Genomic DNA, 243,793 nt, shown 5'->3' with positions numbered 1-243,793 from the left:
AGGAATGACCAGGAAGCATAGGAGGTAGTTCTATTTAGAGATGTCCAATGACAGATGCCCCAGAGGGTCTTGAAGAATCACAGTCAATCATGACCCTCCACCTACGAACCTGGAGACTCCACTTAATAAATGACTGGACCCAAGCAACTCTTCCAGATAAGCATTTAAACCATATTTTCTCCTTGGGAAGAAAATAACCACAAAAGTCTACACAAAAATCCTATGAAACATTTTTAATCCTGCAAAGGACTTGATTACTAGCAACCAAAAAGGAGAAAAGTCAACAAGCATAAAATTCAGTCTTTTAAATCAAGTGGACATGTATCAAATTGCTCAACAGTGTTAAATGGCATGATGTAATTTATCCATAGAAGACATGGTCTCATCCAGCAGGAAACTGATTTAAATATGTTTTGACAGAGTGCTAAGAGATACTACAGGCAACCGTAGACTTAACGAAGTATTTAAGGCTTCAAAACCTGGGCCTCTTAGAAAAATAACCTACAACTTCTTCTTCTACCATTTATGAGGGGAAAGAAACAACAAATGTCTATTAAAAGTCACAGAAACATGATTAATTTGTTTATGCCTTTCAACATTCCACTGTGTTCTGCAAAGGCAAGACATAAAACTCCAGTAAATTTTATAGCTAAGATTGGTCTGAATATTTTCCTCGTGATACTCTTTCTGTCACACTTCTTCAGTGCTTGGAATAAAATGACAAATCACTGGGATCCAAAGGGAAAAGGCAGCTCCTTTCCAAAGATGGGGTGAGCTGACAAAATCTATTTTATACCTAAAATTAGAAATAAAATAAATAAATTCTTCAATACCAACTACATTTTCAGAGAGTTCATTAAAATTTAAGGCATTTTTTGACATGTCAGAGATTTTAGTCCAGTGACAGGAGAAGAAAGAAGCTACCTGGGAGCAAATCCCAATTATCTCTATGGCTTGGTACATACACACGTGGAGCACAGCCTAAGATGGAGAGAGGTGACAGGTGACTCTGTGGACCCTCCTGACTCTGTGCAGCCTGTATACATTTGCCGGGGTTCCTCTGAAAAGGGGCATCTCAAATGGATTGTCACTCTTCTGTTTAAATTTGGATCAAGTTGGGGAACGTGTTTCATCAGCACGGTTTACCAGGGAAATGTGAGCAAGGCCAAAATAATTTCTTCTAATAATCTCTTATTTAAAAAAATAAGATTTAAGAAATTAAACATGGAAAAGGTTTATGCTAAGGGACGCCCTCCCTGAATTTCACAACAATAAAATAATGGCAACCTCATCTCGACTCATGAATCCCACAGCAAAGATGTACACAAAACAAACATTCATTCAACAATAACAGGATGGTCCAGTGTTTTACCCACCGAATAAGCACCATTATTTATTTTTCTCCCATTTTCCACAAAAATAAAGACATTACCTGCTGAATCAAAAATTACAAATCATACCTCATTCAAAGACTTGGGGCACACAAACACTGCCCCTGTGGCCTGCCTCTAAGGCAATCACCAGTCTTTTTAGAAATCTAGATTAAGATCTACAAAGATTACTGTTTATTGAAAACAAACCAGAGCACCTTAGATCATCAATGATCAATAAACTCCCCTCTTTCCCAGTTTTGAAACAATTAAAGTTTACACAAAATTAGTCAAATCCAATTTCTTCCAAACTTCTCTCAACAAATAACATTCAAGTCGTGCTAATACTAGAAACCCATCCATCAGAGGAAATATCACGATTACCTGGATCACTTCTGAATAAGAACAACACTTATTTCATAACTACTTATGGTAAAACCACATTTTTAGTGTGAATACAATTATATGCAATGGTCCAAAATGGAATTCCTGCCTTATTTGCTCAAAATGAAAAATTTCTATGAAAGTCATAATTCTCAATGTGTTAACAGAAAAATAACCATATACCTTTGCTGATTGATAGACAACAAATATCCCACTGCCATTTTCTGTGAACCGTGAAATTATCCCAATACCTTTTCACAGTTATCTGTACTTATACACAAGCCATTCCCCTTTCTTCTTCATGACTTTGCAAGTGATTTTATAAACAAGCTTTCTCACTCATTTAAAATTATACTTCAAACATTACATAAATGGTTTTAAGCCATTTGATTTCTATGATCGTGTCAGCTTGCTTGTTTTCATGGGAAGTCTGGCTTCTCTCGGCCTTTTTTTTTTTTTTTTTTTTTTTTTAATATTCCTTCAACACCTTCATTCAAGCCCTTCTTACCAGTTCCAACAAGGATGAAATTTCAAAGGCAAATAGAAGTGTAGAAAACCCGAACACGTGTTTACATGTTTACTCTTCCTAAAAAGTTACTTACTCAGGCTTCTGAAATCAAGAAAGACCCTACGAAAAAATGAAAAACTTACTGTCTTTCTTTGTTCATGATTTTTTAATAGAAAAGGTGTTTTAAGGTATGTCAGGAAAATAAATAATGGGAAAAAAAAAACTCTACCTTAAAATTTTTTCAAATCTTCCCCAAAGAAAAGACATAAATGGGATCACAATGCATACGCTCAAATCTGCCCTCCAAAGCATACTTTTTATGTAGAAGTTATAAAGAATAAAAGTTACCCATTAATTATATGGCATGCATCAGCAGTGCACTGGTGGGCTTAACCTTGGTTTCCAGTTATGTCTATTTACAGATAAATCTCTTCCTGAGTGGAGCTTCATCTTCAGTTGAGACCCAAACCATTTGCTTTCCTATTTTTGGCAAGATACTTGACCATGTGATAAGGCAATCAAACATTTCAACCTCCTTCCCTTTTCAGCGGCATGGCCCTCCTCTGTGAGATCACCAATGTGCCGGATATGAGGACAGGATCTAAACTACAGTCCTCTGAAACTAGAGATCAGCTTTCTTTGTTCCTTAGTCTGAAGGCTACCGCACTGTCTTTTCATATATTTGGAGATCTTGAGGATTTCAGTTGAACAGATTCAAAATGGTCTTCTTTTTCCTATGAAGAAAAAAAACAAAATCAACTCATATTCCAGTAAGATTTTAGGATCTTATGGGTCCAGAAGGAAAGTTCTGGATATCATTTCAATCAATATACCTGCCAGTTGTAATTAGGATTTTACAGGAAGTGGCAGATATAAAACAAATAGCATGCCTACCCTAAAGGATGCTTTTGATGTCCAGGAGATAAGACAGTCAAACCAAAATAGAAGCAAACACATTACTGCAACAGATAGAAAAAGATGTAGCTGTGTTTTTTGTGAAGAAACCACTGAGACCCTTCCCAAAGGGATATCTGACCTCTGTGCCAAAATAGATGACCCTGACATGTGAATTTTTTACAAAAGAGAACTAACATAAACTACGTATTCTCAAGATAATATAGGATAAATGGAAGAAGAAGGACAGCAGAAATAAATGAGGACAGCACCAATAAGATATAAGATTGTTAGGATTCATTGATATGTTTTAGGAAAATCTTTTGGGCATATACTTACTAAAGATATTAAAAACAAGTCATCAGGTAATGTCGATAGTTTAACTCAAATCCATCATTCCTGGCTTGTGTTATGTATTACATTCAAACTGTAGCCTATTAAAATAAGTAATCCTTGGGGCACGTGGGTGGCTCAGCTGGTTGAGTGTTTGACTCTTGATTTCTGCTCAGGTCATGATCTCACACTTCATGAGTTTGAGCCCTGAGTTGGGCTCTGCACTGATAGTACAGAGACTGCTTGGGATTCTCTCTCTCAAAATAAATAAACTTAAACAAATTTTTAAGTGAATCTTTAACGGGGAAAAAGAGAATTAAGAGAAGAGATTTCTCCCAAGTTTTTAGAAAAAAACTTTCTGAATTCTACTGGAATGCAATGGGGTGACTATGCTTTCAAAGAGGATAGAGATGAAGGAAACTAGCATTATTTTTAAAGTAAAGGAAATAGGAGGCATAACAGTCCTAGGTGCAAACAGATGTGTGTCTGAAGTAGAGAAGTCAAATGAGACAATAAAAGTGAGTAGACACTGGGTGCCTGCCAGAAAGAATAAGGCTGCTTTTGTGCTTTCTCTCATTTGAGTGAAGTCCAAGACTTCAGACAAGCTTTAGGGCTAGAGGGAAAGGATTATAGGAAAAATGTCACCACATGAACACCAACCTATCACTTATCCCTGCCCATGCTGAGATGACATGGCCCTGGGAGGGCAGGATGCACATCTCCTCAGTGCTCTCTGCGGCCCTGAAGAAGCTTGCCTGAAGCCTCCTGTTGATAGGACTTCATTTTATTGAAATAACCACTGATGATTCAAATGTTTATTAAGCACCAATGCACTGCAAGAGCACGACTAGACTTCAGGGATACAAAATGTCTGTCCTCAAGGAGCCTACAGTGCATCATGGGAAAGAGCTTTAGGGTGTCAGCAATAAACTTAAAAGGAAATCCAAGATATTTATGGCCTTTCCTGGAGACAATTTGATTCAATATGTTCCTGAGGGGGAAAGAGGAAGAGGCCTGCTGGTGATCCTCAAGGCGTCACTTGAAATAAAACACTGAAAACACTTTATAGAATCATGTTAGCTTCATATGGCTTTAGATGCCATGTCCTCTGTGTTCCCATGGGATTTTGCTCCTATTGGTGAGATGGTGGGGTATATGCATCCAAACACATCCGCGTGTGTGTGGAGTCAGCACCACTACCTGAGACTTACGGATGGCAGAATTGCAGATTATTCATTTTTTTTTAATTCCCAAAACATGACTCCAGGCCTACCCCATGGTAGGCTGTCAATCAGTGGTTATAAATATGTACTGAAATGCTACATTTCAGAAGGAAAAACACTGGGCTTGAACTAGCAGATGGGGTTTTTAATTCCTACCTAACCCTCCCTTGGACAAATAAGGAAAAGTCTCTAGATATCAGTTTACTCATGCATTAAATAAAGATGCCATACACATGATTTTTTTTAAGTTCTGAATTCAAGAATTTACTCAAAAGTCAACTTCCAGAAGCTTCTCCTTACCTCATCACTACCCATTTTACTGCATTCCCTTCTCCTGTGTTCTCCACAAGACTCTAACTCAATGCTCTTATCATACTGGATGATCATTGTGTGGGTGTGTCTGTGTGTATGTGTAAAATGTGCATGTGTCCTGCACTAATAAACTAGATAGTCTCTGACGTATCACCAAAACCGGGCAGAGTGTCTAACAGACAATGTTCCATGAATGATGGTGGAATGAAAAAATAAAAGAAAAAAGTTGAAAAAAATTCCTGAAGATATATTTTTAAAGTTGCTGAGGAAAGTCAAGAAAAGTCAATCTATAGATAAAACCTGACAAGTCCAGTGTATTGGTAGGAAAATACCAAATAAGGTCTGGCCTTTAGGACATGAATAAGAATATATAAGATAAAGCAAATGTTAAATGACATGAAGACAGTTAAGAAACTTACAGCCATTTTTACTCTACAAAGCCAAGCATAAAAAAAAAAAATGCAAAGTAGGACACACTATTAAGATTTGTCCAATGATATACATAGCAGTTTTATTCAGAGTTAGATACTGGAAATGGCACAAGTATTCATCAATAGGAGAATGGGTAAACAAATTTTGGCATATCCATCTAATAGAATACTACTCCTGGATAAAAATGAATCTATTACTGATAAACAGAGGGTAGATAAATCTCAAAAACATTTTTCTGAGTGAAAGAAAACTTACACAAAATACTACACACTGTGTAATTACAATTATATGAAGTTCTAAAACAGATAAAACGAATCTACAGTTTAAAAAGATTACTTCAGTGGTTTCCTCTGGGGGGATAAGGATAGGGATCAGTTGCATGCAAAAGGACGTGAGTCAGCTTTCAGTGGTGAGGCTAACATCTTATTTCTTGATAGGATTTGGGGTGACACAGCATATACACTTCTCAAAATTCATCAGATTGCATCCTTGTTATGTGGGCATTTCACTCTATGTAAACACTGTCCCTTAGAAAAAACTGAAAATATTTAATTCTCTCATCAGTTATATGTATCCTGAAGTGTTTAGGCATGAAATGTATTGAATTCTATAGCTTACTTTGAAATTCATCAAAAAAAAATATGTATTGATAAATGAAAGAGGGATAGAGATTTAGAAAGATAGGTAATAAATCAGATGTAAAATTTAGGTGGTGGGTATATGACTGTACCACTGTATAATTCTTTCAGCTTTCTCATAACATTTTAAATTTTCATTTAAACAATTTTTAAATTATTCTGTCAATTAGAATTGCTATGCAAAACAGAATTAGGTGCACTGAGCCTTCTCAGGGAGAAAGACTTTATCTTCCACTACGTTTCCTGTGATTATTTTCAGGTGCCTTTCAAGATTTCAATTCTCTGGCCATATAACAGCAACAAAGGAGGTCCTGCAATATGAGGAGACACTTAAAAGCTTACTAATACTTGTAACTCCCTCTTTTTCTTTTGCATTCAGCTTAGAGGTCACTCTGTCCTAAAAATCTTGCCTGGCACTAAATGCTTCCTCCATTATAAGACAATGCCCTTACAAATAAGGAATCACAAGATCAAATCAGGCAAGAGAAGTTTAAGTAAACTAATGATGGTGGTTATTCTCCATGGGTCTCCTGTGTTTCTGAATGCTTGGGAGGAATATGTTCAATGTCCGTTACGGTACACAATCTTCGCAAATATGCTTATATTACAAAAAGCCTTGGATGACATAGGTAAAGTCTTCTTCTAGAACAAAAGAATAGTTTGCCTACAGCTCTCATACTGTCCCTTTCTGTGGAGCAAATGGCAGACATGCTTCCTGACTGTTATAAAACATTCAGATTCCCCAAGCTAAGGGCTCCTTTTCTGTAACATAACCCACTGTGTGTCATCTAGTCTGCTTCACTCTGTAGTAACTGGGGCTTGAGGAAACAAAGTAAACACTGTTGTTTTGACTACTGCTATTGCTGCAAGTAATAAACTTGTTTTGTCTCTGACCCAGCAGACTCCTGTCTTCAAAATGTCCAAGAAAGAATGGCAGGCTAATTTGTTGGCTAGCAAGTATAGTGCGGTTTCAGAACCTTGATAGTTCTTCACCGTTTTGCTTATGAGGATGGAAAATTGACAGAAAGGTATCTTTCTGGTTGACCAAATTATATGCTCAACAAAGTAATAAAATTGTCATCCACTTCACTGCCTACAAATGAAAAGGAACTGAGGAAGTAGTTGTAGACTGAGTTCTGGGAAGTGGTTCCAAAATTTCACGGGTCAGCTGTCTGAATGGTGGCCTAGATGTTGTTAACACTCTTCTGAGAAGGAGGATTTCCTCACCAATCAGGCCATCAGCTGCAGCTGTGTTCCTTGCTAACAAATAATACTAAAATTCATTGTTATAGGAAAAGGTTTCACCCTTTTTCACACAGAGGTTACAGAGATATGTACCTACGATGACCATTAAAGAAAAAAATGGAACCTACTTAAGGGCAGAAACTAGGTGACTTGTTAGAATTTTTGCTGATTCTCTTTGGAGATGATGTGGCGGGAATAAATGATCATTAAGAATGCACCAGCTGGGGCACCTGGGTGGCTCAGTCAGTTGACTGTCTTTGACTTAGGCTCCGGTCATGATCTCCCAGCTCGTGGGTTTGAGCCCCGCTTCGGGTTCTGTGGTGACAGTTTGGAGCCTGGAGCCTGCTTCAGATTCTGTGTCTCCTTCTCTGCCCTACCCCCACTCATGCTCACTCTCTCTCTCTCTTTCTCAAAACTAAATAAATTTTTTAAAATGATTAAAAAAAAAAAAAGAATGCACCAGCTGGGCCATCCTAGGAATAAACATCTCTTGTACTCTACCATGCCAACTTTATCAAAGATGACTATAAAAATCTCAGACATTTTGTAATGGGTCTTGACTGCAGTAACAAAGCTTTGGCCTTCTCTGGGAGATTTCCCTGAGACTAATTCCCACAGGAAAACCTAGTGAGGCTATGACCAGTATTGAGACTCTTCATGCCCCATATTGGGTTTACAATGCAGAAGGTCACTGGAGAATGAGAAACTGACCCAAAGGAATCTTCATAAGTTAGTATGATCAGCCCCAACTGAAAACTTCCCCTATCCTTTATTTTAAAACCAGGCTATAATTTAGATTGATGAAAATGAAGGGGTGCCCTGGATAGCTCAGTTGGTTAAGCGTCCAACTTCAGCTCAAGTCATGATCTCATGGTTCATGGGTTCGAGTTCCACATCAAGCTCTCTGCTGTCAGCTCAGATCCTGGAGCCTGCTTCAGATTCTGTGTCCCCCTCTCTCTGCCCCTCCCTGCTTGTGCTCTCTCTCAAAAATAAATAAATAAACATTAAAAAAATGTTTTTAAAAGGCTCCAATATGTGAGTCAAGCCTAAATCAACAAAAGGACATAATACCCTCAGCCTCAGACAGAAATCAATTTTGCTAAGGAGTCGCAAAGCTGAAACAGATGATGTTAGGAATGATAACCTTGTCATTCAACATAGGATTTCACATAGACCAAAATACTGGAAGTTTGGTAGAGCAACTGCTGTGCTGCTTAAAAACAAAAGCAAACACATGCCTTGTTTGCTGTCACAGAAACTGCCTTTGTCTCTGCACCCTTAATTCCATCCTCCTCATCTACCTTGACTTTAGCTGCTTTAAAGAGAAAGATGATTAGTTTTCCTGTCACGGAGAAGGAAAGAAGGCTATGCACAACCACCTGAGTATGCTAGGGAGTTCTGAGGAGGGAAGGGATTCAAACATTTATCACTCGTTGTGGCAGCCACCAAAGTCACCATTCTACCAGAACCTGTGATAGGAGAGGGACATGCAAATTCAATGAATGGGGTTTAAGCAAGGCTCTCAGCAGGGAAGGTAAGATAATGTGACCTTGTGTGAAGGGCTCTACAGGCCTACTCAAGATGTTGCTGCTTCTACATCTGAAAAAGTAGGAGATGAATATGCTTATACATCCTCATCTCCTAAGTACCAGAGGAGATTCCCCTGGTCAAGAACAGTCCCATGCAGAGAAGAGCTAGCAGAATATACCAAGGGTTCCTAATTCCTCTGCCATTTGCAACAAGTGCCTGTGTCATGACTACACAGAAGTTTCTCCACCTTCTGATGCCCAAAGTTGTCACAACCCAAATGATGCACTGTTGGTGTCAAGTTAAAAGTCCCAGTCTCAATAGCCCTGCCTGTGCTATCAGACTTCTGCCAACAAAGATGGTTGAGAAACCCCAACAAAATTCAGGAACCTGCTAATTGACTAAAGGTTCTGGAGACTATGTTGACTAGATTTGCCATCTGGCCAGCCATGGAAAAGCAGTCCAGCACCTTACCAGACACTTTGCTATTGGAGACAATATGGCTTCACTTGAATAGGCTCCCTGCTGTCTTCTATCAGCTAACCTACAAAGTAGTATCTTTTGAGGCAGGCCCAAACTAACAGGCTATGTAAAGAACTGTCCAGTAAGTTGAATCATGCTCTCCACCTTCATGGCCTCACAGCCCTAATGACCAGTTTGTGTTACAATTCTCAGTCATTAATGTTGCTGCCAATTAGAGACTCCAGCAATGATAAAGAGCCTTCTCCCAGAAACATCTTTTGGGATTTTAGATTCATCACCTTGATATGGCTACCAGGTGTAGTCCTTTTGAAAAGCAACTATTTGCTTATTACTGAGTTCTTGACAAAACTTAAAGCCACTGCCATGCGCAGCTTGTGACGCCATAGCCTGATAGTCCTGTTCATGGTGGGTCAGCAAGGTGGAAAGGGCATAATAAGCCTCACTTGTCAAATGTAAATGATGTATTCAAGAATATAGCTGATACTGCCCAGCAGCAACTCAGCCTCACAGGAAAATATGGCAGCATACCCTACGGGGGGAACTTTATCCCCTACTTCACCTCCAAAAATGAAGCCACTGGCTCTGGCCCTTGGTTCACCAAAGTTCTACTACATGATTGGGGCTGCATTCACTGAAGGTTTGGTTGATCTGACACCCAACGAGTGTCGACCAGCCGCTGTAGCTGTCCTATCTCAGCACCAGGTATGAATAACTGAAAACCTACAAAATTGTCTGGCTCAGTGGGCAGAACCCAAAGCCACTCTCATGGCTGTGGCCAGTACTTCTCTTGATAAACCTTATTCTATCTCCAGTAACTCTTGAGCTATTGCCAAGAGTCAAACTATTTGGTCTGCCACTTGGAAAACTATAGACTGGCACATTAAAGTTACTCCCCTTTGAAGCAACAAATTCCAGAAACAAATCTTAGCTGATCAAATCATCTGGGTCATTCATGAAGATACTTCCATTAAGGACCCATTGTCTGAAAAGATCAAATGGAATTAAGCACGTGATAGAAACTGCACTGGACTGCCAAAAATGCTGCACGGACCCATCATTCTGTCCACCATGGCAATGCATCTGGCATCACACACTGAGCACAAAGTAAAGGACTGTTTTTTGGATGCAGAGGTTACCACAGCATGCAAGACTTGGGATTCATGTCAAAAGTTGACCAGCTTTTCCCTGGAAAATTGATTATGTATGTCACATCTCTGATCACCTCTCTTTGGGCTGTCAGTAATTCCTTACCACTTGTGATGCCTGTTCAGGTTATGGTGTTCCTCTTTCAGTCTGATCTGTTGACTCTAGCCACACCACTATGGCCTTTGAAAACAATCTTATTAATGTTTGTGGCTTTATGAATCACTTCCAGTCTAAAATGATACCCTTTTTATCACCAAAGCTACCTGAATATGGGCTGAGAGTACAGGTGTTCAGTGGACGTTCGACACTTCATACTGTTGAAAAATATCATTGACCATTAGAAGGGCCTTCTCAAAAATCAAATCAAAAGATTTCTGACTCTATCTCCCTCACCTCCTCCTAGTCCACACATTTAATAAGATCATTCAGTTACTAAACATGGCTTTCCCCAGAAAGGGATAATCTCCTCTTGGCTGTGTCACACATAATTATCAGTAAGAAAGTTGAGGTTATATGCATTTATATAAGGTTATATACACTTATAAAAAAATCCAGGTTTCTACCCTGACACTCCTGGACATGATGTGTCCTTTTTACTCAAAAGCCACTCCCAGAATGGCTGGTAGTAAACCCCACCAGAAGGGAGTCTAGGAGATTCAAATATAATTCTAGTTTAGCCATCTGTATTGTTTCACTGGACTGTCAATAACCCTAGACCGAAAGAATACCAATCACTTCGCTGACTACACAGCTTATCAAGACCTCCTACCACAGCCCACATGGACAAGGGTAGAGGACACACTGGGTCTTCATCATAAGTTTTTTTTAATGCCTTTGTCCCTCTTGCACTTGAACGTTCTGGAGCATAGGTCTGGGTGCCAATAATGGGATAAGTAGAAATAAGGTAAAGTTTTAGCTGAAATGGGAAAAACTGATTTTGTGGCAGTGGAAGAAGATTAACAATGTAGTCTGATAATGAGGTGCCTGAGAAGGAGATACTTTAGACCCTGAGAGGTATGAACGATGGAAGGATGTTAATGATCATTTGTTTTTCAGAGCCACTCTGTCACCTTTTATAAAGGACAATGCCTTAGTGTTCCTCTCTCAAACCTAGGAGTCTCAAAGACTCCTATGTCTACCATACCCATCAGATGCTCTAACCGTAATTCCTCTTCAACTTACTGAGAAGTCGATCCGAAGTAGCACAGGGAATGGCCCCAGCTTCTGCCCCCAAAACATCAACACTACCATTCCTATTGCCATTGCTCAGTCATTCCTTGGAGTGAAGAAGTACCACCTAGTTTGCAGCACGGGCAAACAGGAAAAGTTGGAATGACTGCCCTCAAGCAGTCTCCTCAAAGACAATGAAGAGACAGCATTACTTGAAGTGAATGGGGAACCTTAAGGTTTACTAGCCAGCAAGGAGCTTGCAGGCACCATCAGTCTGAGTTGCTTAACTAATATAAGGTCCTATTTGGTATCTCCAACAACTGTAAACACTATTTTCTTTCCAAAGGCACTGTATGTATCTTCAGGACTGTACTTCTCGTGCAGAATCCAGGTATTAATTTCTCTCCTAAAAACATGGTGGCTTGATTTGTACCCTAGGAATGGTTCTAAGTGGTCATAATTCAATTATTTGTGGAAATAGCCCCAATATATCATTAACCCTTAAACAATTCCAAGGATTTTCAAAATGAGACTACTGTTGGTTATTTAGAGGTATCTGAAGGGATAACTGATGTTACTCACCTTCACCCTAAAGGCAGGTATTCAATTAGAAAAGGTGGTATGAAATTTGTCTCTGACTTTAGCTGAAATAATGAATGACACTATCTCAGCCTCTGATGACATTCATGTCAACATCAACTCACTATTCAAACACTATTATGGATGATATAATTGACCTAAACGTCACCCTTCAGGGCCAAGACAAAGTCTGTGAAGTCCCTCATACATTCTGTGGTGTCTGGATTGTCATCATCCTAGATCAAAAAGATAGTAACCACTTGGTTGGATATACTACTCACCAAGTTCCTCTGCCATGATATGTAGACAAAAGTGGGAGCTTTATTGGATCCTGCAAATTTTTGAAAACGTCTGTGACTCTCTTCCACATGAATCTTATGGAAGAAAGATCCCGGTGCCAATGGAAAGATCACAGGCTGAGCGGAAAGGTCAATAGAGGGACTTAAAGAGAAAGCTGCCTGGCTTTCTAAGGTGGACCCTCATGGTTTATGTGATTTAATCAGCTAGTTGAATCTGGGACCCTGGGTGTATGTTTGAAGCTAACAATGAAGGTTCATCTCATCTCGCTGTCTGGTGTCCTAAGAGTAGTAGCTTTATTTAAATGCTATATGCAGTAAAATGACCAGATTGAAACCCAGCCTTGGTCAATAATCAGATTAAACAGAATGGTGGATACAGTGCTATACTAATGGGAAAACTGAACAGGAGCCAAGATGGTATAGAAATGAGGTTTGGAGGGGCACCTGGGTGGCTGTCGATGAAGCATCTGACTTTGGCTCAGGACATGATTTCACAGTTAGTGAGTTTGAGCCCAGTGTCGGGCTCTGTGCTGACAGCTCAGAGCTTGGAGCCTTCTTCAGATTCTGTGTCTCCATCTCTCTCTGCCCCTCCCCCACTCATGCTTGCTTTCTGTCTGTCTCTCTCTCTCTCAAAAATAAATAAACATTATAAAAATTTTAAAGGAAAAGAAATGAGGTTTGGATATTTTGGAGAGACAATTCTCCATGGTTCTTTTGGATTTCTTTACATCTTATGAGCAAGGCAGTGGTTTCTCTTTATTCAGGATTATCTCTTTAAGGATCTTGGTATAGAAAGCAGCCTTGGAAGTTAAAGATACTATATTTTTCCGGAGCAGATGTCAGGAAATAGTGTCTCCCTCTGGATCAATGAACACACATACTACCTGTCTATAATAATAACAATAATAACTCTCTTTAGAGCAAAGAATAGGCATGCTAACTGCACATTCTAAAATAGCCAAGTAGCCAAAGCTTAGACTTGCTTTGCTGTAATGCAAGCCATTGAGTGTGCAAGGGACATTTGTTCCTGTTCACATAGCCCTGAGAAAAGTAGGATTTGGGGAACTCGTATAAATTCTGACACCCTGGCTAATGCTTCTGCTGTGAGTGCTGAGCAGTCCTTTGTCTCTGACCAGGAGCTTCATGTCTTCTAAACTGGCCAAGAAACAGTGGCAGGCTTATTTGATTTTTTTTGCAAGCAGGGCAACATCTCATCTCTTAATACTAACTGTACATTTGTTATTCCATAGCAATAGCATCCTTAAGGTAACACATTGAAAAAAAAAGTTAATCATTAGCAGAAAGTAAATATGGCTCATTCATTTTATTTTTAAATGATACCTTGTAATATATTTACATACTTAAATGAGAGTAAAAGGAAATAGTTATTAAAACATTCTCAATAAATGTAATCTTTTGTCACTTGTCCTTCCTGCTGAAAATTATTTGAAACACATTTTCTTTCCTCTATTTCATTCTATCTTTAATGCTGAGGGGGTAAACTGCTAACTTCTCCTATTTTAGGTCAATGGTAAAGAATGTCAATAAAATGTGTTTACAAGCAACATTTAAGGCTTAATAATGTTAATCTGTTTGGACACAGTAATCATTTCAAACCTGACAAATGTGATGGCATCTGATAAGGTACCTTTAATACCTCAACAGTTTATATAACTTTGGCCTTTTCAATGTGAAAACACCTTGTGACCAAATTTTTTTAAAAAAGTAAGATCTTTAATTAACCTAAGACTTTTAAAATTAGAAAAGAATACATTATCTTTGTGAAAATCCAAAAAGTACAAAAATACACTATTTCAAAACTTAAAGATTCCAATTAGTTAAGACTCCCAAAGCAGCCACTGTTAATAGTTTGATATGGAAAGACTAACTTAAATGAGTATTTAATTACTGTGATCGTCTATGTGTTGTTTTACTTTACTTATCTTGGACCTATTAGCAGATATGTCAATCTTCACAGCTGCACAGTTGTATAGTATTCCATTACTTTGTATATGGAAATTCCTTATCTATTCCTTATTCATGGTGTGTAAGGTTGTTTCTGCTTTGTTAGCCAGAAAAAAAACAATGCTGCAGTGAATATTCTTATGTTTATATCCTGGTGTACTTCTAGTGGTATTTCTGTTGGATAACCAACCATGGAGACAGAGCCAGACCAAATGACAGGGTTGTATGAATGCTACTACTAGGTTAATAAGCCCCTCATCAATAAATGCACAGTCATACCAGCTTACAATTCTGCTCTCACCTTTGTTGCCAAGGATTTGAGTTTTCCCAGTAGTGACTGTTTATTGGAATATACAACTTCTTCCTCATTATCTTCTCCTTCCATGATAGCACAACTGTCTGCAGCTGGGAGTTCACACTCCTTTGAGTTAGTTGTCATCACTAACTTGGAATATTTGTACTCCAGTCTAAGTAGTGATAAATAAAGTGGCTGATTAATATAAATTAATACTCATTTTAGGTGGTCATAAACCAGCTCATTAAATGCTCTTGTAGTATAGCTACTCTACTGCTAACAAATTTCCCTCGCCTATAGCTAAAGCACTATGTGTTCTCATTTACCTACCATCCATGCAGAAATCTTTTCCAGGATTTCAGAGAATAATGAGAATAATGGCAGTACAGTTAAAGTTATCAATTAACTCACATTGATTAAACTGTCCAATTATGAAGAACTTTTGAAAAACAGAGAGAAACCTTGACATCTGAATGCATTTTCTTAATGTATAAATATTTGGAAGCTAACTCACTATATAATTTTCCAAAGTTTAGTTTATACACATGAAAATACCATAGGTAAGTGATTTGGTCTTTACTGTTTCTCTATACAACTCATTCCTTTCTATTTACTACCTTATAAAAGATCAATATACATTCAGAAACTAGACTCAATATTCAACTCTAGATTCTTGGAGTATTGGAGTAAACAGAGGTCATATCTGCCTATAAACTTGGTCTATTTCTTTCCAAGTATCTTTCCACAAGAAACTGAAAAAGAAAACAGTGGAGCAAGAAGACACAATGTTGTCATGAAAAGAAAAATAGAAGCAGAGAGAGACAACTTGACTTCTGATCTCAGCTCTGCTCCCATCTACCTGAGCAAACCAGAGCCTCCACTGCTCTCTGTTTTATACAGATAGGCCTAATTCAATAACCTCTAACATTCTATAATCTATTACCAGAATAATAATTATTTCCATTTCTTTTCTTAAAGGCCTTTCCTGTAACTCCTTCACTAGGAGAAAGTTCTTGTCTCTCTGAAAGAAACTACTGGATGTAACCATAATTAGGTCTACATTTTTCACAAGAAATCCTTCAGTTCTTACATGGTCACTCCAATGAGGTTACTTACTTCCGATTCTTTTTCCAGAAGTAGCAAGTTAGAGCCACCAGCAAAACCGCAGTGAAAGCTCCCACACCTGCTCCCACTTTCAGCCAAAAGTCAACGGTTTCACAGGTTGACAACTTTTTCTCAGGCAAAGAAATTCCTTTAATGCACCATTTAGGTTCATTCCATACATACAAGGTTTCCTTTAAAAACACACATAGACAGATGACATGTGAAATGAGATTCAGAAGAAGGGTTCTGCTCTTTATTCATAGTAAGCATAGAGGATCATTCAGCACTCAGCCAGTAGAAGCTTCCGAAAGAGAAGAAAGACAGGGAATGAATAAGAAAATAATGAACAAAAATACAACAAAACCAAATAAAAACATGGGTCACCAGATCAGAAGGCTGGGTACATGTTGAGGAGGTTGAATAAAAATGACTCTATGTGGACACAGTATTTGTGCTTTTTTCCTCAAACTTCTTATGATCCCTGACTTCTGAGTCATCTTTTTAAATGACAACTTAGGTTGTCTAATACAGGTAACTGGAACGGGTTTCATCCACCTATGATGTTAGTCCAGTTCCTCCAACAAGCGTCTCCCCTGAGAAAAAGAGCAAATTCAGGACCCAGGACATGTAGGCGCACCAGGACTGGCAGGCTTTGGTGACTGGTGTTGGAGGAGTCACACAGACTACCCCCTTCTTTCCCATGCATTATTCTGGGTCACCTCCCACAGTAGGTCCTTATTCTTATCCTCCCAAAGTAGACGACTCAGTGTTGTTAGGGCAATGTTTTTCAAACTGCAACTTGCAACTGACTAGTGAAAAACAAAATCAATATACTGAATAGCAATCAGGAATTTCCTTATGAATAGATCAAATAACACTAACCAGAGCCAAAATTAGAATACAGTGCATGCTTCCTTTTATACTTCAACAAATACAATGACCAGCAGCAACTTGCATGATGATTATATTCATTGACATTAAATGACATAGAACACTCAATTTTTTGACCATTGTGTCTGACTAAATATTCTGGTATTTGATGGTCACTTGAACAACACCCTAACAGAAGGATAACACCATGATGTGTAATTTTATTGTACATGCACAGAGGTTTCTGCAATTAGACACAAAGAACAGGAGAACCATATTTACTTTAAGGAAAAGTTTCAACCAAGTTCTGGATAAAAATTCTCAGCATGTTTTTTAGAAAGGACATTAGTAATCGAAATTTTTTTTACTGCATGACAACTGTAACATTTTCATTAAATTTAATGTAAATAAACTACATTTCAAAGGGGTCACATTATTTTTATAAGAATGATGAGGACGGAGAATTCCGGAAGATGGCGGCGCAGGAGGACGCTGGGCTCACCACGCGTCCTGCTGATCACTTAGATTCCACCTACAACTGCCTAAATAACCCAGAAAACCGCCAGAGGATTAGCAGAACGGAGTCGCCGAGCCAAGCGCAGACGAGAGGCCCACGGAAGAGGGTAGGAAGGGCGGCGAGGCGGTGCGCGCTCCACGGACTGGCAGCTGGGGCGGAGGGGCGGCTCCCCGGCCAAGCAGAGTCCCCGAGTCTGGCTGGCAAAAGCAGAGGGGCCGGACGGACTGTGTTCTGACAGCAAACGCGACTTAGCGTCTGGGAGGTCATAAGTTAACAGCTCTGCTCGGAAAGCGGGAAGGCTGGAGGACAAAGGGAGGGAGAGCTGCTGAGCCCCCGGACGGCAGAACTCAGTTTGGTGGGGAACAAAGGCGCTCGCGAGCGCCATCTCCCCCGCCCATCCCCCAGCCAAAATCCCGAAGAGAACCAGTTCCTGCCAGGGAACTTGCTCGCTCAGCGCAAACACCCAACTCTGTGCTTCTGCGGAGCCAAACCTCCGGCAGCGGATCTGACTCCCTCCCGCTGCCACAGGGCCCCTCCTGAAGTGGATCACCTAAGGAGAAGCGAGCTAAGCCTGCCCCTCCTGCCCCCGTGCACCTTGCCTACCCACCCCAGCTAATACGCCAGATCCCCAGCATCACAAGCCTGGCAGTGTGCAAGTAGCCCAGACAGGCCACGCCACCCCACAGTGAATCCCGCCCCTAGGAGAGGGGAAGAGAAGGCACACACTAGTCTGACTGTGGCCCCAGCAGTGGGCTGCGGGCAGACATCAGGTCGGACTGCGGCCCCGCCCACCAACTCCAGTTATACACCACAGCACAGGGGAAGTGCCCTGCAGGTCCTCACCATCCAGGGACCATCCAAAATGACCAAGCGGAAGAATTCCCCTCAGAAGAATCTCCAGGAAATAACAACAGCTAATGAGCTGATCAAAAAGGATTTAAATAATATAACAGAAAGTGAATTTAGAATAATAGTCATAAAATTAATCGCTGGGCTTGAAAACAGTATACAGGACAGCAGAGAATCTCTTGCTACAGAGATCAAGGGACTAAGGAACAGTCACGAGGACCTGAAAAACTCTTTAAACGAAATGCAAAACAAAATGGAAACCACCACGGCTCGGATTGAAGAGGCAGAGGAGAGAATAGGTGAACTAGAAGATAAAGTTATGGAAAAAGAGGAAGCTGAGAAAAAGAGAGATAAAAAAATCCAGGAGTATGAGGGGAAAATTAGAGAACTAAGTGATACACTAAAAAGAAATAATATACGCATAATTGGTATCCCAGAGGAGGAAGAGAGAGGGAAAGGTGCTGAAGGGGTACTTGAAGAAATTACAGCTGAGAACTTCCCTGAACTGGGGAAGGAAAAAGGCATTGAAATCCAAGAGGCACAGAGAACTCCCTTCAGACGTCACTTGAATCGATCTTCTGCACGACATATCATAGTGAAACTGGCAAAATACAAGGATAAAGAGAAAATTCTGAAAGCAGCAAGGGATAAACGTGCCCTCACATATAAAGGGAGACCTATAAGACTCGTGACTGATCTCTCTTTTGAAACTTGGCAGGCCAGAAAGAATTGGCACGAGATTTTCAGTGTGCTAGACAGAAAAAATATGCAGCCGAGAATCCTTTATCCGGCAAGTCTGTCATTTAGAATAGAAGGAGAGATAAAGGTCTTCCCAAACAAACAAAAACTGAAGGAATTTGTCACCACTAAACCAGCCCTACAAGAGATCCTAAGGGGGATCCTGTGAGACAAAGTACCAGAGACATCACTACAAGCATAAAACATACAGACATCACAATGACTCTAAACCCATATCTTTCTATAATAACACTGAATGTAAATGGATTAAATGCGCCAACCAAAAGACATAGGGTATCAGAATGGATAAAAAAACAAGACCCATCTATTTGCTGTCTATAAGAGACTCATTTTAGATCTGAGGACACCTTTAGATTGAGAGTGAGGGGATGGAGAACTATTTATCATGCTACTGGAAGCCAAAAGAAAGCTGGAGTAGCCATACTTATATCAGACAAACTAGACTTTAAATTAAAGGCTGTAACAAGAGATGAAGAAGGACATTATATAATAGTTACAGGGTCTATCCATCAGGAAGAGCTAACAATTATAAATGTCTATGCGCCGAATACTGGAGCCCCCAAATATATAAAACAATTACTCATAAACATAAGCAACCTTATTGAGAAGAATGTGGTAATTGCAGGGGACTTTAACACTCCACTTACAGAAATGGATAGATCATCTAGACACACGGTCAATAAAGAAACAAGGGCCCTGAATGAGACATTGGATCAGATGGACTTGACAGATATATTTAGAACTCTGCATCCCAAAGCAACAGAATATACTTTCTTCTCGAGTGCACATGGAACATTCTCCAAGATAGATCATATACTGTGTCACAAAACAGCCCTTCATAAGTTTACAAGAATTGAAATTATACCATGCATACTTTCAGACCACAATGCTATGAAGCTTGAAATCAACCACAGGAAAAAGTCTGGAAAACCTCCAAAAGCATGGAGGTTAAAGAACACCCTACTAACCAATGAGTGGGTCAACCAGGCAATTAGAGAAGAAATTAAAAAATATATGGAAACAAACGAAAATGAAAATACAACAATCCAAACGCTTTGGGATGCAGCGAAGGCAGTCCTGAGAGGAAAATACATTGCCATCCAGGCCTATCTCAAGAAACAAGAAAAATCCCAAATATAAAATCTAACAGCACACCTAAAGGAAATAGAAGCAGAACAGCAAAGGCAGCCTAAACCCAGCAGAGGAAGAGAAATAATAAAGATCAGAGCAGAAATAAACAATATAGAATCTAAAAAAACTGTAGAGCAGATCAACGAAACCAAGAGTTGGTTTTTTGAAAAAATAAACAAAATTGACAAACCTCTAGCCAGGCTTCCCAAAAAGAAAAGGAAGATGACCCAAATAGATAAAATCATGAATGAAAATGGAATGATTACAACCAATCCCTCAGAGATACAAACAATTATCAGGGAATACTATGAAAAATTATATGCCAACAAATTGGACAACCTGGAAGAAATGGACAAATTCCTGAACACCCACACGCTTCCAAAACTCAATCAGGAGGAAATAGAAAGCTTGAACAGACCCACAACCAGCGAAGAAATTGAATCGGTTATCAAAAATCTCCCAACAAATAAGAGTCCAGGACCAGATGGCTTCCCAGGGGAGTTCTACCAGACGTTTAAAGCAGAGATAATACCTATCCTTCTCAAGCTATTCCAAGAAATAGAAAGGGAAGGAAAACTTCCAGAGTCATTCTATGAAGCCTGTATTACTTTGATTCCTAAACCAGACAGAGACCCAGTAAAAAAAGAGAACTACAGGCCAATATCCCTGATGAATATGGATGCAAAAATTCTCAATAAGATACTAGCAAATCGAATTCAACGGCATATAAAAAGAATTATTCACCATGATCAAGTGGGATTCATTCCTGGGATGCAGGGCTGGTTCAACATTCACAAATCAATCAACATGATACATCACATTAAAAAAAAAAAAGAGAAGAACCATGTGATCCTGTCAATCGATGCAGAAAAGGCCTTTGACAAAATCCAGCACCCTTTCTTAATAAAAACCCTTGAGAAAGTCGGGATAGAAGGAACATACTTAAAGATCATAAAAGCCATTTATGAAAAGCCCACAGCTAACATCATCCTCAACGGGGAAAAACTGAGAGCTTTTTCCCTGAGATCAGGAACACGACAGGGATGCCCACTCTCACCACTGCTGTTTAACATAGTGCTGGAAGTTCTAGCATCAGCAATCAGACAGCAAAAGGAAATCAAAGGCATCAAAATTGGCAAAGATGAAGTCAAGCTTTCGCTTTTTGCAGATGACATGATATTATACATGGAAAATCCGATAGACTCCACCAAAAGTCTGCTAGAACTGATACATGAATTCAGCAAAGTTGCAGGATACAAAATCAATGTACAGAAATCAGTTGCATTCTTATACACTAACAATGAAGCAACAGAAAGACAAATAAAGAAACTGATCCCATTCACAATTGCACCAAGAAGCATAAAATACCTAGGAATAAATCTAACCAAAGATGTAAAGGATCTGTATGCTGAAAACTATAGAAAGCTTATGAAGGTAATTGAAGAAGATTTAAAGAAATGGAAAGACATTCCCCGCTCATGGATTGGAAGAATAAATGTTGTCAAAATGTCAACACTACCCGAAGCTATCTACACATTCAATGCAATCCCAATCAAAATAGCACCAGCATTCTTCTCGAAACTAGAACAAGCCATCCTAAAATTCATATGGAACCACAAAAGGCCCCGAATAGCCAAAGTAATTTTGAAGAAGAAGACCAAAGCAGGAGGCATCACAATCCCAGACTTTAGCCTCTACTACAAAGATGTCATCATCAAGACAGCATGGTATTGGCACAAAAACAGACACATGGACCAATGGAATAGAATAGAAACCCCAGAACGAGACCCACAAACGTATGGCCAACTCATCTTTGACAAAGCAGGAAAGAACATCCAATGGAAGAAAGACAGTCTCTTTAACAAATGGTGCTGGGAGAACTGGACAGCAACATGCAGAAGGTTGAAACTAGACCACTTTCTCACACCATTCACAAAAATAAACTCAAAATGGATAAAGGACCTGAATGTGAGACAGGAAACCATCAAAACCCTAGAGGAGAAAGCAGGAAAAGACCTCTCTGACCTCAGCCGTAGCAATCTCTTACTCGACACATCCCCAAAGGCAAGGGAATTAAAAGCAAAAGTGAATTACTGGGACCTTATGAAGATAAAAAGCTTCTGCACAGCAAAGGAAACAACCAGCAAAACTAAAAGGCAACCAACGGAATGGGAAAAGATATTTGCAAATGACATATCGGACAAAGGGCTAGTATCCAAAATCTATAAAGAGCTCACCAAACTCCACACCTGAAAAACAAATAACCCAGTGAAGAAATGGGCAGAAAACATGAATAGACACTTCTCTAAAGAAGACATCGGATGGCCAACAGGCACATGAAAAGATGTTCAGCGTCGCTCCTTATCAGGGAAATACAAATCAAAACCACACTCAGGTATCACCTCACGCCAGTCAGGGTGGCCAAAATGAACAAATCAGGAGACTATAGATGCTGGAGAGGATGTGGAGAAACGGGAACCCTCTTGCACTGTTGGTGGGAATGCAAATTGGTGCAGCCGCTCTGGAAAGCAGTGTGGAGGTTCCTCAGAAAATTAAAAATAGACCTACCCTATGACCCAGCAATAGCACTTCTAGGAATTTATCCAAGGGATACAGGAGTACTGATGCATAGGGGCACTTGTACCCCAATGTTCATAGCAGGACTCTCAACAATAGCCAAATTATGGAAAGAGCCTAAATGTCCATCAACTGATGAATGGATAAAGAAATTGTGGTTTATATACACAATGGAATACTACGTGGCAATGAGAAAAAATGAAATATGGCCTTTTGTAGCAACGTGGATGGAACTGGAGAGTGTGATGCTAAGTGAAATAAGCCATACAGAGAAAGACAGATACCATATGGTTTCACTCCTATGTGCATCCTGAGAAACTTAACAGGAACCCATGGGGGAGGGGAAGGAAAAAAAAAAAAAAGAGGTTAGAGTGGGAGAGAGCCAAAGCATAAGAGACTGTTAAAAACTGAGAACAAACTGAGAGTTGATGGGGGGTGGGAGGGAGGAGAGGGTGGGTGATGGGTATTGAGGAGGGCACCTTTTGGGATGAGCACTGGGTGTTGTATGGAAACCAATTTGACAATAAATTTCATATATTAAAAAAAAAAAGAATGATGAGGTGAGAAATGAGGGGCATGTTCCGTCAAATTCAAATGCTGCATCTCTAAGTGTAAATAATGACAATAAAAAGAAAGCTGTTAACTCTGGTCAGCCAATGATGACTTCATTGGAAATACATTCTAACAAAAATTTTTGCCAGTGAAAATGCTAAAGCTCTAATGTCTAATGATAGTCTTATAGCCGAAATGTTAAAATTTCAAATTAAAAAGATCTTTGTAAACCCAGAATACTTAACTTTTCAATAAACTCCTCAAATTGTTAAAAAAAAAAAAAAAAAAGATCAAGCTACTGGCACAATTCCTCAGTCATCTGTAACTATTAATTAGAATGCCTTATCCCTTCATTCGGTCACGTCATTGGCAGAGGAGAAAATGGCTGACACTGCAGCTGAAAAATTTATTCCTCCAGCATGCTGGGATATTTTGTGAACAAAGTGAGATAAATTTGATGATAAACTTAAAAATATCCCTCTTAGTGATAACACAGTATCTCTTCAAATCTTTACTACTGCATGACATTTGGAAGTAATGCTTGCTAGATACTGAGAAGCTGGTATAGATTTCTAAGATCCAATCTGATAAGAGCATTTCTTCCCCGAGTTGTGCCACTCTCAGAGTTTACAACATCTCTAAGTGGGTACTTGCTGCAGTGTGTAAATGTAACTTCACACACATCTGGATTCAATATATTTACAGAATTGGGAACATATGCTCTCCGTCAATACAGAGTGAAAAACTGCAAAGGATGGAGCGGGAAATGGGACAGAAACACAGTCCAATTATTAAAAACTGAAATGATACCCACAGCACTAGTTTGCAATCACTGTTTTTTTTCTATCCTAAGGCTGTTGCCACCCAAAGAAATCCACCCTTGCTCATGAACATGCCGTAGTACCGGCCCCCTTACCTGCAGCTTCACTTTCTGGGGGTTCACTTGGGAAGCAGATGACCCTCCTGATAGATCATCAGAAGGTCAATACTAGCCGAACAGTACATCATGATGCCTACGTCATCCACCTCACTTCATCTCATCACCCAGGCATTTTATCATCTCACCTCATCACAAGGAGGGGGAGCTTAGTGCGGTAAGATATTGTGAGAGACCACGTTCACTTAACGTTTATTACCGCAGACTGTTACCTCTAACTGTGCCTAATTTATAAATTAAACTTAATCATAGGTATGTATGTACGTATGTATAAGGAAAAGCAAGGTATATATATAGTGTTCGGTACCATCCACAGTTTCAGGCATTCACAGGGCGGTTGGGTACATATCCCTCATGGGGGAAGGCGGGACTACCATAACGGAAAACAGGGAAAGCTGTCATTAGTATTATATAAAGCTCACTGAATGGCAGACTTTTTAAAATATTTTATTCAGAGACTGGCAGTAAATACCCACTTCCTGTGTCATACCCATTTGTTTTACTGTCTCAATGGAATACACTAAGGTGCATGAGCTTAAGTGTGGCATTTATATTTTTCTAACTGAAGCCTGATCTCCTATGGCAAATATTTTCAAACTTGACATCTAAGTCTAACAGAAAGGTGTATTTAAGCAATTTTGCAATTTCTCAAGTTACATTTGAAATTTGGGGAGGGAAATTATATATTTCAATATGATTAACACATGAAAGTGTTCCAAAGTTTATTTTTAGGACAAAAACAAATATCTAAAAACAATCACCTTGCAACTATGTGTTCATAACATTCTTATAGCATGCTGAACAGTTTTTTTTTTAAATAAGCAAAGTCTGAATGAAATTAGAGAAACTGTTGTAATCTCATGGTCTTAAACTTCTAATCATTACTTTCTGGAAGAGAAATGTTGAATAGTAAAGAATATTTAGAAAAGAGGTCATCTGACTTTCCAAAGCCCTGGAGTTGAACTTGGTGGCAAAAGAAGGGAATGCATTTGTTTTTTATTTATTCTTTAAAAAATAAGTGTATCGGGGCACCTGGTGGCTCAGTCAGTTGAGTGTCTGACTTTGGCTCAGGTCATGATCTCACAGTCTGTGAGTTCGAGCCCCGCGTCGGGCTCTGTGCTGACAGCTCAGAGCTTGGAGCCTGCTTCAGATTCTGTGTCTCCCTCTCTCTCTCTGCCCCTTCCCTGCTCATGCTCTGTGTCTCTCTGACACAAAAATAAATAAAAATGTCAAAAAAAATTTTTTTAAATAAGTGTATCGATTTTTGAGAAATGGTAAAAAAGCATTTCCACTGTGAGACATAAAAAGTGTATTATTATTATGAGGACTATAAAGAAAGCATTTTTTTTTGTAAGCTAAGAATTTTCATCCTTGACCCACTTAAAAATGTTAAAAAGAAACTGGCTGAACAGTGTACTAGATGCATGAGCAGCATGGTCTCTGTGTGCTCCAAACTGGAATGAGCTATCCAGAGGCAAGCACCTTGATGAATTAAATAAAACATTCCTAATTTTTGTTTTAGTGTTGCCCATTTGGGAACTTTTCCTGTTCTGTATTAAATTATTTGATGAAACCACATTTTATATTAACTTTACGCTTAGGTTTTATCATAAAATATGAAAATAGGTACTGTCCCATGAAATTTAATTTCATTTTTAGGCATACTGCTAAGTGTCTGAGTTGGTGTTTGTGTACTACATTTGCTGTACAATGTATTTCTTACTACAGGTTCACTTCCTAAATTAAAGTTAGAAAAATCCCTAGAGGGGAACACTAGTGCTACTAATACTCTGAATGCAGGAGATTAGGTAGAGCATTCTGATTTCTTCCTGCACTCCTGCCCCCCGACCAGCCAGTGACAAGCTCCTCTACATGTTCCTGGACCACACAGCGCTCGCTCCTCGATCCCCTTATGCAGTGAGCACTCCAGCATGCTCCCCACTCCAGGTGACCTGAGAAACAGCCCTAGCCCATCTGCGTTCCAGATTTTCAGAAATCCTATCAGAATCTGATTCTCTGATGCCAATTCCCCAATAAGGTTACCACCCCTAGTAGTGATTTAATATCATTTGTGCATTTTTATTGTTAGTTCAATAGACTTCAGACAGGTTGAAGGGGTAAGTCATCTTGAAGGAAGAAAAGCTTGTGTTTTTCATATGGCACTACTCAAAGCTAGTACAGTGAAATAAGCATGCTCAAACACTACTAGCAGAAGCGCAAAATGATACAACCAGATCACGTTAGTAATATGTATCAAGAACCTTAAAAAGGTCCATTGCCTTAGATCCAATTAATCTCTTCTTTATGATAAATTCTAAGGAAAGAATCAAATTTCCAACTAGGGTGTTCCTTACAGAGTTATTTACAAAAATACTGTTTTCAATTTTTCTCAAATGTCCATCGGGGGTTTTATTAAATCCCAAATTATCTCTATAATAGAGTATTTGTCAATCAGTAAAAATCATGTTTTCAAAAAATTTAATGACAAGAGAAATATATTAAATGGAAAAAGGAAATAAAAAATATAGAGTGGAGAATCCCAACTTTATTTTAAAAAACACATTAGCAAAGATATGATTGCACAGAAAATACAGAATAGGATCTTGATTTTATTATATGTGTACATGCTTTATTTACTCTTTAGATATGCTTCCTGTAGTGAATCACTTATATCACCCATGTCTTAATTATACCTATAACTGCATTATATAAATCACATCTTCGTTTAATGATATCTTTATAAACCAGATAAACACCATAGCCTACGACTCCTTTGCGTGATTTATTTTTCCCAATGCCACTGCATACCTTCAGCTACCCCAGCATATGGGAGTTTACATACTAAATTTGATTTTAAATGCATATTAATGCAACATTAACTATAAACTTTAGCCATGGTTTTGAACCTGAGTTTCTAGGATCTGAGTGATGCCAGACTTGTCTATTTTTCTCCAATCACATAGCTCTGTGTAGATAGATTTGACACTTACCTGAAATCCTCTCTTACAGGCTCCCTCAATCTCATGGAAGTCATGTTCTGTGCACAGAGGGCAAGCTTCGGCACTCTCCCACAGAAAATAGAATGTACACCCATCACAGGTGCCTGCTGGGCACTTGCTGAAATAAAAAATGAAATGACAGCTCTTATATTCAGCCAAGTCCAATAAACATTTGAGTGCCTACTGCATACTGGAAAGCAATGTGTGGGTGCAAAACCACAACTCCACACCTATTAGGATAGCTACAATCAAAAAGACAGGTAATAACGAGTTGCAAAAATGTTAAGAAATTAGAACCTATATACACTGCTAATGGGACTGTAAAGAGAGAGAAGTGCTTTGTAATAAGGTGGCAGTTCTTCAGACCATTACAAACAGTTACCACATGATCCAGTAATTACGCTTCTAGATAAAAATCCAAGAGAAGTAAAAACGTTTATCCACCAAAAACCTGTACATGAATGTTCATAACTGCATTATTTTTAACAGCCCAAAGGTGGAAACAACTCAAATGTCCTTCCAGCAGATGAAGAGATAAACAAATGTGATATTACCATTCTATGGGAAATTACTTGGCCATAAAAAGGAATGCAGAAGTAATACATGCCCCAACTTGGATGAACCTCAAAAATATACTAAGTAAAAGAAGCCTATCAAAAATTCTATGTATTTGGGGCACTTGAGTGGCTCAGTACGTTAAGCGTCCAACTCTTAGTTTCGGCTCAGGTCATGATCTCACTGTTCATTAGTTCAAGCCCTTCCTTGAGCCCCACATCAGGTTCTGTGCTGACCACGCGGAGCCTGCTTGAGAGTCTCTCTTTTCCTCTCTCTGTCCCTCTCCTGCTTGCTCTGTCTCAAAATAAATAAGCTTTAAAAAAATTCTATATATTAAATGATGTTATTTTTTATAAAAGTCCAAAATAAGAAAATCCACAGCAACAGTAAGTTAGTGGTAAGCTTGGAGTATGGAAGGGAGCTAAGGTAAAGAGAAGCAATAGCCAAAGGGTATAGGTCTTTTTAAGGTGATGAAAAAGCTCTAAAAATGACGATAGTGATGGCTACATATATCTATGAGTATACTAATAACCACTGGCTTGCCTGTTTTAAATGGGCAAACTGTATGGCACGGGAATTTTGTCTCTCTAAAGCTACTTTTTTTTTAATTTAAAGGAGAGACAGATATAATGACATAAAAGTTCTGGGAGAACTTCTTGGTGGAAGGCATGCCTAAGACAAGTCTAGAATATCCAATAGGAGGTAGCCAGAAGAGAAAGGAAGAAAGTAAAGGAATGCCTGCCAGAAGGATGAAATGGTAGACGGATTGGAAGGGAATTCCAAGCTGGTCATGATCACAATGGCTTCAAGAGCAGGACAGTGTGTGGGCACAAGGCATACAGGCAAGAACTAGGTGGTGGATGGAGGTGCCATTTCTGTTTGAAGTAATGTGTTTAGGCAAAGGTTTCAGGGAAAAGAATGATGAACTAGACCATGGTCTCGACAGTGCGGTGGGGTGGGCGGGGCGGGGGGTAGGGGGACATGAAAACAAAACAACCTGGAGTGAAAAGACAAACAAAACAACTACCAGATCGACACACAGCTGAAGGATGGAAACGACTGTGCACTCCTGGTTTGCCTCAGCCAGACGACGACTTCTTTCAAGAGGCAGTTACTGTCACCACCCGGTGATGACGCAGGGGCCTTAGACACAGGTGCAGGATCGCACTGAACCAACCACCAGGCAGGCCTGGAATGGAGACTTTTTGAAACTGCTTGCTGGTGGGTGGGCCTATTATATCAGTTTGCCTCCTTCCTTTTAGGGACAGATAAACACAGCATGGATAAAATTAAACTGCTTTTACTGTGTAGAGAATCCTTATTGACTGAAGCAGGAAGTTATGTGGAAAGGTTCTGGTGGGAATGGCTGTTTTGTTCATGAATTAATTAAAATGGGGAGAACACTATTCCCTTCATTTGTCTACTATACTTCCCTTAAATTAAGTGTGCAAATTCAGGGCAGTGCCCTGAAAACCTCCTTTAGACCTTTGTTGCTGCTGAGTACAGGTGTCCTGAAACACCTAGGGCAAAAGATAGACACACAATCATAGGGAGAACCCCAAAACACCCCTTCTTAAGTTTTAACTTCAGATGCCTTTCTGATGATAGGCAGTCCCAAACTGTAATTTTCGGTCTACCAGCGAAGTAAAATTCCATACCCTCAGTATATATTCTCAGGGTACTCTACAATACCAACCCTGACACAGAAGTCTACAGTGCCTAAAAATGGACTACGTTTTTAGAGGCCTACCCTTCCAAATGCTTGCATGCTGTAGACCAAGTCAACGTGGTGAGATGTAAACAAAAGCATGATTCTGTGTAACGTGCTTCAGAAAGAGAGGCCTGGTACTATGAGAGCTAAGAACAGTGATGAAGGGGGACGCTTTGGAAAAATGGCTTAACTCTTACCTGCCTCGATTTGTTTGTAAAAGGGAGTAAAGTATATTTAGACCAAGAAACAAAAAGAGATTTAAAAAAAAAAATGGTAAGTAGAAGAGATGAAAATCATGCCACCTAAAAAAATGATCCCTACTTCCCATCAGTAAAACCAACTCAACATTGCACTTCTGAAAAAAATTGAGTAACCTATTAGAAATGTTTTTCAAGAACACAATTATTATTTGCATAACAATGACTTGAAACTTTAAAGGTAATTAACTTTTTTGATCATTTAGCAAAAATTACCAAAATACTTTCCTGCTCAATTCTCTCCTTCCCAAATTATTTTGTTTTATCTTTCCCACACAGAGACATTTTCAAGGGTGGTGAGGGCTGTTTATCTTGGGAAAATAAAAGAATAAGTTTGGTAAAATTCGAGAAAAAAAGCTGAACAAATAAAAAAGAAAAGGGGAAAATTAATCAAAGTTGCAAAGAGCTCTGCAGAGAAAACCTGGGTTACAGGTGTGGCTGGACTTGCAAGTGATTTTGTGTTTTTCCACAAGTGATTCAGCCCCTCCCCCATGCTGTTTCAGAGCTGTAATTTATCAGAAATGAGATGTCTGTTCCACTGCCTTCACTGGGTTGTTATAAAGGACAAAATGAGAGAACAATTTGGGAAAGTTTAAAGTACTGCAAAATATAAAAGACTATTAACAATTCACATCACTCTCTATAGAACTGGGAGAAGTACAGAATTGGGGGAAAAAATCAAGACATTGATATAACTTATAAAGCTGCCATTAGGTGTCAAAATACTGCAATGATTCAGTGTCTTTCCCCGGTAGACTCCACTTTTTAAAATATACTCTTAGGTTAAAAGCAGTTTAGTTTAGAATCAATTCTTCAATTCTTTGAAGCCAACGAATCATTTACAATGTGGAACATCCAAATTTGATTCTTTGTTATAAACGTTAAGTTCCACAGTTGAATCAGCCCTTCCCTGTGAAATGACAAGGATGTAGGAAGAAGTACTAATTTCAATAGTGCTTATATATAACAGGAAAATAGGGGGAAAAAAAGATGCAAGAGTATATATATATATTTTTTTTCTTCTACTAAGAACAAAAAAGCAAGTAGTAAGATAGACAAACACTTTAATGCCAAATATGTGAAACCTTTTTCCCTTTGATGACCTGTGCCACCACCATCTCTACCCCCTACCCCCTGGCCTTGTAAAGGTGTCACTAATTGTGCTTCTTTTATAATTTTTGATCCACAAGATCACCATAGAAACCAGAGAGTAGATGTCTAAAGAGCCAGTACATAATCCTGGAGAGCTGGGGTATGCAAGGCTAGAATTCCACAAGATGACCCCAGGGCTGTGAACTCTAGGTAGAGAAACCACCATCAACACAAAGGATAACCAGGTGCATCCTAATTTGGTTTTGCTGTTAAACGAGGAAGACTTTACAGTTTCCTTATTTTGCTCTGGAACTGCCTTACCACTGCAGATAGCACTGGCCATGTGTAAGAATTCAGATGAATCTTTTTTTTTAAGTAAGTGATGTCTTGGATTCTAAATTGGATACATTTTCTGGGGGTAAAGTGGACTGAGCTATGAGTTATTAGCGTCCCCTAAATGAATCATCTTACCTAAAGCAGGGTCTACTTGGTTCATCTACTAATTCATGGACAGTAATCTTAATTTCTTATGAACTATTACAACCCAATACTCAAACTATTGCTAATCGTTTAGACAGTTGATAAAGCAGTGTAAACTTGTTTTTGCCTGAACTTTATGCAAACTCCAAAGTTAAAATAAATTCACGTACAGTGTAAGTATGTTTCGATCCCTTCTACAGTGGGTCTCAGGAGACCGGGGGGAAAGGCCATAGTCTTATATGCCTAGAACTTTTCTCATTTGGTGTCAGAGCACTAATGTTACTCAGACGCTTTCATGTGAGGCTTTTCTGGGTTTCTTGGGGTTCCCCTATCTCGGAGTTCACAGACGGGCATCGTCTGGCATAGGAGATGCTGACTAGCTGCCAGTAACTCCCTTCGGCTTTGGCTTCTGAGAAAGCTCAACCTTTCTCTGCTAAGAATGCCAATGGGCAGAAAGCCTTCTTGTGTGGGGTCCATAAAATGGCTTTGGATCTTGCTCCAATTTTGTTTGCCCTGAGGCTGAAGAGTATAAATCACTTATGACTGAATTTGAACGTAAGATTTTTTGACTTATGCCTCTTAAATCCAGGGATATAAAATTCTACCAGTCTCCTGCAAAAACCGCCCTTTTTACAGATTCCCCCCGAGGTTAATTACCAAAAGCCAGAATCTGATCAAGATCTGTACAAACTACATTAGCTGATACTCCCCAGTCCCTTTTACCTCCAGGCTCTGCAAAATCTGTCAAACTTTTGTCATCCTTATTTCAAAATGGGTCCTTAAACTTTATGACTGTTTCATGACATTTTTATGTCATGTCTTAACATTACTCATTAGTGCTGAAGCATATAATTTTAACAATTCTGTATTAGAATTTTCCACTTCTTAATCATAATGGGTTTTTACTTGTTGCTCATAGTGCTTTTATATGCCTCCTCATTTTCATTGTTCTAAGAACATATTTGGCTTTAAATTTTTAAATTCTATTGCCTTTTAAATTTAACTTGTGCAGATTTAGATATCTATTATCTGTCCATAAATAGTTCAGAGGAAAAAGAAAACAAGGAACTCCGTTAACCAATCATTATCCTCTGGCTCCTACCAACTCAAAATGGATAGACATCCTGGCTTCAACAGAACTCCCCCAAAACCAAAGAAGATACTACATTAGTGTCCTATAGGTCCAAAGACTTTGACAGAGAAACTCTTGATCAGAGCCTGTGGAATAAAGCCTTGGTACATTCAACCTCTGAACGCCTTCAGGACAGATCTCTGAAGCATCCCTTTTGTGAGATATAATATTCTCAGAAGCTATGCTTTCTTTCTTTCTTTTTTTTTTTTTTTAATGAGCAACAGCCCCTCTCCACTTGGCCCTGAGACACCCACTAGCTTGACTCCATCTCTGAGACTGAGGCTACACTTAAAACTGAAGATGAACTTGGATTTTGAAGGAGGTTTTGGCAAAATAGTTTTAGACTGATTTATGAACCACCCAAGCAGTTAAATATAGTTATAAGTTGAGGGAAAGAGAAAGAGAGAGCACGATGTTTTCCTCTAACTCATACCATTACTAAAGATGACCTTGTTGGAGGGAGGATGACTCATTTTAAACAAGGCACCAATAACTTGCAGATCAAATGAGTTATCCCCCAGATAAATGTGATATTTGTCTCTCTGCCTAGTGTGCTTCTTTGCAAATCTCTACCTGTGAAGAACTGGAGGGAAAAAACAGCAAGATGAAAACATGATGGTAAGAACAGAACGAGACACAGTCAGGACAACATTCCATCCTGAATGTGCCAACACAGTTATACAGCCTGGGTCCTCAGTGTTTCCTACTGTGTGAAATGAATGGGTCTGACTGAGGGATCTCTAAGGTGCTAGGACATCTCCATTATCAGAGTAAAAATGATTCCTTTTGCCCATTTTCTAATAATGCGTTTTCAAAACCTTTCCATTAATAGAAATTTCTCACATATTTGAAAGAACTCTTCAGACACAATGCTGGGTCCAAAGTTTTCCTAGTGAAAGAAGAACTTCCAAGTTTTCCAACCACCTCCGATCATGACTGGAGACTGGCAAAGTTTCTTAGGCAGAGGCTGGAGGGGGATCTATTCAGGGATATCAGCAGTCTACTTTGTTACAAATTCATTTGCTGGCCAAGATACAAACTGCACCAGATAATCCCAAAGTCCAGCCTGGCTCTCAGATTGCATCTGCCACAGAATCATGCTGCTAAATTTTTATCTAAAATGTCTCACACCTTCCAGACACTTTGTAGAATTAGAAACCAACTGCATTTGCCAGACCAAACAGACAGGTTGTAGTTTTCCAATTGCAGATTAGTAGGCAGCCCTGATAATTTGCTGTTTGCTGTTCCCTCTACACTTCAGATGAGATACATAGAGAATACACATTGCCCCTTTTCTCCTGCCCCACGACTCTGTTAAGACATTCCCATTTTCCCAGGTCACCAAGATACAGAGCCCCAACCAACATCACTACTACTAAAGTCTCCTCTCCTGGTTTGCCAAGATTCTTGGCCAAGAGAGGAAAATTCCCGGGGGTGGCATCCCTTCCAAATTGCCAAAGTCTGCTTTCTGAGATTTTTTTGGTTACAGCATATGAGATTTCTCGAGGCAAGTGCCTGGTTAGCACCTTCCTCTCTTATGGAGATTTTAAACCTCCCCAAAGAAAACTGCAAAGTAAATCTGCTTCAAAAGTAGCGTAAGAAACTGGGCTCTGTTAACAATTCCTTACTGTTAGTAGGAAATCTTTATTCAGCCCCACAGCTAAAAAAAAATTCTAATTATTTCAGGACAAGCTGCTGTTTCTCATGTTCTGATCCCGGAGCTCCCCCTTGTGCCCTAATGGGAAACTGATTCAAGAAAGAACTAAAATACACTTAGATTGTTAGGTTCAAGCAGTTCCCTAGAGCAATGGTCCTCAAACCTCGATGTGCATGACAATTATATACAAAGTCTTATCAAATATGGGTGAATGATTACCCTTTAGACTAAGGTACTTTAAATTAGCTTTTCAGAAAATTAAAATGCAGAACAAAGTTTGAGAATTTGTCTCAGTGGGTTAAGATTAGTAGTTCCTAAGTTTTAATATGCTTAGGAAGTGTCTTGCAGGTTTTCTTTTAGGATTTTGTTTTTAAGTAGTCTGTACACTCCGTGGGGAGCTCTAACTCAAAACTCCTAGATCAAGACTCGCACGCTCCTCCATTTGAGCCAGCCAGACTCCCAGAACTGTTTTGTGTTTAAAAAATATATATTCCTATGCCCAACACTCAAGATATTCTTTATGTTTTTGGAAAGATCCAGAAATTGATTTTTAAAAGAAACCCCAAGGTATTCTGCCACGAGTGATCTTGAGAAACCCTGGCAAAAACAGTTATATTCCTGAAGTAGAATAAACTACTACAGGTTAAAGGAAAAACTACTTTTCCCCTCCCCACAAGGAAAAACTCAGTTTCTAAGTGCCATAATTTAACATCAGGAAACTTTTTTTTTTTACCTTAAAACATCAGAACCCACCTTGGGAGAGTTAGAGTGGATATGTTTTCTCATGGAAAGATCTAATCTTTGGTAATATTATCTGCTTGGATGAGACACCTGGAGAGGCTTTGGAAGCCATCCAGGTAGACTCCTAGAGGCTAGACTCTGAGAGGTTCATTGCTAAATCCAAGGAAGGACGTTATAAGTGCTACCATTAATAGAACAAGCATCTTAACTCAAAGCTATTTGGGGGGATATCAGGGAATAATTAAAGAAACTCTAAACACACCTTCTCATAAACAAAGGGTGCTTTGCTGCCTTGACTCTAGCTTGGATGCTGGCATAGGGATCCTCCACCAAATGATGCCCTTGAGCATCAGGCTGCCTCTGTCTCTTACACTGATGTCTAGTAACTTTTATTATGTTCTCCTCTGATCATATACTTCTCTCACCTTGAAAAGGTGAAAAGAAAAATTAATTCCTAGATCTATGAGAACCAGAGAAACACAGCTGGTCAAGAGGTGAATACGAGTGTCCTTTTGTGCCCCAAAGTAAACCCACAATATTGATACCCCTGGAAATACTTTTAAGATGCCGAAGCAATGCTCAGACCGCTGATTTCCAATACTGATGTCCTGATATGAGTAAGCAAGATAGCTTAAAAGCTCTCAATGGTTACTGCGAAACTATCAAAAACAAAACTAAGTCAGTCATTTTCTTTTAAATAAAATTTAATATAAAATTTTATTTAAAAGAAAATTATATATGTATATATATATATACACACACATATATGTGTATATATATATATATACACACACACATATATATTTATGTTAACTTGAGAAATACGTTCAAGTCGAACTATGATAAAGGTACCTTAATCCAACAAATATTAGAAATAAACAATCTACATACAGAACAATGAATAACTGCAAAAAACAAAAATCAGCAGACATTTAAGTGTCACTCACACCATGAAAGCATTATTTACGTTGACAGTTCTGAGTCCATGAAATTGCCCGTTTTCTCCTAGTGTTTCTACCCAATATGGACTGTAGAAGTCAAATCTAGACTGTGGAGAGCTACTGCCTCAACTCCAGCAAGTCAAATGAACTGTATTATATATTCTATAGATCAGATTCTACCTTGGTGATTCTGCCACTATTAATCAGAAAACGGAGGAGCTGGAAATGGATCATACAAATTATCCACCCTGGCCCCTATTCTCTCACAGAGAAAGAAACCATGATTCAGAGGTTCAATTACTTCAATCTAGATCACCCAGGTGGTTCGTTGTTGATCAAGAACTATAAGCCAGGTTATATATAATCCAGCTCTTAAGGAAATTGGGACTAAAAAGTAAGAATAAATACAAGGATACAAACACTGTAATTATATGTTGAAATAATTTTCAAGACAATTAAGCAAACAGGAGGCGAATATGTCTTTGAGGAGATTGGGATGTACTGAGATTTGTGAGGACTTGTTCCTCTTAAGAGACACACAGCATATCCCTATACTAAAAACCTACATATTCTTCTGTTCTCTTTCTGCTTTGCATTCATAGGGACCATGTTTTAACATAGTAAGATTCTGGGGAGTTTTGATTCCTCACAATAAATACAAATGTGAAACAATCACACAGAAATAAGAATACCTGGGGACTGAAATCATTCCTGCTCCTGGTTTAGTAGGATTGCACCTCATTTTCACAGCAGTTGATCGGCCATTAACACAAGATGTTGTAGTTGTAGAAGACCTATTGAAAGGCAAATGTCATTCCACAGAACAGACATGACATAGATCACCAAGACATAAATATCCTGTGTAGAACTACTTCTATACTCTATGAAACAATGAAAAAGAAAAATGTGTCCAAGTTCACTAATTGAGAATTTTAATACAAACTGGGCTCATTTGCTTTCACTGCCAATGAAGAGTTGACTATTTTCTCAGCTAATGTGATAAGCTATCATCAAGGTGTTTAGCAAAGTTACTATAATTATAATCAAAGTCACAATCAAAAAACATTTTTAAAGGGAAGAGAAGCCATATCTACTTTTGCTGTTATTAAGATGTGTGAATTACAAATACTGTCTAGACAATGAAGTAGAGTCTCTTTATTGCCTAATTTAAAAGAATATATATAACAAAGACATCTATCTGAACTATAACACTTGCAAAATATTTCATGTTTCCTACTTTATACTCAGTCTTCCATTTACAAACTAATCACTGATTATCTGTTAAGTATAAGCTACGACTCTAGGCACCCTGAAGAGACATTCTTTTGATTAAAATTGTCAAGGTAAGCGGCATCTTCACTTACTTATAAAAGAAATGCACATCTGGTATTTGGCTAGGTGGAAGTGGAAACATATCTTCTTTTATATTAATATTTTGCAATGTAGTTTCAACTGTCACTCCTAGATAACAATAAAAAAAAAAGCTATTAAGCAATACAGGAAAATTAAGTTTATTTAGTTTCTGTGTATGTGAATAGAAAACAGCTTCACTTTGATACTGTCATTTGACCAGAAATATCGTATTAAATTAATGTGTTCATGGTAAGACTAAGAACCTTACGAAGCTCTATAGAATAAAAAAATAAAACAATCTACTCCCTAGCTCTGTTATTTTATTTAAGTCACCTCACTTCCCTGGGTGTTATGTCCTAATTTGTAAAATTCAAGAAGTAATTGAGATAATCTCTAAAGCCCCTTCCAGCTCTGACATTTCAATAACCTAACAATATAAAAAGTTAGTTTTTGTAGAACAAGCTGGGTTATTTTGCTAATACAGCTTTCAACTCAGTATAGATATACTTGAGAAAACAAAAAATTTTGTGCCCTAATAATTTCCAGAAAATAACTCCAAAACTTGTTTAATCTAAAAGTCAGGCATTTTTTCTCATTCCTGGTAGGCAAAATGAGAGCAGAGCCAAAATGCAAGCAATAACAGCAACCTCTCCTTCAGAGGAGGAGTTCTGATGCGGAGCACAAGCTTGGTGACTGACCTTGGTGCTGAAAATTAAAGCTCAATTCCTCTAGAATCTATAGCAATGGTCCTCAAATCTACTGTATGTTAGAATCACCTATGAACCTTGTTAGATTGATATGTTGTTAAATGTTTTATCACCATACCAGAGGTTCTAATGAACTGGATCCCTAAAAATAACTGAGAGGTCATTCTTCAAACTTTCCTATACCTTCCAGTCCACAAAGACAGAAGAAACAGGTAGGGAATAAAACTTGGCACATTCACCATTGCTAAGTGTCACCGGCTTACTTCTCATACAAGAAAATATTATGCAAACTGGTGGTAAATATTATGATTTAGATTTATACATTACTTTTTTTTTACTATTATTTTGTTTAAAGTTTTGGTTTCCAAACTTATTTTGCTTCTTAAATTCCTAGAGAACTTGATGAAAGGCACAGACTCTCAAAAAACATCTTATCACGAGTTAATATGTAAACTCAGAAGATACTTGTACTCACTTAGATGGATCAATAGATCTCAATTGTAGGAGCTTTTTAACCATGTTACAAAGGGATTAGAATTACCTATAGCCTCCATCATCTATGGCAAATACCAACACAATGACAAGTTATCAGTACTATAATTTTAGAATAACTGCATGCATGCATATAGGAACGAAATGAAGCTTACCTAAAAATGTATCTGCCAGAATGATGGACTGTGATGATAAGGCTGCTCGGAAACCCTTACTCTCAGAGGGAATAATAGTTGACTGGCATACATATGCTCCTACCAAATTCGTGTAATCATCTGACCCTGCCACCATTTCCTTTACTGTAAAGTCTGTTATATTGTTGGTACAAAGAGCCATCTTCTTCCCCTAGGAAAACAAAGTCATCAAGAGGTTTTACTGAAGAGTCATTCTCTAAAGTGGATCTCAAGAGAGCTAATGACTCTAGTAGAGCAGTGGCTCTCTCCTCACTGCAGAGATTCTGCTTTCAATAAAAGGAAGTGGGGCCCAGGCACCAGCATTTAAAAAAAAAAAAAAAAGCTCTTGAGGAATTCCAACGTCTAACCAGGGTTGAGAGTCATTTAAGTTATAACGAATATATACACTCAATACTACACTGCTCATCCAACTACAAGCATCATTTATGCTGATGAAAGCCATCTAATTTAAGGAACTAAAATCATCTACGAAACCGTTGATTCATTGGATAGCAATGCATTCAAAGAGACCAGATAACTCTGAGTGAAGGTTTTAATTCCAAAGGAGAAGACTTGCTCTTCCTTCTCCTTTACCGGCCTATTGTGGCAGAAAGGAAATGTGAAGGCTGAAGAAGAAAGCATAAAAGCCATATTGCAGTAAAATCATAGGACCCACATCTAAGTTCTTAATAGTTGGCCACTACATGTGTCTTTACTCAATGACATGTACCTACTCAACTACACAGTAAGTTGAAGAGAATACAGAGATTTACTTTTTTAATCATTTAATCAGTTGGAATATATAAAGTTAAAAGGCTATTTAAATATACTATAGTCCCACTGCAAATGACCATAGCTTTCTCTACAATGTCTATGAAGGAATATATAAGGGGGAAAAGGACATGATTTTACTGATCTTAGATGTAAAGTAAGCACACATGAGCATAAAGAAAAGAATACAGATTTATCTTTCTTAATGCAGCTAACAATCCAAACAAAAAATTTTCTCCCTCTACCAAGCCTTCTCACACTACAGGTACAATATACTTTTACTAAGCTTAAATTAAATGGCTGAAGCCAAGAAGATGAAAACAATGGAAAAGATGAGAGAGAAACTACTGAGGAAAGAAAGAGGTAAACTACAATAAAAGGAATGAGGACAAAAAGGAAAGAAAGAGGACAGAAAAGAAGAGGGGAAAGATGGAAGGAAATACAGTGGTAACACAGGCACAAGAATAAAAAAAAAGCATAATATAATGTGTAACTAATCTCATTCACTGCTCCACTCAGTATTCAACATAACAGGTATTTAATATTTATTTATTTGTCAAATGAACTGAGTAACTAAGCAATAAAGTGTGTTTGATCTCTCCCTGTAAAATCAGGACAGGACAAACACTATACCAAATAAATTTACACATCTTTTTGTCTGAAAACATCTGTGGTCATCAGATCTCTTTTTGTTCCTTTGCACAAAGTGTGGCACAGCATCTCATAATGAAGACCACTGGAGATGCCAAAGTTAATAGGGAAAGAAACATGGAGGAAATGCCTTATTACATTTTCATCATTGCTAATGGTGTATACATATACATACTCTCCTACCCCAACCTCATAGATCTATAAAAATACTGGGCATATAGTCCTGTAATTCTTCCCATTACCAGCATTAATTGAGGTTCTGCTTCTTCCCATAGAAAAATAAGATCCCATTATTTATTAGCAGACACTACCTGATCAAGCGACATTTGTCTCCTGCTTACCTCCTTTTTTATTGTTGAATAAACTTCCTCTTGGAAGTCTTTTTCTTTTAAAACGGACGACATAAAGAACAGTAAAACTTTCCCAAACCAAAACTGCCAGACTGAAAAATAGGTGGGATTGACAAGCCTGACCCATTTTTACAAAAAATGAAAGATGCTTCAAGTACCTACACCTTAACTCCAAGCTTTGGGCTTCAGTTGGCTAGATAAGTGCCTTGATGAATGCAGAACCAGACAAGGTTGGCCCTGCTGGAGAAAGCTGCCAGCCGGCCTGCTAGGAGGCAACACAGAATTTAAGCAATCACAGCTCAGTTTCTGACATTTGATTGTTAGTTCCCATAGAGATTTTATTGGGCCATCAACACAGAAAATATCAACTCAGGCAAAGCCGAAATACAGCTCCATCTCACTTTGACAGCCAGAACTCACCTCATGCCCACATAAACTAATATTGAAGAAATGGAAGTATTTTGTTCCTTTGGAAGTAAAGCTGGGTCCATTCATTAACGAGCCCACGCTGCTGAGGTTGCTGAAGTCATAGTGCAAACTCTGATTTTCTTTTTCATGGTGGAAAAAGCAGTCACTATAGCAAACTGAGTGGTCCTTTGATTAGAGATTAAGAAATTAAAAAATATACAGCACAAAAGAAAATATTAGCTGCTATGAATAATGTGTTTCCAAAAAGTTCTATGTTTGAAACTCTTTCAGTAATTTTGTCCTAGTTATATTTTACCATACGAATATAGAGAATTTCCAAACTCTAATTAGATTTTCCTCGGTAGAGTTCAGGAAAATCAGCATTTCTTAAAAGTAAGAGTGAAGTTACTCCAAAACTAGTTTCTTGTATTAAGGTATTTTAATAAACAGCCACAAGTCCCTGTTACACCAGTGTCAACATACAGGAAAACTACTTTCTCTTTCACCCAAAAATGGCATCAACCTTTGCCCTTAAAATGTTCTAAGATATACTTGTTCTCCATATATTTCTATGCCCTGCCTACAGAGGTAGTTTACTTGCTCTACCTTAACAGAAGACACAAAATATCAATTTTAATATTTTTGGAAGGCATTCTTATTTGAGTGCTTTCCTTACTATTTTATGCCCCCAGGAATTAGGACCTTCATGGCACATATTAAGTGCTTAAGAAATGTTAAGGGTAGAAAACACACACACAAAAATGAAAAAGCCATTTCTAAACATAGCTAGCAACTTTGTAGTTGCCGGAGAAATATTAAAGGGAACTTCTGAGTTTCTTTATGAAGGTGTGTCTTCCCGGGAACAAATGAAATGCACACTCACTTACCTGAGTGCTTCTACTCCCAGGCCCACATGGAATACAAGCCTCCTTGCCATAGACTTGATGTATGGACAGGTAGGTGTCAGGTGGACACTCCTTGCACTGGTTGGTTTCTTTCTCAATGTAGTGGCCTGGGGGGCAGGGGACACACGATGAGCCCGACTGTTCAGAACCGAGGGCACAGGCACGGCATGAGGACGCCACCCCATCAACTGCATTAGTGGCAGTGATAGAATAAATCTTCACCATGTCATTGATGAAGCGTCTATTCTAAAAAGAGAGCAGAAAGTAATGACTTCTGCCTTGGGGCTGAGTTGTAAAACCAGAGTGTTTTGTGTTGATATCACCAAAGAACCAAGCAGAGTGTTCCAGCCGAACAGTTTATCAGTGACAATGGATTAATATTATTTCTTCTCAGTTCTTTTAAAAAACAACCTTCGATCTTAACACTAGAAGCTAATTTCCTCAGTAATCGAGTTCCAGGAGTTTAGCCACAATCACTACAAGATCTGTCATAACTGGTACAAACTCAGGCACGTTTATAGGCTTTACATCTGGATGAACTGGTATGGTTTAACAGTGGAACAACTTTATCTCCCATACTTGTTTATTCGGATATAAGCCTAAAAGTAATGATACCATAGGATGTTTGCAGTGTGGCAAGTGGAAAAGCTTTGGACAAGGGAGTAGTCTTGGAAGACCAGGACTCTGGTCCTCACCCAAACACTGTGTAATACTGATGCCATCACACCACCCCTTTGGGACTCTCTCTCCCTCTCTAGTCCTTTCCCTAGCCTATGACTGATTTCCACCAAAAAGATGCATAGTAGAGAGCAAAACATGGCCCTGACTATACTTTTCCTTCTTCTGACACTGCATCAAAGAAGATCTAGTTCCCACCAGGCAACGGGCACCACTTTATCAGTAGACAGCAATGCTAATCGAGACAACTTAATGTTTGTTTCTTGTCTGGGGAAAAAAAGTCAAGGAAGCATTCCATAGCACATTCATGCCCCACATTATGGTAATCCAAACACTGGTCAAGAACAATTAGAGTCAAGTAACATCTGGGAATGGGTTCCCTGATGAAAGTCTGAAGAGAAAACAGAAAATGTTCTGCATTTGCTACCACAGCTTTAAGTGGTTTACTTTGTTTTCACCTTGGATAGTCACGTCTATGGAGATCCACAAAAATAACAGTCCTGCTACTATTGAAACATACAATGGAATTTACGTACGGGAGAATCAAGGTCTACTCTAGCAGGGAAAGTAAAAGAGAATAAATAATTCTGTGTGTTAACCCACTCATGTGTAATACACACTCTCCAGGCTGTAAAAGGAGACACAACTACAAGGAAATAATAAACTAACACTAGTTGATGGCTCCTGGACAAATGTCAGATCATTCAGAAAAAGAGGAAGACAGTCACCAGCCTTCTCAAAGTCTCAGAAAGCTTTAACAATATGTTTTTAAATAACTACAAAATTAGATTTTGTTTCTCTTAAGCTTTCAGCAAATCTATCTGTTCAGTGGAGAACAATCCAAAGATACACTGTGTTACTCAATTCCATATATTCTTGCTCTCAAAATATATATATACCATTTTTGTACAAATGTACTCCATAACCAAATGATTGATTCTACATCAATAAAAAAACTAAGTCTTTTCCTCCAAGAGATTTGAATGATCATTTTGTATGAATTTCCATTGGGAGCATCATCTTTGTGTTAAAAAAAAAAAAAGTGCGTGGAACTTACATCTTGGCCCTGATTAGTTCTCTGGAATGCCCATGTAAATGTAAATGTTGCATTCTTAAAGATGATGTGGGTATAAGCTTGTTTTTCTTTGGTTCCACCCCATGATTCCACCACGTTGGTACTTTTTCTATTAATATCCTAAAATATAGTAGAAAAATATAAACAAAAAAGGCATAAACTCAGTATGGATATACATATGTATACACTACAAATATGTGTGTATTTACAGTAATCCCTGTAAGGTTAGTGAATATTTATCTGGAGGGCACATAACTCTAGAGCTCTCAAAACATGCTTCAAGTCTACATAAGCTCTCACTAGCTTATTCATTACAATTTTTAAACCACGTTGTCAATGTAACCTGAAAGAGGTCTCAAATTATAGTATATTTAAGGGTGTGTGTGTGTGTGTGTGTGTGTGTGTGTGTGTCTGTGTGTGCGCCTACAAGCATATGACTCTAGCTTAGGAAATACACTTAAAAGGGAAATGTAATTCCTCAAACTTCTCACAGTAAACTTCTAGAACCCTCACAGAATAGCAAGGTTTTCCATGTTTATCTTTTTTCGTTGAGCGATTCTGCCAGGCAGGTCTTGCACAGGAATTATAAGTTCCCCCTGAACTATACTTGCAACTTCCAGGCTTCCCCAAGTGCAGACTAACCAGAACATTATTTTAAGTTCATGAAATCTTCTCCTGCTTAAACCTGAATTCCAAATGATAATTTTGTATCATATTTTATTTCTGATTTCCTTAGCTAAATTCAATATTCAGAATAATATACAAAGGTATAACATTTCAACCAATATGCTGTCATTAATGTGGTGAGAAGGCAAATATAGTAAGTCAACCGATGTAATATGCATCTAATTAATTTGAAGTGAAAACTTCAGCTAACCTTAAATTTTCTAATTAGTGTTGACTGCAGAAACCTTAACAGAGGGCTTAGAAATTTGGATGGGCTTCTGTTATCTGGGATGTTGACAATACAGTGGCATGAGCTGAAAATATGTCTGTTTCTTTCTATGATGTAAACATAGGAGTCAAACATTATAACGTAATCAAATATGGTACAAAGATATGTGTCTTGAGTTCACACCACAGAAAGGAATAACAGAATGTGTTTGTCATACATTGCAGAACTTCCCCAGCTTACTAAACAACCAAACCAGGATACATGCCACTTCCTAAAAGAAGCTCATACAACACAGATAGTGCTTTGTTAAACACTATCTTTCTAGATGCTTATTCCAATAATAAAAGGAACTTATTGCATTATTGCAAATAATACCCTCTTACCTCTGTAAAACACTGCATGATTCTGGCAGCATTCCTATATGCTATTTAATGATATCACAAAAAAATCCTATGAGAAAACCAAATCTAACAGAGAGGAAAGAAAATGAGCAGATTCTGCTATGAGCTAAAAACTATAAGGTTGATTCATGAAAATAAATACCTGTGATCCCTACCCTCAAGAGTGCTTGGCCAAGTGAGAGAGACAAAAACATCAATACAGTCACATGACTAAAATAGAGTTTTCTTGAAGGGTTTCAGGAGCACACTGGAGAGAGTGGCTAATTTTACTTAAAGGATTGAAAGAAAGCTTCCCAGAAGAGGTGACGTTTGAGCAAGGCTTGAATTATGAGTGAGAGTTCACCAGACAAAAGGGGAAAAGGAAGAGTGTTATTCTGGCTTAGAGTGTCAAGGCATGAGAACTGAAGTACAGGGTGTTTCTGTAACAAATTCAGGGTATCTACAGAGATGTGAGTAGTAATAACAGTAGGCTTGGTAACAGAGGCTGGGCTAAGAGTACAAAAAGCCATATAGATACCATGCTAAGGAATTTTAAGTGTATTCAAAGGCTGCTAGTTCTTAAAACTGAGTTGATGTTAGGACTACTCCCATGGCTGGTTAAAATACAGATTTAGTCTCATTACAACTAGGATGAAGCTCAGAAAGCTACATTTCTAAAAAATTCTCAGGTGATGCTGGTCCAGGGACCATACTTTAATAACCATTGCCACAGGCAATAAAAAAACCACCAAGGGAAAGTAGGTAGATTTGATGTTGAGGCCTCTAATAGTGTTTGTATGTTTATAAAGATAATTTTGATAGCAGCATATATGAGAGAATTGAGAAAAAAGAATAGAGACTGCTGTTGAGAAATAATGGGAGTCTGGATTTCAGCAATGGCACCAAGGATGAAGAGGAATTAAAGGGTTAAAGAAATCGGCAGAGCTGGGAATTGAATATTTATTGCTTATTTGTGGTGTAATAAATGGATGTGTTAAAGATAATTCATGATCTTTTACTACTACAAAGTCAATTTTTCTTTTTCAGAACAAAATAGTCTGCCTTCCTTTAATCTGGTAGTAATCACAAATATTTAAATCTTCATCTTGTATATCAAGTAGGAAATTGTTAATAGCCTGTTAATGAGCTGCTAAAAGACTATTGGGAAAAAAAGCAAAAACAAATCATGTCTATGAAGTCACTACTTACAGTGCTAAAATCCTAGCCAACAACCTAACAGCCACATGAGGTCTTAATAAATTTTGTGTTGCTACTTTTATCAACCTAAGACTTGAAATGTATGGGCATCAAGAAAAAGTAGGTGAAATTAGAACATGCACAGAGTAAAGTCCTTTGTCTACATTTATTAAACTTAACAATGAACAGTTTTCTTTCTTCCTGATGCCTTACACTCCCATTATATTCTACCTTCACTTTATTAATACAGGTTTTTCCCTCCTGATGGTTTGAAGTACTGAATGGTTATTAGAGACGAATTTTTCATTGTGCTGGTGGCATATTTTTAGGAAGGAATTTTTACCAGATTAATATTCCCTGACTTCCGTCAATTGCCCAAGCCCCCTCACTCAGTCTTTCCCATGAAGAACACAAGCTTTCTTTGTGGGTTACACTGCACATTTCTTAGTGACTTCTTTAGACATTTAAAAAAATGTTTTTTAATGTTAATTTACTTTTGAGAGAGACAGAGTGTGAGTAGGGGAGGGGCAGACAGAGAGGAAGACACAGAATCCGAAGCAGGCTCCAGGGTCTGGGCTGTCAGCACAGAGCTCAATGCAGGGCTGGAACTCAGGAACCGTAAGATCATGACCTGAGTGGAAGTCAGAAGTCAGAAGCTCAACCGACTGAGCCACTCAGGTGCCGCTAGATATTTTTTAATTTTTTGGAAGGGCCTAAGAATGGGAAGGAAAATGGAATTCTTATCCCAACTTGCATAAATGAATTGACACTTGAAAGAAAACGCTAAGCTTAGAAACCTGCCTTTGAAAGCCTCTCTTTCACTTACCACCATGAAATACAGAACACAGTCAGCCGAACAGAGGGTCTCAAAGACAAATGTTATTCTTCCAAGTTCAGAACCCATGGCTCCAGTCATAGATGTTGGTGGTCTAGTTGACAGATTAAAATTACAATATTTATAGTATTTTGTAAATACAATATGGAACAAAACTAAGTCATTTTTTCTATTAAGCTTTGAAAGCCATGCTCATCTCTTCTCCTAATCAATGGCTGCCTCCAGCCACAACTTCTTCCTCACTCAATCTCTGCACACCCATACCATTCCAGTAGTCTACACAACCATGTTAATGTGCTTGAATCTCCTACTATAAATACTACCATCCATTCTAAAGCAGGAAAAAGATGCCTTACTAGGAAGCTTCAACATGGGGAACTAAACCCAAATGGGATTTAAAGAGTTATAACATACTACTTTACAGAGAAAACTGAGAGAAAAATAAATATATAAACCAAAGGATACTCCCATAAACTACTTGGACTAAGACCTCTTCATTAAGCATCCAAGAATCATGGTCATTGTAACATTTGGACAGAATTAGTGTTAAAAAGCTTTGAGCTTCATCTAAGTAATATACAACTAACAGTTATAATTTCTCAATCACCAATTTTACAGATATTCTTAAATGTAATACATTATCCTATAACAACCTGTTACTTGCTAAGTCCGTCACAATGTAAGTATAATGTTATGAAGGCAGTCATACTTCAACTATTTCTAGAGGGAAGCAGGCATGAGGATTCTTACAGAAGGGAATCAGAATTGGTTTTCCTTACTTAAATCCTGGGATATGCAAGTTTAAGATCAGGTAATCATTATCCGAACCTCCAGCCCCACTCTGGATATGATCTCCAGCCACCTCCCAACCTGGAAATGAGATAAGGCATCTTTATCAGTAAAAATTCCGTTAATGATTTCCAACAACCTTTTTAAATAAGGTTTAAAAAACGGACTACTGGTGCTTACGTTCAAAGTTAGAAATACTCCCCCAAAATTCCCTATTTTTTACATTGCAGTAGCAAATTACATGCAGAGGTAGACTCCTAAATATCAATAGACATTCTATATGATTCCTCAGGAAGAATCAAGTAATACATACTTTTGCACCAAAGCTATTCAATGAGAAAACTAACAAGTTTTCTCAATTAGGCTTTTATTTTTTTAACTAAAACAGATGGTCTTTATCCATTCTAATAAATTGAGATGGAAAATCTTATTCTTCAGGTAACCAACGGAAACTAAAAATGTCAAATTACTTAATGAAGATTTGGGGTCCAGTGTTCTTTCTTATAGTTTGCTATATTATTGTTCCCTAATTTAAAACTCCTGTTCTGCCTTCATTCACTTATTTATTTACTCAAGTGGCATGCACTGAGTGCCAGGAACCATGCAGTAGGGGTAGAAAGACAAGATTGGGCCTACACTCACTGAGGAGTCAGGAGAATAAAAGAGAGAAAGGCGCATGCTAACAACTGTCAACAGTATAGTTGCAGCTGCACATAGAAGGTGATGGAAGGTCTGTCCTCTGCCCAGAAACAATCAATATACTATAGGCTGAAAGGGGCCTCTTCCATAAGGAAAGGAGAAGCATCCCCCCACACACCATTATTTACTTGTTTTTAGAAATTCTATTTAAATTTATTATAAAATTTTGAAAGCCACAGAAAAATTGAGAAATGAAAATTAAACGTACTTTTAATAAAATAAATAAAACCAGTGTTAACATTTTGAGGAGTTTCTTTTCACTATCTTTTGATGCACACGTTTTTACATCACTGAGCTCTTACTGTTGATAACATTTTGTGCCATGGTTTTATATGGTAACATTACTGCATATGCATTTTATCCATATACTTTACTAACATATTTATGACTGAATTAATAGTTTATCATGAGACAGATATAATTAATGTCTATAATTTACCAAATCACACTACTTGATTTATCTCCTTGTTTTTTTTAAGTTTATTTATTTATTTTGAAAGAGAGATAGAGAAAGAGAGAGAGAGAGAGAGAGAGAGAGAGAGGCAGAGAGAGAGTCTCAGCAGGCTCTACACTGTCAGTGCAGAGCCCAGCATGAAGCTCAAAACCACAAACTGTGAGAACATGACCTGAGCTGAAGTCAAGAGTCAGATGCTTAACCAAGTGAGCCACCCAGGTTCCCCTGGACTTACCTCCTTTTGACCACACATCCAATTTAACCATTTGGGTTGTTTTTACCTTTTAGCTAGTATAAATGACACTATAATACTAAACCTATTTTTGGTAAAGTTTTTCTGTATTTGTCTAGAAAAGAATCTCAGTAAAAGAATTACTAGGTCAAATAAATATATTTTTAAACCAGTATTCTGTGTTGTTACCGTGACTTGGAAAGCAATGTGTGCCAAGGAGGAATGTTTATTAAAAATGGTAAAACTATGGGACACTGGGTAGCTCAGTCAGTTAAGCATCTGACTCTTGATTGAAGCTCAGGTCACGATCTCACGGTTTAGAAAATTGAGTCCCACCTCAGGCTCCATGCTGACAGCACAGAACCTGCTTGGGATTCTCTCTCTCGTCTCTCTGCCTCCTGCTCCCACTCGCATTTGCATGCTTTCTATCAAAATAAACAAACAGGGGCGCCTGGGTGGCTCAATGGGTTAAGCGTCCCACTTCGGCTCAGGTCACCATCTCGCGGTCCGTGAGTTCGAGCCCCGCGTTGGGCTCTGTGCTGACTGCTCAGAGCCTGGAGCCTGTTTCAGATTCTGTCTCCCCCTCTCTCTCTGGCCCTCCCCCGTTTGTGCTCTGTCTCTGTCTCAAAAATAAATAAGCGTTAAAAAAAATTTTTTTTAATAAAATAAAATAAACATTTTAAATAAATAAATAAAATAAAACTAAACGAAAAAAATGAAACAATTCATACTTCCTTGAAACTTCCCACTTCCAAGTGATGGCCTCTTAACATTTCAATGTATTTCTTTTCAATCATTTTTCTAGTACACACTTTAAATAGACCTTAGATTTTACTATTTACTCTATTTTCTGATTTTTTCATTAGCAATGTCTTCTGATTTTTCTATTATTATATTAAAAACATTTCCCCATCTAATTTTAATGATTCAATAATATATGGTATGCTTACAACATAATTTTATTTAATTATATCCCATTGTTGAAAATTTAGTTTTTCTCCTAAGTAACACTAAAGTTAACGTATTTTTCCATAATTTCTCTCTTCACATCTTCACAATGTTTCCCTCATATAAATTCCCAGAAATAGAATTAATGGGTTGGAGAATAGGAACATTCAAAATTCTTGAAACATTGTCAAAGTGTTTTCCGTATGACTGCCATTTTTAATGCTTGTATAACATCTGCTTAGTAATGCTTTTAATGCTTGTATAACATCTGTAATAACATCTGATTAGTACAGCATAACCTTCATAAACATCATCTATCGCCGGATTGACCATTTCAAATTCTGTTACCACAGAAAATGCTCTATGAACACCTTCATGGATAAACAGTAACTTGTCTCCAATTATAGGTAACTCTTAGACAAACTTCCAATACATGAAGATTTACTTCTGCATTATCTCTTCTACGACTGTGTAAAACTCAGACTGACAAGACATGAATCTCAAAGTACTCCAAATCACACAATCAAGCTGGTCAAAACACATCTATGTGAACCCCATGACTGGGTGACTACCTCATGAAACAGGCTGTTCCTGGGCCTCTCACTTAAGGTCCCCCTTCTTTTCAATGCTACTCCTCTCAAAGATTGATATTGAACTGTCCAGACACAAAAATACACATCACCTTTTCATCTTTATTTTTGTATTGTATTTTTCACACTACTATTTGCTATTCTAATATCACATACTAATACGGCAGAGATGTCTATTTCTCAAATTAATAGCTGAATATTCCTGAAAATTAGCAAAAATATAAATTTTAGCCTCTAAGTAAAGGAGAGAATAAGTGGCTATCAAGTAGTGTCATGAGACTTAGACTAAATTCTCTAAAAGATCAAATAAAAGTTCCAGATAGGGTTGCCTGGGTGGCTCAGTCGGTTAAGCGTCCAACTTCAGCTCAGGTCATGATCTCACGGTTCACTGGTTCGAGCCCCATGTTGGGCTCTGAGCTGACAGCTCAGAGACTGGAGGCTGCTTCGGATTCTGTGTCTCCCTCACTCTCTGCCCTTCCCCCACTTGTATTCTGTCTCTCTCAAAAATAAATAAAAAACATTAAAAATTTTTTTTAAATGTTCCAGAAGATCTTTACAAATGAATACACACACACACACACACACACACACGTGCGCGCACACACACACACACACACACACACACACACACTCCTATCAATGCTTTCATGAAATCGTTCAATTCCCTGGCCTTTCCATCGTATTTTTCCTCCAAAGGTCTTAACTTCCTCAACTTAGAAGTCAATCCAGGATCAACATACACCTTCATGGTCAGGTAATAACTACTCTATTGTTTCTTCTTCTTAGGATAATTTCCTAGAAATGGGATTAGTAGTCAATAAAGAAAGTATTTCATAATGTTTAATATATATTAAGGCTTTTTCTTTCCCACTCTCACTCATGCTTAACCAACATTATTCAAAGACCTACGGCTTTTCAATCTTTGTGTTCATGTATTCACCTCACTTCCCCCATACCAAGTTTATTTATTGCAGATAGGTACTGATTTAAAACAGATGCAACTATAAAGAACTTTTTTAAAACAAAATATAAAATGGAGAAAAAGTGAGCTCATAAAAGTTTCTAATGAGATGATAAAAGTAAAAGGATGTATTTTGGTGTAAAACTCTATTACTTGTGACACCTACTCCGAGCATCAAGTTCAAAAATAAACACAGCTGGGGCACCTGGGTGGCTTAGTCAGTTGAGCATCTGACTTTGGCTCAGGTCATGATCTCATGGTTTTTGAGTTCAAGCTCCAGACAGGGCTCACGGCTGTCAGCACAGAGCCCACTTCGGATCTCGTGTCCCATTATCTCTCTCTCTCTCTCTGCCCTCCCCCACCTGTGTTCTCTTTCAAAAATAAACAAACATTTTAAAAAATACACACATAGATACTGTCACTCATTCAACAAGCAAATATTGCAGAACAAATAGGTGCTAGCCTCTCTTGGGTCTTAAAATTGTAGAACAAATAAAATTTAGCCACCATCTTACATAGTATTCTGTCACACTTGCAAGTTTTCAATAAGTAGGGTTCATACATATTTTGTACACACAGTCACAGATTTCACAGGGAAGGGGAATTAGAGATGATTTCACCTCTCAATACAGCTCAGTGCTGAGCCAAACTCAACAAATCCTGGCAGAAATGCTGTCATACTACTCTTCAAAATGGCAAATGACATAAGTTTTATTACATCCCTCAGTGATCTTATTCTGGTATTTATAACCATAAATGATGATCATCAGTATCTACTTCAAAACTGACTCCAAAGAAATGCAAAATAGTTCATATTCTTACAGAAAAGTCAACTGGCTCTGACACCACATTTACTATTTTGATGTGAGGGCTGGAAGACAGACACGTAGCCAACTGGTAAGATTGAGGTTCCTCATACCCATATATGGTATGTTTCTTAGAGACCTGGGTCCAAAAGTCTCTATTACCCAAATACATTCATTAGGTAGGTGAATTCTGAACTCACCATTCATTCCGTCACACTTTGAATTCCCAACATTAAAGCAGGAAGTTTTCATGTTGCCAGGAAGGACATTCCACCATTTGTATTCAAACCCAAGTGCAGGCTCCATTCCAGCGGGACACGGCCTACATTCTACAAGAGACAGGTGAAATAAACAATTACAATTAAACCACATCTGGACATCTTCCTCTTCCTCTAAGGACTACTAAACTTTAATTAGCAAAAAGGGAAGTGGGAAGGAGAGATACTAGAGCGCCAATTCGCTTAAGAATTAATAACTGTCTCTAGGGGCACGTGGGTGGCTGAGTGAGTTAAGCATCCAACTTCAGCTCAGGTCATGATCTCGCGGTTCATGAGTTCGAGCTCCACATCGGGCTCTGTGCTGACAGCATGGAGCCTGGAGCTTGCTTCGGATTCTGTGTCTCCCTCTCTTTCTGTTCCTCCCCTGTGTGTGCTCTCTCTCTCTCTCTTCCAAAAATAAATAAACATTAAAAAAAAAGAGTAACTTTGCCAAAGAAATCTGCAACAAAAAATATTTCTGCATATAGTTTACCCTATACACTTGACTCGCATGAAAAAAGGAAAAGGATAAATATGAAATATTTTAAAATTACTTTTTCCTTAAATCTGAGAGTAACTGATAATATCAAATCACCCTCCATAAGAAGGGTAATCTGAAACTAGTTATCTTATATGTGACCTTAGAATCAGTTCCATCTACCTTGCAAGCAAGGAAATATTTCAACTTTCCTATTGTTTATTAAACTTAACAGAGTATTATACCATGTAATTATGGACTGATTACTTGAAATTCAAAATACTCACTATGTTGAAAACTGATCATAATTGTTGAGAGATGGAAAGAGGCAGGTTTATAAATAAACCTGATTTAAATTAACATCTGCAACAATGAAATGGAAGGATCCTTCCCAACCATTTCCGAATTTGCCCAACACACTTTGCATTAATCACATCAGTAGAGAGAAATATTTACTGAGCAAACACTTCTTGATACCAAAGTACTACTATACGACACATTTTTACATAACCTGGTCAGTGATAATGAGCTACATATTGTTATCCACAATTTTACAGATGGGAAAATTGAGGTTCAAAAGGTTTAAGTAACTGGGGTGCCTGGATGGCTCAGTCCGTTAAGTGTCCAACTCTAGATTTCAGCTCAGGTCATGATCTCACGGTCCCTGAGTTTGAGCCCTGTGATGGGCTCTGTGCTGCTGATACAGAGCCTGCTTGGGATTCTCCCTCTCTCTCGCTCTCTACTCCTTCCCCACTTGTGCTTTCTCTGTCTCTCAAAATAAGTAAACTTAAAAAAAAAAAGGTTTAAGTAACTTAGATCAATCATACTAAATGTCACCTATAGGATGTGGATTCAAAATGAAGTCAATTAGACTCCTGAGTCCTTCTTATGCTATCTATCACAGGCTCTAGATAGTAAATATATGGCATGGCTATATTCAAGTGAGATGGCTATAACTGAAATGCATTTTAATTTTTGTCTATGAAAATTAAAAAACTCTGTATACTATTTTCTAAATTATTTGATATACACTAAAACTTTCCCAACTGTACACTCTGAAACAACTTAGAGACTATTTTCACTGCCATGTGATCAAGCAATTTTTGCTATTATTATAGCACAAAATGTAAATTAGAGGAGGTTATGTTTCATGCTTGCATTCACATATGTGTACACTCTCACCAAAAAATGAGTGCTTATCCTTAATCAGTTAATATGGTGGAATTTTTATCAATATCAAAGGAAGAGTCATCCCATTAAGAGAATATTACACGTATTACACAAGATGCCCCTAGAAAGCTATCCTTGGTATGCTAAAGAAGACCTCATCTCCTAATTCATTATAATATTTCTCAACTCTCCTAAGTATGTTTTATAAGTCTTCCATAAAAACAGTTAACAAGGTCACAATAGTCCAGCAAGATTATTTGGCTAAAGGTCCAATTCTTTGACCAATTGGCATCCTACCCTTTGTTCCATCCGAAAATGTTCCAGGAGGGCAGGGATGGCAAGAAGATGATCCATTGTTATAAAAGCCAGGGTTGCAAGGTGGACAATCCTTCTTCTCTCCAGAAGGGGGCAACCTAATAGCATCCGTGACATCCTCCCGGCAGATTTTGGGCTCTATCCACTTGTACATAATTTGTGTCTGGGAGGGGGGAAAGGGGGAGGTAGGGAACAAAACAAAACAAAACTTGCAGGTGATATAAAATTGTATCTTTCCTTTAAATTTCCAATAACAAAAAGTGTTAAACATAAAGCCTAGGAAGAGTCACACAGTGATAGAAGGGCCAGCTGAAAAGAATCTAAAACATTAGTAACAAAATGAGACAAGAAAAACCTTTGGTGGGAGAATGACTGTTACTTCCAAATGTTTTCACTATGAGCTACAGGTGGCCTTACCTCATTCATACAGCAAGTTCCTCATTGTGGAATTCCTCTTTAAAATATAGACACATGAGTATAACCCTTACTCTTCTAGCTACTCATTCACTCTATTCCATAACCAACATATGTTTCTATTCAGACACTACTTTTCTCATTTGGAGATCTCCACCACCCTCTTCCTCTCCCTCACCCCCCAGCACATAACACCAGGCTTAGCACAACATGATCACAAAAGAACAGATTCATCTTTTTAAGAAGACTATGGCATTTCACAAATACATGTGGTTGCTCTCTGAATCTTTGTCTACCTGATGTTAATCTTCAAGAGCCATACCTAAAATATTTCTAATTCTGGGCCCTGTTACAGGTACTTCTAACATTATGGCTAACACAGCCTCTACTTTAACAGACAGTAATCTTTTAGACCTCATCCTCTCATATTCTCTCTCACACATACATACACCCTTACACAGCACAAAATACAACAAAATAGCTGTAACTCAGCCAAACCCAGAAAGTTATGGTTATAAAATTACTCTCATTTTGAAACCAGAAATATTAAATGGGTTACCCATTCACAAACAAAATCAATATGCTCGGTAAAGGGAAAAAAAGGTATTCTAAATGCAAAGAGAAAAATCTTTCTTTCATAACTGTAGTTTTTAAAAAGAGACTCAGTTTCCTTCAATAGGTATATAATCCAGTGAATCTTTCTCCTTTAAAACAATTTTTGCAATAATAAGTCTAATACTGAAGCTGGAGAAACAAAATTAAAGGTACTTGTCTATGGTTATTTCCAGTTAATAAAAAATTATATAGCATATCCTTTAGACTACTCAGTTTTATTCTCAAGTATTCTCTTACAGAAGAGCAAATTACCTGATCTGAAGAAGGACGCTTAAGAAAAAGGTTTAAAAGGTAGCTGTCTCAACAGAACTATAAATAACATGTTTTTCCTTTTACATCTCTCTCTTCCTGCATTCATTTTATGGCCCACATCATGATACAGTTTAACCAGCCACTGCACCCATATGCCTCCCTCTTCCCATCTGTAAAATGATGGCTGCTCCTGCTGAAACTTCCTCAACAGCTAAGATAATAAACTAGATCCTGTATCCCGCAGAGGTTCTCCACTCCCCTGAAAAAAGGGGGAGTCTAAAATTCTGAGAATATAAGCAAATGAAACATCATTATATTGGGGGATGGTCTTTTTAGAATTCTGGCTCAGCATGCATAGAAAACAAATTTTCAACCCAATCAATTCACAAATTCGCTGACCTATTTGGACATTCATTAAAATTCCATCACGTTAGGTATGACCTACCGCACTGTTGAAAATAGGTGGGTCCCACGTGAGAGGAGGGGTGGGGTGGTGCTAACCTGAGCATTCGCACTGATTTTGGGGGCTCACCTCGTAATCCTCCCCACCACTTTGGGAGGTCAGTATTATTATCCTCAAGTTCATAAATGAGGAAGCTGTGGATAAGAACCGTGAAACAACTTGCCCAAGAATTAGACACAGCTAGTTAACAGTAAAGTAACACTAGTCAAGAAGAGCCAGTTGGGTTAGGGTAAAAATAGTAAAATACGCAAATATATTTTTGACCAAGTCAGCTGACCACCTGCATTTCAATCCAAGCACAGTAAATGTTTAAAAATTAGAAAATATGCACTATCTTTAAATGTAAACATTTAGAAGCCAAATTTCGAATGCTCTATAGGAAAAGTTTTGTTCACAAAGCCTCTTGCTTCACATGGCAGATTGATTCTGTGCCTCCCTTTCTAATGGGGACAGATGCTCTCAAGTGGAGCTGACTGGGGAAGGATAATAATTAATATAAATGATACCGAGTGCCAGATGGCTCACAGCACAGGTAAAAAAACCAACAATCAACTCATTCTTTGGCAAGTTGAGGTAAAATCATGAAACATTTTATGAAAAAAACCCCTCATAAAACAAAACTTATCAAACGGGCAGTAAGATTAGAGAAGATCTATAGTGTCTGACTATATTACGCAGGAATAAAATACTTTTTAGAGAAACACATGGAGGTATCAATTCTCATGTCAAAATAAAATTCAAGACTGGGAAGACTAAATTTAGACAGATTTTGAGACTGGATTTTCCCACAGTTGTCAACTTTCTTCCTGCAAATGTCCCTGTACAGAAGCACCAGGGCTTGGTAGACTGGCTGAATTCATTAGAGCTAAATTCCATGGTCTTTAAAAGTCTATCAACTGCTACTCCAGCCTCACTGCCTTCTGCTCCTATGATGTTCTAACTTGTATGTTCCCAACTAGGCAGACTATTACTCTCCTTCCTGCCTTTTCCAATCTTCCATCTTTTCCAGGGGTGAGACACTGAGCCCTCATCACTTTGTCTCTCCAACATGCCCACACCATTCTGCCAAGTTGTGTCCATCCCCTCCTTCAAAGCCATGCTCTAAACTTGTATCAGGTAAAATTTCATGATAGTCTCCTTTAAAATATTTTTTTTCAACACCCACACACGCTCTCACCATATGCCCAGCTCCCCAACTACATACCAGCATTCACCTGGATTCCTTATCTGTGAAAGTTCTAATGTTTTCTGTTTTCCCTTGTGGTTACGTCCTTGTCCCCTTTCTAAATGCATCCAAGCTTGGGTCCTCTTCTTCCTTTATGTGGAAGACACTCTGGGGATTGAACACTGTACCGGACGTTCTAGCTCCGGCTTTAGAAAATGTTCTAAAATTAGATTGGGGTGAAAATATTAAAAACACTGAACTAAGGCTTTAAATGGATACATTGTGTGATATGAGAATTCCATCTCAATAAAGCTGTTAAAAATATTTTAAAGAAGACTATCATGAAATTTTATTTTATACAGATTTAGAACTCTTTAATCACTGGGAAATGCCATGGTCTTTTCCCGTCATCCTAATTCAGAAACAGAGTTTCCAATTATATTTGACTTGCTTAAGCCATATAGGAAGGAAGGCAGTTATAAAACCCATATCCCTTTATACCCTATTTTTTAACGTCCCCTACATCTTACCCTTGCCATACAATTCACAAGTACTGCATAAGAGACAGTGAGCATTTGGAATAACTTAGAACACTGAAGTTCATTAAAGGGCAAAGAAAATACTAGACAAATTCCACCAATTTCCTAGCCTCAGAGATGACTAAGTTGCACAGTCTAATGTCCCCTCTCAACAAGGCTTCCTTCTAAAACATCCTGTCCTGCCAGGCACCCTTCTAACCCTGGCAGTAAGTTTCCTCTATGACAAAACATCAGAACAGTATGTGTCGATGGAATTTACCTTCTATAAAGTCGCCCAAATTCTGCCTTATGGAATAACACAGAAAAGTCTATTTCTTCATTTCTACACTTTCCCTCCTAATGCTTTAGCTTACTATTAAGGAAGTTTTCATTAAGTACCTACTGGAAGAAAGTACTGTGGGGAATTTAAATATTAATAAGACAAATTTTTTTTTTCTGAAGGTGGCTACAGTCTAATAATGATAAGACAGGTTCACAAACTGCTGTAACATAAAAAAAAAAAAGAAAATACTTGAAGAGAATACAAAAGCATTGGATTTGGAAACAAACATGATTAGAATTCCAGCCTTAAAACTTACTAGCTCTGGCTACCTATAACCTTATGGAAATTACTTTAACTTCACCAAGCCTCAGTTTTCTCATCTACAAACTGAGTATATGTCTAAATTGCATAGCTGTTGAGAAAAATAATTAGAGGCAATGTTTGAATACACATGCATGCACAGAGTGTGCACGAAATTGTGTAAATGACAGATGCTTCTGCTATTAATACCATCATTTCTATTACTATCATTATTGTCACCACCATCATTTGAAACATGAGATGTAATGGATATTCAAAGAGATGAAATCTCTTTGGGACAAGCAGAAAATGTCAGAAAGATGACCAAAATTCCTCCATCCCATGGTGTCTTTTCTTCAACTTGAAAAAATATTACCAGCAACTTCAACCATATTTCCTATCAAAGAGTTTAATATCCTGACCCCTCTACTTTAGATTCTTCCCGTTTTGTCAAAATTATTTTGAGCCCTTTGCCAAGGACAGAACACAACTCTGTAACTGTGTTAATCATTCATTCACTTACTAATTCTCTTATTTATGAATTAATTCAAAACATGCTTCATTATCTTCTATATTCCAGGTACTCTACTAGGCTTAGAGATTTTTTTTCTTTTTAAGTGATTAACAACACATTTCTGTCTACAGGAAGCTGAGAGTCTGGCGAAGGAAACAGTCATCTTTATAAGAACTGTGTTTGCAATAAAGTGAACTGATACCAAAACACTAGCAAACCTTCTATGACCACTGATGAAACTATCAGGAGAGGTATGCAAAAAATTCTGTGGCAATTCCCAATATATGAAGACAACCTTGCCATGTCTATTCATGTTATTTAAGAGCAGAAGAGTTCTGTGAAACTGCATAGAATCACTCTCTTTTCAGTGTGGTAAGAGATATCATCTTTTCCTCTTTAGGAACTGACTTGTGTGACACTGAGAGGAAAAGGGAGTTATACAGTCCAGCTGCCCGGCCACAGGGATCGGTCAGTGAACGAAGCTGTCCAAACAGAGTATCCCACGCTAGTGGACAGAATGGCTGGTCTGAGGTTGGCTCACGATTCAAGCAGGACTAGTAAGAGTCTTTTCTGAAACTTGTTCAGTGCCTCCCTCTGATCAAAAGCTGTGAGGATGATAGTGGAGAAGCCAACAGGCATCTGGTACCACAGGAATGAGCTTGCCTCCGAAGGAAAGCAAACTGTGCCAAGAATACCAATGAGAAGATCAAGAGAAAAACGTCCTAATAAAGCTGTTGGCTCTGGGTTGAATTCCCAGTCACATGAGTCAAGAGGCTCCTGCCCTCTTCCACTCACCCCAAATGCTGAAAAGTATCTTTTAATTTCATCGACAGAATTGTCAATCATCTCCAAGTGTGGAAGCAAAACTGACACTTTGCTTTGCAACCCATTCAGAAGAAATGTGTATCGCATCCCATGGTCAGAGCATGGGAGGGAACTACCATTTACCCTGAGATAAAAGACCAAAAAAATAATAATAATAAAGTTACTCTATCTAGTTCTGTTACCCAAAATAAACAAAAGCTTAAGCCTTGTCTGTAAGTGGTTGACTCCCTAACAAAATCATCTCATCCCTCTAACTTCTGCAAGCAGACCTGGGACACCCTTTGTGGATAGGATAAACAAGTGGGGGACTTGTTTTTCAACTATGTACCTACTTACCTGAAAACTAAGTACCCTTCATATTTTGGGGAGTTTTTTCCCCCATTAAATTTCTATTGCATTTTTTCTTTGGTAAGCCAGGTTCTAAAGTTTGGATTCTCTTTGAAATATTTTTGGCAAGTTCATGTTTTCTCTTTTCTAAATACTTTTATATCTGAGACTTTAACACAAATAAGCACCAACACTTGGTCATTTGAGCTCACTGTTCAAGCACACTGAGGTCTTTCTAAATTTTACTTTTGTCATTCTCCCCAGCTTTACTGATTTACAGTTCAACACACTTATCCCTAATATCCTCATGTAAGTTGAGGATTTTTAAATCAAATGTTGAAAATAACTCACATGTACTCATATTCTTGTTGGTATGACATAGGATATATATAATTAGTTTGCTAAATTTATATTCCTACAGTCAATACATGATACGAACTACACTACCAGTTAATATCAACTACACTCCTAGTCGATATCCATTTATTAAGTCAGACGTTTACATACAGTTCCTCAGTTAGCCATATATCCTCTTAACCAGATCATTTAGTCCACAATTCCCTATCTTAGCCATTGGAAGATCAGAGAAGCTGGTTCAAATATGTTGCTAAACATTACAAGATGCCTTCTCTCGATGACTACCTGGCCATTAGCAAGGTGAAGATGTTTTTAAGTTCAAATCTCCAGCAATGAATCTGTGCATGGGCTTGCATGCAGCCATATGAGTATATCTCAATATATTTAAAAAATGGGCTCTGAACATTTTGAAACAAAACATACACAAAAATTTCAAGTTAATTCACCACTATGAAACCTCCCTCTTCTGGCATGAAACTATGCCATTAGCTGCAGCTAATGCAACCCCCTACCCACATCCCCACACTCCAGTCTCACTCAAATCTCTTTAGTTCTTCAGACACACCATGCTCCCTCCAACATCAGATCTTCACCAATCTGCTCCTCTTCCCAAAATGCTCTTCTTCCATACCTGGGCCTGAGGTTTCATACAGTTCTGAAGCCTTCTCAGGCTAGGTCAGATCCCCATAAAACTCAGACTTCTCTTCCTGTAGCACTAATCACAATTGGAAATAATAGTTGGTTTTTTTTTTTTTTTTTGACAGACTATCTCTATTCCACTGAAATCCAAACCAGTGGTTCTCAAACTGCTGAGATCCTAGACCAGAAGAATCAGAATTACCTGGGAACTTCTTAGAAATATAAATTCTCTTGTGGCACCTGGGTGGCTCAGTCAGTTGAGCATCCAACTCTTGGTTTCGGCTCACGTAATGGTCTCACGATTTCAGGAGTTTGAGCCTAGTGTCAGGCTCTGTGCTGGCAGCGTGGAGCCTGCTTGGGATTCTCTCTCTCCCTCTCTCTCTCTGCCCCTCTCAAAAATAAACAAATAAACTTTAAAAAAAAAAGTAAATAAAATAAAAAAATACATATAAATTCTCAGGTCCCACCCCAGATCGGCTGAAACAGAAAATCTGGGATGGGAACCTCGAGGTGAGTCTGATGCACACAAAAAAGTTGACAACCACTGCCCTACAATCCAGTGAGACATTTACCTTCTTCTTCTGCCTGTCCCTGGCTCTGCCTTCATCACCCAGCACCCAGGGCTCAGTGAAGATTCACTGAATAAATGAATGAATGAATAGACATTCCACATTTTTCATGATGTTAATCAGTCTCTCAATCAGGATTAGAACAGTTTCAGTTACTAATTAAAATATTTCTGAAAAATGTTCCATATTGGAAGGAAGCAATCAAATAACTAAACTTCAGAATGAATACAGAAACCTGGGCATTTCTACGTCATATAAATTATCATGTCCAAAAGTCTGTATACATCAGTAGCTGCTTTCCTTGAGGATCCTCTCCACACAAGGGGAAAATAAGATCAAAGAGAATACGACAGGACAAAAAGAGCCACAGTCATTGAACAACCTGAAAACACCACTAAACCACCAGCAAATCACCAGGATGAGCCAAGCAAGAATAAAATACCTTTCCTATTTAAAAAAAAAAAACTTTATATATTTATTTTGAGAGAGAGAGCACAAGTGTCCAAGTTCAAGTGGGGTAGAGGGAGCCAAGCAGGCTCCACACTATCAGTGGGAGCCCAATGCAGGGGCTTTAACTCATGAACCGTGAGATCATGACGTGAGTTGAAATCAAGAGTTGGATGCATAACCGACTGAGCCACCCAGGTGCCCCTAAAATACCTTTTTAAAAGATGAAACCAGAACAAATGAAAATGTTGAAACAAAAAACAAAAAAAAAAATTCAAATTCACATGTGCAATCTTTATTTCCCCACCAATTAATTAATTAATTGTACCTGTTAATTAAGTTCCTTTTGGTTTTTGTTTACTTCTGAAGTGAGACATTGTTATCTTGAAATAAGTCTCAAATCACTTTTTAAAGATTCACTGGGTTTATGGAATGCTAGTACAATGTGTTGTTCTACACTGAGAACATGTTCAGGGGTTACCCAGACTCAACAAAGAAAGCAATTTGTGTGAATGTGTCAACACAACATGCCTATGGGGGCATGCATATGTGTGCACAGATGTGTGTGTGTGTTCCGTGCATTCTACATTTAATGTATAGCTTTACTTCCTTTTGGCCCAGGTCAACTAAATCTTGTCACAGTATTCACTGACAAAAAACTACTTGTTGACATAATAAAAACAGCACTTTTAAATATTTTCATTATAGCCAAGACTAGAACCATTTGTGGATCTCATTCACATAAGCTTCAGTAATGCTGAATTAGTGATTACTATACATACAATAAAGTAAATTCAATTCACCTTACTTAAATAAGTCAAATTTAGTTTTAAAAAACTTAGTTAAGTACCATTATTTCAAATTACTTTCAACATACATGTAGTTCTCTACATGTATTTTCTAAATGGAAATACCCTTTGTTTGGTCACTATTATAGGGCCATCAAGATATTACTTTATAACTCCTTCTAATTTAAGGGTTGTTTGAGTTACTGTCCTTATTAAAAATAATACATATACTTATTAAAAATAATACATATAATTATTAATATTTTCCACTAATTTAGGGGTGCCTGGGTGGCTCAGTTGGTTAAGCGTCTGACTCTTGATTTTGGCTCAGGTCGTGATTTTGCAGTTCAAGGAATCAAGCCCCACGATGGGCTCTGTGCTTACAGTGTGAAGCCTGCTAGGGATTCTCTCTCTGCCCCTTGCCCCGCTCATTTTCTCTCCCCATCTCTCTCTCTCCCTCTCTCAAAACAAATAAATAAACTTAAAAAAATTTTTTCAACTAATGTAAACTGGCCTTCTCTTGAATTATTCTAAGTAATGACTCTCCTGTAAATACTTAAGTATTCAAAAGTATTCAAAAGTCAATTCTTAAAATAATTTTAGGACTAAGAGCAAGAGTAATAATAACATAAATATAAAAAGTACAGACTAGAAACTACGGGTACAAAATTAAAAACAAAAGCAATACTGACATCTATGTGTATTCTCCAAACTAGGTCAAGAAATGAAATTCCACAGGGGAGCCTGGGTGGCTCAGTCTGTTAAGCATCAGACTCTAACTATTGTCTCAGGTCATGATCCCAGGGTCGTGGGATTGAGCCCCACGTTGGGCTCTGCACTGAGCATGGAGCCTGCTTAAGATTCTCTCTCTCTCTCTCTCTCTCTCTCTCTCTCTCTCTCTCTCTCCCTCTGCCCCTCTCCCCTGCTTGCACTCTCTCTCTAAAATAAATGTGTAAAAAAAATTAATTAAATGCCATTATTTCAAAGATGTAAACACAAAGAAAATGCTGCATTGCAGCCACTTGAATCCGTTTCTCCGAGACATAAGCTAATACAGTCTAACTGTAATAAAGAGAACAGCACATCAACTGCAGGGTTCATGTATGCATTCTTCCTCTGGCTAAGTGCCGTCTGTATGGTAATTACTTTGCGTTTTCTAAATGTAATTACATGATAATCTGCCATAACTGAATGTGCCTATGGCTGCATGGCTTTTATTGATCAAACCTACTGAGGAACCAAATAAGATGCTTCCATCCTGGGAGTCATAGTACACGTTTTAAAGGTTGTGCTCCCCCTGTACCTATTATTTCTTTAAAAAAAAAAATTCCTGTTAAGAATAGCAGTAATTTATTGAGCACTCACTAGGTGCCAGACACTATGCTAAGAACTTTAAAGTGAATATCTCATGCATTCTCTGAGTGGCCTTATGAGGTAGGAATCAGCCCCATTGTACAGATGGAAAAAAAAAAAAACAGAGCAAGTAACTGGCCCACAGCACTAATAAGTAATAGTGTGAAATCAAAGCCAGGACACCAGGATTCAAAATCTACATTTTTAAACTTCTGCCATACCACTTACAGACATGTGTTATAAATCAACTCATTTAAGTCTCTCACCAACAAAGTAGAGTCTGCTCAAAATGGGAAGAGGGTTGGATTAAAACGGAATGCAGTTGACTGAATACAGCCTATATACCTTTCCTTCTTCATCGCATGGAGTATGGATCTGGAAATAATCTTTTGTGGTACAGGGAGGTCGCTCCATACATTCGCTGGACCCTTCCTCTGCAACATAAAAATGCATTTCAGAAATGAGTCATGTATGTTGTGACTCTCAGTAAAAGCAAAAATCAAAGCAAAACAAAAAAAAGCAGACAACTAAAAATTAAAAATAACCTTCCTCACTAAAGGAATTTAGGAAGAACTAGCTAGACCTAAGGAAAATAAAGGCCTGTATTTTTATTTACCCTGGAGCAATACATGTTTCCATGATACACAAGAAACATATAATTTTTCCAAGAAGACATTAGATTTCTTCCATTATTATCTGAACACTGTAAATCTGCAACAAAGTAAAATTTTCTAAGTACATCTCTATGCCAACAAATCACGTAAAATTACAATCTGATTTTTTTTAGATTAGTATAAATATATCCAAAGTAATTCCCTGTAGGGTGTAGAACAGAAAAAATTACAAATGGAAAAGTCATGCACAAAGGGCAGTAAGTCGTATTTTATCCATTCAATACTGATTCACTTTAGCACTTGGTTCCTGGCACACCGTTCCCACATTTTACATGTGACTTCTGACTCATGACTCTACACTATAAACAAACATAATTTTAGAGAGAAAGAACAAAGACTATTAACGGGCAAAGACCAGTCCTACCTGAAAACTGGGACTCCTCTTCACACTTGATGCATTCTTTTGCTCCTTTCTCAGAGTAGGTGTTTCTGGGACAGACTTGGCAGATGAATGAGCCTGGTTTGTTGCTGAAGGTTCCTGGCTTGCACGGAAAGCATTCTGATGTGTATGCCACCCCTGTGTGGTGATGAAAACCAGAGCATGGGAGGGAGGACCCACGAGCAACAAGCAGATCAGCACCTTCTTGCTGCTTCTACCAGAAGTAGTAATAGTGAGCCGGGATCCTTTATCCCATTCGTGCAACAGCAACGAAGTATTTACCGTGTGCAAAAAACTGGGATAGAAACTATCCTATGCATCCTAAGTAGAGCAGACACTTAAACGAGAGATTGAGATTTCACAGAGGTATACTAAATTATCAACTGAGTCGTCAAAAAGACAATTCCACTAACTCTAAGCTCTCTATGAGCCTACTTTTCTCTGACCTTTATGACCACCTGTTCCCTTTCCTCCTCTGATCATTAAGTCACAGGCAAGATGTAACAGACCCTAGGGGAAATGGCCTTTTCTTCTGGCTTGTAATTCCAGCCTTTGCCAGCAGATGTCCCCATGACTAATGAGTTAGTGTCACAGGAACCAGTACAGAAAGTAATAAAATAGAAGCCATTAATAAAGGAGAATCACTGCTTTAATTAAAAGTAGCCCTAATTGAGAATGAACTATTCCAGGGTTTATTGGCTTCTCTCCTGGGCCAGAAAATGCCTGACTGGTTCAGAGAGGCATAAGAGGTTTAGGAGACAGTCAGGCAGAGAAGTTTATGTTATTGTTATTCCTACAGATATAACTGTGAGCTGTTATATCCCAGTGAGCTCCATGCCTGGCACAATAGACATCTGTTGAATGAAGAATAGGTTCTTATTAACAAGGATCATTTTATTTTACTTAAAGACACCAAAATTGTTATCATACTTATTTTTTCACAGAGATTAAATTTGGTTTACAGGTATAAAAACACCAGTCAACTTGTCCAAAAAAATAGTCTTTAGACATGTATCCTACCCCATAAGCCCTTCAGACATCCAAACCAAACATTTAGCCAATGTTTTAACTAACTCTAAAATGTGATGTGTGATCACTAGAACAGATTGCTATAAAATACCTTCAATTGTGATATTTTTTACCAAAACAGGCTTGACTGCCTTAGAACCCATAAGGATGCCGGTAGTTCTCCAGTACAGTATGTTGGTGCCTGACTTCAGCATTACCTGTAAAGAGGAAGACAGGGCACTCACATCAGATAAACCAGGCTCCTTCAACCATACCTGGAAGATGACCCCGTATACACTTTTCAAGACATTTTTATGAAACAGCATTCATTGGGAACCTACAACCTTAAGTCTACTGCAAATTCAGACCTAAGATCTGTTGTGGTCACATTCTTTTAAAAAAACAAACAAACAGTTTGCCAATACAAAAAAAATATGCCAGTAAAGAAGGAAAAGAAAATTCTTTAACTCTGAACAAAAAGAGAAAATGATTTTTAAACCATGTGCATGAAGTCTTGGCTCATAATTAAAAGGTGCTCATTCTAGACAGTAAAAAGACACGTAGCCCAGTGTTTATTGACTGCCACTATTCACAAGCAGATCTTTGGGCTCTGAAAACAAAAAGGCAACAGAATGAGTTTGCTTCCTTCTAAAATTATTTAATAGGGGTGCCTGGGCGACTCAGTGGGTTAAGCGTCCAACTCTTGGTTTCAGCTCAGGTCAAGATCTCACGGTTCTGGGTTTGAGCCCCACATTAGTCTCCACGCTGACAGTGCAGAGCTTGCTTGGGATTCTCTCTCTCCCCATCCCCCCTTCTGACTCTCCCCTGCTTGCACCTTCTCACTCTCTCTCAAAATAAATAAACTTAAAAGCAATATTTCAAAACAAATAAATAGAAATAAAATTATTTAAGAAATGATACTCCAACAGCAACCAGAGAAAAATAGGACTGTTGTAAAATAACATGATTTAAATGTGTATCTCCAGCACTTAAATGATCAGTACATCTAATACTTGCTTCCTTCGCCACCAGCACATTGTTCTTTTTACATATCAAATGACTTTTCTGATAAATCTCATGCCGTTTCTGTCAAAGGAACTGATATAAGAGTTCCTTGCTTTCTCATTTGCCACTTTTATTCTTCTGTGTAGTCTCTGGCTGGCCAGATTCAAGCTCCATAAAATTAAAACATGTATTTCACAATGCCAGAGATTCAGCAAAGTTATACATTACATACTTTCCCCTGGGTTAAGTGAAGAAAGCATATTTGTTGCCAAGGGTTACTTGTACCTTCAAAACGCAGCTTAATGAATGCTTAGACAAATGGATCTTAAGTGGTTCTATTACCACTTCCAGGCATACAGATCAAAAATAGTCAGAGAGGGTACACTGTATGAATCACTCAAGGATGGGGCACCTGCTATAACGGAAAGGTGAGGGTGGATGGTCACTTATTGACATAGAGCTTAGTCTACACTGCAGGTACCACATGAGGTCTTTCCTGTATAACATCTCATTTAACCCTGCAAGACTGCCCCCATGTCTTCCGTGAAAACTCAGATTCAAAGAGATTAAGCCAATTACCTAAAGAGACACAACTACAGTAAGCCAGAGTTAGATTTTAAATCCATGCCTTACTCCAACGGGAGAGGGCCTCCAATAATAACAGATTCACAGACTGTGTTACCTGATCATTGCTTTCAAGCATGTGGAGTTGTACTGTGGGGAGTAGGTAGTAACTTTACCAAATGTGACCAGAGAGGGTAGAAGTTTGAGCAACAGGTGACAAATAGACAGGAAGCAGGTTTGGCTTCAAACATGGATGGATTTTGTGAGATGCAGTACAGCCCACAACAAAACAAGTTTGAAAGTCACTTGTTGGAGACACTGCAGAGAAAGATGGAACAAAGGATCCGTCCAGTGCCAAGAGCCACTGATCCTCTCCCACATGACAGGCACATATGCAAACTTACACACCCAGAGGTTCTGTGTATTAGTTTTCAATAGCCTTATTTCTTGTCAATGCCCCTTTGAAAAGGAGGAAAGTTGGAGTCTGACAGCGAAGAGAAGGGAAAGAAACCCAAAGAGAAAGGTAGTAAAAAAAACATCTGGAAAGACCCTGTGTCCATGAAACTTTGAGGCAATTTCTTCCCTACCCAGAAACTTTCTAAATTAATGAACAATTTTTTTTCATAAAATAAACTTCTTTATAAAATTGGCAAAAGGGAGGAGCAGAATGAGGGTTGGTGGGAGAGAAGAAGAACAAAGAGAGACTTACAGAATGAGAGCCCCATTCTCCATTGTCTGTGAGTTTTACCCACTTGTCTGCGGTGGTGTCCATCTCCTGGCACTGATCATTTTGAATCTATGGATGAAACACAATGGCCCCAGTAAAGCTTCTTGAATAATAGCTGTAACTAAAGGCACTACTCAGCACAAGACAGGCTGTAAGAGCTTCTTTCAATACATACTAAATAATGGCCGTGAGTAATTCTCAGCAAGTAAGCATAACCAAGGCCTCTGGAGCCCAAGCGACAACTGTTTACTGTGGTTCTAAGTAAAGCATCCTCATTATTAGAACAAAAGGGTTAAGAACAGAGAGGAGGGAAGGAGAGAGGATGAGAGCAGTCAACCCTGAAAATTCACAGAAAGGAGAAAAGTCATCACCAAAAACTTATCCAATGTGTCCAAAGCTTGCATTCACCATGCAGGCCCCAAAGTATAAAGTTTATTTTTATAAGATTTAGGGCAGTAACGTTTTAAACTAATAAATAAATGAAATCTTCTTTGTGTTCAGTTCCACAGGACTTATTCCAAAGTCCATACATAGGTAAGTGGCTACAGCCAAAGCCAAAGCCCTAAATTTTTTCAGGTTGGGGGCATGGGGGGAGGAGGATAAATGTTAATCATATGCCAAGCCAATTCAAATGACTATAGCTCCTATCTTTAGCACCAAACACTTTGTGTTTTCCAGACAACTCTTAAAAATGCCTCAGAGTTTGCACACTATTTTTCCAGGCCTGTGAAGAATACACAGACATCAAAAGCTTAGGCTATTTTGCTGTATTGCACACAAGTCAGCAACAGAGTAGGGTTAAAGGAAGAACTCATCCCCTCTACTTCTGCGAGAATTGCTATTTCTTTCGTCTCTACATCTTTGCCACTGTATTCACCTTCCAGACTAGTTTAAAAACAACATGAAAATGCACTCTGGGGGAGCCTGGGTGGCTCAGTGGGGTAAGTGTCTGACTTCAGATCAGATCATGATCTCACGGTTCATGTGTTTGAGCCCCACATCAGGCTCTGTGCTGAGAGCTCAGAGCTTGGAGCCTGCTTCGGATTCCGTGTCTCCCTCTCTCTCACCTCTCCCAGCTTATGCTCTCTCTGTCTCTCAATAAAAAATAAACTTAAGAAAATGATTAAAAAATGTACTCTGTAATAGATATTTCATAAAGGTTATTAACAGGAAAATAGATCATTTTAACATCTCAAAAGATCAGGGAATATCACCTACTGAGGCTATTTTTTTTTAACTAAATCTAATTGTCATATTTATACTATAAGCATAATGGCCATTCTAATGCAAGTGGTAAGCCATTTTTAAGCAGCTATGGACCCTAAATATACCTTTGATGATCAATGTTTGGAAAAGCTGAAAGCATTTTTTTTTTCAGCTGAAATCAAACATCATGTGTTTTCAGGACGTTCTACTGGCATTTTGAAATCTGATTTCTGTTCTTCATTCTAAAGGTAAGTAGTAAAGGTATGACCTTAGTCCCATCACTTATTCTCTCTAGGCTTCAGTTTTGTCATTTAAAAAGAAGAGTGGAGGAGCTGAATGAAGTTCCCACATAGTTCTAAAATTACTTTATTGCTTTAAATTGTGTAATGTCTCTGGGCGCCTGAGTGGCTCTGTCAGTTAAGCAACTGACTTCAGCTCAGGTCATGTTCTCACAGTTCGTGGGTTTGAGCCCTGCGTCAGGCTCAGTGCTGACAGCTCAGAGCCTGGAGCCTGCTTCAGATTCTGTGCCTCCCTCTCTCTCTGCCCCTCCCCCTCCTCGTGCTTTGTCGTCTCTCAAAAATAAATAAACGTTTAAAAAAAATTTAAATTGTGTAATGTCTCTAGGTACAAGTGCATCTTTCAGTCTTGAGACATTTCCTTTCCATTAACCATTAGCATCACGACTTAAGTGTTGACTTTCTGAGTCAATAAACTTCTCCCTATCAGGCTGAAACGTCAATAAAAGAAGGAACATGAACTCACCACCCCTTCTCAGTCTATAACCAGAAGAACAAAGGGACCACTGAAAGGAAGTAATCAAACTTCATGCCTCAAGAGTACCTTTACCAACAACTCTCAAAGGACTTACTTGACAATACAAAAACTAAATGCTTATTCTAACAGTTACATAATTACCTTGCTTCTTAACTTTGTTCCAGTTTTAGCAAGATTGCAAAAACGTCCCATGGAGTTGGGAATCATTTACTCTAAGAAGTGTTTTGCAAACAAAATGTAGCTTCAAAAGGAAATCTGTTTGAATGTTACTTAACATCTTAAAGTCATCAAAAGATTAGAACCAGGAGTCTCCTTAAAAGGTCTTGTCATACAATCCACTTGGCAAAAGGGAATGCTGAGGGCTGGAAAGTTAACTTTAATTGCCCGAAACACACAACCAGCCACTGTAGTTGGGGCCTGAGCCAGAATCTCTTGACTTCAAATCCAAGGCTCATACTTCAACAGCAAATATCTCTTCCTACCAAAAAACTTCTGACTAACAATTTCCATAATCAGGAGCAATATAAATTTGTTTTAGCATTACTAGCACATAGGCTCCTGAGATTCGGACCACAGGAACATTTTGTAAGATATTTTTCCCACTTATATGTAGAACACACATTTTTTTTTTTTTGGTTTTATAAGTCAATCCGAAAACATTTTCTCAAGCATCAGAGTGACTGACACAACAAATATTTCCTAGATTAGATACACTTTATATTAAATGTTTAAATAATTTTAGTGATAACAGCCTATTCTGTCAGACTATTATTTTATCCTATATTCCGTAACACTATTTCATCTCTTACCAGAGACATCAACTATCTCATCCACTGATGCCTTTAGATTGTACAAAATTGACAGAATCAGAAACATACAGCCACTTCTACTTTTATAATATTGCCCAAGTTTACACATAAATCAGTCAAATACTTGAAACTGCAAAGAGGAAAAAAAACACAAAAATTGGTGAAAACATATTTTGAATAAAATCGCATCTGTAGTTATAAAAAAAATTAAAATGACTCTCGGTGAAGGTATTTTTCACACAAAAAGTCTAAGTCAAAGGCTCATCCAATGATCATAACCAAAAATGAAACAAGCCCAATGTTACTTGACAAGGTGAGAGTTCAGAGGTAACAATACTAACTAGAAAATAAAGTATTATAGAGAAATATAAGGTTTTCTTTTCAGATCAAAAGGTTCAATTAACAGGAAAAAATGAGGAGGCATACAATGCAATGGCAACAACTGATTAATGGAAATTTTACATGAATTTCCTCAAAAAGTGAATTCGAGAACATAAAAGTCCTTACAAAGAACTCAAAGAAGATGTTGTTGTCGACATACTGGTACTCAAAGAAGACATAACCCGACTTCTTAAGGTGCACAGCATAGATCAAAGATACTGTGCAGTCATCACGATTTGACTCTATGTAATTTCCACGAGGGACCCAAGAAGAGCTGTGGAAACAAAACCAACAGGCATTTTTACATTAGCATTCAGAAACCTCTTCTGTTCACAAGTTACCTAACTCAGTTTCAGAAGTAGTTCCATCGGCAAAGCACAGCAGAGAAGTCTCAAGCTTCTCTGGAACTCGAAGGCCAACATGTTACTGGGAAAAGGTTCATTTCTTATGGCACAGGACTTCCTAAATTTGTTAAGGTTATGTGATTCATTTGCTAGGAAACTATTTTTCCACCAAAAATTTGATTACTAAATAGATGACCACAAACTACAATCATCTGAAGGAGAATTATTTTCTCAAACAACATCTCAAGTTTTATTTATAAACACATATACCTGGCAAGGGGATAAGGGAGTTCCTTGAGATGAAAGAAGGAATAGTACTAGTAAAAATCCATTTAAAGTGAATCTAGGTAAAATACAGATTGCAGTTTCAGAGTATATAATAGGGGTAAGAGTCTGGTTGGAATTTTTGTTTTAAAAAAGTGAAAAATTAAGAAAACACACTGGTGAATAAAATGTAAGTTGTTGGGGCACCTGGGTAGCTCAGCCAGTTGGACATTTGGCTCTTGATTTTGGTTTAGGTCGTGATCTTACAGTCATGAGATTGAGCCCCGAGTTAGGCTCTGAACTGACAACACGGAGACTGCTTGGGATTCTCTCTCTCCCTCTCTCTACCCCTTACATGCTCACACACACACATTCACTCTCTAAATTAAATAAATATATTAATTAATTAATTACATTAAGTTGTAAATCTAACCCTAATTCTTAGATAAACCAATAATGAGTCACTTGTTGACTCTTTGGCCAAAAATATTTCTAACCAAAATGTATGAAAGCACAACTTAACACCCTTCTCTTCAGATGTAACTGTTTATATGGATAAGAATGAGATTTGGGCAAATTCTTTTCTTTCTTCTAACAGAAAAAAAATCTGAAGCCTGAGATTTCCAGATCCCAACATGACTCACTATTTGGTATTTGGATTTGCCCTTTCTCTTTAACTGTTAAACTAAAGAAAATACATGAGCCATGTTCAGGCACTGACAATACACAATGCAGGACTGAGATTCTTGAGAACAAGAAAATGCCCAAACTGACCCTGACCTCACTTTTCAGGACACTTCCCAGACTGTGGCACCAGGAGACAGCACTCAAGCAGAGCACAGAGTCTCACTGAGCTGAGGAGCAGAGATGAGTCATTAGGGCAGCTGAAGCACTTGGAATTGATAGGCCTGAGAATCAGAGAACAGGGTGTCCAGAAGTCCATATGGAGTTTCTCTGGGCTTGGGGCTGGAGTGTCCAGACATAGCAGAAAACAGCCACTGCAAAGCTGAGACATAATCACAGAGCTCACTTTAATGGGAGTCACTGGAGCTCCAGGTCAGCCAGAGAGGAGAAAACTTGATAACCATACTGGGCATTTATGGGAGACCCCAGAAGTGCCACATCTTGGAAAATAAGGGCCATGCCCTAAAGCATGTACTAGCAAACCTTTTTATAATGGGCCAGAGACTAAATATTGTTGGCTCTGTGGACCATCTGGTCCTTCCTGCAATACTTAATTCTGCTGTTGTAACTGAAAAGTGGCCACAGACAATACATAAATAAATGAGTACAGCTGTCTTCCAATATAACTTTGTTTACAGAAACAAAGAGAGAGCCCAAAGGCCACAGTTAGCCAACTCCCTCACTAAAATAAAGGCCATGACCTAGAACTAAGTGCGAAACTAATACAGAGCCACCCTAAAAAATAATAAAACCAGGCCTGATGAGGTCAAAGTGCTCTTTCAGTACCTAAAATGCCTGCCAGAACATAATTCAGCACTCTTAAAATGAAGAAAAAAAATAATCCACATTCCCTACACCTTAACATTCACAATGCCCAAGATATAATACAAATTTACTAGACATGCAAATAAGTGGGAAAATATGACCCTTAATGGAGAAAAAAGACAGGAAAAAAAAAAAACCCAGGCAAGTATTTAAGACAGTTCTTCCAAATACAGTCGACTATAAATAAAAGATGAACACAATAAGTGAAGGAATAAAGAAATCTCGAGTATTTAAGGGAAATAAGAGCCATAAAATAAACTAGATGGAAATTCTAGAACTGAAAAATCATAACATGTAAAATTTTAAATTCACCAGATGGGCTCAGAGCAAGTTTGAGACTGAAAAAAGAAAAGAAAAAAAGATAGTGATAGAGCAATAGAAATCATGCATTCTGAAATATGAGAGAAAAAAATTTGAAAAAAAATAAGGAGCCTCAGTGACCTTCAGACAATATCAAGTGGTCTAACCTATGTGTAATTGGAGTTAAAGAAACAGAAGAGGGAGAGAAAAAGGCAGAAAAACATTATTGGTGAAGTAACTGCTAAAATAATTGCTAAATTTGGTGACACTATCAACCTATAAATCCAAGAAGCTCACTAAACTTGAAGTAAATACAAGAAAACCAATGCCAGATATGTCATAGTCAAACTGCTAAGTAGCAAAAATATGGAGAACATTTTATAAATAGAGAAATTAAGGCACTTTACATAGAAGGGAACTAATCATAAACAATACAGCTAACTTTTCATCACAAATAAGGGAGAGTTCAGAAGGTAGTAGAACATCTTTAAAGCAGAGAAAGAGAAAAGTAAAGTCAACAGTCCAATCTCCAAGAAAATATTCTTCAAAATGGAGGCAAAAAAAAATAAATAAATAAAAGAGAGAGGCTTTCTTTCTTTTAGGTAAAGAAAAGCTGAGAGAATTTGGGAGCAGCAGACCTATACTATGAGAAATGATAAAGAAAATTTCACTGGTTGAAAAAAATAATCCTAAACATTCAGATCTATATAAAGAAAGAAGGAGCAGCCATAACGGTGACTATGTAGACAAACATATAAAGCTATATTTTTTTCATCTCTTTTTCTTTAACTTTTTTCCAATGTTTATTTAATTTTGAGAGAGGGAATCAGAGCATGAGCCGGGGAGGGGCAGAGAGAGAGGGAGACTCAGAATCCCTAGCAGGCTCCAGGCTCTGAGCCGTCAGGATAGAGCCCGATGTGGGGCTCAAACTCACGAACCATGAGATCATGACGTGAGCCGAAGTTGGATGCTTAAGGGACTGAGCCACCTATATTGTGCCCCTATATTGTTTTTATCTCATTAGTTCTTTTAAAAACAACTGATTATTTAACATATGTTTCATTGTATTATAGGAATTATAAGATGTTTCTACATATAATACAGGACAATAGCACACAGATGAGGGTATAATTGTAACCACACTGTCGTAAAGTTTTACATATTATGCAAAAGGTACAGTAATAAATAATTACACTGTCAGAATGCATATTGTAAGGTATAGCCTTTGTAATCAAGGTTAGCAAAGATATCTGAAGATATAAAAAACATTGACCGTAACAGAAAAAAAACTGATAAATTGTACTTTCTCAAATTTTAAACTTTGGTTTATCGAAAGACACCATTAAGAAAATGAAAAGGCAGGGCGCCTGGGGGGCTCAGTCAGTTAAACATCCGACTTCAGCTCAGGTTATGATCTCACAGTTTGTGAGTTTGAGCCTCACATGGGGCTCTGTACTGACAGTGCAGAGCCTGCTTGGGATTCTCCTCTCTCCCTCTCTATCTATCCCTGCCCCACTTGCTCTCTCTCTCTCTCTCTCAAAATAAATAAACTTTTAAAAAAATCAAAAAAAGAAAATAAAAAGGCAAATGCCACCAACTGGGAGAAAACATCACACATACCTATATATATATATATGTATTTGTGTATGCACGTATATATTAAGTTTTATATAAATATATACATGACAAGAACTCATGTCTAGAATACACAAAGATCACATATAGCTCAATAATAAAATGACCCCAAAAAATAGAAAATGGGTAAAACATGTTGACATCTCACATACACACAAAAAAATAAAACACATGGACAATGAACATATGAAAAGTGTTCAAGGGAAATGCAAATTAAAACCACAAGGAGGTATCATTTCACATGCGTGCACACACATGCACACATACACACACACACACACACACACACACACACATAAATGGCTAAAACAAAACCTGACAAAACAAAATATTGGTAAATGTGTAGTGTAACTAGAATTCAAACACACACTGGAGTCTACAGTGATACAATCATTTTGGAAAACTCTGACAATTCCTTATGAAGTTCAGCATACATCTATATGACCCAACCAATTAAAAAGAATTGAAGCAAGATTGGATGAATGGATAAAAGAAGGCAGGGAGAGAGATGATCATAGCAATATCAGACTGAAATTCACACTGAGAAAATTACACAAGACAGTACATTGAAAAAGTTGTACTCATCATTAAACTTCTTTACTGAATAAACTACATATTCTAAGTAGAAAAAGAAGCGATGTCAACATCTCTTGCCCACTAAAACAAAGATCTGAGGTAACATAACATCCTACTAGTACCTTCCTCTAAAGAGCTCTTTTGTTTAAAAATATTAAATTACATTTAAAAAATATATACACACATTTATACACATATGTATATACATGTATATATACATGTATATGTATATGTGTGTACATATATACATACATATATATACACATATAAATATATATATATTTAGACGTTAATGATATCTAATGCCACAACTCTCTCTATATAATGAAATAATGATGATCAAAAGAGTAAAAATGTCACTTGGCAGAGAGAGAAAGAGCACTGGAAAACAAGAGGGATTAAGGGAAGGTAGGAAGGAGAGAATGCATCTTAGCTCAGATAATTATTCCCAAGCATCCTTAGCTCATGGTAAAAATGTTCAGTTCCTGAGAAGCCATTCTTGTTCAAAAGTAGCCAGAGGCCTAATGCTTAATTATTCTATACATGGCCATATAGAAGGAAATGTTATATAGCGAATACAGAGAACAGGAAGGATTACAGCCCAAAGATAAACATTTTATATCTTTTTAAAACAATTTAACATTCCACCAGTGTTGTCATTGGCAAAGGTAATAATCCCCTAAAGAAAGGAAGAAATTACAGCATAGGTAATATAGTCAATAACATCTTAATAACTCTGGTGACAGAGGGTAACTATAGTTATCATGAACATTTCATAATATATATAAATGTGAAATCACTATGCTGTACGTCTAAAAGTGTTGTATCATATGCCAACTATACTTCAATTATAAAATTTTTTAAGGTAGAAATTAAGCAAAAGAGCTTTCCACCTTATTTAACCTACTCTTTCTTACAGGAGATCATTGAGTATCTAAATGAAGATTATACATTCTTCCTTTCAGAGGAAAAGAAAAACAAATCCAAAGTTACCCATTAAAAATCAGAGAAGGGTTTGTAAAAATTCCAGTGGCTTCAATGTTATAAATTTATTATCAGAAAATTAATGTTTTTCTAATAGCTTTACTGCATTTTTCAATATGGTAGCTATTATGTCCTAAGAGCAATTATTTTAACCTCATGAAAATTCACCTACATTATTTGTAGTGACTGTCCATAAAAAAAAAAAAATGACTCTTGGCAATTAGCTTATCTATAATCCCATTCAGTACCAAGATTATCCCCAACTTCTTTCTGGAAGAGAGCAACTATACCCTTCTCAAGTACTTAGTCAAGATCCAGAGACTCCCTTGGATTCTTACTTGTTACAGCCATCTGGCCTGCTGTCAGAAGGGCCGACCACAGTGTCCATGAATGTTGCAACGTTGGAAAATCCAGCTGGCAATTCATCCCATTCATCAAATTTGATGCCACTGCCCAAGGAATAGGTACCTTCGCCACATTTGCTGCATACCTGGTTCTTCATTTCTAGATACTCTCCAGAAGCACAGGAGAAAGCTGGAAGTCAGAAGAATATAGACCCCATTAGTCACTGCACTTCTCCATCAACTTTAGTCACCAGAATTACTTTTATAAAGTTCTGATCATGCTACACCCTAATTAAAGCTTTTTTTTTTTAAGTTTACTTATTTATTTTGAGAGAGAGTGTGCACATGAGCTGGGTAGGGGCAGACAGAGAGAGGGAGAGGGAGAATCCCAAGCAGGCTGCACACTGTCATATTACCGCAGAGCCTGACACAGGGCTCAAACCCACTAACTGTGAGCCCATAACCTGAGCTGAAGCAACAGTCGACGCTTAACCGACTGAGCCACCCAGGCACCCCTAAAGCTTTCTGAAGTTGTCCCTATTACCACATGCACTTCACCATTTGGCCCCACCGTATTTTCCCAGCCTCATCTGTTGCCCCATCCTCTTCCAAAGCTAACAAAATTCATATCATTCCCAAGTTTTTTCATCCTTTCTCTTCCTACTGTGGTCATCTTTCTCCAGAGAGGCTAACGAATCCATCTGCTCCACTTGGAAAACTCCAATTCCTACATCAAAAATGACCCTCTTCACAAGACCTCCCTGCCCCCACCAGGCAGTAGGTTGGTCAGTTGTGCCTCCCTCTGTCCTCCTACAATCCTCTTCTCATAACACCTGCATTTAGGCATCAGGCACGCGCGTGCGCGCGCACACACACACACACAAAAACTTACTCATAAGGTGATATATATGTGTATCAGTTGATGTGAGACTTTGAGCTTCCAGAAAACAAGTATCATTATTTTTGGATTCCTAAATCTATCTGGCAAATACTAAGTCCAAATAAAAGGTTGACCCACTGAGTGAGAACTCAACATAAAGGGGTAATAGGAGGATAGCGTTTCTCATGCAATAGCTACACCAATATCTCCACTTTTTCAATATTCACAACTGTGACAGTCATTTTTATAACCTCCATCTTATTGCTGATGACAAGCTCTGTGCTAATTCTGAGAACTAACTCAGAACTGAGAACTAAGCAGACACAGCAGGCATGGGCAATGGGAAAAAGAGTTGGCAGAGTTATACCAAGGAATGTAGTTGTGCTGCTGAGTTATTATTCATTCAACAAATGCAAATCTATGTCCCCCAAATGTGTGGTTCCGTGTTCAAAATGATATTAGTGACTTAAAAGCAAAGGACTTTCTAACCATTTAATGAGGATATTAAAGAAACAAGACCTCCAAATAAAATAAAACCTCCAAATTAATTGATCAATATAAACATATCTCCCAGCAGACTGAAGGAGCAAAGCCTCACATTTGGATAGATTCTCCTTTTATAACATATTTGGATACTTATCAAGATACACAAACAAGTTAATTTTTAAAAAATAAAGAATTAGAGCTGAAACCCACATTCATCTACTTATTCACTCACAAAAATAGAATGTTTTTCTTCAGAAAAGCTTAATTTGTCTATACAGTGAAATTCCAACTCTCAACATCCCAAAATTAGTAGAACATCAGAAAATAAGAAAAGGTTAGGCAAAAGATGTTGCATGCTGGCTACAAAGTCAAAACCATCCTAGAACCAGGTTATACAACTTCCTATGACCTTAAGTGAGTTACTTCACTTCTGTGGGTCCTCAGTTCCCTCTCTGAAAAATGAGATAAAAAACATAGTATTGCTTCACACGGCTATAGTAATTAAATAAAATATAGTATAAGGTGCAAAGCATATTTCCTGGCATTTAATAAATGCTCCCTCTGCTATTATTACCACTCCCAGCGCTACCAGCAGAGAAACACAGTAACGGAAAAAACTGTATTTCACCTTCTATGGTTTAGAGGCCTTCTAGTAAACTGATAACTACTGTAAGAAACCAAGTTGAACGTGCAACTTCAGCTCAGGTCATGATCTCATGGTTTAGGAGTATGAGACCTGCATCGGTTCCAATGCCCGTGCAGAGTCCACTTCAGATCCTCTGTCCCCCTGTCTCTTTGCCCCTCCCCCAGTTGCGCGCGCGCGCGCGCGCTCTCTCTCTCAAGTAAACAAAACTTTTAAAGGAAAACACACACACACACAGAGTCAAAACCATTCATTTACTGTTGTCTATGGCTGCTTTTGCACCACAATGGCAGAGTTGAACAGTTGCAGCAGGGACTACAGCACCTGGTAAGCTGAAAATACTTTCTCATAAAATAATCTTTCGAGATAGTTTAGTCTAGTGTCCCAAACTGAACTTTTAATTAATGAGAAGTAATATTTTATAAGTTACTATAAGGGACTCTAGAAGTTAAGAAGAAGATTGAGTTGTGCTATTTCAGAGTGTTCACTGCCCTGTTAAAACCATTAAGAATACCCCCAACTCTTTCAGAGGTGGCTCCTTCTGTAAGACCAGAAGGAAGGCTGAAAGATAAAGTTGACAGTCAAAGTTCTGAGTATTTATTACACAGTCAATTCTTTTTATCCTTGGCAAATACAGGGTTAGGCTCCTATGAGACTCTGGCCACAATATCTTCAGCAATAGATCAATACGTAACCTTGTTTTATGTGTGTTTCAGTTGAAAAATATCTTATTTAATGTACATTGTTCATTCATTAACATTGAACTTATGGCCAACAGCACTATAATTCATCTTTGAACTAAGCTTATTTAACCCATGTGCCACAAGGCACATCACAGCCTTCTTGCACTTCGGAACACTAGCCAGCACTTCAGAACATTTGGGAGCCATTTTAGACAGTAAAATAACCGATAAAAGTATAAAAACGCAAAGAAAAAAAGTGCACTGAATAGACTGTGAAGAGGACATTTGTTGACACCGTAAGAAACAAGGCAGAATGTCACCTTGCTTGACCTCAGCTGAGACCGTGTGATAGGGTGACTCAAATTTTTAAAGCTCTGTACATGTCTGCAAATGACTGTGAAAGTATTATTTGTATTGATGGGGGGGGGGTCACCAACAAATTTTATGAAGCATGTGAATTTTCAAATATGGAATTCACAAATAATTGGGAGCAATGTTTATAACAGACCTGTGAAGAAGGAAGATATGCCCATTTACCACATGAAAAAAATGAAGCACAATATATTCAAATAACCCAATTAGGAAGGTACCCATTAACAAGTGGCAAAACTGATACCCAAATTTAGGTCTGATTCCAAAGCAGCTACCTCAGGAAAACTCAACTTATAATAATAATAATTGATGCAAAAAAGGTCAAGCAATTCCAAATGAATCCATAATTATACTTTACATCCTTCTTCATTTCCTGTCTTGAGTTGTTAAACAATATTGATTATTGTGCATTATGGAGCAATAACCATTCCCCATCCTGAGAAATCTTGTGGAATTTTTAATATATCATTCCTAAAACACACATTCATGAAATATTTTAGCAAGTTACTGACTTCTCTAAGTCTCATTGTCCTCATCTGTAAAAAGGAAGATAATAATAATATCTAACTCAAAGAACTGCTGTGGGATTCAATAAAAGCCTTTAGCAGTGTGCCTGCCATAAATCACTCAATATATGTTAGCAATAATTAGTAATAATACAATTCAGGGGTCTGAGACAACAAGAGTTCTGCCACTGGATTGATAACTTTTTATTTCCTCAGAAAAATTATGTAATCAAAGCTAGTCAAATGGTTACAGGGCCTTTAATGATCCAGGGTAAATAAAGAGTCTAAACCATTTTTTTATTTTCATCATTTGTTGTTTCTCAATCTTTTGTCCATCCTGGAATCCAGCTCTTGAGTCACATGTCAAAGGAAGAGAAGAATCCCATGTTCCTGTTAAATACAATGTGCTCTATGAGATTATGCCAACAAAGCACTGCTGACCTTTAGGCTGTCACCAATAATGACCAGTTTTCCCATTTCTGGTATCATTCATCTTAGCCAAACCCACTTTCCACTTCAACACTGCTTTCTCGGACTCTGGTTTTTTAGGTGGATTGTAAAAGTTTTTATAATCTTAGGCACTAAACTATTTCCATTCAAATATCTTTAGAGTATAACAGGACACTTTCAACAAAAACAGGATGATAGTTATTGTAAGTAGCTGTTGTAACTCTCCTAAATGTCAGTTGACTATGTTTCATTTGAACAGTCATTTCTAAATAAATATGATTTTTCAACAACTTCAAAATCCTAGAGTATCTGAATTGAGTTAAAGTTAAGCAGACACCAAAGTTCTGGCCTAAGAACAGAAAAACTTTATTTGCATAAGGTCCCATGCTACTCAACAGTCTGATATCTCACAGTATTTTACCTAAGCACCCAGAGAAAGAGTGATGTCAAAAATCCATTCTTTTGGGGCACCTGGGTGGCTAAGTCAGTTAAGCATCCAACTCTTGATCTTATCTCAGGTTTTGATCTCAGGATCTTGAGTTCAAGTCCTACACTGGGCTCCGTGCCGGACATGAAGCCTACTTTAAAAAAAGATCCATTCTCTTACAATCTAAACCAAGAGGTCATGTGTTAAACTCAGTGTTCTTTTTCTCACCTTTATGCCTCTTTTCTGACCTCTATTTCTGCTACTGTGAATCTGTAAAGGTTGAAATATGCATGTGTGAAGAAACAGGGAAAAAAACCATTTATAGTCATCTATCACCAAATAGCAAAAAAGGCTGGGGCAATTTATTTAACCCTCTATACCTTGATTCATTCATATTCCAGTGAGAGATCACTTCACTTTCTCCCTCATAGGACTGCTGTGGTCCCCTGAGACACTGGAAATCACTCTGAAAGTGAAAAGTGACATGAAAATTCAAAGCATCTCTATGATCATGCAACCACCCAGTACAATGTACTAAATAACAGCTACTGAATTAATCATTTATATGCTGATTATCATCTATGACTTATGCCTAACAATAAAGACTATCTATTTAATCCTTTCACCACAAGGGCCTTTTAATTTTGCTATTTCTTCCTCCAGAGACCTCATGCTTTGAAAGATGGTAACTATCAATTACATTTATTCATAATTCATTCATTTTTCTATTTAATTCAAGATAATTTATTACTGAAATTTGTTTTCTAAACAGTAAACAGCAATAAAAACTAGTAATGAAAGAAATTTTTAATTTTTAATGAGATGCTGACAAGTTAGTAAGCCTATGTAATGTCATTACAGATAAGTACCTGAGAATCACACTATATTACATGAAGTCATTCAACAAATACTTCCTGAGTACACAGCACTTGGTTGGCAAAGACCACGCACCACGTATATTTTGGAAACAATCCTTATTCTGATGGAGTTTCTATGCTAATCTAGTCTAGACTTATCTACCTCAAAATAGATTCAAAATTTATATGCACTAAGCTAAATTCACTGTAAATTCTATCTTATCTGTAAACCTAAGTTAATAGCTAAATAAAAAGTAATTACATATATTTATGGGAAAATGAATAAGTCAATTCCAGAAATAAGACAAGCAAATGTGCCTCTTTTTTCTTCAGTTGTTTAGTTTAATTTAAATAAGATTGATAAGGGGTGCCTGGGCATCCGACTTCGGCTCAGGTCATGATCTCACAGCTCGTGAGTTCGAGCCTCACAGGGGGCTCTGTGCTGACAGCACAGTCAGAAAACAAAACAAAACAAAAAAAAAGTAGAAAATGGCATCTAGGAGAAATTGAACACAATACTGACTCCAGCAAATCTCAGATCTTCTTTTTCCTCCCTCAGGGCTAGTGATGTAGGCAACACGTGAAGACTACCTTTTTATATTTTTACTTGTGAAATTCTCAGAAAAGAAAAAAACGACATCTCCTTTTACAAAAATTAAAGTGAGATAGGAGACATTCCAACAAGTGCATGAATACAAACCAGTCCTGGCTAATATTCTCTGATTCGCTCTTCTCTGAAAAAGAAGATTCCGTGAAAGCATTGCCCCTGCATCTCTGAAAACCAATTCCCGCCTCTAACATCCTTTCCAGTGGATGGGTCCTCACACAGCTCTGTCCATAGGACCATATGACTGGCACTGCACTTCTTGAAGGGGACTGATGAGCAGAAAGTGATCCCCAGCCCCCCCCAAAAAAACAAAACAGCTCCTGGCAGGAAAATTGATTTGTTATCCTGGCAGATTAACAATCCCCATTAAATTGGTTTCCAACCTTTTATGCGAAAAAGCTAACTAAGGTGGTTTTCATCTTTAAAAAAAAAAAAAACAAATGGTTTTTATTGTTGCTTTCTGACTTCAGTGTTTAATAGGGGAGAATACCAGTTCCAGTCCATCAGGCATAAGATGACATAAGTTTTATAGAAAAAAATACAACAGCGAAGGTCAGGGGAAGGAAAACATTGAGAGTACTTGATGAGGTCACCAAAGGGGCCAGAAACGATGCATTTGTGAAATCAGTTTTCTCAACTTCCAATTATGTCCTAACACTTTGATTCTTATCATCCTGAACTTTTCCTCTTCCTTAGAAGGTGTCAGTCACCCTCTACTTCCTAATATGATTCCGCAGTTTTGAGGGCTGATTCCCTCATCTCCTTATAAAACATGTTTTTCAGAGAACCACCCTCAGCCTAGTTCCCACCGAACACCACAAGTGACCTAAAGGTTGATTTCTGAGCTGTCCCTTTCATAATCCCATTTGCTCAGGCCTTTCACCTGCCTCATGTGTTGCTGAGCCCATGCAACTTCCACAACCTTCCCACCTGGAACTTGATGTGTCAACATTCCAGACAAAGCCTATCAAGGACAAAGTATGCCTCTCCTTTTCCATATAAAACAAATTTTCACAAATCTGATTGGGTCTCTGTGTTTTGCCTACAGAATGAAACAGCCAAGTTGGTCTCTAATTTAGAACACCACAGTTATTTAATCCACAAACATTCGAAGGTTCTAGAGCTTTCTTAGGAGCCATGAGAGGGCTACAGCACCTCTCTTCTTGGCATGAATGAAGAAGAACCCTATTCTAAAATAAGAATTTGTATTGCTGAGGAGCACCTGGTTGCCGCAGTCAGTGGAGTGTCTGACTCTTGATCCCAGGGTCGTGAGTTCAAGCCCCACGTTGAACGTGGAGCCTACTTTTAAAAAATAATAGGGGCGCCTGGGCGGCTCAGTCGGTTAAGCGGCTTACTTCGGCTTAGGTCATGATCTCGCGTTCCGTGAGTTCGAGCCCCGCATCGGGTTCTGTGCTGACCACTCAGAGCCGGGAGCCTGTTTCGGATTCTGTGTCTCCCTCTCTCTCTCTGATCCTCCCCCATTCACGCTCTGTCTCTCTCGGTCTCAAAAATAAATAAACGTTAAAAAAATTTTTTTTTAAATAAAATAAAAAATAATAAATTCTACAGTTGAATAAAGTACCAATTTTTTCTAATACACATTGAATAATGAAAGTATATGTATTAAGCATCAACAATATTCTAGGCACAGGGAAAAAAATACTAACTAACCAACTTTTCGTTGTATATGAGGATACAACTACAAATGTGCCGTAAATTCTGAACGTTATTCTCTTACCTTTCAGAGAAAGAGATACAATTAAGGTAGTGGCCCCTGGATGGCTCAGTCAGCTGAGTGTCCAACTCTTGGTTTCGGCTCAGGTCATGATCTCATGGTTCATGAGTTCAAACCCCACATCAGGTTCTGCACTAACAGTGCAAAGCCTGCTTGAGATTCTCTCTTTCTCTCCCTGCCCCTCCCCTGCTCTCTCTTTCTCAAAAATAAATAAACATTAAAAAAAAGAATGAAATCTACAGCAAGATCATTAATGCATTAAAATGACCCATCAATCAATATATCTGAGCCTTTACATGCTATTTTTTTAAATCATTTAGTTATCTGGATATTAACTTGCATTATATTTTACTCAAGAGATAAAAGTTAGGGGAGCATGGATGTCTCAAGAAGAGGGACTAACACTTGTTCAGTATATACTGTAGAATATTCCAAAGAGTCAGGACACCATAGGAGTTAAGAACATGAACCTAGGAGCTAGACTGCCTGGGTTCAAATCCCCTTTTTGCCCTTGACCTACCAGTGTGATGTAATACAAGTACCTACTTCAAAAGGTGTGGTGATGCCTAAATAAATTTGAATGAATACATATAAAACATTTACAATTGTGCCTGGCATGTAGCAAATAACTGTTAGCTGTTATAATTCTACATTATTATTTTAATATTATTATTATTGTTACCATTAAGTTATATCACTATGTTACCTAGCACTGTAGATTAGATGTATCAATTCATTTAACTTCCTCAGACATCCATGAATAGCTGTCTCCAGGTCAAAGTCCTTGGTATGACACACAGGAGCCTGTGAGATTTGCCAAAATCTCTGTACCCTCTTATATTCTCTGACAACCATTCATACAGCTCTCAGAATGCACCCAGGGAAACCCAGTGCTGCCCCCAGTCTGCACCTGTGTCCATGTTTCCTATGTCTCAAAGGCCACTTTGTATCAGTGAATTCAACAACTTCCTTCAGGGTTTGCTTCAGAGATGCTCAGAGAATTAACATATATGGCCCATTAAATATGGCATTTATCGACTCAATCCTCAGTATGGACACAATTTTTTGCACGAAGCTGCCAAAGCTTAGATAATTTTCCAAGGTTATTAAGCTGGTAACAGATGATTCTGAACTTCAAACTTCTATCTGCTTCACTGTGAGCCCTCTTCCTGTGAACAGAAATCATCCATCTTCCTTGGTAAGATCACCTCAGGTGTTTATATCTATCATTCACTTTGCCCCAATACTATAACATGTTTACCCATCTGCTCTTATTACAATGAAAGGTCATAGAAAACAGTCATCTTTGTAAAATTATTTTTGGATTCCTATTGTCAAGAACATAGGAAATGATAAATGCTTGTTCCAGTGAATAAATTAAAGTTCAGTAAGTAGCTGTGAACTGAATATCTTGCCCAAGATATACAAGTTGGTTGCAGATCTGGGATTTAACCATATGTGTATATCACACCTGACCATCAACCATGAGAGGTCTTCAAACAAACACCAATGTAGTTAAGGCTGCAAATGTACCTGCAGAGCAAAGAAATCACATGAAATTAGTTAAACCTAGTGCCTGGGTGGCTCAGTTGGTTAAGCATCAGACTCTTGGTTTGAGTTCAGGTCATGATCTCATGGGTTCATGAGTTCGAGCCTGCATCAGGCTCCATGCTATCAGTGGGGAGCCTGATTGGGAATCTCTCTCTCCCTCTCTCTCTGCCCCTCCCCAGCTCGTGTGCTCACATGTGCACGTGCTCTCTCTCTCTCAAAATAAGTAAATAAGCATTTTTTAAAAAGTTTTAAAAAAAGAAAGAAATTAGTTAAATCTAGTGTAAGTAGAACCATATAAAAGTTTACTAAATTAGCCAGGCACGTGTGCTTACACCTGCGTTTTCCAAAAATTATATCTGCAGAAATTAGCCTGTGGGGTCCAGCTACACATTAGATAAAAGAGTCCTGTAATCAAATAAATTTGGCAAACTCTGAGCAAAACAGGATGCACTCAGCACACAGGAAATGTTCTATAAATATGTATTAGGTTTCTCAGAGACTTTAATATGAAACTGTTCACTGTAGCCCTCCATGAAGGGGATTCACCATTTTCTAAACATACTAGTATTTCACCACAGAAAACCCTGCAAACACTTTGTTTACATGAAGTATTTCTTGGGATTAGTATTCCATGGAACAGACTTACAGCAAAATATGTGACTGCCACTTAGTGCCCGGGTACTGTTTGCCCAAGCGCACTTGCTATTGTCCCAGTAACAACTCATCACAGAACAGAAACAGACTATGAGTTGAATCCTGGGGAAAAGTCTACATTTGCAAAAGCTGTGATGCCAAGGAATGGATTTCTCAATCTGCCCCCCTCAGAAAGCTAAAACCAACTCTCTCTTCAGGAGAATCCCTCCTCTTCCTTTACTTCTAAACTGAAATTGAAAGCTGTTCACTGAAACCGTCATGAGTGACTCTGGCTATAAATAGGTAACAATAGAGATCTGAGAGAAATCAAGAAAAAAGGGAAAAAATTATATTCAATTTTTTTTTCTAATCAGAACATTAACACTTTTTGATCCAAGATAACCAAATATTAGAACTTTATACAGATACTAAAGCACAAGATTACAAAACTCCCACAAGACTCTGACCGAATTGAGGCCAACATATTAAATGGAATTACAGCTATCTTAAATGGTCATCCTCAATTAGAAAACAGTGTGCTATGATTGTGCTCAAAGTCATGACTAATATTTGAAGGGGAAAGCAACAGAAGACACTCCCAGGAGGGAGAGGTATCTTGTAATGTTTATGTCCACCTCAGTGCCTTAGACTTGTCTGAAAATATGTAAGGAAATAAGTAAAGGAATCCTCTGCCCATTCCCAGTAGCCAGGCTTTTATTTTTAAGGTTTGGGCCTTTTCCCCAGTGAGACAGAGATAGAGACAAAGGGAGAGGGAAAGATGGGGGGGATGGAGGGAAAGAGAGGAAGGGAGGAAGAGATGAGGGATGAGAGAGAAGGAAGGTATACCCCCATCCAGGCAAGCATTCCAAAAAGACTATTGCTTGTGATGATCTAACAAGGTCAAGGAGACCCCAGAGGGTCAAGGCAAGATTTTAGGGAATTGACCCAACAGTGGCGAAGAGGTGGAGTAGAGATAGGGGCTCTGTCCCTTGCTCTGGGAGAAGACAAGGAGCGTCGTAGTCCAGCAACGGCATGTTGTCTGCGAGCTGGGCCTGAGTGACACCAAGACCTCAAATGACCAGTGACACTCACAAACACAAGTCTCCTGGCATGGCTTTGGAGAAGCAGCATAGTTCTCTGGAGCTAAGCCTGGAATTACCAGACAGAAGGAGGGAAATGAGGGCATCTCATGGGCCTGCCTGGAGCAGTATTACCTGAGAGACTGAGGAGCTTGCCCCAGCAGACGGGACAGGAAGACAGTGGGGGCCACTGTCAGTTAACAACCAGAGGCCTCTCTATGCCATTTCCTGAGCCCTACAAGCTTCCTGCTCGCATACCACCCAGAGTTCTAGCACAACACAGACTTCACCAATTTCACTTACAAGAGCCTCGCAGCCAGGTTTTTTATATGATTTTTTTTTAATAAAGATTATACAATATAGCCTGCCCATCAATCTTCCGGAAAAATTTACAATGGTTACCTGAACATTCCTATCAGCCTTTTCCTAAGGAAAGGCCTGTACTGCTTCTCCTGATTAAAAAAAAAAAAAAAAGGAAAGAAAGAAAAAAGAAAAAAACCTACCCAATTACATTCTGAAGCATCTACAGCAATTTCGACTGAGCCCAAACTCTGGGTGTGATTTCATTTGGACATTATGATATGGAGAAATTAAGTCCAACTCAATAATTGCCCTAATACTCTTCACTTATTTGAAGTTGCCACACATCATATTTCTCTTTTCTTTTTCCTTGTGGCCCAACTCCTGGGCCACATCATTATGACCTAACTACTGAGTCTAGCACCTATGGGCATCACTCGCCAGCCAAGGTTGTGGTATCATCCCACGGCTTGCAAGAAGCATGCCAATCCGGAACCGTAACACTTTTAGCCTCCTTTATCCTTGAACCACAAGAGTTTCTAAAATCCTCCCTTGAAGATATCCACCAATAAGCTTTACATCTCCCACGTGGGACCCAGTAAAGTCCCCCCATCCTGACGTGGCAGCCTAAATCAGAGGCAGGCTCTGGAATCAGACATGTCTGTACTTGAATCCTAGATCTGCCACATCCTGGTCATATGACCTGTGTAAGGTACTTCACTTCTTTAATTCTGACTTTTCTCATCAATAAAATGGAAACAATGGTATCTATCTGAGAGGGTTGTCATAAAGATACGATGGGAGAATGATATAAAGCCCTCAGCACAATGTTTAGCATACAATCGGTGCATGAGAAATGATAGTTATTATTAGCCATAGAAAATCTAGGCCACTGAGCAAATACTCAGTTATTACTATAACTGCCTGCAGGAGTACTTTAATGTCTAGGAATGTGGTAAGCACCATGGTTAGTGCTAGGAATTAACTCAGCTTCTAAGTTTCTTAGATATGTTTTTCGTGCTTTTTAAAACAGTTTCTAGAGCAGACATAATCACATTATGCAGAAATAAATGAAAATTCAGACTTCAGAGAAAATGCCAAGATTAAAAATGTCCCCAGCCATCATGTCAGTATTGTCATTTTAAAGTCAGTACCATTTTTAAAGTAGGTAGTATCATTTTTAAAACAAAAATTAATAGTGACTTGATTACTAGTCAATTTTTTTTTTAGAAAAGTTCTAGCTGGAGTGTGAGATTCATAACATTATCTTTGGAAGACTGGTAAATAATGTGCAAAAAAAAAAAATGTCCCTGGCCTTCTTCAAATAGAAATATTTCCTATTTAAGCATCAAATCTATAATAGATTTTTGAATCTTTGGCCAATACCTTTAATCAGTGATATGCTGGTGAATGTTTAACAACCAGCTCTCAGGGGAAAGGAGGCACCTGGTTTGTACAATTTGCAAATTTCCATGGTGTGAAATACTCCACCCAGGCCTGTTTCAAACAAATAATCAGTTTCCAAAAGCCAGTGCCAGCCAGCACCACCACAGCACCCAGATAAGGAGTAGCGTTCATAATGGTTAGGTAGTCTACCCCAATAGGGTTGCTTACAAGGGAACCAAGGAATTAGCTCACAAGTAAAAGGCAAATATAGATTTTAAAAATATACAGATTTTCTAGGAAAGTAACTGAAGCATCTTACAACAGGCTAATCCCACAGGTATTTTTCACTGTTTCCCTTTTTCACTCAAATTCCCCCTTAGTGAGAGCTATGCTCTTTCTGCATAGGTGGCTGACAACATTCCAGCCTTATATCAGCTTATTCTATAGTGACCTTGCTATCCTCTGAAGAATCGTGCCAGACTGAGGGGCACCTGAGTGGCTCAGTTGGTTAAGCGTCCGACTTTGGCTCAGGTCATGATCTCATGGTTCATGAGTTCAAGCCCTGCATCAGGCTCTGTGCTGACAGCTCAGAGCCTGGAGCCAGTTTTGGATTCTGTGTTTCCTTCTCTCTCTGCCCCTCCCTGGCTCTCACTGTCTGTCTCTGAAAAAGAAATAAACATTAAAAAAAATTTTTTTAAAGAGTCTTGCTAGACTAAAGTCTTCACTGGCTGGAAGGATCCCAGGTTCTCTCTTTATTCACTGAGGATCTTCCACTAATTTGCCCCATAAGACTACTGCTGTCTTCCTGTCTCCCTTTCATCAGTAAACCCACCACCCATGCTAACACCTTCTCTAGCCAGTAAGAGAGACAGGTTCTATGAATGGGAAAGAATTAACGATCCTTTAATAATTTGCTTATCTATTTGTTCTTGTATTTGGAAACAGAAAAACTTAGCTTTTAGGAATACCATTTTGGAGACAGCATGAAACCCAAAAAAACCTGTCTGTGTCTTACTTCTGGCTTTGAACTCCAATCTATCCCGAGACTACTTCACTGCAGGAACTCATCACTCAACAAATGAAAGGATTAAAAAAAGCAGAGTTTATAAATGAAAACAAATTTAATAACCTATTTCTCTATTAACTCATAATGCTGCACTTCCAACCTGTTTAATTGCTAAAAGACAAGCTACTGAATGTGACATTCATCAATTCTACCATCTGTCTGTAGGTTACACTAAAAAGGCAAATTACATTATTTCTTTGGCTTAGAAAAAAAAAACCCCAGAGCTAAATGGAGGAGTTTTACGCATGGATGTTGGTGATGATAGCAAAGCAATGAGAATGTACTTAATGCTGCTGAACTGTACACTTAAAAAATGGTTCAGATGGTAGAGTTTATGTCTTTTTTACCCAAGTTTTGGAAAACTTTTTTAAAAACGTAAAGAAAAAAATCTATTAAAGAGAAATTCTGCCACTCCGCCTTCCAGAGTTGCAACTAAGACGGTAAACCAGATTTTAAACAGATTTTCTTAAAAATAAATAAAGGGTGCCTCGGTGGCTCCCTCAGTTAAGTGTCCAGCTCTTGATTTCGATTCAGGTCATGATCTCAGGAACCACGAGCCAGGCATAAGGCTCTGCACTGACAGCGTGGAGCCTGCTTGGGATTCTCTCTCTCTTTCTCTCTCCCTCTCTCTCTCTCTGCCCTTCCCTGGCTTGTGCGCATGCCTAATCTCTCTCAAAATAAATAAATAAACAGGAAGGAAGGAAGGAAGGAAGGAAGGAAGGAAGGAAGGAAGGAAGGAAGGAAGGAAGGAAGGAAGGAAGGAAAGAAAGAAGGCAGGCAGGGCAGGCACCTTCAACACTGCTGTGTCTAATTACAGACTTCAGGCATAAGGGCACCGAGTATTAAGAAGAAGCTTTTGCTGTGCTAGATGTCAATGCTATATGCTCATTTTTCTAAAAGTCTCTTACATTCATTATAATTAACTTCGTGGGCCAAACGGATACAGTTTAATCACGAAAACGAACAGTCAAAAACTCAAAACCTACTGCATTCTTTGCCTCTCACTGGGTCAGGCAGGCCAGAGCAGTCCACTGCAGAATTCGGAATGGCGACTCTCCACCGGGAGCCGCTGCTATCACATTCTGTATATTCAAAGTGGTAATCTTTCTGCAAACAATCACAAAAACAAGCCTTTGTTAGAGCTAGTTTTAATGGGACAACTGTGCTTTCTCAATCACCCCCCAACCTGCGCACAAGCCTGATTCCAAACAGTACTCTCTGCTTGACTCTCGCTCGGTCTTACCCTATTGCCTTCACACCAAGCGGGGCTTTGTTTTTTGTTTGTTTGTTTATCAAAACTCTATCAGGCCGGGCACTGAGTAGGCACTGAGGATATGAGGAGGAACAGCCAATGCTCTCAAGCTGTGACCATTGACCTTGAGTCCCACCTCCTAGAAAAGCACACTACAGAACACTACCCTCTTTCTTTTGCATATATTTTTAAGCTCCAAATAATTGATAGATATGATTCTAAGGGCTAAATAACACTAGGAAACTGAATACCACCCCTGTCCCCAGTTGTTCAAAGAAAGAAGAAACCATTCCCACTGACCTAATTCTCAGCTTAAAATTTAACAGCAGTATAATAATTAATCATCTAAATGTTAGTAAAAGGCAGTTTTTTAAGCACCTTTCCCAGGCTCCATACACACCCACCACAGCAGGCTGCCGTCAATCACAGAATATAAAATAGACATTTATTACAAATGCCAAATTAAGACCAAACCCACTTAGCTCTAGCTTTTGGGTGCTTTGATGTTTTCACAATGACCCCTCCCCTGGTCAGAGCACATTACAACTGTGAGGTGCTTGAACTGAGGGAGAACAAGGACACAATGTCATTGGAGCATTTTAAGAATGAAAGAAATTCTAAATCCTCCCCCAAATATTTTCAGTTCAATATGCTCTTTATTCAGTTATTATCTTGGATGTGGCTATTTGGATTCATTCACTCTATTTTGCCTCCCTTACTATATCAGTGACCAGAGAGAACAGAAAACTCAAGTCCTATCACCATCAGGAAATCAGGTGTGTGAGGTGGAAAGGTGTATGTGTGTGCGTGTGCTTACGCATGCACACGTGTGTACACAGAGAAAGAATATCACTTAAGAAATGGCTCCTGAAATCAAAAAGGTGTGGATTTGAACTCCCATCTCACTACACCAGGTACAATCTGTGTAATACTGGGCAAGCCACTTGACTTCTCAAAGCATCCATTTTTCATGAGTAAACTTAGAATAAGAATATTTCCTACCTTGTATGGCTGTTGTGGAAATTATTTAAGATAATGCATGGAAAATGTTAGCTGTATCAGGGTACACTGAGTTAGCGCTTGATGGATGGTAGAGATATTATCCTTACTAAGGATCATGAGGGTGGAGAAGATGATAGAGAAAGGAGGTAGTGGAGATGTGGTAAAGCACAAACTGTCTGAGTCTGTTTCCTCTGCTTCAGTTTCTGCATATACATAAGACAAAATAATAAGGGATCAGAAGGTAGAGAAGGTGGAATTATCAGGCTGGAAGCAAAGGTTTTTATGCTGCATTGAGACTCTGCCTCAGAAATAAAATTTAGTATACCTTCAGGCGATCCTCTGTGAATATTATTTTTCTACTCAAATATCTGACCACTCAAGACAACAGATAATTTGAAATTAAGTTGACAAGATCCTGGTTTCAAATATGGCTGTCAGTTAAGGGTAAATCTACATACCTAAAAAAAAAAAAAATCATTAAAAGCAGCCAAATGGGAAAAATGTTCCAGAGGAAAAGTTGGGAAGAGGGAAGGAAGGAGGGAGGGGGGGAAGGAAAGCAGTAAAAGTTCACTAAATGTAACTACATACCATGGTCAGACACAGAAGTCATCATAAAGTAAAAAATAAACAACAAAACAAATGGGTGAAGAAACAACACACAACAAAGGTTAATTAACAATCCTGGGTTTCTAAAAACTAATCCAGGAAAGGACAAATAATTATTTGGAAATATGGTCAAAGAACATACACAACTCATTAAAGAGCGATACAAACTAAAAAACTTAAACCTCGACAAAGAAATACAAACAGTTTTCATCAAGCTGGCACATTTTTAAAATCATGTTTAAAAGTTTTCTAAGGCCTGGGTGACTCACTCAGTCAGGCATCTGACTCTATGTCTTGATGTGGGATCGAGCCCCACATCAGGCTCTGTGCTGACAGTGTGGAGCCTGCTTGGGATTCTCTGTCTTCCTCTCTCTCTGCCCTTCCCCCCGCTTCACAGGTGTGCACTCTCTCTCTCAAAATAAATAAACATTAAAAAAAAAGTTTTCTTAGACTTCAGTGCAGTAAAAGGGGCACTTGTGTGCCTCCCATCACAGAGTAAAGTGATGCAACCTTTCTGGAAAAAAGTGGATCAGTAGCTTTAAAGTGGTCAAAAATTTGAACCTCAAATCCCTCTGGTAGCACCCAATCTAAGGGGGAAAAACAGTTAATGTGGTCAGAGATTTATGTGCAAAAATGCTCCTCACAGCTTCCCTATAACTAGAAGTAGTACCATGAATAGCTGAACATGATAGAACCATACATTATTTATCTGACATTGTTCACATGCATCTACACATGCATCGGTACTCATAACAGTGACATGGTTCAGGAAGGACAGTTAATATTGCCATGGTTCAACTGAAACTCAGACTGGGTGAATGATTTATCCAGAGACACCCAGCTACTATGTCACATAGCTAAGAGCAGAAGTCAAGCCTTGTGTTTATTTACCAGAGTTTTCAGTTTATATAATACCATTATGCTTAAAATAGAAGGTTACTGTTTTAAAATCGAAGAAATGGGAAAAGTTTCTAGTATCAAAGCCTGATGGTTTGACAAGTCTAACAGTGAGCCTGGGGATGTTGTATATTCAAACAGGAGATGAGAGCACGCAGAGAAGCAGAAACCATTGGACTCCCCCCTACGTTTCACAGTTCTGATGGCAACAAGCCCAACATGAGTATCACTGGGCCAAAATCAAGGTGTCGGCCTCCCTCCAGAGACTCTAGGGAAGAATCCACTCCTCGCCTCTTCCAGTTTCTGGTGGCTGCTGGCATTTGTTGGCTTACAGTCTCCACCTCTGCAATCACACTACCTTCTCCTCTTCTGTCTTTTCTCCCTCTGCTTCATTCTCGTAAGTACACTTGTGATTACATTTAGGATCCAGTTAGATAATAAAGAATAATCCCCCCATCTTAACTTATTCACATCTTCGAAGTCCTTGTTTCCATAAAAGATAATTCATGGGTTCTAGGGATGAGGACATGCCTATGTTTTCTGGGCAGGGAAGGCATTATTCAACCTACTACAATCCACTCCCTGGCTCCAAAGGCACATGTCCCTCTCACATGCAAAATATATTCACCATATCCCAACATTCACTAAAGACTCAACCCATTACAGCACCAACTCAAAATCCAAAACATCATCTATATCTCATCAGCTCCAACGTCCCAGAAGTAAACCTCCAAATCAGGTATGGGAAGACTCATTATGATACACATTGAGGCAACATTCCTCTCCATCTGGCACCTGTGTTACCTGCTTCCAAAATACAATGGGTTTGGACCTTAACAACAGTTATAGACATTCCCATTCTAAAACGGATAAACTGGAAGGGAGAAAGGGAAGGAATAAGCCAACAGTCCCAAGTAATTTCAAAATCTGGCAGGACAGATTCCATTAGTATTCCATTAGAAACAATCCTCTGCAGTTTAGGGCTCCAACATCTGGGCCCAGAGCTCCACCCTCAGAGTCATTCTTAGGTTGTTTTTTGGTTTTTTTTTTTGTTTTTTTTTTTGTTTTTTTTTTTTTGCTTTGTTTTTTGAAAAGGAGAACATATTTGCAGCTGAGCTGGTTTATTAAGCTGTTTCTTGCCTGTAAAATTTTGGGATTCCAATGGCCTTCCTCCATTTCACCCCCCTCTGTTCCTTTCAGTTCAAGCTGGCGGTGTTTCTACTCATGTTATCAAAAACCTTGTGAGTCTCCTGTGCATGTCACAAGATTCATTCCATTAGATGGAGGATCTTCCACAGATCTTTCCTAGACACTCCCAGCCCTATTCCTGGCTTCTGCTGAGAGGGTTAAAAAAACCCATGAGTCTGACACCCAATTTCCTCAGCACTAGCAAAAGATTTTCCAGACACATTTTTGGGCTTCTCTCCTCAGCGTACTTTCATAATGGCGGGTCTCCTGATTTTAGCATTGTCTGCAACCTGGACAAAATGAGAATTTCCCCAATCATCGAGTCTGGTTTCCTTTTTATTTAAGAATTCTTCCTTCAATTTGTCTATTTCCTCTCACATTTTACAACAAGCAGCAAGAAGGAACCAGGCCATACCTTCAATACTTTGCTCAGGAATCTCCTCTGGAAATATCCAAGTTCATCACTTGTAAGTGTTGCCTTCCACCCAAACATAAAACAAAATTCTTCTGCATTTTCCACTACTATATAACAAGGACCATCTTTCCTCCAATTTCCGATGGCATATTCCTCATTTCCTTTTTGGCCCCAACCAGTAGCACCTTCACTATCTCTGCCAACATTCTGCTTAGGGCAGTTCACCTTTTCTCTACTGTGCTCCTCACCAAGTTCTCACTGAGCCCTCAATGGCAGAGTCTTTGGTACTCACATTTCTGCCAACAGTCTGTTCCATCCAACCCAGGCTTTTCCTACAATGTGCCTTAAACTTCTTTCAGTTTCTGTTCTTTACCCAATTCTAAAACCACTTCCACATTTTTAGGTATGGTTACAGCAGCTCCCCACCTCTGGGTAGTAATCTCTGAATTGGTTTCCAATGGCTGGTGTAACAAATTGCCACAAATTTAGCAGCGTACGACAAAAGAAATGTCTTCTTACAATTCTGGAGGCCAGTAGTCCAAGCATCACTGAGGCATCAGCCAGGCCACGCTCCTTCTGGAGATTTCAGGGAAGAATCCATTCCTTGCCTTCTCCAGCTTCTGGTGGCTACCAGCATTTGTTGGCTTGTGGTCACATCACTCCAGTCTCTGCCTCCGTGGACACATTGCCTTCTTTCTCCTCCCACTGGGACTGCATTGAGGGCCCACTGAGATAATCTACTATCTCAAAATTCTTAGTCACATCTTCAAAGCCTTTTTTTGTTGTTATTTATCATGGAAAGGTAACATTCACAGGTTCCAGGGATTAGGACTTGGGCAGGGGAGCATTATTCAGCCTATCACAACCCACTATTGTAGAATGGCCTTGACCAGCCATGCACTTACATAATGGCTTCCTTGTGTCTCTTGTTCCCACTTATTTGTATTAGGAAGTCTTCCCTATTTTCACATCCCACTGAGAAGATCCTGGCCCTCATATGTAAAATTCAGGTAATTTGTTATCATTGTTGCAAAATAATGATGCTGAGAAGTCTGACATGAATTCCAAAAGAAGGCCTCAGAATAAGCTAAGAAGCTCAGAAAACTCTCTTTTACCACTGTCATTCAAGTTGCCAATTAGGAGATGAAAACATCAATAAGAACAGGTCAAAGGCATACCATATTCTCTGGCTGTAATGGCAGATGTCATATGTCAATTAACTTTCCTAAAATTCTTTATCCTATCTGCCTCCTCCCAGTTACTGACCTCTCAAGGGCCACAGCTACTCTATGTTACAAAATGCTTAGGATCACAGCAGGAAGCTTTAATGTGTTTATTCATAATTTAAAAATATTGAAATGCAGACCTATTTCATGAAGAGGGCAGCATTCAGGGTCAGGAATTTAGGTTGTAGCCCAAGCCAGATGGGTTTTAAATTATTTAATAGGCTATTTCATCTGGGCTGATAACAGAGAATTTTCTTTAAAATGTGTTTCTGAAGGCAACCCTTAAATCCATACCAAAGATGTAAGCAATAGTGTGAAGTAGTAAAATGACTAAAGATACAATATATACTCCTCAAATATTCTTATTGGTATTCAAGGTACCAAATAAAGAGAGTTAATAGCAAATAAGTTTTCAGATTTATACATAATACCCCAAAACTCTAGTCACAGACCCATCTACACCATTGAGCACTTCAGTGATCCCTTGGAAATGGGAATTTCCCAGGTGTTACAGAGCTATTAAAAAGGTAAATTTTTTCTTATACCAATGTAGAATACATGTCAAAGATTTTATGTATCATTAATTAGCAAGTCAATCCGTAACATGTTGTAACAAGTTCCAAGAAGAATTCAAAGAACACCCATTAGCTGGCAATCAGGAAAGCGAAATGAACAAAGAGATGCAGAAAGAGTAAATATCCAGAGGATGATGATGAATTAATTGCATTCCAAAGAATAAGACACACTCTCACCTCCATGGACAAGAGTCATCTGTATTACTATTGGTTTCCTACAACTCAACAGTGTTGTAATATAGTTCAGACAAAGGTATAGGTCCCTAGAGCAACTGATCATTCAAGCAAGGGGCACCACACAGGACACCCCGTCATCTTTTCTGCCTATTTCATCATGTTTCACAAGTTTTCCTGACAAGTTGCAGGGGCAGAAGTCCTGATAATTTCAGGGCTCCAGACAGTTTATTGCCAAACATAATGACATGAATCAGAGTGTGCTCTAAAAACAATGCAACATCAGCTCACAAGCCACACTCTCCAAATCACAGACTGGACAAAGCATTTGGACCTACCATACACAAAAGATGGCAGCTAGTTAGACATGTCTGCAAATCCCAGAATGCTGGGGCACGGAGACACTGCCCCAAATAACAAAATGATGGTATCCTTCGAAAACTTTGCAGTGTAAATATGTGGGAACCAGAGAACAAGCCAAAAAGAAAGAGAGCATGGAATTACTACTGATCACCAAACATTTAAGGAAAGATAATCCCTCAGTAGAAATCATGGTACTCCCCCCAGAAACACATGCTCACAAATAAAAATCTAGGCACAAACTCTCAAAAAGCAAAAACTCAAATTGTGTTCTCTTACAACTAAAACACAAAATATCAGAATACGATGGAATAAACGCTGGAGTCCCCAAGTGCCCCTGACAAACACTCTCCTTGACCAATCTTAAGGCGAGCTCCTCTGAACTCTCTTCCCAGGGAAGCCTTGGCCTTTGGACGTCTGTGTTCATCCTTGCATCACCCAGTTTTAGAAGTCAGTTTACCCAGAATCTCCCCCCATTTATACTTGATGGTTTCCCACCCTGCTCCCTGCCTATGAACCCCCACTTGTCCGTGCTATATTCAAAACCCAGCCCATTTCTCTACAACGTCTCTTTTCTGCTATTACAACCGTTCCAGAATAAAATCTGTTTTTACTCCTTGAACCACCAACCAGTTCTGGTTTCCCCTGACACCCCCAAACACAAAAGTTGTTTATATTTCAAAAGTTTCATGGCATCCTCTAAAAACCTGGGGTATTGCCTCTAAGCATGATGACAACTATTAGAATTTTACTACACATAGGCTAGCCAATGATTCAAATAAATCTCAAATATAAAAATAATATGCATATATACATATCTTGACAATACACACATTTTATATGAAACATTAACATATATAATGATTTATGCTTATAATAATATGTATCATTTTTATATGTTAACATTAATATATACCATTCTTTACTATATGGCACTTGGTTTATTAAATAAGCACTATGGCCTAAGTGCTATGGGGAAGATCTAACATAATTACAACACATAGTCCTTGTACTCAGGCTTATTATTTTGTTGGGAGCAGACAGGACACACACGTACCATATGATTTTATAAGAAAGCATAAAGATTAGGGGCTCCAGAGTAGAACACAAGTATCAGAGGTCAGTGTTCAAATAAAAACTCCTTCTGGTGAAAATTACCAACAAACATCCCTTAACTCTCCCATAAGGTACAATGTTGTTCCACTTCTCAATAAATTCATCGCAGTCTAAACCCTCTAGCAGATAACTACTGTAGCGGCCGTTTCGGGCAAACAGCCTTGAGCGATGGAACACAGAAAGGGCCCATGGTCAACACCTGGCTGAATACAGACAGGCCCATCAGGGGACCCACCTCAAAAAATCCATAGGCCATAACTAACCAATGGGCTACTTACAACCAGGCACAGCTACCAATAAAGGGGAAGATTCTGGGGTTCCTGGGTGGCTCAGTCGGTTAAGCATCCAACTTCAGCTCAGGTCATGATGTCACAGTTTGTGGGTTCAAGCCCCACGTCAGGCTCTGTGCTGACAGCTCAGAGCCTGGAGCCTGCTTCAAATTCTGTGTGTGTGTCTCTCTCTGTCTGTCCCTCCCCTGTTTATACTCTCTCTCTGTCTCTCAAAAATAAGTAAACGTTCAAAAAAAAATTTTTTTTAAAGGGGGGAAGATTCCATATGTCACCATACCTCCTCATCTTCCCCCTTTTAAAACAGCCCCTATCCACGGCCTTGCTGCAGACAGCCTCTCCTCTGCTGTCCTGCATCCTGCTCTCTTGAGATATATTCTATAAACTTCTGTCGCCTTTGTCACTGCCCGCACCACCAACTTCCACCCAGTCAGTCGCCCCACATTTGGGGGCCCTCATCTGATCAGGAGAGACACCCCATGTAGACACCACAACTATTTCTTAGCACCCAAATGGCTTGCTTTTTAGAAGCCATGTTTTCTGGAAAAAGAAGGGAGAATGTGCATGAGGTGACCTCATTATGTAATGATTTCAGAGTCAGAACAAATTTCTGTGAGCTGGACCACCTGAGCAGCTTTTGAGAAGAAAGCCCTGAAAGATAGCAGGGTTTGTACGCATTCTAGCCCTACCAGTTCCTTCGTGGTTAGTTTGATAGGGTGTGACAAACAGTGACACAAAGCCTGAAGGTAATATGCCTGAAGATATGCAGTGAAATACAGTAGCCTGAGGGTGGAGAGACAGATGAGCCACTGAGTGAACTAATAAAAGAACAAACGAAACTGCCTGGTCTTCTGTGGAAGACCTCAGGGGAACTCTGAAGTTTGTTCACAGCAGTGACCCATCAATGAGAAATTCAGTTCCGAGTAGCCCCTAGAGTCAACTAAGAGGTGACCATGGTTAATTATAGAGACACAGATGAGCACACACTGTATTCAAAAGAATACAGGCAGTTAGAGGACTCAGGCCTCACAGAAGAAGTGCTAATACCTACGAGAACACGCACACAGGAATGGGACAAAAAGAAGCAAATATAATCCATTTTCTTCATATATGGTTCCTTCTCCTTGAACGTTTTTATGTAAAGCATTGAGAACAGCACACCCTGTATTTGATGAGACTGCAGCTCCTTTGGGAGGAAAGCTCTCGAATCTAAGTGCTCAGCAAACAGCTTGCACCCATATTTGAGACAGCGAAGCAGCAAGAAGGAAAAAGAATACGAGCCTATAGGGCCTCACACAAATACTTCGACTGCACTCCAGTGAGTGAGCAAACTCATCCTACTTACATGCGAAGGTCAAAAGTGTGAGAATACTTACTGCAGACACACATGCATCTTATAATAAAAACTTCCTTAGCCCACATTATCAAGTACATGTGCACTGCAATGTGCAGTAATATTTATATTCAGATTTTTCTTTTATAAAAGGAACACAGAGTTACCATGGGAACCTAAGGCTAAGTGAAGTAATAGGTATCTGATCTATTTATGACACATCCTCTTCGCCACATTTGCAGACACTATTGCTTTTGTGAAATTATTTTGACAAAGTTCATGTTTTAAATTGGAGTTCAATGTCTCTCTGTGTAAACAGGGCCTCATAAGCAGTCACTTCATTTTATAAATCAATATATATTTATTGAGCACCTCCCATATGCCAAGCGTAGACACGTGGACGCTGGGGATGCTGCAGTGAACAAAGCGGCCTAGTCCCTCGTCTCATTGGGCTTACATTTTAGTGTCAGTGAAAAGTGCCCAGGGCTTCTTGGAAGAATCCAGGCTAGACCATTTTCCTTCTATGGTGTCTCAATGCAAGTTTTTAAACGGATAGGCAAAGAACTGGAAACAACAGACCTAGATCCCAATCTCACCTCTACCAGTGAGAAACTGAGCTAGGGAAATGGACGGGACCCCATCAGAGAAAAAGTTGGGTTTTTTTCCTTTGCTTCTGTTCCAGCTTCTATTCTTACTAGGATCTACAGCCCCACCCTACTCTGCACATGTCTTGTAATGCCAATACCGTATGTCCTCCTTGGAAGGGGCAAGGAGTCAATCACTTCTCTAGAAGAGATAACATCTAACAAAGGACCAGGTGAGAATGGCCAGAGACAGCTATCATAGGTGCATTCCAGACCACCAGAGCTAGACATCTCCACACCAAGGCCCCCTGGCTCCAAGGAATAATGCCTGGGCTCTTGTCTTGGTTCTAAGCGGTTCCTGGATGCCTGAGAGGATATGTGCACCTGACCACCATCCTCAATAAAACCCCCCAAAGACAAGACTCATGCTTCTTTCCTGAGTCTCCCACATGCTCTGTCCATATTTCCTCTCTCTATATCTTCAATAAACTTTGCTTTTACCTCCTGCTGGCTCACATTTGATTTCCATCCTGCATGAAACTAAAGACCCTCTGGGCTGGTCCTACAGGATTGGGTCCTTAGGCCCGGCCTGCCTGCATCAAAATATAAGACCTCAAGCAACTCAACCAACAGTATGCACTCAAGTTCCTCTTAATCTTTGAAAGAAAACTGTAGAATTATAGTCTATATCTCATATTTTCATGGCTCTTAATAAATGGGAACCAACTACCTCCTGTACTACCCTGCACTATCAGGGAATATTCTAAACCAAGTCTACCCATAAAGAAATGAAGAAAACTTCAATTTTCTCAAGTAGTTTATAGCTAGACATCTATAATAGTACCAATATTGGAAATGTTAACTTTAATACTCTCATAGAAGATACTGAGTAAAATGTATTAAACAGTCTTTAAGGGGGGCGCCTGGGTAGCTCAGTCAGTTAAGCGTCCGACTTCGACTCAGGTCATGATCTCATGGTTCATGAGATTGAGCCCCGCATCAGGCTTGCTGCTGTCAGTGCAGAGCCTGCTTCAGATCTTCTGCCCCCCTCTCTCTCTGCCCCTCCCTGACTCATGCTCTCTCTCAAAAAAATTTTTTTTTAAGTCTTTAAACGCATGCAATCACTATTTTATTATCTAACTACATTTAAACTTGCTGAATTAAATATATGTTTGTCTTTGCTCCCACAAACCCACAAGAATTTCTCAGGAGAGTAAGGAGTAAAATCCTAAAAGTTTAAAAAGACAAAGATAAAAAGATTAGAAGTGAAAATGACAATAGACGCAGATATCAACAATTTTTTAGAAGACAGAAAGCCTAAGATGAGCTTTATCAACTTACCAAAGCAAGAAAATCTGAAAGCGAAGAGCTACATAGGCAGATGAAATGAGAAGAAAGCTGATTTGAGCCGCAGGAACTCTCATAACTGAAAGTACCAAATATCTCAGAAAGTCAACAAAATCTACGAACAAGACTGGTTGAAAACCTGTTTGAGAATATAGATCCCTTCCTCCCAATTCCTTTCCACATCATGACAAGAGATAAGAATTATTTCCTCTGGAAAAAGTGGAATAGGGAGTTTAAAGATTCGGGACATGAGCAAAACAAGTGGAAGGAAAGGCCTCTTGACCATGGTCCCCATAGGGGACCATGTGAACTATATACCGAATGATGAGATCCACCTCAAAGACACTTACCCACCAACACTCAATGCCAACATCCAACCCAGCCACCTCCAACACCAGTGTCTTTTCCACTTGGGCCACCTTCCCTAAACACTAGCAGAACGACCTTCTTGCTCCCAAAGGAGCCCTCAGGGGCTGTGACACCTCACATTATGACAGTCACCCCTATCATTTCAACTGATTTTCATATATGCTCACCTTATAATTGATATTAGCTAGAATCTCAATTTTGTCCCTTGTCCACAAATACAGTAATTATTTTTGTTATTAACAATAACACTCACACTTGCAGAACCCTGTAAGCTTTCCAAAATAATGCTTATAACCTTTTCCGACTCAAACGAGGCCACAGCATAGCCCTATGTAGGAGGCAAGGGTCTTATCTCTGTCATGAGGGCCACTGTCCTGTTTCAGTCACCATCTCGTGCCTCCTGGATGGCTATCACCAGCAGCCTAAGTGGCGTTCATCTTCTGCTCTTTCTCCCTCATGACGCTCTGCAGCCAGGTCTAATTATGTCATCCCTGCTCAAAACCCCGCAACAACTTCCATCTGGCTGAGGAAAAAGCACATAAAAGGTCTCTGTCTCTCCACATTTCGTTTCTCAACCTGTTTCATGTATGAAATATCGAAACAGGCTATGTGCTACATGCTACACTCTTCCTTGCCTCCAGGCCCTCGCACAGGACTTGTTCTCTGCCTGGAAGTCTCTCTCTGCCCGTACCTGGTCATAACCTAAGGACATCTGTACAGTAACAAAGCACCATGTAGCAGCTCTCTTTCAGTCTCATCCGTCACATTTGTGGGACCAAGGGCAAGGGTCTGAGGTGTCCTTTCCTCTTCTATACCCACCCACACCTTAAATAGTCTCCACACATACAAGTGACAACGCCCGCTGCCCACCCGGTCTGTCACCACTGCTCCCACAGCCCACAATCAGGATGCACCTGGGAAAAGCCCATGAAGGCCCTGGCAGCAGACCCAGGCCCTTAAAGCATACAGTTCAAAAGTCATGTCATCTAGAGCATGGCATACAAGGGTGGGGGGCAGGACATCCAGGTGGGTTCCTTGGCCAGGTGACTACATGACAAGAAGAGGAACACAACTGGAAGAGGACCAGAGTGAGGCCCTCTGCAGGTGGTAATGATCCCCACTGTATAACAACATCCACACAAAAAAGACAGAATATCCTAGGAGGGAGGAAGAATCCGATCTAACTTTGGACGGCTTTCTTGAGTGAAGGTAATATATTTTTTTTGTTTGTTTATTTTTTTCCCCCTAACCTCAATTAAAACTGCACAGTGGTATGTAGAAGGCCAATTTTCCAAACAGGGAAAAGCCAAATCCCTGGAAATCCATCTATTCTGTCTAATTACACATGGCTGCAAGCTTATCTGTGTGTAATAACAATTATACATTTTTTTTAATGTTTATTTTTGAGAGACAGACGGGGTGGGGGGGAGAGGAAGGGAGGAAGGGAGGGAGGGAGGGAGAGAGAGAGAGAGAGAGGAGAATATGAGTTGGGAAGGGGCAGAGAGAGAGAGGGAGACAGACAGAACCCAAAGCAGGCTCCAGGCTCTGAGCTGTCAGCACAGAGCCTGATGCCAGGCGCGAACCCACGAATCGTGAGATCATGACCTGAGCCAAAGTCAGATGCTCAACTGACTGAGCCACCCAGGTGCACCATCAAACTATACGTTTTTTGATGTAAATTAGGCTGAAACTGAAAAGGCACCTTTGCTTCTGCAAAATTTGAGCAACTACTTACTATTTAATGAGCACCAAGAGAAACAGCATCAAAAGTTTCAAAAACGTATTAAAGGGGCGCCTGGGCTTAGCCAGTTAAGCATCTGACTTCAGCTCAGGTCATGATCTCATGGTTCGTGAGACTGAGCCCCGTACTGGCCTCTGCACGGACAACAATAGTCTTCTTGAGATGATTCTCTCTCTCCCTCTCTCTCTGCACCCCTCCAACACCACCCCCCTCAAAATAAATAAACTTAAAAAAATAAAATACAAAAAACTTGAAAACAATCTAAATGTGCAACAAGAGACTGATTAATAAATTATTGTATACTCACGACAGGATTTTATATAGTCCATTCTAAAATGATAATGCCAATGCCATATTTAATAAAAATATTTCTGACATTTAAGTATAATATAAAGGTTAAGAAACACTATGCCTGAACCCTTTTAAGGTACATGAGTGTATAATCAGTATATGGAAAAGTGACTCAAGGTATATATACCAAAAGGTTGACAATGGTGAACTGAATGCTAAACATAGTGATTTCTATTTTCTCTTTTGTGATTCTGTATTTTCAAGTTTTTCTATAGTTAAAATGTGTTATTTTCTCTAAGTTGAGGTACTTGCTCTGCTAAGACAGAAAAAAGATGCTCATATTTCTCTTGACTTTAGGATAAGGTACCTGGTAGGACGTGCAAAAATTTGAAGGCTTTCACCGAAGGCTTATTCCATTACCATTCATTGGCACCTCAGTCTAGGTTAGTTTCTCTGATGAGTGTCAATCACCAAGCAAGGCTTTAAGGACAAAGGTCCCAAGACATAGGTCAGATAAATTCTGTACAAGGTAACATGGAAGAAAAGACCCAGAGCGTAAGTACTGGATAAGCAGGCAGATAGAAGGAGGATTCTGCTACAAGGAGGAAAAAGAAAGATGGCAAGAGTCAGAAGGGAGGAAAGAGAACAAGGAGGTACAGGAGTTCTGAAAACACACCTGCGGGATTCATGAACTTGGGCCAGGAAGAGGCAAACTCTACATCTGGATCCAGCTAAGCCATTGGCCAAGGGCAGACAGAAAAGATTTATAAAAATAAATTTTAAATTCAAAAGCTAATAATCATCAATGCTACCACTTGAAATTGAGCTTTACTTGTAAAGAGTGTCTACAGAAATAGCAGAGGTGATAAGTGGCTCTGAACATTTTGACATCTCAATCATGTTTTTGCTTGCAAATTTTGTGAGCTGAGTAAAAATAAGCTGAAGTTCTTTTGCACTCAACTGACGCTATAAGAATCTCTCAAATAAACAGAATTTTTAAAAATCCTAATAAATCCTAATAACACTTATTGTCATAACTACACTCCTAGAAAACAACCTTAAAATATCTAATATCTACTAAAAAGGTTTTCCTTTTTAATCAGAAAGAATAAAAGTTGTTCTGTCTGACCAGCATCCTTTTCTCATTTCTATCAGGTAACAGCATGCCCCTTGCCCTAGTTACCTTTTGGGGAACTATTCTAAGATCCCATGCAGTTCTGAATGGGCAGCCTGGAACACCATGCTGTAATACAGACCTGTCATCTGGCCATTATTAGCAAATATTCACTGGTGTCAGCCAACGTACAGAAAGCCCACCACAACTTCTCTTTCCCAGCCTGCCCCAAAAAACAAAAGTCAAGACAAAACAAGACACAGCAGGTGGATTGGGGAAGAAAACCAAAACTCAAATGATAACCAGCTCACTGGTTCTTTCTTCTTCCTTTCTCTCCTGGCTTTGAGCCAAAGATGGGCCAAGTCGGAGACCTGTCTGGTAGGTGCAAACTTCAAAAGCTCCAAGAGAATCCTATCTTTCTGGCCACAGGACGAAGAAAAGTGAACTCTGTTAGCTGGATAATTGTGGACAGGGAGGAGAGGACCATGGGCTTTGTTTGTTTTTGTTTGTGTTTTTTTGGCCCTCGTTTTCCTCTTCCAGCCTTGCCCCAAGGCCAGCCCCAGTCTTAGACCCGCACTGATGACACCACAGTGACCCAGGAAGCTGACACTCCAAGAAAAAACCCATCTCTCTGGATAAAAGAACGAAAACGGGATTCTGCTGTGCAGAGTTTGGGAGAAAATCCTTTTTCTTCTCTTTCTTCTCTTGCCTCTTTACCCCATTCAGGAAGAATCACAGAGAAGTGTGGAGGCTAAAATATGCAGTAATCCCATCTTTCTGGCCATAGGAAGTAGAAAAAGGAGTCCCTGAGGAAATATCCCAGAGTGACGGCGAAGGGGATCGCCCAGTTCTGTGTGTGGACCCACACAAGCCCCAGGCTCACCTCCAAGCAGGCCCGTGTGGAATAGAGTGAAAGAATCACAGCACTGCCACAGAGAACCCAAGTAAGGTATAAACCACCACTCCAACTAAACCCTGAGAGGCTCAAGCAGGAGGCAGAAACTCCAACCACCGAAAATAAAAAATAGACAATGTTTTGAAAACTGAATTAACACCAGAAATGCCACGTACAAAAGGTGGTGGTCTGAACTTAACCATGTCAGCCGTCTGCTAAAACAAACAAAAAAACTCTACAGAGAATTTTTAAAGGACCCAGAAGTCTCATAGCAGATTTTTTTTAATGGAAGTATAATTGACATATAACATTATATTAGTTTCAGGTGCACAACACAATGATCAATATTTGTATGTATTGCAAAATGATCATAGTTAGTTAATAACCACAATTAGTTAACATCCATCATGATGCATATGTCCAAAATGTTTTTCCTGTGATAAGAACTTTTAAGATTTACTGTCTTAGCAGCTTTCAAATGTACAGCACAGCATTATAAACCATAGTCATCATGCAGTGCAGGACATTCCCATGACTTATTTATCACTGGAAGCTGCATCTTTTGACCTCTTGTACCCATTTCGTCCACCCCCCCACACTCTGCCTCTGGCAACCACCAATCTGTTCTCTGTATCTAGAAGCTCTACAACATAACATTTTTTTTTTTAACGTTTATTTATTTTTGAGACAGAGAGAGACAAAGCATGAACGCGGGGCTCGAACTCACGGACCGCGAGATCATGACCTGAGCCGAAGTCAGCCGCTTAACCGACTGAGCCACCCAGGTGCCCCAACATAACATTTTAAATATCCAGAATAAAATGCAAAATTATTTTGACATACAAGGAACTAGGAAAAATCTGACCAATACTCAAAATCAATCAGTAACTCAAAATGCACAGATATTAAAGTTATCAAAGAATTTAAAGCAGCTATTATAATCATCCCCCACGAGGTTACGATACTCAAAAGTCCCCATGGCTGTTCCATATTTCAACCAATTCTTGGAGCTACCCCAAAAATACATGCACTCAATACCCTGTTTTATTTATTTATTTTTTTTACATTTATTTATTTTGAGACAGAGAGAGACAGAGCATGAACAGGGGAGGAGCAGAGAGAGAGGGAGACACAGAATCTGAAACAGGCTCCAGGCTCTGAGCTGTCAGCACAGAGCCCGACACGGGGCTCGAACTCACGGATCGTGAGGATCATGACCTGAGCCGAAGTCAGACGCTCAACCGACTGAGCCACCCAGGCACCCCTGTTTTAAAGCTGAAACTGATTTGAGCTGGGTTCCTGCCACCTTCAACGAAGAGTGCTGACAGATATCTGAGGTACAGGGTAGTTCCATGAAACCAACTCATATTCAAGACTGTCTCAAATCCCAGGTCAGGTAGATGACTGCAGGGGTTGTGACAGCTGCCAACCATTACTGAGTAACATATACCAGTCACAGTGCCATGTTCTTCCCACAAATCTCAATGCTGTCCACAGCCTTTGAAGGGAGAGTTCTTATGGGTAATGAAACTGGCAAATATTTAAGTAACCTCCCAGTGTCACACAGCTGATCTATAGCAAAGCTAGGAATAGAACCTAATCTAATCCTAAATCTGCCGAATTCCAAAGCATGACATCATACTTCCTTGTTGGTCCATGCTTCCATGCTTTCCTTGTTAAGTCCTAAGAGCTAATGACAGATCTTAAAATCTTAGAAGCAGAAATCAATATAAAAATTGCTACCTCACAACCTGTCTCCGTAAGTCACAGAAAGCAGAATTTAGCCAGCAATAATTCCCTTTGCCCAATCCCTCCCCACACTTCCCTGCTGATTCCACCACTCTGTGTCCTGGGGAATCAATGACCTCAAAGTAAATTTAAAAATAATTCTTCACAAGTTACTTGTTCCAAGATATCTTTAATTTCTATGGTAAGGCTTCTGATTATTCAGCTTTGTCTCTCTTCCTCTTATGTTGGTTTTAAAATAATATTTAATGTTTTGTTTTCTAACTACAAAGCAATACATGTTCAGTGTAACAAGTTTAGAAAATACGGAAACACACAAAGACAATAAATATCTGTTATAATCTCACCAACCAGAAATAACCACTGTTAGGGTGTCAGTCATATTTCTAAGCAGGTTTTTATCTCAAAAACTGTTATCAATTATATTACCTATTTGACATTAAGTCATATATGTTTACTTTGGAAAAATTAGAAAATACAGATAAGGATGACTTTCCTTTCTACAGGTTTCTCTTGATTCATATTTTCATTTTTTTAATGTTTATTTGTTTTTGAGGTGGGGGGAACGCACAGAAAGGGAGGGGGACAGAGGATCCAAAGCAGGCTCCGAGTTGACAGCAGAGAGCCCGATGCAGGGCTCGAACTCAGGAACCGCGAGATTATGACCTGAACCGAAGTCCGACGCTTAACCGTGAGCCCCCCAGGATGCCTTGATTCATATTTTTAAAGGCAATATACAATAGTCACTTCCAACAAGAAAATTAAACATGTGTCTTTCCAAAATATAATACACATCTCTGTACACAGGAATGAATTAAGACAAAAAAAATACACAAGGCACACTGTTAGAAATTATAAAGTCTATTTAATTTAATTTATTCTGTTCCCCAATACATACGGGCATCTTTGTGTAAAAATAAATATTTTCTCAGGGCTTTCCACAGCCTTTCCACAGCTATGATACAGCTCAAAATTGTTAAGCAGGCATATTATTCATAGCCTGAGATGACCCTGATTCTAGTCCCAGCACCTCCATTTTTTCAGCTGTGTGCCTTAGGAAAGCCACCTGACATCTCTGAGCCTTGATTTTCTTGTCTACCTGGAATAAAGTTGAAATAGTTTCTCTTCTTATCTTATAGGACTGTAAGTAAATTAACAGACCACTATACAAACGTGAGATGATCATTCATACAGAAAAGAAAGTAATATTTAGGTTTGTGTGCCTAAAAACTTCTTACTGAATTACTATATTTCAGGCCACGCCTTATACTAGGCATACAAATAAGTACTGCAACCTATTTAGCTTACTGTAGTTTACAAAGATGTTTAGCTTACTATAGTTTACAAAGATGTATTTTCTGATGTGATCTTCGCGGCAGAAATGTGCAAGAAGGAGTACCACATCTCTTCAATTCTAAGATGCAAATCTGAAGACTGCTGAAATCCCTATCAAAAGAAACTTGTCACTAACTACACAGAATGGCCTGACTGTCACAGCCAGGGCCTGGAAAAACTTAACAGTAAGTCAACGATCCATTCATTTGATTATCACTTCAGCTGAGTTATTTGTATCCCAAGAACTGAATGTTATCTTTGTGGCTTACAACAGCTGGAAAAAAAAATTACACAAGAATACAGCACAGCAACCACAGTGAGGGGGTGTGGTGTGCAAGACCACCTCTCCCACAAGAGGTAATGTAACAAGAGGGGGCAGAAGCTGCCAACTCCCTAAGAAGAAACCACTGATGTTTCAACACTAGAATAAGACCACCTCACGCATCTCGCAGAACTGTCACTAAAATATTATCTGCCCAACAGGTCAGAATAACTCCAAAGAAATAGTGTTTCATTACAAGTGACAAAATCCAGGAGTGTGACTGGTAGGAAAAAAAAAAAAGGTTTTAGGGATATTTATAAAACAGGGCTCAAATTATTTACACCAGGAAATGTAATTTGTTAAAAGAAAGAAACAGTAGGAAATGGGAAACCACAGTCCAGTGTTAACCATAGAATACTCTAAGAACTAATTAAGTATATAAATTGACACATGCCTAAGCCCTGCTGAGCCAGGGCGTGAGCCAACAAAAGACAAACTCCATGGTGGCCAGTAAAGTCAGAATATAGAGAGAACTCAAGACGGACGGTAGGGTAACAGAGGAAAATGAGGCAGAGACCAATGTCATGGATGGCGAGACAGAGGCTGTGTCAGACCAAGACGATACAGACCAGTATCCCAAGCACAGGTTCAGAAAAGAAACAGTCCACTCCATCTCTGGGACTGCTGCCTGAAGTAACTCAGAAGAATCTAGCTATTTCAGGTAAAGGCACAGACTTAGTCTTTGACAGAGGTAGTAAAGAAGAATGATTTATAACGAAGCAGATACATTTCTACTATGAGTGGTTGGAAAAAATTGTATGCTTAACACAATGAGGATTTCATCATCCTTCAAAAATGTGAATACCCTGGGGTGCCTGGGTGGCTCAGTCGGTTGAGCATCTGACTTCGGCTCAGGTTATGATCTCACAGTTTGTAAGTTTAAGCCCCGCATCAGGCTCTGTGCTGACAGCTCAGAGGCTGGCGCCTGCTTCAGATTCTGTGTCTCCCTCTCTCTGCCCCTTCCCCACTCGTGCTCTATCTCTCTCTGTCTCTCAAAAATGAATAAACATTAAAGAAAGACTGTCAAAAATGTTAATATACTTCTGCTGTATTTTAAAATAAATAGTACCTTAGAACTGAGGAAATATGGAATTGTGAGAAATCCGAGACCCAGCAGTACATGTAAAACATAGTTAGGAGCCAAAAATAGCACAAGGAAAATTCTGTCTTCACTAGATCACAGCTACTAATGTTGGCCATTTACTTATTAATATGTATTATGGGTACTTCTTCCTTTTATTACCTGCTTTTAGTGCTTAGTACTTCCTGTCTCAGCTGGACACCCACCCCCTCAGCTGTCTTCTTGTGCTTCTTTTCCACTGTCTTCATGACGATTCTATAATTAACACTATTATTTTCAAGCCATATACCAGAGCCCGGTCCCTTCACTCGCAACAGATAACCTCACCTCCTACCTCGACAAGAAAATAGAAGCTCTCCAGGCATGAGATTCCTCAAATGGTCTCCCTTCTTCTGTGTGTGCCTGTGCAGGTACAAACTTACCCACCTGCCTGGCTCCCTGCCTTCGGTCTCATGTAGCAATGCATCCTTCATATTTTTCAAAGTGAGTATCTGTTCTTCAAGTCTTATCCTCTCCTCAAACTTGTTCCATTAATTATTCTGCCTCCCTCTCTTCTGGCTCTCCTCTCGGAGCCATGTAAATCATTCAAGTCTCTCCTATTATTTAAAAAAAAAAAAATCTTTGACTCTGCATGCTGGTGACTCATCATTTGCTCCTGAGATCCAATCTCCAATCTTATAGCCCCACGTTAGGCCCAGAGAGGCTGATGACTCTAGACCTTATCATTTGAGTTCCTTTGTCCTCCGGATTCTGGTTATGTTCATCCAACAGGAGGGACTGACAGGAGACTGCTGGGAAGTATTTGCCTCCCTCCCACCTTCCACAGCCACTGAGCTTCCATAGCCCATTTGTGCTCTCCTGGCCCCTTCAGGCCTATAAGTGCTAACAGTTTCCTAATCTGTTCCTGCTGGTTCCTGGTGCCTCTGTCGCTGGGCCCCTTAAAAGCTGCCCATACCTCCCGAAAAAGTTTCTATATTAAATTCTATTCAGTTCAACTTTTTGTGTGAGCTGTTTCCTGCCAGGACCCTGACTGATACACCCCATGTCCCCTTCCAGCTCTTTTCTATTTCTTACCAGGCATGCTTCATGAAAGAGAAGTCTGTGCTGTCGTTCACTATTGTCTCTCATTTACCCCTCAACTCACTGCGACCTGGCTTCTGCTCTACTCCATGAATCCACCCAACTGATCTCTCAATTAGAATATTCAAGACCATTTATGATCTGGCCCTGTCTACTTTCCATCTATGTCTCCCACCAGCTGCCATTAATCCATGCACGTCCCCAACCATAGCAAGTGCCACTGGTTGTCTTAGGACTCTTACAGGATTCCCTCCACCTGCTTCAGGCAGCTGGTGAATCCCTAGTCCTTGTGCAAGCTTCAACTCAAGAAGCACCTCCTTCTGGGAATCCCTCCCTAACTCACTAGCCTCCACCAGCTAGAATTGTTCCTCAGTTGACTGCCAAGCTCCTGTATCCATTTCTTGCACTCATCACATTATATCATTGTGATTTATCTTGCAATACCACCAAACATTTATCTCTTTCAGAAAAGAATGACCCCAGGTTCTCCTTTTGCATCTTGAGGCAAAAGCTTATGAGAAGTCCAATTCCAGGGAAGCAGGAGTGAGGCAGGAAAGAAGAGAAAGCAAACATAAGAAAGTGTGTCACTGAGCTAGCCAAAATTTCCTTTTGAATCCGGAGATTTGTAGAATGTATTCATAGAGGCAGGATTAAGCCACTGGATCTCCAAACAGCCAGTGCAGATGTAGGAATAAAGAAGAAATTGGCCACTGACTTCTTTCTCTGGTTGGTCAAAGCTTGACCACATAGGATATTAACTCCCCACAACTTGTAGGTTGCACATATGTGAGTGCTGAATAGGTCCCACCGTGTTTTAGTGGCAATAAGGGAAACTTTAGGGCTTCAGTTAAGAGGCACATACCGTGGTCATGAAGAGGCTCTTGGGTTCTTTCCTCAAGCAACTTGAGAGATCGCTCCCACAACAGCGTAGCCACACTGTGGGAGCAGCAAAGGCTGCCTTAGTCAACAAGACAAACGCCCAGATCTGAGGTGATAAACTCAATGTGGTTCAAGAACCCAATATAGTTCTAGAAAAGTAATAAGCATTCAATATATATGTACTGACTAACTTACTGGGAGAAGAATTTATACCTGTGCCCAATTGATTAACCTCAAGCGAGAAGTCTAAATCTCTCAATGGTTAAGTCCACTAAGCCATTAGTATCACAAACAGTACCCGACTACAGCTAACAATGAGGCTCATGAGAATTCGCCTTCTAAAAATGATATGCTGGCAGTCCACTGTTGCAAGTAAGTTCAACCTTTTTATAATATCTTCCCTTTCAGAGACAAATCTAATACCCTAAGCTAAGATGTTTTATTTATCAACCAATGTTTCTCAGTGTTGTGGGACAATCCCCACTGCGCAGGGCTATCCTACTCAACTGACCCAAATTAATCTTACAGTTTAAAAATTAGAAATGTTGCCATTCGACTGAAGCCATTTTTTCTAATACTAATATAGTGGTAGAAAACTTTTTTAGAAAATGGATTTTCCACTGGATCCAAATTCCACACCACATTAATAAAGACTAATCAAATTTCCATACTTGAAACCATAGTAACCATTCTCTGAAAAACCAGTGCAGGTCTCCAATATCATAGCCATGTTCATCCTACCTTCCCCCAACACATTTTACATGTGTATCACTCACAAGTATCTAGATAAGGCCAAAATTATATACCTTAGAACAAAAAAGCAGAAAGAACTCCCAGTCCTTTTTTTTTTTTTTTTTTTTTTTTTTTGATAAGAAGGAATGAAATCAACTGTGATTATACTTAGTCATATGCTTAAACCAAGCAAATAAGGTAGGGTTAACCATTAGCCATTTCAACCTTAAAGCAGAAAAAATAGCCTGTGTCCACAACTTAACTCAAGTACAATCAGGTCTGTTAAAGTCCTTGATCATGACGAGTTGAAATTTAGGTTTGGCCAACATTCACATCCTGTAGGTCAGTCCCCTACAGGAACCTATTGCTGGAAGACATCTTGAAATGTCATTCAATCCTCTTCCTCCCCTACAGGCAATATAATATCAGCCAGATAAGAGGGTTTCCATCAAAGTTGCAGCACCACCTTCAGAACAGAGTTAGTCTCCTCCTCCTAATGCAGAGAGGCTGGTGTCTGTGCTCCGGATCTCCATTACTGGAGGACCTAAATTTCATCATGATTAGCTCAAAGGGATATTCAAATTTCTTCTCTAGTATCACATTCTTGACTGACATACTGTTCTAATGAAGGCTCCCCACTTTTTCAACCAATGGCTCATATTTACATTTACTGGTAAGTAGCTGACTCACAGATGATACTGTGAAAACCATCACCCTCTCGGAAATTAAATTTAAAAGTGAAGTTCTCCTTTAACATTTTTATTAAACTCTTCTGCTTAAATGCTCGTTTTGATTGCCTTCACGTCGAATTTCAAAGTTGGTGTTGAAAGAAACCATTATTTACAACTATTTTCTTAGCTATAGTAATTTAATTCGAGGCAGAATTATGTAGTTCATCTAAGCCCAAGACTCTGAAACTAGACCTACTTTGATGCATCAGCAGGTTGTTTAATGTTTCATCCTGGGTAAAACAGTGGTAATGATAGTATCTTCCCCCACGAAATTGTTTTGACAATTAAATGAGTTAATACAGGACAGTGCTTAGGACATGCCTAGATCCTAGCAACCACTGTGATGTATTGCCACTATTACTACAAAACTTTTAAACACAGTTTGCAAAAAAAGCATGTCTACATTAACGTCATGACATGTTGTTAAATGCCTGTGTGCACGTGTCTCCCTTCCTCCAGAGAACCTAAGCCACCCAAGGGAAAGGGTCAAATGCCACCTCTATCTTCATAAATCTCATAAAGCCGATCATGGAGCCTGAAACTGCACGCCCGTGAGTCACAACACAATGCGCTGCATGAAACAATGAACCAAAATAGATTCCACTTACCCCAAAATAAAATTCTCTCCAAAGTTTTAAGAAAACAAAGAGCAGGCCTAAGTGAGTAATTTTACTTTTCTCTCATGCACACTAGCAGTTTAAGTAGAAACTGACCCAACACAGTGTTATAAAACTACTAGTAACTAAAAATTAAAATCACCGGAGCCTTTGGTAGTGAAAGGTCCTCCCACTATTACAGTAAAATGAACACATGAAGGCGAACCAATCACCTATTTTTGTGAGAGTTCCATAAATAATGAACCGACAGATTGTAGGTATTTTTTTAAATATGCAATTTCAATCAATTTTGTCTTTATTTCCCTTTTAAATTACGCAGGCTATATGCTCTGGGCTCCAAATATCGCTTGGTTTAGCTGTAATGAAGACGGTGAAATATGCACATACAAAACATGTGCCTGTTTAGAAATCAGAGATGCTCCCACAGTGCCTTTGGCTATGCTGGCTCTCAAATCAGCAGACTGGCTGGCTGCAGTGAGCATGAGACGCCTCAGGAGGCTATGGACTGCTATTGTGTTTTGAAGTGTTCTGAGTATTTTTAAGTGTAAACAAGCACACTAGAATAGACAGCCCGTTTTAAAAGTAACATCTGCACATATTTGGGCCCTTCTATTTCAAGAAAAGAAACTGCCATGCCACTGCCAATGGCACTTACCACCACTTACGCAGAAGTGACTGAAAAGAAATTCGTGAGGCAGAGTTGATTTTCATTTTTAGCCCTCGCTTTCCCCTCATGGGGCAGCTCTGACCACCATTTCTGAGACTTCCTGTATGGGCCTGGTTCTTTGCCTCAACTTTCAAGTGAAATGCCCGGAGTCCTGTTGTGTTCACTGAGATCCCAAAGAGTAGAAAACATGCACATTCAAAATATACAGAAAAATAGTATATCCTTATTACTGTAGAACAAACTTATAAGCCCCCAAAACTTTGATTCAACCTGGGATAAAATTAAAAGAGAAACCATAGGTCAAAATAATATTTTAAGAGCTATCACATGAAAAATACTCTTGCAAATCTTAGTTCCCTAAGAATTCAAAGTATTGAGGGGCGCCTAGGTGGCTCAGTCGGTTAAGCATCTGACTTGGGCTCAGGTCACCATCTCACAGTTCATGAGTTCGAGCCCTGAGTCTGGCTCTGTGCTGACAGCTCAGAGCCTGGAGCCTGATTAAGATTCTGTGTCTCCCTCTCTCTGCCCCTCCCCTGCTCACGTTCTGTGTCTGTGTCTCAAAATTAAATAAATATTAAAAAATAAAAATGTAAAGAGTTCAAAGTATTGAACTAGCTGTTAACTCTTCTCAGGGAGACAAAAAAGACATCAAAGATTATTTGTTTTCCAAGGACCACTACAACACACTTGAACAAACAGCAAAGATACAGAACTAGTTGGATGGGTTAATGGTTTTATTTTAGTTTTTATCTATATAGACCATGGCTCTCACTGTAAAATATTACTTTTTTTCAGTATCTGCAGAGAAGAAATAAACTCTTCAACTGCAAACTACAAAGATTTTATGTAATCTCCCTGGAATATATACCTTCACCATACAGCAAGTTGTAGCCACAAAGCTTGGAAACCCTACTTTCAAAGGAAATGATGTCTGTTCCTTTCATCTATAGGACACATTTGTCACAAAGAAAAAAATAGAATTTGTACATCTGAGCTATAAATAAACTCACCAGCACTCTTTATTACTCTACCAATGTATGCAATCATAGATTTATTTATAAATGTATCCTATTTAGATCTGCCATACGTCGTATCTGAAGGCAATGAGCACTCGGTTAAAACGCAGTTTAAGTGCTATGAAGTCCCAAGGACTAGCAAAACGCCTGCACATAGTTGGCACGAAGCAAACACTTGGCAAGTGACTGTATCAGGTGCTTGGGAGAGTGGTGATGATTCATTTTATAGTTGAAGAAACAAGAGTTCCATGCTATTAAATAACTATGTTACTGAACAGCTGGTCAGCGACAGAATCAGGGCAGATACTCCAAGGTACCCTATTCCCAGTCTGATGTTTTGTCTAGTACACCACACAGCCTCTCCTTCCAGGAAAATAGGTTCTCACCTCCAGACTTCCTCATTTTTAGGGATTATCATCATCTAGGTGATTGCTGAGAAAAATTTACAGTCTTCTACTTTCAAAATACCTGAATGACATTCCCTATTATAAATGTAATTACAGAATTATTGGTGACAGGTGGGAAAATGTGCCCTGGCTTAGCTATGCCACGGTTTGTTCTCTTCGGCATAAACAAGCAAGAAACAGTTTAGTGCTGGTTTGAAGGTTCCATGAAGTCACGAGGCTCCTTCTGTCTTTCCGCTTCAACTATCTTGATTTCCATTCTCAAGGTCACCTGATGATCCAAGAAGGCTACTGAACTCCTGCCATTCTTATGACAGTCAGCAAGACAAAAAGAACCTAAGAAAAAGCGAAGAGAATGTGTGCCCTCTTCCTTTCGAACAGCCTTCCTGGAAATCCCATCTGACACATCTGTTTATAGCTCATTTGCCAAAACTTGGTCCATTGCCACAGGCTGCAAAGAATCTTGAGAAAACATCTTTTAACTAAGCATGCTTCCCAGGTTTCTATCACTAAGGAAGAGGGGATAGTAAATATTGGGAGGGAACTGCCTCATATGCTTTTTCCAGTTTGTAAATAAAAAGAGTGTTATCAGTGAAGGGAAGGGAAGTAAACTACTGCTACAACAGGAAGCTGACTAAAACAAAAAAAAAATGTTTTAATAAAAGACATTTCTAAAATATACTGTTCCTAGATTTAGTTCAGGAATCTTCAATCACGATGAAATCTAAATAAAATGGAGATTTACTATAGCTCATGCTAAAGAAACAAGACTCACATTACTTCCTAAGCTAAGTTCAGGTGGAAAAATTAAGAAAGGCAGTTTTACAGCTAAGCCCTCATAAATATTCTTTCTTAGCACAAACTGACTAATCACATTAAATGGAAAGGTGAAATTCCTCCTTTCTATGCTGCTATGGGGACAGAACAATGTCATTCTAAACAGAAGTTTCTCTAATGTCTTCACTGATGTTTTGATCCAAAATAATTTCAGCATATTATATTCTGAAAACCCTAAATCAATTTGAAAACAACACCTAAAATCTTTTTAATTAAAAATGTTGGGGCACCTGGGTGGCTCAGTTGATTAAGCATCTGACTTCAGCTCAGGTCATGATCTCATGGATCATGAGTTTGAGCCCCATAACAGACTGCACTGACAGCATGGAGCCTTCCTGGGATTCTCTCTCACTCTCAAAATAAATAAATAAGCTTAATTTTTTTAATGTGTATTATTTATTTTTGAGAGCAAGAGAGATAGAGCACAAGGGGAAGAGGGGCACAAAGAGAGGGAGACACAGAATTCAAAGCAGGCTCTGAGGTGTCAGCCAAGAGCCCAATGGGAGGCTCGACCCCACGAACTGAGATCATGACCTGAGCTGAAGTCAGATGCTTAACCAACTGAGCCATCAAGGCTCCCCTAAATAAACTTAAAAAAAAAAAGAATGTCATGATCACCTATCTAGAGGGCCACTATAGAAACTATAAGAAACTGAGAGTAAAAACAAAATCCTATGAAATGCAGTGATTGGAACCCAGAACTAAGTTCACTCCTATAACTACACAGTGGTCCACACAATAAGTGCTAGGAATATAGTAGTGAATGAGACATGGCCTGCCCTCTAGAACAAGTGGAGGAATTCAAGAGATAATGAGTTATTTCAACATAATGCCATAACTACTGAGCACAGAACTTCCAAAGAGGAAAGAAAATAATGCATCTTGGTTATTATAAAATGAGGGGAATCTTACAAATACTTAGAGGACAGCTAATTAGTTACTAACAATGATAAATCTCTCACTTAATAACTGTATTTTTTTAATTTTTATTTATTTTGAGAGAGAGAGAATGCACACAAGAATGCATGCACAAGGGAGGGACAGAGAGAAAGAGGGGGAGGGAGGGAAGGAGAGAGACAGAGAATCCCAAGCAGGTTTCATGCTGTGAGCCTGTGAGCGCGGGGCTCGAACCCACAAACCATGAGATCATGACCTGAGCCAAAATCAAGAGGTGGATGCTTAACCAACTAAGCCTAGGTGCCCCTCATTTTAATAACTGTAGTTTTATATTACATTAGAATTATGTTATTGCTTATTTTCTTTTACAAATCAAGCCTGTTTACAAAAGCAATCATGGATTTAATACTGTAATAGAGTCCAAACCACTTTCCCATCGTTCCAACTCCTCCATAATCTATCCCTCAAAGTCTTCTCAAAATCCAACTTTTTACACAGTCCCAACATTCCAACCAAACTGGCCTAATTACTAACCTCTAAAGGCACTGTGTGCTCATCTGCCTCCTCTATTAGTAGAAACTCCCTTATCAATCTCCCTCCCTCCCTCACACACACACACACACACACACACACACACACACGCACACATACACAGTCTACTCAGCTAAATTCTTCTCTTCATGCAAACCCACCTACCACCTCTCCCCAACAGAATCTATACCACATCAAAATCTTTGCTCTCCTTCAGGTTTTCCACCCATACCACTAGTATGATTCGTCTGACTTCCTTTCTTATTACCTATCTTCTGTTCCTGGCCAAAGTTTGACCTCTCATGGGAGCAGGAATTTTTACGTCTCTTGTATCATCTGAGCCTAGAGTAGCAGAGGTGTTCAGTGAATATTGATGATTTTGGTAATTATCAATCATATCCCTTTGCCTTATACACAGAGGGAAAGGCAAAAGAAAAATCCTAGAAATGACATGCCCACCCAGGAAATGAGGGAACCACATTGGACTTTTCTTTCTTCCAAACACACAGAGAGTTGCAAAGATAAGCATAAAACATTCCTTTGAATTATGAGGAAAACAATGAGTAAACCAAAGTCATTTATCAGGTGCTTTGAAATTCCAAGATAAAAGCTATCAAATTAGTATAAAGTCCTCATGAATCACTTTTGATTCCTTAAGTGATGTGGGGAAGCATGAATAAAACGCACATCCCTGAGGAATGGCTCTGCTAACACATAGACTTTTTAAAAATTGAATTGGTTAAAAATCCTTGTCTAAAATGTGATAAAATTTCCTTTTAGGGCTTCCTAATATCTTATAATAAGAAAGACATGTCTAAGGAATTTCCCCAGTCACAAAGCTTGGGTGGCAGGGGTCAAGAGATAGGCACTTTCACTGTCAATATGGAAAAAATAAAATAATAAACTGACTAGTATCTCAGGAAATGAATGGGAGAATAGTGCTAAGACAAAGCTGACTTTTCAGCTGATACAAAAAAGAAAAATGAGTTTCACAGACATACTTGTCAGACATCCCATAAATCAACTCCTCACTGAAGAAAGGAAAAGAGATAGGGCTACACTTCCTGCCCAACACTTCACTCATTTATTTGTTCATTGATTGATTGACTGATTCATTCACTCATTCATTCATTCATTCATTCATTCCAACATGTTACGTACTAACATATCTGTTAGAATACCTTAGGCTGCAAGTAACAGAGAACGCCTTCTTTGGGCACCTGGGTGGCTCAGTTGGTTAAGCATCTGACGCTTGATTTCAGCTCAGGTCACAATCTCACAGTTTATGAGTTCAAGTCCCACATCAGGCTCTGCACAGATAGCATGGAGCTGGCTTGGGATTCTCTCTCTCCCTCTCAGCCCCCCTACCCCCCCCCCCCCCCGCTCACTCTCTTTCTCTCTCAAAAAAAAATAAATAAACTAATTAAAAAAAGAAAAGAAAAGAAAATGCCTTCTCAAGAAAATTGAATTTTGTCCTATAACATGAAGCCACCATGGTAGAATACTTTTTAAAGTTCACTGATTCAATGGCTCAAGGATGTCCTCAAGGACATTTTCCTTTCTATTTTTCCCTTCTATCAGGGTTGGCTTCATCCTTAAACTGGCCATATGATGGTTATAGTAGTTCCACATATCACCTCCACACAACACAATGTCCAAAAACAGAATAAAGGAACATCTTTTCAGTTTTGCTTTCTTATGGTTAAGGAAACTTCCCCTTGCTTCTCACTAGCCAGGACAGGACCACATGCTCACTTTTAATCTCAGGCAAGGGAAAGAAGATCTCCATGACTGGCTTAGATGGTGCATGAGCAAACTATTTAACTCTGCCACTGTAGCAGGAATAGAGAATACACAAACGAGTTAAGAGCCACTATACTCCAACCATATTTACAAAATTTGGTGGAGAGCTGGATTTGGCTTTATGTAGTTTGCTGCCTCCTACTTTAGGTTAACCAAAGGTACTCCTATAGTTGTATATACGGTTATTTTCCCAGAAAAGCCTGGTAGACTCATAAACACAGTTGAGTGGTGAGAAGGAAGATCTAATTGAGCAAATGGACGCAGCACCCAACTGGGGGTGCTATGACCTGCTCGGTGCTCCGCCCTAACGCTGCCAATGTGAGTTAGGCCAGGCTGCCCATTAACCTTTTGGGATTTTGTTTTCTCTTTCAAGAATAATAATAAAAATATAAAGTGACTTGCCCCAGCGGGTTGGGAATGGGGGGTGAGCAAGGGGAAAAGTACAAAATAAGTAAGATTCAAGAAAAAGAAGGTAACTAGCAAATAAACTTGAGAGCCAGGAGAGGAAATTCTCCCCAGGAATCTATTTTTGTAGATTAATTTCTTTTTTGAACAATTATTATGTATTATATTACTAGTTAAAATTTACTGAGCACTTACTAATGGGCTAAGCATGGTGTCAAATGCATAACATGAATTATGAATTATCTGATTTACTTTTCACAACAGTTCCACAAGACAGATTCCCTGATCTCAGAGAAGAAATACAAGTAACAAGATCACAATGACAGTACAGGGAAACCAGGTCATCTGCCTCTCAGAGCCAAACCCACAACCACAACAAAACCAGCCACTGAGCTAAAATGTGAGGGAACTGAAGGACAAGAAGATGGATAAGAGCCTTGCCTCTGGGAAACCTACTCTCTAGTTAGAGAGGAAAAAAAAAAATCAACAACTACAATAACAGATCATTGAGGCTATAATGTAAACTGGAAACAAACAGGGTGCTATACTGCAGATGGGGTGCTCATGGAAGGTGACATTTATATGAGCTGAAGCATGAGATGTAGGCAGTCATGGGGGAGGAAGTGCCAAGGATGGGGAGCAAAAGCGGGCCACCAACAGCAGGAACTGGCCACAGAAGGAAGGAGCCTGAAGAACATTCCCAGCAGATGGACCAACAGCTACAAAGGCCCAGAAGGAAAACAGGAGTGGACTATTGAGGAATACAAAGGAGCTGAATCTGACCATAGTTTTAAGAACCAAAAGAGTGGCATGGTGACAGGCAAGGAGGCCACAAAATAGGGTCTTGCAGACCATAAAGTGGAATTTGGATTTTATCCTCAGTACGATGAGAAATCATCAGAGTTTGAAGTAGGAGGCTAATGTGAAATAATTCCAATTTCTTCAAGGAGCACACTGGCTGCTACATAGAAGTGGAGGCAGGGAAGCAGGGACACCAGTAGGGGCTAGTGCAATGGTCCAAGAAAGAGAAGAAAGTGGTGTGGATTCCAGATGTGCCTGACCTGTTAAAGTTGAGATATAACTCAGATACCATAAGATTCACCAATTTCAAGTGTACAAGTAGTGTTTCACAAGGTTGTGCAACCACCACTGGATCAACTATTGCATCATTTAACATTTAGATCACTGCCCCCCAAAAAGACACCTCATACCCCTTATCCCTCTTCCCATTCCCTGGCAAACACTGATTGTATTAGTCAGGATTCCCCAGAGAAACCGAACAAAGAGGTTGTGTAGGTAGGGAGAGAAACAGGTATGTAGGTAGGTAGGTAGGTAGGTAGGTAGGTAGGTAGGTAGGAAGGAAAGAAGATGGATAGATATAGATAGGTTATAAGGAATTGGTTCACACAATTATGGAGGCCACCAAATCCCAAGATCTGCAGTTGGTAAGCTAGAGACCCAGGAGAGCTGATGATGTAGTTCCGGTGAGAAGGCCAGCAGGCTTGGGACCCAGAGAGAACTTAATGTTTCAGTTTGAGTCCAAGGTAGGAAAACAACAATGACCCAGATCAAGGCAGTCAGTAGGGGTCCCCTCTTACTCACAGGAGGGTCAGACTTTTTATTCTATGCAGATCTTCAACTGATGGATGTGGCCCACCTAAATCAGAGAAGGAAATCTGCTTTACTTAGTCTACCAATTCTAATGTTAATCTCATCTAGAAACACCCAGAATAATGTATAACAAAAGCGTGGACATTTTGTGGCCCAGTCAAGTTAACACACAAAATTAACCATCACACAAATCTACTTTCTCCCACATATACTCTGAATGCAGAACAGTCAAGACTCTGAGACCAGCATGCTGAGTTAGAAGTTTTTAGCTATCTCCTGAAACACTTATAATTCTAAATATGGCATTAACTATATTAATATTCAAGCAAAGTCACAAATTTAGCTATATTCAGCATTTACTCTTATAAGGCTTTTAAAACTATCTACGTATGTTACAAATTTCTCTCTGAGCCTGTCATTAATCTTTCCAAATAGCTATCTATCACTATGGTTAAATCAGTAAGTAGGAAGGGGTGCCTGGGTGGCTCAGTGGGTTAAGCGTCCGACTTCGGCTCAGGTCATGATCTCACAGTTTGTGAGTTTCAGCCCCATAGTTGGCTCTGTGCTGACAGCTCGGAGCCTGGGGCCTGCTTCGGATTCTGTGTCTCAGTCTCTCTCTGCCCCTCCCCGACTGTGCTCTGTCTGTCTCTGTCTCGCAAAAATAAATAAAAATGTAAAAAAATAATAATAATAAATCAGTAAGTAGGAAGGGAAAGAAAACAAATTTGTATTTTCTTCCATGTTTCACACTTTATACGGGTGTTTAAGACTTTAGAATAAAGAGTATGGAAGGGAAGGTACTGGACTAATGTTTTGAAAAGTTGCTGTCCAATGAAAGAAACTGGCAAGTAACCTAAATACATTTAAATTATAGGCTGCCTGCCTGAGTGGGCGGTATTCATATATAAATTTAAATGAAGGCAGATGTCCATCACAAAGAGCAGCCACTACAGTTCTCCAGGGACTTACCAACTAACACTAAATCTGATTTCACTGAGAATGAGATCAGAAGCTGCCAGCCTCCACTTGTGCGCCTCCTTTGTGGCCAAAGGAGCTCTTCTGTCTCTTCCAAGACACCAGGAGACTTCAATGGTTCCAGGGATGACTTTAATGTTCGACATTAACTATTCCAACCTATTTCTCCATGCACTTGGAAAATTTAGGCAGAAAACAAATGGCATGAAAAAACATGGAAGCATCAACAACACCCTTATTGGCCTGGGTAGCCACGGGCTTTCACATCAAGTCAGGAAATTCAGATCCCCTCCAGAATTGTTCACACTCCTCGATCTGACTTGATGCAAGACAGATCTGACCCAAAACTGTCTTAAGTGTCCTTTCCCACAATGGTCACTTGGCCAAGGGTATTTCTGGGTCCATTTTAGATGACATGTAGACCCAAATCCCTACCAAATACAGAAGTGTCTCTCAATCTAGTGTTCATCTAGTCAGGTGCACTGCAATGTGATTTGCTCTAGAAACCCTAACCTCCTCAGTTAGTTTGGATACTGAATGTTTATGAAAAAACCTATATAGTATGTGTTTATTTAGGAAACACATTCTATGTGATCAACATTTCATCAAGCAAACTAAAGCACCTAGACCCACTATCTAGGAGCTGAAAGAATCAAACAGCACTACACGAGGGTGGACAAAGTATAGATTTTCATTAACAGAGGGTCTGCAATATGCATATGCATAATTAACAAAAATATGATGTTCCTTTATATACATGGCATTTTACTTGACGACATAAAAGAAATTTAAGTCTTACCCTTCAAGAGATCATTACTCAGAAAATTCTGAATTCATCAAAAAAGTACTCTGATTAAACAATGGTAATATAAAAACATCCTTTTTTTTTACTCTATTATCACACAATTTGTACATAGCCTTCCTTTAGTTTATAAAGCATTTTAACACCCATTAGCTCACAGTGATCAGCACTGTAAGACTTAAAAAACTGGTGGATGATGAAGCATTATGTCGATTTCTACAAAAACAAAATTGAAGCTCAACAGTTTTGCCCAAAGTCTGACTGAGTGGTAGAGCTAGAATTTAAATCCAGGCCTCCTACCTGTGGATCTGGTAAAAGGCTTATCAAAAGTGGCACTTTCTGACATTCTGGGCCACTTTTTTTGTTATGGGGGGCTGCCCCATACACTGCAGCATTTTAACAGCATCCCTGACCTCTACCTATCAAATGCCAGTAGAAAAGCTTGCCTTCCCCAGAGCCAAATGTCCCCTGGGGGGAGGGAGTGCAAATTCACACACCCCTTATTGACAGCTACTCATCTTAATCTACTTTGTAGGCTTCTATTCAGGCTAAATGAAACTATACGTTTATAGTATGTGACAATTCTGATTTATTAAATCCTTATGTTTTCATAAACCAAATGTAAATATATACACAAAAGAATCTATTTTACCAAGTATTTTTTAGGATTCCAGTTTCTTGAATTTTTCCAAGAACCTTGAGGCAACCATAATGAATTCTTATAACCAACAACATCAAGCTACAGATGTAGGAAAGGGACAGTTAATGGAGAGTGGTGGTTCACAGAAAGTTCTGCAACTTTCATGGTTTAAAAAATCTTTTTTTCTTAAATGTATTTACATATTAGTGAGGTTAACAACACCACAAAAATACTAAATTGGTTTCTTTTCCACTTTCTCTCTTCTGATATTATCCATATTTTTCAGCGGTGGAAGGGAGGGAAAGAGAGACACTTAATAAATTACCTAGTCAGTATCAGCCAAGGAAAAACAGCTGACAAAGCCCCTAGTTTGGCACCAATCACCTTTCCTTGGCATTCTCCAATGTAGCCACTTAAGAATATCAAGCATGCAATCCTATTTGATTTGTGCAGGGTATTCAGTATTTTGATTTTCTAGTATCTTTTGGAAACACTTTTCTTTCATCTCTACGTCAGGTGCTTTGCTCTACTGCAGGAATAAAGATACCTTAAAAGCCCTAGAAGCAAAATAGTTAAAATGAAAAATGCAAACCCCCATCAGTAAACTCTCTGGGGTAACTTTCGACTAATTTTAGTAAATGATATATTCTATCAATTACCATCTTGATTATTCAACTATAAAAATCAATTGAGCATACAAAATGCAGAGTAAAGAATATAAATGATTTGAAATTATAGCTTGAAGTAAAAAATTAGGTCAGTTCCCACAAGCATGTGTCCTGGGTCTCTTTTCTGCTCTGTTCACTAGAATCATGCAGCAGCTTCTGGAGACAGTGTACCCAGCTCTATCAACACCCGCTGAAGCACCAAGCCTCCCCAGGGAAAACAACAGTAACAAGCACTGAGTACGGTTTTAGCACCAGATTTCACCTGTATTTTAAAAGGCCAAATCTAGACTAGAGAGAACAGATTCTATTCCTCCCGGTGATCTCCTGTGGATAAGAATAATTTGATGGCCTAAAACACTAAGGATAAATTCTGTGCATTTTTGTAACAAAGATCCATGCACTTGATGATACTCATTCATATTTCATTTGTTTTTAGAACAGACCAATTTCAGGTCTAAAGGTCAATACCTAGGAAAGATGATGAAAGAATAAACAGTGCCATATGGGACTTCCTAAATTTGCCTGAAAAACGTCCAAAAGAACCAGGCTAATCTCACAGAGAACACATTAGTGTCCATATGCAAGGCAAAATGCCACATGAACTATCGAAAGCTAAATGTGACATTTGACGACCATCCCTGCAAGCTATCACACCACTCCTTATGAAACTGTCCTGGTTAATACGCATCAACAAAGGCTGTGCTGTCTCTCTGAAAACTACATATTAAAAAAAAAAAGGACAGGAAGGGTGACATTTGTGAAGGAAGCCGTGAGGTAAGACTGGCACATCATGGGCAATTGCAGACTTCACAGATGGCTTAGGAAAAGCCCCTCCTTGCCCCCAAGGCATTGACCAAAGGGTGGTTTTCTAAACTGGGAAAGAGAAAGCCACTGGACCCCTCTCCCAGTAAACATTTAACGTGTCCTGTAAATATAATCCATTCCAGAGATGCCTGAAGGAGTAGAGAGAAGGACAGCCTGGATCCATTCACTGGCCGGGACTGAGTGTCTGACTCAGCCCTGCAACGTCCCTGACTTGCTGTAGGTTCCGAGCCAGCCTTTCATTTTGCTGCTGCTGTTGTCATTACTCTGCCTTTGCTATTAACCTAAGCAAGGGACAACCACATCCCACACATTGTGCAGAATATACAATAGGAAATGAATCCCACTCATTGGCTTCACATCACAAGCATCAGCTTGGCTAATTAAAAATGTAGGAAAAGCACCATCATTTCAATGTTTTCAATCAAGGGAACAAAACATCATCCACTGACCCATATCAGGAAGTAACCGCACTGCTGAATTGCTGGCGAAGTCGGTGTATTCTGCAAAGTGCTGACCTAGAAAAAGTGCATACTCTGGGGAGGAAGCTAGGGGGCAGCATGATGGAGTGAGGGGTTTAAAATCAATTCTGTCTCTTCCTAGATGTGTGGCCTGGGAGATTTCCTTGACTTTTCCGAGCATCATCTACAAAAGAGTCTTAATTTATAAACAAATAATGTAGCTTAGATCTGGGGGGACATCAAATGAGATGTGTAACAGGAATAAGAGTGTATTGTTTATTGTTTTCCTCCATAAACTAGGCTTCCTGGAAAACATTCTGCCAAGAAATGACATAAAGGAGAACTTGGTCCAACTGGAAGAGGAAAGCCCACTATGTCAGGCTCCCAAATTACCGTGGGGAGAAAAGGAGGGTGTGCAAAGAAGTGGTGAGCTGGTGTGTCTAAAGCTTACTTGTTGGAGCCCCAGTCCCAGAGGAGTTAGATGCACTGTTAAACAGATTGAGGAGATTTCATGATGGAAAATGCAGCAGCTTTATTTCCTGTGCACGTCTAAACTTAATGGAGTAAACTGGGATCCACGAGAGCTGCCAGTCACAGCTGATCTATTCTGTCAGATTTGGCTGTAAAGTCTCAACATCATGCTTTTTTTTTTTTTTTTCCATTAAATGTTACCAATCCCAAAGTCAGGGATCTCATCAAGTTGGGTAAGGGTCAAAGTAATTCACCAACTAGAAATATCTCAGTCCAATCCAGGAACGTTCCCAGCCATTTCTACTTTAAAAATTAGTCCAATCCAGTTTAAAGCCAGGGTGTCCTTCCCTTCTAACACAGATTACACCTGTCAGTTACTAGTTCTGGTGGAGATGGAGAGGAAGTGGCCTGCTTCCTCAGGGGCCCCATACCCTGACTCTAATGAGGACAGCAAGGAGAAACCGAGGGGGTGGAGGCTGCTTGGGCAGCAGTGCTCCCCATTCGATTGGCCACTGCTACGTCTCCATCTGATGCCAGTGACAAATAATTAGGCATGGCTTCTTCCCCCCATATGAGTGCTAAATACTGAAGTTTTCTACCAACCAAGTCTTCTTAGTATAGGCAAAGCATGCAACCAGGCAGTGTTCCCTCCACAAAGGCACACAAGATGCTAAGGGGGTGGAGGGGGTCGCATCTCCTCTAGACCCACCAGTGATAACCCGAATGCTCCTCATCAGAGGTGTACATCAGGCATAGCCGAGGAACATCTCGCAGGAAATCCAACAATGCCCCCCACTCAACTATTGGGTCCTTAGCACTGAGGTCCTCCCGAGACTAAAGACCCCCTACCCCTCAGGTCCAGAGGATGTTGTGAAGCTCTGGCATCTGGGGCTAGATGCCTCCACCCTCTTCATTCCTAAGTGCCCCTCCCCAGAGACACACAGGGCACTTGTTTGATTTGCCAGTCAACAGTAACTACAGATGAGAAGTGAACCAAACTCCTTCAAAACCTCCCCTGCTACACTCTGGCCCAGACGTTCTCTCTGGCTTTGGGGCTTAGTTTTGGAAGGGAAACATGAGGGGCGCCTGGGTGGCTCAGTCGGCTGAGCATCCAACTTCGGCTCAGGTAATCATCTCACAGCTTGTAAATTCAAGCCCTGCAATGGGTTCTGTGCTGACAGCTCCGAGCCTGGAGCCTGCTTGGGATTCTGTGTCTCCCTCTCTCTCTGCCCCTCCCCCCTTATACTCAGTCTGTATCTCAAAAATAAATGTTAAAAAATTAAAGAAAAGGGGGGGAACATGATGAATGGCCCTTCCAAGAGCAGGAGGGAAAGAGTTAATTACTACATTGCAAACTTGATCTCCCCAGAGGCTTTCTATTGCTACCTACATATATGAGTAAACAAGGAGCTACACAAGTGCTATAGGTCTGCCCTCTCTTGGCACTGCTAACAGAGGGCATTTCTTGGATCTAAAATCTATGGACTGCATTTCCTTATGCTCTCAATGAGGAACCATCTCCAGAGCAAAGAAGAACTGTGAAGGGCATCTCCCAGAGTTATTACGCATCACCATGTGACCCAGGAGTCAGGAACTCAGGTTCTTACCTCCAGCCCTAGCATGTACCAGCAGGGTGAGAAGGGTGGGACAATCACCTAACCTCTCAGAGGTTGGGCTTATGCTCCTCAAGAGAAATTAATACCATCTGCATTCTGACATGAAAGCCTTTTGAAAACTATCAAGCTTTAAAAACACATGTGAATATGCTGAGAAATATCACCTTGTTTATTTTCAAAGAAAGATAAGGGAGACAGGAAGGCCTCACCCTGCATTTTTACAAAGACTAACGTTGCAGAGCTCCAATGAAACCACCCTTTCCCAAGGCTACACATGAATGGATGGTACCGGCCAAGGGCTCCTCTCCTTGAGTCCTGGATTCCTGGAATTACGGCTTACAAATCTCCAGAACCTCGACATTCATTAAAGACTCTAAACTTAGAGCTCAAAAGTGCCTGAAAGCTCATCTCAGTTCAAATGTCTTGTTTTAAAATGAAGGAGCTGGAGCTCTGAGGATAAAGCATTAAATAAGCCATTCTCTGAGAACACAAGCGGCACCGTTGCTGGAGGCAAGAACTAGGTTTCCTCCACAGCCAGGAAAAGGTACGATACAAAGGAGCTACGTGCAGTAGCCCAGAACGCATCCTCTGCCACTTTGGCAGGGTCAGACAGGAATGCTGGTGTTGAGAAAACAAGCTACTTCACTCGGAGTCGAGCGGCTCCCAGGCTCCTGGTTTTGCTGCGGAGGTTCTTATCTACAAAGCCATCTAAAGAACTAAGTGTGAGACACTGGCTTTGCCATGAGCTCACTAATTAAAACGTATTAACAGCCCTGAGTCCTATTATCTTTTCAAAAGGAAGCGAGCTGCGCCAGGCCTCCAGCAGCAGAGAAGATAATTAAGTAAAACTGTTTCTCCCAGATAAATAATGGAAATGACAACAGATGCCCCTCTGTCCTGGATGGGCGGGGACAACAAAGGAAGAATGTGCTTCTTGCCAAAATGGATGCAGAAGAGCTGCAGGCTAAGGATCAGCCCCTTTTGAACACCAGAGCAGAGAACAGACCTGGCCTCTGTGCACCAGTGGGAAACAAAAATCAATGTTGCTACACATGTTACTTATTTCATTAGGTACTTGCATTTTGCCTTACAAAAGAAGCTAATACAAATTCAATACGTGTCCATGTTTCAGACATAATGCTGCTGCCTTGTCAGCCATGTGGAGCTCCCACTACAAACTCTAAGCATCTCTGACAGGCTGTTGTATGCAAGATGCTGCAGAGAGCATCTCTTCCTGGGAGCCTTGAGCCTGCCGGCCCTGTCATCTGCCATTACTCTTGCTCAGCTGCAGAGGATTAGACCTAACAACAGTCGCCCAACACATTCTTTTCTAACACACACCATCAAGGTCGCAGGCTGATGGCTACAGGAGGCACATCATCAGCCACACACCCAATTATCGGCAGCACATTCTTACCATGAAGCCGTCGGACACATCACATTAATGGCAGAGGAAGCCCTAAAACCGCTCTGCGTGAGAGATCTAAAAACAAAAAAGGAAGGCAATTTTACATGTTTTCCACCAAAGGATAAATATTAGACTCCATCAGAAAACTGCTAAGCTAAGGAAAATGAATCCTAAACAGTAAGCAGTAAGAAGGAAAGCTATCATTTCTCTTTCCAACAGTCCAGAGCTGCTCCTAATGAGGTCTCCAAGGTAGATCTTCTATCTCTTCCAAGGAGTAGGGGAAGGCACATGCACATGTGTGTGCATATTTTATGAGCTCAGCACAGGTACCCCGTATGGCAAGTTTCAGCCCTGTCTGTGCTCAAAATGTTACCGAAGTTTTATGAAATGTAATCACCAAAGCCAACTGTCATTCGTCCTATGGGCCCACAGTGAAGCAGCTTATATCAGAAGCTCAATACATACATGCCAAGTAGATGAAGAAAACTAGAAAAGAAAAGCAGGGCATTTGCCTTTATTTATTTACTGTAAGCACCATGGCACATACATTTTAATAAAAATGAAAGACTGACTGCATTATTACAGTCTGATTTCTTAAATAGGGTGAGAAAGAAACTGCCCAGGAAGCTTTCTATGCTGGCAAAAGGACCATGTGGAGAGAAGCAAACAGTGCACGTGCTAGGACCCAGTGATAGATTTCGCCCCAGGACAAATCCCACCCCAATTTATCCTAACATTTGATGGAAAAGGTGGTCCAAACACAAATATTTCCCAGGTAAAAACTGAATAAAAGTTTTTATGAATGCTGCTCAAAATAGAAAGTAACAGCTCGATGAATACAAAAGTCATGTTTGTAATTAAGATGATTCAGGGAACTCACATTGATATGGGCCACTGATCGTCCAAAAGCGTGCCAAAGTAATTCAATGGCGAAAAAACAGTCCTTTCAACAAATGGTGCTGGATCAGAATATCCATAAGGATAAACAAATAAACCTTAAACCCTATTGTCATACTTACACAAAACAATTAATTCAAGATAAATCATCGACCTAACTTTTTTTTTAATCTTTATCTATTTTTGAGAGACAGCGTGTGAGCAGGGGACGAGCAGAGAGAGAGGGAGACACAGAATGCGAAGCAGGCTCCAGGCTCCGAGCTGTCAACACAGAGCCTGACACGGGGCTAAAACTCACAAACTGTGAGATCATGACCTGAGCCGAAGTCAGACACTCAACCGACTGAGCCACCCAGAAGCCCCATAAATTTAAAGTTAAAACTCTAACTTTGAGGAGCGCCTGGGTGGCTCAGTCGGTTAAGCATCCCAACTCTTAATTTTGGGTCAGGTCATCATCTCACAGTCATGGGATCAAGCCCTGCGTCAGATTCCACGCTGAGCATAGAGCCTGCTTGGGATTTTCTCTTCCCCTACCCTGCTCACCCTCTCCCTCTCTCAAAACTAAATAAACATTTTTTTAAAAACTATAACTTGTAGAAGAAAACAGGAGAATATCCTCATGACAAGGGTAAAGATTTCTGTGGCAGGATAAGAATGCAATAATTATAAAACAAGAAAAAAGGTAAATTAGACTTTATTTAAATTGAAAAGTCCAGCTCAACAAAAGATAATATTAAGAAAAAAGATTAGGCAAGTCACAGACTGGGAAAGAATACCCCGAAAACATACTTCTGGCTAAGAATTCCCATTCACCATATATAAAGAGCTCCTACAACTCAATAATAAACAACAAATTTAAAATCAGCACAGGACTTCAAGTGAAACTTGACAAAGTTACATAAACAAATGACCAATACACATATAAAAATGTGTTTTCATCACTGGCCACCAGGGAAAGGAAAAATCTCACAGTGAGATATGACTAAACCCAAACAGCTACAGTTAGGTATAGTGAAAATTCAGAATGTTGACAAGGATGTGAACCAACTGACACACTCCTATCTTGAAGATGAAAATGAAAAAATAGTACAACCACTGTGCAACAAGTGTTTGGCAGTCTCTAATACAGGTAAATAAACACCTACCCAGTGGTCCAACCACCCTATTCCTAAGATTTTACTCCAAAATATAAAAACAAAATGTCCACAACAAAGATTTGTACAAAAAATGTCGACAGCTACTTACTTTATCATTAGGAACAAACCCAAACATCCATCAACAGAAGGGATAAACAAGGAGTGATACCATTACAAAAGGGAATACTGTTCAGCCATTTAAAAAAATGAACTGCTGACATATGAAACAATGTGGATGAATCTCGAAAACATCATGTTAAGTGAAAGAAGCCAGACACACACATCAATGTACTGTATTATTCCATTTAGATAAAGTTTGAGAACTGGCAAAACTAAACTGTGATTAAAAGAGTCCGAAAAGTTACTGCCACTTGGCAGCAGGGTTAGGAAGATGATTAACTGGTAAGGAATACAAGAGAGCTTTTTGAGTGACAGAAATATACTCCGTTCAGGGCACCTGGATGGCTCAGTTGGTTGAGCGTCCGATTTCGGCTCAGGTCATGATCTCTCAGTCCGTGGGTTCGAGCCCTGCGTCGGGCTCTGTGCTGACAGTTCAGACCCTGGAGCCTGCTTCTGATTCTGTGTCTCCCTCTCTCTCTGCCCCTGCCCAGCTCATGCTCTGTCTTTGTCTCAAAAATAAATAAAAACATTTTTAAAAATTAAAAAAAAGAAATATCTTCTGTTCTTGATAGAGGTTTATGTTACACATTTGTCAAACTTAAAGTGCACACTTAGGATTGTACACTTGACAATGTGTACGTTATACCTCAAAAAAGTAAGTATTGGATTCTAGCTAGCAGGGTTGCTTTTTGCAGGAGTACAGGCTACTAATTCTCCAACTACTTTCTGTGTATTCTAGACTTGAGCAAATGAGTACATACAGTGAGGATAACCGAAACCACATTCTCAGTGATGGAAAGGCAATTACCAGCATTTAAAGGAGGAAAACATGAACATACCCTGTGGTTTTATGTTGCGAATGAAGTTACCAATATAAACCTGTAACTTTTAATTTGAAAAGACAGATACGGAACTAAATAACACATACATATATATATGTGCACGTATATATTTGAACACAAGCACCCATTTTCCAGCTCTACTAATAAGATCTAGAAAACAGGTTGGTTCCCAAATTTCAGTTTCTAAATATCAGGTCTCCTTGAAGAAAAATCTAACTCAGGGCTGAAGCAGAAAAGTACACAATAAGACTAGAACATGCTATGCCACAAAGGAAGGAAATGTTAAAAAATAACTGAAACGAGTAAAAGTGGCACCACAGCTAGCTCGGAGTGTCTCTGGGCCAATTTGTGCATCAAAATAAATACTCTGAATTACTAAGAATCCATCAATCGATATTGATATAAATTTTTTAAAAAGTGATTCTTTTCCACACAAGGTCAATAAGCACAGAAGGAATACTGATGTTAGAAAACCATTAATGGCTGTTAAAACTAGCGGGTGAAAGTTCGACAGGAATCAGGATATTCCTACAGCCTAAATGTACAGCCCACAAATGACTAATTGCTTACAAAGGGGAAAAGTACTTCTTTAGGGGAAGGTCTTGGCAGACTTAACAAAATAATCAAAGTTCTCATCAATACCTGGACAAATTGATAATCACGCAACTCCCAGTATGATTTAATCATGAGGAAATATTCTACAAATCCAATTTAAGGGACATTCTACAAAAATAACAGATCTATACTCTTCAGAAATGTGAAAATCTAAGTGGATGGATGGATGGATGGATGGATGGATGGATGAATGAATGAATGAGACCGAGGAACTATTACAAATCAAAGAAAGCTAAAGAGAAATAACAACAAAATGCAATGTGGGATTTTAGATCATGTACTGGACTAGGGAAAGAAGTTATGAAGGTCGTTACTGGAACTGATGAAATTTGAATACGAACTCTAGAGTTGATAGAAATAAAGTGTCAATGTAATATATCCTGACTCTGATCATGATACTATGGCTGTGTCAAAAAAATCATCTTGTTCTTAGGAAAGGAACAGAAGTTAGTCTGTTTTTGTTTTGTTTTAATTCTTTAATGTTAAATTTTTTAACTCCAAGTTAGACTTTTTTTTAATTTTTTAACGGTTTTATTTATTTTTAAGGGAGAGACAGAGTGCAAGCTGGAGAGGGCCGAGAGAGAGGGAGACACAGAATCCGAAGCAGGCTCCAGGCTCTGAGCTGTCAGCACAGAGCCCAACACAGGGCTCAGACTTGTAAACCAGGAGATCATGACCTGAGCCAAAGTCAGATGCTTAACCAACTGAGCCACCCAGGCACCCTTCCAAGTTACTCATAAATGACTCACACACGCGCGCACACACACACACACACACACACACACACACACAGAATGAATAAAGCAGTAAGAGCAAAATATAAACTATGCATCTGTATAATAGTTATAGTTATGCAGGAGTTCCTTGTACTACTCTTGTGACATTTCTGTGAGTTTAAAACAATTTTAAAAAGCAATCAGAGAGGGGCGCCTGGGTGGCGCAGTCGGTTAAGCGTCCAACTTCAGCCAGGTCACGATCTCGCGGTCCGTGAGTTCGAGCCCCGCGTCAGGCTCTGGGCTGATGGCTCAGAGCCTGGAGCCTGTTTCCGATTCTGTGTCTCCTTCTCTCTCTGCCCCTCCCCCGTTCATGCTCTGTCTCTCTCTGTCCCAAAAATAAATAAACGCTGAAAAAAAAAATTAAAAAAAAAAAGCAATCAGAGAAACATGAAGAAGCATAGAAAAGTTATTTAGTAAATGGAAATCCAGCACTATACAAGTAATAGAATGCTGAATTTAGGACACTTGGAAGGAAAGAGAATATATCTGAATTCTTCGATTTTCATGAATCAAAAAATATTTACAAATGCTAATATTTGTAATGAATGGTTACAAATGTTAAGCATTGCTCAGATAAAAGAGACCTATAAGACATGAGCATGATAAGACATGAATTCAACTAATCAGCACGCAAGATGAACTGGGATCATTACTACAGTGAAGGTATAACTTGAATGGGGAAGCAGAGAGAGCACGGACCTCCACTTGGGAGATTCAGAGTAGCTTCACGGAGGAAACAGAGACTCAGCCTGTGGATAGTATTTCAACAGAGAAAACACAAGTAGGGAATGGAGCAGAAACGTGTCCCACACAGAGGGAACATTATGGAGAGATGCACTGAGAAACCAACTGTAGTACTTACAGCCAGAATTGCAAGGACACAGTATGACTTGGAAGCAGAGTTTGAGAAGGAATAGTTGAAAAAAAAAAAAAAAACAACTAGAAAAACAGCTTGAGTACAGATTATATAGGAGCCTTTAGTGTCAGAGGTGCAGCAGTTTAATTTTAGTCAATGGAGTGTCCCAGTGCTTTGGGATAACAAAGGATGGGGAAGGAATGGTTATTTCACATATAAAGTCAGACAAGTGCTCATCCAACAGTCCCATAAAAGCAGGTCTGCACCAAGAGGAAGCGGAAAAAGACTTGTGTTCCTAAAACTTTTCTCCGGTCTTCTCACCCTTAGCCACAAAAAAACCTCAAGATAACCACTGGTTACCAAGCAAGCTAATAAGCATGTAGGGTGTTCACAAAATGGTTTTATGCGTTTATCTGGAAAGCAACCTATTAACACTCTCTACACTAGAATGAAAGTATTTGTACAGATTTATGAGCTCTCATGCTTTTCTTCCAATAAACTAGGAAAGCTTTAAAGAACACCCTTTAAAATCTTAGTGTATAAAACTGTTTTTATAAACACTACCTTTGAAGGTTCTTTCCAAGTAAGTTCATTGAAAAAGAAAAGGCCCAGGGGTGCCTGGGTGGCTCAGTCAGTTAAGTGTCTGACTTCAGATCAGGTCCTGATCTCTCAGTTTGTGGGTTCGAGCCCATGTCGAGCTCTGTGCCAACAGCCTGAAGCCTGCTTCAGATTCTGTGTCTCCCTCTCTCTCTGCCCCTCGCAATCTGTCTCTGTCTCTCCCTCTCTCTCTCTCTCTCTCTCTCTCTCTCAAAAATAAAGATTGAAAAAAAAATTTTAAAGAAAAGGCCCAAATCCAAAGTCTTTCATTTCTCCAAGTCTTTTTTTTTTCCCCCAGACTGAGAAATAAAATCTGTGCCTATGGCTACTGTCAAACGTCACAGTGGAATTTGCATTCAGCATTTCCTCCATATCATCATTGTACAGTTACGGCGGGTCCCCGCCTTAGGATGGGGACTTACAATTTCTCAACTTTACAATGACACCAAAAGCGAAACGCCTTCAGTAGAAACCATCTTTGCACTCTGAATTTTTATTTTTTCCTGAGCTAGCGACATGCGTGAATTCGGGCAGCAGCGGTGAGCCCCGGCTCCCCGTCAGCCTCACCAGCACGAGGGTAAGCAACTGATACACTTATAACCATTCTGTACCCGTATGGCCATTCTGTCTTTCACTTTCAGTGCAGTATTCAATAAGCTACAGGAGATGGTCAATACTTTATTGTAAAAGAGGCTTTGTATTAGGGTATCTTGCCCAACTGCAGGGTAAACACCTGCCAGCATTCAGACCACGTTTCACGTTGGCTAGGGTAAGCTAGGCTAAGCTATAATGTTCAGCAGGTTAGGTGTATTAAAGGCATTTGTGACTTACGAGATTTTCAATCTATGACGAGTTTGTCAGGAGGTAACAAGACGTTATGTTGAGGAAGATCTGTAGTTTCAATTCTTACAAATAAATACATTCTTGTGGGGGCGGGAGGGAGAAGGAGAGATTAAAAGCAAGATTCTCAATACTTCTCACCCCTGCCAAAAGTTTTGTCAACTTTGCAGCTGAAAATCTTTGAAATCGGGATTCAAGTAGGGCTAAGCTCATTTTGCAAAATAAAGCTCCAGTGTAGGGAGTAGAAACAAACTATCAGAAGCACCATCTACAATTTTCATCTGTGTTCATATTGACACAGAATTAAAGTGATAGGCTACATAGGGGGAGGCGCAGCATATCGTCACTTCTGTTTGGGAAAAGCTAAACAATGTGGTATTTTACATTTCTGTTACGTTCCTATTGAAGGCCACAGTGAAACTTAGAATTTGAATTCACTAACAATTTCTGTTTTTAGGAGATGACAGGAGAGATGAACCTCAGAGAAGAAAGGAGAAGAGCCTCATTCTGCTACTGTCTTTACTATTTCTCTAAGAATAGCACCACTTATAGGCAGGGGCTACTACAGTTTATAAAGAAAAAGCCAGTGGGATTTCTACATGAGCCACTCCATAAAAAAACCTTTATAGTTGTCAAACTTAAGAGACCATGATTTTCACCAATCTTACCATGTGCCATAATTTGGTAGCCAACACCATCCAACCTGTGATTATGAATTACCCATCTTCATTTGTTTTAACTTCTGGCCATAAAACGAGGACTGTATTTAGGTGATGGTAGACAAGAGCACAGACCTGGAACAACACAAATCGAGGAGTGACCCCCCACTCTGCCACTAGCCAGCTCTACATCACTGTGCCAGTCACCTGGCCCCTCAGAATTTCAACTTCTTCATTTATGGAAATCAAAATTCTAAGTGCTCATAAAAATAAATGTTTCTAGTAAAATAAGCAATAGCAGTTGGACTTAATACTTGGGTGGATATAAAATATATTTCAGATTAGATAATATAAGTAAGATACTCCTCAGGGAATCCTTGCATTACTGGGCCATTTGAACACTGTAAACATACCATCCTGAGGGGGACAAAGTAGATGAGGTGTTAAAATTCACCCCTCACTGCACATGAAGGGCACCAGGGCACATGGTGAAAGTTGCATTCAGGCAAAAGGCACCTCCTCCTCCTCCTTCCTTTTTTTAAATTTTTTTTTAATGTTTATTTATTTTTGAGACAGAGAGAGACAGAGCATGAATGGGGGAGGGTCAGAGAGAGAGGGAGACACAGAAGCAGAAGCAGGATCCGAGCTGTCAGCACAGAACCTGACACGGGGCTCGAACTCACAGACCATGAGATCATGACCTGAGCCGAACTCAAAGGCTCAACCGACTGAGCCACCCAGGTGCTCCAGCTCCTCCTCCTTTCTTAAGTTTACTTATTTATGTTTGAGAAAGAGAGAGAGCAGGGGAGGGGCAGAGAGAGAGAGAGAGAGAGAGAGAATACCAAGCAGGCTCTACATGCTTAATGCAGAGCCTGACCTGGGGCTTAAACTCAGGAACCGTGAGATGACAACCGGAGCAGAAATCAAGAGTCAGACACTTAACCGAATGAACCACCCAGGCACCCCCCCACCTCCTCTTTTTTTAATTCACACAAAGGTACCGTATAGGTTAGCAGTGGTCCCAAATATGCATTCAATAGCAGCTGTAATTCTTAAACAATATAAAGCAATGGGTGGGACCAAAAGAACTGAGAAGCCACTCATCTTCAAGAGTATCTTCTTGTCTGTAGCTACAATATTTTGTTAATGGAAGGAACAAAACTAAACTTTCTAACTTAAAAGATACAGTTACCCAGGCCTCCTAAAAATATGAGAGGATAAATATTCCTGGTTGAGGTTTAGGGGGCAGTCGATGGTGGAGAGAGAACACTAATTTTGTGCCAAGTCATTTTTGGCCTAATATAACTAACCAAATCTAAAACCAATCGTGTAAAACAGAGCAATCCAAAAATGACACCCTTAAGCAAAATATTCAGAAGAAATGGTAAAAGTCAAAATAGATCTTTGAGGATAAACACACAAAGAACTCTGTAATAATCACTAAATCAACATTAATTCTAGCCAAAATATACTGTTTCCCTCTACAGTCAGAAAGTGTATTAGCCTTTTTTATTACAATTTTTTTTTTTTTATCTATCACGTGGTACCAAACATTAAATTCACCAGCAAATATTAGAAATTGATTTCCACTGGGGCGCCTGGGTGGCTTAGTCAGTTGAGCATCCGACTTCCGCTTCATGATCTCGCGGTCTGTGAGTTCGAGCCCCGCATCGGGCTTTGTGCTGACAGCTCAGAGCCTGGAGCCTACTTCAGATTCTGTGTCTCCGTGTCTCTCTCTGCCCCTCCCCCTGCTCATGCTCTGTCTCTCTCTCTCTCTCCATCAAAAATAATAAACATTAGGGGCGCCTGGGTGGCTCAGTCGGTTAAGCGTCCGACTTCGGCTCAGGTCACGACCTCGCGGTTCGTGGGTTCGAGCCCCACATTGGGCTCAGTGCTGACAGCTTGGAGCCTGGACCCTGCTTCTGATTCTGTCTCTTCCCTCTCTCTCTGCCCCTCCCCTGCTCATGCTGTCTCTCTCTGTCTCTCATAAATAAATCAATGTAAAAAAAAATTAAAAAAAATAATAATAAACATTAAAAAAAATTTTTTAAGAGAAATTTTCATTGCTCCCAAAAGGTCCTTATACATGTTCAATTACTATCTGTTAAAATATTATATAGCAGTATGGTATATATAGTAGAGACTCCAACGTGATAGCATATTAAAATTAGTATATACAAATTTTCATTGTCCAAATTCATGTGAATAAAATGTTGCTTTTATAATAATGACTTTAGAAATTTAAAAGTACTGCCACAACACAAATTTGCAAATAAAAACTGTGCTTGATGCTACACTAAGCAAAATAATAAGAGCAAAACATATCTTGGAGTGAATCCACCTCTATATACTGGAAAATAGCACCCAGCTTTTTAAAATTCATAGTACTAATCAACACCCTGGTAATATTCAGTTCTTTGTGACAGTAGCAAATTTCAAAAAAACTCATTCTTCTTGTTTATTTTTTTAATGCTTATTTTTGAAAGAGAGAGTGCACAAGAAAGAGAGAGAGACACAGGCAGTGGGTGGGGATGACAGAGAGGGAGACACAGAATCCGAAGCAGGCTCCAGGCTCCGAGCTGTCAGCACAGAGCCTGGCGAGGGGCTCAAACTCACACACTGCAAGATCATGACCAGAGTGAGCTTAAGTCAGACACTTAACCCATTGAGCCACCCAGGCCCCTTGAAAATGAACTCATTCTTGAGAGCAAAGATTGCTGATATTTACTTCAAATTCCCTTTAGCAAATTTTCGATAATTTTTTTCAGTTTTGGTGAGTTCTCAAAATTGCCAATTGGCTTAATATTATCAAGTAAGAAATAAAAAAATTTAAATATATAATTACTCAGCTTTCACTAATTTGATATCTTGGGAGTTTTTACAGAAGTGCATAACTACTACCTATAATGAGCAGTATAGTGAGTGGGTCACTAGGGAGTTGATCATTGAACAAGAGTATTATATTTCTTACCTTCTACCCAACAGGACAACATTACTTATTCAAAGAGGGGAGCAAAGAGGCTTATTCAAAAGAGGGAAGCAAAGATCAGAGAAGGAAATAAGAGATGGGATGTATACATTTTAAACATCCAGCATAACACTGATATCAGTTGTATTCCATCCAAAAGAAATAGAATATAAACTACAGATGTGACTCACATATGTAATTTTAAGTTTTCTAGTAGCCACATTAAAAAAGGAAAAAGAGGGGTGCCTGAGTGGTTCAGTCAGTTGGCGTCCAACTTTGGTTCAGGTCATGATCTCACAGCTCATGAGTTCGAGCCCCAGGTCGGGCTCTGTGCTGACAGCTCAGTCCTGGAGCCTGCTTTGGATTCTGTGTCTCCTTCTCTCTGCCCTTCTCCCGCTTGCTCGTTTTCTCCCTTCCCCCTCCCTCCCTCCCCCTCTCTCTCTCTCTCAAAAATAAACATTTTTTTAAAAAAGTAAAAAGAAAGGTAAGATTACTTACAATATATTTTAACCTAATATCATCATTTAAATACTTAAATATAAAAATATTAATGAAAAATGATGTTATTTTATTTGTATGGAATCATCTAAATCCAGTGTGAGTTCTGTACTTACAGGACATCTCAGCTTGGACTAGCCACACTTCAAGTGGTCAATAGCCACAGGTGGCCAGTGGCTACAGTGTTAAACAGTACAGATCTACATGCAATCATCAGGTTTTTATTCAATTATATCATGTCTTTCTATCCTGAGCTAGTGACCGTTTCTGCATTGACAACATGTATAACACTGAGAGATACTTCACTGCAACAAAAATATGATGGGAGCTAAGTCTTAGATAAGCAGGGATTAAAAGAAAGTTTCAATTGGAATAAACAAAGTATAACAAAAGTCATATCTGAAATGGGCCCTTTGGCAGAAGGTAGCTTTAAATCGGCAATTGTTCATAGAAGGAAACAAAGTTCACACAGCCTGCCTGTTGAATACATTAAGGAGTAAAGCACTAGACTAAAACCCAAGAAATTTAATAAGCAAAAAATCCTCTAGATTACTGACCATGACAAAATTTAAAGCTGGCCTAAAAAGGAAAAAAGTAAAACACAAAATTATGCACATGTGGTTACAATGTTGTTGAGCACAGGACAAAGAAGTATTTGGCCAACTTCCTCATCAGTTCTGCTATTACTTTAAGATATTTAGCTTGTTTCCAGACCTCAGCATCCAATCTTATAAAATGAAGATAACGTACCTATATGTGGGAATGTACGCAAAAATTACCAACAGATAATTGTACATAAACTATCATAGATTATGTACAATCTCAAAAGAAAAGAATAAAGCTCAAGATATTAACCCAAGCTGTGTTAATCCACATGGACCAGCGTGTTGGTCCACGCTGACCTAACAGCAAAAACTCTGCCCTTCTAAAATAGCTACAGTTGATTCTCATTTTTTGCAGATTCCATGTATGCAAATTCTCCTACTTGCAAAAATGTATTTGTAACCCCAAGGTCAATACTCGTGGTGCTCTTGGGATCCTTCACAGACGTGCAAAGAATAGCAAAAATTTGACTCACCGAACATGCAGGTTCCCAGCTGAGGTCAAACGAGATGACATTCTGCCTTCCTGTATCAGTTCTCATGCTACAAACAAGTATCCTTTTGGCAGCATATGTTGTGCCAAGTTTTGGGGGGGGGGGTTTGTTTCTGTTTTGGTTTTTTGTTTTGTTGTGCTTTATACGAGTGATTTCACCCTTTAAAGTGGCCTGAAGCATAGTGCTGAAGTGCTGTCTAGTTTTCCTAGAAGGTTGTAATATGCCTTATGGAGAAAACACATGTATTAGATAAGTTTCCTTCAGATGTGAGTGACAGTGTCATTGGTTGTGACTTCAATTATAATGAGTTAACAATATATATTAAATAAGATGTCTTTAAATGGAAACATACATAAAACAAGGTCATGTTTTGATAGGCTGATGAAAATGCTGTAACCAGAGCCTCTTGTATTTCCACTGGAAGCAAAGATTCACTATCGGCTAATTCAATCTGTATGGCAACTTTACAGACTAAAATTATAATGAAAAGCAAGACTTACATGTACACGGTAAAAGCTTCAATGCTTACATAAATGATATTTCCAGAAAATTGTCTGGTAATATTAGATTTAGTTAAAGCGTAGCTGTACTAAGAAGCTAAAGGTAATGTCTGAACACAAGTTTACTTACAGAATTTCAAGCACTCCAGTGGAACACATTATCTACTCTTTTCAAAAACACCGTCACAATGATATTATTCACAAATAATATGAAGGTAAAAGAAATAACTTAAAAAAAATTTAACATTTTTATTTATTTTTGAGAGACGGAGAAACAGAGCACAAGCGGAGGAGGGGCAGAGAGAGAGGAAGACACAGAATCCAAAGCAGGTTCCAGGCTCTGAGCTGTGAGCACAGAGCCTGACGCAGGGCTCGAACCCATGAACAGTGAGATCATGTCCTGAGCCAAAGCTGGACAGATGCTTAACCGTCTGAACCACCCAGGCGCCCCAAGAAACAACTTTCAAAAATTCCGCTGAAGTGAAGCAAACATGGTGTATATTTTAAATTTTAAATACTGATTTATACAAATCAACCACTTAATATAAGAAATTAGCAAACTTTCTCTCTCATCCAATGTAATTAGATGGCTCTTGGTTCCTATAATAATTATGTTTACATGAGAAAACAGTAAAATGAAACTGCATATAAACTAAACATTCTTTGATTCACTTCAGGAAGTAACTTCTATGCAAGGAAAGTTTTACAGATGATGAATTTGTTCACTACCTTGATTATGGTGGCAATTCACCGCATGAATGCATATTCCAAACTTATCAACTGTATACATTGAATATGTATAGTTTTTTGTCTACAAGTCATATTTCAATAAAAATACAAGTGATTCATGTGCGATTTCTGTTACCAGGAAATAATCATGTAGTATATTAGAAACTCTGTCTTCATATTTTTTAAATATGTTTGCAATATAAGCAAAAATACCTTTTGGCTTTAATATTTTATCAAAACAATCTTCAATATTCTCTACCAAAATCTAGGACCACAAATAAAACTGATAAATTGGCTGTGAACTGCAATACTGTATCTAATGGTCACTGAACACAAATCAATTACCTGCCTGAGAGTTTGCTGACACCAATTTTAATCCCAGGTCTTTGCTACTCTCTGCCTATAGTTTTTTCAATAATTTAATCCTTCAGTAACAGAAACTATCAAAGCTGTTTTGAAAGGCCTGTTTTGAATCCTTCAAAAATGAAAAATCTTATTCTGATAATATCCCTACATTTCAGATTTCAGCTTGAACCCTTTACACGACACATTTTCCTAAAGTGGGTTATTTGTCAGTGAATAGGTCTGCATTGGCCAGTTGCTTAATTAAAGCACTGGAAATAACAGCAGCAATTTCCTCTCCAGACAACAAATCTCTCTCTGAAGGTGTGATTACCTTCACAAGCTCAGGTCTTTCCTAAATTACTGGTGTGCCATTTCTGCGCTCAATGATTCACAGTGGAAACTGAAACCTGAGACAAACAAATCTAAATGCACAAAAGCAAACAAGTAAAAAATTCTTTCTTACCCTTCAAAAGGTAGAGAGACACAGTCACCTTTTCTCAAAGACTTTGTTGACAATGAAACTGTCCTGTATTTTTGTGTTTATGTATACTGGAATATTTTAGCTCCAATCTGTATCTTTGTTTTCTGAATCAGATCACTTATCATTGATAAAATTATGAAGTTCTAGGTTATGAAACTTTTAAGATTTACAAGGAAGAGAACCCAAAATAGCAAACAGAGCACTGCCCAAATAACTTAATGTTCCAATTGCTCTACTCAATTATATAAGAATTGGCCCTAGTAAAGTATTTGTCACATCAGATTACATGACTATTTTGAGAAAATGGACCTATCTTTTCTTCACCTCCACAATCTTGCTCAGCAACTGAACGAAGTGGGCTCTTGATGTCCATGGAAAAGATAAAGGGTACAAGTTGAAAACAAGGTGAGTAATCCTCAGCAAACAGTAATACCAACAGCAAAAACCTTCCCAATTGTGAAAACAGATCAGGCACGGTCAAAAGAATAGAAACTTCCATTCTAAAAATTTACCCTCAAAAAGTAACCCCCCTACACACATACAATCAACCTTCCAGAAAGAATAAAGATAGAATTCCTATCACAATGACCCTTTTCACATTTGTATTCTATAGTCAGGAAAATACATTAGAGTGGAAGATGAATTGCCACAGAGAAATAGAAAGATAAACAATGCCTTTACACTTAAGAGGAATTTTTATTTGATTTCATGTAATAAATTTGAAAAGGTACCCAATCTATATTTTTCACATTCCTGACAATTTCTAAAAAACAAACAAAACACACACACACACACACACACACAAAGAACACTTGTAACATTCAGAAATTGGGAAATTGGAAACATTCCATTTGGGGGAATTTGTAAGATGGAAATATGTAAGGAAATATGTAAGATAATATGTAATAAGATAATATGTAATAAGATAATATGTAAGAAAATATGTAAGATAAATATCTAGATATAGCAAAGACAGAGCTACAATAATGTTTATTACAGGGATGCCTGGGTGGCTCAGTCAGTTAAGTGTCCGACTGCAGCTCAGGTCATGACCTCACGGTTCATGGGTACGAGCCCCACATGGGGCTTCGTGCTGACAGCTCAGCACAGAGCTTCAGGTTCTGTGTCTCCCTTTCTCTCTGCCCCTCCCCTACTAACGCTCTCTCTCTCAAAAATTAAAATGTGAAAATTTTTTTAAAAAAATAATGTTTATTACATACCTGTAATAGCAAGAAATAGAAAACATTCTACATGATTAACAGTAGGGAATTGCTGCATTCTATTTTGATACACGCACACAGAATTCTGTGCACTTATTTCAAACTGTATATATCTACTCCTGACATGGCAATATGCTCATGATATGATGCGTATAACATGACTGCGTTTCTGTAAAATGCGTGAATGACTACATCATGACAGGGATTAGAATACATCTGTACAAAGGTACCAACAGTAATCACCCTGGCATATTTGGCTTGCTTCTATTTCCTGATTTCCTTCATAAGAAACATGTTTCTTTTTGTACAAACAAAAAAATCAGATCATTTAGAAATAAAATACAAAAACAAGTAGATAAACACTAAATGACTTGTCATTAACATCCTCACCCTGAAGTAAACAGATGTTCCATTTTATACCACCCAAAGAGTCACTTCCCATTTTTAATGCAAGAAAAAATGCTAGATGCCTACCTAGGTTAGCACTCATTCATATAATTTGTTTCCCTAAGATATAAAAAGACAAATGAATTGGAATGCCTAAGAAAGGAGGTATTCCAGTGAAATGATTTTCAAAGGGTAAAAACAATTTCCCCTGAAAAAGAACCAGCCCAATTTCCTGTACATGTCAATTGGGCATGATGAACAAAATTCAATCTTTCTTTGATGAATGAGGATCTCACTGCCTCAAAAGTCAATGCAAGCTAAAAGGCTCTGAACCCAGAGAAAATATGGAGAGAAGATAAAGTCAATGTATTCATGGTGCCTGGGTGGCTCAGTCGGTTAAGCGTCCAACTTCGGCTCAGGTCATGATCTCACGGTTTGTGGGTTAGAGCCCCATGTCGGGATCTGTGCGGACAGCTCAGAGCCTGGAGCCTGCTTCAGATTCTGTGTCTCCCTCTCTCACTGCCCCTCCCCCGGTAGCACTCTGTCTCTCAAAAATAAATAAACATTTTTAAAAAAAATTTTTTAAGTCAATGGGTTCTGACTCAGACATATGCTGTGGAAATGGGTTCCCTGAAAAAATCCCAGATGGGCTCTTGTCTTCTGTGATCTGTATTTGCCTCTTAAGTTTAACACAGAAGATCCTAGGCTGATGGTTCAGGAAGCTCTCAGTTTAACTGCAATTTTGTGTAAGTCACTGGAGAAAATTCTTATACAGCAAATGCATACTGAGACAAGCGCATTTGTAAAAAATATTTAAGTTTTAAACCACATTCATACAAGACAATATAAGGTTTTTGCTCATTATCAAACACAAATACCACAATCACCTAAAACTTAGAAAAATGTGTGCACAAAGGCAGAAACCAAGAAAAACAAAGAACAATAGATTTCACTAGATAAAGACAGTTTGATCCCCTGTGACCAAAATACATCAACAAAATGAGAAGACAAATAACTAGGAACATGTCTGTAACAGATTGTCAACATTTACATCTTCATTACCCATTTTTAACATTCTAGTTATTTACAAAAAGACAAAATTCACTAAGGTCATGAAGTAGGCATTCACAAAAGGAAACAACAAACATATGGTGACACATTTTATATAAGTAGAAATTTAAAATACAATATAAATAGATATGCTTTTTGTTAAAGTGAAAATGATTATGAATAAAAGAATATGAACAAATGAAAGAAGAAACAGACACTCAAATATTGCTGGGAGGACTGTAAATCAGCCTATTATTTCTGGAAGGAAATTTGGCAATGTGTGTCAAAAGCCTTAAAAGCATATACTCTTTGACCAAACAGTTCTATTCCTAGGACTTTATCCTTAAACAATAATTAAGCAATATTTTCTATAAAAAGATATTCATCATAGCATTAGTTAAATAGAAGCCAAGAGTTAAATTTTTATCAAAAGAGATTGGAAAAATAAATTCTGTTTACTAAAAATCATGACATACCAGAACACTTAAAGACAAGAGAAAATATTTAAAACGGTAGACGGTAGATGGTAAGTACTGACATAAAACAGAATGTAGCTTGTTCATAGTGGGTTTGCCGCCCAAACACAGATGTCATAAAAACCATCACTCAATCTGTCAGAATGAGAAAGGAAAAGACTCCTATCAATACTGTCCTCATTGGACATGCAGATTCAGGAAGTGTACCACTACTGGCCGTCCCATATACAAACATGATGGGAACAAAAGAACTATTGAAAAATTTGAGAAGGCTGCTATTGAGGTGGTAAAGGGCTGCTTCAAGTATACCTGGGTCTTGCATAAACTGAAAACTGAGTGTGAGCCTATTACCACCACTGATATTGCCCTGTGGAAACTCAAGACAGCAAGTGTGATGGGACCATCACTGATAACAGAGAACACAGAGACTTGATCGAAAACCTGATTACAGGCACATTACCAGGCTGACTATGCTGTCCTGATTGTTGCTGTTGGTGTTAATGAATTTTAATCAGGGATCTTCAAGAATGGGCAGATCCATGAGCATGCCCTCTCGCCTTACACACTGGGTGAGAAACAACTAACTACTGGTATTAACTCTTCAGCCACCCTAGAGTCAGAAGAGGCACAAAAAAATCATTAAGGAAGTCTGCACCTACATTAAGAAAACTGGCTACAACCACAACACAGTACTATTTGAGCCAACTTCTGGTTGGAATAGTGACAGCATGCTGGAGCCAACCGCTAACATGCCTTGGTTCAAGGAATCAAAAGTCACATGTAAAGATGGCAATGCCAGTGGAACCAGTGCTGCAGGAGGCTCTGGATTGATTCCTGCCAACAATTCATCCAACTGACAACCCCTTACGTCTGCCTGTCCAAGACATCTACAGAACTGGTGGTATTGGTTCCTAGGGCCAAGTGGAGACTGGTGTTCTCACACTCAGCATGGTTGTCACCTCTTCTCCAGTCAACGTTGCAACTGAAGTAAACTCTGTTGAAATGTACCATCAAGCTTTGAGTGAAGCTCTTCCTGGGGACAATGTGGGCTTCACTGTCAAGAACACGTCTCTCAGAGATGTTCGTTATGGTGATCTGATTAAGCAAAAAATGACCCAATGGGAACAGGAGGCTTCATGGCTCAGGTGATTATCCTGAATAATCCAGGCCACGTCACTGCTGGCTATGTACCTGGGCTGGATTGTCACACAGCTCACACTGCTCATGAGTTTGCTGAAGATTGATCATCGTTCTGGGGAAAAAGCTGGAAGATGGCCCCAACGTCTTGCAATCTGATGCTGCTACTGCTGTTACTATGGTTCCTGACAAGCTCATGCGTGTTGAGAGCTTCCCTATCTTCCTCTGGGCCATTTTGCTGTTCATGACACTGGACAGATCGTCACTGTGGGCGTCATGAAAGCAGTGGACAATTAGGCAGCTGGAGCTGGCAAGGTTACCAAGCCTGCCCAGAAGCTCAGAAGGCTAAATGAATAAATGCCCAATAGCTGCCACACTAGTTTGAATCAGTGGTGGAAGAAAGGTCTCAGAACTGTATATCTCAATTGACCATTTAAGTTTATTATTAAGAGACTGGTTAATTTTAATAATGCATTGTAAAACTTTCAGAAAAGGAGAATATTTTGTGGACCATTTGTTTTGTGTGTGGGTGGCAGTTTTTAGTTACTAGGTTTTAAAATCAGTAGCTCTTAGGGGCACCTGAGTGGCTCTGTCGGTTAAGCATCTGACTTCGTCTCAGGTCATGATCTCAAGGTCCATGAGTTCGAGCCCCGCATCGGGCTCTGTGTTGACAGCTCAGAGCCTGGAGCCTGCTTCAGATTCTGTGTCTCCCTCTCTCTCGGCCCCTCCCCCGCTCTCACTCTGTCTCAAAAATAAATTAAAAAAATGTTTTTAAATCTTAAAATCAGCATCTTTTAAGGGAAACAAGTTGACCAAAAATCTGTCACAGAATTTGAGATCCATTACAACAAAGTTTAATGAGGAAAAACTCAGAATGTACATGACCTTCAATTTTCTTTTAAAAAGCTTTAGCACTGGGTGTTTTGTGTAAGTGATGAATCACTGGGTTCTATTCCTGAAACCAATACTACACTGTATGGTAACTAACTTCAATTTAAATAAATAAATGTAAAAAGAAAAATGAATAAAATAAATAATTTAAAAACCTTATATTTAAAAAAATTTTTTTACATGGTGTGTTTTTATACATGTGTTTATGCATAAATAATACTGAAAGGACCTATACCAAAATGTGAAATGAGATTATTTGCATTTCTACATTTCTTAAATTTTTTTATTTATTTATTTTCATCATGATAAGTGTACTCTTCAATGCCTATTCCCTATTTCCCCCATCTCCCTCCACCCATCTTCCCTCTGGTAACCATCAATTTGTTCTCTACAATTAAGAATCCGTTTCTTAGTTTCTCTCTTTTTTTTCCTCCTTTTCTCCTTACCTCATTTACTTTATTTCTTAAATTCCACATATGAAATTATATGGTATTTGTCATTCTCTGACTTATTTCACTTTAGCATTATTTCACTTTAGCATTACAAAAAGCAAGATTTCATCCTTGTTTATGGCTGAGTAATATTCCATTTTGTGTGTGCGTGTGTGTGTGTGTGTGTGTGTGTGTGTGTGTACACACACTACATCTTCTTTACCCAGTTATCTATCGATGGACACTGGGCTGCTTCCATAGGTTGGCTATCGTAAATAATGCTGTAATAAACATAAGGTTCCATGTATCCCTTTGAATTAGTGTTTTTACATTTTGGGGCACATAGCCAGTATTGGGATATTCCTGGATTATATGGTAGTTCCGTTTTTTTTTTCTGCATTTCTTAAATTTTTTATAATAGACCATCACCACAATTATTAAATAAAAGCAAACATCTATTCATATCAGCACTATTCACAAGAGCAAAAATGAAGAAAGAATCCAAGGTCCATCAGTGGATGAATAGATAAACAAATCATAATTATATATATATATATATATATATATACACACACACACACACACACACACACAAACACACATATAAATACACACATATACATACACATACACGCATACAAAATACAATATTAATCAGCCATAAAAAGAAGTCAAGTACTGTTACATGCTATGATGTGGACAAACCTCCAAAACATTATGCTAAGTCAAAGCCTGACACAAAATGTCACATATTATATGATTCCATTTATACAAAATACCCAGAATAAGTAAGTCCATAGACACAGAATGTACACTGGTGGTTACCAGGCACTGCAGGGAGTGAGGAATGGGAACAAACTGCCTAATGGGTACACAGTTTTACTGTGAAATGAAAGAAATGTTTTGGAACTAGACAAAGATGATAGTTGCACAATATTGTGAATATACTAATTGCCATTGAACTGTTCACTTTAAAATGGTTAATTTTTTAAAAATTTTTTAACATTTATTTATCTTTCAGAGACAGAGCGCAAGTGGGGGAGGGGCAGAGAGCGAGGGATACACAGAATCTGAAGCAGGCTCCAGGCTCTGAGCTGTCCGCACAGAGCCTGATGCAGGGTTCAAACTCAAAAACCATAATATCGTGACCTGAGCCAAGGTCAGATACTTAACTGACTAAGCCACCCAGGTGTCCCTAAAATGGTTAATTTTAAAAAATAGAATAGAATGGTTAATTTTGTGTCATGTGAATTACACCTTAATTATTTTTAAAAGTTAAAAAAATAGAGGGGAGCCTGGGTGGCTCAGTCCATTAAGCATCTGACTTCAGCTCAGGTCACGATCTCACGGTTTGTGGGTTAGAGCCCCGTGTTGGGCTCTGTCCTGACAGTTCAGAGCCTGGAGCCTGTGTCAGATTCTGTCTCTCTCTCTCTCTCTCTCTTCGTCTCTGTGCCCCCTACTCATACACTCTCGCACTCTCTCTCTCTCAAAAAACATTAAAAAAGAAAAAAGGTAAACATCTAATCATCATATTCCTCTTCAAAGTTTACCAAATTGTTTCAATTTGATATGCTTGATTGCATAAGAGACCATTACCTCTACCACTGAGTTCTAGGTATGCTAGTGTGTCTGTTTGTCCATCTGTCTCTCACTTGCCTACTCACTATTCTTACTAACAAATAATGATAGCTAACATGAATATGGTACTTACTACAAACTTCTCAAAGGTTCATATACATGGAGTATATTGAATCCTCACAACAAATCTATGAGGTAGGTATTATTATTGTTATTTATTATTATCGTCTCTGATTTATGGATGAGAAAGAAAGACACAAAGAAATAAAGTGATATGCTCAAGACTACACAGCCAGCAAGTGACAGTATTGGGATTTAAACCCAGCCAGGCTGACTTCAGAATCCTATCTTAAGTGCTTCACTTGTTATGTTCTACTTATTCTCAAAAGAATGCATGGTCTTGGTGGAAAATGAGAAATAGAGGTTAAGTGTATGAAATAGAAGGGAGACCATCCATAATCTTGCCACCCAAGTAAAATCACTGTTAACCTATTATACAGTTTTCCAAATAAATATACACATTTATATCCCTTTACCAAAGTTTTCATGACATGCTTTAGTTTCTGCTTAACATATTATAAACTTCTCCCATGTAAATAAACACAATGCTATGTCATCAAAATTAATGGCGCCATGGTATTCCATTTAACACAGGAAACAATTTAACCAGCCTCCTATTAAAATTTGGGATTGTCTATGAATAACGCTGAGATCAATCACCTTAAAAGTACATCACTGTTCACAGAGGTAAAACAAATAATCCTAAAATTTGTATGGAACCAGAAAAGACCCCGAATAGCCAAAGCAATTTTGAAAAAGAAAACCAAAGCTGGAGGCATCACAATCCCAGACTTCAAGCTATACTACAAAGCTGTAATCATCAAGACAGTACGGTACTGGCACAAGAACAGACACTCAGATCAATGGAACAGAATGGAGAACCCAGAAATGGACCCACAAACTAATCTTTGACAAAGCAGGAAAGAATATCCAATGGAATCAAGACAGTCTCTTCAGCAAGTGGTGCTGGGAAAACTGGATTGTGACATGCAGAAGAATGAACCTGGACCACTTTCTTACACCATACACAAAAATAAACACAAAATGGATGAAAGACCTCAACGTAAGACAGGAAGCCATCAAAATCCTCAAGGAGAAAGCAGGCAAAAACCACTTTGATCTTGCCCACAGCAACTTCTTACTCAACACGTCTCCGGAGGCAAGGGAAACAAAAGCAAAAATTAACTACTGGGACCTCATCAAAATAAAAAGCTCCTGCACAGAGAAGGAAACAATCAACAAAACTAAAAGACAACCGACAGAATGGGAGAAGATATTTGCAAATGACATATCAGATAAAGGGTGGGTATCCAAAATCTATAAATAACTTACCAAACTCAACACCCAAAAAACAAATAATCCAGGGAAGAAATGGGCAAAAGACATGAACTTTTCCAAAGAAGACATCCAGATGGCCAACTGACAATGAAAAAATGCTCAACATCACTCATCGTCAGGAAAATACAAATCAAAACCACAATGAGATACCACCTGACACTTGTCAGAATGGCTAACATTAACAACTCAGGCAACAACAGATGTTGGCGAGGATGCGGAGAAAGAGGACCTCTTTTGCATTGTTGGTGGCAATGCAAGCTGGTGCAGCCACTCTGGAAAACAGTATGGAGGTTCCTTAAAAAGCTAAAAACATAACTACCCTACAACCCAGCAGTTGCACTACAAGGCATTTATCCACAGAATACAGGTGTGCTGTTTCAAAGGGACATATGCACCCCCATGTTTATGGCAGCACTATCAACAACAGCCAAAGTATGGAAAGAGCCCAAATGCCCATCGATGGATGAATGGATAAAGAAGATGTGGTGTGTATATACATATACAATGGAGTATTACTCGGCAACCAAAAGAATAAAATCTTGCCATTTGCAACTACGTGGATGGAAACGGAGGGTATTATGCTAAGTGAAGTTAGTCAGAGAAAGACAAAAATCATACGACTTCACTCCTGTGAGGACTTTAAGAGACAAAACAGATGAACATAAGGGAAGGGAAACAAAAATAATATAAAAACAGGGAGGGGGACAAAACAGAAGAGACTCATAAATATGGAGAACACTGAGGGTTACTGGAGCAATTGTGGGAGGGTGATGGACTAAATGGGTAAGGGGCAGTAAGGAATGTACTCCTGAAGTCATTGTTGCACTATATGCTAACTAATTTGGATGTAAATTTTAAAAAATAAAAAAATTAAATTAAAAAAAAAGTACATCACTGTTAAGTTGACCAATTTAAGATGTAAAATACTTGGTGAGACTATGTGTTTCAAAGCTCTTGACCAATGATACCGAAAATTTCTACAAAGTCTTTAACAGATGATACTCTCATTTGTAGATTATGAGAGTGCCTCATTTTACCACACTTCTTTTGCAGAATTTTACCAGCTGGTCTCAGAACATATTTTATTCCCTACTCCACCCCTCCAAGAGATACATATTCCCAAGGAAAAACACTTTATTTAGATCTGGGGAGATGCTTTCAGATGCATAGATCTGTGGAACACAGACATCTCCAAAATGTTGAGCCTTTCTAAGAATAGATGTCTATTCAGGAATAACTCTTCTTATAAACATCCCTGTGGAGCATGATCATTTTCAAATGAGTAAACAAGGTCTCAGAACTTGAAATAAGGACACAGGCCAGGGACTAAACTAAGGAGGATTGAGAAGAAAAGCAAATGTCACCCATGCCTGCTTCATGTCAGTAACCTGTGAGTCTTTTCCTACAGAAAAAAATCCTAGACTGTCAGAGATGTAATTTATTACTAAAATTGAGTCCTATTTATTCTAAATCATCCCACAAGCCAAGGCAGAATTAGAGAAGGTTAAGACTTTCTAACTCCCCAAAACTTTGTCTTGAGGAATATTAGGTATCTCAGGCTAAATGTCTAAACTCAATTGACTTGGATGACTACATGAAATTATATAACTAGTCATCAACTGGTTTGACATGTCTATGTCAAACAAAAGTAGCACAGGCCCGATTCACCAAGCCTTCTTGTTGACTATTTGTAGACAATGCTTAGTTTCTAGAAACTATCAAGCCTCATCACTCTGCCCAGTATGACCAGACTGGACACAGAAAATTTCACATTCAGTCCAAAGTATCCAATAAGAAGCAGAGACATAACCCCTATTTCTCTAAAAATATATAACTAGAAGAAATGAAGTCTTAAGACGCTGAGCTTGGAAGAGCCTTTATAGATTATCTAAACCAATCTTTTTCTTCTAACAAATGAGAAGATTGAATCCAAGAGAAAACAAGTCACCCAAGGTCACAGAGCTAACTACCAGTAAGAAAAGTCCTGTACCTGGGTCGCGTGACTCCCTGGTCAATGCTCATCTCACCCAAGTGTGGTATATACACATCCAATTGAACATTAACTCCCTAGCATTTCATTTCCCCCCAAAAATGCCATAAAAATAAAAGTTTTCTTCTGAATAATTAAAGTAGACTGTATGATTTTTAAGCCGTTGTAAATTAAGGCCGATTCTGTAAACAATATTTAAGAAACATTAAGCCTCTATCACTAAAAAATTTTAATAAATTAAAAACACTCAAAATCCTCAACATTCTTAAAATATACATGTTAAATATATTAATATATTAACCCACTGAAAAATTTTTCAATTGGAAATTTTTGTCAAATAGTGTAGGAATAAAGGTGTGCAATTCTGGCAGGCCAGCCTACGAAAGAGAAAAAAGCAGCAGCTGGTACAAAGGAAAACCTTAAACAAACATATTTGCCTGTTGTATTTGCTTAAATAAACCAGTCTACCAAAACATAAAATCAAGACCTACGCATATATCTGCTTCCATATGCTCTTTGTATTTCATCAGTACAGTCACTGAGAAAGTACTAAGAAAAAGATGCCTTTCTAGAGTCGCTGAACATGAGAAAGTAAGGGAAGAAGTTGATTTCATGAATGCATGAGAATATCAGATCTCACTGAGCCACGGTTATCAATTAGGTACACTGTGGACCTAAAACAAGAATCCATCATAACAAATTGTCTGCTTTAATATACTGAGTATCTGAACTATTTCCAGGCTTCATCTGTGGAAAGCTTATTGAGGATATATTTGCTGCTATTTTACACTAGAGAAGAATTCACTTTCTTATTCAGAGGGTTGTTTTTTATGTTTAAAGTTGAACGATATGAAAAAAAATATTTAACTATTTAAGCCAAGAATACCCAAAATTAAAAAACAAAAAAATCATGGCTCTCCCCAAGAGATTCATTCAGTGCTATTTCAGAGCACTGCCAAAGGTTAGGTTTCTAAACCAAAAAGTAATAATTCAAAAAATGTCCAGGTAAGTGTTTTATTTAGCACTAATTTTCACCACAGATGTTTTCTTCATTTTAGAGCAGTGTATTCTGCCTTCTAAGGGAGTAATAAGCCCACGAAAAAATATTTGCTATTGCGCAATTAAATTTACATCTCTCCCTTGTTGCGCTAATACAGAACTGAGAGCTAATGAGTCCATGTGCTGACAACTACAATCATTAGTTACATTCTGTAGTTTAACAAATCCCAAATAAAAGTCATTACAGTCACAAACTGCTTTAGGAGGATACATCTTAATGGGCTATTAGTTGGGTATTCCAACTAAAACCTGCTTCTGGGAAAGCAACTCTGTACAGAGAACGGGATGGGCAAACAATTGTTGGAAACTGTTCCTTGGGTCATCCACCCAGATATGCAAATAGGAGCCAATTTCTATAATGCTTTTTAATGCAACAACAAAACTTTTCTTCATAAACAACTGAATTTCTCTCTATAACACGGCTGATATATTATGGGGTCAGATGTTGGCCTCTATTTAGGCTGTACTTCCATCTTTATAACACCAGGGAGGTGATACCTACACTTAATGTGGCCATTTTCCTGGAGAAGGCACTCTGATTTACCCCTTCTTATTCCCAAGGTAGAGAGAGTCTGTATCTACTGGCTTACTTTTTCTACTATTTTAAACATGAAAGTAACTGAGAAGTCTAAGAGAAGTCTAACCTCGCGTTCACATAAAGTATAAAGAAATCACCTCTCTAACTCATTTTATATTTCTTTTCAAAAAGGCAGTTCATTCAAGTTCCAATTCACCAAGTGCTCATTTTACATCAAGAAATCCACCTCCTGGCCCGAATTCTCTAAAGCAACACCTAATGTCCCCCAAATGACTAAATTAACTGTGCCTAAATACCACCCAGTAGAAACATTTTAAATATTAGAATAAATCTTCAGAAATGAGCCTATGAGTAAGTAAAGGTATCCTGTCCCCTCCTCAAATCCATACACTTAAATCCTAATCCACAGTACCTCAGAATGTGCCCTGATTTGGGGACAGACTCTCTACAGAAGTAATCAAATTAAAATGAGATCACTAGAGTGGGTCCAATTCCAATACGACAGCTATCCTTAAAAAAGAAGCAAAACTGTACACAAAGGCAAAGAGGGAAGATGGATATGAAGAGACAGAGGGGGAAGTTGGCCATCTACAAGCCAAAGAGAGGCCTGAAACAGATCCTCCCCCCAAAGGAACCCATCCTGTGGACACCTTATTTTGGACTTCCAGCCTCCAGAACTGTGAAACAATAAATACCTGTTATTTAAGCCACCCAGTGTGTGGCACTTTGTTATTGGAGCCCCAGAAAACTAATGCAAAAAGACATACCCAAGCTAGAAAGGAAGAAGAACAGTTATGTGGTGTAAATAAAATGGCTGAGCTTGGTTTCTAAAAGTCTCAAATTAAACAGGGTAGAAAACTACAGGTGTGCCTCATCTCAAGCAATTCTTAAACAACGCATTACAAAAAAATAAATAAAACCAGGGCCACTAATTATAGAACAAAATCTTGCATTTGTAAGGAGCTTTGGCATTAGTGTGACCAAGTATTTGTACTCCCCCCTTAAGCTACTCCCATTTTTCTCTTCTCCCCTCATTAGCAATGCTCTTCCAAAGCATTGTCTGTTCTCACTGTGCCTGCCTTCTTTTTTTTTCCTTATTCTTTCATGAACCCACTCCCGTCACATTTTGCCTATACCTCTTGATCAAAATTGCTCTTGTCAAAATCACTGATGACCTCCACCTCACAAAACTGAAACATCAGTGCTCAGCTTCCCTCTCACTCAGTCTAACAACAGAGTATGATTCAGTGCCTGTCTTCTCCCTCACTTGCTTCATCTAGCCTCGGGGACCCCATTCTCCTCCACTGGCTCTCCTACCCCTGACACATCCCAGCACTTGGTCCTGGACCCCTTTTTTCTCTGGCTAAAGTCACTCCCTGGGAAATCTTAGTAAAGCCTATGGTCCCTTTAAAAATATTTTTAAAATATACATATAAATATATATATATATTATATATATATATATAAAATAAATATATTTTTTCAAAGAGAGTGCACATGAGCAGGGAAAGGGGCAGAGGGAGAGAGACAGAGAGAGAGAGAATCTTAAGCAGACTCCACACTCAGTGCAGAGCCCAATGTTGGGGCTCAATCCCATGAACCTGGGATTACGGCCTGAGCTGAAATCAAGAGTCAGATACTCAACTGACTGAGCCACCAAGGTGCCCCCTTAAAAATATTTTTTATATTCAAAATATACACAGAATCCAATTGCTTCTTACCATTCCACCCCTAAAACTTTCATCTAAACTGCCATAATGCCTCATCTAGATTATTGTAATAACCTAATTCATCTGTTTTCACCCATGTCCGAGCATCTACTTCCACACAGCAGCTGGATTGATGTTTTTACATATAAATCATATTATATCTGTATTCAACACCCTCCAGGGCTCTCTCACCTCATTCAGAATGAAAGTCAAAGTCTTTAACATCCCCTAAAAAGCATCATGTGATCTGTGTTCACACCTGTCACATGCCCTTCATTCATTCTACTCCAGCCACAGTGGGTCACTCTTCTGTGAACATGTCAAGTGTATGACCATCTCAAGGCCTTTGTACTTGTTCTTCCTTGTGCCTGAAGCCCTCTCCCCAGATGTCTGCATAGCTTGATCTCTTTCTTCATTCAGGCACTACTCAAATGCCATAGCATCAAAAGCCCTTTCCTGACCTCTTAGATACCAGATACCTCCTACGTCCCTTCATCTCCTTTACTTTTCCGCTCAGACTTAATACCAACTGTCGCGTGTTTGTGTGATGTCTATACTCTACCATTCTATAAATTCCATAAGAGCAGTAAGTCTCTTTTTGCCCAAATCAACATCATATGGCTTGCCCTAAAGCCGGTGTTAAATAAATGACACTTTGAGAAGTAAACTTTAGATAAGTCATCACAACCATCCATGGATGTACACTGGATATGTTACCTAGACCCTGTCCTCTGAGATTTCTAAAATGGAAATAATTCACTGGTCTGTGATTCTAATCCACAGCCGGGTTGAGAACCACTTCATTAAACTGTAAGCTCCTTCAAGAAAAGATTTTTTTTTTCATCTTTCGACCTCTAGCACAGCAGTTGAGAAAGTGAATCATAACGTCGATTAAATGAATGAATCCATGAGAAATGGTCATTTAGTCTTTGCTTGTATAGTTAACTAGTTTAACAAGTCTTTTCCATTGCCGTACATCATTAAAAGTTACGGCTCTTCCTTAATATGAAGAAAAATCTTCCTCACCATAACATCCACTCATTGGTCCCAGGTCAGCTGTCTGAAATATACTTGAAGTCCATTCTTCACAGGTAGCTCTTCAAAGATTTAAAAGCAATAGTAAGGGGCCCTTTTAATGGGCTTCTTCTCTAGTCAGGACAAATCAAAGCAAATGTAGGAAGTATTAGGCCCTAGATTCATTCCATCTGAGCAGGAGTATCTCAACCACATTATCCCGAATGATATTTAGAGATAAGTTATACCAGAGAGAGAGGAAATGGTTTTTCAGATGTGGCCACCGGCTTAAGCACGTTAGGATAGAAGTGCATGAGAATTCCTGAAAATTGGAATTGTGGTTAGACAGGAGGATAAGACAGAGGGTTGAAACAGGAGAAAGTTAAGAGCACAAAGAGAGAGCTAAGAAAGATCTCCTGAGACCACGTGATAAAGGACTTCGTAGACCAAATTAAAATGATCTGTTTTATGACTTAGTGATATGGAGTTTACAGACAAGAAGGAAAAGGATCAATAACATCAAGTTGCTATTAACCAATCAGAAGTGGAAGCAAGAAGAAAAACTAGTTTCAAGTACAAGAAAAATAATTAATTTGGTTCAGAATGTATTTAATTTGGAGGCATCCAGGATGTCCCACTAGAGGTGTCTGTTAAGGAGTTGTAAATGTGCTTTTGGAATCCAGTGGAGAATTGAGCATTTAGAAGTTGGATTTAAGATTGATTTAAACAAAGGTTTAGGTAAGACAAGCAGTCAGATGAAAAATTTCAACAATGGTTCACCACAGTGAGACAGCAGGTGATATTCATCATTTGCGTGTTCAAAAGTGTTCATATTATACTCAAATCATGTACTCAAATGTATACTCAAATTGTGTGTAATAAGTAGGTATTACTTTTATTTACATAAAAATAATAATAAAAGAAAATATGGCTAAGACTCAGAAAGTACATATATAATACAAAGAGAAGGCAACCAAAAGCACAACCCTGGGAAAACCACCACTTTCCAAGAAAAATAAGAAAAGAGGAGCTATCTAAAGAAGGAAAGATATTAATACTGGGTAATACAAGATTTCACTGTCTTAGAAAGCAAAGTCAGCAGCCTGGAAACAGGGTTAATGCTGCAGAGAAATGGAGTATGATGAAGAATAAAGAAACCACTAATAATTAGGTGATGATTACTGACCACAAAAAGAGATTTAGGAAAATGATTGGGATAAAAGCCAGACTACACGGTGTGGGAAAAAAAGGTAGAAAACTGAAGAAATAAAGGTGAAGAGTCTGGTTTTGAAAGGAAGGACAGAAAAAAGGGGCAGAAAAGAAGGGTGGGTTTAAGTAATGGTCTTCCTGTATCCATGTCCAAGCAGAGAGGGCAGAACTCACTGCTATCAAGACAAATGAGTCACATCATTCTCCCTGTCCTGGAAAAGTCATCAGTTACTGCTACAGAAGAAATAAACCCAAATAGGACAGATCAGCCAGTCTCACAATTATAGTTCCCATTAGTACGTTTAGCTTCTTTGGAGAAGAAATAAAAGAAAAAGAAAAAGAAAAAAGAAGAAAGAAAAAAGAAAAGGGAAGGGAAGGGAGAGAGCAGGGAGGGTGGGTGAGAAAAAGAGAGAGAGAGACAGAAAGAAAGAGTCCCCAAAGTTTATGGAACCACTACTAGTCTAAAAGCATTCTTACTTTGTTCTAAATGTTCGGTTCTAGCCAACCGAATTCCTATCACCGCCCACCAAAAAAAGAAAAATGCAATTAAACCTAGCTATCTTGCTGGATTTTTATTTTGAAATATAATCTCAACTATTATATGAAACTAATGAATATATTTAATTGTCCTTCCAAATGAATACAAACATAACGCTCATCTAGAGAGTACACAAATGCTCATCACCACGATGAACTAAAAAAAAGTTCTCATTTTAGCTTCTGAATGCTTGGTGGGAGGTTTGCCTTCGTCCCTTGTACTCTGACAAACATTAATTGGTAATAAAATGATCTGTAGGCAGACAGGCAGGCAAATGGAAGTAATCCCAACAAGCATATCTAACTAACTGAATGATTAGCTTTTCAAAAATCAAGACGTATCTGAAATAGCACTAAATACTCAGTAAAACAGAAAAATAAATTACCTCCCAGAATATCTCAGAACGTCAACATTCCTTTAGTGCTTACATTTACATTTTGGGCTGCTGCTGGCGAACTTTATAAACAACCCATTTGAAATGCTCGCTAATGAGTTCTTGATATTCATAGATTACATTATCATATTGGAGGTTAAGAATATCAAGTACCATGATTAGAACTATAGTATGTTAAAAATAGATACGCATATGTGGTATAGCCATACAATGGAATGCTACTCAGCAATAAAAAGGAACAAACTATTGAACACACCACAACATGAATCAATCTCAAAATCATTATGCTAAGTGAAAACAGCCAGTGCAAAAAAAAAAAAAAAAACCAGAGAGAGAGAGTGAATGCCATTGAATTCTATTTATATGAAATTCTAGAAAATTCAAGTGGATCTATAGTGACAGAAAGCAGATCAGTGGCTGCCTAAGGACAGGGTGGGGGGAGGAGTAGATTATGAGGGGAAGCAAGAAACCTTTGGGGGTATTTGAAATGGCTATCTTGATTTTGGCATTCGTTTCTTAAGTGTATACATACATCAAAACTGGCCAAATTATACACTGCATATTTATGTTGTTCAATGTACTTCAATTAATCTTCAATAAAGTTTAAAAAAGATTGAGGCAATTGTTAGCCTTCTGCTAAAATATCTGAATAACACTTTAGAGCAGTATTATTTACATATGTGCTTTTAAATGGGCTAATACGTCTCAAACACTTAGAACAATGCCTGGCCCACATAACTCTGATGTAAGTGTTTAAGGAAAAAGGGAATACAGAACAAAAACACTGAAAGAGTTGTGGTAAAATGATAGAACTATCGCCCATTGATTTCCATTCGGGATTGTCTTTGGTATATAGTGGTTTTTTTCAACAACAGGGTTCAGCCTTTTATGTTTGAAGTTTTACAGGCTTCTGGTTTAAGATGTCATCAGACCCACACCCCTCGCCCTGGCTTAACTCTTTGGCATCCTCTATTCCCAGAACTGCACAGGGCAAGACAGAGACAGAACATGCACTACGTCCAGGGCCCGTCAGGTGTGCTTACTGGGGAAGAACCACGAACAGCTGTCCTCCTTTTTTCTGTCTAAAAAAATTCTTCTTCCAAAAAAAATTTTCCTAAACAAGAATCTAGTTTAGACAGGATGAGCTCCCCCTCAGTTGATCAGCCCAACAGGACACAGTTTGCCAGACAACACAATTTGCACTAAGGATTCTACACAGACACCTCGTCCTCGAGACAAGGAGACCAGTGGCCATGGCCACCTACACACCTGTCTGTGGCTGAAACACAGCCGTACAGAGAGCTCATTTTGTTAAAACATGTGCAACACCAAGATCTACCTTGGAGCAGAGGATAGATTTCTAAAACACATGAGAAAGGGATTACTACCCTGAGAAAAAGGAATCTAAAAATGATGGCCTAAAGGGGGAAAACATTATAAATAGTTGCTCGGTACACTTGGTAAGATTCCATGTATATCCTGACAGAAGCAGTTGTAAGGAACTAGAGGTACAAACCAGCTCAGGGTAGGCAGAGTGGAAGGCAGTGAAGTTCAGTAGAAAGTGAGATCTCTGAGGACACACACATCCCAGGCTTAGGACTCACTACCTCTGACATCTTTCTCAAGGTATGAATTGCCTTTGAGCTTCAGTTTCCTCAACTCTAAAAGCAAAGGTATGGATAGCTGTGAGGATTACTGTTAATATAAGTAAAGTGCTTCGTACATTTCACTATTCAATAAATGATACCGGTTATCAAGAAAATCTGGGACGCCTGGGTGGCTCAGTCGGTTGAGTGTCCGACTTCAGCTGAGGTCATGATCTCATCGTCTTTGGGTTTGGGCCCTGCATCAGGTTCTGTGCTGACAGCTCAGAGCCTGGACCCTACTTCAGATTCTGTGTCTCCCTCTCTGTCTCTCTCTCTGCCTCTACCCTGGTCACACTCTGTCCCTTCCTCTCTCAAAAATAAACAAACATTTAAAAAAAATTTTTTTTAGAAAGAAAATCAAAGATAATCAACAAAATACTAGAATTAACAAGACCACTCTATAACAAGATACACAATTTCCAAAAACCAATGGCTTTTCAGCCTATCAGGGGAAAATCAATTAAAAAATAAAATGGTAGGAGTGCCTGGGTGGCTCAGTCGGTTAAGAGTCTGACTTTGGCTCAGGTCATGATCTCCCAGTTTGTCAGATCAAGCCCCGCATCGGGCTCCATGCAGACAATGCAGACCTTGCTTGAGAGTCTCTCTCTCCCCCTCTCTCTGTCTTTCCCTGCTCGTGCTCTCTCTCTCAAAATAAATAAATAAACAAATGAAAAGATAAAATGGTAGGGGAAAGCTGCCATAAAAAAATAGTAACAAAAAGTTACAAAGTCAGTGCTCATGAAACGTACAGAATACTCCAAGCACCAAAGGAAACTAGGTCTTCAAATGCGAAGATTACACTACAAAGATGACAGTTTTTCCAAATAAGTTAAAAGATTTAACAGAATCCAAGAGAAAATTCCAGTGAGATTTTTTTTTAACTTTTCAAAATTATTCTGAAGTTGAACTTGAAGAGTAGTGAGAACAGCAGAAAAGTATTTGAAAGAAAAGCAACAAGTATATTATAAAATCATATTACAAAATTCTGTGTGCAATCTTGGTAAAAATAAATAAATAAATAAACAGCATACAAAGTAGCCCAAAAGAAATCAAATACTTTTGAGGATATGTATGTCACTTTTTATACATAATAGATTAAAAAGAATGTATATACCCACACAATAGATGGTACAGAAAACAAATCAATGGAGAAAGGATGAATTACGGGTTGTTCAAAACACTATTTAGGAAACCTGGTTATTCAAAAATAAAGTTAGATGCTTACCTTACATTAAGCACTGAATAAAAATTCTAGAGAAGTCAAAATGAGGGAATAAGTTCACAGCATAGAGTTAAATGAAAAAAAAAAAAAGATTACCAAACTGTATGTGCAGAATATTCCAATTTTGTAAACATACATGTATATTTGCCATGAAATATATGCAAAGACATATGAAATATGTGATAGAGACAGGGTTTCCTGATGGTTACAAATGTGAGCAATGGGGCAGCAGCTGGGGCTCACAGGTAGTAATTCTACCAAGCTGGAAGTATTAGGACCAATCTCATTAGAGTCTGGAGGATGAATTCATCAATTAGTAAATGAAATGCCCTAAAATTGTTCCTATTGCTCTTTTTATTAATTTTTCCTACTACAAATGCTAAAATGTTAAAAGTAGTGTGCTTATTTGGTAAAATTATGAGTATTTTTATCGCCTCATTTTTCTAGAATGCACACGTACTGCATTTAATTTTCAAAAGGTCAAATGTAAAAAAAAGGCATCGTAAAAAAAATAGAGCAAATAGTGTTAATATTTACCTGCTCTTTAGATACGGAAGCACTTCCCCAGCATACCAAGCTCAGATATATTTAAGCATCAACTGTTATTTAGTTCAAGTTATTTCCTAGTATGCATTATTGATATGCCCAAGAATTACCAAGTAGAAGTCGGCATCAGACTTAAATTTCAAATGGCCAATTTTTTCCACTCTCCATTTTAGGATGTTACATTAAACACCAAAGGGCAATTGTTTTATGTTTACACGGTAGCAATCTTAGAATAAAGTGTTAAATATGACAGCTTAAGAAGGAATGTGTCCTAGAACTAAAGCGCCGAGGATAAAGATTTCTCTTCTTACTTATTACAAGAGGAATGTATGTAACCTTGAACAGTCATTAAACTGCCCCTTAAAGCCACCATATGAATATAGGCACACAGTAGGGAACCAGAACTCATCATTCCCACAGATGTGACCTAGGCCATCAGCCTGCCCAAAAGAGGAAACCTGCAACTTCCAAAGTACAAAGAAGCAGTTCATGACACTACTGATATAAAACACCTTCTCGGATGAACTAAAATCTGCACCCTTTTGTCTACTACCCACCAATCCTAATACCATCCTCTAAAAGAGCATTATATAAATGCTTCTAATACGTGACGGCACATAATGCATTTGAAGCTATCATGATTCCCTCAAGTTTTCTCAGAGCTACCCAGCCTCAATTCCTTTGGTCAGTCATCAAGTATTTGGACATACCTTCTAAATACTTCATTTCCTAACTGGCACGTCAAGTCAACATCGCCATATGTCAATATCCCTCTTCAAATATTACTCCTAAATTGAATCACTAACCTAAGTTAAACGTCTACCTTCTGTGAGCCAAGTACTCTGCTCTTATTAATAGAGCCTAACACATACACCATCAGTGCTTTTAGCAGCCACGTGACATCTGTGGCTTCAAAAGTACTTTTAAGCAAGACTTCTTCATCTTTTTTCAGCAAGACTTCCTCATCCTATGCTTAAACAACTAAATTTCAGAACCCAAAAGGACAGTCTATACTTAGAACAATTATGTTTGCCCATTATTCTAGGCTTTCAAATCATCTTGAATCCCAATTCTGCTTTCCAAGTCATTAGGCATCTTTCCCAGATTTCTGACTTTACAAAATTTGGCTAAGCCTTCCCAAAACCAAAACATCGATTAAATAGTAAAACAACAACAACTCAAAGATTAGATACTAAGACCAAAGGTACACTAGGCCCCCAGCCGTGGTTTTGCTTTTGGTGGTTTCAGTTACCCATAAGCAACCAAACCCAAGGCAGACGAACCCCCCCCCCCGCCGATGTATAACCAGAAGGTCAATAATAGCCTAATGCAACATTGTCATTCACCTCACTTCACCTGATCACGCAGGCCTTTTATCATCTCACATTATCACAAGAAGGGTGAGTACAGTACAGTGAGATATAGAGAGATCACATTCATGTAACTTTTACCACAGTATACTGTTGTAATTGTCCTATTTTATTATTGTTGTTAATCTCTTACACAAAATGTATAGCACTTTGTCACAGGAATGTATGTACAAGAAAAATCACAGTATATATAGGGTGCAGTACTGTCCAGGGTTTCAGGCATCCACTGGGGGGTCTTGGAATATATCCCCTGTGCATGACGTGGGGACTATGGTACTACACTGAACACCTCCCTCCAGATTGGCATCAATTCCTTAAATTAATAACCTTAGGGTACATTTGGGTTCAAATAGCCAACAATCTGCCTAGTGATACGATCATTCAGCATATCCTTCTGCTTCTTGCCCACAAGGATATGATGTTTCAAACGCCTTACTAAACGTCAAGCAACACCACGTGGGTATCATCCTCCAGATTTCCTGGTGGTCAGCTACCCCTTCAATCCTCAGCCAGCTTCTGTGCTATCACCGTACCGGCTGTGCCTTCTCAGTTTCCTTCTCAATTGCTTCTGGCTCAGCTTGCTTTTTACATGCCGGCATTTCCCGGAGCCCTCTCCTCAGCACACTGCTCTTGCTGCCTGCTAAGAGCCCAGGTGACCTCATCAATGCCAGTGGCCTCAAGTACCTCTTATGTGCTTGTGGCTTACACGCTGTCTCTCTGTTGCACTCGCAGACATCCAGCTGTCTCTGGGAGAGCGCTATTTGGAAGTCCCTTGGGCACTTTAAACTCACGATGCCAATAATGAACTCATCCTCTTTCTTTCAGCCACCTGGCCTCCTCCTCCTAAATGTTCAGTCTCAATGAAAGGCTAAGCATCTACCCAGCAGCCCAAGGCTAAAGCCCTAGCAGTCCCTGGAGGCTGCGATGTATCACTGAGTACTACCACTACCCTGCTCTGTCAGCTGCCCAGCTCTGACTTCTTGCTCTCCCCCTGGGAGAGGCAGCTGTCCCCTACCTGATCTCCCTGCCTCCAATAAGATCCCTCCTTCATCATCCTCCTTTTACCAACAGAATAATCCTAACCTGATGTCAGTGGCTCCCCATAGCTTTCCTGCCTTCCCCACAACCTAGCCATCTCTTGCCACTCCTATCCACGTGCCTTCACTCTAGCCCTTGAAATGGTCATAGGAGTTAAGTCCTCTGTGCTGTTACACAACCTATTTTCTCTGACCGAGAAATGCTGGCCTCTGTGCATCCCAGAAAGCACTTCGGGAAATCTTTCAAAACTCAGCTCCAACAGGACTTTCTCTGAGGCCAGGGTTCCTTAATCTGATTCAGTTGCCCCTTCTCCTTGCTTCCGTGTAACCCTGTGCACAACTCCCTCACAGCATGTAACCCGTCTGTACTGTAATAATCATAGACTTAGGCATTAGTAGTTTCCCAGTGAAAGAAATACAGGATATGAACTCATTACATGCTAGATGAACAGATAAACATATGAATGGCCACTGAAAAAGAAAGAACACAGAATGAAGTAGGACGATCTTGAAATTTCAAAAACACAATCTTAGAACAAAAGACTGTCATTCCAAGCCCAAGAATTCTTAGTCATTTTGCAGTTGCTTTAGTATTTTTGTCAGCCAAACACATGATAGACTTCATTTATTGGAGGAATTTAGTAAGGTACTATGTACCAAACAACAGTGTTTTTAAAAATTGAATATTTTCCTAGGGGCGCCTGGATGGCTCAGTCAGTTAAGCATCTGATTCCCAGTTTCAGCTCAGGTCATGATCTCATGGTTTATGAGACCAAGCCCCACATGGGACTCAAGGCTGAGAGACTGGAGCCTGCTTAGGATATTCTCTCTCTCTCTCTCTCTCTCTCTCTCTCTCTCTCCCCCTCCCTCCCTCCCTCTCTCTCTCTCAAAATAAACTTTAAAAAAGTAAAAATTAAAATAAATAAAAATTAAATTTATTGCTATTTGATGTGTTAAGTAATTCTATATATTTTTAGACCATATATTTTTACAGTCTAAATAACTAATTGCTTTCTCTGGGTATTATATTATCTCAAGACATGTGGACAGGAAAAAAATCTAGAGAAATATATCTTCAGTGTATACTGAATGGTATCCTTACTACCATATATCTAAGAAAAACATTAAATGAAAATACCTAAACAGAAAATTCTCCAAAAAACTAAGTGATATGAAAAATATTGACTCTCAATAGTGATTAAAGAAATGTTAATTACATCAGTGAGACAGCATTTTCCACCATCAAGTTAGTAGCAATAAGTAACAATTTCCAGTGTTGCCCAGGATATAGTTCACATTCTTTGACCTAAGATTTCTGCTGCAAGTAATGTATCTTCAATAAGAAACTCAGACAATGTTTTATGTTATTATAACATTTGTACATTACAAACAATGAAAAACCTCAGCACCCCAAATTAAATATACTCATTCATTCAAGAAGCATTTATTAAGCATTTACTGTCTCAAGCCCTGTTTGAAACGCCAGGGATAAAGTAGCTTATTTTCAAAGAGAAAGAGAGAGGAAGGGAAGAAGCAACTGGCTTGTCTTGATGGAGCTTGCAACTTATTGGTGGGGGGGGGGGTCATAAAAACAAAACAAAAAAATAATTAGAATATATATTATAATGGATGCTGGAAAGTGCTGTGGAGAAAAATGAAAGCACAAAATGAGGATAGAAAGGAGGAGGTGGCTATTTTTAACAGGAGTCCCGAGAAAGCCCTACTGAGAAGATGACAAGTGAGTAGAAACCTGAAGCACATGAGGGAGAAAAGCCAAATAGCTGAATGAAGGAAGTTGCAAGCAGAGCAAAGCAGAGGTCCTGAGAAAAGAGCTCACATAACACATTCTAGAAAGAGCAAGGAGACTGGAGAGGCTGAAGCAGAATTAAGAATGGAGAGAGTCCTATGAAACAGGCTTTCTCAAGCGTCGTTAGAGGCTTAATGGGAAGTTGGACCACACTGCGTCCTATAAGCCACCAGCTTTGGTTCTGAATGAAGCCTTCAAAGAGCTATGAGTTGTAGAATAACACTTTTTTGGACTTATGTTTTAATGTGATCTCTTAAGTGCTCTGTTGAGATTAAACTAAAGGAGATCTAGATGGGAAGTTATAATCCAGCCAAGAGATGATGGTGGTGTGGCCCAGAAGGTGAAAAGTTCTGACGCTAACTATATTGAAGCAGGACAACAGAGTTTGCTGACAGACTGGATATAGGAAGTAGGAGAAAAAGAAGTCTGTGGAGACTCTAAAGTTTTAGGCCTGAGCCACCAGAAGGGAGTTCTCATTAGAGGAAATGGGGAAAGAGTAGGTTTGGAGCAGTTTCAGGAGCTCAGGTTCAAATGTGTCAGGTTGGAGTTCAACTATCCAAGTGGAGACACCAAGGCTGTGCAAGCTGGGAATCCAGGGAAAGGTCCAGTGAGGAGAGATGTAAATCTGAGAGCTGTCCACGTGTAGATAGTATTTAAAGCTAAGAAACCAGATGATACCACCAAGAGTGTGAGGATGACCAAAAAAAAAAAAAAGATAGGAGGGCCAAGGATTAAGCCTGGAAAGCCCCAGTGTAAGGAAATCAGGGAGATGAGACAGAACCAGTAATGACTGAAGAATCACAGTGTAGAGAGACGCCAAGACAGTGAGGTGTGCCTGAAGCCAAGTAAAAGTTTTAGTGGTGACAGAGCAACCAAGTCCAGGGCTTCTGACAAGGCAGGGAAAGGTGAGGAACAACAGCTGGATTTAGCAAAGAAAAGATCATCGTTCACCTAGACAAGAGCATATGCGGTGAAATGGTGAAGTAAATGACTTACAAGTAAACAAAGGTAGACATTCAAATGATGCAATATTTTGCAATATATTACATATTAAGATATTTATAACTATTATGGAAATATTTACAAAGAAGTGTTAGTGGCATTGTAAAATGGTTATAACAAGAGAGGAAAAGACACAAGACAAGCTCGCTTGTGGTTTTGAAAAGAAAAAGAAAAAAAGAAAGAAAATGTGCAAGTGGAAATGTGCTAAAACATTAATACCAGATATCCCCAAGTGGAAGAACTACAGCTGACTTTTTTTATACTTTATTTTCTAAAGTTTTCACAACACACAACCTCAATAATTAGAAAAATACCCCTAGGGGCGCCTGGGTGCCTCAATTGGTTAAGTGCCCAACTTCGGCTCAGATCATGATCTCGCACTTCCTGAGTTTGAACTCCACATCAGGCCCTGTGCTGACATCTCAGAGCTTGGAGCTTGCTTCAGATTGTGTGTGTGTGTGTGTGTGTGTGTGTGTGTGTGTGTGTGTGTGTGTGTGTGTCTGCCCCTCCACCACTCATACTCTGTCCCTAAAAAATAAATATTAAAAATTTAAACATGAAAAAAAGAATACCCCTATAAAATACTTTTGTAAGTTAACAAATTTCTTATCCACCTCCTAGCCCTTTCATACTTCAATCCATCCCTTCAGAAACACTGTTTTTAACTTCAACGTGCATAATAACTGCTATCTGGATTGCATTAAAATTTACAAAGCATTTTCAAATTCATTAGATTCTCCCAGTAACTCTAATGTAGATAAGGCAGGAGTTACTATATTCATTTTCAGACAAAGAAAGACTCAAAGAGAATGATTTGCACATGGTCACATAAAACGGTGACCGAGTACAAATTTGAATATTGATTGCCCACCTTTGATACTACATCTACTCTAACAAGAAGACACTTTGCAGTTAGAGCAAAGTATACACAACACTCTCCTCCTCTTAAGTAGCAAACATTGGAAAACATTAACCAAAAAGGCTGACCATACTTTCTTTATATTACCATGTTTATCTATTCCAATGTCTATTTCAGAGAGAAACACTCATTAATTCCCATGTTTCCGTCTTCCCTTAGGCCTTAGGCTCCTAGAGAGGGATGACAAGGTCCTCTGCATCCTGTATTAGCAGCAGCATCCTGCCTAGTACCTGGTGTACAGAAGATAACAGAGAAATGCTTTCTGATACACTTCAGGCTAATGGGAGGAGCTCACGCCCCACTGGATGTGATTATTGCAGGAGTTTCTAAAATGCCCTGCAGAAACAGCAATCAGCTTGAGTTATAGCTGAAGGAGTTTTAACGATGAAACAGATCCCTGGGTTTAAGGCAGTAAACTGTACTCCTCCCCTTATAACTAGGACAGTTCAGGGTATAACATAACCCTGGAGAGCTGGCTGTAACAAAGATTGCTGGGCCACAACCCCAGGGCTTCTGATTTAGCAGGCTGTGTGCAAGGCCCAAGAACTTGCATTTCTTGCAAGTTTCCAGGTAATGTTAACACTACTAGTCCTATGATCCCACTTTGAGAACCACTGACCTAGAGAAAAGACCTATAAAAGTGAAGATGTGAATAAGCAATAAATAGTATCCTGAACTCCAGAGCTATAAACTGAGTTGAGAATAGACTTCAATATATTCTGATCACTGGGTTTTTATTTCAGTGTCTTAAATCTGGTACAAATGAGAAAAGATGTCAATTAAGATTAAATGTACTATAAAGATCAATTTATTTTTATAATTTAAAAAGTGGAAGCCACCCACACTACTTTACTTTCAAGGCAGTGATCAGTGCTGCCAGAAAAGAGGACCTACATCTTACTCATCTTTAAAACCCCTAAAGTGTCTTCAACGTAAAGATATTTAATCACTGTCTGTTGAAAAAGATGATGAAATCCTGCCCTCAATGAGCATATCATGTACTTGGGGGAGTGGGGGAGGATGTTCCGAGCCTCTGGTAAAGCATATGACCTTTGCATGACTTAGAAAATAATGTCTCTTCTGGACTATAAATTGGGAAAAGGTATTCCTTCCTGCAGATGGACGCCGACCTGTGCCAGGCCAGCTGGCTGGCCACATGCACACAGGACAGATTCTAGCTCTTACTTGCCCCCCTAGCTGGGTGCCCTTCTTCAGGGCACAACTCACCCAACCGTACAGGATGGTCCTGTGCGTGCAAAACATTTGTAGAACAGCATACACATGCCCGAGAGTAAACAATGGGCTGTGACTAGAATTCAGAGAAAAGATCCTTTGTCTTTAGCAGTTAAAGGGTTGAGGTGTTAAAGAAGGATACAGGAATTAATCCTGGCCGGGCGGCTTCCTTTGTCTGAGATGTTCTATCGTCACCAAGCACAACCTTCATCCAGCAAACCCCTACCCTTCCTTTAGGACTGGGCTTAAACGTCCTTTCCTCGGGAATCCCCTGACCCTGGACTAGAAGAGCTATACACCCGTCCTGCACACAGCAAATCACACCACGATGGTAAACATGATTCTATGATGGGCTATGTTGTTTCGATTCTGCCCTCACAAGATTATAAAGCTCAGTGTGGGCAGGGCCATATGCATGGTGCGCCATTTCACCACCACCAGTAGCTGGTAGTTAAGTACACAATAAATATGGGTTTAATATTGAAATATTACAGGTAGCTTAGATTAAGAAATGCAAAAAGGGACAAGAAATATCCATGGTTTCTTCAATGGGGAGGAAAAGGCAACCCAAATTTGGCTGGTGTTTTCTGACAATAAAGAAGAAGATCCAAGGCACTTCTGAAGAATGCACTATGATAGGAAAATGTGCCACTCTATACTATGCTCTGCTATTTCCATCCCTTGTGCTAAAATATGACACTTCACAGAACTGTCAACTCTTAGTTTTACATTGTAAATATTGATGGTGTGAAGACTTGTTCGCATTTGCCTAAAACATGAGAAACGGTTCTCAGCGGAAGGACTTGAAATGGAAAATTCACCTCCACAAGCCTCGCAGAAAAGATTATCTCAACTGCTTGAAAACAGAGGCTGGGCCCTAACCTCTTTCCGGGCAGTGTGACTTTAGAATCTCTGACACCCTCCCCCACAGCTCATGACCTTCAGAGACCACCTGCTCAAAGTTTCTCAACTGTTGCCATCCGAATCTGAAACAGAAGATATGGCCATTTGCAATTCTCCTGATTTATGCAGATGTGGAAGACCCAATCTCTTACCTAATCTACAAATGCTGTATAATAAAGTTCTGCTCTATCACCCCTGCCTCGCCTCTCAGTTGATACTCAAGCTATCCCCACCGTTCCACAGGAGCCACTCTGGCATTGAGTACCAACAACCTGATGGTCAGATTCAATATTCTATTTAATCCTCATCTTACTGGAGTTTCTTTGGGCAACTGACACCACAACCACCCCTTTCCTCTTCCAAGGCTTTTCTCACCTTCCTCACACTCTGTACAGTCCATTTCCCTTACAGTAGCATTACTTACATGTCTCCTTTGCGGATGCCTTGATTTCTACCGCCTTTAATGTTAGTAAAACCTTACCTTTCATCCTCTTTGTTCCCACTCTCTGGACGAGCATCCAATCCAGCAGTTTCAACCATGTCTTTTGTTCAAGTTCAAGTGAACTTGAACAGACCCCTGAGCAACAAGGCCTGATAACCAACTGCCTAACGACCAACTCTACTTAAAGTCAACCTCTCCAGAACCAAGGTCCTCAGCTTGTCTTCCTCACTTTCATTCTCAAGGAGGTTAGAGGCACCATCTTCTCCTCAAGCCAGGACCTTTCATTCCCTCACCCTCCACATCCACTTACTGAAAATTCTACCTTCTCCCAGCACACCCGCTGTGCCATCTTCATGGCTGCTTCTTAGCTGAGGTCCATTATCCTTTACCCGGACTATTACAATTGCTCCTAGCAGGTCTTACCCCTTCCTATCTCCTAGCCCTCTAATATGGATTCCATATTGTTGCCAAAGTAGAGCATACTTTATTGCTCCTGATTTTTACATCCTTCTATGGCTCCCCAACACCCACCAAATGAAGACCAGCTTATTAGCATGATATGGAGTACCCTATGATCAAGCTGCTTCTGCTTGCCTCGCAGACTCATCTCTCACTAAACTCTCCAGAGCATGCTGTATTCCAGTTACAAGCTGTTTTGTCTCTCTGCCCTTTTCCAACCTATATTCTACACCAGAGATGTCTTTTCTAGCCCACACTCACATATGATCCTTGTCTGCTTGGCAAATTCCTCTTCATCTTTCAGGTCTCATTCACTTCCTCTACAGGGCGTTTTTATGATCTTTCTCACTAGATGTGACATCCCCTTTCTCCTTTCATGGCACCCAATCACTGCAATTGTTTACATTTCTGTCTCACCCTTACCCAATTAAATTTTTTTTTTTAATTTGTAATTTCACATCATCTGACATGTCGCCTGGCACATAGTATAAGCTCAATAAATGTCTGTGGAATAAAATCTGTTGGCAGGACATCATCATCCTCAAGATTCAGAGACCAGTGGAATCGTATTATGCAGGATTTGAGAGCAGTGAACTAAGAATCAAGCTATTTTCTGATTTAATTTTCAAAATTTAAATAATGCAAACATAATCCACTTACTTCTGTTCTTTTTACTCTCATAACTCTATCTTCTAATACCTTACTCCAATTCTGAGTCATCTGTTGGCCTTTATCATTTTTTCCTCTGGCAGTTCCATTAAGTCCTATTATTCAATGAGTCAAAAATTCCATTCCATTCAATTCTTGGATAAGCCTATCCTCTGAAGAAGCTCTGAAATCTCCCCGTAGACCCTTTCTGAAATATCACAATCTAGGTCTACTAATCCAGCAATAATCAACTCTCACATTTATATAGATTTATTTTTCCTTTAATATATAGTAACTTCATCCTCACAACAGAAATAGGTAGGTCAGTTTTTATTACTGTCATTTTACAAGCAATGAACTCGGGCCAAGAAATCCATAGGATGCTTATCCTTCATAACTTTTCCCCACACACAGGCCTGAGAAATTAATTCTGCACATTCTGATGTCCAGTCTTCATTTTTTCTTTTCTTTAAGCACCATTTACCCAAGTCACATCCTGTTGTCCTCCCTCTGTTGGCACAATGACTTTACGTTTTATTTCTGTCTCCCAACCTATAGCTTTCCTGTCGATACCTGTGCTTCCACTCTACTGATCTGATCACCAGCTGAGTATTCCAAAGTAATCTTTTTTCTCCCTTTTTTGGCTCCATCATCCAATGACTTGACAAAGTAAGTTGTATTTTATGAGTTTCACCCCTGAGTCCAATGCTCTGCAAAAATCTAAGTGAAACTTTATCCATAACCCAGTTGTCTTTTTTTTTTTTTTTTTTTCCTGAACTCCAGCAATTATAACTTGACTAGTCCCAGGACAATTTTCTGTGCTCTTTTTCCTTCCCTTGCTTTCCTCCAAAACCAAGCAAGGAAAATCAGAGTCTACGTAACTCAGTTAATCATGACTACTTTTATAAAAATTCTGATCAATGAGGGTGAAACTCAAACTCCTGGGGGAAAAAAATATCAGGTTTAGAATTACAGATTTTTCCATCATTTTCAACATTCTCTCAGATTATTGAGAGCTGGCCTTTGTTTCCAGCCTCTGACCCCACTCTTACAATCCTCCCCAGCTCACAGTTCTGTTCTAGTGTGTGCCATTCACCTCTGTTTCTTTTTTTTTTTTTTTAAGTTTATTTATTTTAAGAGAGAGAGCATGCGCACACGTGGAAGGGGCAAAGAGAAAGAGAGAGAACCTCAAGCAGGCTACTTACTGTCAGTGCAGAGCCAGATATGGGGCTCAAACTCACAAACCATGGGATCATCACCTGAACCCAAATCAAGAGTCAGTCACTTAACCAACTGAGCCACCCAGGTGCCCCACCTGTTTGTATTACTAAATAGTGGAAAGGGACAAATGGGCAAGACTGAACACAAAATACTTACTTTATGTCTGTGCTCACAGGAGTTTGGCCTACAATTCCACACCTCTACTTCGGAGGACACCTCCCCCCTACCTCCCAGGACAAGCAGACCCTTACCCTCAGAGCCTGAAAAACACCTGCCCTTCTCCCTTTGCTCTCAAAAATAATGTCAGAGAGAAACTGTGATCAATTCTATAAAACTGTCTCAGCTAGTTAGACCAGATGGCCAGGAGCAAATTTAGCCCCTATGATCCTGCTTGGCCCCTCCAAATTCCAAAGCAAGCTCTAACTCCCAGTCAGTCATCTTACAAATGTTGCCAGTCATCGGAAAGAATATAAATGGATCTGTGCATCACCATTTCTAAAAACACAACGAGCCACAGGCAAGCTCAATACAACCCTCCTCTATGAGTCATTTATTCCCACTTTTGGGGGGAAAATTCAAACAAGACCTCAAGGAATTGAGTCACATGCAATTTCTAAAGTTAGTGCAACAAAGAGTAGAATTAATTGAAGAGAAACTTCCTCAACTTTTTGGCACCTTCCTGCCTTTCATTTCAGTATTTCTTTGTTAGGCTGCAGACTCCTATTCTGTTCTTTCTAGGTGTACCTGTGTGGTCCATGTGGTCATCTAAAGGATCAGATGGGACACCTGGGTGGCTCAGTCAGTTAAGCATCTGATTCAGCTCAGGTCATGATCTCGCAGTTTGTGGGTTCGAGCCCCACGTCAGGCTCTGTGCTGTCAGCTTGGAGCCGGGAGCCCACTTGAGATTCTGTGTCTCTCTCTGCCCCTTCTCTGCTTGTTCTCTGTCTCTCTCTCTCAAAAATAAACATTAAAAAAAAATGTAAAGGATCAGTCTAGTTGTAGTGACCAAAAAGCATCACTCCATTGGCCATGTCTTTCACCCTGAAGGTTCAAGTAGATTCCTCATTACTAAGAATTAGTGTTACAAGACTTCTTATTTCAGAAAAAAGAAGTATGTTGTGTATATTGAGGCCGGGGGCTGGAGGTAAGGCTTTAGGTTTGTCCTGTTATAACTGTTCAACCGGAGGATATCCAAGAAGCAGCTTCCCATGGAAACGTGGAGGAATGGATCATTCCCAAGTGATAGGTAAAGTTGGAGAACACAGATTACACTACTAATTATATTGATAAACTCTGAAGTTAAACACAGCTGTTTGTTGAGCACTTGCCCTGATTTCCCCAATTGCAATGCTCTGCGTGCTCCCACACGTGCCTTTGATCTGATTCTCTCTCATTTCGGTCTGTCCTGGGACTTGTACTATGGGAGAGGAAGATGAAAATCCAAGGAAGATGGATGAGGTCCAGAACACAAATACTCTACAGTTCAAGCCTGGGTAAAATTCAGAAGTTACAGCATTCACACACAAAGGAACTGTGTCTGGCCATTCTTCCCAGAGGGGCTATGGGCTAACCTATTTTTGCTACAAAAATTAAAATGACCCATCACCCTGATTCCTAACAATCTTCCTAAAAACAGTATTCAATCCTCATATCCTGCCCAATGTAATCACTCAAAGTAGGTCAGAAATGTTGCTTCCTTCCCCTCATTGATTTTCATTAAGAGGATGGACTTTCTGGAACACTAAAAGGAAAGATAAACACCCAATACAACTACCAACGACACCCCCTGTAAATTTTTGGCACGTTAAGTCCAGCTCCCCTAAAAGCAGGAGAAAATCTCATCACCCATAATTATTCTTTCTGGCTGTAAATCAACAATAATCTCGAACCACAAAATAAACAGTGGCAATGCTTCATCCAGATGAACACCTCCCAAAAGGAGCATATTCACTCTGTCTTTTCTAATTTTCTAGATCACCAACCCGCCTCTTCTCTAAGTACACACTCTTTTATTCTCCCTAATTCATATCCATATTTTGCCAGAAGGATGCCAAGTGATACCACACACTGGCTTAGCAAGTCCCCAGGGCCTCATTAGGAAGCTGAGCGCGGGCGAGGGGGAAGAAGGGGTTGGTAGAGACCCCACAAGGTCTAGGGGAAGCCAGGGGACTGGAGAACGGGCGAGGAGGGGCGGGGAGCGGGGGGAGCGGGAAACCCTCCTGTGGCAGTATCTGGCTCTCTGCAAGAGCTGTGAAGAGACAGGTCTCCCAAATCCCAGCAGCGGGGCTTCCCCAGTCTCCCCGCCATCCCACTCGCTGAAATCTCTCCCAAGGCCCCAGGTCCTCAAGCCTGGCACTCTGAAGAGGGCGCCGCAAAGTCCTTCAGTGCCCTGAGAACGGGAGCGCGAACGGAAAAAGCATCACCCAAAAGACAGCAAAGCCACACACCCTCTCTCGGCCAGCCTCCCGGGGCGGGCAACTTCATCCCTGCCACAAACCAAAGCCCCTGTCCCCCAAGGAAGGCAGAAGGCGACGGCGGGGAGGGGGACGAACGGGCACCAGCCTCGCCCCTCTCCTCCCGCTGGTCCTCCCCCTCCCCCGCAAACTCCAGGTAAAGGACCAGGTGCGGCTCACCTCCAGGCAAGGAGGAAGCGGGCGGCCGGAGGAGGAGGGCAGGTCCCCAGCCCAGGCCGCCCGGCAGCCGGCGAGCGCCCAGCAGCAAATCCAGGCGGGGCTCCAGGGCGGCGAGAGCCCGCAGCGGGGAGCCCCCGCCCGCCGCCCCCGGCCCCTCCCCCGCGCCGGCCCCGGGGCGAGGAGCCGCATCTCCGTCCCGCTGCGGTCGGCCGGCCGGCAGGAAGGCAGCCTCCCCGGGTGGGGCGCGCTCGGCTCGCCGCGCGCTCGCCCCCTGCCCGTCCGCCCGCTGACAGCTCGGCTGCGCTCGCCGCCGGGCAGCCGGCGCCGGTGCTCCCGTCACGCCGGAGGGAGGGACCGCGGGGCGCGGGCGCGGCGCGGGGGCGGGACGCGGGGCGGAGACGCGGGGGCCTGGGCGCAGGTGGCGCGGGCGGGGGCTGCGGCCCGGCCGAGCGAGTCCAGTCCGGAGGGGGCTGCGCCGCCGCCGGGCCCGCGCCCCGCGACGCCGCGGAGGGCGGGCGAGGTCGGGGCCCCCCTTGGTGTCCCCGGTCCCCGCGGCCCGCCAGGAGGGGCGCTCCAGGGATGGAGCCAGAGTAAAACACTGAACACCAGGATATTGTTTATCCGGCGGCGCCGTTTTAAAACCTCCCAACTGACCCGCATCACACACACTCCCAGATGCGCCCTAGGAACAGCCCTGGGTGAGGATCCAAGCTAGAGGGCGTCAGATCGATTTTTTGGTGATTAGGGTTTGCGTGATATGGCAGGGAGGAAAGGGGAATGAAATATCGATGCAGTTGGTGACTCAGTTTTCTCACCTGCTCAACGAAAACAGTAACCATACCTACCCCCGTAGGGTTGTGAAGAGAATTAAATTAATCGACGTGCATGAAGCACTTAGGGCAGTGCCTGGCAAGCAGTAGGTGCGGTACGGGTTGGTAGTAATAGTGACCACAAGAACAGCTACTCCTCGTGTCATTTCATGGGAACCGTATCACCTTGGGCAAGAAGGCCCTTTCGTTTCTGGAGGAAGCAGTTTTTCCGTAAGTACGATTACTGGGGTGGTCTCCATGTTTTCTTTCATTGAAAACATACTGAACGGGGTAGTGGACACCAACTGGTGCACGAAGTGGGCATGATGCCTTCCTCACTTTGGGGGATCCCAGAGGTTCCTTCTTGGCCTGCAATTCTGTGATTACATGAATTATCCTGTTATTCAACAGGAGCGCCCAAGTTTCTGAAAATTGAGTACCTGGAGAAATGTACCTGGCAGACTCATAAATTGACCTGAATATTTCTGTGACTCCCTAATATTTTTTTTAAATAAACATTTCCACGTGGAATGTGAAGTCTCTCTCTCTCTCTCTCTCTCTCTCTCTCTCTCTCGTCTGGTTGTAATAATAATGCATGTTTATTGTAAACATTTTGGAAAATACTTAAAAGCATCAGGAAGAATGTAAAAATTAGTAGGGATCCCACCAATGAGACATGACACCGGTAATGGTATTAGCATCTGGAAGACGTTTCTTCATGGTCTTTTAACTGCCTGTGTACTACAAAACTAGAATTATAATCTGTAACTTCTATTTTCCCTTAACAAGGTGAATATTTTCTCAAGTCATTGAAGTCTCTGCCAGCACAGCTCCTTTTTTTTTTTTAAGTTTATTTATTTTGAGAGAGAGAGGAGGGGGGAGGGGGAAGGACAAAGAGAGAGGGAGAGAGAGTCCCAAACGTGGGATTGAGAGAGCTCAAACGTGGGGCTCGAACACAGGACCTGTGAGCTCATGACTGAGCTGAAACCAAGAGTCAGATGTCTAACTGACTGAGCCACCCAGGCACCCCTCTGCCAACACAGCTTTAATAGTTGTCTGATAACGTCTGCTCTTTGGAGATACACGATTTTCTATCAGATATTAGGCATTGTTTCTCAAGTATTTGATGTTATAAATAATTCTAGAATGATGGCCACTGGTACATAATCTGTTCACACCTCTACTTTTAATTTCCTATGATGCCTTTCTGCAATTGATGTCATTGGATAGCGTTGTATGTGTATTTTTAGGTTTTGATGACTAGTGCACAAATTCCCAAATTCCAAAAACTTTATATCAGTTGTTTCCAGCAGTTTGAGTATTTCTTTCACATCATTCTAGATTGTAATAAAACTTTAGATATTTACCATTTTGGTAGAAGATGAAAATGCTATCTTATTAGTATTTTAAATGTATTTTTACAATTTGTGACATTAAATAGTTTTTCATATGTATTTTTACTGACTGTATATTTCCTTCTCTTGTCAGTGCACATGAACTTTCCACTGGCACTCTGGCTATTTTTCCATTAAAGTTCCATCTTTTTTATTGGTTTGTAAGCAATCTCTTTTAATTTTTTTTTTTTAATTTTTATTTGAGAGAGAGAGAGAGAGAGCAAGCAGAGGAGGGACAGAGAAAGGAAGAGAGGAAATCCCAAGCAGGGTCCTCACAGTCAACCTCGAGCCCTGTGCAGGGCTCCAACTCGCTAGCTGTGAGATCAGGAACCTGAGCCAAAACCAAGAGCCAAATGCTTAACCAGCTGAGCCACTCAGGCACCCTAGCAATCTTGTAAGTTTTGTGTACCACACCTTGTTTACCACATACGTCACAAATACATTTCTGTGTTTGTAGTCTTTTAATTTTGTTTCAGGTGTCCTTTTTTGCAGAAGATTGTCATTTTTATGTACTCAAATATAATGTTTCTTTTTGTGATTTCTTCTTATGTTTTATCTTTAGAGACACCTGTGCTTCTACAGATCGTGTAAATGATCCTATAATTTCTTATTTAGTTATTTTCTTTTTATATATTTGTTCTTCTTTAATCCATCCAAACTGTGTGAGTCAGATTATATATTTTTTTTATCTGAGCAAGACTTAACAACATGGCTAATGGATAGTTTCTTTCCTTGTAAAAATAAAGATTGTCCTACTTGATGCACATAGGTTACGTGACAATTACAGATTTTCCAGTGAGACATATTATCACTGTCAATAAACAATTTTCTCATTAACAACAAAGTCACAGAAAGAGAAATTTAAAAAACAATACCATTTACAATTGCACCAAAAAGAATAAAATACACAGGTATAAACTTAACTGAGATGGTAAAAGACCTGTACTCTGGAAACTATAAAATATTGATGAAAGCAATTGAAGATGAAACAAGCAAATGGAAAGATACTCCATGCTCATGTGTTGGAAGAATTAACATTGTCAAAATGTCCATATTACACAAAGCAATTTATAGATTCAATGCAATCCCTATCAAAATACAACAGCATTTTTCAGCGAACTAAAGCAAATTTGTATGGAACCATAAAAGACCCCAAAAGACAAAGAAATCATGAGAAAGAAGAACAAAACTGGAGGTATCACAATTCCAGATTTCAAAATATACTACAAAGCTGTAGTAATCAAATCAGTATGGTATTGGCACAAAAATGGACACAAAGATCAATGATCAGGTCAGAATAGAGACTCCACAGAAATAAATCTACATTTATATGGTCAATTAATCTATGACAAGGGAGGCAAGAATATAAAATGGGGAAAAGACAGCCTTTGCAATAAATAATGCTGGGGAAAGTGGACAGCTGCATGTAAAAGAATGAAACTGAGCTACTTTCTAATACTATACATAAAAATAAACTCCAAATGGATTAAAGACCTGAACGTGAGACCTGCAACCATAAAAATCCTAAAAGAGAACACTGACAGTAACTTCTCCAACATTAGCCATAGCAATATTTTCTAGATTTTAGGAAATCTAAAAAACAAAGGAAACATTAAGGAAACAAAAGCAAACATCAACTATTGGAACTGCATCAAAATAAAAAGCTTTTACACAGTAAAGGAAACCATCAAGAAAACAAAAAATCTTACTGAATGGGAGAAGATATTTGCAAGCAACATATCTGATAAAGGGTTAATATCCAAAATATATAAAGAACTTATAGGGGCGCCTGGGTGGCTCAGTCGGTTAAGCGTCCGACTTCGGCTCAGGTCATGATCTCGTGGTTTGTGGGTTCGAGCCCCGCATCAGGCTCTGTGCTAACAGCTCAGAGCCTGGAGCCTGCTTCAGATTCTGTGTCTCACTCTCTCTCTGCCCCTCCCCTGCTCACGCTCTGTCTCTCTCCATCTCAAAAATAAATAAAACATTTAAAAAAAAAGAACTTTACAACTCAACACCAAAAAACCAAACAATTAAAAAATGAGCAGAGAACCTGAATAGATGTTTTTCCGAAGAAACACACAGATGGCCAACAGACACATGATAAGATGCTCAACATCACTCATCATCAAGAAAATGCAAATCAAAAGCACACCTGTTAGATTGGCTAAAATCAAAAAGACAAGAAACAAAAAGTGTCGGCAAGGATTCGGAGAAAAAGGAAGGAGCGCTACACCGTTGGAACAATGTAAACTGGTACAACCACTGTGGAAAATAGTTTGAAGTTTCCTCAAAAAATTTAAAAAAAAATAGAACTACCCTACAAGCCAATAATCGCACTACTGGGTATTTACCCAAAATTGTGAAAACACTAATTTGAAAAGATATACGTACCTCTATTTTTATTGCAGCACTATTTACAATAGCCAAGACATTTATAATAGCCAAGCAACCTAAGTGTGCACCAATAGACAAATGGATAGAAAACCTGTAGAATTATATATGCACATATATAAACAAATAATTATATATATATTTATAATATAATTATATATATAAAAGAATAAATTACATAGCCATAAAAAATGATGAGATCTGTACCATTTGAGGCAACATGGGTGGATCTAGAGAGTATTATGCTAAGTAAAATAAGTCAGACTGAGAAAGACACATACCATATGATTACACTCATAAATGGAATCTAAAAAAAATGAATAAACAAACAAAGAGCAGAATCAGAAATATAAATACAGAGAATTGAAGGTTGCCAGAAGGGAGGAGGGAGGAGGTTGAGCAAATGGGAGAAGAGGAGAGGGAGATACAGGCCTCCAGTTATGGAATGAGTAAGTCATGGGAATAAAAAGCAGAGGAAAACAAATAGTCAGTGATATTGTAATAGTGATGTAATGGGACAGGTGGTAGATACACTTGTGGTGAGCACAACATAATGTATAAACTTATCAAATCATTAAGTTCTACACTTGAAACTAATGTAACATTGATGTAACATTGTATGTCAACTATATAATAATAATAATAATAATAATAATAATAATAATGTTTTTCATAGCAGTCTTACCTGTAGAAAAGATCTTGACTTTAGGTAATTAAAACCACCACAAGACTGACAGAGAAAGGAAAATTAAAAAAAAAAAAAAAACAACTCTGGTTCTCTTGTACCTGTTTTAGAATCTAACAGCAGTTTATTCAAATGGTTTGTGATTTTCTGATCAATACCTTCACTTTAAAAAATCGAGTTTATGGAAGTTCTAGCATCAGCAATCAGACAACAAAAGGAAATTAAAGGCATCAAAACTGGCAAAGATGAAGTTAAGCTTTCACTTTTTGCAGATGACATGATATTATACATGGAAAATCCGATAGACTCCACCAGAAGTCTGCTAGAACTGATACATGAATTTAGCAAAGTGGCAGGATACAAAATCAATGTACAGAAATCAGTTGCATTCTTATACACTAACAATGAAGCAACAGAAAGACAAATAAAGAAACTGATCCCATTCACAATTGCACCAAGAAGCATAAAATACCTAGGAATAAATCTAACCAAAGATGTAAAAGATCTGTATGCTGAAAACTTTAGAAAGTTCATGAAGGAAATTGAAGAAGATATAAAGAAATGGAAAACATTCCGTGCTCATGGATTGGAAGAATAAATATTGTCAAAATGTGAATACTACCCAAAGCTATGTACACATTCAATGCAATCCCAATCAAAATTGCACCAGCATTCTTCTCGAAACTAGAACAAGCCATCCTAAAATTCATATGGAATCACAAAAGGCCCCGAATAACCAAAGTAATCTTGAAGAAGAAGACCAAAGCAGGAGGCATCACAATCCCAGACTTTAGCCTCTACTACAAAGCTGTCATCATCAAGACAGCATGGTATTGGCACAAAAACAGACACATAGACCAATAGAATAGAATAGAAACCCCAGAACGAGACCCACAAACGTATGGCCAACTCATCTTTGACAAAGCAGGAAAGAACATCCAATGGAAAAAAGACAGTCTCTTTAACAAATGGTGCTGGGAGAACTGGACAGCAACATGCAGAAGATTGAAACTAGACCATTTTCTCACACCATTCACAAAAATAAACTCAAAATGAATAAAGGACCTGAATGTGAGACAGGAAACCATCAAAACCCTAGAGGAGAAAGCAGGAAAAGACCTCTCTGACCTCAGCCGTAGCAATCTCTTACTCGACACATCCCCAAAGGCAAGGGAATTAAAAGCAAAAATGAACTACTGGGACCTTATGAAGATAAAAAGCTTCTGCACAGCAAAGGAAACTAGCAACAAAACTAAAAGGCAACCAACGGAATGGGAAAAGATATTTGCAAATGACATATCGGACAAAGGCTAGTATCCAAAATCGATAAAGAGCTCACCCAACTCCACACCCGAAAAACAAATAACCCAGTGAAGAAATGGGCAGAAAACATGAATAGACACTTCTCTAAAGAAGACATCCGGATGGCCAACAGGCACATGAAAAGATGCTCAACGTCGCTCCTCATCAGGGAAATACAAATCAAAACCACACTCAGATATCACCTCACGCCAGTCAGAGTGGCCAAAATGAACAAATCAGGAGACCATAGATGCTGGAGAGGATGTGGAGAAACGGGAACCCTCTTGCACTGTTGGTGGGAATGCAAACTGGTGCAGCCACTCTGGAAAGCAGTGTGGAGGTTCCTCAGAAAATTAAAAATAGACCTACCCTATGACCCAGCAATAGCACTGCTAGGAATTTACCCAAGGGATATAGGAGTACTGATGCATAAGAGCACTTGTACCCCAATGTTTATAGCAGCACTCTCAACAATAGCCAATTATGGAAAGAGCCTAAATGTCCATCAACTGATGAATGGATAAAGAAATTGTGGTTTATATACACAACGGAGTACTACGTGGCAATGAGAAAGAATGAAATAGGGCCCTTTGTAGCAACATGGATGGAACTGGAGAGTGTGATGCTAAGTGAAATAAGCCATACAGAGAAAGACAGATACCATATGGTTTCACTCTTATGTGGATCCTGAGAAACTTAACAGAAACCCATGGGGGAGGGGAAGGAAAAAAAAAAAGAGGTTAGAGTGAGAGAGAGCCAAAACATAAGAGACTCTTAAAACGAGAACAAACTGAGGGTTGATGAGGGGTGGGAGGGAGGGGAGGGTGGGTGATGGGTATTGAGGAGGGCACCTTTTGGGATGAGCACTGGGTGTTGTATGGAAACCAATTTGACAATAAACTTCATATATTGGAAAAAAATCGAGTTTAAAAAAAATAATATAGAATCCCTAATGAAATTTGATGAAGGAGAGTTTCAACTCGGAAGGTTTAAATAGCTTAAAGTCACTAGATGGTCATCAGTTTTCCACTTTAACTTTTGCAGTAGATACCTGAAAATTGAACCAAACTTTGCTATTTAACAATGCCATTGCTATAGACAAATGATGCTAAACACATAGATTTTTTTTTTAATTTTTTTAACTTAAATCAGATTATGGTATAATAAGCCCAATTTTTTAGACATTGTCTAACTTCACAAAGGTTAGAAAAAATCTAAATGAATTCAAGCAACAAATTTTCTAAAAATCAATTTTAAACAGTCAAAATGAAAAAATTAGTGAAAAGTGTTTTCTGTATCTAATTAGCAAAGCGGTAATAGTTTAAGCAAATGTATGTTGTGCATTATACACTCAAAAGAACAGGTATTTTGGAAACCAATTTGATAATATACATCAAGTACCTTTAGTATATTTACATCTTAATCCAGTACTTTTTACTTTCAGGACTCTAGTTGAAGGAAGTAGGGAATAAGGAGCACAAAGTTCTATACGAGAATACTCACTGGGTGCCTGGGTGCTCGGTTGGTTAAGCGTCTTGATTTCGATTCAGGTCATGATTTCAGGGTCATGAGATCGAACCCTGCATCGGGGTCTGTGCTGGGCCTGTAGCCTACTTTAGATTCTCTCTCTCTTTCCCTCTGCCCCTCTCCCCGACTCCCCTCCTCATTCTCTCTCTTTCTCTGTCTCTCTCTCTCTCATAAATAAATAAATAAATAAATAAATAAATAAATAAATAAAAGAATACTCATTATTGTCTAATACAACTAAAAATGAAATAGTCTACATGTCTCCAATAGGGGAATGTTTACATGAATTCTGCTACTTCCCATGGTAGAGTTATGTAGATGTTGAAAATTATGTTTCCCAAAGAATACTGAATGAGTCAAGACAATGTGCTCATATAATGTTAATACAAAAAAGCAAGAAACAAACTTTCATAAACAGCCCATTCCCAAGTATAGTGTGTAGGGCAAGAGGAGTGTTTAAGTGTGCTTTATAGAAGGACTGTGACCAGAAATCAATACGTCAGTAGTGATAATCTCTCAGTGGTGGCATACAGATGTTTTTCCTCTTATTTTTACAGATTTCTTTTTAATTTTTCCATAATTATCATAGATTATTTTCATAATCATTATGAATTGCTAGAATGTTTATTTCTTTAATGTCTGTCAATCCTACCTCAAGAAATCATCATATAAAAGCGTAAGGATAAAAGTGTGCACCAGTGTTATTTGTCAAAGAAAATAAATAAAATCTAACTATCTAATACTAAGGAAATAGTTAAGTAAATAATAATATTCAATGGTATATACTCTCAACACAAAGAATTGTTTTATGAAAAATCTCTGATAGAGGGAAATGCTTTTATGAAATGCTTTCAGTTAAATGGGAAAAATCGTGATACAAACTTATACAAAATAGATCTTTTCAGTATAATAAAAATAAAAATAACATGCATAGGAGGATATGAACCAATTTCAGGAGTGATTGCCTAGAGAATAAAGGAGACTGGGATTGAGAAGAATACAAGGTATTTCACTTACACCTTCCTTACTTTATTTCTGAAAGGAAAGAGGGATAATAGGGAAAGAGAAAAACAAGGAAGTAGCTGGAGTAAATATGACAGAATGTAATGTTGTTTCGTTGGTGTTGGGTTGTAATTATTATAACGGCTAACATTTATTGAGCTATTCATAGATAGAGACCAACACTGTTCCAAAAGGGTTCAGAGCACTACTTCATGTAACCCGTAAAACAACCCTCTCGGGGAAGTACTCTTAGTGTCCCCATTTTGCAGATGGGAAATAAAGGCAAAGATTGCTCAGCAGGATGCAGGATAGGCATTCAAACACAAGCAGTCTGATTCTAGGGCTCACCCACTTAGGAAGTTAGTTTTATTACCCTCTATATTGTTCTATATTTTTAAAATATTCAAAAATTTAAATTATTTCAAGGAATATGATCTTTACTCGTTTTTAAAATTCCTTTTTTTAATTTTTACTTATTTTTAGAAAGAGAAAGAGAGTGCACACAAGTGGGGAAGGGGCAGAGAGAGAGGGAGACACAGAATCTGAAGCAGGCTCCAGGCTCCCAGCTGTCAGCACAGAGCCCCGTGGGGCTTGAATCCATGAACCACAAGTTCATGACCTGGGCCCATGTCAGATGCTTAAACGACTGAGCCATCTAGTCACTCCCAAAAATTCCTTTTGAAAAGACGGAAGTGAGGCGCCTGGGTGGCTCATTCAGCTGAGCGTCTGACTCTTGATCTCAGTTCAGGTCTTGATCTCAGGGTCTTGATCTCAGGGTCTTAAGTTTGAGCCCCGCTCTGTGCTGGGCATGGAACCTTCTTAAAAAATATATAAATAAATAATAAATAAATAAATAAATAAATAAATATATATATATAATATGTATAATTTACATATATAATACATATATAAATTATATAATATATATAACATATACATATTATAAATTACATATTACATATACATATTATAAATTATACATATATATAAAATTATTATATAGTATTATATTATATTATTATATTATAATATATATTAATATATTATAATATATTATATATAAATTATATATATAATATATTATATATTATATATATAAATTACAGATAGATGATAGATAATAGACTGAAGGGATAGACTGAATGTTTCATAACGATGTTTTCTAGATAATATGTTATGGGTGATTTTTTTCCTATTTCTTTATACTTTTCCACACTTAGAAATGTTTGGAAATTTTTTTACAGAAAATACATATTGTTCAAGTTTTAAAACAAGAGAGCTGAAGTATATTAAAAAGGAGTGTAATTCTTAAGTGATTCTTCTACCATATCCTATATTTTATCCATATTTTATACCTCAATTTGGTATATTTTATATTTTATACCTCAGTTTGGTCACCATATCTTAAATTAACTAGTAGGGGAAAAAGAATGGGGGATTGGGGAGGATAAATGGAGAGGACTCAAAAAGAAACAAAATGGTTCTTCAAAAAATGAAAAATAGGTCGTATGAGGAAAGGCTAAATTAGGGTGTTTTGATTTACTGTCTCTAAGTCCACAAAGACTTTTACCAGTGGGATATATGTCCCTTGCTCTCCATTTCTTTCAAGGCTCAAAACAGAACTATTTTTAGTAAAGAAAGAAAAATGTTTCACTTGGGTATACAGTTGAACCTTCTGTAAGAGGTTATGGAGATACTCAAAAGATTGTGAAGTCAGTCAAACCTCAAAACTCCACTGCTTACTGGCTGTGTGATCTGGGGAACATTACCTACTCTCCCTTGGCTTCTGTGTCTTTATCCATAATTTAGAGTTAAAAATAACTGACATTGTAGACTTGGTTTGCAATGAATTAATAAAATAATGAGTTAATGTGCCTAAAGCATTGCCATGCTTATTGGTACATTTGTAGCTCTTTATAAGTGTTTCCTTCTTAAGAAATACCAGTATTTCTGGCACAAAAACAGATACTCAGATCAATGGAACAGAATAGAAAACCCAGAAATGGACCCACAAACATATGGCCAACTAATCTTTGACAAAGCAAGAAAGAATATCCAATGGAATAAGGACAGCCTCTTCAGCAAGTGGTGCTGGGACATGTAGAAAAATGAACCTGGACCACTTTCTTACACCATATACAAAGATAAACTCAAAATGGATGAAAGACCTAAACGTAAGACAGGAAGCCATCAAAATCCTCGAGGAGAAAGCAGGCAAAAACCTCTTTGACCTTGGTCGCAGCAACTCCTTACTCAACACGTCTCTGGAGGCAAGGGGAACAAAAGCAAAAATGAACTATTGGGACTTCTTCAAAATAAAAACTTCTGCACAGTGAAGGAAACAATCAGCAAAATTAAAAGGCAACTGATGGAATGGGAGAAGATCTTTGCAAATGACATATCAGATGAAGGGTTAGTATCCAAAATCTACAGAGAACTTTCCTAACTCAAACCCAAAAGACAAATAATCCAGTGAAGAAATGGGCAAAAGACATGAATAGACACATCTCCAAAGAAGACATCCAGATGGCCAACCGACACATGAAAATATGCTCAACATCATTCATCATCAGGGAAATACAAATCAAAACCACAATGAGGTACCACCTTACACCTGTCAGAATTTTTATGTTTTGTATTTGCATTTTGTTGATAATCAGAAATAGTATATGCATATGCATAAAAATATATGTTTTCTAGATGACTTGTATGTCACTCATTAACACAAAATGTTAATACCATTGTTTTACTTGACTTTATGATCCCTAGGTTTTGCTCCTTGTATACCAGCGACACTGGCCTCCTTGCTGTTCCTTCAACCTGCCAGAGGTATTTCTTCCACCTTAGAGTGTTTGTATTTGTTGCTCCCTCTGCCCAGTATGCTCCTTGTTCAGGACTCAAATGTCATTTTCCCCGTAAGGACCTCCCTGGCCACCCTTTCTCACATTGCTGATGCTCCCTATCCCCTTCCCTGCTTTACCTTTCTCCCTGGCAGATCATCATCTTGCATGTTGCCTATTTTACCTATTGTCTATTTCTCCTCACTAGAATGGAAGTTCCATGAAAATACGTTTTTCTTTTCTTTTAATTGCTGTATTTCCAGATCTAGTACATAGGCACTCACTAAATATGGGTTGCATGGATGAATGCATCATGAGAGTACCATTAATGAGAGCAGTTAGTTTGTTAGTGCTCACACAAAATATTTCAGATTCACAGCAATGAATTTAATCATTTCTAAAATTTATCCAACAATGAATTTGAGGGGAAATCCCCAAATTCTCAATTTGAGAACCAAAGGATGAATTGCGGACAAGGGAATCCACTTTATCTTCTTTAAGGAAAAAAGGAACTTATTACACAGCATGGAGTGCTTTACAGAATTTCTTGAGGGGCCAGGGAACAAAGCTTGGATCTCAGCACATGCAATGCTCAAAGACTAAACATCCAAAAAATAAAAAATAAAATCCAAACATCCAAACCTCTGTGACTACTAGAGCAGAAGACTCAAATGCCCTTGTTGCCATGTCAGCCGGAAGAATCCATCTACTCTCAGGCAGCTGCTGTCTCACGTTGTTCCCTCCCTCCTTCCGAATCTCATGTGAGGACATTTCCTAGGCAAAATCTAGTTTTAATATACAATCTGGTTTCTAGGGAGTCTGGAAATGTTTTAGCTAGCTGTCTCTCCTCTTTGCTTCAGGAAGGCACACTAAAAGTAGGACAGATTGGGTAGAAGTGAGTTAAAGTGCATTTTTACGGCAGTTCCCCCTCTTGCCACTCAACCTACGTAAACGCTTTCACCCCTGCATTAAAACTTGCATCTCTGAGGGATGTTCATTGCTCTTCTAGCTCTCAGTGACAATCCATCTTGATATCCTGAAATCTATCAGATGAATTATAAAGTTAACTACCACCAATCCACCATATATTAAAAACTAGGAGATTACTATTCGGCAATAAAAAGAAATGAACTATTGACACACATTAGAACTTGGATGGATCTCATAGGCATTATACTAAGGGAAAGAAGTCAGTCTCAAAAGCGTACAAAAGAGTACTGAATGATTCCATTTATATGGCACCCTCAAAAAGATAAAACTGCCATGATAGAAATTGGACCCGTGGTTGTCAGGGATTATGGCGGTAAAGTGGTGTGACTACAAAGGAACAACCCACGGGAAATTTGGGGGGAGTGATGACATTGTTTTGTATCTTGATTGTGATGGCGGTCACACAAATCTGCATATGCATTAAAACTCATAGAAGTGGACGCCAAAAAGTCAACTTTACTGTATGTTAAAGAATAAATTTTTTTTTTAAGTTTATTCATTTTGAGAGAGAGAGAGAGAGAACACAGGGTAGGGGCAGGATGAAAGGGAGAATCCCAAGCAGGCTCAGCGCAGAGCCTCACCCAGGGCTCAGTCCCACAAAATGTGAGATCATGATCTGAGCTGAAATCAAGAGTCCAATGTTCAATCAGCTGAGCCACCCAGGCACCCCAAGAATTAAATTTTATTCAAATAGTGCAACCCCATGAATCCTAAAGGTAACAACTACTGAAGTTGACAATATGTTAGGTCTTATAGACATGAAGAAGTTACTAATTTTTGAAAAAAACTACGGAAACAAAAGAGAAAAAAACAATATATATATTATAAAAATACAAAAACAAGAAAATACGAGTAGGGACAATAATTTTCATTTCTTCAGTTGCTTCTGAGATTACCTTTGGTATTGATGACTTTCTTCCTCCACGTTCCCTTTGTACTCAGGTGGTATCTCAGTGGTCCTGGTTCCTTGGGGAGGCAAGCCACAAATTAATTCCCAAATGGTTTGAAGCTTGGTGATCTTAACTAAATGGGGCTGCTGTAGACTCCCATTAACTGTTATCATTGGATATTACAATCCTAGGATGCATTCCAGAGGAATTCCTGAGGTCCACTGTTGAAAATCATAGTAAACTTTTTGTTTCCCTTTGTGCTTCCCGGTCTGTTTGTCAGGAGGAGCCCAAAAAGGCCGAATGGTCATCTCAGCATCTCAACTCTCAGTTCAGTTGTCTCATCTGGTGGAATATTTCTCCACTAAATACTAAGACCTCCAAATTAGCAGAAGCTAAAGTAATGGACTTGGGAAGGGAATTTTTGTGCTTTGTTCATCCAGTATAATAATGAGAAATACCACCCCACTTCCCTCCTTGGTTTCTGGACCAATGCAGCCCGGTTTTAGGAGAAACAGCATCATATATTCGTCACCAGTTCAGAGAATATGCCTTATCCTAAAGGACACCACCCTAATATCACAGGGTACTGTTTCCCAGATGACACAGTAAATCAATTCCTTGGGTCATTCTGCTAGACCATAAGCCAGGTCATCTAGGTGAATGTTTTGTGGAAATACCAGTGAAACCCAAAAGCACTGGCCTTAATTATGTTACTGTGAAATGAGCTTCTTGATTAAAAGCAATATTGTGTGGGGAAACATGAGGTAATAAGAGACGATGTCAATAAGGCATCAAGGCAACAGAAGCAGTATAATGGACCAAGAAAACAAACCATCAAGATTAGGTGTTTATTTTGGTGAGGATTAATGCTGTTCATTTAATAATGCAGGGGACCCAATATAATCAACCAGCAGTTAGGCTGGTCCCCTCATTATATCATACAATTTCAAGAGCTCACTGTCCATCTCTACTGCTGGCAGATCGAGCATTCAGCCATGGTGGGAGATCCAAAACAGTCTTGGAGACAGGCAATCAAGTTTTTACTAAGCCATGTACAATCTTCATCACTGTTGTGATGGACCACTATTTATGAGCTAATTGACACAGTAAAGTAACCTGAGAAAGGAGTTGACTGACATCAACAGCGTGAGTCACCTGGCTCATCTGGCTAATTGAACATTTGGTGAAACTTTGCATGGGACATTAATACTCCTACACGCTAGGCTATTTTCAAGAGATTCATTTACATAATTCATCCTCAACCCTCTTTATCAGCAAACCTCAGACCTTGTTCCTTCCAACTCCTTCACCAGATGCCAAATCTTTAGTATTACCCACGAACTGATGTATATTAGACATCATATTACCTTCTTCCAGGCAATGTTTATGCTAAGGGTGTATCCATTGGAGAAATTCCCTTTTCCATCGTCCTTCAGAGACACACATGATTTATCTGTTAATCAATATAAAAGCAGGGAAATAGTCTTTGAGTTTTCCAACATGTAATTGTAGGCCAAGAAACACAAACTAAAAATCAAAGAAACATTAAACCACTTGGAAGCAGACTATTATGTTGAATGAAATAGCAAATGTCAATACAACTTTTTCCTATGAGACACACTATTCAAAGAATTCTCTGCTATAACAAGCTTGCATCTGAACCACATACCCAATATTTGCATGTCTATTAACTAAAATTGACATTACCTGGGACAAATCACTCCTGACTCTAAAAGCTGAGCCATCAGGAATCCTGTGGCCTGACCATTCTTTAACCATTTTATCAACTGTCCTATTAAAAAGAAAGGCAAGTCTGATTGGCACACACAGATTCTGCAAATCCATTTACCCAGATACTGGCAGATAAGAGCAGCGAAGGAAATAAATTTCAGCCCTTAAAGGTCAGGGATATGCAATTCTTACTTAGTGTGAGGTCGGCTTCAGTCAAATAGTTTTTTGAAAGAGAAACTGGGTGAGTGGACGGCAGGTTTTTTTTTTTTTTAAGATTTTAAATGTTAAGCAACTGTAAAGAAGTCAACAGCTGCAGAACCACGGAACCTAAGAAGAGGATTGGCCTTTAAAGATCACTGAGCCAAATCCCATCCCAAATCCCCGAATCCTCTCTGCAAGCCTCCATCAAATGACTCTTCAGACTTAAAAAACTTCCGTCACTGAGAAATCACTACTTTCTCAGGCAGTCATCCTACCTTTGCATCAACTCTCACAGGACGAAAGTCTTCCTTCAGGGGAACAAAAGGAAAAAAAACCAAACAAACATGTCTCAATGCCATAATCCTCACTTCAGGGCCTACATAAAACAAGCCTCTTTCCTTTTCCCATGGTGACCCTTCAAATAGATTCCTCCTCTCACAACCTTCTCCAAAATAAACATCCCCAGTTTCTGCCATCATTTTTCACCTTGTTTGATTTTCTGTTCACCTCAATTTTCCAATAGTTCTCTCAAAAGTATACATTTAAACTGAAGTAATAGCATAGATTTAATCTCTGATAGAGTAGAAGTATAATTTCCCTTATTCTAGAGAGGCTGTAGTTCTATTTTTGCAATTTAATTCCAGGTAGACTTTCTACAAGTCACACTAATGTTCCCTGTAATTGCTAACACTCATTAGGAGCTCACTAGGTGCCACGCACCTCAAAAAGGGCCTCACATCCATCATCTCGTTTACCTCTTGTGCCAGCCACCTATGAGGTAGGGACTATTTTTATCCCCATTTTCAAGTAAAGAAAATGAGACTTAGAAAGAATAAGTACAGGGGCGCCCAGGTGACCCTGTCAGTTGAGCATCCGACTTCGGCTCAGGTCATGATCTCGCGGTTCGTGAGCTCAAGCCCCACGTCAGGCTCTGTCAGGTTCTTTTGTGACAGCTCAGAGCCTGTAGTCTGCTTCAGATTCTGTGTCTCCCTCTCTCTCTGCCCCTCCCCTGCTCACGCTCTGTCTCTCTCTGTCTCTGTCCCAAAAATAAATAAACATTTTTTTAAGAATTAAAAAAGAGTAAGTACCTTACTCAAGTTCAAATACCCCATAAATGACAGAATTTGGATTCTGCTCCAGGATTTCTGGAAAAGTCGTAGCTAATACCTATTGAGCACTTACTATGTGCCAGCACTGTGCTGAGACCTTACCTCAAATTGCTAAGTAGATAGTATTATTATTCCCATTTTATACATAGGGAAACTGAGGCTTAGAGAGGTGTAGCAAAATGGTTAGAAATTAAGAACTAGCTTATCCGAACAAGATTCCAGATTCAGGATTTTATATTTATCTCATAAAATTTATCTTACTGGATTCAGTCCATCCCTCTAGTCTGTCAAAATTTTTTAGAGATACTGATTTGATCTAAAGTATTTTTATCCTTGCTACTTTTTTACAACTGCAAGTCTCATGAGAAAGGTTTCCATGTGTTCAAGTTACCAACAAATTACACTGCATAGAATGAGGCCTCGGAAAGAGTTATCCACAACCACCAGAAACCTCTCCAGATGCCATAAATCTACTTGTCAGACCATATCCGCACTCATTCAAACTCTAATACACTATCTAATCTAGGCCATATTTCTTCATTTTGTCCACAAGAATGCAATGAGTTTGTTAAGTGTTCTACTGAAATATAGATTTGTTATCCCATCTCAAACTTAGAACCCTATCAAAAAAGAATATCATGTTCGTGGGAAGTAATTTAGAGATGGCAAATCCATTTTGGACCTTAGTGATTACCATTTCTGCTTCTAAGTATTTATTGTGTTTTCAGAAACAAAACACTAAATGAGATATATGTTGTTTTCATACTTGTGGTACTATATTTTTGTTCATGTAATTGGAGATAGCCCTTTCTGCACCATCAAAATGCAGTTTGAGTTCCAGTGTCTTCCCACTCAGCCTTCTGAGTTGATTTTGGTCAGGCAGCATGACAACATGTTGCTTTTTATAATCCATGCTTGTGATCTTGGCTCTTGGGCATCTTTAAGATTGACAGTATTATTTTAGGGTTTTGTTTGCATTTCATATCTGGTTAAGCTGATACTTTCACTTTTTCCTTAATTGAATTACCATCACTGTAAGTGAATTACCTTCTCTTGAGAGTCATCCAGAAGCTTCTGCTAGACAGATGCTTGGCACCTGAGTAATAATCCTTCAGGCCCAAGAATCTGTCATGTACTCTTTCCTGGCTTTGAAAGGCCATAATATGTTCCAGAGATTTGACAGTTTTCTACTATCTTTGATTTCGTTGTTTGGTGTTCAATAGTCTTTCTTTGTATAAAATGTTTTCTTTTACTTCTGTATTATAGTGAAAGCAACATTACAGATTCCAACCCAAGTTAATTCAAGCATTGAATCCTACCACATACGACTGTATTATTACTCACAAAGATAATGACCACTAAGAAGTGTAGGAAATGCACCATGTTCCTTTTTGACATTGCTTTTTAGGAAACACCCAGATTTCAAGTATGTCAAAACATAAAAAAAAATACGTAACTCTGATAATTGAAGAAAACAATAGTTACACTAATTATTGAGGAGTTTAGGTTATAAACTGTGCTCATATTTCAGAGCAGTACAAAAATGGAGAATTAGCAAGTGTTTTTCTGTCCTCCATTCCCTATCTACAGCCTCTAAACAGGAGATAAAGTTGATTAAGAAGTGAGAAAGGTCACACATCTGTCTAGTATTATGAAATGCTTTGTATAACATACTGTGTATCTTTTAACTGAATACCAAAAATCCCCACATATTTTTGTAACTCTGGTGTCCTGTCCCAATTAGCCTTATCTTAAATATATCTGTGTGGCTATTCCCCTCGAAGAGATACAAAAGGTCACTTTCCTTTTCCAAAATACAGAATTATTCAACAGAGCTTAATAGCGGCACTGCTAATGTAATTCTTACTATACCTCTGAGAGAAAATACTGCTTGAGATAGATTTGGACCAACTTTCATTTGTAATGTTAATGTCTTTTGCCTGAGAAAGCCTCAGCAGTGTCACTCCCCCACAGGCTGGCCGCAGCCTAATGAGGTTTTGGGACTGGAGTGGAGAACGATGCACATTCTCAGTTTGCATCTCATTTCTGAAATAAAAATTATATTAGCCATTTGTAGTATGCCTATTAGTATTCCTTTGATCATTTTATGATCCCTAGCGTTTTTAAGTAGACCTTGAATTTCGATACCAGAAATCCTAATTGGCATTTAATGATTCTTTTTCTTATTGTCAAAGTGAGTTGACCTAAGAAATTTATAGAGATGCTCTGTTAAACTAATATCCTAACAACAATAATAGAAAAGATAAAATGACCAAAACTGAGCAAGAACCGGCCCAGATCTTTCTCTTTAAAATGAGGGAAATATTAGTTTCTAAATAATGTGTCCTTAGGGTCACAACTCAGGCTTGAATCTTAACTCATGGAAGGAAATACCAAGATGTTGCTTCAAACCTATTCAGAATATAAATCACATTTTTTCTAAGCTAAGGAAGAAAGTAATTATGTAAACAACATCCCACCATCATCAGAAACCCTGAATAAAATATCTGTATTTTGCTTGTCTCACACTCCCATACTTCATCCCATCCTCATTTCCCGTTTACAATTTCAATCGATTAACTGAGTAAGTCTTGATTCCACTCTCAGCCTCCCATAAATGACACATTTTAAACTGTCTAAAACCGACAAGTATATACATCTATTAATAACTCAGCCCCCCTACTAATTTAAGTTCAAATTGCTTGGCCTAGAATTCATGGCCCTTCACGCTCTGGCTTCAGCCTAACTTTCCGTTCTTATCATTAACCATTTCCTTAAAATCATTTATGATCCAGTCAAGCATATTTATATATATATAAAGCCATTCCAAGCTTTATATATATATATAAAGCTCATTCCTGGAATGAAGTTCCATTCATCTCTCTCTGTCTATCCTATAGACTAAGATAAAATAGCAACTTCTATACAGAGATTTGCTTTAGTTCCCCAACTGGTATGAGTATTTAGTTTATCCTGTCTCTATTGAATTTATCATTTATATCTATAAGTGATATAAAGGATTTTGAAGTCCAGGGACTTTTCAATATACTTATTGGTACCACCTGCAGTGTAGCACAGCATCTCACAGAATGCCCAGTAAATATGTATAAAACAGTGAATAATTGAATAAGTGTTTAGTCTGTGATCTTATGTTTATAGTATCTGTTATCATAAAGGATTCCCCCATTTTTTCATGCCAATGCAAATTTATTATAGGAATAAATTATTTTCAAAGACTCTAAGAAATCTATTTTCCAGTAATATGATACACCTGACACATGACCAACCCTCCCACTAAAAATAATTAAAATAATTGAAAAAAATTTAAATACATCCCCATGTTAGCAAGAAAAGTAAGGACCCTCAGAAACCCAAAACTATGTGAAAATAGAAATCCAGAGAGGTAACCTGAGCTTTGAATCTGGCTTTCACTTTGAGGACATTTGCCTATGAAGGTGAACTTGAGCTTCTGTATTTATAGGTAACAGGAGATAAATCCTGAGAGACACCTGACCAAGATGAGGAATCTAACAGAAGATACCTTAATAAATCAAGTACCCCAGAGGCCTAAACCCTCGAGGTACATGTGAACTAGAAATAAATCCAGGAGACAACAAAGAAAATTGCCTATTATAAAATGTGGCATTGGGTAAAAGGAAACATTAAATCCTACCTTGGAATTCATATCCACAAGCTGGCCTTCACCTGATCTCATCCTACCTGGGACTATAAAAAAAAAAAATCTTCAAGCAAGAAAATGTAAAGTGTTCCTATGTTGGTAGAGTTCCATAAGGTTTGGCAGAAGCTAATACAAATAGTCACTGGAGCTATAAATTGCCAATACAGGACTTGAAAAATTCAAACAGATAAAATTTCAAAAACTAAGAACTTATAGTTAAAACTTGCAAGCTGCATGAGGAAATATGCCACGTGGAGTGAGAGATAGGAGAAACAGAGTTAGATATGTAAGAACTTCAGATATTGTAATCAGAAGACAAAGAATAAATACTAAATATACCTAATCTATTTTAAAAATTAAAAGGGCCCTAAAGATAGAAAGGAAAAATATTAGAATACTTTTTTAAAGATTAAACTGATTTTAAAAGAAATGGGGGGGGGAGGAGGGAAAAAGGAACCATATAAGACACTTAGAAATTAAAAATATAAAAATTAAAATTAAAAACGCAATAGTCTTCTTGCCCATTTTTTCTTTTCTTTTGTTCCAGCCCAATGATTCAACCTCAAATTTTTTTAATTAGCAAAATTTCTTCACATGATCTACTACTAAACAGCATACTTAATGATAAAAATATTCCATTTGAGATCAAGACCATGACTAGAATACCCAATTTGTTCAACTTTGCATTGGAGTCTCTAGCCAGTACCAAAAGGGAATAAAGGAAATAGCCCCTAGAAAGAATGGAAGAAATTAAAATATTATTATTTTCAAGTGGTATGACTATTATGAAAACCCAACAGAATCTATAATTTATAGAATAAGAAAAGAGTTTAGTATATTTGCAGAGTAAAAATCTATTACATTTCATATACCAATAGTACAGAGTTGAGAAATACATTTTTAAATTTTTTTAATGTTTTACTTTATATTTTGAGAGACAGAGATAGCACCAGCAGGGGAGGAGCAGAGAGGGAGGGAGACACAGAATCCAAAACAGGCTCCAGGCTCTGAGCTGTCAGCACAGAGCCCAACACAGGGCTCAAATCCACAAATGTGAGATCATGACCTGAGCTGAAGTCAGATGCTCAACTGACTGAGCCACCCAGGTGCCTCCAAAAATACATTTTTAAAAACTAACATAAAAATCCATGAAATACTCAGAAGGAAATTTAATAAAAATATGTAAAACTATTAGAGACAAAAATATAAAACTGCGCTTAAATATATTAAAGGCGTAAGTAAATCAAGAAGTATACGATGCTCATTAACTAAAAGACTAATACCATAAAGATCATAGCTCTGTAATTGTTATATAAATTCAATACAGTAGCAGTAACAATCCATCAGCTGTGTGTGTATACATTAACATGTTTAGTCTAAAATTTAAAAAAAAATTTTTTAATGTTTATTTTTGAGAGACAGAGTACAAACAAGGGAGGGACAAAGAGAGGGACACACAGAATCTGAAGCAGGATCGAGGCTTTGAGCTGGCAGCACAGAGCCTGACATGAGGCTTGAACTCACAAACTGTGAGATCATGGCCTGAGCTGAAGTTGATGCTTAACCCACTGAGCCACCCAGGCACCCCTTTAGTCTAAAATTTATACTGAAGTTCAAGGGTCAAAAAATTGCCAAGATGCTATTCTATCAAAGGAGAAGGAAAAAAGTTGTGAAAGCTTGCCCTACTAGATATCGAAACTTTTTATAGTTATAGAAATTAAAATTAGGTGGTATTGGCCCAGACTGAGAATTAGAGAAATGAAATCTAGTAAAAAGCTTAGAAATAGACTCATACATTTATCACATGATATATGATGAAGGTGGTAGTAAAAATTGGTTAGAGGGGCACTTGGGTGGCTCAGGCAGTTGAGCATCCAGCTCTTGATCTCATTTCAGGTCATGATCTCACAGTTCATGGGTTTGAGCCCTGTGTTGGGCCCTGCTTGGAGCCTGCTTGGAATTCTGTCTCTCTCTCTCTCTCTCTCTCTCTCTCTCTCTCTCTCTGCTCCTCCCCTACTTGCATGCACACTCTCTCTGTCTTGCACACTCTGCCTCTCTCTCCCTTCTCAAAATAAATAAATAAACTTAAAAACTAAAAATAAATAAAAATAAATTAGTGAGAGACAAATGGACTTTTCAAGATGGTACTAGGACAATTGAGTATCCACAAGGGGTAAAAATGATGATGCATCCTTACCTGATATTGTTAAACAACATTCAACTTCAGTTGGATTAAAAATCTATACATGACTGTTAAAATGATAATTAGAATACAATATAGTAAAATATTTTCATGACCTCACTGCACAGAAAAATGTCTTAAAATGTGCAAACATAAAGAATATAATTGAGGGGCGCCTGGGTCCTCAGTTGTTTAAGCCTCTGACTCTAGAGTTCAGCTAAGGTCATGATCTCACAGTTGTGAGATCGAGCCCCACATTATGGCTCTACACTGGGCAGAGCCCTGGGCATGGAGTCTGCTTAAGATTTTCTCTCTCCCCCTCTCTCTCTCTGCTTCTGCCCTGCTCGCTCTCTCTCTCTCTCTTTCTCTCTCAGAAGAAAAAAGCAAACAAACAATATAACTGATAGAATTGACTACATAAAAATTAAGACACCTGTCTCAAGACACCATAAAAAGATACAAAAACAACAACAACAACAACAAAAACCCACAAACTGGAAGAGCTTCCTAGGAGAAGGATTCATATCCACAATATATAAAGAATTCCTATGAAACAATAAGAATGCAGAAACCAAATTTAAAACAACCTTCCAAAAAAACTTATCAATTATGTACAAATACTTTCTAAATCTCTACCTGTATCCTGTGGCCATATCAATTTTAATAAATTTAATATTTAAATAACCTTGCTTTTCCTAAAACTGGAGTTATCCAAGATCAGAACTTACAGTTATGCTTACCACTTATCTTACTTTGCTTTCCATATTAAATTGTTTACCAAATGAAGAGTTCCTCCTCTGCAACTTTTCTCACATTTTTGTCCTTTCCATTACCATGTCACTGTCATGATTCAGAGCCAAATTGTCTTAAACTTGTGATAAACTCCTAACTGGACTCCCCCGCCTCAAAGTTCTCTTTTACACCTTTCCTGTTTCCTGCTTACCAGATCTAGATTAATCCACCTTAACCATACTTTAGTTTTCAATGAAAACATATATAATCATAATCACATAATATCATGTGAAAATGTCTAAAACTGGGGAGTGGCTTTTTGGTTATATGTCATAAAACTTGATATATAAAAGAAAACCCCAATTTGATGGATTCTAATTTGTTAACCACATGGAAAACAAATGAATTACATTTCTAAAACATACCATATATATTCATAAAATCATATACAAAACAATGAAACACTTGTTTTAAGCAATGTTTTCCTTTATTTCATTTTATCTTTTATTTTAGAGAGAGAGAGCACAAGCAGGGAGAGGTTTGGGTCGGGGGGTGGGGGGAGAGAGAGAGAGAGAGAGAGAGAGAGAGAGATTGAGAATCTTAAAGAGACACCACACTCAGCACAGAGTCCAACATGGGGCTCCATCCCACAACCCTGGGATCATGATGACCTGACACAAAATCAAGAGTCACATGCTCAGCCAATTGAGCCACTCAGTTGCCCCAAAAATGAAACACTTTTGAAGAAAATGTAGCGACTATCTTTACAACCTTGGAATAGAAAAAATTTCTTAACTAAGACACAATAAGTGCAAACTATACAAGAAATGATGATAAATTTGACAACATTAAAATTTAATACTTGTGTTTACCAAAAAATCCATTTATAAATTAAATAATAAATCATAAAATATTTGCATCACAAATTACTGTGAAATGATTTGTGTCCAGAAAATATGAAGAAAAAAAAAAGCCACTTGTCCAAATCAATGATAAAAGGTCAAAGAACCCAACTGAAAATGGGCAAAGAGCCTGGAAAGTAACAGAAGTGGAAACATGAATGACCAAAAAACATAAGAAACCATGTTTAATCTCATTATTTTCAAGGATATACAAGTTTAAACTACACTGACCTATGAGATTTGCAAGAGTCAAGTGACAATAACAAGGGTAAGATGTGATTTTCGAACAATAAGACTGTTACATGACTAGAGCATAACCTATAGGCTTGTCCAATCACGTTGTTTTATACCTGACACTAATGTAACATTGTGCATTAACTCTCAATCAATCAATCAATCGTGCAGTCCATCAAAACTCTTACACGGCTGTTGAGAGTGTAAACTGGCACAACACTCACTCTGGAAAAACACTATGACATTATCCAGTAAGCTGATACACTCACTATAGGACCCAGCAATTATACTCCTAAGAATATACATCCCCTGCAGTTGCATTTGTGCACCAGGATACTTGTAAAAGAATGTTCACACCAGAATTTATTTGTTACAGCAAAAACCTGGAAACAATCCAAATGTCTGTCAACAATACAAAGGATAAAAAAAACCTGTGGTATATATGTACAATGGAATTGCATATTCAGCAGTAAAACTTAAAGAACTACAGATGACGCAGAACAACATGGATAAATCCCAAGAACATAATATCAGACACAAAAGCTATAGAAAATGTATATAATATGATTCCATTTGTATAAAGCACAAAAGCACGTACTACCTACATTGATTTTTTTTCTTTTGCCCATGTTGTTGGTTCTTCACAATCTGGAGGCAAGCAATCTATTTAGCTAGAAATCTGAAAATAATTTTACTGCATTGATACTTTCCTGGGAGTCAGCCAAAGAATTTACATCAATCATTTTCTAGAAATTGATGAAATATAAATTAGAAAGGGACAGAAAGAGAATGAGAGCATGAACTGTAGAGTCAGAGAGGCACACATGTTTTTCTGTGATGCCAAATCAATGCATTTCAATATTTTACCTTTCTTCCTTTCTTTCACCTTTTTTTTTTAGATTTCAAATAAGCAATCTTTTATTTTACCTTATATAGTTTTATAAATTGCTCAAAATATCAACCATCTCTGGTTGACAAGAAGCAGTTAAATTTATGTCACCATTAGAATGTAAATCAATGAACCATGTCCAAAGACTTGGTTTCTAGTTCCAATTCCACAATTAGTCATGTGTCCTTCATTAAGTCATGTTCCTTCACTGGATTTCAGTTTTCTCTTCTGATAAAACAGGGATAATCATGCCTGCCTCAAAGCATCCTCATGAGAATTAAAAGTGTAAACATTTTTGTTGACTATTTCCTTCACTGTGCAGAAGCTTTTTATTTTGATGAAGTCCCAATTGTTCATGTTTGCTTTTGTTTCTCTTGCCTCTGGCAACGTGTCTAGTAAGAAGTTGCTATGGCTGAGGTCAAAGAATTTGTTGCCTGTGTTCTCCTTGAGGATTTTGATAGTTTCCTGTTTCACAAAGGCAGCCTATAGAATAGGAGAAGATATTTTCAAATGACATACCTGATGAAGGGTTAGTATCAAAAATTTATTTAAAAAACTTAGCAAACTCAATACCCCAAAAACAAAATATCCAGTTAAGAAATGATCAGAAGATGTGAATAGACACTTTCCCAAAGAAAACATCCAAATGGTTACCAGACACATGAAAAGATGCTCCCCATCACTTATCATCAGGGAAATACAAATTAAAGCCATGATGAGATACCACCGCACACCTGTCAGAATGGCTAAAATTAACAACTCAGGAAACCAGATATTGGTGAGGATGTGGAGAAAGGGGAACACTCTTGCACTGTGGGTAGGAATGAAAACTGGTGCAGCCACTCTGGAGAACAGTATGGAGGTTCCTCCAAAAACTAAAAATAGGAGCACCTGGGTGGCTCAGTTGGTTAAGCATCCAACTTTGGGTCAGGTCATGATCTCAAGGTTTGTGAGTTCCAGCTCCATGTTTGGTTGTATGATGACAGCTCAGAGCTTGGAACCTGCTTTGGATTCTGTGTCTCCTTCTCCCTCTGTCCCTCCCCTGCTTGCACTTGGTCTCTCCCTCTCTCTCCAAAAAATAAACATTAAAAAAAATTTTTTTAATCTAAAACTAGAACTACCCTACCATCTAGCAATTGCACTACTAGATATTTACCCAAAGGATACAGAAACATTGATTTGAAGGGGTACATCCACCCCAATGTTTATAGCAGCATTATCAACAATAGTCAAACTATGAAGAAAGCCCAAATATCTATAAACTAATTAATGGACAAAGAAGATGTTATGTGTATATATATATACACATATCATACATGCACATGAACATACACAGATGTTATGTGTGTATATATATATATATATATATATATACATATCATATATATATATACATATCATATATATATATATATATATATATATATATATGTGATGGAATATTACTCAGCCATCAAAAAGAATTAAGAATTAAATCTTGTCTTTTGCAATGATGTGGATGGAGCTAGAGTGTATTATGCTAAGAGAAATAAGTCAGGGAAAGACAAATACCATATGATTTAACTCATATGTGGAATTTAAGAAACAAAACAGATGAACATATGGGAAGGGTGAAAAAAGGGGGAAAAAGGAGGGGGGGCATGGAGAGAGAGGGAAACAAGCCATAAGAGACTCCTAACAATAGAGAAAAAACTGAGGGTTGATGGAGGCATGTGGGTAAGTGCATGGGCTAGATGGGTGATGGGTATTAAGGAGAGCACTTGTTATAATGAGCACTGTGTGTTGTATGTGAATGATGAGTCATTGAATTCTACTCCTGAAACCAATATTGGACTATATGTTAACTAACTAGAATTTAAACAAAAAAATTTTTTTAAATAGTAAACATCTTTTAAGTGTCAGTGTGTTTCCCAACATATAAGAGGCATTCGATAAGTATTAGTTCCCTACTAATATCATTGGTCTACTTGATTATCTGAATCATTTAAAAATAAGAAAAGGGATGGGGAATCAAAATTGGACCTCAGAAGGCAAGCAGCTACTTAATTTGCTTTCATCTTATAATTACAAGGTCACCAACTCTGTTGAAAATATATTTGTGTCTGTTGCAGCAAAAAGGAGGTCATAGTAATTTCTAACTTAGGTTTTCTTTTCTTTAGCTATTAACATCATTACATATTCAATAATCACAATGGTTTGCCCCCCCCCCCCCGCTTTTATATTACAAGTCCTTACCAATTTGATGATCATGATCATGTCCTGTCACTTGTTTCCTGTTCTTTCATATAGTTTTCTCATGACCCAGATCCCTAGGCCGGATCCCAACTTCCTTTAGGTTGCCACTGACTGCCTAACATGAAGTATCTTTCTTTATGCTTATGCAAAGAATTAACCTGTTACTGGTATACCCAACTGCTTACAGTGTTTCTGCTCATCCTCTTCTGTTGCCTCAGCTGTTGAAAGTAGAGGACTACCCACAATAACTACCAGGGATCTAGGCACCTAATGTTTGAACCCAGAAAACATGTATCTGATACACACACCATAATTTATATATCATTTCCAGGGTTTAAATATGCCCCTAATTTCTAAAAAAAACTAACTTGCTAAAATGAACAAATCAGGAGACTATATATGCTGGAGAGGATGTGGAGAAACGGGAACCCTCTTGCACTCTTGGTGGGAATGCAAACTGGTGCAGTCACTCTAGAAAACCGTGTGGAGGTTCCTCAAAAAATTAAAAATAGATCTACCCTATGACCCAGCAATAGCACTGCTAGGAATTTACCCAAGGGATACAGGAGTACTGATGCATGGGGCACTTGCACCCCAATGTTTATAGTGGCACTTTCAACAATAGCCAAATTATGGAAAGAGCCTAAATGTCCTTCAATTGATGAATGGATAAAGAAATTGTAGTTTATATATACAATGGAATACTATGTGGCAATGAAAAAGAATGAACTATGGTCTTTTGTAGCAACGTGGATGGAACTGGAGAGTGTTATGCTAAGTGAAATAAGTCATACAGAGAAAGACAGATACCATATGTTTTCACTCTTATGTGGATCCTGAGAAACTTAATAGAAGACCATGGGGGAGGGGAAGGAAAAAAAAAGAGGGAGGGAGCCAAACCATAAGAGACTCTTAAAAACTGAGAATAAACTGAGGGTTGATGGGAGGAAGGGGAGGGTGGGTAATGGGCATTGAGGAGGGCACCTGTTGCGATGAGCACTTGGTGTTGTATGGAAAATAATTTGACAATAAATTACATATTAAAAAATAAAGCCAATTAGATTTTTTTTAAGTCTGATTTTGGTAGTGAATTGCAGGTGATTTTCACTTTCAATTTTATTGCTTCCTTGTAGGATACAAATTAGAAAAAACAATAAAGTTATTTTTATTATGATAAATAAATAAATAAATAAATAAAATTAAAAAACTAACTTGCAGTGGAGCATTGAACTCAACCTATTACTAAATGATTTACTTAAACAGAATGAGTCAAAAAAGACTTCTTGCCTGAACCCATTCTCTACAACCATGCATGGGAACTTTTGACTCTCTCCTTACTTTCACGGTGCTTAATACAAAGATATGCACCAAGCTGATCATGAATAAATATTATTGACTGACAGATTCTTATTAAAGAATATGACAGAGTCAATAGGAAGATCATATTTCCCCACCCTTGGCATGTAGGTCAGACTGTGTAACTAGTGTGGGCCAAAGACATATGGCTGGTGATATACCTCACTTTCTGGCCCAACCCTTAAAACATACCGTGTGGTCCTCAACATGGTCAATTCAGGTAAATGCAGTCTTTAGATTGTTATGGTCCTAGACAAGACAATATCTGTGTGTTACAAACATCATACAGTTGTGAGCTTCCTAAGTTTTAGATAGAAAATGTATAAGAATACAAAAGTAGTTGATAATTTGGGCAATATTTGGGAGATATCAAGCCAGTATGTTTTATCCTTAAAAATCCCTAGTTCCTAGTATCCCAAAGCTCTTACAACAATAGTCAAGCCTAGAAGCCTCTGATGATAATTTCTTGCACAATGTAGAAATAACACACCTACCTTTAAGGCTGAGCTGTAAAAAAAGCTTATAGCTTATGGGTTAGGATGTGTGTGTTGGGAGTCAATTCTCCATGAATCATGTTTCTTTACATCTTATAAGCAGAGGCACTGACAGTCTTCTACTCTGGACTACTCTGGACTAGTGTGTCCCTCTGGAGAACAGGGTAGGTTTGTTTGTTATCTAGTAAAATGAAAAAAATGTCTCCCTCTGGTTCCAAGTTTGAGCATATTTGGGGCTTCCTGTGCTTCGAGTTTCTGACATATATCCATTCTGTGCATAACACCCATATAGAGCCATGAACATTGCTCCCATGGGACTTGGGGGAACTGGAGGGTGGGCACAAACATGAAGCTCATACTACTTCACATGCCTTGGGTAATAAAGCCCCAGTCTCTGACTTGGGAGTCTCATGTCTTCTGCCAGATGCCTTAGAAACTGTGGCAAGCGTTATAACTTGTTAGCTTGAGAGCAGGGTAAAATCTCAGACCCTTCACCGTTCTTTTCAACATAATATAGGAGAAATCCACTACAGAGAGGAGGAGGAGGACAAAAGAAAGCCCACACCTTACTGTCCAGGGAGAGTGTAGAAAATAAAAATGACAGGAGATAAAGAAATAACATCAAATGACTACACCCCTTCCTCTCCCTCTCAAGGCAGAATGCCTAGACAGAATGGGGGAATGAAGTAGAAATATCCAGGTGAATAGAGGGGGATCCCAAGAATGTCAATTGGGAGTCAGGAGTGGCTAATGGCATGCTTCCGCCCGATAGTGGATGCTGTGGTGTGGCCCCCAGCTTCTCCCTCCTTCAAGACTAACACACTCATTTTCTTAGACTATGGCAGTATTGATATCTGACAGCTCACAGCTAAATATTTCTCAGGGAACTGTTTTCAGATAAAGAGAGCCACACTGCCTAAGGGAATGGCCCCCAGGGGGTCTGGTGGGCAGGGAGCAATTCTCATCCCGTGACTGGTCAATACAGGTTTGATACTGATCCAATACTGGTCAAAATAGGGTGCCTAGCACCCTTGCCTTAACTCAAGACAACTTTATGGCTTATTTCAGCTTCAAAGCTTTTCCACAGGACTGGCTGAGACTTTGCCACATTCTATCATGCTTCAATACTGCTTTCATCATTCCTCTCACTCCCACCCAGGTGGAGATTCTGGGAGCCCTCCTCACAAACTTCCGCATGCAAATTTCCATCTTGGAGTATGTCTCCTGGTAATCTTATCTGCAACCCTTGAAAGACTGGCGATAGTTGGAGTGTCACATGATGCAGAAGCAATAATGCTGTGTTGGAAAGACACCAAGTGAGCCTGAAGCAGCACTCATGTGTCCTACAGCTCACATGAGGGATACAAGGGACCCAGTGGTTGCTGCATGCTCTGCCAAAGGGATACAATGTTCTGAGAGCTGAAGGACTCTCCAGCAAAAGTTTGGAGTTGGGACTGAGAAGCCACTATGATTTCACCTCTAGAAATATGTCTGGGGCCAGGGTATATGCCAGCATAGTGCTGAAATGACCACACAGGCCTACGTGCATATAAGCAGTATCTGCTTATAGCTCTATTCTGCGTCTTAAAGATTTAGAAGTCTTTTTTTTTGTATGGAACCAGAAAACACCCCAAATAACCAAAGCAATCTTGAAAAAGAAAACCAAAGCAGGAGGCATCATAATCCCAGACTTCAAGTTGTATTACAAAGCTGTAATCATCAAGACAGTATGGTACTGGCACAAAAACAGACACTCAGTTCAATGGAACAGAATAGAAAACCCAGAAACGGACCCACAAACATACGGCCAACTAATCTTTGACAAAGCAGAAAAGAATATCCAATGGAATAAAGACAGTCTCTTCAGCAAGTGGTGCTGGGAAAACTGGACAGTGACGTGTAGAAAAATGAACCTGGACCTCTTCCTTACACCATACACAAAAATAAACTCAAAATGGATGAAAGATCTAAATGTAAGAAAGGAAGCCATCAAAATCCTCGAGGAGAAAGCAGGCAAAAACCTCTTTGACCTTGGTCACAGCAACTCCTTACTCAACACATCTCTGGAGACAAGGGGAACAAAAGCAAGATGAACTATTGGAACTTCTTCAAAATAAAAAGCTTCTGCACAGCAAAGGAAACAATCAGCAAAACTAAAAGGCAACCGACAGAATGGGAGATGTTTGCAGATGACATATCAGATAAAGGGTTAGTATCCAAAATCTATAAAGAGCTTCTCAAACTCAGCACCCAAAAAACAATCCAGTGAAGAAATGGGCAAAAGACAGGAATACACACTTCTCCAAAGAAGACATCCAGATGGCCAACCTACACATGAAACAATGCTCAACCTCACTCATCATCAGGGAAATACAAATCAAAATCACAATGAGATACCACCTTACACCTGTCAGAATGGCTAACATTAACAACTCAGGCAACAACAGATGTTGGCGAGGTTGTGGAGAAAGAGGATCTCTTTTGCACGGCTGGTGGGAATGCAAACTGGTGCAGCCACTCTGCAAAACAGTATGGAGGTTCCTCAAAAAACTAAAGATAGAACTACCCTACAACCCAGCAATTGCACTACTAGGCATTTACCCAAGGGATACAGGTGTGCTGTTTTGAAGGGACATATGCACCCCCATGTTTGTAGCAGCACTATCAACAATAGCTGAAGTATGGAAAGAGCCCAAATGTCCATCGATGGATGAATGGATAAACACACACACACACACACACACACACACACACACACACACACAATGGAGGATCACTCGGCAATCAAAAAGAATGAAATCTTGCCATTTGTAACTACTTGGATGGAACTTGAGGGTATTATACGAAGTGAAATTAGTCAGAGAAAGACAAATATCATATGACTTCACTCATATGAGAACTTTAAGATACAAAACAGATTAACACAAGGGAAGCAAAAATAATATAAAAACAGGGAGGGGGACAAAACAGAAGAGACTCATAAATATGGAGAACAAACTGAGGGTTACGGGAGGGGTTGTGGGAGGGGGGATGGGCTAAATGGGTAAGGGGCATTAAGGAATCTACTCCTGAAATCATTGTTGCACTATATGCTAACTAACTTGGATGTAAATTTAAAAAATAAATTAAATTAAAAAAAAAAGATATAGAAGTCTTTTGATTTTCAAAACCTTTTGATACTGTGAATATCTTCAGGAACGTCATTTTTTTTTTTTAGTTCCTATTACAAAATACTTTATCAGTATTAGCCTAAGACCAGGAGTAAGAAAAGACAGAAGTTTGGGGGAAGAAGAAATAGGACAAGGCAGAGGTGGGGATGGGGTGGATCGACAGGCCAAACAAATTCAATTATAGGTTCACAATTTGCCCCAGGCCAATCAACTGATGAATGGATAAAGAAGATGTGGTATATATATACAATGGAGTATTATTCAGACATCAAAGAGAAAGAAATCTTGCCATTTGCAATGACAAGGATTATGTTAAGTGAAATAAGTCAGTCAGAGAAAAACAAATACCATATGATTTCACTCATCTGTGGAATTTAAGAAACAAGACAGATACACATATGGGGCTGGGGGGGAGAGAGAGAAAGAAACCATGAGAGACTCTTAAGGACAGAGAACAAACTGAGGGTTGATGGAGGCAGGTGGGTAAGTGCCAGATGGTGGGAATGGGCTAGATGGGTGATGGCATTGAGGAGGGCACTTGTTCTGATGAGCACTGGGTGTTGTAAGTAAGTGATGAATCACTGAATTCGACTCCCAGAACCAATATTGCTCTGTATGTTAACTAACTAGAATTTAAATAAAAATTAAAACATTTTTGCCTCAAGTTAGCCCTGAAAAGAGGCACACAAGAATAGTAACTTCATCCCTGAAATGTATTTTATACTGCAACAGCTGAAGTAGTCAACTAGTATGACTGAGAAATAGCAATGGAAAAACAAAATCTTCCCAATGATTCTGTTCCTTTTCAGAGATTATCTACTTTTTTGAGTTCAAGTGTTTGTGGTAGGCAGAACAGCGCACCCACTAGAAAGATGCTCATGTCCTAATCCCCAGAACCTGTGAACACGCTGTCTCATGTGCCCAATGGGACGTTGCAGCTGTGGTTAAATTCAGGATCTTGACAGGGAGACTATCCTGGATTGTCCCTGGGAGGCTCAATGTAATCACAGGGACCTTAAATGTGGGGGAGGCCAGAGTGTCAGTGTCAGAGTAATGCAATGTGTGAAAGACTGGACAGGCCATGGCTGGTTTTGAAGATAGATGTGGAACGAAGTGGAAACTGGAAAAAGCAAGAAAACAGGTGCTCCCCTACGATCTCCAGAAAAGAACACAGCCCTGCGGTCACCTTGATTTCCAGTCTAGTGAGAACCGATTTGGACTTCTGACCTCCAAAAATTGTCAGCGAATAAATTTGTGTTGTTTTAAACCACTAAATTCGAGGTAATTTATTTCAGCAGCAATCGGACACTAATACAGTGTTAAGGGAAGCAAAGCTGAAGGAAGAATCAAATCATTATTCAATCAGCATATTTGTTTAGTCACTTGAGAAAAGGTGTTTGAGTACGTCTTCAGACTGATACACTATCGGTTGTTCCTCCATCAGGAAGCATTCCCTCATGGAGTCTCTCTGGAAGACAAATCTGAGCAAGAAGCCATGATGGAGTTCAACAGAAGCTAGGAAGGGTGGGCGTCACAGCAGCCCTGAAAGGGAGAAGGATCCTAGAGGCTTTTTATGTTTCTATTTCCCTGAGAGATTCTTAAAATATGAACGATGACAAGGAGCACAGCAGTAAATACTCAGACTGGTGGGATAATGAAAAAAATCAGTCATCTCAAAACAACTTCATCTCCAGGATGACTTCAGTAATTTCAGAAATAATGGCCTGTCCTGGATATGAGCATGCTTGTTGACTTATGGAAAATAGCACACAATCTTATGTTCCACAAGAAAAAAAGAGGCAGGTGACAACTAATTATTTATTGACTAAATATTATATAAATATTGCATACGAGGCTAAGCTAGAAACAATCAGAAAATGATGAATGCATCCATTTTTTGTACTTCTTTAGCATTTTTCAATTAAAATTAATGCTCGTAAAGAACCCAAAGTAACAATTAACAATGGTTGTCTTTAAGTTTTTGGTCTATATAGCTATATTGAAAGAGGCTTTTTTAAAAATAGAGGGAATATTAACAATTGTAAAAGTAAAGTTATCTCTTAATCATCAGGAGGTATCACCAGTCAGTTAAGTGTCTGATTCTTGATCTCAGCCCAGATCTTGATCTCAGGGTCATGAGTAGGAGCCCCGTGTTAGTCCACGCACTGGGCATGAAGCCTACTTAAAATTAACCCATTAAATTAAATTAAATTAAATTAAATTAAATTAAATTAAATTCACCTAAGAAAAGGGAGCTCAAGTAGCCTACCTTCTTTAGAGGATCGTCATTCTGTTTGGTCTTCTGGGAAAATTGCCCCATCTTTCCTAGTGACCAGAGAAATCATAGATAATTTAAATCTACAAACATGAAAACACAATATTAGCAAATTTATACAGACAAAAAGAAGAGTGATCACAAAACATTTAAGCTTTATCTTAAATGCTTTTATTTTTAGAGCAGGGGTGGGCAAACATTTTCCATAGAGGGCCAAATAATAAACTTTTCAGGCTTTGCAGGTCACAAGGTCTCCATTAAAACTGTTCAGCACAGTCTTTGTACCTGGAAAGCAGCGTGAACATGCATGCAGCAGCTACGTTAATGGATTGCAGTTGTGTTTTTGCACGTTATGAGATTATCTCATCATTTTCTATCCATAAGTCATATGTGAGGAAGAGAATAAATATGCATGAATATAAACCTGTAAAACCAAAGTGACCTTGAGTCTTAAAGTATACACAAGAACAAGAATGATGGATTTGGACCTAATGAGGTTTAATGAGGGAGTCTCAAGCTAGAAGTCAAGAGATATCGGCTCTGGTTCTACCTCTGCTCCCAAAAAACTTAAATTTGAGGAGCCTCAGTGTCTTCCTGCACAAAGAAAGTCAAAGCACCCTGATTTCATCATCCCTAGCCTCCAGAGAACAGCTACCATGGTTATGCACTTTTTTTTATAGATGCTGGAGCTCCTCTCACTAATGTATGTCTCAATGCCTTAGTGAAAGGGGTAATTGCTGGGCCCTCTTTAGTATGATAGTGAAGAGGGTGGAGCAGTGAGAAGCTGCCAGATGAATAATCCACTCCAAAGTTTGCACCTCTCCAAACCTTTGAATTTCTTCCTCCGCATTATCCCAGAAACTTTGACATCTCAACCTCGTTGAATGTAGACAACCAAGGACTGCTTGGATTGACTATCAATCAACCAAGCAAACTGTTACAACCACTTTCAGCCGCTTGAGCTAATCCATTAAATCCAGAAGCTCTGGGAACCCATATCAATAAATTTAGCCTAATCCAACGTTATATTCCATTTCTTAGTCTAACAACCAGAAAACTCATTCCCACATAAATTCACCAGGTTTCTGCCAATATGTAATAACAAAAATTTTTAATTATTTTGAGCATAGCCATATGCTCCTGACTCACACCTTGTACTTGTTCTGACTCAAGTTATAGAGTCCATGAGAGATAGTGTTGATAGGTCTTGACAAGGTGAGGCATCGCTTTTTTTTTAAGTTTATTTATTTATTTTGAGAGGGAGGGGAGGGGCCAAGAGAGGGAGAGACAGAATCCCAAGAAATCTGTACACTGTCAGCACAAAGACCAACACAGGACTGGAACTCACCCACCAAGATCATGGCTTGAGCTGAAATCAAGAGTTGGACACAACCAACTGAGCCACCCAGGTGCCCAGAGGCATGCCTTTTTTAAGAGGCTGCTATCAGTGAGGTTACCGTAGGACCTTTGAGTGAGAAAAGCCGGTGTCCTCAGAGTCTCACAGATAACCTCATTCCAGGTCCCACTCCTTCCCAGTCAATGTCTTAACTTTCAAGCAAGAAGTTGATAGGTTATAAATGCAACTGGTATTGTAATTCTGCAACTTACCCAATTAAATTATGGATTAATCTTCAGCAAAGTCAGCTCAGTGTCTACAGAGTATAAGAGATTCTTTTAGGACTGCTAGAGAAACTCTGATTATCCAACAGTGTCTTGAGTTGAAAGTGTAAAGGCCTAAATTTACTATTTTTTTCTCAGTAAACCCATGAGTGCAATCAGAAGTAGTTATTCTACCTTCTAGTTTTTGCAGTTTTCATTACTGCCAAAAAAAAAAAAAAAAGTATGATAGCCCCTTGGTCTCTAAGGCATTTGCTTCAACAAACACATCACAAGAGATCATTTATTTAATCATGATATCAAAGCATGCCATGGATTATTAGTAACTCATTCTTTACTGCCAAGGAGTTAAGCAGTATACCTAAGGCCAAAGGCATAATTGAACCAATTCCAGAATTCTATCTTTTAGGATATATTTCCTGAGACCATTCCTGTTATTACATATTAGGGTCTAGCCAGGAAGGGAATTAAATATAAGGAATTGGTTACATAAATGTTTGGGGGCCCAAAGAGCAAAATAGAAACACTGAGGTAATGCAGAGATCCTAAGTGCAGCCACTACCCCTTAGGCCAAGGGAATACAAAGTTTAGATTATCAAAGCCTAGAAGCTCAGAGGAGGGAGTCGTGGCTGTTCCAGGTACCTCTGAGAAGACAAATAAGCAAAGTACTAAAAGAAGCTGGAGACTGGAACAAAATGCCGATGTAGAGGCCTTACTAACAGGAATAGCAAGCAAACAGGCACCAAATCTCCTCCTCCTAACTCCCAATTTCTTTGTAGGGCCTTCTACTTGAGCCTAATAGGCAAAGAATTCTGGGAAATGTAGTTTGCAAATGTAGTTTGCCACATCATCGCAGAGGAGAACAGAGAAGGTTAAATTTGGAGTGAAGTAACACTAGCCAAGTCCCTGGTACTGTGTCACGTCCCAAGGGAAGATTCCTATTAACCAACCAAATGCCACCATGATATTATACGATAAAAAAATCATTGCCATAAGCCAAAATGCCTAAAGTCAATGGATCAGCACATTCTCTCCCTGGAGGCAGACCTCCATGAGGGTAAACAAAAAATTTTGACCCTCAGTTCCAATCCAACCTTTACACTTAGAGCTTCAGATATGTGTAAATGCTAACAGCCTCCATGATTCTGATGTCAAAAACCTGGTTTATTTTCTCATTTATAATTAGTCCATCTAGAAAACCACCTGAGCCTTTGCCCTCCAACATCAGGAAAATGGAGACTCCTGCTTCTTCAGTTCTTCAGGTTCCTTGGAAATCTCTCCTTGTGTTTAGCAGGAAAAGAAAATATTTTCCCCAAATTATGTGGCCCGACTAATCAAGACTCTTTCTGACTGTAAGTTACAAAAACTTAACACCAATTGGTTTAGGTAAAAAGTAGAAGTCATTAGTCCATGCCAATCAGTCAGTATGTATGTACTACGTACACGTGTATCAGTTATTCAGCAGTGAACAGATACAGGGAAAAGCTCCTCACTGTTCTGGCCTGTTGTTGACGTCAGGTGTCTGCCCTTAATATTTATGAGTCTGTAACCATATAAAAACGACCTACCATCTTATTTTCCACCTACACTCAGGTTTCTGGTTGGGTAAAATGCAACATATATTAAGTTAAAAGACAACTGATAAACTGGAGAAACCTTTAGTGATATCTATAACATTAACTAGGAGTTACTATCCAGATAATATCCTTAAGATAAGAGCTCTTTAAATAAAACACTTAGAGATGAATAACGCAAAAGAATATGTAATGACATGAACAGGCAATTCACAAAATGAGTGAAATATTAAAAACACCAAATTATATCCAGGAGTAAAAGGTATCCACAGATCAATGGTGAAAGCAACATTTTGTCAGCTTAACGATGAGCTTCAAATCATAAAATCTGTACTTTTTTGGTCCAATAATTCTACTTCTAATCATTTAGCCTGAGGATGTCATTAGACAAGTGTATGTGTATTAAGGTGTTGATTGTGATGCTTTGTATAGCAGTAAAAGCTAGATATAAGCCTAGTGTCCTTTAAGAACACTACAAACACAGTATTACTAATTTTTTCATTTCTTTTGAACCGTGTTCCAATATGCTTAGCATGAAGCTGTTACTGATCCTGTTGCTACTTAAACTTCTGATATTTTTTTGGCATTGATTTTTTGCATTACTTTCAATTTTTTAAAACATTGCGTTCAGGTGCTATTTATCTTGATTACTAAGAGGACTTTATTCACTTATTTATTTATTTATTTTGGTGCCCTTTAAATGTGCTGAGGCAAGTGCCTCATTTGCTTCACCCTATTCCCAGCTTTAAGAGAAATGGAGATTAATTTTCCCCACATGTATTAGTTTGCTAGAGCCACAAACTGGATGGCTTAAAAGAAATTCATTGTATCATGGGTCTAGAATCTAGAAGTCCAAGGTCAAGATGTTGGCAAGCTTGGTTCCTTCTGGGGACTGTGCTACAGGATGTGTTCCATGCTTTTCTCCCAGCTTCTGGTGATTTGCTGGAAGTCTTTGGTGATCCTTGACTCCTAGGATCAAGAACCTGATCGCTGCTTTCATGTTTACGTGGTGTTTTCCCTGTGTGTGTGTGTCTGCCTCCAAACTTCCCCTTTTTATAAGGGCACTGGTTGTATTGGATTAAAGGCCCACCCTATTCTAGTGTGACCTCATCTTGACTAATTCCATCTGCAATCACCCTGTTTCCAAATAATTTACATTCTGAGTTCCTGGGGGGTAGGACTGCAGCATATGAATTTAGGGGTGGGAACACAATTAAACCTATAAAACCGTGTTTAGTAAATTTTCCAATTTACCCTTCAGTCTGATAACCCTTCAGTCTGATAACCCAGAATCTTTGTTCTGCCTTCAGGAAAGAGCAGGATTGACTTATAGCCTCTGGCTTCCTTTTGACTACAGTTAATTCTATATCTACCCAGAAACAAATACCTTATAGGCAGAGAGATGGGTACCACCTCAGTATTGCCTACTCACCAGTCCATTATTGCTGACTCTTACAACTCAGGCTCTGGAAGAAAAGGAAGTAAACAAGAGTTGAAAAGCCAATGAGCATCATGAACCTTGGGAAATATGGGAAATCCTAGGTACCCTCAGGCCGTCTCCATTCATACACTCATTCTCCTCTCCCTGTCACTCATATACAGTCTTTAAGAAAAGAATGGAAGCATCATGATTTGCATTTTCACTTCCACCTACATCATGGAAGCAAGAGTGAGAAGCCTTAGTTGAGTACATTTACAGACACTTTAGGAAGTAATACAAATGTGTAAACTGAGGCTTGGACTTCACACAGAGTAAGTGGCAGACCCAGGATTGACACCAAGATCTCCTACATCACAGCCCTGACAACAAGAAGCCCTACTGCATGACAGATATAGATCTTTGACCGAATTCTAAGGTTCTGTCAAACCAGAGTGAAGCCAGTCGACCAGGGGCAGACCATTACACAGAAGAAGACCCTCCAAACAAACCTTGCTTCCATCCTTTTCTGCTGCTCACAGAGCCTACCCATGTGCTGACCTCCCACCTTCTTCCAACTGCCTGGAGTATAGATTTGAAGCTCTCTGTAGCAACACTTCTGCTGAGTCAATAACTCTCTAACAGAGATACTGTAACAGACAAGCTCTTAGTAGGAAACTGGTACAGTATATGTTCCCCAGTCAGTGTGAACATAGTTTTCTAGTGGCGCTCTGGCCACAATCTCACTCAAACTATACTGGTTGGAGTGCTGTGGGGACTCATCGTGAGCTAACAATTATTGTGGAGTTCCTCAGTTGTGTTTGTGCAGAGGCTATAATCTATAGGCTTCTTCTCTTTGTCAGCAAGATCTTTGCACAGATGGTTGTTCATAACTAGAGTTTGCAAGGGTGATATGTATATTAATGAGTGGAACTCACCAATGTTTTTCACCCTGATATAATTTAATGTTCTAATGATGCCACTTAATGATGTGCAACAGATAACAGAACATGTGTCTCTATAAGTCATGATAATTAATTCAAAGGGTAAACAACTAGAGTATAAATAATGTTGTTCCAAGGCCAAGCAAAAGGGAAAAAGAGGAATGGAAGAAAGAAATGCAAACCTTGAGAGATCTCAAACCATGCTAGGGTATCATTCCCTTCTTGAGGGGATTTGCAGAAAGAAACAGCAACAAAATTAAGAAGGAATAACAAATGGGCCTATCTCCTTATTATTTTTTTATGGCTATCTTTTCATGACATCATGAAATTGGACATGGTAGGCCTTAGGAAAATTCGGTCTACGTATTAAAGGATATCCCATGCATACGCAATTATCTGTGCCATGCTAAAGTGTATTAAGCTTTGTCATCACTGAAGTCTTAATTTTCAGGATAATAGAATGAAATGTCCACTCTTAAAGTAATCTTTCCCATCATTGTTGGCTCCTTACAGTTTTACAATACCTACTCTCTCTTTCCATTATGCTTTTGGTCAAAGTATGAGAATTCTGTGACGTAAATTGAGATCATGTTACCACTATCCGCTGTGATTTCCCAGGGCCTGTCATAATCTTTGACTCTAACCTTCAAGAGATACACAGCTTATTATTTACGTCTTTTAGTGAAAATCACTATAGAATCATTTTGGAGCTTTAAAATAGACCATACAACCAAAAATTAAGCATAAAAATATGTCTTTGATGTTAAATTTTACTCTAGTAGAGAAGACATTTGTTCATTACAAACCGTGCTCATCTCTGCTCACTATATTATTTCTGATGGGATATCTACAAGAACATTCAGGAAACTAACACATGGAACAGTAGGTCCACCCTTGGAGTATATTCTCTAGACTACCCTTGTTACTTGCAAAGAGGGTTGCATACTCAATCTACTCCTGGTTCCTGTAATCTTCACCTCTTTACTCCTTCCCTTCTGGGATAATAGAGGTGTGACTACCCACATCCAAGGTGGAATTTACAAAATAGAAAGTAAAATGTGCCTAGCTTAAAAAAAAAAGAACTTGTGGTATACTAAAAAATGGAAACCTACATGAAACAAAATATTCGCTACTGAGCTTTAATTATGATTCAACTATTTATAAAATTATATTTAAAAATAATTTTTCAGTTATTATTAGAAGTAATATATCTATAATTATGGGAGTAACGTCCTGGACCTTCAGGTCCTGCCACTGCCCCATCAGCAGCAAGCAAAGTAATTGGTGACCTACAGATCATGAACATTAATAATAGGTCCTTTAGAAAAAATATTATACTCACTCTTCCTATTTGAAAGGGAAAACACTACCTCATCATTTAGTAAGTGCTGTTTTTAAAAAATTATAAACATCTTGGTGAAAGAATAGCAATTTTCCCGATAGAAAATGAACAAACACCTACAGTCACTAATAGCAGAACCAGCCCTTTCTTCCTAAGTGTCAAGTCCTTCCAGAGTCTTCTAGAATACAACATGAACATAGATAGACTCTGGCAGGTAGAACCTTTGGAAGTATTATGCAGTTCGACCTATTGGCATGAATATGTAATGAAATGCTCAATACCAGCTCAAAGGCACACATGCTTGTAAAGGTTCATATATTGGTCAAGAACTGGTCACCTTCCCACATTCTATTATCTCTTAAAGTTCAATGCCACACTACTTACCATTAGAACCTCCCATGGTAGACACTAGGATATGAAAAGGTGGGATGGGGATGGGGGCATCTCACAAAATGGTTGCCATCTGCAGTTCTGAGATATTGTCCTGCTTAGGGAATGGGAAGTCTCAGTGACCTCATCTTCTTTCTGAGGTATTCTGGCATCTCATGGAGTCAGCCATTAGCACTGGAAAAAGGCTCCAGAAAGATAAAAATACTCCTGACATCATGTCACAGGTATGTTACTGAGATATATATGTGGCCTTCCCAAGGTTTAGTTTTTTAAAAAAATCAAAATCACATAAAAACAGTACAGAAAGACAAAAGGGAGGGGACCACAGACCAAGGTGGGTTCAAAATAGCCCCTATCTTCAGACTTCTGTTGCTTAAACTGAATTCTAGCTTTTCTAATTGGAAAACCTCTCCTTTCAAACTTAATCCAGATATAGAAAAGAAAACACATCTGCCACTCTACCCACCTTATGCCAAACCCTTTCTTCTCTCCGAGGAAAGAGGAATTGCTAACCAGATTGATATGGCTCAAAATATTCATTTGGCCACACTTAAAAGTATGAGAATTCACTGTGCATTTAAAGCGCGTAAAGCGCACACAGATTCTCTCTTGGCTTTCTTCTTGGTGCTGGGCGCGTAAATAGGCATGAAATTGCTGCCAAGAAAGGGCAGGCCCTGCCAGGTCTTAGGGAGCTGGCCATTACTGCTCACTGCCATAATTTTTGGCTGCCCAGAGGGTCGTACTGTGACAAGATATAGACTGGGGTTGGGAGCAGCATGTGGGAGACCCTGCTTAGGCTTACAGCAATGCCTTTAAAAGAACCACCGGTAAACTGGTAAACTGGAGTATGCCCAGAGGTACACACAGGTACAAAGGTCACCCTCTGAGAAACACTAATGTAGGATATGAGGATCCAATAAACAGCCCTGGACCACCTACGTCTCCCCTTGTCCTCAGCTCTTGCTGAAAAATGAACTGTGAAGCAGGAAGCAGCCATGGAGTAAGGCAGGGGCTGGTTCTGAGGGCTAATCAGACCTGAGTCTTCCACGGGAACATGCGGTGTAGGTCATCTTCTGCTAGGCCATGGAGCTCAGCGGGAGGCCTTCCCTCTCCCTACTGCCTCACACCAGCCTCAGGCTAGCCCTTCTAGAAACTTTCACCACCCAAGCTGTCTGTGTTCCTCATGACTCCATAGCACTAGATTAATAAGACCCATGGAGCAGAGAAGGGGACGCACAATACTGCTCCAGGCCCTGTACCCTCCACCCCACCCCAAGGACTGCCCACTTCCTAGAACTAATTAGAAAGAGTACAATCAATAATGCATTAGCCAGCCTTTTGAAAATTCTTATGGGTCAGCAGGCATGGCTTCTGCTGAATTTTACACTTGAGAAATGAACCAATTCTTGCTTTTATTTCAAAAGTCAGAGTAATAAGGGAAATACTTCTTTCTTTTCTAGGAAATTCATTTAAAAATTGGCATTTCACATATAATAATATCATTTACAGTAAGTCTGGAGCTAAAGTAAAAAGAACAATGTTTTCTCTCTAAGAATCATCCTGTTGATCTTTGAAAATCCTCAAGTATTAATTGTAATTAATAATATCTCCCCCTGGGGCTCCTGGGTGGCTCAGTCAGTTAGGTGTCCGACTTCAGCTCAGGTCATGATCTCACAGAACATAAGTTCGAGACCCACATTGGGCTCTGTGCTGACAGCTTGGGCCTGAAGCCTGCTTTGGATTCTGTCTCCCTCTCTCTCTGGCCCTCCCATGCTTGCACTTGCTCTCTCTCTTTCTCAAAAAAAAAAAAAAAAAAAAAATTAAAACATAATGATGAAAAATATTCTCTCTCTCCTATCAGCAATAACAGTCACATAATATGGTGATTCTGATAAAATGTTGTTCAAATATGTACCCACCTGAAATATTAAAATTTTTAAAGTGGGAGAGAAACAGAAGTGTTCCAAGATACAATGAATATATTCATTGCTGCATTTTTGAAATAGCAAACTCCTGGAATCAAAAGCAAGATATCCATCAATAGGGGACTAGATAAATGAATCACAGTACATGCACAAAGTAGTATTACATTCTCCTCTTAGCTTTTTTCTTTAGCTAAATTTTATATCTTGAAGATCTTTAAGCCATAAAAAAAAACTATGTAGATGTATGTCTGTTGTTCTGAAAATCTCAAAGACATATCATTAATTTTGTTTTTAAAGGTAGCATGATCCTATTGGTGTAAATTGCTCTGAGTATGTGTGCATGCTTGCATGCATGTGTCTGTCTGTCCGTGTGTCCTCAGGAAGGTATATTCACTCATTCAACAAACATGCCTTATGCCCTCTTACGTGCCAGGCACTGCTTTTTTCTAGATATTATGGAAACACAGGAAAAAGACAAAGTCCTTTGTCTCATGAATTTACTTGTGCATGGGAGAGAAAGATAATAAACAATTAAATGGATAGATACTTTCAGTGCCATAAAGAAAATAAAACACACTAATGGATACATTGTATAAATAGGCTGAGGAAAGCCCTGAAAGTCAGATCCAGGAGTCTTTTAAGCAGTGAAACCCATCCAGTGCAAGAACCTCAGACAGCACAAAGCCAGTGAGGTGAAATGGGCTAAAAGGAGACAACAGAAAAAGTTAAAGAAGCAATCATGATGAGTCTTTCAGACCATGTGAAGAAGTTTATATTTTATTCTATATGCAGCAGGAAACTAATGAAGCTAAGGTTGAAGGGAGAGGGGAGGTGAATCAAAATGACTTACATATGCTAAAAAGTACATAAACACTCCCCATGCCAGTCCCCAGGATGCATTAGAAACACCTAGTATTGAAGGAGAAAGCTTTCTTTATTTTTTGAACTATATGCATATAATATCTGAATTGTTTTTGCAAAAGAGAGACAGAAAGAATGCAAGTGGGGCAGGGGCAAAGGGAGATGAAGAGAGAATCTTTTTAAAAAAATTTTTTTTTACTGTCTATTTATTTTTTAGAGAGAGAAAGAGTGTGAGCAGGGGAGGGACGCAGAGAGAGGGAAACACGAAATCTGAAGCAAGCCTCAGGCTCTGAGCTGTCAGCACAGAGCCCGACATGGGGCTTGAACTCACAAACTGTGAGATCATGACCTCAGCGGAAATCGGACACTTACCCGACTGAGACACCCAGGCATCCTGAGAGAGAATCTTAAGTAGGCTCCACGCCCAGCACCCTGCTTGAGATTCTTTCTCTCTCCCTCTGCCCCTCTCCCCCTCTCATGCATGCACTCTCTCTCTCAAAAATAAAATGTAAAATAAAATAAAATAAAATAAAATAAAATAAAATAAAATAAAAAATATATATTTGCCACTGTGGAAGGTATAAGGCAACATGTCAATGTTAATTCAATTTACATTTTTTAAGGTGTTTTTGTTTTTGTTTTTTACTTTGAGAGAGAGAATATGCGTGCATGTGTGCACGAGTGGGGGAGGAGCAGACGGAGAGGGAGAGAGAGAAACCCAACCAGGCTCCTTCCTGTCAGCATAGAACCCAATGTGGGGCTCAATCCCACAAACCAAGAGATCATGACCTAAGCCAAAATCAAGAGTTGGACACTTAACCCACTAAGTCACCCAGGTGCCCCTAGTTTGCATTATTATGACTACTATTGCATTGGAGCATCTTTTAATATATTTATCAGCTGTTTGGATTTGCCTTTGTGACCTGAAGATTTATATCCTTTGTTTATTTCTCTATTGAGTTGTCTTTTTATCAAATTATAAAAGCTGTGTATTATAGTTATTAACACTTGCTAAATTCATCATCTGCTTTGTAAATAGTTGTTCCAGATCTAATGACTATCTGCAGGCATAGCTTATAGTTTATTCTGCATGCAAGATTTTTACTATTTATGTTCTCAGCTATGTCAATTTTTAAATACAGCTTCTAGGATTTATTATTATTATTATTATTATTATTATTATTAAGATCTTTCTCTCTCTTTAGATTGTATGTTACCTCCTAAATTTCTTTCCAAAATTTTTAATATTTTAATTTTTTATATGTAAGTATTTTAACTGGAATTTACTTAAATATATATGAAATATAGGAGTCTGATTTTGTATTCTTACAGATGGGCAATCAGTTTTACCAGCAACCAATTGTTAAATAAATCTTTTCTCCTGAAATTGAAATACTCTTGCCATATGTTAACTTTTTTGAGAGAGAGAGAGGACACAAGTTAGGGAAGAGGGGCAGAGGGAAAGGGAGGGAGAGAATCTCAAGCAGCCTCCACGCTCCGTGTGGAGCCCAGCGTGGGGCTCAGTCCCACAACCGTGAGATCATGACCTGAGCCAAAATCAAGAGTTGGATGCTAAGTCACTGAACCACCCAGGTGCCCCAGTCATATGTTAAATTTTAATGTTTCCTGCTCTATATGGACGGACAATGTATCTACTCCTGTGCCACTTCCATATTACTTGGGGTTTAGCGCCCTTATACTATGTTCTGATAGAAGGGAAGGCCCTCTCATTATTCTTTTTGATAAATTTCCGGGATATTTTTAAGATTTTTTTTTTTGTCTTCCACCTGAACTTTAAGGTAATTATGCCCAGCTTCACGAAACAAATCCAAATTGGTATTCTAACTGTAATTATATGAAATGTATACATTGATTTGGGAATAATTACCTTTTAAATTGAATCTTCTCATCCAAGAACATGGTATGCCTCTCAATTTGTTCAGACCTTGGTTTTATGTTGAAATTGCTATAGTCTTCTTCATGTAGAGACTTCATTCATTTTGTTAATTTTGGGGGGTAAATTGATTGTGTAATGTCATCATAGAGGCAGACTACCTTTCCCACCTCATGAAGCTTGCTTTGACCAAAACAGGCAGGCAAAGGTGATAAAATGCTGGTCTCAAGCCTAGGCCTCAATATTCCTTGCCTATTCTGCTCATTCTCTTCCACTGCTGCCATGGCCATGAAAAAGGGTTTTCTCTATAGCCACTAACCCTCCAACCCAGAGACAGATCTCAGAGCAAAGCCAGTCAGCCAAGCCCAGCCAAGAGTTATGGGTGACATTACCTGTCAAGATGGACCATTCAAAGGTCCTATTTGCCATGCCCACTGTGTTCTTGTGAGGAAAGCAGCCCCCAGCTGTCTCTGAGGTGACTTAAACCGTGTACATCAAGAACAGCCAAGCCTGCCACTTAGAGCACAGCAGATTGGACCAGATATTCTTGTCTATGCTAAATTAAGCAGACATGGTAAGCTGCACATTAAGAAGAGCTAATCCTCTGAGAAACTTTCAGTGAAACTGCCCAATTGGGATGTTCTGTATCAGATGGTAACGTACCAGCACACGCTGTGCCTCTTGCTAAGGATGAAATACCGTGCACACGGAAGTGAGTCTTGCAGGCAGAACGTATGGTAACCAATTGCCCCACTCCCCACGGAGCTTGCTCACATGCCAACCAGTGCTGGCTGTCCTCTTTGGGTTTGGCCCATGAACACCAACAAATCTCTTCTCCCCAACTTTTTATTTTCCAACAACAAAAATAATAACTGTTATAGATTAGTATTTATCATAGATAATACAAATAATACCAAAGAAACCCAGTGTTTTATAACATTTGTATGTCTTATTTTATTTCATCCTAGTAATCTATGAGGTAGTCATTATTATTGTTCCTTTTACAGGTGAGGGAACTTAGGTTTAGAGAGGTAAAATGACTAGTTCCAGGTCAGATAACTTGGAAGGAGAGGAACTGGGATACAAATCCAGACCTGTCTGGCTCCAAGGGTGGTCTTGTGTGCTTCTTTAGCAGTGGTTCTCAATATGTGGTCCCCAGACCAGAAGCCTCAGCATCCCCTGGGAACTTGTCAGAAAAGCATATTCCTGGGCCCCAACCAGACTTACAGAATCAGAAGCTCTGAGATTGGAGCCCAGGAATCTGTGTTTTAACAGGCCCTCTCACCAGGATTCCCATCTGCCTGCTTAAGTTTGAGAACCACTGCTCTGTACCATACCACCTCTATAAAATGATTTTAAAGGCAGGAAAGAATTCTGTGAGCAGAAGTGATCTGAAAGACTTTCTGAAGAAGATGTATTGTAAGCTGAACTTCAGAGTATGGAAGAATAGAACTGGGTGTAAAAAGGAGATGGGAAAAGTTAAATCTACTCTTACCACATGACCTTGCAACCACTCCTTGTTACTTACCCACATGTGTTGGAAATTCACGTCCCCACAAAAACTGGCACAAAGATATATATAGCAGCTTTATTCATGATGGCCAAAATTAGGAAACAACCACAATGCCCTTCAGTAGGTGAACAGATAAACTGGGGCATTTTCTGAATATTTTCCAGGGCTAAAAAGAAAGGAGCTGTCAAGCCATGAAAAGTCATAGAGGAACTTGAAATGCACATGACTAAGGAAAAGAAACCAATTTTAAAAAGCTATTTACTTATCAACAATAGCCGAAGTATGGAAAGAGCCCAAATGTCCATCGATGGATGAATGGATAAAGAAGATGTGGTATATATATACAATGGAGTATTACTCAGCAACCAAAAAGAATGAAATCCTGCCATTTGCAACTACGTAGATGGAACTGGAGGGTATTATGCTAAGTGAAATTAGAGAAAGACAAAAATCATGTGATTTCACTCATATGAGGACTTTAAGAGACAAAACAGATGTACACAAGGGAAGGGAAACAAAAATAATATAAAAACAGGGAGGGGGACAAAACAGAAGAGACTCATAAATATGGAGAACAAACAGAGGGTTACTGGAGGGGGTGTGGGAGGGGCGATGGGCTAAATGGGTAAGGGGTATTAAGGAATCTACTCCTGAAATCATTGTTGCACTATATGCTAACTGATTTGGATGTAAATTAAAAAAAATAAAATTAATAAAAAAAGTTTATATATGTGCAATATAGTTCATAATAAAATGTACTTCTTAAAAAGGCCATTTAAAAAAGAGAGAAAGATGTTTCTGGCCATTTACTCCCATTTTCTCTATCATACTTTGAACCCTAAGAGAAGTGACAATTTTCAGCTCAGAACCGGCACCTATGGATACTCAATACATCTGTTCAGTGAATAAAAGTTTTGACAAAAAATAACAAACTATACATTTTATTCTAGGATTTAGGAGAAATCGATGTTTGCACTTCTGCATTATCTATGTACAATGATTTTATTTCAGGGTTGTGTCTTTAGAGTCTAGCTCTGGATTCTTAGACTCCTCAGCACAAAATGTTCAAGTCCTTATTTCTCATGGCTCTCAACATACGTGTCATGTATGTGCCCCTGTAGCATTGTGGTAATAATGCGGTTAATGATGCTCAATTAGCTTTAGCAACAGGTAGATTGTTGTTGAACAGACCAAAGAGGATGCTCCAAATTTTGTCTTGTTAAACTGAAAACATTCACGAATTAGGGGAAATCAAATCATATGAAAAATAAAAACAACACATTGTGTAGTACATAACTTCTTAAATTCTAAAGTGGACACAAACTGAAGAAGCAGAAGATTGTAAGTGCCGTTCCATTATAATGATACGCTAAACCAAAATGTTACGGCTGTTCATTCTCTTCTATTAGACGTAGTCCTACTGGTGCAGAGCATGGAATAGAAATGGAATATGTATATTTTTCCATGGCAGCAATTCCCTTGTTTTGATTTGATCAGCACATCTTTAGTTATGCACTAATACATAAATAATAATACAATTCTGAATTTGTAGAGTTCTCCCAGAATCACATGTCCTGAAAAATGATATACCCAAAGTGACCCTGGGTGATAAAGGTTTTGTGGTGTGACAAAATGTCCTCAATCTTCCAAGAGTAATTGGGAAATAAGAAGCAACAAACAAACAAGAGGAAGACAAGGCACATGAAAACAACATGAATATGAAGCCTTAAGTACTTTGCATACTTTTTTGAAAAGACAGTAGAGACTTCTTTAGGAAGATGATTATTTTTATTGATATATAAATGTATACTATGACTTCCTATAGGATAATCTAAAGGGAGATCTAGTTTGACTGAATCCAACCTATTGATAAAGAAGTTGTTCAAAGCTAAAATGAATAAACAAAATAAAAAGGGCAAAGATAGGGGTGCCTGGGTGGCTCAGTCCTTAGGCATCTGACTTCGGCTTAGGTCATGATCTCACAGTTAGTGAGTTCTAGTCTTGCGTCAGGCTCTGTGCTGACAGCTAGGAGCCTGGAGCCTGCTTTAGATTCTGTGTCTCTCTCTCTGCCCCTCCCCAACTTGTGCTCTGACTCTCTCTCTCTCTTTCTCTCTCTCTTTCAAAACAAATAAACATTAAAAAAAATTTTAATGCAAAGATAAATATCTATGGAATTTTAGATGCTTTGAGTCAGCATGCAAAGGCTATAATATCTCATGACTTAGGACAGAGAAGTCCTCTTTACAGTAAATCAGAAATGGACTGTCCAGGCAGTCAAGGTTTATAATCCTCTCCCCGTGGGCCTGGGCTGGATTAGTGACTTGCTTCTAACAAATACAATTTGGCCAAAGTGATGGCCTAACATCTGAGATTAGGTTACAGAAAGGCCTTGACTTCTATCTTGGGCTCTCTCTCTCACTCTCTTACACACTTGCTCTGAGGGAAGTCAGCTGACATGTTAAGAGCAGCCTGCTAGACATGCATAGCTTGGAACTAGACATACATAGGAAAGAAGTGACCAACAAAAAACAGCCAGGAAAGAGCAGAAGTCCTCAGTCCAATGTCCCAAGAGGAACTGAATCTTGCTCACAACCGCATAAATGAACTTGGAAGTGTATCCTTCCCAGTCAAGCCTGCAATGAGGCCGTGGCCCCACCTAACAGCCTAACTGCAACCTCACCAGAGACTCAGAACCAGAGGCATCTAGCACCTGACTCAGAGCAATTGTGAGGTAATAAACATTTGTTACTTTAGGCCACTAAGTTTTGCAAGCTAAAAGAGAACTCACAGCTATAGCTCAGCATTGGCTCAATGGTTGAAAGAAGGTATTTTTAAAGTGTGTCAGTCAGAGATTGATCCCTTGACAAGAGATAAGATCTTGAGACCAAAGGGTAATGATGGCAGAGGACACTGGAGATGATGTATCCAGGTTCTAAATCCCTCTCATGTAACCCACCAAAGTGAGAATTTACTTTTAATTTTGCTTAAAATATAGCCTTGAAATTTCTTTGTGAAATAAAAACACTTAGTTCTACCTTGGAACCAACTGTTCTGGACTGTACTTAAAAAAAAAAAAAAGGCAGAGAGGGAAACAGGGAACTATCAAAGGAAATGAAAAATGAGGGAGAGATCAGAGCTCAGCCTTTAATAGAGAACGTTCCCTACTCAAGGTTGGTCCAAAAAAAAAGTTCAAGATCCACTAGAGTCCTTATTCTATACTGCAATTACTGGTTTATCCATCTTCTGTGCATACTATGAGACACTTGGTTCAAAACTGGGTCTTATTTATTTATGTAATCCAGCACATTGTTCCAGGGTGTAGAACATAGTAGGCATTCAACTGTTCAGTGGATAAATAAATCAACGGGATAGGAATCTCCAGTGGATTAAGGTTCTTTATACCACAGTACATAGTGAATTTATATAACACCCAGGAATGGGATTATCTCAATTTAAAAGGTAACTAAAGAGTTTCTGCTTCCATGTAAGTTGTTGTAAGCCCACTACACCCTAATTCTCCTAGTGATTATAACTAAAAGTCCTACAAGAGAATACAAAGAGCACTATCTGAGGTCTCTGAAAATAAACAAGAGCAGGCATATTAGGGAAGGAAACCAAAACTGAAGAACAGCCTATGCAACAGTTTCCCAGCTTAGACTCGAGAGCAGCCCAAATACTACTTGCAGCACACGTGAACGTGAAAATCTCTGAGAAAAATACAGCAAAACCTTGGATTGCGAATAACTTGTTCTGTGAGTGTTCTGCAAGATGGGCAGACATTTCTAATAAATTTTAACTTGATAAATGAGTTATGTCTTACAATTAGCATGTGATGCCAAACATCACATGATCACAACTGAGCCAATGATTCTTCTCTCTTTCGCTGTGGGATTATAAGTGATCGCCTCCCATGCTCGGATGCTTTGTCTCAGCCTGTGGTGTTTGGCAGAAATCAGTGATTTTTCAGAAAGTTGGAAGGTGTCCACAACTGGCACAAGTGTATTTTCTGTCACTTCAAAGAACCTATGGACAGTCCTTTAGTTTTCCATGTAAGAGTAAGCTTGGGAATCCTTTGCTCCTTGCTAGGTCAGGCTGTCTGCAGATACAGACCCTTTCCTCTGCTGCCTTATTGCCACTTACATTAAATACAGTATATGACAAGAGTTTATTAATACTGTACTGCAGTCAACACCTGTGTGAGTGTATACAATGGCCCCCATGCAGAAAAAGATTCCATTGGGCCAACAGATAGCAGTGATTTCATTTGTGACAGTGAAAATCATCCTACACAATAACCCTCCTCTTTCTCATCTCCCTCACACCAGTCAAAAAGGATTTCAAAGGTAAGTGCAAGTGAATTTGTTTATTTTTTATATTTTGTATTTTCTTTATTGTTTTGTATTATATTACACTATTGTAATAATATTTATATGAATATTTTTGCCTTGTGGAACAAATCATCTGAGTTTCCATTATTTCTTAGGGGGAAATTTGGTTTGATATACAAGTGCTTTGGACTACAAGCATGTTTCGGGAACAAATTATGCTCACAAACCAAGGTTTTACTGTACTCTCTTATCACAAGATGGGGTAGTAGCCTGATTGAGATTGTGGGAGAAATCTTTGTTTTATTTTTTTTTTCTCTATCCCAGCTTTCCCTGAAGCAAACTCCAGTGTTAGAGTAGTGAAACTTGATGTCTTGCAGCAGCTAAAACCCAAAGAGAAACCCTCATCTCCAGGCAAAAAGGGAAGGGCCTGCTCACCATACCCAAAAATGTGAGAGAAGCCCAAGAGATTTCTCTCACATTTTTTTCTTTGTTCTTTTTCTCTCTTGCCCCTGTGCTCCAGTTATGGGAAGGGCACAACAGTGTGGGGAGGCTGAAACTCTAGGAGAAACTGCAGCTTTCTAGTGACAGGACTGGGATAAGGAATCCTTGGAAGATGGGAAATCACAGAAGAGGAAGCTGAAAGAAAATTCGCTCAACCTATGCGTCCCTGTGTGAACCCACACAGGTCTTAGGTTCATAGCTGAGATGCACATGTGCAATAGAGACCCAAAACAGCATAGTGAAGGCTTTCCATGGAACTGCAGTATAGAGCCCCACTCAAGTCCCAGATTGGGACCACATGGCTTTAAAGTTTGAAAGACTTTAAAAATTGAGCCACTGCCCACAGAAGATAGGATTTGTAGTTTGAACCTAACCAGGCTGTCTACTTGAAACAATGAAATCAACATTTCTAAGGATTTTTACAGGACCCAGATACGTATAATATTCAAAATGCCCAAAATAAAATCCAAAATTACCTGGCATACAAAGAACCAAGAAAATCTTGGGGTGTCTGGGTGGCTCAGTTGGTTGGGCGTATGACTTCGGCTCTGGTCACAATCTCCTAGTTTGTGAGCTCGAGACCCATGTTGGGCTCTGTGCTGACAGCTAAGCATCTGGAGCTGCTTCGGATTCTGTGTGTGTGTCTCTCTCTGTCCCTGCCTCCCCCCCCTTCTCTCTCTCTCAAAAATAAATAAACATTAAAAATTTTTAAAAGAGAAAGGTCTTAACAGCTCCTAAGAGAAACTACAACCATCAGATGCCTGGAAACAGGCAGAAAAGTTAAAGAATGTAGAGGACTCCTATAAATCTACAATTATACAAATTTAAGCAGTTTCATGAACCAAGAACCACGAGATGACTAATTTTGGAAAAGATAGCCTCTGGGAAAAAAGTAGGAACTCCTGGAAACCATCAGAACCTCAAGGTGGGCTCCAAGGACATTCACACTCCATTGATGCCAGCATTATAGACTGAAGGGGGCCCATCCCCTCTCCGGCGATTGTCTGCTTGCCAACTTTGTAATGTTGGCAAGGTTAAGCTTAGTAACTCCTTAGTGCCTGTTTCTTGGTTTGAGAAATGGAGATAAAACAGCACCTGCCTTAAAGGTACTCAAAAGTACCTATTGTGGGAATGAAGGGAGTTAAAACATGTAAAGCACTTAGAGCAGCTCCTGGGCAGATCTCAGACTGTGCAGAAAAGGAAGCAAATGGATGGCGTTGCCTATGTGTTCTTGTGCCTGCCGCTTTCTCCTCCACACCCTCTTAAGTTCTTCTAATACAGCAGGCATTGCACTAAATGCTTTCCATGCTTCCCTCCGTTTAATCTTTATGAGGCCACTGTGAAATAGGTGCAATTGTTATTTGTATTTTTCAGATGAGAAAATTGGATTGACTTTACATATGCACGTACTCACAAATATACACCCAGACACATCACCAATCAGGTCACCATTATGTCTTACTTTTATTCATGAGTCTTTCTGTCTTCCCAGGTAATATCTTATATGTCTGACATATCCACCATATATTGATTTTATAGAAAAAAAACACAAAGGAAAATACATTTTCCTTTTTTTAAAATCTTTTTAATGATTATTTTTGAGAGAGAGATATAGGGTGTGAGCAGGGGAGGGGCAGAGAGAGAGAGGGAGACACAGAATATTGAGTAGGTTCCAGGCTCCAAGCTGTCAGCACAGGTCTCGAACTCACAAACCCCAACATCATAACCTGAGCCAAAGTCGGACGCTTGAGCGACTGAGCCACTCAGGCACCCCACCATTTTCCTTTTTAAAAAATCTCTTGGGTAGCACCCCACTCTTGCCCTCATATACCACCTACCTCACCTTTAAATATGTTATTTTATAGACTTCCATCTGGACCCAGCTCCTTTGCCTTTGTGATGGGCACACCATGATACATGTGCAGAAATCTGATCAACGGGGTATGTGCTGCATCTAGAAGCAGGCATTCTTGGAGGCAATGTGGGAACAGTTTTTAGTAGCCATTTCGTGTTATAATGACAGAAATGTAGTATTAATAGATCAAACTGTCCCTGGCATTTGAAAGCAGACCTCACTCCGTTAGGATGTTTTCTTTAAAATAAGTTGATCAATTTTTTCTGTACTTAATGCCAATGGCTGTGTCAGCGTTGCTGATTTGGAGGCTAATTACATGATTTCATAGCTATTCTGGGAAAGCATGAACTACTGGAAATAGAATGAGGGAGGGTATGAGAGTGTTGACCTAAAAATGGAGACAAGCCAAACTGTTAATGACTTCCATGGTGCTCAGCAGAAATCATCTCTCATGGTCTCTGTTGATATAGTTAGAATCCAGGAATGACAGATTTCCAGTTACGGATCACCTAACACGTGACTATGAGAAGTCATCTTGTCCTGGAATTAAAAAAGAAATTAAGGTCTACTTTAAAATAAATAGTCATTATTCAACAACATTTGACTGACAATTTTTAGCTTGGTCCCTCTATGAAGGAAGTATAGTATATCCATATAAAACATTAAATGCCAAGACACAATAATCTCTGGAAATCCTTCAAAACTAAGTGGGAGAAAGAGGTAGAAGTTAGGAGAGATAAGGGCAGAACTGTTTGTAAGGGTTAATGAGCTCAGATCAATCATTTTATGTGTATTCTTCCCTTGTCAATATTTATATACAGGCGATATCAGGTAAAACTATATATATTACATACATTCTTAAAACAATTAAATTGTTGAATCCATTAACTATCAGTATATATGAAAGAAAAACCTACTTAGACAGGCTTTAACAATAGTCTGTGTCATCAAAGACTCCGTGTTTTCTCCATCTCTCCACTCTGCCTTTTGTCACACAGGCTTTATCCTCAGGATCTACATAATGGCCTTCCAGGGAAGCCTCAGGGTTTCCCTGCTGGTGACAGTAATATGGACACAATATAACCAACTTCACATGTTATACCTCAACATCTTGGACAAAAGACATGTCATCTCTGCCATTTCCACAATCAAATTTTTTTCTTTACCTTTCTTTTAATGAGATAGTTCAGCAAGTGTGACCTTAAATATCATTGTGATCTGGTTACACACACATGTCTGAAGCAATCACTCGGGTTAAAAGCATAGGATACACAGATTGGCTTAGATCAGCAGGGCCCACGTGTTCCACAATAGATATATGATGTACTCAGCTCTACATTCATGAACCTTCAGGTCTCCATTAGCAGGTCATTTTCTCCTTCCCTAATCTTTAGCAACCCATTGGGGAACTTTAAGGACATACTGACAACAATCTTCCTTTAGGACAAACACCAACCATTTAAAAGGTTTTAATAACATTGGACCTCAAAAGAGAAGGGTTTGATAATTCACTCTCCACTCTCTGAGGATGTGCCTCTTCTCGGTGGCCAGCCGTTCATACCATGGAATCATGGGAGAGATTGTCCTTGTAAGGCCATATTTCCTGCAAAGAAATAGGTTCCTCTTGGCTCATCTTTGTATAACTTGTACTCTGAACAAAAGTTGAGCAGCTGTATTTCTTGATCCAAAGGAACCACGCATGTTCACTGTTAGCCTTTTGATAAATGTAACAAATTATAAAAAAAAAAAAGAAATGTGGACAAACTATAGGTATACAGCTAAGTAAATTTCATTAAGTGAACATACTTTATAACCAACCTCCAAATCAAGACACAGAACACGACCACCGGCCAGAAGTCTCTCCACAAGCTCCCTTCAGTCACTTAACCCCTCCCCACCAAGACTAATCAGTATCCTGCCTTCTAACACCATAGATTGATTTGCCTCTACTTTTATTTCAATGACATCACATAGTATCTACTCTTTTCTGCCCAGCTTCTTTAGCTCAAGATTGTTGTTTTACGTTGTTATGGTTTTCTTTCATTCTTAAGTTCATACTGTGAGAAGAAAAGTGAGCAGTGAATTTATCATTTTACTCAGAAAAACAAACAAGATGGATTTTCAAGTTATATAAGTTTCTTTCAAAGATGTAACATGAAGTTTGATTCCAGAGTTCTAGAAGACTTCCAGGTAGTGAGACGGTAATGAGGCTACCCACTCTGATTAGATCCTGACAATAATAGCTAACATTTGTTAAGTGTGGCCAGAAACTGTACTAAGTGTTTTATATGGATCATTTAATCCCCACAACTTTATGATTCTTTATATTTAGTAGATGAAGAAATTGAGGTCTTATATTATGAAATTTGTCTAAGGTCACAGAGGTAGTCATATTACAGCAGTGCAAGATTCTGGATATGAATCCACGTTCTTAGCCACTAAGCTGTGTTCTCCTCTGAGACACTGAATGAAATAATTCACATTATTCAATGTAATTGTGCATATCTATTTCCAGTACACTATAAATACTACTTCACATTCATAATAAGAAAAATATCTTATATGACTTCTCCCTATTTAAAAAAATAATGCTTGTAATTTCAAGGATGATATTATATTAAAGTGATCAATATGGTAAGGAATTTACAGACTTGGTTTGCATCCTATAGTGGGCATTTCCTCTTTCTTTACCCTCTTACAGAACCACAATTTTCATTCCAGTATCTTCCTTCTCTCAATGATTCCATGTGTTTCATGGATATACATGATGAGTTTAAGTCAAAGAGCACATCTCATCACCTGGTCACAGTAATTAATTCAGGGAAGGGTCCATGATACGATTCACATCAAGGAAATAAGAGATGTTTGCTAGAGGCTTTGGGGAAGAAAGCATACTTATTTTCCTGCTGAAGCTCCATGAAGAAATACTTTTAATGCTTCTGATCAGTGGGGTATGTGGATGTGAGGCCTAGAACTACAGCTGTTTTTCCACCATAAGGGAAGTCAGCATGAAGATGAAACCAAGACAGAGAGGAAGGAAAAGCTAAGAGAATTACTTGATGACTGAAGAGCCTGATAAAACCATGTGTAGAATCCCCCCTCAACATTACATTCCAAAGTTTCAAGACCACACTACCATAGCTATATGATGAATCTACCCAACAGACACTAGTAGTCGTGTCTTCAACCATTATCCACCTAACTGCCCTGCTGGAAAAATAACGCTCTCCATTTCTTCTATAAAACACACTTAGTAAGCCCCTTGTCACGTTGCACAATCACGGCTAATACACTTCTCCTTTATGCCTACATACTTCTATTCCCACCAGTCAAACTGTGTTGTCATCAAGTCACTCAGGTTCGTTCAAACCTCTTTATCCCAGTTGAGCTTAGTACTGTAAACACATAACTCCGATAAATACCACAAAAATCAATTAAATATAAATGAAAAAGGCAAAGTTGTTTCAATAAGAACTAATGTTTTAGAAATGCTCAGTAGTAGAATCATACCATCTTGTTCACTTTAGTGACTCAGTGAAGGTGAATCTCTAAGAACTACGGTCTTTAATTTAGGAGAAGTTGAACAGGCCCTCAAAAAGATAGGTGAACAAATCCTAAAAATATAGGAGCTTTCCCATAGCTCGCTTCACAAGTGTTTTAAAGTTTCCATCCCGGGCATGCCTGGGTGGCTCAGCTGGTTAAGCTTCCAACTTCAGCTCAGGTCATGATCTCACGGTTTGTGAGTTTGAGCCCACATTGGGCTCTCTCCTGTCAGCACAGATCCCACTTCAGATCATCTGTCTCCCACTCTCTGTGGCCCACCCCACTCGTGCTCTCTCTCTCTCTCTCAAAAATATTAACATTAAAAAAAACAAAGTTTCCATCTTATTTTCAGGAAACAAAACTGAGAATCACAAGTGTTAACTATTGTTTATATACATCATGTATATATGAAAGACATTATGAAACTCCAATCACGAGACCCATGTGAAAAAAAAAGCCATCCTAAAAACTTGACAAAAGCATACATATTTATGTTTCAAGTTTTAATTACACATTGAATGTATCGATTTTTAAAGATTCCCTGAAAGAAAAAAGGAAAAGAAAAAAATTTAAGAAAAGATTCTAGGTTGAAGCCACATTGTTGATGAGCCATCGGGTCCAGCTATGTGAGGTAAGGATTTTTCTGCCATTGTTCAAAAACAAGTAAAGTTGCGCGGTGTACCTCTGTCTTCAGCAAGTACCTTGGACCCAAAATGAGATGTGGAAACAAAGTGTGGATTATCACAAATAAATCCAAGCTTATGCTGAAAATGATGATGGCTTACGGAGTCATACTAACTTTTATTACCTTACATGCCTAAGAATTGGAACAATGTCTCTCTCATAATAGGTGATCAAAATATTCTTGTTACATATTTTTCCTGGACGTATGCTATTTTTATTAAATATTGCCATTTTAGCAACTGGCCATTACTAACTGATTATAATGATAAATCATTCCTTATATCATACCCAAAGAGGTCTGAGGTTATTCCTTACCACTTTTTCAAAAACCTAAAGAACAAGATAAGGTCAACAAAAATATATCCTACTTATTCCCCTCTTCATTATATTCAGCCTCTTTAGTCTTTTGTCTGACCCAGATAGAATCTTTCTAATGGGCTAATTATTCTAATGTACTAAATGTAGTGATTTCAATGTAATTGTCTCACTTGATATTGAACAAGTAAACAGCTACAGCTTGATTTGCCTATACTTCTAGGAAAATCCCATTTAATTCATTTTCATTTTACTCTAAAAGGTAAGGCTACATAAAGATAATGCTACATTTACTGCTATGTACACATTACTTAAATAAAATGCTTTTTTATTTATTGTTTTTTATCATCTATTTTATGTGTTTATCTTTTTCAGTTAATGTTATCCATGTTAAATATTCAAGTTAAAATTTAAAAAATATTCAAGTTAAAATGTTATCCATGTTAAATATTCAAGTTAAAATTTAAAGTTCTAGGATAGATCATTTTTTAAAATGTTTTTTAATGTTTATTTATTTTTGAAAGAAAGAGAGAGAGAATGTGAGCAGGGGAGGGGCAGAGAGAGATGGAGACCCAGAATCCGAAGCAGGCTCCAGGCTCTGAGTAGTCAGCACAGGGTCCGAAGTGGGGCTTGAACTCACGAACCGCGAGATAATGACCTGAGCCCAAGTCGGTCACTTAACTGACTGAGCCACCCAGGCACCCCCAGAATAGATCATTTTAAAAGTAATTATCATATGGGGCACATGAGTGGCTCAGTTGGTTGAGCGACCGACTTCCACTCAGGTCATGATCTCACGGTTTGTGAGATCACAAACCCGTGTCGGGCTCTGTGCTGACAGCTCAGAGCCTGGAGCCTACCTCAGATTCTGTGTTTCCCTCTCTCTCTGCCTTTCCCCCACTCATGCTCTCTCTGTCTCAGAAATAAACATTAAAAAAAATTTTTTTAAAGTAACTATCATAATATAGAATAGAATGCAAATGAAATGCAGTACCCATACAAATTCTAGTACACAATACATGCCTCTGAGGGCAGGCCAGAAAGGTGCAGTGGGCAGGCCTTCATCCAGTTTGGGCCCTAGTGAACTTTCATGATCCTAGTATACAAAAATAATTTGTGACCAGTTGTTACTACTGAATGACTGCCATTTGACATGGAAAGTTTAACTTTCTCAGCATTCACAAAATTAGACATCTATCTGCTCTTGAAGTCATCTCATGTGGACTTCTTCCTCTCATGCTAATGTTTGAGACTTGTACATGACTCAGTTCTGATTATAACCTAAATGTATTATCCCACATGAGTTGGAATGTTATCCTTTCAAAAATCCAGATGATAATCATCAATGAGTTAATCCATCAAACGCTTTATTTTACACTTAGATGATGGGAAAGAGAAGCCAACACAATTTAATCATAGTAATATAATGTCATTGAATAGTATGGCAACATAGCCAGGCTAATTACTTTGGTAATATGGAAAAAGTAAAGATTATGACGCAGTAGAGATTGGGTGGTAATGTACATCGCAGCCATTAAAAGTTATACATGTTGACTCAGATGTTTCCATGGAGAAACGCTGAAGTATAAGGAAATTACTACCCAGGTTTCTCTTATCAACATGGAGCCAGAAGTTTAGCAAAACTCAGGGGAGGTTGCTTAAATTAAATAAATAAACACATTAATTTCCTATTTTCTTACCTAACTTTGTGAGAGACAGCCCATCCCCCAAATCTAAATAAGAACTAGCACAGATCCTTGCTTAGAATAATACTTTTAAGAGGCACCTGGGTCGCTCAGGTCATGATCTCAACAATTTATGGGTTTGAGCCCCACATTGGGCTCTGTGTTGCCAGGACAGAGCCCACTTCAGATCCTCTGTCCCCCTTTCTCTCTCTGCCCCTCCCCAACTCGTGTGCGGGTTCTCCCTCTCAAAAATAAATAAACTTTGAAAAAGAGAATAATGTTTTTGATATCAAGTGGAACAATAAACTTTAGGATCTGTGGGCTAGACAAAACAAGAGTGGTATCATCAGACCCAGCTCCCTTTTCCCAGAAAAAAAAAAAAAGGAGCAATTTCAGGCTAACTGGCATCTGAACTCTTTACCTAAATTACATTAAAATTAATATTTAAAAAAAATTCTCAAAGCACACCTGCTAGGAAATCCTTTCTTTTATCTAAAGTCCCAAGTGGTCATAATAGCCCTCTGTTTCCTGCTGACACGTTCACCCCAAAATGGAAGCAGTAAGGAGACTGTGAAAGTACATAGATATTGATATGCCATTAATACTGACACACTTGATTAATCTGAGTTATCGAGGCTAGCAGTCTGAAGAAAATATGCTCGTGTGCAGGCCGTGGTGGAGGAAGGTGATGAAAGGGGCGGGGTCCTCACTCAGCTCCTTGACAAACTTCTCACAGGCTTGGCTTGCGAGCCATGAAAGCTCAGAAAACTCATTTCTCAATACACCATGCAGCGTCCCACTCATCGAGCTCACGAAGACCGATAAATAAACTTGATTTCAAGTATATTGATTTGCAAAGAAAAGTGTTCACTGCCACACGTTGCCATCGCCCATGCCTTCTTTACCTCCAGGAACATGGTGTGGGAAGCTAGGTTATAATCCAAAGGTTTCTTGGTGATCATAACCTCAAGATGAGTAGCGTCAGTTCTATGCTCGCTCCGGGTCATGGTCTCTTGTCCCTCGGTATAGTCAATCTTTGTCCAGGTGATCTTTCTTTTTTTGAAATTTCAGAGCTGGCCAAGGCCCCACGCCATCTGACTGATGCATATTTTCTTCAGCGACTAAATATATTCACTCAGGTTACAGTTCATTGTTACCTGCTGAGCCACCATTCTTTCTCTTCAGAGAAGATTTTGCTATCCTGTCCTGTGATCTTTTTAAACTTTTAATTCTCAACAGACAACCTAAAGTCTTACTGAGGAATGGAGTTCACCTTCACTTTCAAATCTTCACAACACGAAGTAATCTTGAATTTAAAAAATTCCTCTGTAGTTAGCCTTTCTTCACATGTCTCTTAAGTGTCATCTGGCAAAAGACTGTGCCAAGCAGGAGTGCATGTGTGAGGGAGAGGGAGATAACAGAGAGACATTAGTACTTGGATACGTGGATATGGGATACCAGTTTATTTTAGCCATACTCAGCTCCCAGATCAACCTGTCAGAAGCTCAAAAACATATCTAAGATGAAAGCAAGGATGAGGGGCGTCTGGGTGACTCAGTCAGTTGAGCGTCTGACTCTTGGTTTCAGCTCAGGTGATGATCTCATGGTTCATGAGTTCAAGGTCCAACTTGGGCTCTGTGCTGACTGCGCTGAAAGCATGGAGCTTGCTTGGGGTTCTCCCTCTCCCTCTCTCCCTCTCTCTCTCTCTCTCTCCCTCTCTCTCTCTCTCTCCCTCTCTCTCTCTCTCTCCACCCCTCCCTCATGCTCTCTTTTGTTCTCTCAAGATAAA

General features: G+C 38.9%; 1 protein-coding gene across 3 annotated transcripts; it reads right to left on the bottom strand.

Annotated features, from left to right (window-relative positions):
• Nucleotides 1-220: 220 nt before the first annotated feature.
• ELAPOR2 (endosome-lysosome associated apoptosis and autophagy regulator family member 2) lies at nucleotides 221-180,900 on the bottom strand. Of its 3 annotated transcripts, none has more exons than XM_027071781.2 (22): nucleotides 180,598-180,900; nucleotides 92,193-92,313; nucleotides 77,540-77,735; nucleotides 71,716-71,863; nucleotides 68,402-68,488; nucleotides 66,236-66,341; nucleotides 65,101-65,253; nucleotides 64,408-64,496; nucleotides 54,216-54,396; nucleotides 52,214-52,342; nucleotides 47,314-47,404; nucleotides 46,526-46,628; nucleotides 43,210-43,347; nucleotides 41,457-41,720; nucleotides 40,582-40,755; nucleotides 38,372-38,561; nucleotides 37,029-37,125; nucleotides 36,357-36,458; nucleotides 27,090-27,216; nucleotides 15,920-16,098; nucleotides 14,810-14,975; nucleotides 221-2,996 (listed from the first exon to the last, which is right to left on the bottom strand). In XM_027071781.2, exons 1-22 carry the CDS (start codon nucleotides 180,784-180,786, stop codon nucleotides 2,937-2,939), a joined length of 3,090 nt encoding a protein of 1,029 aa, XP_026927582.2. In that variant the 5' UTR covers nucleotides 180,787-180,900; the 3' UTR covers nucleotides 221-2,936. The 3 variants fall into 3 exon arrangements, with proteins under 3 accessions (XP_026927582.2, XP_053074504.1, XP_053074502.1); XM_053218529.1 differs by lacking the exon at nucleotides 180,598-180,900 and adding an exon at nucleotides 92,450-92,745; XM_053218527.1 differs by lacking the exon at nucleotides 68,402-68,488.
• Nucleotides 180,901-243,793: the final 62,893 nt, after the last annotated feature.

The sequence above is a fragment of the Acinonyx jubatus genome, chromosome A2, assembly GCF_027475565.1.
Source record: "Acinonyx jubatus isolate Ajub_Pintada_27869175 chromosome A2, VMU_Ajub_asm_v1.0, whole genome shotgun sequence".
NCBI lineage: Eukaryota > Metazoa > Chordata > Mammalia > Carnivora > Felidae > Acinonyx > Acinonyx jubatus.
This window is presented reverse-complemented; position numbering and strand designations above follow the sequence as displayed.

Coding starts and splice junctions, on each gene's coding strand:
- ELAPOR2 (XM_027071781.2), bottom strand. CDS start 180,786: ATGCGGCTCCTCGCCCCGGGGCCGGCGCGGGGGAGGGGCCGGGGGCGG. Junction 64,497..65,100: donor AGAGGAGTCCCAGTTTTCAG/GTAGGACTGGTC, acceptor TTTATGTTGCAG/AGGAAGGGTCCAGCGAATGT. Junction 40,756..41,456: donor CTGGGAGTAGAAGCACTCAG/GTAAGTGAGTGT, acceptor CTCTAATCAAAG/GACCACTCAGTTTGCTATAG.